This window comes from Trachypithecus francoisi, unplaced genomic scaffold, assembly GCF_009764315.1.
Source record: "Trachypithecus francoisi isolate TF-2019V2 unplaced genomic scaffold, Tfra_2.0 Lachesis_group0, whole genome shotgun sequence".
In the NCBI taxonomy this organism is placed as follows: domain Eukaryota; kingdom Metazoa; phylum Chordata; class Mammalia; order Primates; family Cercopithecidae; genus Trachypithecus; species Trachypithecus francoisi.
This window is the reverse complement of record NW_022681453.1, coordinates 58649061-58937418: the sequence shown is the minus strand read 5'-3', so window position 1 is coordinate 58937418 and position 288358 is coordinate 58649061. Positions and strand designations below refer to the sequence as shown.

Sequence of the window (288358 nt, the reverse complement as noted above, 5' to 3'; positions counted from 1 at the left end):
GCCACTGTCCTTGCCCTGGGAGATGGGCAGCCCCACCTAAAGGCCCACGTGTGGATCGTCACCACCTTCATGTCATGGCCGGACTAACAGAAACTATATGCTGGCAGCCTCCTGCCCTTGATTTTATCATAAGGAGAGGTGAGGCCACGACCCCCACCCAGGCATCACCTCCTCCAGGAAGACTTCCCTCACTCCTCCAGATGGGGCAGTCCCTCCTTTGGGTTTCCAAGCCCTCTTCTACTCCCTCATGCCATAGACTGTAATAGATAAGAGCTCTGGTCCACACAGTCCCGGGTTCAAACTCCAGTTCCACCTCACCTGGCTGTGTGACCCTTTTGCAAGCCTCGACTCCCTATGCATGGAAGGAGCCGCAAACCCCAGCTCTAAGGGTGGTGATGAGGATCACGGAGGTGCCTGAGGCCTGACAGGTATCCAATGCCTGCTACTGTTGTCATTACCACTATTAATTGTTACAGCAGTTACTGCCCTGCATCTGAAGCAGTTTAAAACTCTCCTACCTGTAATGTGGGCTCCTGGAGAGCACAACAAGGGCTAAATTGTTTGTGTCTTCAGCCCCGGACCTGGCACTGAGGTGTAGCTAATACATGCTTAATGTTTTTTTTGAGACAGGGTCTCACTGTGTTGCCCAGGCTGGTCCCAAACTCCTGGCCTCAAGTAATCCTCCAGCCTCAGCCTCCCAGAGTGATGGGATTACAGGTATGAGCCACCATGCCCCACCTAATAAATGATTTTAATGAGAAAATGCATCTATGAGAATGCATGTGCATGAGTGCATTTAGATCCCATTTCACGCTCAGAACCACCCCAATGCAGGATAAACCCCCATGTGATAGGCACCGCTGCCATCCCAGGGTCATGGGCTTGCTGAGAGGAGACACCCAAGCCCCAGAAGCCTTGCTGACCCCTGCCATGCACGTCCCTGGCTAAAGAACTGCCCTTAGCTGGAGCCATACCTGCCTGGTTTCCAAGCCCTTGAGAGCTTGAGCTTACCTTGCCCTGAGAGAAGGAAAAGGGGATGCTCTTTAAGGTCATGGTCTGAAGCCAGAGATGAGGATCCCAGGCAACCTGAGGGCCTGGAGAAAATGCAGACCTTTCTGAAAGAAAGGCCATGTCCCCCTGTGGTCTGAATGTTTGTGTTCCCCCAAATTCAAATGCAGAAATCCTCTTTCCAAAAGCACTGATGTTGGGAGGCAGGGCCTTTGGGAGGTTATGAGGCCATAGGTGTGGAGCCCTCACGAATGAGATTAGTGCTCTTATACAAGAGATCCCGGAGAGACCCTTGCTCCTCCCACCATATGCGGTGGCACTGTCTATGTGAGAAGGCACCGTCTTTGAACCAGGAAGCAGAACCTCACCAGACACCGAATCTGCCAGTGCCTTGACCTTGGATTTCCTGACCTCCAGCCTATGAGAAATTTCTGTTGTTTATAAGCCACCCAGTTTATGGTATTTTTGTTACAGTGGCCTGAATGGACTAAGACACCCCAAAGACAAGGGCAACGTAAGTGTTGAGCGCTCACTCATTATTTCTTTTCTCTCATCTTCTAGACAGGAAAGCAAAAAGGCAGACTACTTTATGAACAGCAGCACACAATACATTTTTTACTTGCCTTAACTTTTCATGTTGCTACAGAGACCCAATCATCCATAAAGAGCTCCACAAACATGAGACATTGCTGTTGTCGTATTTAAGCCATGGTCTCTAGAAACCTCTGAAGTTGTATATAAAATTTTATGAGTGTGTACATTTTTTGAGGGGAGAAAAGTTTTTATCAAATTCCCCAAAAGGTTAGGAAACATGGAAAAGAAAAAAAGTCCTTTGACCCAGAGGATACCAAAATAAAAATGGCACATCCTTATCTGTTGTTCTGAAACTTCCCACGCTCACACCTCTGCCTTGTGCGCCATCCTCCCTCCACCTGCCCGTACCTCGCAGACAGCATCAGGCAGGACTCGGAAGTCTCAATCTTTAGAGCATAGGGCACTTTCTCCATCACAGGGCGGCTGACCTGGAAAACCAACAGCAGCCTCCTTCAGGGTGGGGCAGGGAGGGGCAAGTGCACACCGGCTCCTCCTGGCAGCAGATGAACAGTGGGACCGTGTCCACCTACTGCCGTTCTCTAGCCCCAGGGCATACCTTTCTGTGATGGTAGGTGCTGTTAAAGGTACCTGGCTGCCAGCTCCGTCATTCTTGGCCACTCACCCACCGCTGGGAAGGCTGCAGAGCGTCATGCTCAGGGACCAGGCTGGGCAACCCCAGGTGCACTGTCATGTTGGACAAGTACCTGCCCAGTGACCATGTCTCCCATTCCTTTTTCTAACAGTCTCCTCAATAGAGCCTTTGGTTCCAAAAGGGAACAAACCTCCATGCTGAGAAAGGTGCTTCCTCCTTCCCCTTCCCCATGGTAAAGAGCCTACAGGATCAAGAGAGATTGCACAGTGCCTCTTACAGCTCTCCTGGCCATCCCTGCCTCTGCCCTTGACAATGAGAACCACCTGCGGCTCCACTGTCCCACCTCAGTGTCGCCCTCTCTGACTTCAGCCCCCTGTTGCACCAGAATTAACTTCCTAAAACCTCCTGCTCCTCAAGGTCCCCAATAGCTCCCTAGTGTTCCCATCTTTGGGACCAAGTTACACGGAGCTAAGCCCCACACATATGCCCATATTCACAACAGGATTACTCACAACAGCCTAAAGGTGGAAGCCACCCAGTGTCCATCGGCAGAGGGTTGAATAAACACCATGTGGTCTATCCACACAACGGAAGGAAAATTCTGACCCATACTACAGATGACAGGGATCAACCTTGAGGACACTGTGCTAAGTGAAACAAGGATCAATACTGTGTGACCCCTCTCATTCGAGGTATCCAGAGTAGTCAAATTCATGGAGACAGAAAGTAGAACGGTGGGTACCAGGGGCTGGGAAGGAGAGGGGAATGGAGAGTTGGTGTTTAATGTGGGCAGAGTTTCAGTCTGGGGAGAGGAAAGAGTTCTGAGATGGATGGTGGTGCTGGATACACAGCAATGTAAATGTGCTTAGTGCCACAGAACTGTACATTTAAAAATGGTTACTTTAAAAATAATATGTATTTTATCACAATTAAAAAAAATTACCAAACACCTGCTTGTTCCCCCAACCCAGGCCCTTCCTTATGCATTTTCCTCCTTGTAGGATGCCCCCCCTCTCTTTCTTCCTGATCTGACCAAATATTACCCACTCTAAGGGTTCCGTCCCCTCTTCCAGGAAGCCCTCCATCCCCCTCTCCTCTCCCTGGGCACCAACCTGCTGTAGCCCAATACTGTTTCCCCCGGGCCTCCCTCTTCCAGCTGGTCTGGGTGCTCCTAGGAGCAAGATGCTGTCCCCTTCTCCCCTGGGGTCTCCCTGTCCCCCAACCCTGGGGTACCTTCCACCAGACATTTACCTTCATGCTGGCCACAGCCAATGTGTTCTTCAGCCGGTACTTCCCATCCTTCTGGGGATAGGTGTACAGGAGCACATCGTTCATCTGGAGAGAGGGAAACCCTGTTAGAGTCCCCTGGTCCCAGACGGCTGTGCCAGGCTTCTGTCCTCAAAGGATGCCCGAGCTCCGCTGTGCACAGGCATGTTGTATTCCTCAGTAACCCCCACAGGTGCGCAAAAACATTGTGGCCAAAATGTGAGCCCCTTCCTTGCCATTCTACTCCTGGTTCAATGCTCGAGGGGAATAAACGCATATGCCCTCAAGAAGTCATGTGTGAGAATGTTCACAGTGGCTTTATTTGTAACAGCCAAATAGTGGGGACAATTCCAATGTCTATCTGCAGGTGAATGGATAAACTAACTGGTCTATCCATACCACAGAATACCTTATAGCAGCCAGAAGGAACACGCCGCCAATACACACCACCACGTGGATGTATCTCAAAATCATGCTGAGTGAAGAAGCGAGGCACGAGAGAGTTACGCTGTTTGATGACATTTCTGTGACATTCCAGAACAGGCAGAACTAATCTAAAGAGGGATGAAAGTCAGGCCACTGGTTGATGGGGGCCCCCGGGGTTGGGAGAAATGAACTCCAAACAGGCACAGAGGAACTTTCTGGTGGTTGGAGATGTTCCACATCTCGACCCAGGTGGTGGTTACACCGTGATATACACTTGTCAGTACCGACTAACACATATGCTTAAGGTTGATGCATTTCACTATAAAAATTAAAGCTCAATAAAGTATAGTTAAGGAAGGGTTGGGAGACACCTTGAGGAGAGGGAAGTGGTGGGCCCTGCTTGCTGCTGTACTTCCAGGTCCCTTCACAGAGTAGGTGCTCAATTAATATTTGTTGAATTAACAACTAAAGCCCTCCCAACAGCAGGGCATACAGAAAGACATGTAATGAAAGTCACTTTATCTCCTTAGGAGAGAGTATTTCTGTTTAGCTAAACAATTTCAGGTGTGAGAAGATGACATCACGCTCAGGGTTGTAAATCCTGACCATGTTACGGACCAGCGTGGAGACTATGACCAAGCCCTTTCCTCAGCTGAGTCTCAGATTCCTCTGGGAAATGGGCGACACTACTACCATTACTTATCATGGACATGTAGAGAATGCCCTCTCCATATGTGACCAATATGAACCTGGGGTGAGCCCTTTTCACATGGGGCCAAATGAACCAGAATAAGCCCACTAAACATGGAGCCAACATGAACCAGGGGAGTCCTTTACACATGGCACCAACATGAACCAGGGGGAGCCCTGTACACATGGCGCCAACATCAACCAGGGGGAGCCCTTTCCACCTGGAACATGAACTAGGGAGCGCTGTGTGCACGTGGCACCAATGTGAACCAAAGTGAGCCCTGTACACACGGCGCCAACATGAAACAGGGTGAGCCCCAGACATGGCACCAACATCAGTCAGGGTGAGCCCTGTACACATGTTGCCAACATGAACTATGGTGAGCCCTGGACATACGGCGCCAACATCAACTAGGATGAGCCCTACACACATGGTGCCAACATGAACCAAATTGAATGTTCTACACATGGTGCCAACATAAACCAGAGTGAGCCCTGGACACATGGCATCAATGTGAACCAGGATAAGTCCTGGACACATGGTGCCAATGTGAACCAAGGCAAGTCCTCTATGCATGGTGCTGACATGAGCCAAGGAGAGCCCCGCAGGCATGGAGGAAAACATTAAGTAGGGGTGTGTAAGGACGGAACAAGACAATGCATGTGAAAAGTCATAATGAATACTTCTTTTCCCCTGATAGAGCCTGCTGAGGGAACAGAATGAGGTTTCCCACAGCTAGCTCTTCTCGGGACTCCAAGGTTCCAGCTATGGCAATGCAGGAGACTTGGCCCACCACTGACCCCCCATGGGACCTCAGGAACCCCTCCCTCTCTGGGCCTTGCTGTGTCCCAACAGAGTTGGAGTAGGTGGGGGTTGGTGCACCTCCCTGTGAGGGCCAGGTGTTGAATGTTTCAGGCCTCTGCCTCTACCCCTCAACTCCACTGCTGTGCAAAGCAGCCACAGATGACCCATGATAGAATGCACGTGGCTGTGTTCCAACAGAACTTTATCAACAAAAATTGGCGTCTGGCTGGTGTTGGCCTGCAGCTCTAGTTTGTGAAGCCCTGTTCTTGCCCTGCCTTCTAAGAGTGACAGGCGATATGGTGCACTGACACTGATTCTGCACCAGGCACTGGACCAAACCCCTGACTTCACTCCCACAGTCCTAATGTACACTCCCACAGTACTAATGTGCAGGCACCATGATCATCATCCCCATTTCCCAGAGGGAGAAACTGAGGCCCAGAGAGGCCAGAGGCCATGCCTGAGGTCACAGCTAGCAGGTAGTGGAGCCAGGGGTATGGCTTGATGAGTGTCCTTCCAGTGTGTTCGGGAGGGAATGTCAGAGCTGCTCTCACAGTGAACCTGCGCACAGGTTCACGAACCTTGCCCATGAACCCTCCCAGCCTCAGGGAACCGACCTGTGTCACTCGGGAGAGCAGCCCCAGCCTCTCTGTGATGGTCCCTCAAGCTCCTGCTGCCACGGCAACTGTCATGAACACCCTAAGGTTTCCTTCGCGGTTCAGGACCAGGCTGCCTCCTAATTTGCCCATGGCTCTCCTGCCTGCTTCAAAGTACATGCTTTACAGCCCCAGCTTGGAGGAAGGAGGAAAAGCCCATCATGAATGGGTAGGGGGGCTTCCCACTGTAAGGAGCCACCAGGGGGCAGCCCCACCTGCAGCTCAGGGACGTCAGGGCCTGGTGGGACACTTTCCGCAATCTAACAAAACTGCTGGGCACGAGCGCCCAGATGCCCCGACTCTGTTCTGCAGTTCAGATTATTTTCTGAAACTGGCACCTTTGAGGAAGAAAAATTCTTCCTAAGTGTGTTTGTTCACCATGGCACTCCCTGGCTTGAGCACCTGTCGGGCCGCCCTACTCCCATGTACGCCTGCATTAGACAGTTATCAACACTGCTCAGTGGAAGGGCTGCGCTGAGCCAGAGGAACAAGAGGGCCCAGGTTCAGACTGTGGGGCTTATGGCCTAATCATGGCGGGGTAATCAGAGGGACGCAGGCCTATCCCTGAGGGAAGGAGATGTTCTGATAAAGGGCCATGCCAGACTAGGGGAGTGTGGGGTAGAGGAAAAGCAGGGCTAGAGGAGGAGGAGGGGGAGGGGAAGCGGGGGTGGCAGCTAGGCTTCCATAGAAAGTGCTATCTGAGCTTGGCTTGAAGGGGAGGAGCTGGCACCCTTCTCAAAGAGCCTCAGGTGTGTGAGGGCCAGTGAGCCAAGACCAGGGACAGATGAAGCAGAGAACGGGGTGAGGACAGATTGGGGAAAGCCAGGCTGCTGTGTCTGTTCCTGGCATTCAAGGTCCCTGGGAGAGGCACAGAGATCAGAGGAGCGTGGCCAGAGGAGGTGGCCAGATGCAAATGGCTGAGGGGCCAAGACAGAGCTCCACCCTGTGCCATCTGCCGCCTCACTGCTTCCCTTGTTTTAAACATCAGGGAGCTGAGGCTCAGGGAGGTAATGGGATGTGCCCATGGGTCTCACACCAGTCACTGTCAGAGCTGGGGTCTGCATCTGGTCTGTCTGCCTCCCCATCGCCATCCTGTACGGCCTCCCTTTTGCATCCTGAAGAGGGGGAATTCACAGGGACCCAACTCCCTGCAGGGCTGTGCTGGGGTAGGGAGCTGATGAAATCTGTAGCTCTAGATAGAGAGGGAGGACCTGTGTCCCATGGAACAACTGTCAGTGGGAAGGGAGAAACTGTTGTAACTACTATCAGATAAGTGGCTTCTACCTCCCAGGCACGTAATTAAATGCCAGGAATTTAATTCTCAAAACCACCCAGTCTTTCCACTTTTCCTGGTGGGAAACTTGAGGCTCGCACATGTCTGTGAGTTGTCCAAGGGTCACAGAAGAAGTAAGTGTCCCACGGGGCAGGATCTAACCAGCTCCGTCTGGCTCATTACCTGCCCCTACATTCAGGGATCTCTCTTCAATGGAGAGAATTTTTTTTTTTGAGACGAAGTCTCACCTGTCGCCCAGGCTGGAGTGCAGTGGCGCGATCTGGGCTCACTGCAACCTCCGCCTCCCAGGTTCAAGCCATTCTCCTGCCTCAACCTCCTGAGTAGCTGGGACTACAGGCACCCGCCACTATGCCTGGCTCATTTTTTGTATTTTTAGTAGAGATGGGGTTTCACCGTGTTCGCCAGGTTGGTCTCAAACTCCAGACCTAATGACCCGCCTGCCTCAGCCTCCCAAAGTGCTGCGATTACAGGCATGAGCCATCGCGCCCAGTCGGGAATTTTCAAAATTTAGACTTGTCTAACATGGAATAAAAAATGTCTTCCACCACTGGACTCCAAGACCCACAGCAGGGCAGAGGCTATGTCTACACACCAGCACAGTTCCTGGCACGCAGAGGAGATGGATAATAAGCTACAGAATGAATGAATGTTACAGCAGGCAGTGAGTTCCCCAACAGTGGAGGTGTTTAAGCAGAGGTTAAAAAAAAAAAAAAAGACGACCTAGAGAAAAGGACTCAAGCATCTGTGGGGGCTTTGAAATCCTTCTGAGAACCCAAATCTAAACCACATGCTGCTTGGCTCTCAGATCCCTCTCAAAATCCCCCCGGGGGTCCACTCTCCTCTTGCCTGCAGCTAAATCTCACCCACTGCAGCACTGATTAGCCAGAGTGAGGCGTTCTCAGGGGAGGAAAGAAACAGCTCTTAGGAGGGAGGGGAGGGAGGGAGACTCTGGACTTGGGTCACCTAGTGCCTCATGCAGAGCCTGAGGCCACCAGCCATCCGGGCCCAGCACACCCTGCCAGCACTGCAGGCCCCATACTTCCTACACAGGCTCAGGATTTCTCCACCAGCGCCACCAGCTCTCTCTGGAATTCAGCCCTCAAGTGGCCCCTCTATGGGCAGGGCCTATTTGGGGCATGGGGAAGACCCCACTCAGGAGCAGAAGGCTGCAGACAAAGGCTTCTTGAGGCTCACAGAGCTCCTCCAAGACACCACACTCTTCATGCCTCTATCCTTTGCTTAGGCCCTTCCCTCTCCTGAAATGCCCTTCCTTAGTGCACCTGCCAAACTTCCATCCTTCCTCCAGGGCTGAATTCGGGTAGAATTTTCTTCAGGAAACATATGAAACACTGAGCACAGTGTGCACACCCAGCAGATATTCCATACACGGCAGCGCTGTCGTGGCTGTGGCTCCTCTTCTCTTTACCTCCAGCCCTCCTTAGTCCTCTTTGCACCCGAGATTCCCTCCATATCACGCTCATAACTCTGCATTTACAATGGGCTGTCTGCTTGCTTCTCCCTCCCATTAGACTCTGATGGCTGAGGGCAAGCTGGGATTTTTCTTTCTTTGTTTCTAGCACCAGCACACATGAGGTGCTCAGTCAACACCTGGAACAGAGAGAGTTTGTAGACTCTTACCACAGCCTGTCTCTCCCACTGCACACAGTGCTCTAACAAAGTATGAGGAAGCTGGGAGAGGCAGCCATGGCAGACAGGAACAACGAATGACAGCAGAAGTGCAGAAGCAAGAGAAAAACTGTGCCCAGCAGAGAGCTTGAAAGACATGGCCACTTGGGGGTCTCAGGACTGGGGCACTCAACAGCCACTAAGGCCGATACAGCTACACCCTAGGCCTGGACACTCCCTGGTATGCAAGACTCCAGCTCTCCATAAGCAAAAATGTTAAATCACGTCGTGTCTCCTGCACAGTACAGAAAGTGCAGGACTTGGGGCACAACCCTTGGCTCCTTCCTGGGCTTCTGCCACCTTCCTCTCGGGAGGCCTGGCTACAGCGACTTTCCTTTCTGGACCTTGTCTCCGAGTATTAGATAAGGTGGTTGACAGACATCTACAGTGGGGATGTGGGCAACTACATCTTGCCAACATTCCACTCCAAATCATTCAAATAACAAATGAGCAGTAGGCTGTGATGTCCAAGGGTGAAGATCTCAGCTGTCCGGAATGATCCTCACCCCCAAATTTCTGCTCTGTTCTACTCTCCTCTCACCCTCTTCCACTTGTCCTTGAATAAGGGCCCTCGAAAACCTCACAGAACGGCCGGGCGCGGTGGCTCAAGCCTGTAATCCCAGCACTTTGGGAGGCCGAGACGGGCGGATCACGAGGTCAGGAGATCGAGACCATCCTGGCTAACACGGTGAAACCCCGTCTCTACTAAAAAATACAAAAAACTAGCCGGGCGATGTGGCGGGCGCCTCTAGTCCCAGCTACTCAGGAGGCTGAGGCAGGAGAATGTCGTGAACCCGGAAGGCGGAGCTTGCAGTGAGCTGAGATCCGGCCACTGCACTCCAGCCCGGGCGACAGAGCGAGACTCCGTCTCAAAAAAAAAGAAAAAAAAAAAAGAAAACCTCACAGAACTTGACAGTTCCTGAGCTGGCCTTGGGGACCAGCCACTTACCAGAAATAGGTGCCGGGGTCGTCTGTTTTTCCCTGTTACTTTCATCAGCGTCCCTTCCTTCAGAAACTCCTGTGGGGAGAGAAGCAGAACTGGGCTGTCAGGCTGATGCCCCCTGAAGGCTGATGCCCCCCACAAGGGTGTGGGGAAGGCCCCTGAGTGGAAACTTAAATCATAAAGCCTCCCAGAGGACCCGAGAGCAGCTAGCAGATAAATCCTCGCTCACAAGAGAGGTGCTGTATATGCTAGAGCAGGGCTGGGATCGTAGTCCTGAAAGACACCACCCTGAATGTCATAATCCCTAAAGTCTAAATCTCAAAAGTCTAAAATCCTTAACATCAAAAATTCCAAAAACCACCCTGGGTGCCATGGCGTGTATCTGTAGCCTCAGCTACTCGAAAGCATCACTTGAGCTCAGGAGTCCAAGACCAGCCTGGGCAACTTAATAAGACCCTGTCTCAAAAAAAACAAACCACTCACAAAATTCTGAAAATCACAATCACAGGAGAGCCGCATTACGTTAGGTGGAATTATTACCCTCTTATTATCTTTGTTTGGAAATTAAGTATGATTTAAGGAGATGCGTGAGGGGGGCCAAGCTGACAAGGGATGGACTTGTGATGGTTAATTTTTAGGCATCAACCTGACTGGATTGAGGAACACCTGGAAACCTGGCAAAGCAATTCACCATGCTCTGTATTACATTCTGCATCATTTCCAATACTGGAGGTATAAACTGTATATAGACTTTTACAGGGTTCTAATTCATTTTATGTTTTTTTTTTTTTTTTTTCAAATTTGGCTTCCTGAAAAGTGCATTATCATAACCAGACGCGGTGGCTCATGCCTGTAATCCCAGCACTCTGGCAGGCTGAGGCGGGCAGATCACGAGGTCAGGAGTTCAAGATCAGACGGGCTAATATGGTGAAACTCCATCTCTACTAAAAATACAAAAATAAGGCGGGTGTGGTGGTATGTGCCTGTAGTCCCAGCTACTCGGGAGGCTGAGGCAGAAGAATCACTTGAACCCAGGGACAGAGGCTGCAGTGAGTCTAGATCATGCCACTGCACTCCAGCCTGGGCAACAGAGCAAGACTCTGTCTCAAAAAAAAAAAAAAAAAGGAAAGAAAAGTGCATTATCACAATGTTGAATTTGTGTGTAAGCACTGTGTATGTACTTAAAAACACAAACTTCCTCAATGAATGGAGATACCCATTTTGTACATTTGCATTTGTGAAAGATAATATTTCCTGAGATCTTAGCTCTGTGGGTGGCTGCATATACTGTGGTGACCCATCACAATTTTTAACTGAGCTCATCAAAAGCCTTCGGTTATTTGTCATGGTATTTCAGGTGACCACAGTTATAAGGCTGGGTGCATACAATTACTAACCATAGACACACACTGATACATTTCCCTGTTTGACCTTTTTTTTATGAATATCGTTTGTGTGCTTAGTCTTGACCCATGGAACTATTGTTAGCACACAGCAGCACTTATGCTTGCAAAATTATGTATGTTCTAAGTGCCTATTTTATTGTATAAAGTGGCCTATGAAGTATTCTGTTGTGTTTTTATGTTTCTTAAATAAATTCCCATCAGGCATGGTGACTCATGCCTGTAATCCCAGCACTTTGGGAGGCTGAGGTGAGCAGATTACCTGAGGTCGGGAGTGTGAGACCAGCCTGACCAACATGGAGAAACCCGGTCTCTACTAAAAACACAAAATTAGCCAGGCGTGGCAGTGGCTCATGCCTGTAATCCCAGCTATACGGGAGGCTGAGGCAGAAGAATTGCTTGAACCTGGGAGGCGGAGGTTGCAGTGAGCCGAGATCGCGGCACTGCACTCCAGCCTGGGCAACAAGAGCTAAACTTAGTCTCAAAAAAAAAAAAAAAAAAAAAAAGATAAATAAATAAATTCCCTTTTTATTTATTATTTCTTTTTATTTATTTATTCTTTTGAGACACCTGGGCTAGAGTGCAATGGCACAATCTCGGCTCACTGCAACCTCAGCCTCCTGGGTTTAAGCGATTCTCTTGCCTCAGCCTCCTGAGTAGCTGGGACTACAGGCCACCATACCTGGCTAATTTTTTGTATTTTTAGTAGAGATGGGGTTTCACTATGTTGGCCAGACTGATCTCGAACTCCTGACCTCGTGATCCGCCCACCTCAGCCTCCCAAAGTGCTGGGATTACAGGCGTGAGCCACCGCACTCGGCCCCATAAATTCCCTTTTTCAAAATATAAATATCTTTTAAATATTTTTCTAAATTATTTTTTCCAGAATTATATTTTTGGGATCTTGATCTTTTGGGATTTCAACATTTGGGATCATGGTGCTCAAGACTATCTCTTTCAGGATTCTGGGTGGTCCAAGCCATGACTCCCTCCTTGGCTTGTACCCATGAGGAGTCCATTCAGAACAGAGCCTCTGAAGGTCTAAAACAGCCGAAGACCTGGGAACAGCTGCTACAGTCCCCTTAATTCTGGAGCTACAAATAGATGTTTAAGAAACAATTTACCAAACTCATGATCCTGGCTAAAATACTAAATGTAACTTGACAGCATCTCAGCCCCATGAGACACCTGCTAACCTCGAGGAAAATTCCCCTGAGCATGCACTTTCATTCCTTTGTCTCTTGTCCTTTATGGAGCATAACTAGTAATGAACGTATTTTTTACTGTTTTTAAGCTGAGTTTTACATTTTCCATTTGGAAGCTTTAAAGAGAGTGAATTTATCTCTTCAAGAATGTTATCTTCAAGAAGTTTTCTGGGGGCTTGCTCTTGGGAGATCATTTTCTGTTTTCCCAGCAACTCGGCACTGAAAATACTTGGTGCTTCCTCTTCTTGGAGGTGAGGAGAGCCACAGGCAACACGAAAAAAAAAACTGGTGCTGAGTCTTTAACTGCTCTGCAGGCAACACATGGGGTGGAGAACCCCAGGGAAGGTAGCCGAGGGCCCCGGCCAGGAGAATCCAGTGAGCCCACGCCCACCCGCCTGCCTGCCCTCCACGGGTAGACAGCACCTGCAGCCAGCCCTGTCTGGGGCCAGCCCAGTGAACAATGGGGCTTATCGGAGCCTCGCCCAGCCACCCTCTGCCCCTGCCCAAGGCGGCGGCACTCACCCTTCCTGGCTGGAGGAGATCCCCTTGGCCCCGGACGCTGTGCTCAATGTGGACCAGCTTCTGCAGGTTTTCCTGTGGGTGGGAATGGGGTGAGGGGGAGATGGTCAGGGCCCCTTCCAGGCGTCTTATCTCCTCTGTAAGCCATGGCATTGCTTCTGTTTCAGACAAAAATGAAGCCCGGAAAGGCCTGCCCCAAATCCAACCTCCTGTATGAGGCAGGACTGGGACCCGAGCCTGGGTCTGCAGGGAGCCACCACCATGGCTCTGTGTGCTGTGGAACCAGCTGCCTGGCCTTGCTGTGCAGTCCAGCATCCCAGTGTTTCTCTGGAAAACTGCTCCTACGCTCTCTAAGCCTATGTCCCTCATGAGGCCTGGAGCATGGGGACTTCACCGGACCCAAGGCTGGCCTCACGCCCTTCTGGCTTGCAGCCCATAAAACCTGTGGAGGAAACTGGGTCCACACTCTACGGAGGCTCGTAGTTAGAAAAATAAGTGTGCCCTGTCAGTACCTCACTGGGTTAGCCACAAAATGTAAAATGACAGGCCCCCTGTATCCTCTGCACAGCACCCCATAATCCTAGATACAACAAGCGCCCACCCTGTGGGCAGGTGCCCCTTGAACCTTACACAGGGCAGGTTCTAAAGTTGTAAGGTGAGCATTGTGGGTAGACAATTTGCCCTGAAAAGTCCTTTCCATTATCTATAGTTTTGGGCATAAAATCCCATGCAGTAAAAAATGAATAATTGTGGTTCCATTTCCACTTATGATGCAGGAAGTACAAGAGAACACTGCTCTCACTGTAGTGTGAAAAAGCCAGATAACCTTCAAAATCATAACTTCACTTCAGCCTGTGGGAGAGCTGGGGTCACAAGGCAACCAAGTGAACTGGGTTCCGCCTGGCAAGCCTGTCCACGGAGGATTGAGACACAGGAACTGCCGCACCTCTGGAGACACACAGGAGGCAGAGGTGGCTGGTGTAAAGGAAGGTACGAAGAAAGCAGTGAAAATGTTAATGAATTCTTTTTTATTTTATTTTATTTTTTATTTTTTTTAAGACGGAGTCTCGCTCTGTCGCCCGGGCTGGAGTGCAGTGGCGCGATCTCGGCTCACGGCAAGCTCCACCTCCCAGGTTCATGCCATTCTCCTGCCTCAGCTTCCCGAGTAGCTGGGACTACAGGCGCCCGCCACGTCGCCCGGCTAGATTTTTGTATTTTCTTTTTAGTAGAGACGGGGTTTCACCGTGTTAGCCAGGATGGTCTCGATCTCCTGACCTCGTGATCCGCCCGTCTCGGCCTCCCAAAGTGCTGGGATTACAGGCTTGAGCCACCGCGCCTGGCCAATGAATTCTTTAAGGACAAGTATGGGCTGGTGCCAGTTTAGAGTAATGGGCAGCTGCAGACCCGAGGGAACCTGTCCTCAATCGCAAGCTCTCATCCACGAGTCTCTGCCATGTGCCCACAAGAAAGAATGGGGCAAGGCGGGGCCACATGCAAAGCCCCGCCCACTTCCTCAGGCCTTCTCTCATGCAAGGCTTCAGTTCCGGTGGGAGGCGGGAGACCCCCCACCCCCAGAGTCCAGGAAAAGAGCTGCTGCTCTAGGGAAAGAGAGCAAAAGCTGCACCATAGGAGGGGGGTGGTAACCCCCTGGATCCAGTATTATGCACCAATACCTTGCTGGGGGATGGCCAGAAACCTGTCTAAAGCCAGCCACAGAGCCACAGAGCTCATCTGCTATGGAGGGGAGGGGCAGAAATGCTGTGAGAGCCTGGCTCACAGGCTCTGCTTCAGATGGAGGCATGTGCCCACCATAAGCCCAGCACTAAGTAACATGGGGCAGTAGCCTGCCTCTGAGAAGGGCAAGAGCATGGGGAGAGGGCCTTCCTGTGGTGCAGGGAGGTCTAAAAGCTGAATATGGAGCAGGAATGAAAGAAAAGCTTTCTGGCCTACCCCACAGGTCACAGCAGCCCCCACTGGAGGAACATGAAGCCTGGCAGTCACTGAAGGTTGATGACATGGCAGCAAAACCAAACCCCAATCAGGTGCTGACTGGACTGACCTGACTGCCCTGTATCCTACCGTGAACAGCCATGACCAAAAAAGAGGCATGCCCACCTTGAGGGGTAAATACGGTTTACCTCAGTCTCTACAATGCTTCTACACATAATGCCTGGCCTTCAATAACAAGTTATGAGGAACACAAAAAAGCAAGCAAAAAACTCCCCAACCTCAACTCATTTTCAAGAGGAGAAAGCATTCCATCAAACCAGAGTGAAGAAGGAACACAGCTGTCCGAGCCATCAGACCCTAAAGTAGCTCTGACTGGTGGGTAACAGGACCTGGCGGGAAAGGTGAACACCACCTGTGAGCAGATGGAGGATTCTGGCAGAGATGGAAACCATACATGAGAGTCCAATGGAAATTTTAAAAGTAAAACATCAGGATGAGAAACAAATAATTCCTTTGAAGGGTTTAGCAGCAAACGGAACACAGTTGAGGAAAGACTCCATGAGCTTGAAGACAGATCAGCGGAGATGATCCACACTGAAACACATAGAGTGGGGAAAGAGAACAGAGCATCCAAGAGGAGTTCCCAAAATTAATGAATGACAACAAACCACAGATCCAAGAAGCTCAAGAATCACAACTGGATAAAGAGCACCCCATTCCCCACAAAACACACACAGACACATCACAGCCAAACTTCCCAAACTCAAATCAAAAGAGAAGATCTTAAAGGCAGCCAGAGAAAAGGGACACATTACACAGACAGACACTCATGAGCATCACAGCAGACTTTCCACCAGAAACGATGTATGCCAGAAGATAGTGGAGTGGCAGCAAAGAAAAACTGTCCATCCAGGTTTCTACACCCAGGAAAAATATCTTTCACAAATTAAGATAAATTGAACAATTAAATTAATGGGTGGTAGGAACAAGGCTTCTCACTGTTGGAGTGAGAATTTACAGATAGGCAAGGGAGGAGGCTAGTATGGTCATGATTAGAATGGGAAACATTGGTAAAAACTCACAATGAAAAACAAATACATAAAATACAATAAAATAAAAATAAATAAAGGCCGGCCATGGTGGCTCATGCCTATAATCCCAGCACTTTGGAAGGCTGAGGCAAGAGGACTGCTTGACACCAGTGTGGGCAAAATAGTGGCACCTCAATCTCTACAAAAAATAAAACAAAACTCATGGTTAGTTTAATGTTCAGCTACAGATGGTTATGTACGGAAATATCAAAGATATGGGCATATGCAAAGGTTGGTATACACACATATTTCTTTGCTGTCAGCTAAGGAGGTGTAAAAGAAATGATACCACATTACCAGTGAGTGCACCTAATGCCCATATCTTGGCTTCTAATATTATTATCCAATTAATGCAACCAGGGCTCCATGGAGAAATGATTGATTCTAAGACTGGGGCAGGAAATACACAAGGTGCGTGATCCTGGAGCACCTTGCACTGCCAGAAAGTAAGGAAGTTCTCAAAACACAGACATATACACACACACACACCCTGAAATGTATATTGATGGCACCATGTGAAAAGGACACAGAAACCAACTGAAAACACGCCCAACAGCCAAAGCTGAAACAATTTGAGAAATAAAATAAGTAAGGAAGTGTTGGATTATAACAGTCCATACTGATATAAATGACTTCTTTATATATAATGACTAGATACACTAGCCAATGAGGGAGAAGAGACAAATCTCCCAGGCAGAAGAATTCCACATAACCCAGGTAGATACGGTGCCCTCAAGGGGAGGGAGCATAACCCCCTGCTCCTAAGAATGGGTTGCACAAACTGACTTTCTTCCAAAGGGCATAGAAAAGGCAGGGGTGAGAGAGAGCAGCTCCACAGTGGAAAAACCTGCCACCAGGTGACTTTAGCCAGGTGACCAAGGTCAACATTGATAGTGGTAAATCCTGTTGCTAGTATGTGCCCTTCATATGATGGGATGAAAAGTACCTTGCTCCGTAAGCCTCTTCCCAAATAACCCCATACGCCTAGTCTAATCATGAGAAAAACACCAGACATTTCTACCAGAAGGGCGTCCTGCCATATACCCAACCAGTACTCCTGAAAACTGTCAAGCTCATCAAAAGCAAGGAAAATAAGAAACTACTGCAGTAAAGCAGGGGCTAAAGAAACAGGGCCACTAAACAGCATGTGGGATCCTGGATGGGACCCTAGAACAAGACATCTGGCAAAACTAAGGAAATCTGAATGAACCAGGGTCTTAAGCTAATAATCCTGTATCAATATTTGCACATTAATGTAACAGATGTAGCATACTAATACAAGATGTTCATAACAGAGAACACTGTGTGGGGCATATATGGGGACTCTCAGTACTACCCTCTCAATCTTTTCTGTAAATTTAACATTGTTTTAAAAAATAAAGTCTATTCAGAGAGCAGAATGGTGGTTACCAGGGGCTGGGGCAGGGACTGGAATGAGGAGTTAGAGTTTAATGGGGAGAGAGTTTCAGTCTGGGAAGAGGAGAAGTTCTGGAGATGAATGGGGTGAGAGCTGCATGACAATGTGAATATGCTTAATATCACCAAACTGCAAAAGAGTAAATGTCCCAGGCAGAGTTCCTCCCACATCCAAGCAGGCATGGGCTAGGGGCCTCTGGTCCAGAGCAGACCTGGTGCAGCTGTCCACAGCTGGTCCCTGCTTCCCAGCACGGTGTCCAACTTCAGCCTCAGAGAAAGCCAGAAGCGCGTCTGGCCATGGGCTGCTCTGGTTCCTCCTCCGGGTGGGGCTGCATGTGCGAGCTCCCCGTAGGAGGGAAGACATATCCCTGCCTGACCTAGTTTTTCTCTCTGGAAGCAGAGGCAGCCCTGGCCAAAGGGAAATGTGGAGAACCTAGCCCATCTGCTGCTATTCCTCGACAGGGTGCTGGACCCCAAAGCAACTCTACTTTTTGGCTGTGTTGAGGGACTCTCACTGTATGTACAGGAGGCCAAAATGAGGAGGGGCAGGGAGGTCAGTTCAGAGCAGAGTGAGAGAAGAGAGCACCAGATTAAAAGGGCATGTCTGACCCACGCAGAAAACGGCCCGGAAACTGGCCTGTGTATTCATACCCAGCTGGTTCAGCCTCCACTCTTAGTCCACCTCTCACCAGCCAGCCCGACCTCTCTCCCTGGACTCTGGTCCTACCTTGCCATCCTGTCCCCATCTCCTAGCCATGGCAGGTGGCTCTCTGAACTCCAGCATGCACCGTCCCACCTCCATCTCTTTGCCCAGGCCAGCCGCAATTCCTGGCACCCCTTTTCTCCCTCTGCCTTCCTGGCATGTGTGCAACATGTGTGTAAATCCTGCCTACGGGGACACCTCCAAAGCATCTATTTTTTTTTTTAGATGGAGTCTCACTCTGTCGCCCAGGCTGGAGTGCAGTGCCATGGTCTCAGGTCACTGCAAACTCCGCCTCCCGGGTTCAAGCGATTCTCTAGCCTCAGCCTCCCGAATAGCTGGGACTACAGGTGCATGCCACCACACCTGTTTAAGTTTTGTATTTTAAATAGAGACAGGGTTTCATCATGTTGACCAGGCTGGTCTTGAACTCCTGACCTCAAGTGATCCACCTGCCTCAGCCTCCCAAAGTGCTGGGATTACAGGCGTGAGCCACCACACCTGGCCCATATCATCTCTCTGGCAACCTCGGCTGGAAGGGCCGCCTCCCTTCTCTGAACCCTGTGGCATTCTCCCATGACATTTATCATAGTCATTTGTATCCACATATTTATTACTCCACTAAGCGGAGGTTTCCTCCAGGGCTTGTATCTCCAGTCCCCAACACAGCACAAGGTCTGACACATAGCAGGTGTCCAATAAATGCAATTTCCCCTCCTCCTCTGCCTGTGGATGACTCACTGTATGCATGCCCTGTGTCTCTGTCACAGCAAAGCATAGCACCTCCTTGGCACACATGGTCATCATTTCCCTTCTGTGCCTGCAGAAGACATGACTACCTGGTCACTGAACTCTTTTCCAGTGACCTAGGACTCAGGCTTGGAACCATTCTCAACACAGAGCGCTGGCATGCCTACAGCTTAGCAGGACAGTGAGCATGTAGACGCAAGTAATCCTGGTGACCGCGTGAATGGAGCTGGGATGCAGGATCAACTCTGCCCTCTTTGGCAGAAACCCCGTGTCTAACAGACGGAGTCACACACAGTCAGAATCAGATCTGTGCTTAGAGCCACATATTCTAGTGGACTAGTGATTCTCAAACTTTTGTGGTCCTAACATTTACCCAGGGTGCTTGTTAAAAATGCAGCTCTCTAGATCCTACATGCAGAAGCTCTGACTGGGAGGATCTAAGGTATGCCCAGGAACTAGGAGTTTACAAACACCCCAGGAGCTGATGTGGGTGGCCTCAGACTACAATCGGGGCATTGCTTATCAGGTCTCCACAAGTCTGCAGCCATTCTCATTGTTTGAACAGTGAACCAGAGGCGCAGAGAGGGGCACACAGTGCCTGAGGTCACACATCAAGTGTCAGAGCCAGAACCCACGGCTCTCTGCAGAGTCCCAGAAGAGAGATGGTTGCCTGCAGCCCCTAGGAGTGGGCATCGGAAGGCTGACTGGAGCTGGTGGGGAGGTGCCTGGAACCTGTGTCTGAGGAAGGGGGCCACCGGGCTGCACTCACCCCTTGCTCCATGCTGTCGTTGGCACGGTCTGTGACTTTGGAGATGAGGCTCAGTGCACCTGGGGAGGGACACAGAGCAGGAGTTGGGCCATTGCATGAGGGGCATCAATTTTCTCCACTGCAGTGTCAGGTCCCAGGCCTCAAGCCCAGCTTGGCCACTACTGCCGAAGTGACCTTGATAGCGATTTGACCACTGTTATGCATGCCTCAGTTTCCCTGGCTATAAACTGAATATAATAGGGACCACCCCGGCAGGTGATACACAGGGATAGCCACATCGAATTGGGAGGAAACAGGGAGACTGTGGTGAGCTTTTCAGACTCAGCACCACCCCCCAATCACCCATATTCCAGTGACCTCCCCCCATCCCCTCTAACGGGATGTCCTCTCATCCTAGGATGTCCCCACAGCTGAGGTGACGGGGGACTCATCTCAGAAGAGCTGGGGGCTCTCACAGAAGGCCCAGACATGTCATATACAGAACCCACCAGCTGGTGGGGAGGCGACTATGTCCTGGGCCTTGGAACTGGGGCAGGGTCCAGGCTTTGGGGCAAGGAGGCAGAGCAGGCTCTAGTACCTCCCTCCACGTTCATGCTGAACTCACCCTGTGTATTGTCGTACTCGGCGGAGTCCGGGCAAAGGTTGTTTAAATAGTCTGTTGGCAGGACAAGAGCCAGGAGTCAGCCACTGGCGAGGTCAGCACCCTCTGCCCACAGCTATGGCCACCCGCTCTCTTGCCAGAGTTGGAAGTTCAAGAAGAGTGAGGCATCTACCCTCTCTCCCCTGCTGGCCCCATCACAATACCATGCCAGCATGAAACCAGGGCCCTAGGACCACCGGCAGCATTGCTGCCACAGCTGCTTGTCCCTCACTTCTCCAACAGATACCCACTGAGCACCTGCCTGGCACTGGGCCATGCCTTGGAGACAGACACAACAAGGTGAATCCATCTTCAAGAAGCTCTACATCCTCCAGCCCCTCCCCAGTGACTGCTTGTCCATCTGCTCGTTCTATTCTGGCCACGATGGCTTTCTTGAATGTGCCAAGCTTGTTTCTACCCCAGGGCCTTTTGTACTTGCTGTTCCCTCTGCCTGGCACTCTCTTCAGATCTTCATATGGCTCATGTCCTCGCTTTACTGAGATCTCTGTCCAATGCCGCCTCCTCAGAGAGGTCTTCCCTGATTGCTGAGTCTAACACAGCTGCCCTGTTCCCTCTGTCTCCTTAACTTGCTTTATTCTTCTTAAGAGTTCTTAACATACCTTATCTTTTGTCTTTCTTATTTGCTTGTCTAGGGGTGTAAGCTCCACAGTGTCACTGAGTTTGCTGTTCGATTTACTGTTGCATCTCCAGTATCCAGCGTGGGAAATGGTGCATAGGAGGTGCTCAATAAATAGTTCTTGGATTAGATGAATGAATTCTCTAGTCCCTGGCCCTAATGTATTTTTGGGGAGTCCCAGTTTCTACCTGGAATTACATATCCATGCCTACTTATGTACTGTCTATCTCTTTCATTAGGACATCACTTTCCCAGGGCAGGGGTCTTTGTCCATTTGGGAGGCAGTTGAATAAATGGGTCTAGAGCTCAGAACAGAGGAATGGGTGTTTCCAGTGGGCAGAGATACAGGAAAGGGCATAGAGAGGGAAGGGAAGGGGACCCAGGACTGAGCCCTGAGAAGCTCTGACGTTTATGGGGCAGTGGAGGACGGAAGGCCACCAGCACAGACAGAGAAGGGACAGAGAGATGGGAGGCAAGTGGGAGACAGTATACCACAGAAACCTCAGGAAGAAAGGACTCGAGAAGCAGGCAGTGGTCATGGGTCCAGCAAGTCCAAGGCTGATAATGTCCACTAATGTGGCCACAAGGAGGACTCTGCTGACAGGCGTGGCTTCAGTGAAATGAGGAGATGGCCAGCTGAGGCAGGGAGGAAGTGCAAGCTGGGGAGGGGTGTCGTTGGGTTTTTGTGTTTTACGAGGGGGGTGGCCACTGGAGGGAGCTTTCTAAGGTGGCAGGAGGTGGTTCAGGGGCCTCAAGGCTCAACTGGAGGGAAAGGTGATGGCAGACGCCACCCTTCCCCAACACCTGCCTGCCATGGTCAGAGGCGAGGTCGCCACAGTCCCCTCCACCCCTCCTCAGGGGCCTTCCCTGCCCCGCCACCTCAATCCCCATTGACCTCCGTGGGGCCCACCTGTGAGGAGCACTTGGTACTGGAAGAGGCGCTGAACCACCCGCAGCAGCTGATGCTTCGCAGTCTGGCTGCCTCCTTGTACACTCTGCTGTTCTCAAGACAGGGGAGGAAAAACCTTATCAGAAACCCCTCCTGAGCGCACACGCTCACAGCAGCCCACATACACTGTCCCATCCACACCTCTTCCTGGGCCAGCTGAACTTCTCCCTCATCTCCAAAACCAGGTTTTCCTCCTGCAGGAAGCCCTCCTGGATTAGCCTGGCCTGCTGTAACTGCTCACTCCATCATGCTCCCAGTTGGTGCTACACTCAGTATCAAGCCTCTCCTAGTCCCTGCTCTGCTCTTAATGTTAGCAATGGAGGAAAGCTCTCCATTTTTCTGCCCAGGAAAACTGGATCCCCAGTTCGTGGCTAGTGTTGGGAATTTCCTTGAACACTCCATGGCTGGGGCTCTGGTTTGGTTGGTGCTTTTCAACTGAGACAAGAAAACTACCCGAGACCCTTACTGTGGGTGGTGCTCACTGCACTGTCATCTGCTGCCCAACAGCAGATGCTCTGGATTCTGGGTTCTCCTTCCTGATGGGTCATCCTCTCATCCCTCTGGCCAGGTCTTCCCTGTCTGCTCCCCATCCCCAGACCTACCAAGATGTCCCATTGATTTGCATTAAGCCCTTCGCCCACCTCAACCCCTGCATCCTTATAGCAGGGTCTCAGAGGACCAGGGAACCCACCTCAAATTCACGGACAGCAGCTGCCAGCCGGGGAGAGTGGAGGCAATTCTCACTGAGCAGACCTAGGTACCTGTCGAACTGCAGGATGTGAGTGGCGTGGTGATCAAACTCCTGCTCCCGGGCCAGGAAGATGTCAGCTACCTTCTGCTGGCTCTCCCTGCAGCCAGGGATGGGGATAGGACAGTGAGAACTCAGCCTTGTAACCAACGCGGGGTTAGAAGCGGGGGCCTGGAGTCATATCCCTGCGTGCAGATCCCAGCTCAACCCTTGCACAGTTGTTTTACTTTGAGCAAATGACTTAACACTTCTGAGTTCGGCTTTCCCATCCATCAAACGGAGATACCATTTCATACGATGGTGTTTTATCCGTCTCCATTCCCTCAATGCAACAAAGGTGGAGCCTGGGGGTCCAGGGACTGCTCACCAATTTGACAGCCTTTCCTCTAGCTCCTCCAGGATGCCTTGGTGAAGGTCGTGGATGGCTGGGAGTTCGCTCAGGCCCTGCCTCAGCTCCTCCCGGGCCGATGTGTCTCTGCCTTCATGGTCCATGTCATCCAAGGCCCTCATGACAGCTCCATGGAAATCCTGAAACACCAAAAGGCCTGTTACCCACAGGTTGATAGGACTGAGCACAAGTCCTCCTTGGCAGATTTCCCCTGGGGCTTTGGAGCCCTGGCTTATGTGAAGACAGCAGTGAGAACTTAAGCCAGTGTCTCCAGACCCAACAGTCTCACCTACAAAGCAGAGATGACCACACGCACCTGGCGACCATAGGGCTGCCTGAGCTGACACCCAAAGAGCACCCAACCCAACACCTGCCGCAGAGCAGGGCTCAACACACACTCGCTCTCCTCTCCTTGTGGCCACTTGGTGAACACTTCTTTTACAAGATGGGTGAGAGATTGGGCAATTCCTTCTCTAAAGAAGCAGAAGGCTGGCCGGGCACAGTGGCTCACGCCTGTAATCCCAGCACTTTGGGAGGCCAAGGCGGGTGGATCACGAGGTCAGGAGATCAAGACCATCCTGGCTAACACAGTGAAACCCCGTCTCTACTAAAAATACAAAAAAAATTAGCTGGGCATGGTGGTGGGTGCCTGTAGTCCCAGCTACTCGGGAGGCTGAGGCAGGAGAATGGTGTGAACCCAGGAGGCAGAGCTTGCAGTGAGCCGAGAGCACACCACTATACTCCAGCCTGGGCAACAGAGCGAGACTCCATCTCAAAAAAAAAAAAAAAAAAAAGAAGCAGGTTTTGCTTTCTCATTATCCATCTTTGAAGAGGTTCATGTGCTATGCTGTTTCAAAAAGAAGTCTAAGGAAATTATAGGCATCTACCCTATGGTGTATTAAGAGGTGACTAAAAATGATAAAGGTGGTGGCTATGTAGAAATATTCACATCATAGTGTTCAGCAATCAAGAAGGGGTGCAGGGCTGTTTCCACACCCTGATATAACTGTGTAAAAAGTGAGTAGAGGAGAAAACTAAAAGAAAACAGGATGACATGCAAACAGTGGCTGTCAGGAGTATAGCATTAGGAATGACTGTTTATCTTCTTATCTCTATTTTCTAAAATCTATCATGATTAATGTAATTCTAAAACTAAACTCAATGTAATAAATATAAAAAGTATATCTGGGAGCTGGGCGCGGTGGCTCACGCCTATAATCCCAGTACTTTGGGAGGCTGAGGCGGGCAGATCACCTGAGGTCAGGAGTTCGAGACCAGCCTGACCAACATGGCGAAACCCTGTCTCTACTAAAAATACAAAAATTAGCTGGGCCATTTTGTGGTGCATGCCTGTAATCCCAGCTACTTGGGAGGCTGAGGCACGAGAATCACTTGAACCCAGGAGGTGGAGGGTGCCTCGGTGAGCCGAGATTGCGCCATTGCACTCCAGGCTGGGCAACGAGAGCAAAACTCCGTCTCAAAAAACAAACAAACAAAAAACAAAAAACAAACAAAAAAGTTGTATCTGGGTTCTCTAGTCTGTTCCATGTATCCTGTTTTTAATGCAAGTACTATGCGGATTTGGTGACTAAAACTTCGTAGTAAATTCTGAAGTCAGGTAGTGTGATGCTTCTAGCTTTGTTTTTTTTGTTCGGGATTGCTTTGGCTGTTGGGGGTCTTTTGCGGTTCCATATAAATCTTAGGACTTTTCCTACTTTTGTGAAGAATGTCACTGATATTTTGATAGGGATTGTATTGGATTTATAAATTGCCTTGGGTAGTATTGTCATTTTAGCAATATTACTTCTTCTAAAACATGAGCATGAAACATCTTCTCATTTTTGTGTGTCTTCTTCAATTTCTTTCATCAGTGTTTTGTGGTTTTCCTTGTATAGATCTTTCATTTCTTTGGTTAAATTGATTCATAGGTATTTTATATCCTTTGCAGTCAAGATGAATGGGATTGCTTTCTTGATTTCTTTTTCAGATTGTTCACTTTGGGTATATGGAAATGCTACTGATTTTTGTATGCTGACTTTGTATTCTGCAACTTTGCTGAATTTATTTATCAGTTCTATTAGTTTCTTGGTGGAGTCTTTACTTTTTTCTGAGTATAAGATCTTGTCAGCTTTCATATCAGCACTTTAATGTCAGCACTTAGGGCCAAGGCTGGGAGATCACTTGCACCTAGGAGTTTGAGATCAGCGTGGGCAGCATGGCAAAACCCCATCTCTACAAAAAATACAAAAATTAGCTGGATGGGGTGGCAGGTGCCTGTGGTCCCAGCTTCTTGGAAGGCTGGGAGGATCACCTGAGCTCAGGAGGTCAAGCCTACAGTAAACTCTGATTGGACCACTACACTCCAGCCTGGGTGACAGAGCAACACCCTGTCTCAAAAAACAAAACAAAAACCCTGAAACCAGATCTTGTTGTCTGTGAACCCAGATACAAATCCACACAATCACAGTCATCTTTGACAAGGGTGCCAAGAACATACACTGGGGAAAGGACAGTCTCTTCCATAAATGGTGCTGGGAAAACTGAATAACTATATGCAGAAGAATGAAACTAGACCTCTATCTATCACTATACACAAAAGCCAAATCAAAATGGATCAAAGACTTAAATCTAAGACCTCCAACTATGAAGCAACTAGAAGAAAACATTGGGGAAATATCCTAGAACACTGGACTAGGTGAAGATTTTCTGCACAAGACCTCAAAAGCACAGGCAACCAAAGCAAAAATAGACAAATGGGATTACATCACTCTAAAAAGTTTCTGCACAGCAAAGGAAACAATCAACAAAGTAAAGGGACAACCCACAGAATGAGAGAAAATACGTACAATCTAGTCATCTGACAAAGGATTAACAACCAAAATACAGAAGGCGCTCACATAATTCAAATAGCAAAAAAGCCCAAAAAATCCGATTTAAAAATGGGCAAAAGATCTAAACAGATATTTCTCTAAAAAAGACATACAAATGGTCAATAGGTAGATGCAAAAGGCTCAACATCACAATCATCAGAGAAATGCAAACCAAAACTACAACAAGGAATCATCTTACCCCTGTTAAAATGGCTTTTATCAAAAAGACAGGCAATAACAGATGTTGGCAAGGATGCAGAGAAAAGGGAACCCTTGTTAGCGAGAATGTGAAATAGTACAGCCACTATGGAGAACTGTATGAAGGTCCCGAAAACACTAAAAATAGTACTAGAAGGATCACTTGAGGCCAGAAGTTCAAGACCAGCCTGGGCAACATAGCAAGATCACATCTCTTAAAAAAAAAAAAAAAAAAAAAAATTAGCTGAACCTGTGTCTGGGGTCTCAGCTAGTTAGGAAGCTGAGGCAGGAGGATCGCTTGAGCCCAGGAGGTCAATCCTGCAGTGAGCCAAGATTATGTCACTGTACTCCAGCCTGGGTGACAGAGTGAGACCCTGTCTCAAAAAAAAGATTAAAAAAAAAAAGAACTACCAATGTTCCAGCAATTCCACTACTGAGTAGATATTTAAAAGAAAGAAAACCAAATATATCAAAAAGATAGCTGCACTCACTTGTTTTTCACAGCACTATTCACAATAACTGAAGTATGGATTCAACCTAAGTACACCTCAATAGATGAATGGATAAAGAAAATGTGGCATATATACACAATGGAATAGAATTCAGCCATGAAAAAGGATGAAATCCTGTCATTTGCAGCAACATGAATGGAACTGGAGGTCATTACGTAAGTGAAATAAACCAAGCAAAGAAAGACAGATATCGCATGTTCTCACTCATATGTGGTAGCTAAAAAAGTGGATCTCATGAAGATAGAAAGTAGGCTGGTGGTTACTAAGGTGGGAAGAGGGTGGCAATGAAGACAGGATGATTAATGGGTAAAGATATACATTCTGATAAAAGAAATAAGGCTGGGCACGGTGGTTCACACCTGTAATCCCAGCACTTTGGGAGGCAGAGGCAGGTAGATCACCTGAGGTCAGGAGTTCGAGACCAACCAGGCCAACATGGTGAAACCCTGTCTCTACTAAAAATACAAAATTAGCCAGGCGTGATGGCCGGTGTCTGTAATCCCAGCTACTCAAGAGGCTGAGGCAGGAGAATCGCTTGAACCTGGGAGGCGGAGGTTGCAGTGAGCTGAGATTGCACCACCACTGCACTCCAGCCTGGGCGAAAGAGCAAGACTCTGCCTCAAAAAAAAAAAAAAGAAAGAAAGAAAAAAAAAGAAATAAGACCCAGTATTAGATAAATCAGTATGATGACTATAGTTACAATAACAGATTGTACATTTTGAAATAGCTAGAAGAGGCCAGGCATGGTGGCTACTAACACCTATGATCCCGGCACTTTGGGAAGCCAAGGTGGGAGGACTACTTGAAGTCAGGAATTCAAGACTAGCCTGGGCAATATAGTGAGACTCCGTCTTTACCAAAAATTTAAAAGGTTAGCTAGGCTTGCTGGTGCATCACTGTAGTTCCAGGTATTTGCTGAAGCAGGAAGATGGCTTGAGCCCAGGAGTTCCAGGCTGCAGTGAGCTATGGTTGTGACACTACACTCCAACCTGGGTGACAGAGTGAGACTCTGCCTCTAAAAAATATACAAATAAATAAATAAATAAAATAACTAGAAGAGAACAATCTGATTGCTTCCAGCATAAAGACAAATATTTAAGGTGATACATATTCTGAGTATACTGATTTGCTCTTTACAAATGATATAAACATATTAAATGATCACATACCCTAAAACTATGTACATCTATTATGCATTTTTAAATAAATTAAATAAAAATTTATAAAGAATATAAGATTTCTTTCTCATAAGAAAAATATTTTATCTTCAAATACATTTGCTCTTGCATGAGGCCTAGCTCCAGTTTTAAATACATGGCTGGGGTGGGGGTGGGGAATCCTGAAACCACCTTGAGCTGTGGAGCAATGCATACCGGGAAAATCCCAGGGTCAGAGATCACGCACTCTTGCCCAAATGGAGAAGTTCAAATCACCTTCCACACTCAGGAAAGATGATTCCTCTGCCTTGTTGGATTGTCTCCCCAGTGGGAGCTCACTATGGGGCAGGACATCTCACTCCACTGCTAGACAGTTTCATTTCTTTTCTTTTCTCCTTTCTTTTCTTTTCCTTTTATTTTCTTTCTTTCTTTTTTTTAATGGAATTTTACTCTTGTTGCCCAGTCTGGAGTGCAGTGGCACGATCTCGGCTCACTGCAACCTGCACCTCCCGGGTCCAAGTGATTCTCCTGCCTCAGCCTCCTGAATACCTGAGACGACAGGCGCCTGCTGTCACACCTGGCTAAATTTTTGTATTTTTAGTAGAGACAGGGATTTACCACGTTGGCCAGGCTGGTCTCAAACTCCTGACTTCAGGTGATCTGCCCGCCTTGGTCTCCCAAAGTGTTGGGATTACAGGCATGAGCCACCGCACCCGGCCTGCTGGACATCTTCTACTGCTGGAAAGGTCTTCTTTAGGCCAGAAGCAGTGGTTCACATCTGTAATCCCAGCACCTTCAAAGGCCGAGGAGGATCACTTGAGCCTAAGAGTTGGATGGAGACCAGCCTGGGCAACATGACAAGACTCTGCAAAAAATTTAAAAATTCTCCAGGCACGGTGGTGCACGCCTATGGGTCCAGCTACCTGGGATGCTGAGGTGGCAGCATCACTTGAATCTGGGAGGTTGAGACTGCAGTGAGTTGTGATGGTGCCACTGCACTCCAGCCTGGGTGATGGAGCTAGACCATGTCTCAAAAAAATAAAATAAAGGTCTTTTGGATATAAGGATCTAGAAGTGGGAAGTGCCTGAGAGAGGATGGACAGCCCTTCCTCCAGGAAGCCTTTCTGGCCTTCTCTCCCCAAGTGAAGGCCAGAGGCTTTTCTACCCCTCCCTGCAGGGGAACAGTGAGGAGTAGAAAAAAGGACAGGGAGGTGGCATAGGACAGAGAGAGGGAAACAGGGAGAGAGAGAGAGAAAGAAAAACAAGGAAGCAGAGCCAGTGAACAGGCATGACAGAGAGGGAGGGAGAAAGAGAGAGAGAGAGAGAGAGAGAGAAGGGGAGAATGAGAGGAAGAGAAGGAAGGAAGGAAGGAGGGAAGGGGCAGGAAGGGAGAAGGAAGGAGGGCTCCATGGTGAGATGTAGAGACTGAGAGACCCGCTCACACTGTGCCTCCAACATCTGCCCAGAGGCGTGTGCCTGCGCCATCAGACAAGGAGAGCAGATGTGGGGTTTTAAAATGTCTGTGCTTCCTGAACACCTCATCCTGTCCTGTGCTGACCTCCTGCTGATGGCCTGCTCTGCCCGGAACTACAGGGAGGGCACATGGAGGGCGGCCCTCCCTGGCTCGCAGTCCCAAGGAGGGAGGATGAGCTGGTTCCTGCCCCAGTCCAGTGCAATTCAAGGTCTTGGGAAACCTCTAGCCCCAGCATGAAGGTCAGAAACCCTCAAGGGGCTGAGTCTTGAACTAACAAATGGACTCTCTGTGATGAAGGTTATGTGTGTTTCTATGAGGAGGCCACATGGCTAACCTGTAAAGAGAAACTGAATGTCCTCATATAGGAGCTATCAGAGCCTTTCCTGAAAGCATGTTTTAGAGGGCACAGGAGGCGAGGGTTGTGAGTAGCGCAGCAGGTGCAGACGGCAGCTGAATGGAGGTGGTGGGTAATTCTGACTTCTGCCACAGCTGCCTCTGGGGTACTGGGGTCATTCTGAGCCTGGGGTGGAGGTTTCCCTGCTGACCTGGGACAGGAGGACTCCCAACTCTTTCCCTGTGAGTCTTCCTATTTAGGACCCAACCTCCAGCCCTGCAGGCTCTTCTCAGCCTTGGCATCCCAGGAAAAGAAAGAAAAACAGCCCTGTATCCTGATGAGGGCAATGACCCTTCTTGCGTGGGCACTGTCTGACAGGGCTTTCAACCCACTCTTATTTGTTCTGGGCTGGGTTCAAGCCCAGATACTCCACAGGGTATTGGACGACTAGGCAAGCTGTCACCTGTCTGAGCCTCGGTTTCCTCACCTGCAAAATGGGGATAACAGTACCACAAAGTATAGCAGGAGGCTGCAGAGAGGCTCTTCCTGATGATTACAACTGCTTTGTCAGTTGTACAGTGCAGAGAAAGAAAAGGAAGAACAGGCAAAGACAAGACCGGCTGCATTTGCATCACTCTCCAGGGAGCTTAAATATTCATTGCTCTCCAAGCTGGTTTCTCATCTGTAATTAATTCTCACGGAATCGACTCAGTCCCAATGGGCAGGATGGCCATCACCAACATGACTCGTTTCAAAAACTAGAGCATAATCAGAATTGCCACAAACATCCGTTCTTAAAACTCATGCACCAGCTGAGAGTGCTAAGTGCCAGCCTCACCATCCATCACTCCCTGAAAGGGTTCTGCTATCTCATCAACTCATCAACGCGGGCCCATAATCACACCTGGGGGTCCTGGCAGCCATCTGAGTGGGAGGAAGGGGGCAGGAGGCACCCAGTCCTCATTCCTTTATTCCTTCAGCAAATATTTGTAGTACCTGCTTTGTCAATTGTACAGGGCTTTGCAAGCCCTGAGGAGGCAGTGGGAGCATGGAGAGATGCACTTCTGCTCTCAGAGTTTGCAACCTGGGTAATTGTTTCAAAGCCATGAGTAAAAAGACTATTTCAACACAGGGGTCTAAGTGTTGTGACGGGGAAAAGCAAAGGACCCAGCAAACCAGAAAAGGGAGACCCGGCTTGGCCGTGGGAAAGCCTTCCAAGGAGGCAGTGCCTATGCTGAGACAAGAGGCAAGCATCCCAGGCAGAAGGGATGGCAGGTGCAAAGGCCCTGAGGCGGAAGAGGAGCTGAGGGGTGGAGCATGGTTTGGGTGGAGTGTGTAGCTGTGTGTGCAATGATCGCGTAATGCTGAGAATATACTGAAAACCATGAACTTTTACACTTCAAGGGGCTGAAATGCACAGTATGAGACTTGTATCTCAATAAAGCTGTTAAAAAAAAACTGGGTAAGAAAGTCACAGATGGAGAGAATATGTACAATCCCCAGATCTGAAGGTAGACTTGTGTCCAGAATACTTAAAGAGCTCCTAAGAGCAATACAAAAAAGATACCTCAATTTTTTAAAAACAGCAAAAGAAATATTCAAAAGCCTTCCCAAATGGCTAATAAACAGAACGAAGGATTCAATTTTATTAATCAACAGGAAATGCAAATTAAGCCACATGGAGACACCACTACACGATCGCCAGAATGGCCACGAGTACAGAGGCCGACGATACCAACATGTTGGCAAAAGCATGGAATAAACGCTGGTCTCACACACTGGGGGGAATATACATTGTTTGAACCTCTTTGTTAACCTATCTGGCAGTTTCTAGTAAAGCTATGTCTATGCTTACCTTGTGACCCCGCAATTCTTCTCCTGGGTAAATACCAAGGAGAAATGACATCAGGTGTTTATGGTGACGCTCACAGCAGCTTTCTAATAGCCCAGACTGAAGCCACCCTCGTGTTCATGCACAGGGGCACACACAACCCAACTGTGGGCTGTCCCTACCCAAGAACACTGATACTCGTCAACAGCTGGCTCAGTCTCACAGACTGCTGAGCTGAAGCAGCCAGACACGTAACAGTACATAATTTATGATTCCATTCCATTCAAGAACAAGCTAAACCAATCTCATGTGATGGACAGCAAAACAGGGATAACCTTTGGGAGGGTATTACAGGAATCTTCTGGGATGATGGAAATGTTCTATCCGGGTGGGAGTTACAAGTATACAACACACGCCCCTGGGGAGGGAAGACAAGCAAGGGCTCCCCATTTTTTTCACCTCTCCTCCAAACTCTTCGTGGCGCCTCCTGCCCTCAGCACCAAGTTAAATTCCTTGGCCTGGTGACCACGTCCCTGCAGGAGCTGGTGTAGCCACCTCTGCAGCTTACGGCTCACTTCTGCGTAACAGTCGTTCTCCAATTTGAGTATGCATCCAAATTACCTGTCGGGCTTAGGGAAACACAGGTTGCTGCCCACCCTCCATTCCGCCTGAGTTTCCATTCAGCAGGTCTGGGCTGGGGCTGGATCATTTTCATTTCTCACAATTTCCCAGGTGATGCTGACACTGCTGGTCTGAAGACTATGCTTTGAGAACTACTGCTTTCTATGAATCCCATTCTCCAGCCTCTGTGTCTTTGTTCTGCGCTTCCATCATCCAATATACATCGTGCTGATCTTTCAAAGGTACTTTAAAGACCACCTCCTTCATGAGGCCCTCTTGGGTTACTTCAGCAGTCAGTCTAAGGGCCTCTCGAGTGTCCTACTCCAGAAATTTGGGGTCAGAGCCTGAATGGAGCTACTCTAGTCTCAGAAATGTCTTTGAAGTCTATTATTTTAACTTAAAAAATACATATTTTACATTAGTCTCTGAAATATATCTGTATCTAATTTGTTTAAAATACGTATCTGGAGCAAAATGGAGGTTCTTAGAAAATATGCCATGTTTAGCCAGAGGCCTTTAGCCCTCGTGGGCACCTACTGCACAGCTGGGGCTGGGTTACACGTATGCCAGGCTGAAAAAGCAACAGTTTTTACAGAATAGTGCATTGTCAGACTATTCACATAGCCTACGTGTTTCTGTTACCTCCCCTCTAACAAAGAGAGAGCAGTGTGCCTCACTCACTTGTTTTCGCCTTCAGATTTGCTCAGCTTTGTTCACAACTGTGCTTAATGTCTGACATGTCAATGATTAGGCTGTTACAGATCAATTAGGTAGAAATCTCTGAGGGCGGAACCTGAGCATCTGTGTTTGTTTGTTTGTGAAAGGATCTCACTCTGCCACCCAGGCTGGAGTGTAGTGGTACGCCCATAGCTCACTGAAGCCTCCAACTCCAAAGCTCAAGTGATCCACCCACCTCAGCCTCCCAAGCAGCTGGGATTACAGGCATGCGCCACCATGTCTGGCTAATTAAATTTTTTTTTTTTTTTTTTTTTTGTAGTGATGGGGTCTCACTATGTTTCCCAGGCTGGTCTCAAACTCCTGGCCTTAAACAATCTTCCCACCTTGGTCTCCCAAAGAATTGGGACTTCAGGTAGGAGCCACCATACCGGGCTTAAATGTGCCATTCTTAACAGGTCTCTGGGCCTTTACAAACGTTGATCCCGTTGCCAAGCACAGCCTTCTTCACTGCACCCCCGCCTGGCTATTCAACACATTTTCCTCTGGGCATCCCTCTCCAACTCCAAGAAGACTGGGCTGGATGCCTCCTCCAAGCCCCCAAAACCTCGGTATACCACCCACCACTATGTTATATTGTTCTTTTTCATGCCAGTCTCTCTCTCTAGACCATCAGTGCCTTGAGGGCAGAGACTTTCCCTGCTGTCACTCACTCCCTGATACGTCACCCAGACCAGGTGCTCAGGAAGTTTATTTTCTTATTTTAATTATTTTTTTTTTTTTTTAGGGACAAGGTCTTGCTATGTTGTTCAGGCTGGAGTGCAGTGGCTATTCACAGGTACGATCAAGATCCACTGCATCCTGGGCTCAAGCGATTCTCCTGCCTCAGCCTCCCAAGTAGCTAAGACTACAGGCATGCACCCCCATGTCTGGCAGGAAGTTTTTTTTTGACTGAAGAAAGGATAGGACTGTTGGGAGGAGAACTTGCTCCACCATCACTCATTCATTGGCTACATACTGAGCATCAGTTGCGTACCAGGCTTCACAAGCCACTGGGAACAAGGGTACGGTCCAGCTCTTTGCCCTTAAGGAGCTCAGAGTTTAGTGATGAAGTCAGACAGCAAACAAGCACCTAAAAATAGCCCAAAACACAATCAGCAAAACCTGACAACTGACGGAGAGACATACAACCCAATAACCATAGCTGAGAGGTCAATAAGCCTCTCTCAACAATGGACAGAAAGTGAGGATGCAGAAGACTCAAAAGGATCCATCGGCTCGCCCTACGCAGCATTCACAGAACACCCCACCCGACAAGAGCAGAGGGCCCATCCTTCTCAAATACACATGGAACACTCTCCAGGTATGCTAGGGCGTATGCTGGGCCATAAAATACATTTAAGTAAATTTAAAAGGACTGAAACCATACAAAATATGTTTTCCAACCACAATGGGATTAGCAGAAGGATAAATTAGAAATCAGCAGCAGATGATGTGGGAAACACACAAATACTTGGAAGTTACATGACACAGTTTTAAACAATCCACGGGTTAAAGAAGAAATCATCAAGGGGATTATTAATAGAAAGTATTGTGAGCTGCATGAAAATGAAAACACAACATAACCAGTAACAAACACATAAATTAGGTACTTTCTAACAGTGAAAGGTGGTGTGAAGAAAATGAGGTGTGAGATGGAGTGCAGAGGAGGGAAGTACACCCACAGCATGTCACCCTCCCCGTGTCCACACCCTTGCCACAGCCTTATTGGAGGGGAGAGCACATCCCTGCCCCTTATGCCTTTGGGCCTGGCCATGGCACCTGCTGCTGTCAATGGGGTGTGTGTGGAAAGGATGATGTGCCAGTTGTGAACTTGATTCTAAGATGCCCTCTGCTGTTTCTCCTGCTATCACCATGGGAAGAGCTTCCCGGGGCACATGCTGCCCCTTCAGCCTACACCCCAGCATGAACACACAAGAAGCAGAGCCACCAAGATGAATCCAGCTTTCACTCAGCTTCCTCTGCAACTAGGAGTACCCAAGGATATGAAAGGAGAAGCTTGACAAGTGAAGTTTTCAAGGGGACTAACACAGCCTGGAGGCATGACCTGTTGCTTTTCTACCTTTCTCCTTCTTCCTGACTGGGATATAGATGCAATGGTTAGAACTGCAGCAGCCATTCTGTGTTCACGAGAAACCTTGGAAATGGATGCTGCAGATGGAACTTTAGTCCTGAGACTGTGTGGAGTTGCCAAATTTGACCTGGATCTCCTGCTTCTGGATTTATTTCACATGAAATAAGAATCCCTAAATTAGCTAAGCCATCATAATTGGGGTTTTGTTACTAGCAGTCAAACACAGTTCCTAACCAACACAGAATGTTTAGGAAAAACTTCTGTAGTAGATTGTCTTTTCCAACAACACCCACAACAATATCTCCTATCTCAATGGTCTTTATATAATATGAGCTCGATATTCTTCCCATTGAAGAGGAGAGACTATGTCCCCTCCCGTTGAACCTGGGTAGACCTTTGTGACTGTCTTAACTCATAGGGTATGGTGGAAGTGGTGCTACAGGACGTCCAAGGCCAGATCATAAAAATGCCATGCACTTCTACCTGCTCTCTCAGGACACTTACTCTTAGGACCCAGCCACCATGCTGTGCAGAAGCCCAAACTCACGTAGGCAGAGACCACATGGAGTGGCCACAGACAAGTGTTCTGGCCAACCTCCCAGCTTAAGTCTTGGACAACAGCCAGCCTCAACCACCTGATGTGTGAGTGAAGATGTAGGGAATTGAAGGCCCGTGGGACGTGACCAACTCAGCATTCCACTGGAATGCTACTGGAGGCTATATGATCAAACAGCAACTGTTTATCATGAATACAGGATGTGGGCAAACTCACGACTGCGCCTGCCGACAGAAGGTTTGCTGGAGGCATTCACTCCCTGGCACTTCTCCTTTCATATCCTTGGGTAGTCCTAGTTGCAGAGGAAGCTGAGTGAAAACTGGACTCATCTTGGTGGCTCTGCTTCTTGTGTGTTCATGCTGGGGCGTAGGCTGAAGGGGCAGCATGTGCCCCAGGAAGCTCTTCCCATGGTGATGGCAGGAGAAACGGCAGAGGGCTCCTTAGAATCAAGTTCACAACTGGCACATCATCCTTTCCACACACACCCCATTGACAGCAGCAGGTGTCGTGGCCAGGCCCAAAGGCATAAGGGGCAGGGACGTGCTCTCCCCTCCAATAAGGCTGTAGCAAGGGTGTGGACATGGGGAGGGTGACACTGTGACATCTAGAGAAAGCAGTCTTGCAAGCCTACTCTGGACTGAGCAGCTGATCCCTTCTTCCACCCCACTTCTCACTATCTCTTTTGCCTAATAAATACAGAGGACTGTGTAAAGCTCAGGGCACCTGTCCACTAGAGGCAAGGTGCCCCCTGACCCCTTCTTCCAAATATACTCTTTTGTCTACTGTGTAACCCACACGGACCTAGGGAGACTGAATAAAGGGGGTGAATGCGGGAATGAAAGACAAGAGACAAAAGAGTGTATTTGGAAGAAGGGGTCACCTTGCCTCTAGTGGACAAGAGCCCTGAGCTTTACACAGCACTCTGTCTTTACTAGGCAAAAGAGATTGTGAGAAGGAGGGTGGAAGAAGGGGTCAGCTGCTCGGTCCAGAGTAAGCTTGCAAGACTGCTTGCTTTCTCTAGATGTCGCAGTAGATAACCTCAGCGCCAGGGACTGACTGCTTCCAGCATACCTTCTGTTGGCAGGCGCAGTCGTGAGTATGCCCACATTCTGCATTCATGATAAACGGTTTGCTGTTTGATCATATAGCCTCCAGTGGAATGCTGAGTTGGTCACATCCCACGGGCCTTTGGCTTCCTACATGAAGACACCTCCAGGTGATCCCAGCTCCTAGCCATCAGGTCACCCCCAGTCTTTGAATCTTCCAGTTGAGGCCCCAGACATCATGGAACAGAGACCAACTCCCACCACCATGCCCTGTCCAAATATCTAGTCCAGAGAATCTGTGAGCATAACATGGTTGTCTTATGCCACTAAGTTCTGGGGCACCACTAGTTTGAAGTGGTAACACTTGAGTTGAGACCTCAATGGGAAGATCGGGGTAGGCCACTCCAGTAGAGGGAAGAGCAAAACTGTGAGATGTGAACGCATTTGTGTTATTTGAAAAACAGTAACAAGGCCAGTGTGGCTGAAGGCAGTGATGAAGAAAACGGTAAAGGAGGTACTGCCAGAGAGGTGGAGAGGGGCCAGGTCATGTGGGCCTCCTGTGTGAGGAAACTTCTCCGGGGGCAGGATGGTGACAACTTCCAGAGTTCTCTCCCAATCAGCAGACTGGCTTCTGAACAGGCCTTCAATGCCTTAGCCCAAAGGAGCGACCCTTGGTAAGAACTTTTGGTTTCTTCTAGGAGAGACTTGCTTTAGACGAAAAAGCAGAGGACAGAAGGTGTCCAGGGGCCACACCTGTTCAAAATCTCTAGCTGTTTATATGTCTAGCTGTGAATATGTCTTTCCCTCCCTCATGCCCCTGCAGATTCTGCACAAAACTACAGTTCTGCAAATTATACTTACACAGAGTAATGTAAATTGTCTGTTCACATATTGATTTCTCCTCCCCACCTCCACCCCCTCTCCCTGCAAAACAAAAACTACTCAAGGGCCGGTTCTGAGCCTTATTCAGCTTTGGGGCTCCAAGGCCTATTTCAGTGCCTACAGTAAACATCCTGTGATGTTTCCAGAATGAATGGGCAATTCAGATGGACAGATGAATGGATGGATTGCTGGTTGGATGGGCAGATGAGGAATGGGTGGAAGGTTGGATGGGTGGGTAGACATTTGAGTAGGAGATTAATTGGGAGTGAATGAGTGCATGGGTGTGTCACTTAATGCATGAATAGATGAAAGGACAGATGAGTGGGTGAAAGGCTGGCTGGCTAGGTGGATGGGTAGAGACTGACAGACGAGCAGGTAAGGAATGCTCTTATGACTGGGTTCCTGGAAGGATGGAAGGCAGCCGTTAAACCAGAAGTCAGTAAGCTTTTTCTGTAAGGGGCCAGATGATAAATATTTTAAGCTTTGTGACCCACATATGGTTTCAGTCGTATATTCTCCTTTGTCTTTTTTCATAAATGTTTGAAAATGTAAACTCCATTCCTATGGAGCCCATAGGCTACACAAACCCAGGACCGTGGCCATCAGGATGACTGGAATTCACGGCAGCCACTGAGTTAGCTATAGCTACCATGTAACAAGCAACAGAGCTGCACCCCAAACACAGAAGGCCACCCCCACCCCCAACAACAATAGCACAATGTAGCCAGGACCTCTCCTGCTGGGGAGATTTGGGAGGCACCGTCAGCTCCTCCTTATCACTGGGGACAGCCTTGGTATCTCAACAGCATCAACCTCTAAGACAAAATTCTGAAGAACTTGCCAAGCTTAACAACCAGGGATAGATTCAAAGCTGAGGAGTGGTGGAGAGTGCCCAAAAGTCTATAGGTCTCCTTCAAGACTCATGTCCCTAGCTAGGACCTAGAGTTACACTAGGAGATGCCTGCCCCATTTATCCCCGTAAGCACTGATATAAAATACAGTTCTAGACCACAACTTCCTGCAACCAGCTTCTGAGTGGTGAATTTTTTTTTTTTGAGACAGAGTCTCGCTCTGTCACCCAGGCTAGAGTGCAGTGGCACGATCTCGGCTCACTGCAACCTCCGCCTCCTGGGTTCAAGTGATTCTCCTGTCTCAGCCTCCCGAGTAGCTGAGATTACAAGTGCCCACCACCATGTCTGACTAATTTTTGTATTTTTAGTAGAGATGGGGTTTCACCATGTTGGCCAGGCTGGTCTGGAATTCCTGATCTCAGGTGATCCACCCACCTTGGCCTCCCAAAGTGCTGCGATTACAGGCATGAGCTATCGCGCCCGGCCCTGAGTGATGACTTTTATGGGCTCTCCCTTCACCCCATCCTTAGGATATTATTATGGATTACGAGGGGCTTCAATGTCTTTCCAACTGGTAGGAGGCAGAGCAAACACAGATGCAAGTTTCCTAATTAAAACCCTCTTAAAAAGTCATAAAACAAAAATGCCCAGCCCCTCTGTCATGCTGCCAGCCCAGAAACAAGGGAGAGAGAAGAAAAAAAAAAATGGGAAACTGATCCTTCCGGCCTTTACCAAATAGATCTTTTAGGTGTAAAAGCTGAATGGGGGCTGGTACATTTCACACGTGAGGGCTTTGGGGTTCAAGAGTGCACACAGGCTTTCATCCTGAGGGGACAAAAATGAGGAGCTAAGAGCACCAGCCCAGAGTAATGCTCTATCTGCCCTCCTGGGTTCCCGGCTGCTATCAGCTCACGTGGGGATGTGATGCCAGGGTGACACTGTTGATAGGGACCTCAGCTGGGTTCAGCAAGAGGCCTGGCTTGGTGTTGAGTGCTCTGGTACACCCAGAGAAGGTCCCTGCCCCAAGGAGCTCCCAAGGCAGCCAGGAACACCCAGTGAATGCGAGGGCAGTGGCCTGGGAGCCAGGAGCCCCGGCACTTATCCTGGCTCCACCACTGTGTGACGCGGGCCATGTCACCTCCTCTGGGCTTCCACATCACCACCTACAAAATGTCCAGGTGTACATCCCCAGCTCTGACATTCTTGGAGATGGTGAATGATTCAAAGCACCATAGAACCCAATGCTCAACCATGGCAAGAGTGCAAATGGCCCAGAGAGCTCAAAGGAGCGGGGAGCCTGAGTCTTCCATGGTCCCCCACTTCCCAAGTCTTTGCTGTGCCCTCTTCTCACCCTTCCCTATGGCCTAGCCCCGAACATCACCTCCTCAGGGAAGCCTGCCCAAGGTTGTTGGTCACCCCCCTCATCCGTCCCCTTTGCTGGCCAGAGAGCTCCTGGGGAAGGGCCCTGTCTGATCTGTCTTCCCATTCTCCAGTTCTTGTCATGCAGCGAGAGTTCAAAACAATGTCTGCTGAACTGAATTGAGGTGACTACAAAGGGACACTCTGTGAGCTGTCCTGTGAGTTATGAAGGAGAGCACTGCCTGATGTTCAGGCTGTCCCCAAGTTTGGCCTCCTTTCCTCTGAAAGCCCAAAGGAGTACCCTCACCACCAGCTTAGGCACCACCACCCTGACGCTGAGACTGAGGAAGACTCTTGATACCCTCAGCTGCTCTGTCACCAGGCAGACACCTTTTCCATACGAACCTAAACATCACACACATACAGGTACACAAACTCACATACACAAACTCACACAGAGCAACGCCCAGAAACACCCCACTGTCCTCTTCCTGCCTTTCTCAGCAAGAGGGCTAAGGAAATCTCAAACATCCTGCTCAAAACCTCAGCCCATGCCCCCACGCACCCCATCCCTGAGCAAGGAGACGCATCCGCTGTCTGCCCCCAGAAGCACATTAATCAGGAGACAGGCTTCCCTGAAAAGCCTTGGTGAGTGCTTGCCTGCTGCCAGGCCTCTGCTAATGGAAATCACCTCTGTCTCCACATTGCTTTCCTGCCTCTTATATCACAGACTTCTAAAAGGGCAATTAGTTTTGGACAATTAAAATGATTAACTCACCAGATGTAAGTGCTGGAGCATCTCCACGTATCTGCAGAGGGAAAGAGGGTTGAGGCTGCATTAATCCCCATCCTATGTAAGCCCAGGAGGGTGACGTTTTGTTTATAAGCTCAAGGCCACAGGCACCTCCTTAGGGACTCACGCTTTCTCTGAAGATAGCAGTTCCTGTGCGATGACAAGGGCTCTGGACTGTCCTTCCACCTGTGGGAGGAAAGAGAGCAATCAGATGGGACAGGCATCAGTGGTTTCTAGGAGGCCACCATGCTGCTGGAGGCAAGTTCCAAGCATTTCTCAGACCATTTCCTGGTACTCATTACCTGTATGTTCTTCAACAACTTATTTAACCTCTCTGTACCTCAGTTTCCTCATCTGTAAATGTGGATTTTATTTTATTTTAAAAATGTATTTATTTTATTTGAGACAAGGTCTTGCTCTGTCACCCAGGCTGGAGTGCAGTGGCATGATCTCAGTTCCCTGTAGACTCGAACTCTCAGGCTCAAGCGATCCTCCTGCCTCAGCCTCCTGAGTAGCTGGGACTATAGGTATGCACCACCACACCTGGCTAATTTTTAAAATTTTTTGTAGAGACAGTGTCTCACTACATTGACCAGTTCAAGGCTGGTCTTGAACTCCTGGGCTGAAGCAATCCGCCCACCCTGGCCTCCCAAAGTGCTGAGATTATAGGCGTGAGCCACTGAGCCCAGCTATAAATGCAGATTTTAACAGCACCTAACTCTGAAGGTTGTTGAGCTAATGCCCAGCATGGCACCTGCCATTTAGTAAATGTTCAATGGCCATGGTGATGGTATGACCTTTATATCCCACTTCATGACCCCACCAATCTTGAGCAACCTGTGGTTCCCCGTACTGAGGAATTCTCTCTTTTCTCTTGCTTTTGTACATGTTGTTCCCTCGGCGTCCTTTCCCCCTCCTCTACCTGGCTAACTCCTAGTCAACCTGTAGGACTCAGCCACGGCAGCACCTCATCCAATAAGCCTCTCCTGATCCTCCTCACTCAATGGCCTGGGCTAGATATCCTTTCTGAGCATCCCCCTCTCATGACACTTATCATTACTGTGAAACAATCACATCTCTCCAGGAGGGCAGGGACCAGGAACTTCCACCTCTGCATGACCAGTGCTTAGCGTATGGCAGTTCTCTTTGTTGGCTGAAAGAGTGAGTGAGTCAGTGGGTGCACATTCATTCCCCTTGGGAAGCCCTAACTCTGCAGGCTGACCTCAGATGGTAAGCTGTTTAACCCATCTGAGCCCCAGTTTCCACAACTATATGATTTGGAAATAGACTGAGATTATGTCTATAAACAGGAAGGATGGGCAGGGCTGAGACAGATGCCTGGGCCTTCTGCCACAAGCAGGTTCCTGCTGGGTGGCCCCAAACCTGCCGGATATCAGACACAACTAGTGGCTGAGATCCAGAGATACAAAGACACGCTGTGGCGGCCTTGAAACTGACAGGGGAGGCTGTGAATGTGCAGGCATGGCTGGCTGTGGGTGGCCCATGGCAGAGCAGAGGGCACTCAGCTGGGAACACCTGCCTCCTGGTACAATTCTGCACAAGTCACTTTCAAGGTCAAGCCTCAGTTCCCCATATGTGGACAAATTAACTTCTAAATTCCCTTCTGTGCTGAACCCTGCGTGTTACTAAACTTGAGGAGCCACTCGTCAGGTGAGTGATCCACTCTAGTGATGAGAAAATCACTGCTGAGAAAGTCACTGCATAGTGTTGTGGTTAAAAGCATGGGTTCTGAGGCGGGGCACAGTGGCTCATGCCTGTAATCCCAGCACTTTGGGAGGCTGAGGTGGGTAGATCATGAGGTCAAGAGTTTGAGACCAGCCTGTCCAACATAATGAAACCCCATTCTACTAAAAATACAAAAAAAATTAGCCGGGCATGGTGGCAGGCGCCTGTAATCCCAGTTACTCGGGAAGATGAGGCAGGAGAATCGCTTGAACCCAGGAGGCAGAGGTTGCAGTGAGCTGAGACTGTGCCATTGCATTCCAGCCTGGGTGACTGAGTGAGACTCCATCTCAAAAAAAAAAAAAAAAAAAAAAAGCATGGGCTTTGGAACTAGGAAGTTTCCTGCCTCTGACTCTTATTTGTTGAACAAGACATTGAGCTCTCTGTGCCTCAATTTTCTTACCTGTGAAATGGCCACAGTAGGAGAATAGTATCCAGCACATATGCGTGTCATAAGGATCAGATGAGCATCTATATAATCTCTCACACTAGGAACTGTGCAGGGCACACGGCAAGTACTATGAAATTATTGGCCATCATTATCCTTGCTTTTGTCGCCGAGGTGGTGCCAGAAACAAAACCAAGTAACCAGGGATAGAATAAGAAAAAAAAATTTAGAGTCAAGTAGGGGAAAGGCCTTAACTGCAAAATGAAGGCTGGGCCACTCCTCTGACAGTAGCAGCAGAGAGAGTGGAAAGCAAATGGACTCTGGAATCAATCACATTCATTTCAAACCCAGCTCCAGCACTGTTTCATGGTATGACCTCTGGCAAGTCCCCATCTCTGAGCCTCAGTGTTTTCGCTGAGATCTGGTAGAGAATAACCAACCCAGTCTCACACACTGGCTTCTTGAGGACGCGTTTCTGACTCAGGGCCTCTGCACGTGCTGTTCCCTCTTCTTGCAATGCTCTTCCCCAGATCTTCTCACTTGTACTTTCTGGTTCTTAAGGTCTCTGCTCAAAAGTCACAACCTCAGCACAGTCACCCATGACTGCCTGACCTAATGAACACCCCAAATCATTTTCCACCCTGGGGTTTGTCCATCTTGGACTGTTGACATTTTGAAGAATAGTTTTTGCTGTAGAAGCTGTTCTTATGTATTACAGGACAACGAACAGCATCCCTGGCTTCTACCCACTGGATAACAACAGGAGCCTCCACTCCCTCATCCCCCACTGTGACAACCAAAAATGTCTTTAGACACTGCCAAATATCTTAGGGCTTGGGGTGCTGCAAAACGTCACCCCTGGTTAAGGACGCCTGCCCCATCTTTATCCTGCTGTGCTTTTCATCACAGCAGACACGCACCAGAGCAGCCTGGGCTCGCCCCTCTGCACTCAGCCTTCCTCACTCTGGAGCCTCAGAATGTGGCCACAATGGCACAAAGACAACTCTGCTGGAAGTCAAGATGCCTGGATCCTCCCCTAAACAAGGCCATGGGTGGCTGTATGGCTGTTGGCGAGCCCCTCTCGGATGCCTCTGTTTCCTCATCTGGCAAACAGGTGAGCGTTCCTACCCTGCCAGGATGAGATGACGTGATGGATGGCAGCCGTCACACCATACCCAAACTTCTGGAGTTGCCATCATAACCACTGTTACAATCTCCAAGCTGTCAAGGACATGCTTTTGGTAAGGTCCAGACATGGGCCCCTCTGCACGTCCCACCCAGCCCCTCCTGCCCAGACGTGCAGATTCTGGGTGGGATGCACGGGGCAGTCCTGCTTCAGTGACTCTGCGATGATGGATGTGTCTTCGCCAGGCGGCCAGCGGGGAGGCCTGGCAGGCTGTGTGCCCAAGGCTCGCAGAAACTGCTTCTGGGTGTTGCCCAACTGGGCCATTTAATATAGATGTTTGTTTAACCAGGAAATGAACTCCGAGGCTGACGGCAGCGTCCAGGGACAGGCTTCTGGGAACAGGGCTCCTCCCAGGAGTGTGGGGGTTGGGGGTGCCAAGGCCCATGCTATTGCTATGGCATTTCTCAGGGTGAAGCTATGGGTGTTAACATCAGGCCACCTGCCCCTGCCTGAGGCTGTCCCCAGGGCCACCAGCCTCCTCCCTGGTCCCCAGCAAACCAGCTGGTTCAACACTTGGGTATTCTGGGACCCAGGCAGGTCGGGAGGGGTAGTTCTTCCTCCAGGGAACCTCAGCGTTAGACAGTGGGTCACACAAAGAGTCAGGAATCCTGGTCCTCTGTCTCCATGCTTTAGTTTTTCCAACTGTAAAACTGAGTGCTCAGCCTCCTTCTAAGACATCAGTTCCCAAAATACAGTCTGAGAACCTCCGAGGGTCTGTAAGGTCCTCCCTTTTCCAACTACATATCTGTGTGAGCCTGGATATTATATTCATTTAAGTCAACCAAAACAATTCCAACCCACTGGATGGGCAAGTGGATAGGTGAATCCAGCTACCTTCTGTTCAGCAGACATTCGTATTTGTAAATGTAAAAATGTCACTCTTATCTCTGTTTCTTCTTGATTGTTTTAGAAACTGGGGTTGTTGTTGTTGTTGTTTTTGGTATAAAAGTGCTACTTGTATTAACATGTAATGGGTTTGTTATCTTAAAATGCATTACAAGATGTTTTAGAATTTTCTGATTTACTTTCTAAGGTGGTAAACATTGAAGAGATGTGATTCACAGAAATAAAGACTCTTTGGGGCCCTCAATCATTTTTAAGAGGGGAGGTGGGTCTGAGACCAAAAAGTTTTGAGAACCACTGTTTCAGAGGTTGTCACACAAAGACAGCAAAGGGTTGTGGATGGAAAAGCTCTTTGTAATCAGTAAAAAGCTACAGGGAAGTGAGGCATTAGCATAACTATATTATTACAGGGGCCAGGGAACCCCAGGCCTTTTGGCCTGTCCCTCAGGATGGTCCCCAAGTACGCCCAGGGTTCACACAATCCTTCCCCACAATGTCCTACCTGTGGGAGAGGAAGGAACAACCTCAAGATGCCTGTCTCGTCGCCTCCCCTCTCTGTGTACAGGCCTCCTGGGTCCACACCTGCTCGACCTTTAAGATGGTGTGGACTGATGTTAATACCCACCTCTTTCTTTCACTGGTCTCTGCCAGTCCTTTGCCAAGCTCCATGCCCCCAAGGCCTCTGTGTCTGGTTCAGCACACGCCCCCATTAGTTCAGACCTGTCCCCTTGCACCTGCGGTCACTGGGCACTCCAATCTGAATGCCCTGTGCTCACCTCCTCGAGACCTCCTCCTCAGATGTCTCTCAGCAGTGTCTCCCTCCACTCCTTCCAGCCTGGGCCTCACCCACACTCCACACTGTTCTGCCTCTGAAGTCCAGGCTTCCCACCTTTCGTCTTGGAACCAAGCTCCGACCCTCCATGCATCCTTGACTGACCTCTCTCTCACTCACTCTGAGCTCCAGCCTCCTAGCCATTCCTATAGCCTCCTTCTTCCATCACCTGCATCCTTGAGTGGCTACAGAGGCTCCCAGCACTTACAGAAAGGGACCCCTGTGGCTCAGCCCAGGACTGTTCCCAGTCCCCTCCACCACTCCTCCATGCCTCATGGAGCTCCAGGTGATCCCTTAAGCCCACTCTGTTTTTTCCTACCTCTGGGTGTGTTTGGCTCACACAGTTTTCCCATACCCAGAATCCCCACATACTCTCAATAAACATCTCTAGGTCACAGGCTACACCTGAGGTGCCCCCGATGCCCTGTATGCACCAGCCTCCTCTGCCACACAGCCCCCCTAAAATAACCCACATCTGCACACAAGGAAAGGGCCATCTTCTATGACTGTTTCAAGCCCTGGGGAAATTTTCCTTGTGAGTCTTCCACGTGTTGAGGGTCCCAGGAAGGGGACTGCTGGAGTATTCTGAAGTCACATCTGGAGATGGGAGAGTGGTCAGAAACCCAGATACATGGGGCATTAGGCTCCAGGAGAACAGACTCCAAGTCCCCGGGGGATCACCGGGGCAGGCAGGGAGCATAGGTCAGGGGGAACAGCACAGCCTTCACCAACTGCTAGAAAACTCAGAGACAAGGACTCAGGAAGAGGTGGCTCACTCTTTATCCCAGCTGTCACCTGTGTTCCTGGTGGCAGCACAGTAGGAAGAGGAGGCAGAGGAGAGTGAGCGCTTGCCAGGACAAGCGAGGGGAGAAGGACGGACCCAACAGTAGCCCCCTGGCTTCCCCAGGACCAGCTGGTCAGTTTCCAGATCATGCTGACTAGTCCAGTTCCTGAAGTTAGGCTGGTGTGAGTGTGGGTTTGGCCCAGCTACTTAAAAGACCTTTAATTTTGGAGAGATCTTTGGTTCTGGCTACAGTCTGTAACAAATTTGCAGAAGCAGCAATCTTGGAACTTGGAACTATCTTGGAACACCCTGAATAAGGGATCAGGAGGCCTGACTTCTACTCCTGACTTGGCCTCTAACCTGCTGAACAGCCCTGAGCAAGGAACGAGTGAAAAGCTTCAGTTTTCCTTCCAGTGAGCTCCTATATCACTGAAACTTTGTTGAACAGTAGCTCGCCACCTCTCCCTCCCTCCACCCCCAGCAACCACTACTCTACTCCTTGCTTCTGTGAATAAGGCTATTTTATTTTTTAGAGACTTAGGGATCTCATTCCATCACCCAGGCTGGAGTGTAGTGGCACCTGGGCTCAAGTGATCCTTCAGCCTCAGCCTCCTGAGTAGCTGGGACCACAGGCATGCACGCCATCACACCCAGTTAATTGTTTTATTTTTTATAGAGATGAGGTCTCACTGTGTTGCCCAGGCTGGTCTCCAACTCCTGGCCTCAAGCAAACCTCCTGCCTTGGCCTCCCAAAGTGCTGGGAACACAGGAATGAGCCACCATGCCTGGACCTATATTTTAGACACCTCATGTAAGTGGAATCATGCAGTATTTGTCCATCTGTGACTGGCTTCTTTCATTTAGCATCAAGCCCTCCAAGTTCATTCACATTGTTGCAAATGGCAGAATTCCCTTCCTTTTTATGGCTGAATAATATTCCATTGTATATACAGACCACATTTTCCTTATCCACTCACCCAAGGACGGGCATTAAGAGTGTAGATCTGGCCGGACGCGGTGGCTCACACCTGTAATCCCAGCACTTTGGGACGCCAAGGCAGGTGGATCACCTGAGGTCAGGAGTTCAAGACCAGCCTGACAAATATGGTGAAACCCCACCTCTACTAAAAATATAAAAATTAGCCGGGCATGGTGGCATGCGCCTGTAGTCCCAGCTACTCGGGAGGCTGAGGCAAGAGAATCTCTTGAACCTGGGAGGCGGAGATTGCAGTGAGCTGAGATCGTGCCACTGCACTCCAGCCTGGGTGACAGAGCTGCCTCAAAAAAAAAAAAAAAAAAAAAAAAAGTGTAGCTCTTACATTAAACATTCTTGCCACAGTGAAAAGAAACAGTGGTCCCTAAATGCGTCTTTCAGCTCTCTCACCTTTTGGAATCCTAAGAGAGCGGCTGTGATTGTGATTAGCAGCTCCCCATGTCTGATGGCAGGAAAGGGCCAGTGCTGGCTCAAACAAGACACAGCCCTCCCCATCTCACTTAATTCCAGAAAGGTCCAGCCATGACTTCAAACAGCCAGCTAATGGCTGGATTCTATGCCTTCGTCCCATCTGTTCTTGCCTCCTATAAACTTTCCTCCTCCTTTCTATTTAACTACATCCTGCTCTCTTCCAAGGAGCACTCAGGCCTCATCACCTCCTGGAAGCCTTCCTGACTGCTCTGACTCTTACAGCACAGAACCCTTCCACTGCTCGTGGTTTAGTTCACACAGCTGGGTATGGGGGTTGCCCCTGAGACCTAAAAATAAAATCCTAAACTCCTCGACTGACTGAACAAGCCCCTTCTTGACCAAGGGAATGCCAGAAAAACCTTAAAGATTGAGTTTCCAGTCACGACATGATGGGAGATTGGACACGCATCATTATACTCCTTCCCTCTTTCAGTTTAGACACAACATCTGATCAGCACTAATGTTAAAATAGAGATCACAAGACTGACAGAATGGACTCTGGGGCGATAAGATACCAAATTATAAACAAGACCTAAGGTTGTGCCAGGCAAGGGTTAAGCCACACACGCCACACTTAACTCTGTTCTCACTGCCCTAAGGTTTTTCTTTTTCACCAGCAGCTAAACAAGCACTGGCCTCAAGATAAGCAATGTTGAAACAATTGCAGCTCTTCCACCGTCAGACACTAACTAAGCCCCCTGTTCTGCCAGCCAAGCTACAGCTCTGATTGGACAAGAGACTGACTTCTATGACTTTCTCCCAATAAGAGACCACTGACCATGGACTGGCTCTGGGTGGTTTGAGAAGGCTGTGCACTGAGTGCCTTCATGCTGCCCCTGCTTTGTCTTTTGACATATAAGGCCTAACTGTAATACATTTACATGTTAAATCTCCACCCCAAGGTGAACATGGGGCACATGCAACAAGCATGCTTGCTTATCACACGTACACACTGCCTTCTTTTATGAATATCCACAGCTCCTCCTATAACTTGATGAATATGCAAACTTGTCCAACCCCTGCAGCATAAATTCCTGTTTTACCCCTCCCTCCCTCAAAGCAGGTGCTTTGAGTATCTGCTTTGAGAAGCTGCTATAGACTTTAGCCAGAAGCTGCACTTCCCAGCCCACGAGAACAGCCACCTTTCAGACTGTAAACCTTTATAAGAAATAGTCTTTTCTCCAAATTTATAGATCTTGTCATTTTTCAGTCAAATTCCATAATCTTTCCATCTCATGTGCAACCTTGGTTTATTTTTAAAAAGTGTGACACAACATTCAGAGAAGTACATAAAATATGAATACAAAGTTTAAAGATCATCACGTGAACTGCTTTTTCATTCTCCAACTCAACTGTAAGTTCCCCAAAGCTGGGACCCCATTAGCTTCTTCTGTGGCATCTCCCAGAGCCGAGGGCACCACGAGTGCTCCACATAGACTGGGTGATTGCTGCACATAGACCAGAGTTCAGACTTCAGTGAGCACACGCGAGTCACTGAGGATCTTGTCAACAGGCAGATCTGGGTTCGGCAAGTCTGGGGTGGGACCTGGGATGCTGTGTTTCTAATGATCCCCCAGGTGCTACGGTGCTGTTGATCCACAAATGGCACCTTGGCCATAGGCCATTGAGAGAGAGAGAGTGATCACCACCAAGTCAGGCAGGAGAAAGCAAGACTGAGTATCACCTGTGGCCCACATCCCAAACAGTAGAGCAAAGGGCATGTCTGAGACTTAACAGAGAGGAAACTCAGCCACAGAACAAGCTCTCCCAGGGCCAGGGGATCCTAACCTGCCCAGCCCTTTGACCCTGGCTGCCTTCAATCCTCCCAAGGCCCTCAGCAAGGCGTGTGAGGCACACATGTACCCAGGATGCCTTCCAGAACCTTGGAGCCCCTCTTCTCTCCCATCCCCTCTGAGTTGTGTCTGCCTCCCTCTCCCTCCTCTGCCACCTGCCTTACAATGTCTCTTGTGTTAACTGTACTGAAATGCAGTACTCTCTGCATGGCTACGGGGGAGCCAGGGTGAAGCAACAGGAATATTAAAGATGCAGGTTGGACTCCCAGCTCTGCCACTCACTGTGCAGAGTAAGTTACACAGGGCCAAACAAGTGTTTTCATTTTATTAAACTGTCAGGCATTTGAGTTTGTTTTTCTTATGGAAATGCACAAACTGGTTCTAAATGTTTTCATTTGCTCATTAACTTATTTGAAGATATTCATTGACTACATCTTAATGTACTAGGCAGCAAGGACACACCCATGAACAGGATAAACACAGCGTCTGCCCTCCTGGAATGACTGCCAGGGAAAGGCAAACAATGTGCAAGAAAACAGAGAAATAAAGAACAAGACTACAGCATAAGGAAATAGCTAGGAATGCTGTGACAGAGCATGGAAGAAGATCTAGGAGCCCTCTCTGAGGAGGTGACATTCAAATTGAGACCTATAGCCAGCCACAGGGCAGGGAGGACATTTCTGGTGGAGGAAACTCCAAGAGCTAGGAATCCAACTTACAAGGGATGTAAAGGACCTCTTCAAGGAGAACTACAAACCACTGCTTAGTGAAATAAAAGAGGACACAAACAAATGGAAGAACATACCATGCTCATGGATAGGAAGAATCAATATCATGAAAATGGCCATACTGCCCAAGGTAATCTATAGATTCAATGCCATCCCCATTAAGCTACCAATGACTTTCTTCACAGAATTGGAAAGAACTGCTTTAAAGTTCATATGGAACCAAAAAAGACCCCGCATTGCCAAGACAATCCTAAGCCAAAAGAACAAAGCTGGAGGCATCACGCTACCTGACTTCAAACTGTACTACAAGGCTATAGTAATCAAAACAGCATGGTACTGGTACCAAAACAGACATATAGAACAATGGAACAGAACAGAGCCCTCAGAAACAATACCACACATCTACAGCCATCTGATCTTCGACAAACCTGACAAAAACAAGAAATGGGGAAAGGATTCCCTATTTAATAAACAGTGCTGGGAAAACTGGTTAGCCATAAGTAGAAAGCTGAAACTGGATCCTTTCCTTACTCCTTATACGAAAATTAATTCAAGATGGATTAGAGCCTTAAATATTAGACCTAAAACCATAAAAACCCTAGAAGAAAACCTAGGTAATACCATTCAGGACATAGGCATGGGCAAGGACTTCATGTCTAAAACACCAAAAGCAATGGCAACAAAAGCCGTAATTGACAAATGGGATCTAATTAAACTAAAGAGCTTCTGCATAGCAAAAGAAATTACCATCAGAGTGAACAGGCAGCCTACAGAATGGGAGAAAATTTTTGCAATCTACTTATCTGACAAAGGGCTAATATCCAGAACCTACAAAGAACTCAAATTTACGAGAAAAAAACAACCCCATCAAAAAGTGGGCAAAGGATATGAACAGACATTTCTCAAAAGAAGACATGCATGCAGCCAACAGGCACATGAAAAAATGCTCGTCATCACTGGCCATCAGAGAAATGCAAATCAAAACCACGAGATACCATCTCACACCAGTTAGAATGGCAATCATTAAAAAGTCAGGAAACAACAGGTGCTGGAGAGGATGTGGAGAAATAGGAACACTTTTACACTGTTGGTGGGATTGTAAACTGGTTCAACCACTGTGGAAAACAGTATGGTGATTCCTCAAGGATCTAGAACTAAAAATACCATATGACTCAGCCATCCCATTACTGGGTATATACCCAAAGGATTATAAATCATGCTGCTATAAAGACACATGTACACGTACGTTTATTGCAGCACTATTCACAATAGCAAAGACTTGGAATCAACCCAAATGTCCATCAGTGACAGACTGGATTAAGAAAATGTGGCACATATACACCATGGAATACTATGCAGCCATAAAAAAGGATGAGTTGGTGTCCTTTGTAGGGACATGGATGCAGCTGGAAACCCATACATCTGTCAACGAATGAATGGGCAAACAAAATGTAGTCCACCCATACGATGGAATCAAACTCAGTATTAAAGGGGAAGGAATTCCAACCCCTACTACAGAGAGGATGAACCTTGAGGACATTATGCTAATTGAATAAGCCACTCACAAAAGAACGAATACTGTAGGATTCCACACGTGTGAAGTCCCTAGAGTAACTGAACTCATAGAGATGGAAAGTGGCATGGTGGCTGCCAGGGGCTAGGGGAGGAGGTATGGGGAGTCAGTGTCTAAAGGGGGCAGAGTTTCAGTCTGGGAAGAGGAAAAAGCTCTCGAAAGGAATGGTGGTGATGGCTGCATGGCAGTGTAATGTGCTTCATGCCACTGCACTGCATACTTAAAAATAGTTACAATGGAGGATTTTATGTTATGTGTATTTTCCCACAATTTTTTAAAAATGGAAAAATTAAGGCATGCTGTGTCTAAGATGCCCCCACCCCCAATCCCAGGAGCTCTGTTCCCCATAACCATAGCCAGTTTTTTGTTGTTGTTGTTGTTTGTTTGTTTTGTTGTTGCTGTTGTCTTAAGGCAGAGTCTTGCTCTATTGCCCAGGTTGGAGTGCAGTGGCACCATCTTGGCTCATTGCAACCTCTGCCTCCTGGGTTCAAGCAATTCTCCTGCCTTAGCCTCCAAAGTAGCTGGGACTAGAGACACGTGCCACCACGCCCAGCTAATTTTTTGTATTTTTAGTAGAGATGGGGTTTGACCATGTGAGCCAGGATGGTCTCGATCTCCTGACTTTGTGATCCACCCACCTCGGCCTCCCAAAGTGCTGAGATTACAGGCATGAGCCACCATGCCTGGCCGCAAGTTTGTTTTTTATAGCACTTTTTACCACCTAATCCCATCTTAGGAGTTTTCTGGTTTACCTTCCATCGCCTTCTCTAGAATGTGAAACTCCAACAGCGCAGGCAGGGACTGGTCTGACTTGTCACTGCTGTATCTTCAGCCCTTGAAAGGGTGCATGTTGGTCCTTCCTGACAATGAGCCAGGCACAGAGTAGATGCTCAGTACATACTTACTGAATAAATAAGTTTCTGTGGAAGAAGAGGAGGGACTGGGAGTAATCGAGTGAAGATACAGACAGAAGAGAGGCAGACAGTGGAGAGAGTTCATGTTCACTAGATGAGTATTGTTTTCTGGGAGTGGGAAGCACAGGCTGTGGTTCAGAGGCCCTTCCCCAGGGCCCAGGAGAAGCAAGCATTTGCAGTGGAGCCAGCGTGCAGCTGTGCATCTAGGTCTAGAAGTCCACAGCACAGAGAAAGTACATGGTGGTGTTTAACCCCAGCTGGGGACTGGTCCAATGGCAACCACCAGTTGGAGGCAGATGGTCAAGGCAAGGCTATGGGGGCAAGGACCAGGGACACCGGTCAGCTAGCCCAGCAAGAGCAGAGCTCTGGGCATGTGGGCCTGGCTGGGCAGGAGGAGACCTGCCACAGAGGGTGTGATGACAGGAAGGGTCTGTTCCAGAGACAGGCCAAACTGGGAAACAAATGTGGCCATGAGACTCAGGTGAAGGAGGGGATCCCTAGGAGGGGCTGCTGGCTGCTGGGCTGGTCTTAGGGAGCTGGTGTTTAGCCTCAAAAGGCCCCACTAGGCTCATTGTCAGGGAGGGCCAACACGCCAGCAAGCCTCTGAATGTCTCCTTTCATAAGGAGAGCTATTTTTAAGTCTTTCTTGGTTTCCTTCTCTCCTCCCTCTTTCCTTCCACCTACAGCCTTTGTGTGTCTATGAGTGGGAGCGAGGAGAGGTCAGACATGTGGATGGACCAGTGGTGCTCAGCCTCCTGTCCTGCTCCCAAAACCTCTCCCATCAAGACTTGGCTACTCCAAAACATCCAGGAAGGGCAGGGCTCACCATTGCACCCCCAAACACACCTCCTGAGGCCCACAGGGTGACCACTCCTCACTCACACCTTCCCTGGTCTGCTCTTCTGAGGTGGTGGAGACAGAAAATCTTGCTCCCATGTCCCACACAATGTGACTAGGGCATGGAGATGAGAGGTCTTTGCCTTTTAGAGAAACTGAATTCTCAGCCACAGTGGAGGACAAATGAGGATGGAGACACGACCCTTCTCCCCACACCTACCCTACCAAAAATCCTCCTGCAGAAAAGAGGTGAGGAAGGTCACTCACTCGGGAAACCTCTCTTCCCATCTCCACAGTAGTTCCATGGTTGGGGAGCTCTGGGCACCAAGGGCGGCCAGGGAGTCTGCTGTCACAGCCTCTTGGGGGCTACATGGCAGTGGATATGGAGATTTAAAACGTGCCTGCTCTCTGGTCCATTGATTGCCTTCTGGGATCTACCCTCCAGAAAATCTTTTATGTGCATAAGGAGGTGTGTGAACAAGTCCACTGCAGTGCTGATGGTACTAGAAACACTGTAAGCATACTGCAGCGAGGAGATGGCTAAATAAACCATAGCACATCTGGAAAATGGAATACTATGCAGCCATAAAAACATTTAACTCAGAACTCTATGTATCAATGTGGGAATATCTCTGGGGTATTACTGAAGGAACCCAACTAAGTTACTCCAGGTTACTTATAGTTTGATATCATATATGTAAAAATAACAAATCCACAAAACAATACACTGTGTGTTTAAGGGAATGGGGACTAGGAATGAGAGTTCAAGGGAACTGCAGTGATTTACATGTTCCATGGTAGAGCATGCCTTGTGCAATGAAAGTGTAGGTTTTAACTTCAACTCTGCTATATATAATGCAAGCCTCATAAGAGGAGTGCAGGGATGTCCAATCCTATGGCAGATGAAAAGTCTGTACTCTGGAGAGTGAACTGATCTGCTGGAAAGATGAGCCTAGACTCACACACCTCCTCCCTGCTCTCGGGATGACTGGATGCTCCTGCCTCTGACCCTGGCCCTGCTCTGGCTGGCCATAGGCTCTGCCTAGCTCTGGCCCCCACAGGACACATGAAGGACCCCTGTCCAAGGCAGGGCTGCCTCAGCCTCATGACCCCAGCGTGTCACTGCTGAGTCCCAGTTGAACTTGGGCAGGTTGCTTCCCTGTTCAGGCTCCCAGTCTCAATCAAAAGCTCTAACCTTTGTATGCTCTTTTACTGAGTGGCAGGCATTGTTCTAGGTCTCCTTAGGCTTATTTACTTTCATAACTATTCTGAAGCAGGTACTATTACTACTATCCCAACCTTAGAGATGGGGAAACCTAGGAGCAGAGTGGTCAGGAAGTTGCCCAACTCACTCAGCCAGCAAGGGTCAAAGCTGAGTCTGAACTTTAGTCCCTAGGCTGCTCTACCACTTGCCAGCTCCTTATTCCTGGGAGTGTCCAAGCAGTGTCTGGGAGACCAGATCCTGGGTAATAGCCAATGTCCAGGGCCCCAGAATTGCACGAATTCACACCTTTAGAATGGTCCTGAGCAGGACAGGCCCTCTCCTCCCATACTCAACCTCTGTCTCTAGGATTCAGAAACAATAGATAATTATTACGCCCCTATTGCATGGCCAACACTCTCACATTTGTGCTCCCATTCAACCCTCCCACAGCCCTGCAGTTACTATTAGTGCTCTCTTTCAGAGATGAGGAATGACTGGCCTGCAGTGACACAGCCAGAAGAAGAGATGTGGGGGGTCCCAGAGGAGGGTTTAACAGAGAACTTGGTGACTGTGGTGGGGTACATCACAAGAGCGGGGGAACTCTGAGGTACAGAGAGTTGCACACAGTGGGCTCCACTGCTCCATCAGCCCTCCAACATTCTCGTGGCCAGTACCAGATTCCTGGTTTCAGGGTGGGGACCAAATCTTTGATGGCAACTATTTCTGCTCCCAGATTCCATGACCTCAGGGATGCCCAGAAAACCCAAAATCATCTCTAAATGGGCACCATTAACTCAAGGCTCTCCTCCCTTCTCCACAAAGAGACAACATTCCTTCTTGGGAGAGGAGGAGGAGTGGAGAGGTCAGAGAAGGCCTGCAGTGATAGACAACTCTGGACTTGGAGCCAGCCAGAGCTGTGCTTGAGACCTGACCCCTTCGTTCACTAGCTGTGTGGCCTTGGGCAAGTTACTTAACCTCTCAGAACCTCTGTGTCCTCAACTGTAAAACAGAGATAATGGTGCCAACTGTGAAGCTGTTGTAGGAGTCAAAGAGATGACAAACATGGACAACCTCAGGAAAGAGACAGATACATGGCTCAGTACCTAGAAAGGATGAGGCAGCAGGGAGATGAGTGAGAGGGGACGGGCAGGGTGTGAAGGAGCCACTGGAGGGAGAAGGGACTGCGGGGGAAGAGGCAGGAGAGAAGAGGGGAGTAACTCTCTTCAGGGCTCCTGTAGCACTTGGTAAGTAACTTTATGAAAACACAGTCCAGAGAGATCAGTGGATTTTTAAAAGAAATCACCTTTGTGGAAAGAAAACGAGACACCCCCATTTGGCCAGTGCTTGGTGTCAGGCACCTTTACTGAGGGCATCCACTTGCAATGGTCTTTCATCAATGTGGCAAAGCTAACTTAGGCTTGGAAGGGGCGGATGATGGCGAGTGGGAGGCAGGTGCAGAATAAGGTGCAGAGGTCTGTTGGGAAGTGGGGAAAGGGGCCACTTCACTCTCTGCCTCTCCAGTCACCTCTCAACATGCAGGCATGGCCCGGAAGATGGGTGGGGTGGGTGGGGGCATTTCACTCTTTCTAGCCCATTTCCTGCAGTGGTCATGTTCCCTCCAGAACAAATGCCTGAGCCCCATATCACCCAGTGACGTTTCCTGGGATGCCACCGACCAGCCACATGCCCTAGGCTGGTTCTTCACCTCTACCCGTTTCTGCAAATGTACATTGTGGGAAGCAATTGGTGACTCTGAGAAGGGGTGTATGGAAGGGTTGGGACTTTGTCAGTGAGTAGGTGAAGGCCAGCTTACCCTGAGTGTCCAATAGACAGCATATATTACCCCCATCAGCACTGATGCACCCGTGCCCAGCAATGAGGTCTGGGTTTTCACTGTGACGTGGCCCCCAACTCACCATCAGCCTCTAGACAACAACCTCCCTCCAGCAACTCCGTCCCCTCACAGCACTACTGCAGGCCCAGGGAAACCAGCTTTCATCTAAAACTGCTTTCAGCTCACAAAATTCCCTTATAGCCTTTAACACATCTCACCCTCATGATGTTCACTTCATAGACGAGGAAACTGAGGCCCAGGGTGTCCGAGGTTATTAGAAGCTAGGCTGGTCTTCATTCAAATCAGGCAGTTCTATTCCACATCATCTACAAAGGCTCCAGAAAGCCCCAAACTTCATCAGACTCCAGTGAATACCGGCAGGAGCAGCTGCCCTTGCATCACCGAGGCAGGCCCCAGAAGGCGATGCTTCCTAGAGCCCTGATGCTGAGTGTCTCAGTCCCCGCATCCAGCTGGGGCCAGCTATCTGCAAACAGCTCCCTCCGCACCAAGGGAAGGAGCAGATCTGTTACAACCATCTCTCCACCTTCACGTCTCTGATGCCCACGGCCTACCTGTGGGGTGCCCTACCTTGTGGGTGAGGCTGGGGTCTCTTGAAGCACTGTCATCCTCCTCTGAGCTTCTCTGCTCTTCATCCGACGTGAGGTCCTCTTTGGGGGCTGCCGACGAGATGGGACAGACTTTGTAGGGCTCTGTGTAGGCGCTGGGTCAGAGCAGGGGAAAGAAGGGTTAGAGCTTTTTGTTTAGCAAAGGCAAAGTGAACCTACCAGGGGTGCCATTCGAGCCACAGGGACAGAAAATAAGAAGGAAGACTCAGGCACAAACCTCCTACTTCCCCACCCCAGCCATACTAGCTTCCATGTGGAGCCCTGAACACACCAGGCCCTTGCTGCCCAGTGCCTTTGCACATGTTAAGACACACTCACTTCCCTGCAGACATGGGGCAGGCTTCCATGCCAAAGGAAGGCCCGAATAACTCACGATGCGGGCAGGAGATGTTGAGTCTGAGTGGTCTGGGATCTGGACTGGCCTAGTCAGGTAGCAGCATTAGTCCTTAAGGTGGCAGTGTGCTCTGGGCCTGAGTAAGGGATGCAATGATGTGGTGGACACAATCCAGGACACGTATTCCAGCCCCTAGGCCCGGCCTTGCCATCTGCTAGATCACAGACAAGACACCGCTCAGGGCATCAGTTCCCACTCAGCTGCACAGCAACAAGGATTCCTGTCTCACCTTCTTGGCAGCTGCTGTGAGCATCACAGCTCATCTAGGTGTGACAGTCTCATATCTCTATGCCTGTGACTACTCCACAGGCATTGCCACTAAATAATGAACATAGCATAGCAGTCAGTACGTATTTACTGATGTCTGCTTTGAGCAGGCATGGGCTAGGCATTGAGAAAAACACTGGTGAGTGAAGCAGACATGGTCCCTGTTCTCAAATGTGAACAACTCGTGCACAATCACAAACTGTGATCCCCACAGCAGGGGCTCTCAACCCTTCTCTCTACACAGGAGACTGATTATTCCACAAGAGACTATGCCCTTCTGTTCAAAAACCTTCAGTGGCTCCCTCTTGCCATTGGCAATGTGGCCCCAGACAACTCACAAACCTTTCTTCCTACTCAAAATCTGGTCTTATTAAATCCTCACCAAATACTTACTCCTGCCCTCTGGGAATGCCTGGATGAGATGCTGGAATGACAGATGCATGGCAGGACAGAAGGGAGCAGACACTTCCTGGACTGCCTGGACCAAGCCTTCCCCCAGGCCCTGGCCCAGGCAGGGGGAAGTGAGGTGGGTGGGGGACATCAGGGGGACGAGAAACAGAGCCTTAGGCTATAGCTGAGCTAGACGCCTATCCTGGAGCTCCTCAAATGTCTTTTATAGGAGCCAGAACCGCCTGAACCTAATCCCAGAGTACCTGCAGCCTAAGGAGCTGGGGGCTCTGCCAAGGCCAGAGTAGGGTCCCCTGCTCCACAAGGGACTATCGGGTCAGAGCAGGGACAAAGTAACCTGTCTCTGCCTGGGCCTCCATTGACACAATGCGTTGGAGGTGGGGACTGTGGCTGTGCACTTGTGTACAGAGGCAAACCCAGTCCTCAGCAAGGCTGAGCCACGACTCAACCTACTAGCCTACAGGCTACCCTCTGGTCAGACTTCTTTCTTCTTCCTTTTCAAAAACATTGCTTTTTGTCCTTTTCTTTCAAATGATGAGGTGTTTTACAACAAGCCATATACCTACTACCAAGGTATACAAAAAAATAATCCCCTGCCAGACTTGCTGAGGTGTGCCAAAGCCTCCCTCCTGTCCCAGGGTCACCTACACTTCTGCTGCCAGTCACCATGCCGCCAAGGGCCACCAGCTCCCTCCACTGAGGAGCGGTCCCCAGCCTAAATGTAATCTGCTCAGCAGAGCTCAGATCAGGCTCAGTAAAGTGACTGCATGAACTGGTCTCACAGAGCCCTCACTTTCCTCCTTTCAGAGCTGCCTGCATCGATTTGCAACCCTTTTTCCAGCAGACCTGGAGTGGAGTCCTGCCCTCCCTCTGAGAGGAACAGCCACCTCAGTCAGCAGGAGCAGGTGGTGCTCTATCCAGGATAAGCAGTAAGGATGAGGGATGCAGCAGTTAGCAGTGCTCCTACCACTCCTCCTCCACATCCAAAAGGAAGGTGCATGCCAGGCAGAAAGCCAGAAACCCGAGTGTCTCTTAGCACAGCCACTACATGAGCGTCAGGCTTACCTTCCTCGCAGACTTACCTTCAAATACCTCCCGACCACATATCTAGCATCTCCAGCACAGCCTGTGCAGGCCAGGCCACCTCCTGCCTGAGTGTCTGTAACTGGTGTCTTCCTGAGCTCTCTGACTTCACCCTGGCTGCCACCCAATCTGTTCTTCACCCAGTGGTCAGAGTGGCCATCTCAAAACCCAGTCTGATTGTGCTGTCCCCTGGCTTAACTTCAGGGGCATTCCAGGGTTGCTGGGATTTGGCCCGAAGAGCTCAGCCTGTCCGGCAAGCCTGCAGGACCTGGGGAGGGCAAGGTGGGCACCCTCAGCTCCTGCTGCTGCTGCTGTGGTCTCCCCAGCATCAGATGCTGCTGGGCATCACAGAACCTGGGGGCTCTGCCTCAAGCCAAGCAGGGGGTGGTTTCCATGAGGCAGAGCCATGGGTGATACGGGGTAGAGGGCTCATGGAAGCCAAACCTCTGTGGAGTGGAAGGAGATAGCTCGAGGTCACGCGGTAAATCTGAGCTGACATACACTGCCTCTGAAGGTGCCTCTCTCCGTGCTTGGTCCCTTTTAGAGACCTGAAAGCAGATGTGGTTGGGGCCTGTCAGTGCACTGATATGTGGAGTTGGGTCTTGGGTGGGCCTTTGCTTTTGTTGTTATTTTACTTCTGAAAGTCAGTAGAGTATAGAAATGAGAGCTCGTGCTCTTGAGTTAGGCTTTCTGGGTTCACATTCTGGCTTGGCTATTTGTTGGCTGTGTTTAGCTTCTCCAAGCCTCAGCAGTGCTCAATTCTCAGTGAGTTACATAACATCAGACATTCAGAACAGTGACCAACACACGACAATTCAAACATCAGCTTTCTTCACCATCAGCTCTGTATTCTCCTGTCCCTTCCTGTCTTTGTGCTTCCCAAACCTGAGCCACTCCCCCGTGTTCAGCACGGCCCTCGCTGCCTCCAGCTGTTCTATCATTTGCCTCATGTTTTCTTTAAGTCAACTCATTTATAACACTTGTTACCAACTCTGGCCTCATCCTAAGTGATAATACCCGTGAGGTCATACGGTATATTCCTGTAACACTGTATTTTGAAATGTATTATTATTTTTAGACATAGGGTCTTGCTCTGCTGCCTGAGCTGGAGTGCACTGGTACGATCACAGCTCACTGCAGCCTCGACCTCCTGGACTCAAGCAATCCTGCCACAGCCTCTCCAGTAGTTAAGGAGTACAGGCACCACCACCAGGTTCAGTTAATTTTTAAATATTTTTTTGTGTGTGTGAAAAAGGGGTCTCACTATGTTGGCCACACTGGACTCTAACTCCTGGGTTCAAGCAATCCTCCCATTTCAGCATCCCCAGTAGCTGGGATTATAGGTGTATGCCACCACGCCCAGACCCTTCTAACACTTTAAAATAAAACCATATAATTATTAAATTATAATCATGTGTTTGACTAAAGTTATCTTGCTCACACTGGAGGTGCACAGACCTCACAGACGAACCTGGTTACTTCTGATCCTCAGTTCCGCCTCAGCCACGGCAGTCATGGGGCCCATGCAGATGGCCCTCTTCTTATTCTACTTCTTTTATCTGATTCTGTTTTCCAGAAAGATCACTAAAACAGATGTTAGGGGCAAAGGTTCAGGTGCTCTGATGATATTTCTGGCTCATTTATTTCACTGTCCTATTTAGGAATTATGAGTACAACAAATGGGGATAAGTCACCATTAGAAAAGTGCTGGTTCCTGCCTTCAGGAAAGTGAAAAACGTTCAGGCTCTCAACACTTAAAGGAAGCCCCCTTGAAGCCCAGAGAGTGGACAAACCAGACTCACTGATGGGGCCACTGGGCCACGGTCCATGGACAAGACATTCCTGTGGGCCACAGCCATGGCATACCTAGGGGTGTCAAAATGGGGACTGGTGGGGCCTTGCCCTGCCAAAAGCCAAGCCAGTCCCACTCCTGTCACTGGGCATTTCTTCCCAGTCCCTGCTCCCAAATGCACTTGCCCTCCTCCCTTGACCCCCTCCTGCATTTTGAATTTCTGTTCACTCAGAATTGTGAGTTTAGTTGTGACCATGATGTATTGTTAGGGTCAGTGTCTCTTTCCAATGCATACTAATATATTATGGTTATTATATATGAATATATCTAATGACAAGGAAAAAGTTGTGAATTTTCTTTTTTAAGTTTCTTTCCCTTTTTGGGGGGAGTGGTTCGAGTTGTAACGGACCCAAATGGAACTTCTAACGTGGGCCCCACATGATAGAACCAAATTCAGATATCACTAAATAAAATCTGGTGCCCTGAGCTGAAAGAAGAAGAAGAAGAAAAGAAGAAGGAGAATGAGAAGGAGAAGAAGAAATGAAATGTGCTTTCACTGTTGATCAAGGGGTACAGTTTCAAACAGGCATGAGGAACGGGTTTTGAGACTACTGCACAGCAGCCTAACTGCAGTCAATAATAAGTATTATAGATTTCAAAGTAACTTAGAGTAACTTTCCTTTCTTTCTTTTTTTTTTTTTTTTTTTTTTAGTAAGGGTCTCGCTCTGTCACACAGGCTGGAGTGCAGTGATACGATCTCCGCTAAGTGCAACCTCTGCCTCCCGGGTTCAAGCAATTCCTGAGCCTCTGCCTCCCAAGTAGCTGAGATTACAGGTGCAAGTCATTATGCCCAGCTAATTTTTCTATTTTTTAGTAGAGACGGGGTTTCCCCATCTTGGCCAGGCTGGTCTCGAACTCCTCACCTCAAGCGATCTGCCCGCCTCAGCCTCCCAAAGTGCCAGGATTACAGGCATGAGCCACTGTGCCTGGCCAACTAATAGAAACTTTCAAATGTCTTACCATAAAAATGATAAGGTGATGGATATGTTAATGACCTTGATTTAATTATGCCACACTGTATACATATACTAAAACATCACATTGTACCCCATAAATGTATAGGATTATGATTTGTCAATCAAAAATAACAGTCATACATTTTAGAGGTCTAGAAATTTCTTTAAAATGTGCTTTCACAATATGAAAGAGCAAGTATGATCCAATGCCTTTGCAGAGTCAACGAAAAAATGGCAGCAACAGACCCTATCTTAAACAGAAGTTGGCAGTAAAATAAATCAAAACATTCTGACACTAAAACCAAGACTGTCAACACCGCTGCTCCTACCGACCCTGGTATTGCTACCAAGTTGATCATATATAGAGCAAGGAAACATCTCTGATAGATGTTAACTTCTTCACAAATGCTCTGACAGACCCTGGCAGAAACCTGTGTCCTGGGGACGTAACCATGTCTTCCCTTGGGGAAAAAGACTGGGAACACTTACATATCATATCTATCTCCCCAGTCTGCCAACAGAAACCTCTGAGATGAGGCCGGGAGCGGTGGCTCACGCCTGTAATCCCAGCACTTTGGGAGGCCAAGGCAGGCAGATTACGAGGTCAGGAGATCGAGACCATCCTGGCTAACACGGTGAAACCCCATCTCTACTAAAAATACAAAAAAAAAAAAATTAGCCTGGCGTGGTGGCGGGCTTCTGTAGTCCCAGCTACTCGGGAGGCTGAGGCAGGAGAATGGCATGAACCTGGGAGGCGGAGCTTGCAATGAGCCGAGATTGCGCCACTGTGCTCCAGCCTGGATGACAGAGTGAGACTCTGTCTCAAAAAAAAAAAGAAACTTCTGAGATGAGTACTTTGCTCAGTATGGTCAAAGGAAGCCTGCAAGGCTCTATATTTTCAGCTATCTGGTGCCCGCCTGGTTTTTCATTCATTCATAAAAATTCCTATTAAGAGCCGTCTGTTCTAGACTCTACTACAGGTACTGAGGGTACATTGTCTATAGCCTCTCTAGTCAAAATGCCCATTATAATCATAACTGGGTGAGTTGTTATCTTCAGGTGGATTCCTCGAGCATACCAATATATTACATGTGAGAAAGCTCTCTAACCCAACTACCTACCCATCCACTCATTCACCCGTCTATCTATTCATCTATCTATCTAGCCATCCATCCATCCATCCATCCATCCATCCATCCATCCACTCACCCATCCACCCACCCACCTATCCACTTCAGGACATTGGACATCTGATCATCCATTTACCCTTCCAGCCATCCTTCCATCTACTCACTCAGCTATCCATCCTTCTACTCACCCACCCCCTCACACTCACTCACCAAATATGGCTCAGCAACTACTTCATGGAGCTAACACATGGGGGGATCAAAGATGACTAAAGTAATCTCTCTGGCCTCAGAGAGAGTACAGTGCAAATTATTTCTGAGCCCAGAGAGAGTACACAGCAAAGTCTTCTGAACCTACCCTCTTCACCAGCACTTTGCACTGTACTCTGGGTACTTTATTGTACTCCCTGGCCTCGGAGGTGGAGAGGGTGGGCTCAGAAGTCAGATTGCCTGAGTGGAATCCCACCTGTGCCACTTCAAGCAAGTTCCTTAATCTCTCCATGTCTCAGCTTTTCTTTTTTGTCAGTTTCATCTATAAAACAGGGATGATAGTAATATAGGTATAGATTATTTAGAGGATTCATTGAAATAATGCAACAAAGGCACTCAGAAGTGGCACAAAGAAGGTCCTCATTAGATATTAGCTAGTGGTGGTGTTTCCATAACCTGACAGCAACAGACGAAATAAGTTTATCAGAATAGCCCATAGGAACAATGAAAATGCAGACTGTCCTATCCTTCCATCAGTTGGTATCTTTCTGCTCTCTAGCTGACACTAAGGGTGGTTCAGAACCAGTAGAAAGGTCCCCATCTCTACAGTACCTTACGACTTACAGGCACCTTTATATCTGTTTCTTTGCTGAAGTCTCCTGGTTGCCCAGGGCTCAGTGCCTATGTTTTCTCAAGCCCCAAACCAGGACCAAGGATCTGAAGCTTTGCTGTACGGTAAGTGAGGAAGGACATTTGAGAGATAATTTGGAGGCCAAAAGGATGAAATTTCAGTAGGGCTCAGTAGCTCAAGCCTGTAATCCCAACACTTTGGGAAGCTGAAGCAGCAGGATCGCTTGAAGCCAGGAGTTCAAGACCACTCTTGGCAACAAAGTGAGATCCCGTCTCTAAAATAAAAAAAATTAGTGAATGTGGTGGCTCATCCCTATTGCTATTAGCCTCAGCTACTTGGGAAGCTGAGGCAGGAGAATTGCTTGAGCCTGGGGGTGTTGAGGCTGCTGGTCACATCACTGCACTCCAGCAGCCTAGGTGACAGAGCAAGGCCCTGTCTCTAGAACAAAAAAAAAAAAAAAAAAAGATGACATTTCTAACCATTATTTCAAGAGTTTAAAGGACAGAAAAATCATTTGATAATATTCAACATCCCTTCATGATAAAAGCTCTCAATAAATTAGGTGCAGAAGGAAAGTACCTCAACATAATAATGGCCATACATGTTAAACCCACAGTTGACATCTTACTGTTAGCTTTTAGCTTTTCCTCTAAGAACTGGAGCAAAACAAAGGTGTCCACTCTCACCACCATTCTTCAACATACTACTGGGTGTCCTAGCCAGAGCAATAAGGCAAGAGAAAGAAATAAAAGGCCTCCAAATTAGAAAGGAAGAAGTCAAACTGTCCCTGTTTGCAGATGACATAATCTTATATATAGAAAACCCTAAATATTCTACCAAAAACCTCTTAGAGCTGATAAATTCAGTAAAGTTGCAGGATATATAATCAATATATAAAAATCCATAGCATTTCTACACACGAACAATAAACTAGCTGAGAACAATTTTTCAAGAGCTACAAAAAAAATCACAATACTACATTTACAATAGCTACAATAAAAGCCCAATCTAGAAATAAATTTAACTAAGAAAGTGAAAGACTTCTACAAGAAAAACCATAAAACACTGATGAAAAAAAATCAAAGAGGATACCAACAAACAGACATTCCATGCTCATGGACCAGAAGAATTACTGTTGTAAAAATGACAATACTTATCCAAAGCAATTTACAGATTCAACGTAATCCCCATCAAAATACTAATGACATTCTTCACAGAAACAGAAATTAAAATTCTAAAATTTACATGGAGCCACAAAAGACCCAAATAGCCAAAGCAATCCTGAGCCAAAAGAATAAAGCTGGGGGCATCACATTACCAGACTTCAAAATATACTACAAAGCTATAGTAACCAAAAAAGCATGGCACTGGAATAAAAACAGATGCATAGACCAAGGGAACAAAATAGAGAACTCAGAAATTAACCCATATGTTTACAGACAACTAATGTTTTGACAAAAGTGCCAAGAACACTCATTGGAGAAAGGACAGTCTAAATGGGGCTGGGAAAACTGAATATCCATATGTAGAGGAATGAAACTAGATCCTCATTTCTCATGCTATGAAAAAATCAACTCAAAAGGGATCAAAGACCTAAATATAAGACCCAAAACTATAAAACTAATAGAAGAAAACACAGGAGAAATGCTTCAGGACATTGGTCTGGGAAAATATTTTATGACTAAGACCTCAAAAACACAGGCAACAAAAGTAAAAATAAACAAATGGGATTATATCAAACTACAAAGCATCTGCACAGCAAAGGAAACCATCAACAGAGTAAAAAGACAACCCACAGAATGGTAGAAAATATCTGCAAACAACTCATCTGACAGGGAATTAATATCCAGAATAGGTAAGAAACTCAAATGTCTTAACAGAAAACACACACGCACACACACACACACAAAACCCCAATCTGATTAAAAAGATGGGTAAATGATCTGAATAGACATTTCTCGAAAGAAAACATACAAATGGCCAACAAGTATATTTTTAAAATTCTCACATCACTAATCATCAGGGAAATGCAAATCAAAATCACAATGAGATATCATCTCACACTTGTTAGAATGGCTATTATCAAAAAGACGCAGGATAACAAATGCTAGCAAGGATGTGGAGAAAGGGAACTCTTCCACGCTGCTAATGGGAATGTAAATCAGTAGAGCCACTATGGAGAACAATATGGAGATTCCTCAAAAAACTACAAATAGAACTACCATGTGATCCAGCAATCCCACTACTGGGCATTTATCCAAAGGAAAGAAAATCAGTATACGGAGGAGACATCTGCACCCCCATCTTTATTGCAGCAGTATTCACAGTAGCTGAGATACAGAACCAACCTAGGTATCCAACAACAGATGAATGGATAATGAAAATGTGGTATACACACAAGATGGAACACTATTTAGCCATAAAAAAGAAAGAAATTCTGTCATTTGTGGCAACACAAATGGGATTGGAGGATATTATGTTAATTGAAATAAGCCAGAAAGAGAAAGTTAAACACTGCATCTTCTCACTTATACATGGAAACTAAAAAAAAGCTGATCTCCTAGGAGTAAAAAGTGGAACAGAGGATACTAGAGGCTGGGAAGGGTAGGAGTAAGGTGAGGATAGGGAGAGACCTGTAAAAGAATATAAAAATACAGCCAGATAAGAGGAGTAAGTTCTAGGGTTCCATAGCACTGTAGGACTATGGTTATCAATCATATATTATATAGTTTCAAGTAGCTAGGAGGAGGATACTGAATGTTCCCAACACAAAGAAATGATCAACGTTTGAGATGATGGTATGCTAACTACCCTGATCTGATCTATAAATTACATATATCAAAACATCACTATGGACCTAATGAATATGTACAATTATTATTTGTCAATTTAAAAAATAAGAGAGGGCCAGGTCAGCTGGCTCACACTTGTAATCCCAGCACTTTGGAAGGCTGAGACAGGAGGACTGCCTAAGCCCAGGAGTCTTCGAGATCAGCCCTGGCAACAAAGCAAGACCTCCCATCTCTACAAAAAATTAAAAAACTAGCTAAGTGCAGTGGCGCATACCTGTAGTCCTAGCTACTTGGGAGGCTGGGGCAGGAGGATCACTTGAGCCCAGGAGGTCAAGGCTGCAGTGAGCTATGATCATGCCACTGCAGTCCAGCCTGGGGGACAGAGTAAGCTCCTGTCTCAAAAATACATACATACATACATACATACATATATACATAAAAAGAAAAGAAACAACAAAAAAAGAACCAATGGTCTGTTGTACCTTGAATGGGATCTTTCCAGGAAATTCTGGGCATGTGGTCATTACAGGGGTAATATGGTCTCACCACTGAAGAAGTTTACCTGGAGAGTCACATTCTAGGAAAACAGGAAAAGGGCCAGGTGGTCAGCATTGCAAGTTTAGTGACCAAGTAGCCCAGAATGTTGGCACCACACAGAAGAGAGTCACTGTGTGACCTCAGGCAAGCCACTGAACCTCTCTGTTTCTTACCTTAAAGTGGTGACAACTAAGGAGGTTCACTGTGGGAGTCAATGAGAACATGATGGTGAAAGCGGCCACGGCCTGACATACAGCAGGTCCTTTCTGGCCAGCTCTGAAGAGCCTGCAGAAGGACCAAGTTCTAAATCCCCCCACCTAGTCTCCCTGGGACTGTATCCACCCTCTGAGTCCACTTGTGCTGTAAAGGGAATATCAATTAAAGCTGCCCAGAGCCTGTTACCTTAAACGACCTTCCAAATGAGCCTAGTTCTTTTCGGCATCCTAGAGTTGTAAAAGGACATGTGCCTCCACGTGGGGAGACGAATGCTGTATAACTCAGCCTGGTGCTGTCCAACTCTGACCATTTAATTCCGTCCTATGTAATGCTCGTTGGGAGCCACAAGTCTGAACACAGCCAAAAGGGCCTAATAAGTCGTGAAAAAGAAAGGAACGCTCTCCCTCCTGGGAATCTCTCAGTGGGCACTCCAACCTCAAATTCCATCCTCACTGGTGTGGAGATTCATGCGAATGGGGCCAGACTGCAGATGTAACTTCTCCCAGCCCTTCAGAGTCAGGCTGGGACCTTTCTGAAGCTCACGAGCCCAGCAGGGAGGGGAAGGGGGCTTCGGGGCTGAGCCCTCTGGGCGCTGGAAAGTTTGAAATGGAGGAGACAGGCTGGCGAGAATGAGTATCCCAATTAGCAGAATAGCTGGAAGAGCTTGTAAGTGGGCAGAGGGGAAGGCTGGATACGGGATAGGGATTTCTAAATCCTCAGACATTTGTGCCATTCCCTTGCTGAATCCTTCACCCCTCCGTGCCCCAGCACCTTCCCAGTACTAAACAGTCCCTCCAGGACTTCCCTGATGTCCCCTTCGGAGCTATCATTTGCACTGTAACTAGGACCACCGATGACAAGGCACAGCACAAATGTGATACTGTGGAAACAGCTCAGGAGGACTAGGGGTCCTGGATTCCTCATTAAACCCCGCACATCTGGGCTACATTGTGGCTGTCCTGGGGAGCCCCAGTTTCCACATCCATAAAACTGAGGTAGAGGCTGGACTCATGGGTCAAAGCACAAAACACTCAGACATATGAAACTGCATGCTGAGACCAGACACACACATCCCACAGCCTGGGGGCCAGGCCCTGAGAGTGCTGCCTTCCTGGTGCCTCCTCGTGTCTGAAGTGAGGCTCCCCCTCACGCCTCTCGGAGAGAACGCGTCCTGCACCCAAGGTCAGCCAAGGGATAGCATTATAATGGTTCCCAGAAACATGACCGAAGCAGAGACTTTTTTAAAAATTCAATTTCCATTTCTCACTAAGTAAAAACAAAAGTTCATCCTTGTTTTCCAACCAGAGACATCCCCACCCCTCCTCTTAAAATGCAGCAGCATCAATGGTGTCAGAAGCATTTGTTTTCTTTTTATAACAGCATTAATGAGATATGAGTCACATACCATGAAATCTGCCCCTTTAAAATACAATTCAGTGCTTTTTAGGATATTAGTATATTTAAAGAGTTGTGTGACCAACACCATTATCTAATTTTAGAACATTTTCATCACTCCAAAAAGAAACCTCATTCCCCTCTAGGCCCCTCAGCCCCTGGCAACCACTAGTCTACTTCCTGTCTCTACGGATTTGCCTATTCTGAACATTTCATTACATGAAATCACACAATATGAGGCCTTTTGTGTCTGGATTCTTTCACTTAGTGTGTTTTCCAGGTCCATCCATTTTGCATCATGTGTCAGCTCTTCATTCTTTTTCATGGCTGAATAGTATTCCACAGTATGGATAGATCATACTGTTTATCCATTCAACTGACAGACATTTGAATTGTTTCTTTTTGGCTATTATGTATAACGCTGCTGTGAATATCTGTGTACAAATTTTTGTATAGACATATTTTCCTTTCTCTTGGGTATATACGTAGAAGTGGAATTGCTGGGTCATATGATAAACCTATATTTAATGTTTTGAGAACTACCAGACTGTCTTCCAAAGAGGCTGTATCATTTCACATTCCTACCAGGAATGTATGAGGGTTCTAATTTCTCTACAGCCTTGTCAACACTTGTTACTGTCTGCTTTTTTTTTTTTTTTTAATCTTAGCCATCCTAGTGGGTTGTAAGTGGCTTTTTAGAGATTTTCAAAGAATTTTGTTTTTTCTGATTCCATCTCAGCCTTCTCCCAACCCATGCAAACACTATTTTTCCTAGCCAAAACGAAAAAGGGAAACATAACTGTGACCATGAAGGCTTTATTTTCAGATAGTCAAGCGAGGCTCAGAAGTCCAGGGGTGGGGCGGCGGGGTGGGGGTGGGGGGGCGAATCTAAACTTTTAGAAGATCTTCAGGAACCTCATAAAATTGTAACATAAAGAGGTAACATTCAAGAATAATATGTAAGCCAGAGCCACAAACCCACCAGTGTGATGGTGTCTCAGGCTCTGTCTTTGGGACACTGGAAGTGCCTTGGGCAACTTGGGGTAGTAATGCTGGCAGCAGAGTCCGGAGCCAGCTTTTCTGCCACACTGTTGGTTCACATGCCTGGCCTAGCCGTAAACACTGGCCCTAACATTTTGGTCATATCTGGGACTGCAGTAGAGGACAGTAGTAAAGGGCACACATTTTGGGATCCGACTGTCGGATGCCAAGACCCAGTTCTGCCACATATCAGCCCGATGACCTTAGGTAAGTTGCTTAACCTGCCTGCCTCAGTTTCCTCATCTGTAACATGGAGATATCAGTCCTTAAATTCCCAGGGTCTATGCAGGGATCAGATGAGATGACATCTGTAAATGAGGTATACGATCTGTGTAACACAGTACCTGCTGGTTTTATTTTACTAGAGTCCATCTGAGCTAAAGGCCAGTCTGAATTCAACAGGCAGAGCTCCTCAACGCTTACAGACCTGGGTTCTGGTCCCACCTGTTACCAGTGTGGATCCCTTCCCCTCCAAGGGCCTTAGTTTCCCCATCTGTAAAATGAGAGAACTAGAACTAGAAGCTCTTCCCACCAAGATGCCCTGTGGCTTTATGTCCAAAGCTGAGGAATTTTGCTCAAGTGATTCCTGCCACAGTTTTGGCATTATCAATCATCCTACACGGCCAAACCAACTCCTTGGCCCACGTATACATTTGCACTTTCCCATCTAAGACTGTTCCAGAATTCCTTCCCACCCTCCCCTCCACTTGCCCAACACCATTCCCCCGACCCCCTCCAACCCCGGCCAAAGTCCAACCCAAATACCACCTCTTCCAAGAAGCCTTCTGTCTCTCCCGCAGGAAGGTCTCCCGTTGCCGTTTACTACAGCGACTCCAGTTAATTTATGTTCCTATATTAAAGTTCCTTGAAGGTAGCAGTCATGGGCTTGCTATGCATTTCTGTATCCTCCATGAAGGGCACACAGTAGGTGCCCGACAAATGACTGATCTATCCCAGTTTCCCCATCTCATCCCAGCTGAAGGAGGTGACTTCCTCCTGCCACCCGAGGCAGGGGGCGTCTCTCTGTCTGCACATATAACAGTGCCTGGCTCACGCTGAAACGGCATCACAGGTGCTTCCACTGCTGAGAACATTGTGGCCAGACAAGTATTAGGAGACAAATGAGCTTCCTTTCTCACCAGGCCATGCTTTTAAATCACTAGGAATATAGCCAGGAGTGGGAGAGGGAGAAGCACCCTATGGGCTGGATCTGGTTCTCCCACAGGTTCAGCTGATGCTGCAGGATGGGTGGTGAGGACTGCCTTGGTTTCCTCAACTGCAAGATGAGCTCTACAGTTGTGGGTCCTGAGCACCTAACTCCAGCCCAAAGCAGGAGGAAACTCAGACTCATCTTTCTGCTGCAACCTCCACCCTGGGATTCAGAGGAACCCAGACCACAGGCGAAGCAGGAAGGGCCGGGGAGTCACTGCTCCCGCCTCAGGCAGCTGGGGAGGATGCAGTGGCTGGAGATTCATGGAGGACACTATAATTTAATAACCACACACCACATCTGAAGCTGCCAGGAGCTATGAGAGGGGCAGCCTGTGGTTTCCAAGTGTGGTGGTCTGAATAACAATCCCCTTCTCCCATCCGCCTTCCACATAGACACAGCCAGCCAATGATAACAACAGCAGCAGCAGCAACAGCAGATGCAGAAGCCAGCATTTTTTAGGGCTTACTATGTGCCAGGTGCTCTACGGCTTTTTCCCAACCACTGTATCCTGTAGACATTAACACTCCCATTTTACAGATGGAGAAACAGGTGCAGAGAGACTAAGTTCAGGGCCAGGATCTGAACACGGGGAATGTGGTTTCAGAGCTCCCCCTCTGACAATGAGTCTATGCAACCTCTACTGTATTTACTCATTTATTGAGCACTGAGCTGAGCACATCCCAGAGGCTATCTCGTTTGATCCTTTCAACCACCTTAGTGAGGATTAGAAGCACTTTCAACCACTTAGTGAGGTAACCAGTATTATTATACTCATCTTTCAGTCGGAGAAACTAAGGCTCTGTGAGGTTAAATGACCCACCCAAGGTCCACTCTGCTATATTCCCCTTCCATTAACCTCTCTCAGACAAAACCACAAGCAGATGGCCCATGGCTGGACCCACACACTGGACACATCCATTCATTCGGTTCACTGTCACCTCCACTGTGCTGGGCAGTACCAGGGCGGAGCAGGGCTCCCAGCCCACAAGGCATGAAAATGTGTGAGAGGTGCCAGGACACAGAGGAGTGTCCACAGAGCACCTGGAGGGCAGGTGGGTGCAGGCCTTTTGACTCACATGAACAGGAGTGTCATCCATGGCTAGAGTGGGATGCCTGGCTGGGGGACGCAGAGGAAATTCATCGCACAGGGCCAGACAGAGACGGACACACTGAGGCTCAGGCCCAGAAGGGAAGGGCCACACACTTGGACCCAGACACGTTATATCACACACATGCTCTTGTCATGTCACTCACATGGTATTCCCCAACTCCATCTGCCTCCTCTACTCCAAACACAGAAGAAGCATTTTCAGAGGATGCCACCCTTTGCCAAGGGCGCTAAGACCCTATAAATCCACCCTGCTCCTGAGGGCAGGGGCTGCATCTGATTCTGCTGGTCCCTAGAGCCCAGCTGGGAATGGATGCCTGGAAAGTGTTTGCTGACCTGAACTGATCTGACTTCTCACACCAGCCAGGGCCCAGGGGCCCTCCTTTCCAAGGCCAGCTCAACCCTTACCTCCTACTCCAGGAAGCCTTCCCTGACTACTAGCTAAGCTAATGAGGCTTAAGCTTTAGGTCCTACACTTGCATGGGTTGGTACCTTTCAAGGTTCTATGAGTTAATTTATAATCTTTTTTATTTGCATAAATTTAAAAAATAACCTATATACTATCAGTATAATCAACATAGAGCCCATTTCTTACAAGATTTTAATTTTCCCTCACTTCTTAAGGAAGATTTTGTAGTATAAGTGAGGTGCCTAACCTGTACCCCATGGGTTCCAGGGCTGCATGGAGCTGGCCTGGCCTTTTGGCATCTCGGTTCTCCCATTTGGGTTCTGTACTCCATGAGGGCAGTGAGCCTTGTGGTGTTAAGGCTGCGGCAAGTTACCTACTTAACAGGTGGGGACAGTGAGGGCCAAAGGGAAGGATGGGAAAGCAGACCCGATTTCCACGGCTCCCAGAAGCCTCCTTGCAGAGGGGGCCAGCAGTCCTGCAGGTCAGGCGTTCGGGGTGTGGTAGTCTTGGAGGGAAGAGGCGCGGGGAAGGGCAGGGCTGCCCGGGAAGTGGGACTTTTTCCTTCCACAACAACGAAAAGTCTCGTCCAAAGGGTGGGAAGAGAGGCACCGCCCTCAGCCCCACATGTCTTCAGGGCTCCCAGTGGCTGGCTGCCCCTCCTCCACCCACCTCCCAGGATTTGTCCTGCATTTCCTGTAAACACCGACACTTCCTCCCTGGGGAGGGCCTGGCAGTGTTGGGGCCACACCCCACGGCTGACAGAGCCCGGCAACAATGGCTGGCCCAGGGCTCCAGCTGGCCACTCCACACCCCAGGCCTTCCCAGGGACCCAGAGAAAGGCTATCCTTTCCTAGAGCTGGGCAGTCCAATGCCCCCATGCCACAGATGGACAACTCAAGGCTCAGAGAGGAGGGGAGGCATTTGTCCTGGGCTACACAGCAAGTCTGCAGCCAAAGGCAGGGTTACAACTTGCTCATCTCTACACCTCAGCGCCTCCTCTGCAGACTCGGACCGTGACACACTGAGCTCTCGAACGGGAGCTCAGACTCCAGCCAGCCTGCCTAGGTTTCCAAAACTTGGTTGCCACTTATCAGCTACACAACCCTGGGCAAGTTTTCTGTGCCTCAATTTTCTCATCAGTAAAGCAGGGATGGTAACAGTACAGACCTCACTAGGTTGCTGTGAGGATTTAGTGAAGTGTTATATATAAAACACTAAGAACATAACGGCAGCTATGTTGCTGTTCCTGTTTTTAATGTTTACTGAAAGCTCCAACCAGGACAGATTCTGAGTCTCCAGGTCTCCATCCAACCAGGGATGCTAATTGGGCTCGACTTTCCAACTTCAGAGCAGTTCAGGGTTAGAAGCACTGTTCGGGGAGTCAGGAGACTCTTGCTCTACCAGTAACTCACCCCGTGATCTCAGACAAAAACACTTCCCTCCTATGTGCCTCAGCTTCCTCAGCTATAAAATGGAGACTAAAACCCTACTCTTCCTCATGGGTGAAATGAGACAACAGAAAGAAAAGCACATAGAAAAAGTTCTAGTTGATACATGAGGTGTTTCAGGTGGGGGTCGGTATTTCCAAATACATAGTCACAAAAACTCATCTTCGAGGATAAACCCTGAAAGTCTTTATCAGTATTGTGTTAATAATCTGGCTACACTGACAGCTTACATGTGCCAAGTCCTGGCCAAGTGCTTACCAGCAGGATTTCATTCACTCCCCAGAACCACTCTCCCAGCAGGCTATTAGCATTCTCTTATCACAAAACAGAGGGATGGAGGGGAACCTCTAAGTTCAGTCTCCTTTGATTTGTCTCAAACCTGTGACCTTCGGCTCTAAGAACAGGCTGAAGAGGGTTTCCCTACAGCCCAGCTAAGATCTGCACAGCACTTCACAGTCTACAAACACCTCCACATATTTCATTACGGTTGATTCTTCCCACAACCATGTGAGGTAGGCACCATCACCTCCAACAGAAAGAAATAAGCAAGGCCCAGCGGGGCTGAGTGACTGCCTGGATCCCACAGTTACACAGTAGAAATGGGGTCTCTGGCCCCACGGTCGGGAAGTCTCCCCTTTGTATGCCAAAGCTTCTTCATCTCCTGCATGAACCACAGAGGACCTGGACAGTGGCTCCTGACTCTGGACCCAGCACAGGGACATGTCAGGCAACTCCCTGTGGACCTGGGGTGCCGTGTGAGCAGTTTCTGAGGCCTGTGGCCCAGTGTCTGGAAGTACTCATGAGCTATGCAACTAAGCCCGTTTTTTCAGTCAGTAATTGCTTTGAAATATGGGTTCTGAGAGTTTGGCTGCAGTGCTAGCTGGCACAGTCTTCTCCCCACATGCCAGGACAGAGACCACGACAATAGAAAGCTGGGAAAACCATCCACCCCACAGACAATTCTGGCTTAGGATGAAAGAAAGCATTGGAAGAGAGGCAATGAGCTGAAAAACAGAACCCTTGAGGATGGCACCCTCCTCCCTCAGCCCCATTCCCCCTAGTGCAATCTTTCAGTCCCCAAAAGAAGCCCGTGAGCCCCCAAACAACACACGGCTCTCCCACATTTCAAGCATTTTCTTCTTCCATGTGAAGACTGCACCAGGCACCCGGGTTCAATGAACACGATGGGTGTGCCCCTACTTAATGACTTGGGAGATAATTCCAATGTGAAACAAACTTGAAGTTTCATCAAATAGGGAAGAGGTTTTCTAAGAATCAGTCACCTTTATGTCAGTAAACCACAGGGCTTGGTGACTGTGAGTTCTCATCCCTGTACTTATACCCAGTCCCAAACCCAGCCTCTGAGCAGCACACACCTCACTCCGCATCCTTCACGTCTCCCTGCTGGGCCACCTGTTCCCCAACTTCAGTCATATCCCCTCTCGAGATTCTGAAATTCACTCTGCCACTAGTCAGGGAGGACCTGGGGAACTTGATTCTGTAACCCACGGTCTGAACATAAAGTGTATTAAGGCAATTTTCAAACTGTAAAGTTCTATAAAACAAAGCATGTTCCAACGAACACTGCTTCAGACCTTCGGGGGATGACTATGAAGCCCGCCCCTGGGGATTTTGTTTCTGATGCAAAGTCCACCTTCAAGTGTAACCAGGCTCCAGGGTCTGGGTCTCTGTCTTGATAAACTCTCCCACATCCCAGCCTCAGTAGATGGAATCCTGCTACCTTCACGCTCACTGCATCACCTATTCCCAGACTTCTTAGTTCAGGGAAACTTCTTAACCTTTCAGAGTAGGGAGAGGAACTAAAAACTAAAACTGCAACAATGCAACAGCCTTGAAGGCGGAGCAAGAACCCTGCCCCTGAAGGTATTCAAGCACTGGCTTATTGAGAACTGAAGCATCTGGGGAGGGGAGGGGCGTCCCCATCACTAAAAGTCCCTTCCAACCTCAAAGTGAGTAACTTCAGTGGTTTCAACTTAAACCCTTCAGAGGAAAATAAGTTAGGGGTCAATGTGACCAGCAAGTTGAGGATGATTTCAGAATGCAGCTGGATGAAACCCTCCCTGCCATCTAGACTAAGCCCAATCCAAAGGTGCCCTTGGAACCCTTACAATGGAAATGACCTGCACGGGGGTGAAGGCATCAGGGCTTTTCTTCGCATGTATAGGCGACAGAAGAGGACACAAACACCCAAAACCCAGAAGCTGTAGGCATTTTCTGAGTGAGCAGAGGCAGAATTTCTGCTCTCAAATCCCAGGAGGCACAGAAGCTGAGCGGAGGTGGCCACCTGTCCCTGGTACTCCAGAACCGAACCACAGGGACTTCCTTGCACACCGTAGAAGGTAATGGGACACCAGCCATGGGCTACTGCACCTCACCAGACCAGCAGCATTTAGTTCAGAGGAGAGAAGAGGGCAAGACTTTCCAGAAACAAAAAAGATCTGAGTGCAGTCTACTGAGGAGAGACTGGGGCTTATGATTCGAGCACAACACTGGGCTAGCTCCTTCTACACATTTTCTAATTTAGCTTTCCCAATAAGTCTATGAGATAGGAATTATCAACTCCATTTCATAGATGAGAATCACACTATCAGTGAACTACGCAGCCAGGGTTTTATGCCAAAGCTGACTGAAAGGCAAGACACTCAGCACCGCAACCTACATCTGCCTGTCTGGTCTGACCGTCCCCAAGGGACCCTTCTCCCCATCCCTTCCTTTGCACAAATACAACAGTGTCAATCGGGTCCCAAGGCTGTTTCTCCTCTGCCTTCAGCTTGGCCCCAAGATTTCTGGAATGGACCTGACCAAGCGGAGGTGACTTTTCCATGCAGCTAGTTAGGAAGTCACATGGTACAGGGCAGTGTTTCTCTAAGCGGGAACCTGGGAGTGCCTGGGGGAGTCTGTTACAAATGCAGATTGCGTAGCCACACCCCACACCCAGTGAATCCGAGTCTCAAGTGAAGGGCCTGGAAACCTGCATTTTTAGGGTGTGTGTGTGTGTGTGTGTGTGTGTATATATTTTTAAATGCCTATTAAGATGTGAGAAATGCTACAGCTGAAAGGGTCAGGACATTCAGGTTCAAATCCCAGCTCCCCTAGCTGTGCAACCCCGGACAAGCCACTTCCCTTTTGTCAGCCTCAGTTTCTTCACTTATCTGGTTGGGATAGGAATCCTGTCCCTCCAACTCACAGGGTTGCTGTGAGTTTCAAAGGAAGTTAGAAAAGCACCCTGGGGGCTGGGCGCAGTGGCTCACACCTGTAATCCTAGCACTTTGGGAGGCCGAGGCAGGCAGATCACCTGAGGTCAGGAGTTCGAGACCAGCCTGGCCAACATGGCGAAAACCCATCTCTACTAAAAAACACAAAAATTAGCTGGGTGTGGTGGTGCACACCTCGAATCTCGGCTACTCGGGAGGTTGAGGCACGAGAATCACTTGAACCCGGGAAGCGGAGGTTGCAGTAAGCCGAGATCGCACCACTGCACCACAGCCTGGGTGACAGAACGAGACTCTGTCTCCCCTAAAAAAAAAAAAAAAAAAAAGCGCCCTGGGCACGCACAGGTATAGAGCCCAAGTGTCCAGGATTCCTTCCGGCCAGCAGACTGGTGCCTTGTCCATGGAAACCGCTCCCTTGATGGGGAGGGGCTGGCTGTGACCTCAACAACAGTGAGAGCCCACCTGGCAGACTGAGCAGGGCTACCTGGTATCTGGATGGCACACTGCATGCAATGCCTGCCACAGAGCCTGGGATGGATTCAGTGGCCATCCCTGAGACAGCGTCTACAGGGAAGGGGGTGCCCGGCCCCTGATTTCAAAGCTAAGAGGAAAAGAGCACAGCAGCAAGGGCATCTGACACAGCACATCAGCCTTGACTTTCCCGAGCTGAAAACCCACCCTCGCCACACGCAGAGGATGCTCTCCAAGCTGCAGAGACCCAGGGGACTCTCACGCTGTGGATCACAGTGCAATTCCGTTCACTATATATGGAGACCCTGCTGTGTGCCAAGAATTGTGCCAAGTGTGGGATGGGGACCCTTCCTTTCATCGAGAGCCACAGCCTAAGAAAGAAAAAGATAAATCAAGCAAAATGTCAAACATGAGAAAATAAGCAACTCAATTTAGATTCTCTTTTTCTTGAAGAAATATCAAGTATTCAACTCTTGGGGTTTTAAAATTAAGAACGAGAAATATAAGACTTCATTTGATAAATATAACAAACACTTAAAAATATACTTCTGTTTTCCATTTCAACAGTGAGGAGGAGGCCCCGCTCAGAGGTCTCATTGCAGCAATCTATCTTAGACAAGGTGACCCCACAGACAGAGGGGCCAGAGTTTGACACCCACTTTTCTGTCCACCCGCCACCTACCCATTCTCACACCCAACACACAGTATCCAACAGGCAAGACACTTGCAAGACAGTGAAGGAAGGAGTGGGACAAATCCCTGCTCCCTAGGAGAACACAGTCTAGCAGGAATTGCAACAGGAAAACATACACACAGCCACCAACAGGGAAGATGGCAGAGGATTCCAAAAGCTATCCGAGAAGGACAAGAAAGCTGCTGGGAAAATCCAGACAACATCAGAGCTATCACAACCTGCCCACAGATAGCACAAAGTCTTCAGGGAGAGGGGTGTGCCCTGGGGAGGATCTGAACACGCAGAAAGAGTGAAGGGACATCAGAGTATAATGCACAGCACAGGCGGGGCATGTCGAGGAGAACAGAGGGAAGCTGAAGAATGGGTCCTGACTAGTGTGAGAGGCCCTGAGGTGGGCTCTGGAGCCCTGCCTAGCAGAGCTGGCATTGAGGAAAGCGAGGGTGCACCCTCCCAAGCCTGAGATGCACGGGGGTGGGGATCCAGTGGGGGTTTAGACACCTGCACCAGGTTGGTTTCTGTGACCGTGCATGTACCTAGGCCCTGGTGATCTGGGAGGAAGCCACACTTAGAAGTTCCTGGTCCCCCAGTAAAGTCACTTCCAGCCACCAGGCAGCTGGCCACATGTTGAAGGAGCAAGGGACGTGGCTGTGGTCCTGAGGTCTGAGGTTTAAGGAGAAGCTCCCCTTGGACTCCTCAGAGGGAAATGGTAGAAGGGCCTGGCTGTGAACACCACTGAGTTGGTTTGAGGACAACTTGGCATTTCAACATGGGGACGTGTAGTTCTATTTTGCTGGGTCCCGGAAAGTTGCAGCTGCCCAAGCTGGGATGCCTTTTCAGGACAAAAGCACACCCCAGACTTCACTTTCAGGCAGAGCACTGTGCCGAGAAGAGATGGAAGCCAAACATCTGGATCTCAGCAACTGCCTGAGTCCTCACTGGAAAGAAAGGACTGCAGAGGGCCACGGCCTGGGACCCTGCACTCTGGGAGAGTAGGTGGGGGCCTTCTAAACCCCCAGGAGCAAGCACTCTTGAGGAAGTGAGTGGAAATGTGCAGGAAGCAGGCAGGAGAGGGGTGTTCTGGGGGCAGGCATCCCCCACTCACACTGTCCAGTGACAGGGCGTCCTTTTGCACCCAGATCCCAGCCTGGCAGACTGCTCCAAAGCCCTGCCCCACCAGTGTCCTTTATAGACAGGGAGAAGGACAATAGTCGGTTACACCCATGCCCTATAGCTGTGACTTTTCCTGTATCTTTTCTGAAATCTTATCCTAAAAAAAAAAGCCTGATCCTTTACTAAGTCTGTTCATCTCCTTCCTCTCTCCAGTAATCCATTCTGTGTCTCAGAATCTTGAATTATTCACATTGACCCATCTCCGCTCATCAATCTTCCATAATTTGATACAAACCAAGACAGGGCAGCATTTAACCCAGTGGCCCCCCATGTTCCTAAGCACACGCCAACCTCTTCTGAACGGAGGCGGCTCAGAAACAGTAAATGCTCATCCTACATGTAACACTTTAAGATGGTACCTCCCTCTGTCTTCGCTTGTCTTAATCATCTTCACAATGATTCTTCACCACCCCAGGTGACAGCACAGTTCCCATCTCAGATGGGCCCGGCTGAGCAGGATGGCCGGGCAGCCCCTCTGCAGAGCACTTTGGCAACACGCAGCACCTTTCTGACCCTGCCATCTCTCCCATGGAAATATACTCAAATGCTGGAAAAGCTTCAGTTACAAATAGGTGCACCTGAGTGTTCTTTACAAAACAGCCACATATCAGAAGTACTCTAAATATACCATGAAAGGACAGGAGCACACGGATCGGGGGCACAACCACTCAATGGAGTATTCGCAGTCACCTGCTACTGCTGTGTCTGCTGAGCCTACCACAGACTGCCTGAGAGTAACTTTTATTAATTTAGTACGTTATTTTAAAATATAGGCAAACATTTATAATACACACTTTAATAAAATAAGCAAGAGATCTTGTGCATGACAGGACACATCCACGTAAAACACACACTATATACACTCACACGGCAAGAACAAAACACAACCCAATGCTCAGCGTGATTATGTCACTGTGGCGGGATTGGTTGGTTGGTTTTTGTTTTTACCTTCAGATATGTTCACAAATGTATGTAAATATGGATACAGCTACTGATTGAGCCATTTTTAGAGCAGCAGAAGCCTGGAAATAACTCAATATCTACCAATAGGTAATTAGATACTGGAATTCCTTGCAGTCATTAAAAAGAACGGGAGTGGATCTGCCTGCCCTGACAGGGAACAATGTAAAGTAACAAAAGCAAGATCCAGAAGAGTAGGTTCACTATGCTTCCATTTATGTCTAGAAAAAGTAGAGGGTTGTGGGGAGGGACATAGAAATATAAATGTAGGCTGGGCGTGGTGGCTCACGCCTGTAATCCCAGCACTTTGGGAGGTCAAGGTGGGCAGATCACTTGAGGTCTGGAGTTTGAGACCAGCCTGGCCAACATGGTGAAACCCTGTCTCTACTGAAAATACAAATATTAGCCTGGCGTGGTGACACACACCTGTAGTCCCAGCTACTCAGGAGGCTGAGGCAGGAGAATCATTTGAAGCCAGGAGACAGAGGTTGCAGTGAGCCGAGATCGCACCACGGCACACTATGTCCTGGGCAACAGAGCAAGACTCCATCTCACAAAAAAAAAAAAAAAAAAAAGAAACACAAATGTAAATGTGTGTCTGTGTTACCTGTGCATGTCTGTACGTGGATGCAGTAACTATGCCGGGGGCTGGAGAACCAGGACTCAGTGATATGAGATTTGATTTTTCCCTGCAGATCTGAATTTTGGGAGTGCCTGTGGCTTCTTGTAAAACATTCTTAAAAAAGGGTTTTGAACCAAAATGGACTCCCAAATTTCTCTCCCTCTGGACTGTCCCAGCAGCACCATTCCCCTCCTCTGTGGCAGAGCTCTGCATTGTAGAGACTTCTGTGCCCCTGTGCTGTACCCCCAGGGCAGGATCCTCCCCTCTGGTCCTCTAAACACTCACTAGTTAATCAGATTATCTTGGGCAGGTGAGAATCATTCCAAAGGAGGCGGGGAAGCCAAACCTTCTGGGACGCCCCCTACCCTCACCAGCTAGCACAGCAGGTCCCAGATCACAAACAGAGCTACTATCTGTACACTGGCTGCGGTCTACAAAACACCCTTCACATAACATGACCTTCATGACAGCTCTATGAGGCACCCAGCAGCATCTCCATGTTACAGCCAAGAAGACTGAGGCTCAGGAAGGTTAAATGAATTCCCCAATTCCACCCAGCTCGGAAATGACAGGTCAAATGTCCCCGGAAGCCTGTGCATTTCCCACTTCCTGGTGTTGAGAAACGGAGAGGAGGTGCTGGAAGCACGTGCTTTTCCTTTCTTGGTGCTAACAAACCCTTTTCAAATCAAACACTACCTACCCTTTTAACCTAGATCCTTTCTGCTGCATTTCAACTTCCTGTTGTTTCTAACCCACTGGTACAAAGCTGTGCAACTGTGTATTCCTAAGACCCCAAAGACAGGGCCAGAATATAATAGGTGGACTTGTAGCCAGTGAATGCCCACAGAGGTAAGGAGTGGGCAGAGCGGGTAGGAAACTGCTGGTTCTATTGCACTTTCTCCCTATGGTTTTGGGAGAGAGGGATGTGAGGCCCCAGCAATGTCATCTGACTTTGTTTTACCTTCCATTTTCTCCCTGTTTGGACTGGAAGTCTATAACTGGTCCCACTGTATTTTGAGAGCAGATAACTTACTTCTTTAGTTTCCCAGGGTCACAGATGGGGAGGAATTACGCCAGAATGGGTCATACCCAGAAGTTCACCCAATACTGGATTTAAATAATGGGACTTAGGACTTCTGAGCTGACAAGATTCAAACAAGATTTGTTGAGCTGATGTTGTCACAGGATGGGACCTCTGGGGACCTTGGGATGGAATGAGTGCATTTTGTATTTGGGATAGACCTGAATCACTTGGGGGTCAGACGGCAGCCTGTAATAGGCAGAATCACAGCCCTCAAAGTGTCCACCCCCAATCCTGGAACCTAAGAATACTCTGCATCACTTAGCAAAAGGGGCTTTGCCGACATACTTGAGGTTGTGAAGGTTATGACGGGGACATTACCCTTGGTTATCTGGGTGGGCCCAATCTAATCACACAGGTCCTTAGAAGCAGAGAACTTGTGCTGCCTGGAGTCAGATTCAGAGCGCAAGAAAGTCAACTCACAATCCACCATTGCTGGAGAAGTCCATGCAGAAAACAGGGGAAGGAGTGTAGGCTGCAGCCAGGGCAAAGACCAGCCCCGTCACAGCCAGCAGGCAAGGGCCCTCAGTCCCACAGGAGTGGACGTCAGCTAGTGACCTGAATGGGCATGGTCTAGAATCTCCCCACAGTCTCTAGATGAGGGCCCAGGCCAGCCCACACCCTGACTTTGGCTTCCTGAGACCCTCAGTAGAGGACTCAGCTGAGCCCACTGGACTGCTGACCCATAGAACTGTGAGATGAAAAACGGATGTTGTCGTAAGCTACTAAATTTATGGCAAGTTGCCATGGCAGCAACGGAAAAAGAGTATGTCATGTCAGACTCAGAACAGCCATATGAAATTACTTAGCTCATCGCTTCCTTTCTGGGGAAACTGAGGCCCTGAAAGAGAAACACAAGAAAAAAGGCTACACAGCAAGAGGCAGAGAGCAAAGAGCCTTTTCTGGGGCAGTGTCTACTCTTAGAGACCCAGGGCTCTAAGCCCAAAACCCAACTGCGGAACACCGCGAGCACTTTTGTGCATGAGCATAATCAATCACTGCTGACTCAGAAAGCCTGCAAATACTTCCCAGCCTATCCCCCTCTCTGTGGGAGAAGCAGGATTCACACAGAGCTGGGCTTTATTAAAAAAAACCAGGTGGTCCTCAGGCCAAAGAATGAGGACAGATGCAGGATTCTGAAAAGCCACAAAACCTAGAGAAGGCTAGTCCTCCAGCCAATGCCATCCGAATACATCCCCCCGCAGCTGTTAGCTCTAATTAGCGGGTTCGAAGGTAACTAATTTCTGCCTGTCAACAAGGAATGGTGGATTAGAAGCAACTGAAGAATGAATGACTGCTCCGTGAACTGAGCCATCACCCCTCCTGGGGTTACAGGCAAGACAGACCCCAGCCTCAAAAGACCCTGTTACACTCACACCTTCCCCTTCTCCAGCCATGGGGACAGGAGTCTCCTATTTAGCCTCAAATAGTTTCAATGAAGGCTGAAAAAGTCAGGGACAGGCTGATAAAGATGGCAAGGGCACGCAGGGCCCCAGGCTGGGAGTCTTGGCCCCACCGCTGAGCCGCTGAGGGAACACTCTCAGCCTCTGTTTTGACTCTCTGCACTTCAGACGCGCAAGCTTGGGGCTTGAACTCTCACCTTCTTTCTGTCCCTCCCTGCTGCAAACAGTCTGACCGCTGTGCGTGTGTCCTTGGTCTTGGTGCACCCTAAGTCTCTTATGCCCAGGTGCTTCTGTGCATGTGGTCCCCACCGTCCCTTCCATTTGGAATGTCCTTTCTTCTCTTCTTCAGTTTGCAAATTCTTACTCGCCCTTTGAGCCCCGCTCAAATGTCCATGTTAACACGGCGAGTGCCTCAGGGAGGGCTTTTCTTCAAAGCACGTGGCTACTCCTTCTGTGCTGCCAGAATATTGCTCACTTTCCTATCATATTTATTTTAATCACATCTCAACAGCAATCGAGGTCTGCCTCTCTCTCTCCCCTGGGCCTTTCTGAGGGTGGCCACTTGGCTATGCAAGGAACCAAGTCCCAGCACTTCTCTCTTTCCCCCTCGGCCCCACGTTTCTCCTCTGTAAATGAGGGATTTCAGACAGGCTGGGTGGAATCTTGAACCTCCCACCCTCAAGGCTGGGGAACACAGGAGAGCCAAAGAAAATTCAAAAGTCAGGCAAAGGCTGGCAAAGCATGAACTCTCCTCACTCATGGTGCTGCTGAATGGAGACTTCAGGGCCTCCTGGAGTCTGGAGACCATTTGGGTTTGAGGACCAGGCAGGTCTCCTCACCCCAGAGGCTGAGCAGCTGCCTAAGCTCTCCGATGCCGCTAAGCCATTGACTCATTCTGCAGCTCTGAACACAGCCTTGACCTCTGGCCTCCGGCCGGCAAGCAAACTTGGGCTTGGACCAGGGACCTCCCTGGAAACCAGATGCAGCATCTAACAAGGAGCTTCCCGGGCGGGGAGCGTGGCCCAGAACAATCTCTTGCCGCATGACATCACCCTTCTCTCGTTATCCCTCAGAGCAGGGCTGGCGTCATGGCCTGCCACACCCTGACCCAGGTCAGCCCCAGGGTCTTTGTGCTCTCACCATGGCTCCTTGTGGAACACATGGCATGGAGGCTTCACAGCACATGGCCCTGGGTTCTAAGTCTGACTGCCACTTGCCAGCTGTGTGATCCTGGACAGCACTCTGGAGCCTCAAGTTCCTTTCTGCTCTTCATCTCTGCCCCTTCCCTGGTATTTCCCAGACCCTCAGTCTTTCAGAGGCCCCTTTTCCTGCCCTCCTCTGATCCCTTCTTCATATCAGGTACAATCAAAATAACAATTACTAAGAACCTTTGCTGAGGACCTTCTGCAGGCCAGACCCTGCAGCAAGCAATTGGATGGGTTCTTAGCCACTGCACACTTGCCACCACCTGTTAGCTCCATTTTATAGTCAAGGAACTCAGAGGCATTCTAGAAAACGGCTCACCCATGGCCTTGCAAGGAAAGTAACTGCCCGAATTCTCCCTGCTCTTCTTCAAGTCTTTGCTTAAATTTTGCTTGTAATTGGTGTCTTCCCTTTTCCAAAGGGTGCTCGCTGGGAGAATCAATGGAACTAACATGTATAAAAAAGCTTTGTAAGCTGTAAAGTGCAGTGCACAAGTATGTGGCTGCTACATTAAGGTTTCATGACCTCCCGAGCTTTCTGGGTTTCATACTGCAGCTTTCTTTTTTTCCCCTTTTCTCTTTTTTTTTTTAGACAGAGTCTCACTCTGTCATCTAGGCTGGAATGCAGTGGCGTGATCTTGGCTCACTGCAACTTCCGCCTCCCAGGTTCAAGCAATTTTTGTGCCTCAGCCTTCGAAGCAGCTGGAACTACAGGCACGCACCACCACGCGAGGCTAATTATTTTGTATTTTTAGCACAGATGGGGTTTCACCATGTTGGCCAGGCTGGTCTCGAACTCCTGACCTCAGGTGATCTGTCCGCCTCAGCCTCCCAAAGTACCGGGATTATACGTGTGAGCCACCTCACCCTACCTGTAGTCCAGCTTTCTGACCCACAGAAGGAGAGCCTCCCTGCTCACCCAGCCTCTCTGTGCACACCCACCGTGAGAGTGGCTCGTCATCTCCTAAGGCGGGGGCAACACTTGCCGGGAGAAAGCACCCCTCGGTCCTTGCATGTGCCTTGTGGGACCTACTCTGTGCTCTGGGATCTCGGACTGTCTGTTTGCCTCCTCTGCCATGTGATGTCTCAGAGCCTCAGTTTTCCTGCCTGTAAAATGGGGCTGATGATCCTGGTCTTGCACGGCGGTTGGGAGGATTAATGATATCACATATAAAGCAGTGGCAGATCACGGGGTCTGCTGAAGGTTGCTTCTTTCACCATTTACACTGTTAACTTCATTTCCACTCTTGTAAAATAGAAGGTAAGGGACAAAATACAACCCAGGAATTTATGATCCAAAAGCGATTTACCCCTTAAACTGCTTTTTACATGCCCTGCCTGTGGCTTCTCTCCCTCAACAGAACAAAAAATGAACAGGAGCCATTTTCCACCTCCTCTACTGTGTGTGGCACAGGGTTCTGCAAATGTCTGATTAAATTATTGGTTAAAAAAAGACTTATAAATAGGTATACCCGACAGATAGCTCTTATTAAAAGCCCAGACTATGTGAGATGACATAGGGTGTTCAAACTGCATTCCTCAGAAACCCTAGGCTCCTGTAAGTGAGGACTCACAAATGTCTAGTTTGAATCTCATGGATACAGACAGTGCTATGGTGTTAGTAATAACGGCTCCAGAGCAGTGAACACACTTGCAAACTACGAGGCTTTTGCTAAATTCTTCACAAGCATTAACTCATTCAATCCTCACAGCAACTCCTTGAGGTAGCTATCTAGTGTCATTTCCCCTCTTCTAACAGATGAAGAAACTGAGGCACAGAGAGGTTAGCTAATTTGCCCAAGGACACACAGCTAGTAAGTGGCAGAGCTGGGATTTGAACTCACCCGTCTGACTCTAGAGAATGCATTCTCCCATAATATGCTACTTCACAAAATCATCGCCCCTCAGCAGGCTCTTCGAGCAGCACTGCAATCCATAACTCCCAATTTTCAAGACTTCTATTCACCATGACTATCTCATTAATTGACATCCTATTTATTGTTAAAAACTTGAACTTATGAAACAGAATTATAATAACAGACCCTTGTTTTCTATGTTGGGGTTCCAAGTAAGATTTCATTTGAAAAAGGAGCCCATTGCGACAGAAACTGAGAAGACCGCCAAGATTAAGTATGGGAGGGAACCCCAAGGATGACCGCATAACCACCCTTCCCACCCCTTCAACCTGGCCAGGCCCTTAACTCGGGCAGGACTTCACACCCAGGCAGACTTCACACACCAGCACCCAGGGGCTGCTGCCTTCTGAGGCTGCCTTGCCGGCAGGTGTGTCTTCCAGCATTTCAGAGGATCTGGATGAAGTGGGCATCCTTCATGAAAACCCTGCTGCACTGTGCCAGGAGAGGCCTTTTGGAACTGGCCTCAGAGCTGGTACTGGATCTTCCTCTGGTCACCTCGGGCCTCTCCGGCCTTTGGGTCTGGAAACCTTTCAGGGACCATGGAGGCGGTATCTATAGTGGACCACCTGCTTTCTCAGGATACTATCTGCCAGCCAAAAATGACCCCAAGAGCTCAAACTTCCTGGCCTGTGCAAGCCTCGTGAAAGATTCTGGTGTCCTTTCCATTTGTGCTTAATTACTGAGCATGACGGGGAGGCTCACTACCTTACAAGACAACCCTGCTGGACACATCTCTCAGTGCAAGAAAGTCTCACTGTAAGAGAAGACAGCAGAACCTAAGGTTCCTGAGCAGATTCTGTAAGATAGAATTGTTTAATGTGTGTGTGTGTGTGTGTGTGTGTGTGTGTCTTCTTTTCTTAATTAAAATCTTACAAGAAAGCCTCAAATGTCAAATGTCAAATAAGTTCTTGGCTTATGCCTTGACCTGGAGATTCTGGGCCCTATCCAGGGCTCTAACCCAACCCTGTGCATGCAGAGAATGGGTCTGTTTACATAGAGACCAGTCACATCATCCCGAAAAACAACCTCAACTCGGAGACACTCACCGTGCCAGAAAACAACCAAAGATCAGGCCTCTCCAACACAGGGAAGCACCACAATTCTTAGATGCAAGCTCAGAATTCCCCGACACATGGCTCAGTGGCCGCCTTCATCTCTGGAAGGCTGGACAGTCTTCGGGCATTCTCAGGGAACCAGATGAAACACATTAACAATTCGTCGCTCAGAAATTATTATGAGTTTATTGTCCTGCTGACCCTGAGTATTATAAGCATGGATGATAAATTCTCCAAGGGCCATTCCTGAGCATAGCCAGGCAATCTAAGGAAGTGTAAACCTTCTGCATGAGATTGTCCCTTTGTTGCTGCAATAGTGTGCGCCGTTCCTTCTCTCTACAGTTTTGCATCATTCCCTGGCCATGTGGACTCAGGCAAACGGACAGTCTCTATAGGTTGTCCAATTCTGAGCACCTGCATTAAGAATATTTCCATCCTGAAGATTTATACTCCACTGTGTATCCTTATTTGACAGCTGGCGAGTCAGGAAGCTCTCAAAGGGATGAACTAGAAAGAGGCAAGAACCATTCCTATAGACATCCTCCCTCTGGTCCTAGCTCCATCATTCTTACTGGCTTAAAAGTCATGTCGCCACTCTGAACGTGTTTTCTCTTCTATTAAAAAATAAAACTGGATAACTATGCCCAAGGGGACGTTCAGCAAATTGCATGCAATGAGGCACATAAAGAAGGAACCGCACAGCACAGCTGAGAGCCTGGGTGCTGGAAACTGCCTGGGTTAAAATTCTTACTCTGTTGCAGACCAGCTGTGTGACCTTAAGTCCTTACCTTAACCTCTTTGTGCCCTAGTTTCCTGATCTGCTGAGTACAGACAAAAAAACAGCATCTATGTCTCAGGGTGATTTTTCAGACGAACTGAGTTAACACATACAAAGGGTCTATGACAGCACCTGGTACACGGGGAGCTCTATGAACCCTCTTACGTAGCAGCGTCTGTTTGCCTCAGCCCCCAGCACAAAGTACAAGATTGACAATATTCTTTTTGAAAAGCTGACTCAGCCCTGGTGTCTGCATTCTCTCTCAGACTCCTCATGGTGCTCCGTGATGAAGAGACCGTCGTCCCCACTTGTACAGGTGAGAAAACCGAGGCTCAGATCAGAGGGCAGGGTCAGGGTGGAGGTGGACTTGAGGTCATTCTCTCTTTTTGCTGTGCCATGCTGCCTCTCTGGTTCTGCCATCTGTACCCACCAAATGCCATTGACCACCCTGAGAACCCTGACGCTGGGAAGTTCTCCAGACTAGCCAGAGCTCTGGTTTATTCTGCACTGAACCACCGTGCTATAGCCACAGCTGGAAGGCCACCACACTACACAGGCGAAGAAGCAGCTAAGCCTGTTGTCATGCCTTGACCCCTTGATGTTTAGGCACCTTTCTGTGGCGGCTTCGTCACCCCACACAGCTGACAATAATCGTACTAGAGTACTGGCTGATCTTGGTATCTCCCACCCCCGCTTGCTCTAAAACTTTCCATAGCTCCCTACTGTTTACAGATCAAATCAGTTCACCTGGAGGTACAAATCCAAATTAAATGCACTCCTTTTCAAGAGGCTTCCCAGCCTTATTCCCTCCTACCATCCCTCTGGTGTGACTGGGCCAGTCTCCTCTTGGCTCCCTGGACTAGCATGTTCTTCTGGGAAGAGCACTTGGATGGGAGACCTCAGTGCCACTGGTTCCAAACCACTCCAGAGCAGTCATAGGTGGGAGAACAGCCTGAGACCCAGCTGCTTAAAAATCACACAGCTCAATGAAGACCTGCGTCTCTACACCCTGAGAACCACTTGGAAGGGCAAATACTCTTAGCTACAGTTTTGAATTACTTGCTGATCTTACCCTAAACATACAAGTCCAGAGAAATGATCTCAAGTGCTTAGATAATTCAAGTATCCTTGGATCGTGACACTTCTCTCCAATGGCGTATCTTTCAAGTAAAATCCACATCTTTCACAAGGCCCCTGCCTACCCGACTTCCCATCGCCTTCTGCACCCCACTCACAATGGCTTCCTTACCTCTCTACCAACCCCACAAAGGCCTCCAGCCTCAGCACGAAGGGCCTTTGCCCCCGCTGTTCCCTCTGCCTTGAATGCCCTTCCCCTTGGGATGTCTGGTCATCCTTCACATTTCAGTCAAGTTCACCTCCTCAGAGAAGCCTTCCCTAATCACCCTGTCTGAAGTGCGTCTTCCACCAGTCACTTTGTATCACATTGATTTTTTTATTCTTCTTTTCCATAAACTATAATTATCGTGTTCACTTATTAGTCTGTTTACTGTCTGCCTCTCCCCAGCAGAAGGAGTCTGTTCACTGCTGCATGTGGAGCTCAGAGAGCAGCACCCAGCTCAGAATAGGTACCTGATACACACCTGTACTCATGGAATGCGTGGACTACCAACACAGCTTTCCTCTTTGGCTGTATCCTATGCCTGACAGCCTCATCCCCATTTGAAAAGCTGGGGAAAGTGAGGCCCACATACCTCAAGGAAATCCAGACTCAAGCTGGAACAAAGACTTCACTCCTCTTCTGGGGCTCAGCTGGTCAAGGAGACCTGCTGCTGACATTTCACCGAAGAACTCTGACGATAAGACTCTCTTCTATTAGCGAGAATTATATTCACACCTCCTACAGGGAGAAACCCTGATTTTATGAAGGTAAAACCACATTGTGATTAACACTTAATCAGGATCTTATCTACATTACAGCTCTGCAAGGTAAAAAAAATAGTTGGGGTCTTAATATCATGCTAGTAATGTTACAATGAGTGTGTTCCTGACACGATTTTCTTATTAGGGTCCTTCCATGTAAATTTTATTGCATTTAATTAAAAATTATTGCTAAAAGAAACAGCTGCAGATGGTCTTATTTTAAGTCAGAAAATTAAAAACTGAGTGTTCTCATCAGTCAATTGCAACAAGAAGCACAGCCACATGCATTAGGATGTGATGGTTTTGAGATTATAATAATTTTCATGGCATTTCTAGGTCCTTTCAGTGAAACTTAATGAAAGCTCTGCATGAGTTCATTTGTCAAAAACATAATAATAAGAAGGCTCCTGGCTTACAGGCAGATACAAAGATACCAATGAATACCACAGCTAGGATATGCCAAAAATCCAGCCACGTAGGTCTCAGCACCAATGGAACCAGTCAGCAGGAGGCTTAGCTGCAACTCTGTCACATTCCCACCGAGGATTGATAGCTGAGGCTGTAAATCACCTCGGTTTTACAATGATGTGTTATTTGTTGCTGCAGCGCTGTCTACGGTAGTAAAAAATATATAAAAGTCAGGTTTCACTCTCTTAGAGAATCACCTCACAAAATATTTATGCATTCTAAGGATTCTGGGGGTGCACTGACAGGTGGGGAAGAGGAAGGAGGGGATGCTTATGCTAGATTTTGTGCTAGATTCCAGAACTGCAATTGCAGTCACTATTCTAGGTCTGGATGGCCCATACAATGACCTCCCCACAACTTTATTTCTTGGCTTGTCTCCTTTACTCTTAAAGACTGAATTCCTGGCCGGGCGCGGTGGCTCAAGCCTGTAATCTCAGCACTTTGGGAGGCCGAGACGGGTGGATCACGAGGTCAGGAGATCGAGACCATCCTGGCTAACACAGTGAAACCCCGTCTCTACTAAAAAATACAAAAAACTAGCCGGGCGAGGTGGCGGGCGCCTGTAGTCCCAGCTACTCGGGAGGCTGAGGCAGGAGAATGGCGTGAACCCGGGAGGCGGAGCTTGCAGTGAGCTGAGATCCGGCCACTGCACTCCCGCCTGGGCGACAGAGCAAGACTCCGTCTCAAAAAAAAAAAAAAAGACTGAATTCCTATTATTTCTTGCTGTGTCCTTTACTGGAAACCAACTCAAATCTTTTATTTGGACCAGACTGTAAGAGACAAAAGAATGAAAAGAGAAACGCAAAGGCAGATGCAATCCAGCTCTGGCGTTCATCAGCGTTGGAGAACTATGGTTTCTGTGGACATCTGGTGGCCGAACGCGGTTCCTCCCCTGGCCGCAGCCACAGCCCCAGGTTGGTCATTCTCTCTTGAGGGGACCACTACAACCATCTCTTCACAAATCTCCCAGCTTCCCATCCCTCCATCCCCTCCATTCTCCACCCTGCCAGCAAAGTATCCATGCAATGCATCATCCACACAACGGCGCTCCCCTGCTGAAAATCGCTATGGACTCCCCCCTGCCCAGGGGATGGCGTACACACTTGTCACACTGATACACAAGGCATTCTCAGCTGGGCCTGCCCTGCCTTCCCAACTCCATGCACCTGAGCTCCAGCTGAACACTTCAAGGTCCTTTCGACCCTCCAGACTCACACGCAGGCTTTTTCTCTTCCTGGACTGTCTCCATCATGAACTCCTACTCCCCATCAAGACCCACCTCAGCTGGGCGCGGTGGCTCACACCTGTAATCCCAACATTTTGGGAGGCCGAGGCAGGTGGATCACCTGAGGTCAGGAGCTCAAGACCAGTCTGGCCAACATGGTGAAATCCCATCCCTACTAAAGATACAAAAATTATCCAGGCAAGGTGGTGGGAGCCTGTAATCCCCCACTTGAACCTGGGGGGCAGAGGTTGCAATGAGTCAAGATCGTGCCATTGCCCTCCAGCCTAGGCAACAGAGTGAGGCTCCATCTCAAATTAAAAAAAAAAAAAAAAGACCCACCTCAAATATCCTACAGATACCGAAGGCTCCCCTACTGCCCACTCTATAGCCAACTGGACATACCACTAACCAAGCTTTATCACTTTATCACCCTAGGCTCTAACTGACTTTCTATCCATCTTTCTCCTCAGCTAGCCTAAAAACTCCGGAGGGCAGAGATCTGAGTACCTCTACTACCTAGAACAGTGCAGACAATCAGCAGATACTCAGGGAATGCTAGCGGACTGAGTGAGGGAGCTGGCTGGGCTCACTCACAATGTTCTACTGTTACACTCAGAAACGAGAGAGAGAGATGGTGTTTGTGTTTAGTCCTTAAGCCTTTCAACCCTATCTCCTCCACAGAATCATCTTCCCTGTCTGCAGATGATGTGACCTATTTTCCAGAATAAAGGTATCGAGGTACCTTCTGAATGAAGGAAGACATTTTCAGTGGAGTCCTATTTCTTGTACGTTCTCTCCTCTTTCTCCTGCCTCCATGTCAAAAGCCTACTTTCCCTGCAGTGTCTACTAAAGTGTCACTTTGTCCATGAAGCCATCCTGCCTGCCTCCGGGCTCCTACTCTTAGGGTCCTGAGCCTTTTCTACCTTGCACTTCAGTGACTTGGGTCTCAGTCCTCTTCCTACCCAAGACTCTCAGTCCACTGAGGCCAGCAGTGGTACCTGGTCCCCCTCTCTCTCCTTCCACACATCACTCCATGCAATCCTTGCCCAAAATGAGTCATTTCACAAATAGCCATCACCAGTGAGCCAACACATTCACCTCCGGGTCTTCCTGCTCCCTCTCCTCATATGCATGCTGCACAACGTGGCCCAAACACAACTCCTGGGCATGGAATTCGAGCTACATTTCAACCATAAGCTGTAACAACCCTGGGCTGGCGGAGCAGAATCCTGAACTGCTCTGTCTGCAATGCACAAGCACACATGAGCTGCTGCCCTGGGTGGGTGGGATCTTCTGAGGTTCTCCTAATAAGCATTTCATCCCAAACAGATGGCATGCTCCAAACTGAGAACTCCTGGTTGCTCCTCAGGCACAGCTGGCCACGCAAGGGCAGGGGTCCCCACAGTGGCCTGCAGGAGGGAAAGACATCTGAGTACCTCATTAGCAAGTCCCAGGAAAGCTCGCCTATTGATGAGTTGCCAATAGAGCGACAAACCCACCAGCCAGCAGAAAAGAAAGGTGTCCTTTCCCTTTTCCTTGAGTCTCTTGGACCAATAAGCAATGTTAACACTTTGGGGGTGGCTGTGCCACCCTGTCTCTTGCAAGCAGGACACTCAACAGGTTTGGATTAAGAATACCAGAAAATGGGCCGAGCGCGGTGACTCAAGCCTGTAATCCCAGCACTTTGGGAGGCCGAGACGGGCGGATCACGAGGTCAGGAGATCGAGACCATCCTGGCTAATACGGTGAAACCCCGTCTCTACTAAAAAATACAAAAAACTAGCCGGGCGACAAGGCGGGCGCCTGTAGTCCCAGCTACATGGGAGGCTGAGACAGGAGAATGGCGTGAACCCGGGAGGCGGAGCTTGCAGTGAGCTGAGAGCCGGCCACTGCACTCCAGCCTGGGCGACAGAGCAAGACTCCGTCTCAAAAAAAAAAAAAAAAGAAAGAATACCAGAAAATGTGGCAATTTTCGACCACAGGAAACAGGTAGTAGTGGAAACAGCATTGGATTGAAAGTCAGACAGACTTGGGTTCTCATCTTGGTTTGGCCACTTACCATCCATGTGACAGAAGATAGTTCATGTCATGTCACCAAGCCTGTTTTCTCATCTGGAAAATGGGAACGGGAAATTCCTACCTAACTAACTGTAAGTTGTAAGTGCAATAACAACTGCAGTCATAATAATAGAGACAGGCAGTTTTATTATGATTATGGAATCATAAAACCTCTAGCCTTGCTGTCTTTGGTGTATGAGGCAGCTAATGACTCCAAATCAATACTGCGCAGATGTTGCCGGCAGCCCTGAACCCATCTCATGAGAAGTCAGAGGTACAGTTCCTGCCACATCCCATGGCAAAAGCTTGCAAATTCATGGTCCTGGTTTTACCGATGTGATATAAAGCCCTAAACGTTAAGTCAAACACATGCAGAACAGTCGTTGCGTGTGTATGAGACAGAAATAGAGACAGACAGACAGAGAGAAATACACAGCAAGAGGAACCAGATTCTCCTCCCAGATTCCATACCTCAGGAATCAGACTCAACTCCTGCATCCACCACTGTGAGACCTCGGTCATGTCACTTAATAACAGCTAATGCTTACTGATCATTTTACCATGTGCTGTATTAACTCCTGTAGTCTCAATGACATTCCAAGGCAGGTACAATGATCATCTCCGTTTACAGATAAGGACACTGAGGTACAGAGAGGTCAGAAACTTGTCTAGGTCACAAAGACAGTAAGTGTAGACCAATACCCAGGCAGCTTGGCTCCAAAGCCTATGTGCTTAGCCGTGGTGCTTTCACAGGCTCTCCTCGGGCCACAGTGTCCTCATCTGTAAACAGAAAAAGCTACCATAAATGTGTCAAGAACAATATGCACTAATAGACCAGGGCAGTGGGGAGAGGGGCAAAAGGGAAGAGGGGAAGAAGAGGAGAGGGAGAGAGGGAGAGAAGGATGGAGCGGAAGGGGGGGGGGGAGAAAAAGCCAGTGCAGCAACATGTGCATGGTATAATCTGGGTGACGGGCACATGGGCGTTCACACTAAAACTCTTAACTTCTCAACAAATGTGAACATTTTCATAACAAAATGTTGGGGAAAAGTGGCCTCAGGGATCTGTGCTGATGTATAATGCTGACTGCTATCATGTAACACACAAACATATGATGATGAAGATTTAAATGAGACATTTAGGACAAGTGAGTTTGTGTCGTGTTTTGCGTAAAACAGGTATGTAATGACTGTATACAAAGCACCCGGCACTGTGTTGCTAAAAGCAGGTATTTAATAAATGATATTTCTTTCCCCTTGTGAAGCTCAAAATCACCAACTCATCAGTATACATTTATTAAGCTTCTAGTGTATAACCAACATATCAGGGTGCCATTAGATATTCAGAAGTGAAGACTGGGTTCCCCTAGCCAAGACTACTGGTCAGTGACTTAGGACATAAGATAGCCTATCTGGAAACTAAGGATGTTGGACTAGACCTCTGCTGAAAACTTTTTTTTTCTTTTAAGTGAGAGTCAATTCAGGGAAAAAAGAATGCTTCAGGGACACATTTCATTTAATTTTTCTTTTCAATCAGGTCTGCTTTGTCACCCAGGCTGGAGTGCAGTGGCGTGATGACAGCTCAATGTAGCCTGAAATTCCTGGCTCAAGTGATCCTCCCGCCTCAGCCTCCTGAGCAGTTGGGACTACAGGTGCGTACCACCGTGCCCGGCTATTTATATATGTGTGTGTGTGCATATATATATGCACACACACAAACACATATATGTAGAGATGGGAGTCTCACTATGTTGTCTAGGCTGGTCTCAAACTTCTGGCTTCAAATGATCCTCCTGCCTTGGCCTCCCAAAGTATTGGGATTACAGGCATAAGCCACTGCACTCAGCCCAGGTTTACATTTTAAACTAAAGAATGATAAAACCTTCTTTTGTATACCATTGAAAAAATGGACACGGGTAATAAATTTGTTTTATAAAAGACTGGTAACAATATTACTATAGCTACTAACATGCTACTATCTATGCAAATCTCAAAGAAAGTAACTACACAGAAGAAACTTTACAATCATCCATTAGACCCTGAGCTGCTGCTCACTCAGTTTCAGGGTCACTAAGGGCTCTCTGAATTCTACTATATGCTGTTTCTTGAAGGGAGATACTTTTAGTAGAAAAAGGGCTTGGATTTAAATAACAGTGAATCACACCACGAGAGAGTTACTCCGTTCTTAGTCCTTTTGGATTCTTCTGGTTTTGCCAGGTAGAAAGTCTCCATGTGGCATAAACATGTCTTTAACACCTCTCCCTGTTTAACAAAGAGACCAGCCTTCCAGTTCCTAGCCTTGGCAAGGAATCACCTCAAGCTAGTCTTTACCCATGTTGTTTTACTGTTCTATCTTATTTTTACAATTGCCTTCTATTTATGGCAACTGATACTGTTGCTCCATTTCCCAATAGTGACAAAAAGTTTCCGTTACATTTTTCTAAATAAAAAAGATGTGCTGATTTAAAGAAAAATAGTAAGTCAAAGTATAGGTAGTATAATGGAAATGGTAAATGCAGTCCAGGAAAGGTGAAAGGTTGAGAAATACACAACTGCTCCAACCTCACCATTTTACAGATGGGCAAATTGTGGCTCAGCCTCTTCCAAGGTCCCATAACAAGTGCGGGGACCTTAGGCTTTGAATCCATGTCTGGTGCACTGACCTGCCTTCAGTCAGAGCTATGGGTATTTATTTTGGCTTCTGCCTCTAATCCTCACACTAAAGCAAGGTATGGGGCAGGACAAGTAGCAGAAGGAGGAAGGAACTGCCTCCCCACCTTCTCATCCCATCCAACTCCAAGTACCCCTGGGCACAGGTCTCAGATCAGCAGCACCCCCTCCACTCTGTACTCAAAGCCCCCATTCAGGCAAACAAGCAGGGTCCCCCAGCCCCTCGGCAGTCACTCATGCCTCTCGGCAATATGCGTCTCAAACCTCCCTTGCCCAGACCTGCTCCAGCCCAAAGTGGGGATTTTTCTCCCCCTTTGCTTTCACCTGTTTCATGCAGGAAAGCGGAAGAAAGCTTTGCTCACTGATTGATGTACAACAGGATGTGGTTCCTGCATGGGAGATTTTTCCCAGTCAGTCTGGCCTTTGGCGAAACAGCATCAGAGTAGTGCAAACGTGCTTTTGAAATTCAGAGTCTAACAGTTCAAGACACTCAATCAAGGCCCTAGGCTGTAGCATCAAATGTGAGCTAATGCAAAGAAAGCACCTAGCACAGTGCTTGGCACACAGTAAACAGTCACGATCCAGGAGCTTTAGCGTTGTCTTAGATATTTTATTCCCTATTGTCGTAACTGTCTGGATGAAAAGGCCTTTTTGTTTGGTTTTTTGCACAAAGTACAGATCAAGGCAACAGGTCTTTCACATATAGCCAAGCAGCCTGTGCACTGCACACCCCAGGTGGCACCATACCTAGACCAAAAGGTGAAGGAGTTGCTCTTGTGATTGTACAATGCACAGCCTGCACATCCAGACCTGGTATCCCCTCACATAATTCACTACAGATTCCTGATCCAGAAGTCAAGAAGTCTGGGTTTGGACACTGATTTCTCCACTAACTTACTGAGAAACCTTACGCAAGTGACTTTTCCTCTCTGTGTCACAGTTTCCTCTTCAGGAACAGGACTTGTGTCTGAAGTTTCCTCCAGCTATAAAATTCTGTGATTCTACAGAGGCAGTTTTCAATTTTTGAAAGGCTGTCATACAAAAGATGAAATCACCTCCCTCACCTGACTTGAGAGAGAAGAACCATGAGCTGGGGAAGGATATTAGAGGGGAACAGTATATGCCTCAGTCAGAAAGAAACTCTTCTTCATGATCAGAGGACCCAGCACCCGATGAGGCAGCACTGGGAGTGATGGGTTCCCTGTGGCTGGAGGATTTCAAGCACCTGTTAGAGGTGAGCAGACTCTTCCAGCACAGAGTTTATTGTTGCAAAGCTTAGTTCTGCTTTCCTCAGTGCTAGGAGGCACTCAGCTGGGGACGGGTCTTGTCCACTCACGCCGATTGTTATTAATGCAATGAACTGTTGGCTTTGCCTCTCTACCCCTCTTGCAGCTCGCACGAGTCCACATTCTCCAAATTAAACTCAGTCCCTCGGGCTGTGCTGGTGTTTACCTTTGCTCTGACAAACAAATCTTTTCATCCTAGGAAGAACTAATAAATAAATCGCCTTACCCAGACTTGGGATAGGGAGAAGATGGAGCCGGGATGGGGAACCATGAAAAATACTCAAGAGAATGATCCATACAAACACTTCTAGCAGCTCTACTCCAACAACAGCTAATGCTAATTGCAATCATCCTTATCTAGGCAAGACTGCGGGTCCCCTAGGAATTCCTAGCAGCAACAGCTGTGTAGGACTGGTTTAAGTTTCTGCACATGAGGGAAAAGAATCACAGGGTTTCTTTTAAAATCACAACCACTTTGGTTTTTCGTTAATTCAGATCAGGTGACCCCAAACAGTGCAGCTAGTTTAGGGCAAACTGCATCCCATTTAAATTGTGTCCACAATTCCATGAGGAATGGCAAGATTTGGCAACTATCCACTCGGGATGATCAACGAGGGGCATTCAGTCAGTCTTGGGAAGGTGGGGTCAGAACACCCCCACTGTTGTTCAATAACTTCGGTGTCTCACTCTCACTTCCGAAGTGAATCAATTTAAAAAAAAAAAAAAAAAAAAACAAGCTTGGATGTAGCTCTTCAAGACTTCCATTCAGAAATGTAGCTCAGGGCACCATCAACTCTTTAAACCATTTAGATAGTCTTTTCTAGTTCCCTGTTGCATACAGTGTATATTTATTCAACAAAAAGGTATCAATCCGAATTTAGGGTATTTTCCTGATGTGAAAGATATTTAGTTTGGCAAGATTTCAGAACCTTCTCTCTTGGTGACTGTCTCAGAGAGGGGTACCAAAGCCATCTACCTAAGAGATAATGAGAACTGTCTCCCAAATAATGTAAACAAAAATGCTCTTACATGTACCATATTTGGCATTTTATACACTGCTTTCACACAGAATATCTACTCTGATTTTCTTTTGTTTTGAGACAGAGTCTCGCTCTGTCACCAGGCTGGAGTGCAGTGGCATGATCTCGGCTCACTGCAACCTCCGCCTCCCAGGTTCAAGCGATTATTCTGCCTCAGCCTCCCAAGCAGCTGGGACTACAGGTGCACGTCACCATGCCCAGCTAATTTTTGTATTTTTAGTAGAGACGGGGTTTTACCATGTTGACCAGGATGGTCTCAATCTACTGACCTTATGATCCGCCTGCCTCGGCCTCACAAAGTGCTGGGATTACAGGCGTGAGCCATGGCACCCGGCCTTACTCTGATTTTCTTAAACCCCCTACCATGAGGTAGCATGAGTCCCATTTCATGGATGAAGTACTGAGGCTCAGAGATATAAAGCCACTCACCCCAAGTCAACATAGCTAGTAAGAAACAGAGCCTGAGGCTGGAAAGCAAGTCCATCTGTACCCCACACCCATGCTGCCTCTTGGATAGTTACAGCTGCCGAACAAGAAAGGAAAAAGAACATCAGGTACCTTTCCACGTCCTGGTCTGCGCTCTGCTGTTTGCTCTCAAAGGCGTTGAAGCTGCTCATGTCCACGTAGCCATCATTTTCATTTGCTGTGGACAGGGCTCTGCTCTGATCTTCAAACAGCTTCGTGAACGCGCCAGCCCTGGCAGGTCTCCGGGGTGGAATCTGGATATTCTCATAGTCCGAGTTCATGGCTGGAATGTTCTCATAGTCTGAAGTGTCAGCGCTGGGGAAGGAGATGGACCGTGGCTTGGTCAGTGGCAAGGGCAGGAAGGGCGGCCGGGAGCGGTCTTCAAAGGACTCCACTCTGGACACGGTCCTGCTGAAGGGGACACCTTTCCTCTTGCCATCTCTATAAAAGATGAGGGAGGAGGGGGATTCAGAAGCCCGGAGCTTCCCAGTCCGAGACTTAAGCTGAGGGGAGTTACTGAGGCTTCTCCGGTCAACTTCCAGAATCCTGGAAGGCCCGTGGTAGCTGGATTCTGAAGAGGACCTAGAGGAAGACACGTTCACATCCACGTGTAATTTGTTCTCGGTCTTCTTCTTAAACGTCAGCGCCAGGAACCGCTTAAAGGATGACTTCTTCTTCTTGCACTTGTCTGGGGAGTCGCTCTCGATCAGGAGCGAGGGAGAGCTCTTTGTGATGGGCTTCTTGGTGATGCAGGCCAGGTCAAAAGGAGGTGGGATGTCGACCATGGAAGAAGGCGTGGAGGTGCCGCTGGATGGAAGGTGGTTTCTCTGGGAGAAACTCCCAGAGGAGCCAATCACACACGACAGAGAGAGATTGTCCTCTTTCCTCTTTATCCTATGGTCATCCAACCCTGACCCCTCAGGCTCCTGGTACACGGAGACTGGAATCTCTCGGCCTTCCACAGAGAACGACCGAGGGTATAAAGTAAAGGCCCTGGGCTTTGCTGGCAAGGCCCTGCTGGCTTCCAGGGGCTTCCCCTCCAATGACAAAAGCGTCTTTCCCACTTCCTCTGCGGCACCTCCAATGCCAGGGACTGACAAGCCTGCCTCAGGTCCGGTTTCTTCAGGGACGGTTTCTGGGACATAGCCAGCCACCTTCCCAGAGTGGGGCCGGGTCCTCGTGCTGGTGTTCTTCCTGTCCGCAGAGACCAGGCCACCCTCTGACTCACAGTTTATTTCTTCTTTCGAGCCATAACCACCCAGGGTGTCCAATGCAGCCTGCCCTCCTTCTCCAGGGGCCGCCTGACCCGGCAGGCCCACTCCCATCACATAGGGGTTGGCCAATGCATCATCCAAGGTCTCCTCCTCCAGTACGACCACCACATCAGGGGCTGTGGGACCCTCTGCCGCTCTACCCTGCACAGAGCCACATGAAGGCCCCACCACAGGGTTCTCCTCCACACACAGCCCCGACTTTGGTGCCTGCTCTGATTCTAAACCTTTCGCTGACTCAGAAAGAGGAGAACAGCTCTCGCTGCAAAAAGAGGTGCTCTCGGTTGGGAAGAACTCATAGGGGCTTCCTGTGAGGGAAGTCACAAAGTCCTCTGTGCAGTCATTCTCAAAAGGGACGATCTGGCAGCTCTCCTCGGTGGGCTCATCCTGTGCGTGGTCCTCCTGGGTGGCGGCTGCCACTTCTTGGTTGGTTTCCTCCTCGTGGTCAGGTGGTTCACCGAGGTCGACCTGTTCCCCACCTGTGACACCTGTGGCCTCTTCACATCCCTCCTCAAGAACCTCAGGGCTGTCTGTGGCCGTCTCTGCCTCCTGGACCCCCGTGGCTGGCTCCTCCTTCTCAGAGGGCTCCTCGCTGGCTTCCTCAGCATCCTGTCCCATGTCCTCCGTGGCCCTGTCAGAACCCAAATCCTCATCTGCCCCTGCTGGGTCTGTGCTGGCACAGCCTTCCTCATTATCCTCCTCTGCCTCCCTGGGGGTGTCGGTGGGCTCGTGCTCCTCTCCATGGATGTGAGGCAGGAGGAGGTCGCTCTGGAAGACTGCCTCTCCAGCCCAAGAATCACCGTCCTCCAGGCTGCTCTCCCTGTGTGGCTGCACCAGCTTCTCTTCCTCCTCACTTCCGGACACCTGCTCCAGTGTCCCTGGTTCATCAGCGTGGCCCTCCCCTTCATCCTCAGGAGCGAGGTCTGTGCCTTCCTTACCCTCCCTGCTCAGCACTCCTGCCCCTGGAGCAGCAGGGGCCACCGAATCCTCACCAGCTCCTGTCCCCTCCAGGCCACATGCCTCGCCTCCCTCCTCATGCTCCTCTTCCTCTTCCCCAGTGGCCTCCGGAGACACCAGGGCTTCATTTCCCGCACTGCCCCCATCCTTGGGTTCATCCTCCTTCAGCGGAACCCTGGGGACTACGATGTAATCCTCATCAGTCTCTGACTCAGAGCACTTCCGGATGGACCGGGGCCCTTCATCAAGCCCCCTGTCTACACAGAGCAGCCGCCCATTGCTGCATTTGTTCAAGCTGTCATTCAGGTACACACTGGCTCTCCACTCGTTTGGGGCAGTCAGCCTGGGCTTGGGGGCAATGGGGGGCTTCGGACCCCTGAACATGGAGTTTGGACTGTGAAGACTATCGGGCCTGGGTGAGGAAGGGAATCTGGGCACAGTCACTGGCGTCAGTGGACTGGTAGTCTTTGGCTTGGGAGCAACAGGTGGTTTTGGCGAATCTAGAGGACAAAAATAGAGAAAAGGAGAAAAAGTACAATTAACTTTGTTTCCATTCAGAGTCTCCTACACACCACTTGCAGGGGACGTTGCAGATGGTTCCGTCCGCCCATGTGAAGCCCACCTCCAGTGCTTTGTGTTAGGCTTATGCCTCCGACCAGAATCTTTAAAACCCCTTGATTTTCCACTAAAGATTCATTCTGCAAACAAGGTGAACAGACCTTTCTTCTACACACAGCCCAACTAACGAAATCAACCAAATGAAATCCTGCGCTCCTCAAATGAAGTGTCCAGGTCAGTGCATTCATTCATCCAGCAGCTACTGATAAACACTTCCTACGAGCCAGAGACCACGAGAAAAGGCTGAACTTGCCGTCACCCTCCCTGCTGCCCTCATGGAGCTTACATTGCTCCCTTCTACAGCTACTCCATTGGGTACCCACTAGCTACATATATAGCACTGCAGATGGCAGGGTCTCCTAGGGTCAAGAGAAGACAGACTCTGCTGAGAACTCACTGTTGAGTTAGAATAACTGGAGGGTAGAGCCAGGGACCCTTGGACTATTATGACTGAAGAGCTGCCATCTCATCCCTTCATGAATGACACTCCAAAGGTTTGAAACAGTGATGTGTGCTTCTGCTGGGGGTCACGTCTGGAATCTGCATGCTTCAGGACTGTCTCCAGCCAGGCCTACACCCAAATTTCATGGGAGAAATTATATAGTACTTGCCAACATGGATATCTGCAAAAGGTCTCTTCCCTGTGGATGCTGAGGACCTACTGACCATGGCAGAATAAAAGATGTGGTACAGACTACAATGCAACAGGAATTAGAGAAGCACAGGCTGCTGTGGCCAGGGAAGACCTCTTGAAGAAGGTGACATTTTAGCTAAGATTTGCAGGATAGGAAGGATCTAGAGAAGGGGAACGGTCAAATGAGTGGTTGCCAACTTTTGAGCTCAGCATCTCTCTGCCACAAGACTGACCATGCCTCCTCCCTGGCTTCCCTGTCACCTGCCTGGCCCCCTAAGCTCCCTTGCATACTGCGGGCATAGAATCCATCTCCATCCCAACATCTCTGCTTCAAAAGTACTGCCTGGATCCCCACCACCCATGGATTAGGACTCCCACGTTTCCCCTTCAGCATGGTCTAATCTCCCAGCTCCATTCCCACTAAGGCTTGGGTATGACACAAGTGGCCTCAAAATAACAGCCTGGCTCCTAACAGGAGGGAAGATGAAGCAGACTGCCAGGAGGAGGTCTCTGCCAGTAAACTCTTCTCTTCCCATGCATGTTAGGCCCACTTTTGTCCTTGAAGCACCTAACACCACTAATCTCTAATCCAGGGCTGTCCCTGGTATGTGAGCCACATATATCACTACACAGGTAATTTTAAATTATCTTATAGGCACGTTAAAAATAAATGGGCAAGGCTGGGTGTGGTAGCTCATACATGTAATCCCAGCACTTTCGGAAGCCAAGGCGGGCAGATCACTTGAGGTCAGGAGTTCGAGACCAGCCCGGTCAACATGGTGAAACCCCGTCTCTACTAAAAACACAAAAATTAGCCAGATGTGGTGGCACACGCCTGTAGTCTCAGCTACTCAGGAGGCTGAGGCAGGGGAATCACTTGAACCTGGGAGGCAGAGGTTGCAATGAGCCGAGACTGAGCCACTGCACTCCAGCCTGGGTGACAAGAGCAAAACTCCGTCTCAAAAAAAAAAAAAAAAAAAAAAGGTAAAAGTAATTTTAACAATATATTTTATTAGACTCAAAATATCCAAATATTATTTCAATATGTAATCAATATATAAAATGTATTAATGAGGTGTTTGGCATTCTTTTATTGCTAAGTGTTCCAAACCGAATATGCATTTCACATTTGCAGCACATCTCAATTCAGACTAGCTACATTTTATGTGCTCACTAGCCACATGTGGCTGGTGGCTACTGTACTGTGCAGCACAGCTCTAACTGGTTTAGATTTCTTCATGGGACTGTACCACTGGCACCTCAATTTCAGTATTTCTGAAGCCAAAGTTGGTATCAGTGCCAATGGATTCAAAGGTTAAAATAGCCACTGCATCAAACCCATAATCCACACCATTTCATCCACATCAATGCCCAGGCCAACCACCGACATCCATACAATGACCCAGAATCTTCTAGAAATAGTGACTATCAAACTCCTTGTTTCTGTACACAGTCAAGTGTGTCCTAGTTTGGAAAAATATCTATCCAAATTAGTGAAAAACAAAAAATTGGAGCTTAAAATGATACACTTCAGCTACCTGTCAGGGTAGGGTAACAGAGGGAGCTTTTGGAGCCTGGCTGATCTGGGTCAAATCCTGACTCTGCTACTTACCAGCTATGAAATTCAGCCTCAGTTTCTTCATCTGTAAAATGGGTGCCACACAGCACCTACCCTCAATGGGTTGTTTCAAAAAGTAAAGGCTACATAATATATCAAAAAGGCTCAATAGCAGGCCTTCACGTAGAAATACTCAATAAATAATAGCTGTTGTTCAGATAAAGCCCATCTTTGCCTACCCCAGATCTTCCCTTGGTTGAAGTCTTGCTCTACACCGATACACTACGTAATATGAGCTTCACACTGTCAACACTGGGTGGCAGGCATTGGCGCGAAATTATTCTTTGGGGATGGGACTCTCATTTCTCATCCTTAACAGGTGGGCATTTCACATCGGTGCCATGAGACGTGATAAAGGGACAGGTGGGCCATGAAAAATGACCATCACCTTGGCTACATCACCCCCCTCCCACCCAGTCCTTCATCCAACCAAGCTATTGATCTACAGGCACTGTCTCCTAGGCAAAGGTTATGGTGGGTGTCTGAGGCATGATCCTGCAAGAAAATGCCTTCCCCACAGGAGCCTCTGGGAGTGGCAAACACTCAGCGCCTGTCCTGTGCTCCCAGCCCGGGGTACAGAGTGCTTCAGCCACACCCTCTCTGAGATCAAGGCAAGCCAAAACCAGAAAGGCTTCATCTGACCCTCAATGAAGGATGAGGAAACTGAGGCACAGAGAGAGTGAGTGACTGGTGTGGGGCTACCCGGCAATTCCAGATCAGGGCTGTGATAGAACCTGCGTTTCCTGCTTCCTGGTGTTGTCACCTGACCCTCTGCTACCCCCTTTTTGCCACAGAGTGTTTCCTCTACGATGGCAGAGAAGGATAAAATGCAGGGAAACGAAGTCCAGGGTGACCAGAAACAGCTGGGCAGTTAAAAAATGTATGTAAGCCGGGCGCAGTGGCTCACGTCTGTAATCCCAGCACTTTGGGAGGCCAAGGCGGGCAGATCACGAGGTCAGGAGATCCAGATCATCCTGGCTAACATGGTGAAATCCCGTCTCTACTAAAAATACAAAAAATTAGCCGGGCATGGTGGCGGGCACCTGTAGTCCCAGCTACTCGGGAGGCTGAGGCAGGAGAATGGCATGAACCCAGGAGGCGGAGCTTGCAGTGAGCCGAGATCGCACTACTGCACTCCAGCCTGGGCGACAGAGCGAGACTCCGTCTCAAAAAAAAAAAAAAGAAGTATGTAAGGCTGGGTCCAGGGCTCAGAACTACAAACTGACCAGAAAGTGAACAACTAGCTTTAATTTGCTACCATTCAATTTCTCTTAGTCTAATTCCATTAAATACATATTGATCGAGTGCCAACTACGTGCCAGGCCCTCATCTAGATTCTTTGGATGCATCAATAAGTGTAAGAAAGCCCCAGACACAGGGACCTTGTATTAAGAGATGGTGGGAGATATGCAAGAGAAAGGGTAAGTACGTTACATATCACATGCTAGATGATGATAAAGTCTATGGAAAATGATTAGGAGTATTTTCTTTTTTTGCAATTTTAGATAGAGTGACCAGCATAGGCTTCACTGAGAGGACACATGAGCAAAGACACGCAAGCGGTGAGGAAAGCTAGGACTCACCTGGCATCCAAGAAACAGCGAAGAGGCCAGCATGGCCCGAAGGGAGCGAGTGATCACACAGGAGAAGCAGATGAGGCTAGAGGAATCATAGGAGGGTGCAGATTATGCAGGGCCTTGTAGACCATGGCAGGACTCGGGCTTTGACCCAGAGTGATGTGGGAAGCCACTGCAGGATTTTGGGCAGATGGACATGCACATTCTGCCTCATATGTTGAAATAAACTGAAATGGTGAGGAAGGAAGCAGGGAGACCAGTGAGGAGACTCCTGCAATTATCCAAGCAAGAGATAATGGAGGCTTGGACCAGGCTGAGGTGAAAAGAGGTCAGATTCTGAACAGGAAGGGAGAGCTGAGGGGATCTGCTGACCATATGAATGTGGGGTGTAAAAGAAACAGAAAAGTCAAGAACCACACCAAGGTTTTGAGTCTGAGCAACTATGAAGGTGAAGTTTCTGCCAACTGGAACAGGGAAGACTGTAGGTGCTGGGGAGGGAAACCCAGAACTTCAGTTTGCACGGGTCAAACTCCAGTCACAGTCACCTATTATACACCCTGGTGGAGATGTCAAGCAGCTGGAGATGTCAAGCAGGTTCTGGCTTCTGAAGATAGGTCTGACTAGAGAGGTCACCATCATAGAGATGGAAGTTAAGGCAGGAGCCTGGTGAGATAACCAGAGGACAGAGAAGAGGGCAGGGCCAAGGAGGGAGCTCTGGGGGCCCCAGCCAGCAGAAATGAGGGTGCAAACAGATCAAGAATATGAGAGCACCCAGCTCTGCCCCCTCCTACTCACCCGCCTCACAAAAGGGAGCCAGATGGAGCTCCTGACCTCAGCATCATGTTATCTGGGTCTCAGCGCAATTCTGCCCACAGAAGACTCAGAAAAGCGAGAGCACTGAGTATAGGTTGAAGGACAGGAGGATATTCACAATTTAAAAACAGGCTCCACCTGGATACAGCATTCCAGGGAACTTTAAGGTACGCTGAGCTTTAGGGTATGGTAGGGCGAAACTATAGGCTAAATCAGAGCCGCAGTTTCCTCCTCTGGATTTGCTGTCCAGAACCCAGCATAGATGTAGCTGATGGACCTTCTGGGCTCTCCTGAGTTCCTCTGGAGAAGGCTATGGTGTGAACCTTCCCTCTCCTTGTATCACAGAGCCTGGGGGTCGGTCCCGCCTCACCCTGAGTTACTAATGCCCAGGGCCTCCTGGCAATTTGCTATGCCTGAGGATGACTCAAACTCCAAACACCCTTTGAGCCAAGATGCCAGGAGTCAACTAGGGGGTGGCGAAATCACACTGACAGGAGGAAGAGATTTTTAACAGCTTCTAGTGATATAAATAATCCCCAGCCAGCCCCCTGGTACCAGTTTATATTTTCTCTCTCTATTTTAATTAAATATCTGTCACTCACATGTTTGTGCTTGCTTATCCCTTGTCGGCTATGTAGAAGTTCAATTAGCAGGGGTATTGGGAGGAGCACTGGATGGGGAGCCAGGAGCCCTGATCTTCACAACTGGCTCTGCCTTAACTGGAGGTGTTGTCTTGGGCAAGTCCCTTCCCCTTTCCAGGCCTCAGTTTCCCCATCTGTAGAGTGAGGGGACTGGACCAAACAGTCAGTCTGGTTTGCTCTGGCCGACCACAGCCTTCTAAACTCCTGGCTCTTCTTAAGACATCCTCTGACATCCCATCTTCAGTTACAAAGTCTGTTTCAGCTGTAGTTCACTATACTCCCCCTGGAAGTCTCATAACCATATGTTGCAAGAGTAATTATCTTCCAATTTCACCTTCCAATTACATCTTAATGTAACTTTCATTCCTGGGTGCCTGCTGGAATGTCCAAGCCAAGCCTGATGATTTCTAATTAGGCTGCTATTAGGCTGGTCCAGTGATCCAGGACAGGGCACTACCAGCAAGACAGCACAGGACAGCATGGGAAGAGGCTCAGGAAGGCTGCGCTTCCATGCCAGCTATGTTACACATCGGCTCTGTGATCTTGGGCACATCATTTTGCCTCTCTGAGCCTCAGTTTCCTTTTTGGTAAAATGATGAAATACCCTGTTTTTTCATAGGGCTGTTGAGAAGTTCAGGAAAATAACAGACATGATGCCTAATAAAGTCGACTGGCAAACATTTCCTACACCCCTACTACGTGTTAGGCACTGGATAAAAAAGCAGGCCCTCGGGCCGGGCGCAGTGGCTCAAGCCTGTAATCCCAGCACTTTGGGAGGCCGAGACGGGCGGATCACGAGGTCAGGAGATCAAGACCATCCTGGCTAACACAGTGAAACCCCGTCTCTACTAAAAAATACAAAAAAACTAGCCGGGCGAGGTGGCGGGCGCCTGTAGTCCCAGCTACTCGGGAGGCTGAGGCAGGAGAATGGTGTGAACCCGGGAGGCGGAGCTTGCAGTGAGCTGAGATCCGGCCACTGCACTCCAGCCTGGGCGGCAGAGCAAGAAAAAAAGCAGGCTCTCAGGCTGGACAGTCTGTGTTTCAATCTTGTCTCAGCCCTTCAATAAGCCAGTGACCATAAAATCTCTGCACCTCAATTTTACCATCTATAAAATGGGGATGGCAATGGTACTCACCTCATAAGGTGACTGTGAAAACTAAATAATCTGACAGAAGTAAAACACCTAAAAGCAATACCAAGTCATAGTAAGTACCCAATAAATATTAGCTGGTATTTACTGGTTGCTATGCGACAGATACTGTTTTTTCTAGGCACCTTACATGTTTTAGTCTATTTAATCTTAACAACCCCGTTTTTCAGATAAAGAAACTGAGGTGTAGAGAGGTTAAATAATCTGCTTAAGGTCACATAACTAAGCATATGATGGTTCTGAGATTCAGCCCTATGGAGTCTGTGAACCACCATGCCACGTGATCAGGAAATTCAGACCATGGTGCATGGTCTGAATGTGAGGCTGGTATCATTACCATCACACTGAAAAAGGAACCAGGCTTACACTGAAGACAAATTACACGAAGGCTGAACCCAAGAGTGACAACGACTAAGATTTCCTGGGACCAAACCTGCCTCTAAGTTTATTCCAACTCACTCCATCCCCCAGATTCTCAGAGAAGGGAGGGTCTGCCCAAGCCTCATGCAGGAAAACGTGGGAAAACTGGAGTCGCTCTCACCATTGTTACAACGCGAGTTTTATTAGGAGTGTAGGAAAAAGCTAGCCTGGCTCTGTTCAGGCCATGCCAGCACAGGCAGGAGGCAACCCCCTTTCCAAGCAGTGGCTGGCTGGGCTCTGGGACTCTGTTGCCACCTCTTCCATTCCCGAAAAGTAGCATCCCCGATCCTGCTCCCCAATTCTGTGACCCACCCTCACTAACTGTCCAGGTCCCTATATGCCCAGCAATAACAGGGCCTGGACACGGGAGGTACTGCCACACTTCCAGACTGTCTGAACGCGCAGCCTGCACCTCACTGCTAAAACAATGACTTTTTTTCATTAAAAAGATTTTTAGAAGAAAAAATCCTACACACACACACACACACACATACACACACACACACCAGCAGGATATGGTTCCAAGACAGTCAAAATGGTGGCTTCCTGTTTCTTTAGGGATGTGTGTTTTGGAGTATGGCTTTGGACAAGGGTGTTGGTTGGGGAGCGGGCTGCCTTCTACTAAATTCTGTGAGAAAAAGAAAATAGAGTGGAGATTGCTCCTTGGCAGGCAGATGAAGTTAGCGGGGACTGTTCCCTTGCAAACTCTCATCTTAAGGGAACTTTCTGCGCTCCCCGTAGATGGAGTTGGGAATCCCGAGGACTGGGTTTCAGGCACCACCCATCTCCGAGTCTCACGTTCTAAATCCGTTAAATGGCACTACTCTGGAAGGATCCCTGCGATTTCAAACACATTTTGATTTCACGGAATCTCTGAACTGCAGGGATGAGCTGAGGGAGTCAAATTCATAGAGCAGGAACACGACGGACTGGGGGTGGGGGAATCTGGAAAGGCTCAGCGCGGGGGCCAGGAGCGTCCCCTTGGAGTTGGGTCCCCCAGGAAAGGCAAGATGGACGCCCCCGGCCAGGGCGCTGCGAGGGAGGGGTGCGCTATAGGGGGATTAATTTAAGGCTTTATAGTCTCATCTGGAGAGTGAGCCCCAAGCCTCGGGGTCTATGGGGAGCGAAGGGAGCAGGAATCCTCGTTCCTGTGTGCCAAGTACTGAAGGACTGGGAACTGGTCCCGGAGTCGGGGAGAGCTCCGGACGGGTCCCGTGGGTCAGGTGTGGCCCCTGATAGATGAGCAAGGACCTGTCCGGGATGGTGGGGAATGGAGGGCAAAGGTTTTGGGGCCCGACCAAGTCGCTTTTGCGAAAGGGGCGTCTTTCTCTGTTGCGGAAGGGACACTCACTCCGGGGACCGCCATGGGAGTGGGGTAGTGGCGCGCACGGCAAGGGCGCGGCCTCGCCAAGGCTGAGAAGGTCCCTGAGGCAGCGCGCTTCGGACGGGGGCCCCCGATTCTCAGCCTTCTCGGCGAGGGGACCCCGGAGCCGCGCACGCTTTGGCCGAGGCTAAGCGGCACGGGAAGGTCAGGGGATTTCGGGCAGCTTGTCCCGGGCGCCCCGGCAGCTCCAACTTGGAGCGCCCAGCCAGGGTCCCTCACGCTCGTGCCTCGGCGCGGGAGGTCGCCGGGCCTCCTACCTGCTCTGTTCATCTTCAGCGCGCGGGGCCAGGGCCGCCGTCCGCGCGTCAGTCCGTCCGCGGGTCCCAGTGCGACTCCGCACACCGCCTCCCTCCGCGGCCGCCCCGCAGGGCCCGCACCCCCTGGCGCCCGCGCGGCCTCGGCGCGCCTCGGACTCCGCGCGGCGCGCAGGGCAGTAGTGGCACGGGGCGCGAGCCTCCGGGGCGGGGCCGCCGGGCGGGGGTGCGGGGCGGGGGCAGCCGGGGGAGGAGGAGGAGGGGGCGCGATCGCGGGGGCGGCGGCTGGGGCAGCGCGGGACGTCGCGTCCGCTCCTGGCTCGGGGCGCGCTGCGCTCTGGCGGCGGCGCCTCCGCCTGAGCCTCTGCCTGCGCCGCAGCCGCGCCTCCGCCCCCTCCTAGACATTTCCTCCGCTCCTGAAGAGGAAGGATTTTTTTTTTTTTTTTTTCCTGCTCGGTCAGGGATCCAGGGAGGCGAGGGCCGGGGCGTCCCTGCGCACATTTAAAGGGGCCGTGGCCATGGGCACCGTGGGAGGCACTGGGGTTCGAAAGACGGGAACTCAGCGAGTTGGGCTTCTGGGGTGTTCCTGGCTCCTTCGCCCAGCGGACCATGTATCCCTTTATTTTTGACTATGGGCATTCGTTCAGTGCCGCGCCAGCCTCTGCGCTGAGCACGGAACAAGACAGCCCCAAATTCTTGCCCTCAGGGAGCTTAGACAGGAGGAAGTCGGTGGAGACACCATTTCAAAGCGAGGGAGGGAAACCAGGGCAATGGGGCTGAGCGATGTCTCTCAGAGGGCGCCGCGCATTCTCGGGGCCCTCCCCCCCGTGTTTTATCAAATCCTCCAGGTTTGAGAACCACCGGAGTAGAGACTGGATGATCAAGGAAGGCCTCCATGAGGAGGTGACATTGGAAGGGAGACCCAGTTAATGAGAAGCCTTTCCTTTTCCACTCAGCACACACCTGGCAGCCTCTCGCAGGTACCTGCCTGGTGCAGGGCGATGTAGACCAAGCCTCCACCCTCCAGGAGTTCCCAGTCTGCTTGTCCACACAGACAAAAGCAGATAGTTCTGCTTCCCCGAGGCTCGTGCTGGGATGGGAACGCACAGGTGCCTGTGGGAGCTCAGAGGAGGACCCCAGCGGGGAGGGTTCAACCAAAAAAGAGGCCTTCCCAGTAGAGGGAATCGCTGGGGCAAAGAATTCGCCGAGATGGGAGAAGCCCTGGCCTGCTGGAGGAGTGTCCAGAAGTGGTGCTGGAGGTGGATCTGATTTCCCCAGCTGTAAAACTAGGAACTGAGGCCCGGCGCGGTGGCTCAAGCCTGTAATCCCAGCACTTTGGGAGGCCGAGACGGGTGGATCACGAGGTCAGGAGATCCAGACCATCCTGGCTAACCCGGTGAAACCCTGTCTCTACTAAAAAATACAAAAAAACTAGCCAGGCGAGGTGGCGTGCGCCTGTAGTCCCAGCTACTGGGGAGGCTGAGGCAGGAGAATGGCGTAAACCCGGGAGGCGGAACTTGCAGTGAGCCAAGATCCGGCCACTGCACTCCAGCCTGGGCGACAGAGTGAGACTCCGTCTCAAAAAAAAAAAAAAAAAAAAAAAAATTTAGGAACTGAATTTGATCTTTTCAAAGTCCTTTCCATCTCTGAGCTGCCCCAGAGTCCTTAATCCTCCAGGCTTTTGTGGAGAAATACTTGTGACTCGAATAGAAAATCTGTGGCTGAATTTGGTGTTACTTAGACAGGCTCTTGATACATTTTATGGGTCCATGCATGGAGGTGTGGCAGGGATGGAGATGGAGGTGATGGTGGAGGTGGTAGAGGTGGCGAAGGTGGCAGTAGCAGAAACAGAGAAGGTGGAAGTGGTGTCGGAGGTGAAGGAGGAAGAGGTGGTAGTAGAAACCAGTGGTGGTGGAGAGGAGGTCGAGGTGGTGGTGGTGGAGGTGGAGAGGGTGATGTACATAGTTGTGGAAATCATGGCGTAGCTGGAGGACATAATATACCCCGTGGTAGTGGAAGAGTTGGAGGTGGTGGAATTGATAGATGATGTGGATGTGGTGGAACTGGAGGAGATGAAGGAAGTGGTGGTGGTGGAGGTGAAGCTGAAGGAGGTGATGCAGGTGGTGGAGGCGGTTGAGACAGTTGAGGTGATGGAGGTGGGACAGGTGAGGGAGTGGATTGAGTTGATGGAGGTGGTGGAGTTGAGTGAGGTGGTGGAGTTGAGGGAGGTGATAGAGTTGGTGGTATACAAGGTGTGGGCAGGTATATCTGTGTTTAAATGTGGGTACAAATGAGTGAGTGGATAAATTGCTTCAATATTTGATGCAAAAAGAAAATATATATTTTTTAAAAATTGATCTTGTTTCTGAGATTGGAAATAAAAGCAAAATACCCTAGAACCCCCAGGGCAGGAGCAGGTGAGGGAGGCTCAGATAATTCAATTCACTGCCGGTGTTACTCTTCACTGTTAGCCCATGCAAAGGAGAAGGGAGGACAGGAAGAGACCTCAAGGTTTTGCTAAGCCATTTCCACTACTGTTGAATTTGGGCTTTGAGGCTAAGCAGTGTCTACTTTAAAAGATCATAGCACTAAGGCCAGCTGGGAATAACACAGGTCTAAACTTGTGTAGCTGAAGCCACACAATAGTGTGGAGTGATGGGCTATGAAATTGAAATGCTTATTCTTTTGTTTGCTGTTCCTAACAAGAGAAAATGGATAGGAAAGACTGTTGGCTTTACAAACACCCACTGCCAATACTGGTGGTTGTATTTATGGGACTGAGCCACAGCTACTCACTGAATTCAGGGGGAATGACTGCAGATACCCAAAAAAGATATGATGTGTGGGGGTGATGACCATCATCACTACTTTCTTGAGCCTTTAACATATGTTTTTGTCCCAAGATTTTTATAAAGGAGTTATTATATCCCCATTTTACAGATGGAAAAACTGAGGCCCAGAGAGAGGAAGTGACTTGCCCTTATAGTCCAGCCAGGACTCTCATCCCATTCACCCATTTACTACTCTGTGAATGCTTGAGGTTCTTGGCGTTGCCTTTTGTGGGCAAGAACCTCTCCATGCTTTTCTGGAGGATCTTGGAAGGTGGAGGACAGGAACCTCTAAGGCAGATGCCAGCGAGATTGACATCTGAGCAGGCTTTCCCTTTCTCCCCCTTTATTTTTGCTCTTTCCATTCTGCCATCTCTTTCTATCTACTTTGGACAATCAGAATGGCCAGCAGCTGCCAGCAACCTCGTGGTGAAAACCTAGTGGGAGCTTTGGAAGTGGGGGCCAAGGGGACCATCACCATGGTTCTACCACAACCAAGGACCAGCCAGATGTCCGCCTCAGAGCCTGGGGAACTTGGGATCAAAGGAACTTGGATGTCCAGTGCATCAGCCGGGTGAGGAGACAGTGGCACTAACAGCAGGCAGTCGTAGCAATGACAGTGATAACAAATGCTAATAGCGGATGCCTGCTGAGCATCAGCTCTGTGCTCCACCCTTTCCATACATCTCATGACAATGTAAAGTGATTTTTATCATTGTCCCCATTTTACAGGTAAGAAAGCTGGGGATCAGAGGGGTGAGACACTTTCTCAACACCCAGAGGCAGTGGTGGAGTCAGACCCAGGTCCGTCTGTCTCTAGGGCGTATGCTGCTTGCTTTATACCACATTTGCTCAAGGTCACCATGGCAGAATCTTGACCAGAATCCTGGGCATTCCTTCCTTTCTTCAATTCATTCATTCAGCAAAAATGAATGGAGTGCCTACTTTGTGCCAGGTACCTGGCCAGCTTTACAGCCCAGCCTCACCCTATGCTTCCCAGAGCGCCCAGGCTAGCTGAGGAAGGCCACCCAACATCTAATTACCACCAGCCCAATGAGAGCACTAATGGGGAAAACAGACCTCCTGACTCCCAACCAGTGTTCGCATTATGGTACCACCCCTCAGATGCCTTTAGACTCCTGCGGTGGTGATGACAGGTTCTCCGGAGGCTTCTGAAAACAAAGTCACCCCTCACTGCACCCTTTAAGACCCCAGGACCCTCCCCACACACAAAGTTCCATCCCACACACCTCTCACTCATGCACATGCGTAGTGCACCATTCTCCAAGTCAGCAAATGTTTCCCATCTTTTTATCATCCTTGGACAATCTGGGGCTGACTACCTCCCTGAACACGGCTCGGGTTATGGCAGCCCCAGCTCCAAATCACTGAAATCCAGCTCCCTATTCCCACAGGCCTGAAGCCTTTAAGCCAGCTCCAAAGCTGGATGTGGCCACCTTCTCCAGAAACAAAAAAGCACCCGGGCTCTGTGAGCTCATGTGAAAGTGCCCATCACCAAGCCTCCAGACAGGCAGTGGGACGTGGTGGTCAGGAGCCACATTAACCTGGGCGTGACCTTGGGTGAGTCACTAAGCCTGTTTCCTCATTTGCAAATCGTAATAGCTGATATTTGCTGAGCTATATGCTGATATATTTGTGCATTCGATATATGTTTTGCATATATTACCTCATTAAATCCTCCTAACAAACCCATGCAGTAGGCATTGTTATTACCCCCATGTTACAGATGAGACTGCCACAATGCAGAGAGGCGAAGGTACTTATTTGCCCAGGAATACACAACTAGTAAGTGGTGGGCATGGGACCCTGGTTCTGGGGCTGGCCTTCTTACCTACTTCAGCACACTCCTCCCCACCCCCAATCAAATGGAAATGATAATAGTGTCTCCTCAGTAAATGAGGTCATTCATCTAAAGCATTCAGTATGGGAGAGGGATACAGGGGGTGCTTAATAAATGATGTCTGGTACACAGTTGGTGCTCCATAAATGTTCACAAAGTCAACTCACCAGGAACTGGGGCACACAAGCCCACAATCAGAGCATGAGAAGATCAGGAAGGAGCACTTATTGAGCACCCTGTGCATGCTGGAATGAGCAGAGTTGGGGGTAGTGGAGGGCAGTGCGAGAGCAGAGCAGCAGCCTGTGGAGGTGGCCTGGGCTCTGCTTCCTGCCCCCACGCAGAAAGGGGTGACCCTCAGGGTTTGGTTCCCACGCGTGCCGGCCACCTTTGCATCCCGCTCCTGTGGCAGGGGCCCCCTGTGTTTCCCATTTTCCACGAGGTCCACCTTTTGTCACCTAGAAGAAAATGCATGCTATTAAGAAGGAAATTACCCTGGCCCTGCAGCCTCTTCAGCTGCTGACCTCTTGGTCCCTGCAGTCTCAGACTGCTCACCCTGCAGTGCCACGGCTGTGACACCATCAGCCTCTGGGGCTTATCTTCCCCTGAAAAGTAATTGAGTTGCCTTCCTGGCTCCAGGGAGGACAAATCTAAGCCAGACACCTGCTGGGGGTGCAGGGGGCGGGATTGGGGGTAGAGGGGGGAGGGAAATGATGTCTTAGCAAGGCTGCCCTTCCCTTCCCATGCTACACACATTGCTGGGGGACATCCGATAAATTTGGCTCGGACCCCCACCGCCCTGACTATGCTTACCCAGGCTGAGAGATGAGCAGGTTCTCAACCACACCAAGTACTGGTTCTGTGGCCCTGGGCAAGTCATTTCACCTCGCTGCACCTCACTTTTCTCCTCTGTAAAATGGGCATAATGAAACCTCTCTTGGGTTGAAGTGAGGATTCAGTGAATTTTAGTTCTCTTCTCTCTTCACTTCCCTGTCCTTAAAGAGTTCATGGTGTGGTCAGAGAGAAGGGCCTGGGATCAGCTAACCGTCATGCAGGGCAGCTGAGCTGAAAGTCGGGGATCGAATTAAGCTTACCCCTAAGAGGAAAGGAGGTGACATTTGGGGTGGGCCTGAAAGGTCAGGCAGCATTTTCCAGGTGCAGCAGTAGGGTGTCCCTACTAGGTACAGGGAAACCGCCTGAGCAAGCGCCTGGAGGGATGGAAGAGGAAGGCAGGTAGGCAGGGTGAGAAATTTTTGTGGTCACAGCACAGGACGTGTATGTGAAAGCTCTCTGACTGATGGTGGGCCAAAGAGTCTGGACTTTACCCTGCAGGTGAAGAGGAGCCATAGTCTAGGGGAGGGGTGACATGGTCAGACCTGTGTGGTAGAAAGCTATGTGGTAGCTGGAGTGGTGGATGAGTCAGAGGGGCAAGCCTGGAGGTAGGAAACCTGGAAGGCAGGAGTCGGGGTGCCACAAGAGGCGATGAGACCTGAACTCATGAATGTTCCTGACCCGCGGGGGCTGCAGGGATTCAAAGGCATGCTGGAAGGCTTTCAGGAGGAGGTGGGCTTTGATCTGCACCCTCATCAAAGGCAAGGGCATTCCAGACAGGGGTGGGGATGGAAAATAGGGGCCAAATCTGATGACACTGGAGCATCTAGCCTGCCGGGTGGGAGTGCATTTGGGCGAGAGGGGTAGGCAGGGGCCTCAAGGTCTTGGTCTAGCAGTCTTTGGCTCTCCAAGGAAGGACTGAGCTCTGGGGGAGGGGAGTCAGAGGCTGGGCAGGGCCAGCTTGGAGTTTTTATTATCATTGGGTGGGATTTTTATCACTGGGTGGGATTCAAGGTCTGTGGAGGAAGCGGCCACCCTCTTCCGGCAGCCATTTTTTTTCCTTGCACTGGCCTGTTTGGCTTTTTCCCGAGGCTGCATTTCCACAACAGCCCCTCCTGGCTGACTGGGTGTGGGCACGGCTCCGCCACACACCCAGGAGCAGGGGCGGCTGGCCTTAGGCTTCCTGCCCCTCTCTGGGCAGGCGGATTGGAGGAAAACAGCCCTCAAGCCTTCTTCAAAACAGGAAACTGCTCTCCCTGCTTCCTGAAGGGCAGGAACTGTCCCTATGGCAACCATGGGACAAAGAGGCCACATTAACCCTTCTGAGGGCAGGCCTGGCTGAGAGCCTCTTCACCAACCTCTCCTGGGCGTACAGATGACAATTGGGGGTCACATCCCCCAAGGGACAGCCCCCAAGTCTCACCACCATTCCAAGGGAAAGGCAGATCTGCATGTTATACCCATTGGATGGAGGACAACATGGAAGTGAACTCAGAGGGGTGGAGAGGTTGGCCCTCATCTGGGCCACACAGTGCAAGGACTTTGGGTTTCATTCTCTGAACAAAAATGTGGAGCCACAGAGGAGGTGAAGCAGGGGAGGGATGGATTCTAACTCACATTGTAAAAGGTTTTCTTTTGGCCATGGGCGCTGGTGGGATTCAGTGCAGAGTGACAGGGACTTGGGACTCTGAAAGGTGTTTTTTCTGGGGGACTTTGCCCTGAGAACCCTGGAGAGACCTGAGTCATGGGGAGAGGTAGTCATTTGTTGTTGTGGAGGGTGGGGGAAGGTGGAGACTCTGTGGCCTGCACCCAAATGTGGCCACCACTCAGGAGCCCAGCCTTCTCCGTAACTGGCCATCAGCTGTCCCTCCCCCACCCCCAGTGGTCGCCGTAAGGATGCCACGAGCACAGCTCCCAGCATTGTGGCTGCACACAACAGCAGCTCACCAGTTGCTTTGGGAATAGCATCCTCCTTCCTTACCACAGCCCCTAAGGCCGAGCACCCCACCCGCCTCATCATGCCCCCTTTCCCCACCCCATCTCCCACCACCTCCCCCTTTTCACTCACTTCAGCCACACTGGCCTTCCTCTCCATCCCTGACCCTGCTCAGTCCTCCAGCCTCAGGGACTTTGCACCTGCTCTTTCCATTCCCTGGAAAACACTTTCCTAACGTTCACACGGCTGGACTGGCTCCTCTCATTTCTCAGGTCTGAAATGTCCCCCTCACAGAGGCACCTCTGACACCACTCCCTAGTATCTTGCCATCCAATCACTTGGTTCTCTTCCTTCTCTGCACTCATTCCTATCTGAAACTGTCCCATTTATTTGTCTGTGTATGTGCGTGCTGTCTCCCCGATTAAAATGCCAATCCCGGGAGGGCAGGGCTGGGTCTTGCCTGGCAGCTGCTCCATCTCCAACACAGAGAACAAGGAACTATCTCTCAAGAAAAGTTAGCTGGGGGCGTGGGGAGCAAAGGTTAAACGTTCGCCCTATAAGAGAACTAACGTTTCTTGAGCAAGTACAATTACCAGGAACTTTTTTGGTTGCTGATTGCATTGGAAGGGATGTATTATTATCCCCATTTTTTTTTTTTTTTTTTTTTTTTTTTTTTTGAGACGGAGTCTTGCTCTGTCGCCCAGGCTGGAGTGCAGTGGCCGGATCTCAGCTCACTGCAAGCTCCGCCTCCGGGTTTACGCCATTCTCCTGCCTCAGCCTCCCGAGTAGCTGGGACTACAGGCGCCCGCCACCTCGCCCGGCTAGTTTTTTGTATTTTTTAGTAGAGATGGGGTTTCACCGTGTTAGCCAGGATGGTCTCGATCTCCTGACCTCGTGATCCGCCCGTCTCGGCCTCCCAAAGTGCTGGGATTACAGGCTTGAGCCACCGCGCCCGGCTATTATCCCCATTTTTAAGATGAGGAGATAGACTGAGAGAAGTAAAGGTTCATGCCAGAGGAGTTGAGGGTAAACCCAGGGTAAGCCTGTGCCTTCCTGCTTACCCTCCCACCAAGCTGAAAGGGGCCTCATGCACAGAGAATGAAAAAGGGTGATTTGACTTTCTGAGGAGTTGACAAGGGCACTGCCAAGGTCCACACCTTTGGGTTAAAGCAGGGGAGCCCAAACTCCCTGATCTGAAGGATCTTCTGAGCTGGGTATAATACACATTTCGATGGCTGCCCCCAGGCCCAGTGAGGTGAGATTCCCTGCAGCTGGAATGAGATTCTTCATTTGGAGAAACGGGGGTTAAGGCTCTGCAGGCCCAGTTAAAAGCCTGGGGTTGGGGGAACACAGGGACTCCCTTCTCACCAAAGAGCCTGAAGTCCAAACTAGGCCATCAGAGGAGAACCCGGCCGTTAATCATTCACTCAGTGTGTGGTAGGGTCTAAGGGTTAGGGCCTGTCCATGCATGTTGTGCCCAGCTAGGGAGCCGGGGCATCTCAGGAAGGCCCTGACAAGCAATTGACTCCAACTTCCTACCTCTGACAGCTACCTGTCCTCAAATTCTGGGGGCAGGAAGCTCAGTCCTCACAGGGCTGACCCTTCCCTTGTGGGCTGGCTTTGCAGAACAGAGGTAGCAATGTCACCTTCCCCAATGCACCAGGAAGGGTGATGGTTTAAAGAGAGGCATTTTGATGAGCCACCAGGACCGACTCCTGATTTATTTTCCCCACTCGAGCTCCAGAGTGGAGACTGTGTTCTCTCTGCTGGCCCTCTGGCAGAGGGTGAGGGAGGTAGTGGCTCTGGAAAGACCATATTAATTAGCTTAATGAGCATTGTGCATTTGTGTGTACAGACATGGGAGGCAAGTGGGAACCTCTGTCACCGACATCATTAATTGCTGGGGGTGCATCTCCCCCCACCCAAAACCCAGACACTTAGAGAAATGAATCAGGCCCAGTCTGGGAACACCATTAAAACACTTGGCTGCTCTGGGCGCCGGTCCATTGCCCTGTGGCTGCTGGGACTCTGTCCTTCAAGAAGAGGCTGCTGTCAACACACACAGTCCCTGCAGGAGCAGCCTCCAAGCTGCCTTCCACCAGGGGGGTCCCAGGCTGAAGTCTGGTCCTCTACAGCTTAGGGGAGTCCCTAATGAGGGGGGCAGGTGTGGGGAAAGACCTTCTACCCCCAGCAGAAGCCACACACTGAATCGGGCTGATTATTTCCTACAGTGTGAACTCTTGATGCTGGGATGGAGCCCCAGCCCCACCTCTCACCAGCCCTGAGCCCCTGGAAAGTCCCTGTTGCTTCCGGGTGTCCCTCTCCTCATCTAAAATGAGGCTTTTCTGGCACCTACAGCACATGCCCACTAGGGAGATGAAAGAAGATAGTGACCCTGAAGCCCTTAGCCCAGTGCCTGGCACACAGGTAACTGGCGGCAATGTTAGATTGTTTTTACTGAGTATTGTTTACAAAGTTCCTGGCACATAGTAGGCAGTGAATTAGGATTTCACGTCCTTCAGCAGGTGGATATTGTGTTTGGAGATCTAATCCACGTGCCATTTCTCACTGACTTGATAGTTTGGTTAACTAATGTTTAACCTTTTATAAATACCATTTGTTCACATCTCACCTATAAACAGGCAGCAACAGTCAGCCCTCACTGTCCAGGCACAGCATCCCAGGGTCAAGTCAAATTCTTAAATTGGAAGCCCAAGGAGAATTTGCCGCTGGCTATAAACACCTCCCTCAGGATCCAGATGCTCCCTGCCTTCGTAGGTAAGAGCTCAGGGCCTCCTCAAGCTGATTGGGCTATTGGTGCTCCCAGGACCATAAGCATCCTGCACGTATATATGTCTTGTATATAAGCATGTATCACCCTCTTCATAGGTGAGGAAACTGAGGCACAGAGACTTGCTTAGACACACAGCTGGCAAGCAGCAGAAAGGTCTTACCCCAGGCCATTTGTGACCACATACCTGGTTTTAACTCAAGATCCTCCCAACCAAAATCGAGATAATTTCCCCTGAAACAGTGGCAGGTGCAGCACTTACAAGGGTGTGAAGGGGTCCCCTTGTGGCCAGGCACACCTGGGTGGGTGGTAGAACAATATCCATACCCTTGGCTTCTCCTTGCACCTTCATTTTAACCTGCATTTATCAGCACCTTCTTTACTCCAAGCATTGGGGGAAACCCAGTGGGGACAGATGCACCTGATGAGGAATTAAAAGCAACACTGGCTCTTGCCTCACTCTGAGGATCAGAGACATAATTGGTGGGGCCCAGTGCAAAATGAAAATGCTATACCTTTTCTTCAAATATTAAGAATTTCTAGATGTTACTGCAGCATGTGGGGGTCTGAGCCAAGCACAGTGCCCTCCTCAATGTGGGGCCCAGTGTGGCTGCACTGGTTGCATAGCCGTGGAGCTGGTCCAGGCCTTGCTCACAGCCTGGCACAGACTGGGAGCAAAATACACATTTATTGAGTGAGTGAAATGGCATGTTCACCTCCAACTCTGTGAGGTGGACTCAGGGTCATGAATTTGTAGAGGGGTAAACTGAGGCTCAGGAAGGTTCCAGATTCATCCTGCTCAACCTGAAGCCCAGTTCCCTGCCTCCTACCGCCCGTGTTTGCCCACTGTTCCATGCTGACCCCAATCCTGGCCTTTGTTTTCCTGATCCCAGAAAGAAGGGATAGTGTTTACCATGGGCTGGAGTTTATTTTATTTTTGTGTTTTCCAATAATTGATTCCAACAGTTCCTACAGACGTCCTGCAGAAGGAAAACATGTTTTGCTCGCTCAACCTTCGACTTCCTCATGGCGCCACAGTGGTGGGGGCCCACGGCCTCGAGGAAAGCGTGGGGTGACTTTTCCCTTGGTTTTTTTTTCTCCATCTTACTGTTGGGGGACAACAAAACATGTTTTCCTTTTTCTCCAAAGGAAATCGGAACTTTCTTATTGACTACTCGTTACCTAAAATTCACCTTCCTTCTCTGTGATAATCTTGGATTGGATGAGATGTGCAAGTTAACTTCAAAATAAAGGAATGTCCTTCATTTTACTAAAAGGACAACCATCACAACCAAAGATTTCATTCACATGGAGCCACCAACACCACTCAAATTCACCGTGGCTTCCTCGTCAGTCTGTGCACACATTTGAAGTGGCTTTATGATTTCAGGTTCACACATTTGCTCATAATGTTACCTTTTTCAAATACACAGGGCTGAGTGAACATACACATAGCCAATATTCTGGTCAGAAGTCATGGGAACAGAATTAGGTGTATGGTGTGAGGAAGGGGTCAATAATCTTTTTATTCCCATGTGAATGTCCAATTTATCCAACACCATTTATTTAAAACACCTTTTCTCACTGTACTGCTGGGTCTCCCCTGTTATAAATTTGGCACTTCTATACATGTTGGGCTAGTTCTGGACTTTCCTTTCTGTTCGTTGGGTCTATTTGTTGATCTTTGCACCAAGACCACCCTGTCTTAATTACTATCGTATCCACTGAAATCGAGAAATCATGCTAGACTTAGTGACTCTCCTATTGTTGAACATTTAGGTTGTTGCCAATGTTTTATTATAACCACTTGTGTAATATGGGGTCATAGCAATAAAGAAACAATCATAGTTGAGACGATGTGCCAGGCTGTAAGTGCTTTACGTATATTAACTCATTTAATCTTCATAACAACTCTTGGAGAGAGGTGCAGTTTTGGTCTCCTCTTTGAGAGATGAGGAATTCGAGGCACAGGGAGGCTAAATATTTTGCCTTCAGTCATATGGCTTCTGCATGATGGGTAGGGGTCTGAACCCAGGCAGGATGGCTCTGGAATCTGTGCTTTTATTCACTCACCTCTATAGTAGGTGAGTGGATAAAAAGTGGGTGCATAAAGGAATGAATAAAATGGAAGTGACAATGCCTTCTTTATCTTCTTGAACTTATGAAGTGGCTCAGTGGCCGTGCGTCTGAGAGCCCTGGGAACCCCACACCCCCACCCGGTCCACCACTCACTGGCTACGTGACTTTGGATGAGTCATTACTTCTCTTTAAGCCTCGGGTTCCTTGTCTCTAAAATGGAAATAATAGACCTATTTGTCTGGATCATCCTGGGGCTTCAGGAACCAGTATAGTGTCTACTGGTCCAGAGGAGGTTCCCTGAGGTCTTAACCAGCTTGATGGTCACCCAGGAACCTTGGTGACTACAGAGGGCTCCTCCCAAAGAGCTCTTTGCTTTGTGGATAATCTAGGCTTCCTGCTGGAGCTGGAGAGACTTTCACAGATGGGGAAACTGAGGCCTGGAGAAGCTAAGGGCATGACCAGTGGGCACCCTGAACCTTCTCACAATCTCTCTCTGCATCTGTAGATCCAAAGCTCAGGGCTCTCCTGGTCATCAGCTCACCAGGGTGGGTGCTCAGCCCAGAATGTCCCCACCCCATTCATTGGGCAGCTCCTTCCCTCTTTCAAGGGCAGCCCCCACCTCACCACCCTGCGTTGGCTCTCCTGATCTGCAGGCCTGAGTGATCATCTTAGGACAGTGACTGCCTGCTGCAGTGGGACTGTGAGCTCCATAAGGATGGGCCCCTGTCATGGCTCCACCGACAGAACCTGGCACAAGGTGATGCCCAGAAGATAGCCGATGAATGAGTGAATGAGTCTTACTTATGAAGCAGTTACCACGGCTCAGTCATTCCGGTTTGCCTGAGACTGAGGGTTTTCCTGGGATGCAGGACTTTCAGTGCTAAAATCAGGAACATTCTAGGCAAACTGTGTGGCAAGTGTTGGGTTCAGCCTTTAGAGCCACCATTTGGTCTCATTCTCGTGTTTTACGCCAGGTTCCCTAGAAGGAGAGCCTGAAGAAATGTTCTCAGCAGGGAGTGAGGGATGCAGGCAGGCAACGAAAACACCACACAAGGCTGTGTCCTCACTGGACACTGGCCTCAGCCTGACTTCCAGGGCCTCTAGAGGACACAGGGCACCACAGAGTGAGTCCCACCTTGAGGGGGTGACTCACCCTGGAGAAGGGGGGCACAGTTCTAGAGGTGTGCCTGCTGGCCACTAAGGGCAATGTTCAGAAGAAAGGGGCAACTGTCAGCCATTGGCAGCCAAGGTCACTAGCCCCAACCTGGTCATGCAGAGCCAGGCAGGGCCTCCAGTGTCCACTGCACTTCCTCACAGCTGCTAAGGGAGTTTGGTGGGATTTTATCCCTCACAGCCTTTTTAACCTAAAACCCCTCGGAGGCTCCCACTGCACTGAGAATCAGATTCAGTCCTCAGTGGTCCCATCACCGTCCTTCCTCTTCACATTCCACTCTCCCCTCATGGCCCTCACAGCCACCCTGGCACCTCTCTGGTCATCACACACACCATACTTTGCCTGACCCACAGCCTTGCCCTTACCCATCTGCCGCCTCTGCTGTATTCCCCTTTGCCCAGATCTTTCCACTGCTGACTCTCTCCCATCCTCAGACGTCTGCTCAGACGCACCTCCTGAGAGGCCGTCCCTGGGGCCCTGTGGACATCCTCCCAGTGCCCCAAGCCACTCTCCTGTGTGTGCCTTGGGATTGTTTTCTCCACCGCACTTACTACTACCTGAAATTATTCTGCTTGTTCATTTCTTCAGTTGCTTTGTCTGTCACCAACTCCAGAGTATAAACTCCATGAGGGCAGAGAGCTTTCTTGTTCTTTATTGTACCTTCGGGCCTAGAAGGTGCCTGGCATTTAGTGGGTGCTCAATAAATATTTGTCGGATGACTGAATTTGTCCCTGGTTTATAGATGACAAAATTGAGACTCTGCAAAGTCATGCAACTTATAGGCAAGGTTGTCTGCTGCTAAGCATCAAGCAGACCCGGAGGCAGACTCCCATCCCCCAGGCGGCCTGCCTACTAGCTTCCTGGTCAACCCATGATGATGGAGATGGTGTCTGATTGTGCCACTGATGGCTCCCTGGTCCCTGGCTCAGTGAGAGCCCCTTGGGGCCTGTGTGCCCTGCTTGCATTTCCTGGGGCTTCTGGAGCACAGGGATCCTCTTCAGCCCACATCACCATCCTGTGATCTGAACATACAGGGCAGCACTGTGGGGGAGGGGGTGGGGTGAGTGCTGTCTGCTGCCATGATCAATGTGAATAATAAACGTTTAGAGTTAATAAGCTCGAGTTAACTTCTCTTGCTTTAGTGACTAATGGGCTTCGCTGAGCCCATAACTCACGCTGTCGGCTGAGCCTCCCATCCCTCCTTGGCTTCTCTCATCCCAGCCTGCTGTGAGATGTTGCTGAGAAAGGAGGAGGGAGCTGGCTTAGCAGAGGCCTTATTTATGGCAGTGAACACGGTGCTTTCGGGTGGCAGCAGGGTCCTTCTGGCTGGTTCTTGGCTCCAGGAGAGGAGAAGGGGAGGCGGGGGAGGTTGGCGACCAATCCGCCCCTGTCAGCTGGCTTGGGGAGCTTGGGCAAGTTCTTTCCCTTCCAGTTCCTCATGTGTCAAAGATAATAACTGGGGCTGTTCCAAGAATCAAACTATGTGACAGATATAAGAAGTGCTGGACATTTAGGAAGGGTTTGCAAATGTTTGAAGAGTTGAGGGAGAGGAGGAGGTGGCTATGAATGGAGATTGCAAAGATCTTGGCCCCTTGTTCCTCAAAGGGTGGTCCTGAGGCCAGCAGCATCCATGTCACCTTAGGGCTTATCAGACCAGAACTACAGAATCTCAACCCAGCTGAACCAGAATCTGCATGTTACTAAGATCCCCGGTGATTCCTCTGCTTATTCCAGTCTGGGAATCACCTGCCGAGATGGAGCGTGTCCAGGCAGTAACTTTGGTGTTCCTGTTCACCAGTCCCTAGCCAAGTGCAGACATTGCTAATCAATCCCAGAACTCTTGCTGGTGGAGCCTAGAAACCCTTTCAGCTTAGCACTCCTGGCCTCCTTTACCACTGTTCAGAGCTGGCATGCAAGAAGGAAACTGTTTGTTGCCCTGGGCATAGACTCTGCACCTCCAAATCTTTGACTAAGATTAGGGAATCCAGCCCAGTCCCTTCTGCAGTTTCTGGAAGCAGTACTATTCACAGAACAGGGAAGGTAGGATGAGGCACAGAAGAGGAAGATATGGGAAATAGAGGCAGGGAAAACCCACGAGGCTCAGTGAACAATGGAGTTCCTGCTAGCATGAAGGTGAGAAGTGGGGTGGGCACTTGACTATCTCTTGGAAAGCCCAGGAGTGGGAGGTTCATGGTAAGCCGCACCCCCAGCTCAGCAATGAGAGGACAACTTTCTGTCCCAGTCCTTGGGCTGACTCCTGCCTTTGCTCGTAATAAAGATATGATGGGCAGACTCCATAAGAACTGTTTAAAAATAACTTTTAAGAAAGAGTATTTGTTACCAAAGTTATTAGAGCTATAAAAACTTATTGCAAAAGCCAAACAAGATATGACATCAAAAAAAATTTACTAATCTTGCTGCTGGTGATTCTCTTCCTCTGGGATAACCGATGTTAGCAGTTTAGTGAATACTTTTTTCCAGTTTACTCTTCGCTCTTTCAAACATGTTTGCAAAAATAGGATCATACCATATACCTGACTTTGCATCTTGTTTTTTGTATAATATATCATAAGTGCAATTTCAGGTCCATACATATGTACACACACACACAACATACACGCAGATCTAATTATTTTTATCAGCTGCTTAACATTTCATAGAACAAATGTCCCATAATTCATTCAATCATTGCCTTAACGATCAACATTTAGTACATTTTTTTGTTTTTGCAACAAACATCCTTGTACATATCACCTTATGTGTCTGTATGATTTTGCATGATAAATTCTCCAAAGTGGAACTGCTGGATCAAAGGGCATATACATTTTAAACTCGAATACAGATTAGTGTCCCAAAAGATTGTGGCAGTTCACACTCCCACCAGCCACGTCAAAACTGCTCCACTGCCCCGCCTGGCTGGCACTGGATGTCATCAATATTTAATATTTTCCCCAATCTGATGGGAGAAAAATGGCATTTGGCATATCGTTATTCTTTTAATTTGCATTTCTATGACTGCCTGAGAGGTTGAGCATCTTTTCATGTGTTTATTGGCCATTTGCATTTCTGCATCTGTGAATTGCCTGATCATACTCTTTGTCCATGTGTCTTTCTTTATTTTTGTTTTGCACTTTTCTTATCAATTTTTAGGTACTCTTTGTATGTTGAGAATATTAATCCTTTGTCTATCTCATGTGTGGTCCACCTCTACGCCAAAAAGATCTTTGCAAGCTGCAAAAAGATCTCTACAAGCTGCAATTCTGCATGGATGAAATGCTGCAAGATGAAACAATAGGAATCAATGCAAATTCTTGTTGTTGGGTCTGCAAGCTCATGCTATCCTTGGATGGAGGAGGCAGGATGTGCTGACCATTCGTGACATCAGAGATTGATGAGTTCAGTGGGAGGTAACAGTTGGATGCAGCTGCTAAAACAGCTGAAAAGGGACCTTAGCATGCCTTCATGGAGATAGAGGGTTTACAATGTCCTTCCCACCTCTGTGAAAGGGGCTCACTCTGGGGCCCTAGAGAAGGATGAGAGGGTGAGAGGGCTGGAGCTCCCTTCCTGTGACGAGTTGGCCCTGCTCAGTTTCGAACACAGCAAGACTATCCCTGCCTAGGGGGAGCAGATGAACCTCTGTGCCCAGAGGGCAGAGTGGGATCCACGAGACATCCCAGGGAGGTGGGTCCCAGCTGAGAGTGAGGAGGAACTTTTTCCTTAACCACCTATTTCCAGAGTTGCATCCCAAGTGCCTCCTACCCCTTTTCTTGTTTTATCTTCTCCCTCACCATGTTTGCAATTTCTAACATACCATACATTTTATTAATTTTGTGTACTGTGTCCCCTTACTAAAGTGTCAGCTCCATGAGGACAGGAGTTTTTGTTTTGTTCATGGCTGTGTCCCTTCCACAAACATTGTTATTGTTTCTCCCACTCAGAGCTGTGCAGAAATGGGATGAGCTGCTGAATAGGTAGTGAGTGCCCTGTCAGGAGAGGCGAGCAAGCAGAATCTGCCTGGCCACTTAGCAGGCATTCTGTGCAGGGGGATCCCAGCATTCATCTGCAGTTTTCCTACCTAGGTGAGGTCCGGAAGAGCCTTTGGGTCAACAGGAGACCCCCCTGGGCCTCCCAGGGTGGCGAGGGGCCTGTGAGTCAGCCATCTGGAGCACCAGAGCTCTCCAACTGGGTCAGCTTGTGTTTATGTTCTTGTCCTGGCCCATCCTGCACCCCGGCCCCACCCTTGGTCAGCTTCAGTCCAGCCTCAACTCTCCTCCCAGCATGAGGCCCTTGTGTTTTGGAAAATCAACCGGCATCACACCAGACTGAAAATATCTCAAAATATCGCTTGCGACTTCCTCCTGCTCCCTGAGGCCCCGCCTGGGCGGGCAGCAACCTTTCCCTTGCTGTTGATTTTCAAGAAAGGCTCTTCCATCGCTGGGATGCAGGGAATTTCCAGTATTTTTCTTCTCTGGCTTTTTTTTTTCTTTTTTCTTTTGGCCTTCAGAGGCCCACATTGTGTTGTCCTGACGCAGCTCCAGGCAATGTTTTGCCCCAAAGGCCTGGGCTGGGTCAGGGAGGTTTGGACCAGCAGCCCTGGCTCCTTGGGCGCAGGAACAATGCCTCCATAATTCACTGAAAGCTCCCCTCGGATGACTTTTTCCTGTTGCTGATTGTCTGCGAGTTCCAGACCTGCACAAACTGCTTTTTCCCGAAGCTAAATTTAAAAAGGCCAGACCCTGGAAACCGTGCACTAGGCTGCCTTCACCATAGCGGCAAAGGTGTGGAGGCTGGATGGAAGCAGAGCCCTGAAGCCACGTCTTCCCTGCCGGCCCTGACACACATACACAGGTGGCTGCAGAACTCTCGCCATTTTAATTCCTCAAACTGCCCTTAGAGCCCCTTGGGCCACAGCCACAGAATTTGGACTTCAGAAAAGTTACTAGATCTGTAGAGGTCAGAGAGGATACAGCCAAGAAGACTTAAGGACTCACAGGTGCTGTCCCAGAGCTGGGGAACAGGCAGGTCTGGAGGTCCACAGGGTGGCGCCGGATCCCACTGCAGGGTGGATTCAAAGGGCAGGAGGAGATTCTACTCAGGCAGGGCAGAGCAGGGAGAGCACAGGCATCCAGGGGAACAGCTGAGCCCCTGGTCGCTGGAGGGTACAGACAGGTGGCATGCCTCCCCACCGGGGAAGTAGTCAAGGGCTGACAGTGCCAGGTGAGGGTCAGGTGCCAAGAGGGCCCTTCCCAGTTCTTGCATTTGTGGCTGCCCCGGGCCGGCAAGGAGGGGCTGGCTCTTCTGCACCAGCCATCTCAGAGGTTCTGAGCCTTGCCCCTCTGCCCACATTGGCCTAGCCTGTGACTTTTGACAAGTCACAGTGTGGAGTGAAATCCTCTGGGCTTGACTTCTAGCTTTGCCACTGACTTGCTGTGTGACTTTCCAGAAGCCTTTTGCTTCTCTCTGCCTCAATGTCCCCATCTTCAAAATGGGAATAATAAGAAGCACTTACATCTTAGGGCTGTTATGAGGTGTAAGCAACTTAATACTTATAAAGTGTTTATATATATATATATATATGTATTTTGAGACGGAGTCTCGCTCTGTCACCCAGGCTGGAGTTCAGTGGCATGACCTCAGCTCACTGCAACTTCCGCCTCCCAGGTTCAAGTGATTCTCCTGCCTCAGCCTCCCGAGTAGCTGGGATTACAGGCGCGCGCCACCACATCAGGCTAATTTTTGTATTTTTAGTAGAGACGGGGTTTCTCCATGTTGGTCAGGCTGGTCTCAAACTCCTGACCTCAGGTGATCCACCCACCTCAGCCTCCCAAAGTTCTGGGATTACAGGCATGAGCCACTCACTGTGCCCGGCCCTTTAAAGTGTTGAGAACAGTGTCTGGCACGGAGTAAACAGGATTTAGAATTATCATTATTTTTCTTTTTTTGAGACGGAGTCTCGCTCTGTCGCCCAGGCTGGAGTGCAGTGGCCGGATCTCAGCTCACTGCAAGCTCCGTCTCCCGGGTTTACGCCATTCTCCTGCCTCAGCCTCCGGAGTAGCTGGGACTACAGGCGCCCGCCACCTCGCCCGGCTAGTTTTTTGTATTTTTTTTTTTTAGCAGAGATGGGATTTCACCGTGTTAGCCAGGATGGTCTCGATCTCCTGACCTCGTGATCCGCCTGTCTCGGCCTCCCAAAGTGCTGGGATTACAGGCTTGAGCCACGGCGCCCGGCCTAGAATTATCATTATTATTGAAGGACTCCAAGGAGGGCTTTCCCTCTTCATAAGTCAGAAATGGTGGCTTTTTGTGTTACACATTGCCTTTTCTGGGGTCAAATTTAAGCCTTCCCCTGGGAAGGAGGAGTAAATCCCCCAGGTCTGGGGACCTGGCTTGCTCTCTAATAGGCTGGACCTGTGGCAGGGACAGCCACTGGACACATGGTTGAGTCACACGTTTGGGAAGGGGCACAGCCCCGAGGCCCCCTTCCCTCCATTCATCCCCTGCTCCTCCAGCCCACGCCTTCCCAGGCACTGGCATGGAGCATGGGAGCTCAGCCCACCCGGCATCCCTGTCATCCTACCATCCTGGGTCAGCCACCGGTTTGCCAGGTGACCTCAGCCAGTCTCGTCATCTGTTTCCTCACATTCCAGGGCTGCTGAGAGGGACAGAGGACATGGTGCACAGAGCTGGGGGCCGGGCCATGGCAAGTCCCAGGCGACAGAGGACATAACTTGCTGCTGTTCCTAAGCCCGAGTACCCGGGTGCAAGGTGAGAAGGTAGTGAGTGTATCCAGACCCTGCAAACGGGACGGGTGTGGCCAGTGCAGAGACGCCCCCTAGTGGACTGGACTGGAGGTGTCAGAAGCACTGACCACAAGCGGTAAAAAAAAAAAAAAGAGTCCTTAGAACCTGGCTAAGGATGGAACAAAGGTTGGATCCCCGACTCGTTCCCACATCCCAGAGGACAAGGGAGAGGGGAGTGAAATATCACAGAGAGTGGGAACAGACACAGCAAGCACCCTGAAATGAAAGGAGCACACCCGCCAAACCTCAGCACCCCTGGAAACGTGTTTATTCAGGGCCATTTCCCACATGCCATTTCCCACATGTACATCATCTTAAGGATGTTTGCCACATCTTATTTGTTGAATATCTTTCACTAAATCCATCCACGTTTTCAACTTAGGTGTATTTAAAAAGGAAACTTCCAATTACTGACCTGCTTTGCCATAAATATAAGATCACTGTAAAATGGACAGAAAGGGCATAAAGCTACATTATTAATTCTAGCCACATACTATTGCCTACCGAGGCTGTGAGCTTGAGACCTGCTCTGCCTTAGTTAAAAGGGGAAAATGGACCAGTTTGGCCAACATGGTGAGACCCTGCCCTGTCTCTACCAAAAAAAAAGAAAGTTATCTGGGCGTGGTGGCACACTGGTGGTTTCAGCTACTGGGGAGGTTGAGGTGGGAGGATGGCTTGAGCCTGGGAGCTTGAGGCTGCATTGAGCTATGATTGTGCCACTGCACTCCAGCCTGAACACGAGAGCAAGACCCTGTCTCAAAAACAAACAAACAAAAAATACAAAAACAAGAAACCGAAAAGGGAAATTGGCAAGCATCAAAGAGCTGTTAAAGTCGGTGTGGCAGCCACCTGAGATTCCTTGATGACGTGGGAGGATGGGAACAGAATGGGAAGGAATATCTTTCTCACTCTGTTCCTTTGTGCTTCCACCTAAAGTAAAGCAGTTTATGCTTGAAAATACTAACAAGGTGAGGCCGGGTGCAGTGGTAAATGCCTATAATTCCAGCACATTGGGAGGCTGAGGCAGGAGGATCACTTGAGATCAGGCGTTCGAAACCAGCCTGAACAACATGGTGAAACCCCGTCTCTAGTAAAAATAAAAAAAGTATCTGGGCATGGTGGCACATGCCTGTAATCGCAGTTACTCGGGAGGCTGAGGCACGAGAATCGCTTGAACCTGTGAGGCAGAAGCTACATTGAGCCAAGATCGTGCCATCATACTCCAGCCTGGGTGACAGAAAACGACTGTCACAAACAAACAAACGAACAAAAGAAAATACTAATGAGGTGAGCATTCCTGCCATCCCTTGAGAGTCCCCTCCTGACTGTCTCCATATGCCCCAGGCCAGCCTGCAGAAGAGTCCTGGATCTCAGGCTGGGGCATCCTAGGATGTGGGCCACAGCCTAGCTCTCAGGGGTGTGCGTCATTTCCATTACCTCCTTTACAGCGTACAGCCCCTCCAGGATGTTCCCGTTCCCCAGCAGTCTCCTCCCTGAGCCCAGAGGTCCTGGCTCTGCCTCTTGCATCTGCAAAGGTGACGGGTTGGATGGGGACCTGCAGAAGGTGGCACCAGCCCTCTCCACCAGGCCATGCCAAGTGGGCAGCTCTAACGAGCACAAAGAGCCCAGTCCCCAGTCCTCCTCCTGAGCCTGCTCCTTCACAGTCTCTCCCACTCAGGAGGAGCAGCCCCATCTTTCCAAAACACTGACGTCATTCCTGCCTCCTCTCTCTCTCTTGCCCCAAATCTGATCTGTTAGGACACCCTATTGCCTTGATCTTCAAGACACGTCCACACTCTCTCTGCCTCCATCTTGCCCCCAGACAGACAGTTCTTTCTGGCAGTCAGAAGGACTCTGCTGAAAGCAGGAGGTCCCTCTTCTGTTCAGCCCCCTCCACAGCTCCCACCTCAATCGGGGAAAAACCCAAAGTCCTTCCAGTGCTCCCCACACGCTATTCTGTGTGATGCTATAGTGGTGGACATGTCATACATTTGTCCAAACCCCTAGAATGTGCAACAGCAAAAGTAAGCCTTTATGTAGACTACGGTCTTTGGGTGGTAATCATGTGTCAGTGTAGATCCATTGATTGTTAACAAATGTACCACTCTAGTGGGGAGGCTGACAGTGGGGGAGGCTATGTTGGGGGTGGTGCCAGGGGTACCTGGGAACTCTCTGTACCTTATGCTCAATTTTGCTGTGGATCTAAAACCACTCCCAAAAATAAAGTCTAGTTTTATTTTTAAAATGGGGAGAATGAGAGTCCCTTCCACTTGGAGCTCATGTCGGGCTGGAATGACAGTATGTGTGGACAGCCCTTAGTGCCGGCTCATTAATGTGGAGACCAAAGGGACCACAAGGAGGGGACCTCTGATGGGGCAAAGTCACCCTCAAAGTGTGGCACATTTATAGAACCTGCAGGCTTAAGGAGGGGGAGGAGTCATCAGAGACTCCTCCCCTTCTTTTGCCTTTAACCCAGTTTTTCCAGATAAGGAAACAGACCCAGAGGAGGCATGACACCATCCAGGACACACAGCACAGGGAACGGATGGTGGCAGCTATTGTTTTTGGTTGCCCAGTAAGCTTTCCCGTTGGGCTTCTCTTGGTAACAAACTCTGATGCCCTACATGTGGTCGGCATGTCACCCAGCCTGGTCAATCACAGTTCTCTGTTCCCATGGCAACAGTGACTGGTTTGAGGAGTAGCCAATCTGAGCCTTCCCCGAGACTGGCCTGCAGATGCTGGGAGCATCACTCCTTTCAAAGGAGAAGCTAGCTGCCACTGCTGTGGCCACAGCCAGGCTACGGGAGTCTGCAGAGGTGGGAAGAGATGAAGGCCAGTACTGACCCCTCATTGCAGATAGACCAATACCACCCCTGCCGCCACTTCCAGAGAGCAGTGATGTCCCCTGGAAGAAGCCTCTGCAGGCTCTATCTGCCCCCACCTCAGCCCAGCCCAGCCCATCTCACCACCTCCCTGGCCACATCTAGGACACGGTCCCAGGCAACCTGCTCAGTTGTCTCTGGCTTTGGGTTCCCTGGCCTCACTTTCCCCATCTGTGAAAGGGAGAGCTACTAGCACACATTACAGGGATTAAGGAGGGCGGTGGCTGTAAATGTGCCTGCTTTGGGTCTCAGTGCTAGTGGATGTTGAGTATGGGCTGGACCAAAGATGCTCAGAATGCTTCCCCTTCCGTTCTCCTTCCCTTACCTAGAAAAGCCTGTCAGCCCATCTGCTCTGAGAGTTTACCTAGGGGCTTTGCCCGCTGGCTGGAGCTGCCTCCATATCATTCTGCTCTGTGGCCAGTTGCCTCTTGCTTCAGTATCCTAACTGGCCATTCCCATGACACCCACAGACCGAGAACCACGGCAAGCTTTTATTTATTTTCTTGTTTCCCAGGGGAAAACATTTAGAATGGCAAGATTAACCCGCCACGTAAAGAACCACTAAATCTTGGAAAGTGGAAGAAGGAACTAGGAATCCACTGCCACCTTCATCTCACTAGTGGGGAAGCTGAGGCCTACGGGACTGCCTCACCTTGGCCAGGCACTTGCCTGCTTGGAGCCTCTGTTTCTTTTCTGCGTTTGTAAAGGAAACTCCATGACCCTTTCCAGGAGGCAGCTAGAAGGAGGAGAGAGGGTGAAGGTTCGCCTGCCAGATGGGAGAGTTGACAGCTAAGCTCAGCTGCTCGCTCACTGGGGGGCCTCTGACAACTTCCTGGGCTTTCCCAAGCCAATTTCCTCATCTGAAAAATGGGAGTGATTAAATTGGCTAATTTCAGGGGAAGAACTGTGCCCAGTGCCTGACGAGGCACGTGTCTGTCTACTAAATACATAGTAGCTATTATTACTGGCTTGTTAGAGATGACAAGAGCAGGTATTCCAGGAATTCCAACATGTTTCTAGGTGACAGATGTGCAAGCAGTTAAGAATGTGTACTCTGGAGCTGAACAACCTGGGTTCCAGTCCTCACCCTGCCACTACCTAGCTGTGTGATCTTCTCTCTATGCTTCAACTGAATTATCTGTAAAATGGTAAGAGAATTGACCCCATAGGGTTGTTTTCAACACAGCACACAAGTCACCCATTTAAAGTGTACAATTCAGTGGTCACAGATAATGTACAGTTCCGTGAATCACCACAGTCAATTTCAGAACATTTTCATTACCCCAAAAAGAAACCCCACACGCTCTGGCAGTCACGCTCCACCCCTTCTCCACTGACCAGTCAGCCACTCATCTAGATTGTCTCTATAGATTTGCCTATTCTGGCCATTTCATACAAATGGAATCACTCAAGGCCAGGCACAATGGTTCACTCCTGTAATCCCAGCACTTCAGGAGGCCCAGGCTGGGGGATCACCTGATGTCAGGCGTTAATATGGTGAAACTCTGTCTCTACTGAAAATACAAAAAATTAGCTGGTGGTGTGCACCTGTAGTCCCAGCTGCTCAGGAAGCTGAGGCAGGAGAATTGCTTGAACCCAGGAGGTGGAGGTTGCAGTGAGCCGGGATTGTACCACCGCACTCCAGCCTGGGTGACAGATCTAGACTGTCTCAAAAAACAAAAACAAAAACAAACAACCACCACCACCACCACAACAAATGGAAACACTCAACAAATGGCCTTTCAAGATTGTCTTCTTCCAGTTAACAAAATGTTTTCCAGGTTCATCCATGTTATAGTATGTATCAGCACTTCATTCCTGTTTGCTGGAGAGTAATATTCCCCTGCTATAGATTTACCAAAATTTGCTTAGCCATTAGTGTACAAGGTTTTGTGTGGATATGTTTTCACTTCTGTTGAGTGGAATTCAGCAATTCCTCTGGTATCTCTATGTATAACTGCTTGAGGAACTGCCAGGCTGGTTTCCAAAGTGGGTGCCCCATTGTCGTTCCCTCCAACAATGGATGAGGGTTCCAGTTTCCCCACATCCTCACCAACACTGGTTGTTGTTTGTCCTTTGGTGTCTTTTGGTGATAGCCATCCTAGTGGGTATGAAGCGGTGTTGCATTGTGGTTTTGACTGGTATTTCCCTAACGGCTAATGATATCGAATGTCTTCTCATATATTTATTGGGCATTTACATATCTTTGGAGAAATGTCTATTCAGTGGATTTATCCATTTCTTAATTGGGGTGTTTGTCATGTCCACTTTTATTAAACCACCTTCTGTGTGATACACACCTACTGTGTGCTGGGCACTGTGTCATAGTCACATTGCATCCTCGCCAATATGCTGAAAGATAGATGTTAGTGTCCATATGATACAGATGAGGAAATTGGGGCTGACAGAGAGAAAGTGACTTATCCAAGATTGCTCTGCTTTGTAGGGCAGGACTAGAACTTGAAAGCTTGCATTTGCATCAGAGAGACTGACCTTGCACAACTGAACAAAACCAGGTATCAATAGGCCCCAAGAGAGAAATAAAATAGGTGACCTGCTGGCAGGAGTCTGGGGGATGGAAATGGACAACACTAGCAGGGAGGGCAGGGGCCCCTCGGAGGAGCCAAGACTGGCTGATGGTAAGTTGCTGACCATGTGGAGATCCAGCAAACAAGCCTTCCAGGCAGTGGGAGTGGCCATGCCAAGGCCCTGAGGTTGGGGTGGATCTCGGCATGCCTGAAGGACAGAAAGAAGGACACCACCATGGAGAGGGAAGGCTGCGGGGTGGCGTGGAGAGTAGAGGGAGGAAGGTGGGCTCGTGTATATTTTGGCTGCACAGAGAGCAGCCAGGGTTCACCAGCCCAGTGAGGATTGCTAAGGGCTGCCAGGCAGCTGTGGGGCATGGAGTCCCGGATCAGATCCTGCTCTACCATGGACAGGCTGTGAGGTCACGGACGAGGCCTCTCCCCACTCCCAGCTTCTGCTTCCCATTTGAAAATGGACTGCTGGGTGTGGGAGGCACTGAGGTGCACATCACATAAGGCAAAGCAGGTCAGCTCAGTGCCTGCCCCATGTAGGTGGAAGACAAGCGCAATGATTTCCTCACCCGCACAATCAGGGAGGGGTAGGCTCTGCCTTCCATTTCACCATCAAACGGCCAAGGCCTGGTGTGTAGTAGCTGCTCATTAAAACACAGCTGACCAAATGACCAGCAACGATAAGGATTCCTGTGAAGATACTTGTGTGAGGAGCGAGGAAAGCCAGCGGGTGGTGTGTACTGCAGAGAGCTGTGCACAGGCAGATCAGCCTCTGGGAACTCTCACTTTTCCATTTCCGCTCAGGCCCCTCCCTTTTAATTTGCTAAGAGCAACCTCCCTGCCCAAGGCTGTACCCTGAATTCTTGCCATAAGCCAGTTCCATACCCAATCCTCCAATCCAGTGGCTTTCAAGCTTTCCTGACTACTTTCTTGAGGAGGAAATACATTTTGCACAGTGAAGACAAAAGAAAGAACCCACTCCCAGTGTTTCCATGTTCCCTGAACTCCACTCCTGAACCACTCCTTCACTTCTCACAATAACCCATGCCATGCTACTTTCCCCCCATGGACAGATGAGGAAACTGAGGCCTGGAGAGTTAAACACCACGCCTGGGGTCATGTGCTGGGCAGGTGGGCTCTCCAGGGCTTGCATTTTTTGTTTTGCATTTTTGAGGCAGAGTCTCCTCCGTGTTGCAGGCTGGAGTGCAGTGGCGTGATCTTGGCTCATTGCAACCTCCGCCTCCCAGGTTCAAGTGATTCTCCCACCTCAGCCTCCCAAGTAGCTGGGATTACAGGCGCAAGCCACCGCGCCCGGCCTGGGGCTTGCGTTTTTAACCACTGTACTCATGGGTGACTGAAATAAAGCCTGTGCTTTATTATATGCAAGGCATATTTTCTATTCCAGCTGTTTCTTTCAAAATGCGCATTGCAACCCACTCCATGGATTTTGCAATTCACTACTGGGTCACAGGCTGCAGTTGGAAACATCCTGTCCATACCCAGGGCAGGATACGCTGAGATGCAGAATAACAAGGGCATACCAACTGGGCACCTCCTACCTCCTGCTCCCCACCTCCCAGAGCCAGGACCCCTCCCTGTTGTCCTTGCCTCCAACCCCACAGGGCCAGCAGCCGAAACGATCCACTGTCTTTCTCACATGTGAGCTGACAGCCTTGGGGCAGCTCACGGGTCCCCAGCAGTCCCTAGACCTGGGGAAGGGAGAAAGAGGCAGGAGGGGAGGGCCCGGGCCCACCCAATCTCCTTCCTGGAAGGGGAAAGTCATTATGATGCAGCTGGCAAGAGCTGGATGGGCTTTCATTTCCCAAGGCCTAAGCTGGGGGCCAGAGGAGATTGCTCACAGATAGGGAGATGCTGCTGCTGGGGCTGATGCTTTATTCCTGCTCCTGCTCCTTGGCAGGCAGCCAAGCTCCTTAACCCTTGAGGGAGCTGCAGACTAGAAGCAGCCTACAGCAGGATGGGCCCTGCTGGAGTGGAGGCTGGCATTATGGAAGGCAGGGGGAGCTCCTTAATCATTTTATCTTTTATTTTATTTTATTTTATTTTATTTTTTTTTTTTTGAGACGGAGTCTCGCTCTGTCACCTAGGCTGGAGTGCAGTGACCGGATCTCAGCTCACTGCAAGCTCCGCCTCCCGGGTTTACGCCATTCTCCTGCCTCAGCCTCCCGAGTAGCTGGGACTACAGGCGCCTGCCACCTCGCCCAGCTAGTTTTTTGTATTTTTTAGTAGAGACGGGGTTTCACCGTGTTAGCCAGGATGGTCTCGATCTCTTGACCTCGTGATCCGCCCGTCTCGGCCTCCTAAAGTGCTGGGATTACAGGCTTGAGCCACCGCGCCCGGCCAATCATTTTATTAATGGTTATTCTCACTTATGTTTACTGAGCATGAGCTAAATCCTTTCTCTGTATTATCATATTTAACCCACCCAATATCCCTGGGAAGTTGCTTATTGGGATCATTCCATTTTATAGATAAGGAAGTGGCAGTCCAGAGACCAAAGTTGCTTGCTCATAGCCTCAAGACCAGGGTGGGGGGCAGTGCAGGGAGAAACAGGTGTTATTAATATTTATTGAAGGGGTAAATATTTGAGGGTTCTGGGTGAGGGGTGCTGGAGGTTTCAGCAACCTGCAGCCACGGATCTATTCTGGATCTTTGTGGCCTAGGAAGACATTCCAGGCCCTCTGCAAAGGGGCCCCATCCTCTCAGGCATGCTCTGTCTTTTTCCTGCATCAGTCCATTCCTGGCACCTAATGCCACTGTTTTTTATCCATCGTCTGTGTGTTTTAAGACCCTGTGTCGCTGTGCCTGCAACCTGGTCTGCTACTTTTCACTGTGAGAAACCAGCCTTATAGGTTGCACTTGCATCTGGCATCTTGCTGAATCCGTGTTAGTTCTAATAGTTTGTCTATTGATTCTGTTGGTTTTTCTAGGTAGATGATTAAATTATCTTCAAATACTGATAATTTTATCTTTTGCTCTTACATCCTTGTACCTGTTTGAATTTCTTTCTGCAGAATGTTGAAGAGTTCTAATATATTTTGGACAGTGGTGTTGAAGTAGTATCCTTGTCTTTTTACAGGGAAGATTAAAACATTTAAAGTGTCTCCATTGCTGGGCGCAGTGGCTCATGCCTTAATCCTAGCACTTTGGGAGGCCGAGGCGTGCAGATCACCTGAGGTGAGGAGTTCGAGACCAGTCTGGCGAACATGGTGAAACCTCGTCTCTACTAAAAATACAACAATTAGTCAGGCGTGGTGGCAAGCGCCCGTAATCCCAACTATTTGGGAGGCTGGGGCAGGAGAATCGCTTGAACCCAGAAGGCAGAGGTTGCAGTGAACCGAGAATGTGCCAACTGCACTCCAGCCTGGGCAACAAGAGTGAAACTCTGTCTCAAAAAAAAAAAAAAATAATAATAATAATAAAATAAAATAAAGTGTCTCCATTAAGAAAAATATTTGTTGTGGGTTTTTCTTATATAAACTTCACTAGGTTAAGAAAGTGACCTTCTATTTCCAGCTTGCTAGACTTTAATAAATTTTGTTCACCAGTCGAGATAGAATTTGATTTTTCTTATTTATCTATGAATATGGCAAATTATATTGATTTATTTTCTGATGTTGAACTGTCTTTGCATTGCTAGGATAAACCTTACCTGACATAATGTATTATTTTAAAAAATTAATATACCATCAGATTCAGTTAGCTAATCTTTTTTTAGAATGTTTGTACCTACATTCATCAGTGAAATAAGCAATGAGATTTTCATCTTCTCTTCTTTGTATTGACCTTATCTGATTTTGAGGTACACTAGGCTCAGAAACAACCCAATTGCCCATCTATAGTAGAATGGATAAACATATTGTGGTATAACTGTACAGTGAAATTCTATAAACCAATGCGATTGAATGAACTTCAATCACATACAACACAGATGAATTTCATAAACATAATGAATATATAAGAACCCAGACACAAAAGAGTGTGCAGTATGTGATGCCATTTGAATAAAATTTAAAAACAGGCAAAACTAACCTATGGGGGAGGCAGGTGATGATTTGCTCTGGATTCTGGTCATGCGCTGTGTTCGTCTGTTCTTGCGCTGCTGTAAAGAAACACCTGAGACTGGGTAATTTATGAAGGAAAGCGGTTGAATTGGCTCACAGTTCTACAGGCTGTACAAGCATGGTGCCAGCATCTGCTCAGCTTCTGCGGAGGCCTCAGGAAGCTCTTACATATGGCGGGAGGTGAAGGGGGACCAGGCAGTTTGCATGGCGAAAGCAGGAGCAAGACAGAGTGGGTTGGGGGGTGGGTACCACGCTTTACAACAACCAGATCTCACGAGAACTCACTGTCTTGAGAACAACACTAAGCTATGAGGGATCCCCCACCATGACCCAAACACCTTCCACCAGACCCCACCTCCAACACTGGGGACTACAATTCAACATGAGATTTAGGCAGGGACAGATATCCAAACTATATCATAGGGGTATGTTTACCTTGAGAAATTCATTCAGATGGAGCTTAAACACTGTTTACTTTTCTATGTTTATGTTGTACTTTGACAAAACTTACATAAAAAAGAGCTTTATAAAATAAAATTTGCTATTTTTAGGAAGAGCTTATAAAAGACACGCATAAACAACTTTCTTTCTTCTTTTTTTTCTTTTTTCTTTTTTTTTTTTTTTTGAGACAGGGTCTGGCTCTGTCTTCCTGGCTGGAGTGCAGTGGCATGATCTCAGCTCACTGTAACCTCTGCCTCCCAGGCTCAAGTCATCCTCTCTGCTCAGCTTCTGGAGTAGCTGGGACTACAGGCCACCATCCCCCGTTAATTTCTGTATATTTTGCAGAGACAAGGTTTCACCATGTTGGCCAGGCTGATCTTGAACTCCTGAGCTCAAGTGATCCACCTGCCTCGGCCTCCCAAAGTGTTGGGATTACAGCCGTGAGCCACATGAGCTATTTTAAACTCACCTGTAAAATCATATGGACATGGGTTTTGGGGTGTGGGTGTGTGCACATGCTCATGCATAAGACTGACCACTGTTTCAATTTATTTACAATTCCAGGTTTTTTCCAGTTTTCGATTTCTTTTTGCAACTATACTGGTGTTTTTTAAAGAAATGTATCAATTTTACATTAAGGAAGTAATTGATATACCAGTCAAACCCAGAAATATCAGTGGCTTAACACAATGAAGTTTATTTCCCGTTCTTGACATTGTTCATTGTGGGCTGGGGAAGGGCTCTGAGAGCCAGAACTCTCCCATCTCATGGGAGCACTAGGAGCCCAGAGTCCTCCACTGGCACTTCTATATCCAGCATTCTTCCCTGCCGAGAGCATGGGACACTGCGGGGTTAGCTTTTACAGGCTGGGCCTGGAGGTGGTGAACTTACCCGCCACCCACATTTCATTAGTCAGAACTTAGGCGCCCGGCTGCAGACGAATCCCTGGGAGAATGGGAAGTGTAACCGGGCTGTGCGCCCAGAAGGAAGGGAAATCATTTGGGAATACATGGCAGGCTTTGCCCTGGGTTTCAACTAGGTTTTCACATTTACTGTTGTCTGATTGTTCATAATAATATATATATATTTTTTGAGACGGAGTCTCGCTCTGTCGCCCAGGCTGGAGTGCGGTGGCGCTATCTCCACTCACTGCAAGCTCCGCCTCCCGGGTTCACGCCATTCTCCCGCCTCAGCCTCCCGTGTTGCTGGGACTACAGGCGCCCGCCACGGCGCCCGGCTAATTTTTGTATTTTTAGTAGAGACAGGGTTTCACCGTGTTAGTCAGGATGGTCTCGATCTGCTGACCTCGTGATCCGTCCATCTCGGCCTCCCAAAGTGCTGGGATTACAGGCGTGAGCCACCGCGCCCGGCCCATAATAATATTTTTTAAAAGATCTTTATTTCCCTTGTTTCCCCAAGCTGTTATATATCTTTCTGGGGGTCCATCTTATTAATTCATTCAAAGGACTAGTTTTGGGGTTTGTTCGTCTTCACCATTTCATTAATGTCCGCATGTCTTTCTTATTTTTAACCTTATTTTGGATAAAAAAAAAAAAGTCATGTAATAATAATAAAGGTACTTAAAGCTCTACATTTTCTTCCAAATATTGTGTTAGCTGTGTGCCACAAATTCTGACATTGTAGCATTTTCACTATCATTCAATTCTAAATATTTCTGAATTTCCTTTAGGATTTCAATTTTAACCAAAGACCTAGAGTGTTAAGACATTTTTGCTATAGTCTCTAACTTCATTGCATCCTACTTGGAGAATATAATCCGTAAATTTCTTTAGACTGAATAACGCTTCCTTGATGATCTAATACATGGTATATCTTTTACAAAGTTCCACAGGCGTCAAAAAAGAATGTGGGTTCTCTATATTTTAGGTAGATTCGCATACATGCAGTCAAGCTCATTGATAGCATTATACAGATATTTGATATCTCTGCTTATTTTTTGTCTGCTTTATTAATTTCTGGAATGGTATTTTTAAATATTCACTTCATTAGCTGGGTGCAGTGGTGTGTGCCTATAGTCCTACCTACACAGGAGGCTAAGCTGGGAGGATCACCTAAGCCCAGGAGTTCAAGACCAGCCTGGGTGATATAGTAAGACCCTATCTCTTAAAAAAAAAAAAATTCACTTTAAGTTGTTTATATGTTTTTTATCCTGATGTATTTGGAAACTGCATACATCCTGGTGCATTTTCATTCTTGTTCTATTGTTTCTCTTATCCCTATATATCATCTTTCTCTATCCTCTATATTTTTGGTTTAAATTATATTTTGTCAGATATTAGGATTGCTATCCTAGCTTTTTAGGTTCATATTTGCCTGGTATTTATTTCTACTCCTGTATCTTCAATATTTATGTGTCTTTCTATTTTGACTGTCTCAAGTAGACAACATAGAGTCAGATCTTGTATTTTTAAACCTAATCTGAGAATCCCTACACTTTAAACATTTTAACAGCTTTATTGAGATATAATTCACATATCACACAGTTCACCCATTTAAAATGTAAAATTCAGTGATTTTTAATATATTTACCAAGTTGTGCAACCATCACCATTAACTAATTTTAGAATATTTTCATAATGCCAAAAGAAATTCTATATACATTAACAATCACTCCCTGTTTCTCCTGCCCTCCAGTCCTAGGCAACTACTACTCTAGTTTCTGATTTTATAAATTTGCCTATTCTGTATATTTCATATAAATGGAATCATATAATATGTGATCTTTTGTGACTGTTTTCTTTGACTTAGCATAATATTTTCAAGGTTCACCCATGTTGTAACACGAATCAAAACTGTATTCTTTTTACCGCTGAATAACATTCTACTTTATGGATATACCATAATTTATTCATCTGTTCATCAACTGATGGACATTTGAGTTGTTTCCCTTTTATGGCTATTGTGAATAATGCTTCAGTGAACATTCATGTACAAGTTTTTGTATATGAAAGCCTCTATTTTTTGATTGGGAAGTTTAACCCATTTACATTTATTATGCTAACCTTACATTGAGACTTGTTTTTGGTATTACTTTTTTACCCTTTTTTTTTCCTCTTCACTTGTTTCCCTTGGACAAACAGAGTATTCCTGAGCAGTCAAAAAGTTATGTATTCTATTTTGGTCTTATGGTGGGTGCCATTAAGGCCAATTTTATACCTGTTTATTCCTATTGACGTTTATGCTTATCAGTGCCTACTTTTCCCCTAAACAAGCTAAATACTTTTTCACACTGCCATGTCTCTTTAGTATCTCTACTCCTACCCCTACAGTTTAGAGTACTTTGCCTTCAACTCTTTAAAGATATTACATTCTTCCCACTTCTAGCATTGCTATGAAAAATCTGATGTCAGCCTGACGCTTGTTTCTTTGTAGGTGGTCTGCTTCTCTCTGGAATCTTTTAGAGATTTTTTTTTTCTCCGATTTCACTATAATATGTCCATGTGTAGGTTTTTCGTTAACTCTTCTGTTTGGCACTCTAATTAATTTTAACTTAAAGTCTTTCATTTTTCATAATTATGGCATATTATCTCCATTATTTTTTCAAATAATAGTTCCTTCTCTACACTTTTATTTTTATACCCTCCAGGACCCTTATCATCTGGGTTTTGGTACTTTATTTTTTTCTCCACATCTTTCAGTATTATATATATTTGAGATGGGGGTTTTGCTCTTTTACCCAGGCTGGAGTGCATTGGTGTGATTACAGCTCACTGCAGCCTTGACCTCCCAGGCTCAAGCAATCCCCCCACCTCAGCCTCCCGAGTAGCTGGGACCACAGGCACAACACCACACCTGGTTAATTTTTAAATTTTTTGTAGAGACAGGGTCTCACTCTGTTGCCCAGGTTTGTTTTATATTATATATATAGTTAACCTTTCCTGATTCTGGGAGAGTTCTACAGTATAGTCTTCTAACATATTAACTGGCTCTTCAGCTTTCGTCTTATCTGTATGATATTCCTTATCAGCTGCTCTGCTTATGTGTTTTGAGGAAGAGTGAAAAGCCAAGTCCCAATCCATGTTAGAGACGGTAAACGAATGAGCCCCTTTACCCCAGAACCTCTGTTCCTCACTCAGATTTATTGTCACTCCACTAGGCAAATTCCCTGGCTAGAGTATGACCTTAAAAATCCCTGGGGGAGGCTGGGCGTGGTGGCTCAAGCCTGTCATCCCAGCACTTTGGGAGGCCAAGACGGGCGGATCATGAGGTCCGGAGATCGAGACCATCCTGGCTAACACGGTGAAACCCCGTCTCTACTAAAAAATACAAAAAACTAGCCGGGCGAAGTGGCGGGCGCCTGTAGTCCCAGCTACTCGGGAGGCTGAGGCAGGAGAATGGCGTAAACCTGGGAGGTGGAGCTTGCAGTGAGCTGACATCCGGCCACTGCACTCCAGCCTGGGCGACAGAGTGAGACTCTGTCTCAAAAAAAAAAAAAAAAAATCCCTGGGGGAAGCAGTACCCGCCATCAGAGGGGGCCTCTCATGGCCTTGTCATCAGTAGTTTGGAGGGGAAAAGATGGAGCATTTATTTATTTATTTATTTATTTATTTATTGAGATGGAGTTTCACTCTTGTTGCCCAGGCTGGAGTGTAGTGGTGTGATCTTGGCTCACTGCAACCTCCTGGGTTCAAGTGATTCTCCCACTTCAGCCTCCTGAGTATCTGGGATTACAGGCGCATGCCACCACACCTGGCTAAGTTTTTTGTATTTTTAGTTGAGTCAGTGTTTTAGCATGTTGGCCAGGCTGGTCTTGAACTCCTGACCTCAGGTGGATCGTCTGCCTAGGCCTCCCAAAGTACTGGGATTACAGGCGTGAGCCACCACATCCGGCCAAGATGGAGCTTTTTAAATGGTCAAAGGCACCTGGTTGTTATCATCTGCTTTTGTCAACACCTTAATGGCAAAGCCTTTGCTGTCCTTCAGTATTAACCCTGCATTTGCACCAGTGGCCTGGGCTGCCACTGTTGCTGCAGTAAAGAGGCAGGTGAAGACTGCCCCAAGGCTCTGCTGAGGAAAGGCAGGGCAGAGCTGGGGAAGATTTCACACAGTTCTCTTCCACTGCATCCACCTCCTGTCCTCCTCAGGCTGCAGCCACCCACATTTCCCCCTGCAACCAAACCAGTTTTAGACACGTTTAGCTTTCCAGGTTTTTCTTAAAGGGTTTAGTTCCTGGTGTCCACACTTGCTTCACAGTTTCTCCGGGGCAGGGAAGGAGCCAGCAGTTCAGGTCGGCTTGCCAGGGGGTGAAAACCAGGCTGCCCTCAGTGGGTGTTTATATCTTGTAGAACAGATGTCCTGCTGGTTCTAGCTCTGGCCCTATTGATCTGTGGACACAATGGTTCTTGGGGAAATTTCTGACTATGGTTTTTGGGGTTCAGCCTAAAAATCTCATCTTATTTCAATAGAAGATTGCTGAAAACTGCCTATGATTTCACTTTCCCAGTCTCAGGCCCTGGGACAGACATGCAGAGGTGAGGGACAGTGACTGAGCCTCTCTCAGGCTTTGGGTGCAGGCTGAGCCAGCCCAGGCCCTCCAGCCACTCCTCACAGAATGAGTCTGCCACCTGCTCCTCACCCTGCCCTTCCCCCTGCTCTTATAAGATGCGTGACTAATAAGAAACCATCAAATGCTCTTCCAAAGTACTTTTAACATCTTACACTCGCACCAGCAATGTATGGGAGTTCTCGCTGCTGCACATACTTTCCACTACTTGGCATTTTCAGTTCAAAAAAAAATTTTTTTAGCCATTCTAATAGGTTTCTAGTAGTATCTCATTTGTGGTTTTAATTTGCATTTCCCTAAAGACTGATGACATTGAACATCTTGTTTTAGATAGATGGTTTTTTTTTTAAAAACTATCTACTTTTGCAAAATGTATGTTCAAATATTTAGTCCTTTTAAAAAACAAACAGGGCTTTCTTCTTGAGTTGTAAGAGGTCTTTATTCCAGAAATTTATAGTTTTCTCCCAGTTTGTGGTGCACCTTTATATTTTCTTAAAAGTGTTTTTAGAGGAGAAGTTTTTAAGGTGAAGTCCAATCCATTTTACTTTTCACTTTTTTTTTTTCTTACTGTCCTAGGAAATCTTTGTTTTAAAATCACAAATATTTCCTTATGTTTTCCTCTAGAAGTGTATTTTTAGCTCTTAAGGACAGGTCTATGATGCATTTTGAATTAATTTTTGTGAGTGGTATGAAGTAAAGATTGATTTAATTGTTCCCATACAACTGTCTGGTTGTTCCAGCACCATTCCTTGAAAAGACTACTTTGTCACTTACGTTGATGAGACAAATGCTTACCACCTGGTTTCCCCCTCCTTCCTCTTGTTTTTTTAGCCCCTGAAGATTTTCCCTATGACCTTGTGAGTTCCCATATGCAATTAAAGGAGTATTTAATTTATATTATCCAGTATTTCTATGTGTTTTGTAACAAGATGGTGTTTTCAGGCCATTTAGTGCACAGTGTTGCTGGAGACAGAAGCCTCGCCCTTGTTTCCCTCCTCTAGGCCCTGGGTGTACCTCCACAGGGTGGGGTGGGAGGAGACCTTGCCCACTGCTGCTGTGTGTTGACTGTACCGCCATCCTTCCTCTGGGCCTCAGTCTCCTTTTTTATAAAGTGAGGGTGAGGTGGGAGATCAGCAGGACTTGTTTTCCAAGCCTTGGTCACTGCCCTGCTGATGGAAGCAGATTATAACAAGAACAACAAAAAAGCTGGCTCAAACCAGCTAGGACCATGATGGCGATGAAAGCAACCTCTAGTTGCTGTTGTTGCTCATTATATCCTAATTATAATACATTTGCATAGGACACTCACAAGTGCCAGGTTTTATGAATGATGCCATAGCAACACCCTGAATGTTACTTTATATGATTCCTGGAACTCCCTGCCCCTTTTCCAGAAAGTTCACAAATAACCCACCACTTATTTAGCATACAATTAAGAGTGGGTATAAACTAGCCCTGCTCTGTCTATGGAGCAGCCATTTTGCTGTAGCTGTTGCTGTAATAAACTTGCTTTCTTTCACTGTGGGCTGCTTCCTAAGCAAAGCCAAAAACTCTCCTGAGTTGAGCCCCAATTTTGGGGTTCACCTGCAGATCAAGGGATCAGACACCATGATCCCTGGGTTTCCTCCTTGTGCTAGTTTTTCTTGGATGCCTGAACAAGAAAGGATTCTCAGTAATAAGGGGAGACCCTGCTCCCATTTCCCAGAGGCCATGTGCTGCTGACCATTCCATGTCTCCCTGACAGGCTGATAACCTGGGAGGTGAGTAATGGGATGCCACCTACTCAGACACAGGTCACACACAGCAACGCCTCCTAACAAAACCCACCCTGTAGGTTTTAGCTCTAGCTGCACCCTCACTTCCTCCAAGGAGTCTTCCTAAAAACTGAGTCTTGGCTAGAGGAAAGAGCTACTCTGTGGATGGAAGAGACAGGAAGGTAGTTGGTAGAGGCTGCCTGCAAAGACTGGGGGTGAGGCAGCAGCAGATGTGCCAGTGTTTACCCTAGAGCATCCATGTGCATTGGGCCACAGCTTTTTCCTTAGAAAGCCTTGGACCTCCCTATAGCCAAAACAACAACAGAAGGAAGCCTGAAGAGTCCAAAAACAGTTTATGGCTCAGTTCTCAGTTAATTGAGCACCTTTCCATCGTGCCTGGTTTCTTGGGGGCATCTTTGAGGGGTGAAGCCTTATCCTACTCTCCTGAGGTTTCCATGGAGAGAGGCTTCCCCTTTTCTCCCTCCTCCCTAAGGTGCATTTGATTCTGCAGCCCTGGACATTCACTGGGCCTGTTCCACCAATGGGAGGCGTCCTGCCCATGAGCAGCTCATTTTTGCCCCTTTCAGTGTGGTGAGCACTGTGGGCAGGGCCAGGGCCTGCCCTTCAGAGACAGGTCTGTGTGCACAGTGCACGCGGCTGTTGACGTGCACATGCAGACTGCTTGGCACACCCACGCAAGCACACCTGAGCACACTGCCCACAGGGCAGGTCTAGGGTGGCAGGGGAGAGGCTTTGTTTCAGGCCCTTCACGAGCCAAGGTCTCCATTCCAGCCTTTACCAAGGTCTTGCCTTAGGGGCTGGAAGGTGCCAGCCTGCAAGGACAGAGGTGGAACTTTCTTTCCCTTGCCCTCCAATCCTTATCTGTCCTTGTGCTCAGAAGGGGAGGAGGGGAGAGTTGTTAGAGTCCCTGGAACCTGTGATAAACATCAAGGTCCTTCAATATCAAAGATACAAGCTTACGAATATCGCAAGTCATTTCAAATTCATTTCTAGAAGAACAAGTGTATAATTCAAAAAACATTTTTGAATGATACAAAGGATAAACATTAAAGCTTGAAAAATTCAGATTAAAAAAGCTTATATTACAGAGGAAACATAAGCATTTCTAAGTGCAACATCTCACTAAATGCTGCCTGCAGCTCAAGCCCTGAACTCTGCTCTGGGCTGGAAGAACAAGGCTGACCTGGAGTCCTCAGCTGCTCCTGGAAAGGGCTCCGGTGAACACAGACAAGACAGCCCAGAGCCATGGGCCCAGAGCAGGGGTTCTCTCTGGCCCTCACAGGCACCCTCAGGGGCATGGGGAAACTTAGCCCCCAGAGGCGGTACCGTCTTGGGCCCCTTGCTGCTGGTAGGGATTTCTAAGGCCTGTGGCTCAGGGAAGAAGCCCAAAATGCACCAAACGGCACTGTGGCTGGGCTCAGTGGGGATGTCGGCCCCCAGGAGGCCACAGGGCTCTGGCTTTCAAGGCGTCACTGAAGGGTCCCTAGGGGTGAGCACTCTGTCATTCAGTCTCCCAGCCTGCACCATTCCCATCTTCCTCAGATTCCCCCTCAGTGATTTCTTCCCCGTCACCCTCTTCACCTCCTCCTCACTCCATGCTTGCTTCTTCCTGCCCCCTCCCTTCTTACTTGTTCCCCATCCCTCCCCCGCCTCCCCCCCCTTACTTAACCCTCCCCCTCCTCCTCCCTCCTTGTTTATTCGTCCTACGCTTCCTCTCTCCTTCTCCTCCTCCATCTTCTTTCTTACCCTCTCCCTTCCCCGCTCACTTGTGTCTTCCTCTGTCTCCTTGCTCCTCCTCTCATTTCTCCCTTTGTCTCTTCTTCCCTGTCTTTGGCCTTTCTCTCTGCCTCTTCACTGTTCTCTTCTTGCTGTGTTTTCCACCTAGGCTATAGACTGAGCCTCCCCCACCCAGGAAGGGTAGTCCCATCTGGGCATCCCGGGCGTTACTGGGTCACCTATCCTGGAGCTACCCCTCGGAGGGAAGCATTTCTTTCCTTGAGCGTGGGCGGGCCTCAGCTGACTTAACTGGCTGCAGAGGAAGCTCTGTATTGGGGAAACCGAGTTTCCAAGGACTTGACCTGGAACAATTCTGTTGGGGGCCTCACAGAAGACAGACTGAGCTGGGTCTGTCCTTCCCCAGAGCCTCACCCTGATGCTGGAGGCCCGCTGGTTTATTATAGAGGCTTGGGGGACAGGGTGGGAGACCGGGGAGGCAGGGCTGGGCTGGCAGGAAGCCCCGGCACCCCAGTCCGGGGTCTGGCTCACTTGGCTGCCGCCAGGATGGCACTACTTCTTGGAGGCCTGCTTCTTCCCGCTGGTTACCTTGCTGTTCCTCCTGAGAGGATGTAGCTCCACTTCAGGCTCTCTTGCCCTAAAGATCAAAATAGAGAAAGCGACTGCTGAGGGCTGGGCGGGGGAAGCACTGTTCTTCACAGTGCCCAGAGCCCAGGCCTGATAGGGCCAGGACGGGCAAAGCCCTCTCCCTTGCACAGGTGAGGCTGTCTGGGTGCTGCTCCAACCAGAGGGTCCCGGTGGCAGCTGTGACCTTTCTACATGCTCCTAATTTTGCTTTTCTATCTTCATGAGAAATATGTGATCTCCACGCCATGCTGAATGCGTGATTCATTTCATGGTTACCGGCACCAGCAAGTCGGGGCTTTTAACAGGTGCAGCAAGTTTCTTGCAAAGAGACAGCAGGGCTGTCTCCACCCTTCTCAGACTAATGGGTCTGGGCTGTGGAGTTTTGCTGCCAAGTCCTCAAAAAGCCTCTATCTGTACCACCCAGACCACCACAAGCAGCTCCAGGGCAGCCTGCATGCCCGCCCAGTATTGTGTTGATGTCAGGCTAGATGTCAGGGATGGTTGGACATGACCCAGGCCTGGGGAGAAGTGACTTGCCCAAGGCCAAATAGCCCTGAGGTGGCCTGCTGTGAGCCATGCCCATTCTGGCAGCGGGTGTGGTCACCTACTTCTCAGCCTTCACAGGTAACTCCTTCCCCACATAGTCTTCCAGGGCCAATGAGGAGCTGCTTCCTTGGATATCTTCTGACTCGGCTTTCTTGGCTGATTCAGAATCCTCCTGGCTCAGGACAGAGCTGGGAGCACTGCAGAGGAGGCAGGGTTGGGGGGCAGTGCTCAGGGCCCAGGGCGCGCTGCACGCTGTCCCGTCAGTGTTCTGGCAGCCTAGACAGACAAGGACACACATGCTCCTCCTCCTGAGGGCAGCGAAGGGAGAATCTGACCTCCTTAGGGACCCAGTGACATGCTGGAAGTTGGCTTCCCTGGCTTCTGTTTGGGGCTGGATTGGCCCTAACCCACAGGCTGCTATACTCGCACCCCAACACTGACTATGGCAAATGCCTGCAGTGGGGTGGGAGGGCTCCGTAAGTGACCACAGGAGAGATGACAAGAGGCAAAGGAAATGTGTCATCATGTGTAATATTGTGGGCTGAACACATGTCCCCCCAAATACATATGTAGAAATCCTAAACCCCGAGACCCCAGAATGTGGCCTTATTTGGAAATAGGGTTGTTGCAGACATCATTAGTTAAGATGAGGCCATAGTGGAGGAGGGTGGGTCCAATCCAACATGACTGATGTTCCTCTACAAAGGGGAAATTTGGGAGAACGCCATGTGAGGATCACAGTTCTGTGGCCAAAGGCCAAGGAGCTACCAGGAGCGGGGAGCAAGGCCTGGGACTGAGCCGCCCTAGCGGCTTCTGGGAGAGCGTGGCCCTGCCCACACCTTGATCCAAGCTTCTGGCATCCAGAACTGCGAGAGGATGAATTTCTGTTGTTTCAGCCACTCAGTCTGGGTCATCTTTGTGTCTTAGGCTGTTCGAACAGCTATTACAAAATACCATAGGCTGGGTGGCTGCGAAACAACAGAGGTTCCTCTCCATTCTGGAGGCTGGGAAGCCCGTCATCAAGGACCCGGCAGGTCCAGTGCCTGGTGAGGACCCACTGTGTCATGCCTGGTGAGGACCCGGCAGGCCCAGTGCCTGGTGAGGACCCGCTGCATCATAGATGGTCGTGTTCTCATAACTTCACACAGGGAAAGGGGCGAGGGTCCTTCTGGGGCCTTTTATAAGGGCACTAATTCCATTCATGAGAGCTCCATCCCACGAACCTCCCCAAGGCTCTGCCTCCTAAACCACTGCCCTGGAGGTGAAGATTTCAACACATGAACTTTGGGGGGACACAGACTTTCAGACCACAGCCCCTCGTTACAGCGGCTCCAGCAAACACACACGTGGCTATTCCTCACCTTTGTGCCACACCTCACAGCTTTGCAGCCGTTCACTGTTGGTGTTTCTGAGTTACAGGATGTTTCTGAGATTCACAGCAGCCCTGGGAAGGAGGCAACTCAGGGACATTTGTCCCATTTTCCTGACAAGGGCCCTGAAGTCCAGAGAGGTGAGTGGGCTTATTCATGGGCACCTAGTAAGTCAATGGCAGAGACAGGACTGGCCCATGTGTGCACTGTCTAGTCACTCAGTCATATTTACTGAGCCTCTACTACGCACCCGGCCCTGAGGAGTTTACAACCTGGTGGGGTCATGGGTAGCAGTATCTGGTGCTGAAAGAGGGGGCATGGCTTGGGGAGGGGGCTTGAGGCAGCTCTGGGAGTATGTGGCTAAGTCTGGGCTGGGGATAGGAAGTGGGTGTGGAGGGACTGTCCAGGTAGGGGCTTAGAGCAAGAAACAGTGTGTACAGGCTGTGTAAATCTGTTTTGTTTGTATAGATCAAGCAAGGGAATCAAAGGTGACTTGCTTAAGGCCAGGGCCTTTCAGAGACAAGAGGAGACAACAACCTACCCCGTCATTTCAAAGGCACTAGAAAAACTAAACACCAAGAAATGCCGAGACAGGGCCTCAGAATCTGGGTGTATGCACAGTGTTTACATTTGGCAAATTATCGCCTCTTTGCAGCCCCTTACCTCCAACCCGGCCCCACAAGGAGCACACACACAAAACTAAGCTGACCCTTTAAATGCCTCTCTTAGAGGCCTGCCTGACCCTTTGAGAAGGGGTGGACTGTGGAAGTGTCTGGGCCTATGGTCCAGTCCCTGCCATTCTCAGAGGGCGGGAGGTGCAGGGTAGGCTGATGGGCTCCTCCAGGGCTCCCCTAGAGCCCCAGCCCAGGGTGGATGGGGAGGAGGTCCCGGCAACTCTGTTTGGTGTTGGGTGCTTGGGGAGTGCAGGGGAAAAGGCTCAGAAAGAAGCATGGTCCCCCTCACCTGGACATTTCATTCATTCTTTCTTTCATTCATTCCCAGAGCATTTCCTGAGCACCTCCTCCCTGAGCTCAGCTCCAAGACTAAATACCTATAGCAGGCCCTGAGTTCACAGCCAGCCGCTCAGTCCCAGCAGTCGGGAAATGTCCCCACCCTGGGCACTGGCCTCCTCCCTGTTCTCCCTATCTCCAGCCTCACCTTCTCTCATCCAGTGCCCCCACCCCATGCCCCACCAGAGGGCTGGTCCTCTTTGATCTGGCCTTGTCTCTTCCACTTAAAGCCAGTCTGTGGTTCCCTGATGCTTGCAGTGGTAAGCTCCAGCCCCCCGGCATGGTGCCTGGTTCAGGGTCTGTCATAATCTGGCCCAAACTACCAGCATGTTTTTCTAATAGCCTGTCTTCGCAGCTCCCCTAAATCCACAGCCCTCCTGCTCACAGGTTCCTGCAGTGCACTGTGCCCTTGCCTGCCCTAGCCCCTCCCTGAGTGCTTTTCCCTCTCTTCCTTTGCTGGGCCGTCTTCTTATCCTTCAAGGCCAGCCTCCCAGGTCCCCTCCTCTGCAAAGCCCCCTGAACTCTCACAGAAGGCGAGATTTCCTCCACCGTCCCCTCTGCCTCCGTGCTTATTATGGCGCACCGCTCACAGCTCTATGAACCTGCCCTTCAAGTGCCTTGGCAGGATTTGGTCTCAGTGCCTTGGCACCTCCTGTGTCTGGCTCTTAGCCAGGCATGAGTGAGTGAATGAACAAATGAACCAAATGATGGAGACATCAGAGGACTATGAACGACCAGGCCAGCAGAGCCACACAGCTGTCCTGCTAGGGTGACAAGAATACTCATGTCCCTGCCGACAGTGGGCCAGGTGCTTCTCTGGAAGATTGATCTAGAGGGTTGATTCTGAGACCATCCTTGGTCAGGGGTAAGCAAAAAAGACCATCTGGGGCTTTGCAACAGGCCAGCCCCTCCAGGAATTTCAAAGCCTTTGTACTTGCCACAGTGAAAAGGAAAGTGTCTGCAAGAACAGGCCCTTGTCAGGTGTGGAGCCCACCTCCCCACAGCATTGTAGCTAGCCCACTGTTTATGAGCCCCTGGTCTATTTCAGGAAGGTAATTTCTCTCTACTCAGTCCCCACTCAGGCCCCAGTCCAGAAAAGAGGTAGTTTTAATACCATCCTCATCCATCTTTACTGTCTGCTCCTGTGACAAGCTCATGATACCCTGCTTAGCCCCAACCCAGTCCCTGCCAGGTTCACGAATCTAAAGTCCAACTCTGACCAAGCCTCTCTTCAATAGCTCACCATTGCCTGTAGGATCAAGTCAGGAAAGCCTATGTCTGCATGCCTTTCCCCTGCCTGTCCAAGGGGCTTCCTTGGGCTGAGTGGGGTACGGGGTTGCTGGCATGAGCAGCTGGTAAGAGTGGACTGCTGTTCCTCAGAGCAGAATCATAGAGGGAGAGCCTGGCAGTGGCTGGCTCCTTGCTGAGCACGGGGCCCGCTCTCCACAGCTCCATCCTTGGAGGGGTTTTGGTGTATGCTGCAGACGAGGGTATGGGCCCCCTGCATAGCTGATCCAACTAGAGACCTGGTCTCCTCACCCTGTGCCCTCCCCAATCCCCTGCCTACCCTCCTGCCTCCACCCAGTCTCTTCCTGCCTCTTCTAAGGTGGGCAAGGGGCAGGGGTGCTACCAAGTGGTGCAGCTGTACAGCGCTTCCCCTCCCATCTGGATAGCATGTTATGGGATACAAAGCCTCTTGAGGCTCACACTAGTGTTTCTGTAGCACTCTGTCTTTATCAGGTCTCATTCCAGTTGGTAGTGTGGTCTGCATTTCACAGAGCATTTGACAGTTTATATGGTGCTTTGTTCCTTCTAGAGTGTCTTATGGTTTACAAAGTGCTTTTCAGGGTAGCAGGCACATTACAGTTCGGAGAACACTTTACGGGGCTCACAGTAGCTTACGGAGTGCTCTGCTATTCTGGAGAGCAGGCCCGTGAGGGCATGCAGCAGAGTAGAAGATGCTTTCTGGTTTACAGGGCATATTGCTGCTCCCAAAGCCCTTTCTGATTTTGGGGGCAGGTGGCAATTTCAAAGGATTTTGTCTTTTACATAATGCGTGACAGTTTGCAAAGTGCTCTGTGGCTTACTGGGTTCATTAAAGTTTTGCAGTTCACAGGGCACATGACAGTTAAGGAACACTTTGTCATCACAGGTACACTCATCTCTGGCAGCTTCTGATCCTCTCAGCTCACTCCTCTGAGAACAGTCCAGAAAGAACTACGCCCCCCGTCCCACAGGGAGGGGACTGAGGCCCAGCAAGGGCAAGGCCAGGTTTGTGGCATCGCCTGGGCACACTGTCCCTCCAGGGCACCTCCCTACCCTGGCTGGGCCTTCACTTTCCCTTCTCTAATATGGGCGCTCAGGGCCCGGGGTCATCTTTTCTGCAGGAAGCTCACCCACCAGACTCCCACATTGCCTAGCAGCTGGGGTTGGAGCCCAAGGCTTCACTCTCCTCTCCCCACCACTCCATGCCAGGCCCACGGGCAGCACCACAAAGGGGTACCGCCAGGTGCCTCCACCCCAGACACTTGTGAGGGCTCCAGGACACCAGGTCTGGCACATTCCTATCCTGGGGATCTAACTGGCTAGCAGACGAGGCAGACAGTTGACCAGTTAACTCCAGTCCTAGGCAGATGGAGACCAGCCTTTCCAAGAGGTCCCAGCAGGAAGGTGTGACAATGGAGGGCAAAGCAGAGGCCCCCAGCCCTCGCTGGTCTTGTGCGCTCCAGGACATCTTCCACAGTGAGTCAGAGCCGTCGTCCCGACAAAGCTGCCCAGCCACGCTCCTCAAAGCCTCCCACAGCTCTGCCCACACTCAGGAAGGGGACGGCTGCCCTGGCTGGGGGTCAGGCCACCTGCACTTGGCCTCTAGCTACCCTGGTGCCCCACCTCTTCACCTACGCACTCTCTGCATCCTGGGTGCTGTCAGGCTGAGCTAAGAGGGCCAACTGCCCTGCCCGCCTGGTGGGCCCTTCACACTCCTGTCACCACTGGTCTCTTGGGTCCAGTCCTGGTCTCCTGGGTCCAGTCCTGGTCTCTTGGGTACCTCGTCCCCACTGCCATGTGAGTGCAGCAGGGCAGCACCTCTGCTCACTGGCACAGATAGGGGCCAGCAAATACTGACTAGTGTGTGACCCCCTGCCCCCTGCCAGCTGCCCCTGAGGGTGATGAGGGAGGTAGGGGGAGAGTAGTGACTGTTGTGTGCAGGTGGACACGGTGCAGACTCATGATCTCTGCATGTGTTCTGGGCTGTCCTTCCCAGCCCGGCTACTGCTGGCTGCTCAAAAGCTTTCCTGGCAGCTCCAGCCTCCTGAGCCCTACCAGGTGTCAGAGCTCTCTCGGTCCCCTCCATCTGGGGGCCTGGAAGCTTTTGGGAGTGAGGATGAGCCCTTGGCCCCTCCAGTCCCTATTGTGCTGGTGCCCAGATGGGAAGAGTCTGGCAAGGACAGGGGCCAAGCCAGGTGTGGACCCAGCGCCCCGCACAGGGCTTCCCTGGGGAGGGGATCACTATCTGCCACATAAGAAAGGAGAAAAGGCACAGGCTGAGTGGGGCATAGGGAGACTCCAAGCCACACACAGCTCTGGTCTTCAGTCAGTCCCGGCCCCGAGCTGGGCTGCTGTTTCCTGAGCTCAGAGCCTTCTGTGGCTTTATCTTGGTGCAGCCCACTGGGCCCTCCACTCCCAGAGGCCCCACAGCCTCCCCCAGTTGTGTCTGGCCTGGCAGGCCCTCACCCCTCTGCTCTGTTTGTCAGAAGGCAGTCTACCTGCCATGTGACAGCTCGCCCCAGGCCCTGCTGGAGTTCATGAGGCCCCTGTGGGGACCCCTTCTTCCCCAGCACCCACGGCCTGGCTCCTTTGTGGGTTCCTCTTCCTGCTCCTGGCCCTTGCCTCTCCATGGTGGCTTCACAGATGCCAGGCCCACATTGAGAACTCTTTCTGTGGCCAGCTCCTCTGAGGAAAGAGAAGGCTGAAGTGCCCCCAGCCTGGTGGTCACCCCAGCCTGACTGGACCTGGCTTCCAGCCCAGCTTCCCTGCACCTGCTCTGCTCACCTACTGCTTTTCTCTCCACCTCCTCACCTCCACAGAAGGATTTCCTGGACTCCTCCCCCTACACTTGTGCAAAGCCAAGTCTACTCTGGATACGGAAGACATGAATCCCACCAAGCAACGGTGAGTGCCTCCCTTTCCTAGCACTCTAGATGCAAAGCTGTTGGCCAACATCCCTCAGTAAACAGAGGACGTGGAAAGCAATGTCAGCTCCTGGCACTGCAGACTCCCTTGCTCTAGGCACGGATACTTCTGATTTCAGAGACTGTTTCCAGCATAATGGTCTCTCACGCTAGCCCTTCCATGGCCTCTGACCATCAGCCTTCCAAACCTAAAGGTGAACATTTATTCTTTCCCCCAAACCATCCCTTAGCAACTGAGCCTGCTCAGACCTTGATTCAGCCATCTCTTCTCCCTCAAGGGTACAACTGATCAGCAAGCCTTCTATGTATTCATCCTGGTTGCATATTTAGAAAATAAATGGACAGGTCAATCACAGAGGTCTGCCCTTTAGGCTGCTGCTGAACCTCACTCACTGGTGTGTGGCTGCAGAAGCTACTATATGAACCACATGTATCCACCTTGTCCATGAAGACATTGTGAGATTTCACCCAGCATCTTCTGGAATCCAGGTGATGGAGGCCAACAGCACGTCTTGCACTACTAAACCAGTCACCCTGCTGGAAGAGGAACTGGGGTGGATGGAGTACTTTTCAAACATGTCCATGAATTTTTCAACACTCTTTCCCCATCAAGAGGTAGTGTCTAATCCCCCACCACCACCTTGAATATGGGCTGGCCTAGGGACTTCAGTGCAACGGAATGTGTGATGCTGCATGTCTTATGAGGCTAAGGCATGAAAGGCAAGACAGCTTCTTGCTGGCCCTTTCCTGGGAAGCTCCCTCTTGGAACCCAGCCACCATGTTGTGAGGAAGCTCAGGCCACCTGGAGAGGCTGCATTTGAGTGGTCTGGCTGACAGCCCACACTGACCACCAGGCATGGGAGTTCACAAGCCTTGGAGATGACTTAGCCCCAGACAACTTCTGACTGCAACTGTATGACAGACCTTCTCACCCCCGCCAAACAAGAACCACTTAGCTGAGCCCAGTTTGCACCAGGACCATGACAGAGAATAATAATAATAATAATAATAATAAACAACAACGATTGTGTTGTTTTATCCTACAAAGCTTGGGTGGTTTGTTTCACAGATACAGATTACAGGAACGACTGCTATGGCAATGCTTTCAATTAAAGATTCCATTTCCTTTTTTCACCTAAGTGCTCTTAAACCATCAACCCACTTGGCTATTCTAGGATTAGGAGGAGTCCTACTGGTTAATAGTTTCACGAATCTGCCTCTTTCCATTTCCAAGAACCTAGACCATCTTGTGTGCATGTTTCTAGTTTGTCAAGGGTAGCTAGTAATCTCAATAAATGTGAGCTATGTGCCAGCACTTCCCATGTGCTGACTCCTCTAATCCCTATAACCCAATACAGTGAGTCTCACTCTACAAAGAAGCTGGCACACAGAGAGGGTGAGTGTTTTGCACAGGTCACACAGCTATAAAAGGTGGCCAGATTCCTTAAGCTGTCATTTCCTACTAAAGAGCATCTTCCTTTTGAAGACATCTAGAACCAAATAAGAGCTATGTCTCTTTGTAACTACTTTCTGGCATCCCCCACTGTGATCGTCTGAATGTCTATGTTCCCCCAAATTGATATGCTGAAATCCTCATCCCCAAGGTGATGGTGTTGGCAGGCAGGGCCTTTGGGAGGTAAGGTGGTTATGAGGGTGAGACCCTCATGAATGGGATTAGTGTCCTTATACAAGAGGCCCCAGAGACCCTCATCCTTTCTGCCGTGCAAGGACACAGCAAGAAGGCGCCATCTATGAACCAGGAAGCAGCCCTCGCCAGACACCAAATCCATTGGCACCTTGGTCTTGGACTTACCAGCCTCCAGACAGTGGGAAATAAATGTTTAACAGGCTAAGATATTCACTCCCCATGCACCACAGCAGGCTAGCCTTCTTCTGAATGTTTCTGAAAATGCCCTTGCTGGTCCTCTTTGGCATCTTCCTGCAGCCTCAGCTCATCTTCAGCCTGGGCCCTTCCCAACAGCATCCCCCTGTCCTGTCCTGTCCTGTCCTGCCCTTGGTGCGTCTGTCTTTCTCCCTGGGATTGTTGGTGACTGGTCTTCAAGGACCACCAAGCCCTCTCCCTCTTGGAATCTCAGGCAGTGGGGTCTCAGTGACTTTTCTGTCTGCACCTTTCACCATCTGCCCCTTCTTACCATCCACAGGCTCCTCCTGGGCCTGCCTTCCCTGCTGAGTGCTCTGAGTTGCGGGGGTCACTTGGCATGACCTCCTCAGTTCCTCCAGAAGTGGGTTCCCCCACTTGGACAAGGCCCAGACACAGCTTACTGCAGTGAGATGGGCATTAAGGACTCTTAGAAAACTGAGGGTCCTGTGTGGGAGTGGGGGGGTGCCCAGACTCAGTGCTGTGGGGGTGCAGTCACAGGACTTAGGGCTGCATACCCCAGGTCTGCATATAAATAACACTTTCCACATGCCTCATCATTTGCTTCACAGTTCACAATGCTCTTTAACAAACACACTTTCATGAGATCCTCACAGCCTCTCAAGGTGGGCATTATTTCCTCATTTTAAAGGTGAGGAAACAGAGGATTAGGGAGGGAAACTGATTCCCCACAGTCACCCAGCCAGTAGAGTGCAGCAGGGGCTCCAACCTCATCCTGCAAGTGTCTCACTGCACCGTGCTGCCCAGGCGGTCTCAGATCTGCTCATGCTCCCCTAATGCAGTCTTCAGGTGCTTCATGCAGCGCAGGCTCCTTCCTGGACTAGGCTGTATTCTTCTTGAGCCACTCAAAGCTAGGTCTCTCGGCTCAAGAAGATCATGAGAGCTGGGCCCAGGAGGTGCTCAACAAGTTGGCATCACCTTGTTGAAAAGCCCAAGCTCAGAAGCCCAGAGGCCGATTTAAGCCAGCACTTCCTGCTATCGGGGCCTGGGATCACTTCACGGATGACCTTTGTCTGTGTGGGGAGGCTGAGGCAGGAGGATCACTTGAGCCCAGTCATTCAAGGATGCAGTGAGCTATGATCGTGTCACTGTACTCCAGCCTGGGCAACAGAGTTGAGACCCCCTCTCAAACGAAAAACCAAAGCAGAAGCGGGGCCCAGCTTGCACATGAGGTGGTGGTAGGGTGTGGTGGGACAGAGAGGGGGTGTAGCCAGAGCTCCTGCCCACCAAACCTGTCTAGATTATTCCAACAGAAACAGGCACTATGCAAGCATTCTCATGTCCCCAAGATCTCCAAGAGGGCCCTTTTCCCAAACTTGTGTCCCAAAGAAACCCACAACATGGCCTTGCTCACACAGCCCCTCCCACTCTGCACCCGCTCCCATCCCTCCCCTGCCCACCTGCGAAGTCCTCCTGCTGCAGTTTTTACCATGTGTGCCACAGGTGGAGGCCTCCTACCTCCAGCTCCCGTCCCCACTCCATCCCTTCCGCCCCGCCTGCTCTCCTCAGTTCCCCTTTCTTTTTTTTTTTTTTTTTTTTGAGACGGAGTCTCGCTCTGTCGCCCAGGCTGGAGTGCAGTGGCCGGATCTCAGCTCACTGCAAGCTCCGCCTCCTGGGTTTACGCCATTCTCCTTACGCCATTCTCCTGCTTCAGCCTCCCGAGAAGCTGGGAGCTCGCCCGGCTAGTTTTTTGTATTTTTTAGTAGAGACGGGGTTTCACCGTGTTCGCCAGGATGGTCTCAATCTCCTAACCTCGTGATCCGCCCGTCTCGGCCTCCCAAAGAGCTGGGATTACAGGCTTGAGCCACTGCGCCCGGCCCTCAGTTCCCCTTTCACAGCCCAAGTCTCCTTTCTGCCCTCCATCCCTCCCCAGGCCCATCCCTCATCCTGCGTGTTTCCTGTTTTACCTGAATTTGTAGTCGTCCGGCAGGAAGTAGCCCATCTTGCAATCCTGTTGAGACCGGAAGATCTGTTTCAGCAGATTCTGCTTGCTGAGGCCATATCCATTCAAAACACGGCCCCCAAAAAGGAGCTTCCCCCCAGCAAACATCTGTTGACAGGAAGGAAACGAGGAGAGATCCTCAGCGCATCAGCACAGCAGTGTCTACTGATAAGACAGGCGAGTTTGGAATTTCACTAGGACAGTACCACAGGCCTCTCAGAGCTTGCACCGTGAGGCAGGCCTTGGGTGGCTGGGGAAGGAGTGCTGCCTTCCATGAGTTGCCCAGGGAGGTAGGCTGAGTCCAGCCCCTGTCCAGGCTGGGATGGTGGGTTTGCCCTATGACTTGGGGGCCTGGGCAGGGGTTTGGCTCAGCCATACCTCCCTGGGCAACGTGGGGAGGGCAGCACTCCTTCCATTCTGCCTGCTTGGCCACCCAGCTCAAATGCACTTCACATACAGGCCCACAGAGCCCTACGGCCAGAAAGCTGTTCCCCTGCTGTGTATGTACCTTTCAGCTCACCCCATGGAATGGAAGCCCCTTGAGGGCAGGGCTCCCACCCCCACAGGTCAGTCCCCAACAGGTAGACACCTATCCAAATATTTCTGTGCAAAAATATTCATGGCAGCATTATTTGTTATAGCAAAAAAAAAAAAAAAAAAAACACACAAATAACTTAAATGTCAACAAAAGCAGCACAAATAGATAAAATGACAGACTTTTCACTTTGGGAGGCCAAGGTGGGCGGATCACAATGTCAGGAGTTCGAGACCAGCCTGGCCAATATGGTGAAACCCCATCTCTACTAAAAATACAAAAATTAGCAGGGCGTGATGGCGGGCACCTGTAGTCCCAGCTACTTGGGAAGCTGAGGGAGGAGAATCACTTGAACCCAGGGGGCGGAGATTGCAGTGAGCTGAGATTGCGCTACTGCACTGCAGCCTAGGTGAGAGAGTGAGACTCTGTCTCAAAAAAAAAAAAAAAAAATGACAGACTCTTACACAGTGGTGAAAACTCAGGTGTTATAAACTATATAAGGACATGGGGAAATGCTCATGGTGTTTTAATTTAAAAAGAAGAATTGCAAAGAATATATGCAGAAAAGGACTGCAAAGGTCAGACACCAAAACGTTAGCATGCGGTGGTCCTTGCAGGTGCCAGGTACATATCTGTCGGATGAGCAAATGAGACTCTCTGGGTGATCTGATGATGTCATTATTTTCTAAATTGTATTTTCTAAGCTTTCCATAATGAGCATGTGTAAGTATTTACAGTGAACATTTTTAGGATAAAGCCGTTTAAAAACAAACAGATGAAGGGAATTTGATTTGTTAGGTTGAATGTCACCTGTCCCTTCAGTCTCCTGGGATGGGGGACACATGGGGTCCTGGGCTCCAGCCCCAGCTCTGTGTGCTGGGTGACTCTTGGTCAGTCTTCCTGCTCTCTGGGCCTCAGCCAGGGTGGGGAGATAATTCCACAGCCCCTCCCTTCTTCTCCTCTCTCCTCCTCCTCCCACATGTGTGATTCTGCAGGAGCAGAGGTGGCTGCAGCTGGGTGGCAGGCAGTGGATGGCAAGTCCCTGCTGGCTCACCAGAATCATCCCCTGCACCACAGAGTTCTTCTTCACCATCAGGGGAGGGTCCTCCTGCAGGGGGCTGTCCAGGTCATACTGTAGCAGGCGGTAGGAGTCATACCGGCACTGCCAGGAGAGAAATACGAGAACTGGTCACCCCCATGCCAAGAAGATGTACCTGAATTGCCATATTCCTGGCTAGGCCAGGTTCCCCCTGAGTCCTGGAGCCCTGTACAACTCCCTCTCTCCAACTCCTCCTGCTCCAGGAGCCCTTGGGCCTGCATGCACACCTCCCATGACTGTCCCTTGAGGATGTCCCTGGATCTGATTAGAGCCCGCTAGGGGGAGAAGGCCATTTCCGAGGTGGCTGCCCCACATGTGACGCCCACTAGCCTGGCCCTCTGGGGTCCACAGAATGTGACTGCTCCCTTGCCCTGGGGGTAGCACTGCAGAGGTTTGAAGATGGGAACTGTGTTCTTGGGTGGACCCATTTCCAGGCTTTTGAGTCTACTTTATACAGCATAAAGAATTCCTCCACTTCCTACCCATTGCTGGCAAGCCCCTCAGGACCCTCCCAGTCACTATATCCAGGGAGAGGACCTGAGCTGAACCCATACCTCAAGGTAGGGTCTGGGCAATTCAGAGGAAAGCTGGCTTCTCTCCTCTCCTTTCTGCATGCCTCAGATCTATTAATACAGCCAATGTGCTGTCTTCCCGTTTTATCTGCCTTTATTTCCAGGTGCCTCCAGCTATCCTTTCAGTCTCCAATATGAGACTCAGAACCACACCCAGTGTTCTAGCTGTCAGGGAAAGAGAAAGCGGGGAACATTTGTGCATTCACCAAAGACACCCTAATCTGACACCTGCTTCCAAGTCTGTCCTCTAGGCCTGCTGCCCACTCCTTTATGAACTGCCTCAGGCCACGCCCTGTCCTCATGCTGCCCATGGTTGGGGTCGGCCACCTAAGCACTCCAATTGCTTAGGGATAACTATTAGCAAACAACAATTAGCCCCATGATAAGCGAAAGTCAGCTCTAAGCTCCCCTGTGGGCAGGATTTTGTCTGTCTCTACATGGACAGACACACAGAAGGAACTCAATACATGCTCACTGGATTCAACTAAATTAGAGGTTGGCTCTGGAAAACAAACATGGCTTTGCTGTATGGGACAAGTGAAAAGGCTTGTGGCTGAGTCTATACTCTTGGACTGAGATTGTCAAAGGGCTACTGGTGTCTGCTCAGAAGGTCTGTAGCACAGACCTGAGGGTGGGCATGCCAGAGTCAGGGAGGGGCCGCTCCTGGGAGGAGGGTGTCCACGCAGAACTCCCACCCCTGGTGTACATGAAAACCCAGAACTCTGCAGCAGCAAATGGGAAATGGGCAAAGACAGCAGATTCGAGGAGACAGGAGGGCAAAGAGGGCTTGAAGGAAGTCACCACGTGGACACCCAGCTCATATGCTCATGTTCTATCCTTTGCTCCAGTTGGTCTGGGGTTGGGGCCAGCCTTCAAACTGTGCCAATGCTGCTGGGAATGACTGCACGCTTGGAGGGTTACCTGATAGGTGGGAACGATTCTACTGCCAGCGATGAGTAGGCTGGAGTGCGTTCCATGGGCCTAAAGACTCCCTTTAGACCTCAACCACAATCAGCTGGGACCTGAGCCATGCTTCTCTCCTGTCCCCCTTCGCACAGGCCACTGCCTCTTCCAGGAACATTAATCACCTGCCAAAACCCCATTTAACCTGGACGGCCCTCCAGATCCCCAAGAGGCAGCAGGCACATGTTCCCAGGCTCCTATGTGCCCAGAGCTGTCCCCTCACGGCCTCACTGGTGGTGCTGGAGTTGCTGCCACACTGGGAGCTCCTCTAGGGCCCGCTTTGCATCTGAGTCATGCTGGGTTCTCAGAGCCTGGCCCATGCCCAGCACATAGTGGGTACTTGTGACAGTCTACAAATATTTTCAGAGCACTGAGGATTCAGTGGTGAGCACGGCCCGTGCTCTAAATATTCACACCAACAAACAGTCACAAACTGGAAGGAAAGGACAGTGCCCTGATTTTGTCTCAAGGGTCAGAAGAGGGCCTGACCCTTATGTGGTGACATTCACCCTGGAGCTAGAGGATGAGTGGGAAGGAGAGAAGCAGGGGGAGGGAGGACACTGCAGACAGGAGAGTACAAACAAAGGCCTCAAGGAGAAAGGAGCTGAAGGAGGATGGCCCCTCAGGCAGGTGCTCAGCCAGTCCTAGCACTGTGAGGGTCTTCTTGGACTGCCCCACTACCCCTACCCCTGGCCTCCAGGGCCCCCTCACTGGGCCCGGACCAACCTGGATGCAGGGGGAGCCGCGGCCCCGCTGCTGGTGGCTGTAGAGTGTGTTCAGCAGCCACTGGAGCTGCCCAGTGCTGGTGTAGTTCTGGCTTGAGATGATTCCAAACACCAGCACCTGGCTGGGGTCTCGGGGCGCCAGCAGGAAGCGCTCCAGCTCCACGTCAGAGACCAGGGGCGCCTTCACCAGACACCTGCAGCCAGCACGGGCGTCTTCCTTAAGCATGAGCTTCCGCAGCACCAGTGGGCAGTCTGAGGGCGAGGCCGCCCACCTGGTGGGGCTGCGCCCCTTGTGGGCCTTCCCTCTGCAAGGAGGAGCACAGTGCACAGGGGCCCTCAGCAGGTGGTGGAGGTCTGTGGTTCCCAGAGCCCCCTGGCTCCTGACGGTCAAAGGGCCTGCTGCAGGCAGATTTTAGTCTGGGCCCTGCTGCCAACGTGCTGCACCACCTTGGACAGGTCCCCTAACCTCCTGGGCCTCTTTCAACGGTGCAAAATGAGAATAACAAGTTACTCCTTCACCCATCCATTTGGTCAAAAAATGCTTTAGTGTCATCCTTAACTCCTTTCTCTCACGCCCAACACATCCCATCTAATCTGTCAGCAAGCCTGTCCTCTCTACACTCAAGACAGACCCACAATCTGACCACTTTTCCTGTCCTCCAGTCCCATGGATGTGGTCCAAGCCTCCTGCATTCTTGCCTGGCTGCCTGCAAACGCCTCCTAATGGGTCCTGTGTTTTCTTCCCCGGCCTGTCTTCAGTCTGTTCTCTGACTGAGGGATCCTGTTAAAACCTAGCTCACGTCATGTCACTACTCTCTTCGAAACCCTCCCGTGGCTTTCTACCTTTTACAGAATAAAAACCGAAGTCCCTGCCATGTGCTTCAAGGCTGCAAGAATCTGTCCCCTGCATTTTGTCCTCCTTACATCTCTTACTCTCCAGGATTCCCGCCTTTGCTCACTGCACTTCGGCCACACTGGCCTCCACTTGTCCTTTGGTCTTGGAGGACAGTGGCCTTTGCTGCTCCTCCATAGAGCCATTTATGTCACTCTCTCAAGGCTCTATCCAAATGTTATTTTCTCTTTCTTTTTGAGACGGAGTCTCGCTCTGTTCCCGAGGCTGGAGTGCAGTGGCCGGATCTCAGCTCACTGCAAGCTCCGCCTCCCAGATTCACGCCATTCTCCTGCCTCAGCCTCCCGAGTAGCTGGGACTACAGGTGCCCGCCACCACGCCCGGCTAATTTTTTGTATTTTTTAGTAGAGACGGGGTTTCACCGTGTTAGCCAGGATGGTCTTGATCTCCTGAACTCGTGATCCGCCCATCTCGGCCTCCCAAAGTGCTGGGATTACAGGCTTGAGCCACCGCGCCCGGCCCAAATGTTACCTTCTTAACGAGATTTTCTGAGTGCCCTGTTTCATTCCTTTTCTCCCAAGACTCTTTCCCTTCCCTGTTTTATTTTTCTTCTTAGCACTGCTTGCTATCTAACATATCTTTTACTTTTCAATTTTATTATTGCACTTCTCTGTCCTACTAGAATGCAAGTTCCATGAGTTCATGAATTTGGTGTGTTTTTTCAGTGGAATAAAACAGTAGCATTTGAAAAATAGTAAAGATTCAATAGAGATTCAATAAATATTCAAACCAATATTTGTTGGGCCCCTACTATGTGCCAAACACTGTACTGGGTTGTTGTGAGGGTTGTGGTATTTACACGGGAATAAGCACCATCCAAATAGAAAGTGTTGCTGTGATTCTACCTTTGTCAATGTCTATTCCAAGACTGTGGATGCCGATGCTGTAAAATGCTAAACATGACGAAAGGCAGTAGAATGTTTAGCATTTTACAGCATCACAATCTTGGAATAGACATTGTCTCGGTTAATTTTATTTTATTTTATTTTATTTTATTTTATTTTTTTTGAGACGGAGTCTCGCTCTGTCGCCCAAGCTGGAGTGCAGTGGCCGGATCTCAGCTCACTGCAAGCTCCGCTTCCCGGGTTTACGCCATTCTCCTGCCTCAGCCTCCCGAGTAGCTGGGACCATAGGCGCCCGCCACCTCGCCCGCTAGTTTTTTTTGTATTTTTTAGTAGAGACGGGGTTTCACCGTGTTAGCCAGGATGGTCTCGATCTCCTGACCTCGTGATCCGCCCGTCTCGGCCTCCCAAAGTGCAGGGATTACAGGCTTGAGCCACCGCGCCCGGCCTGTCTCGGTTAATTTTATAACAACTCTGTGCAGTAGGCAGGACAGAAACTCTTATTGCCATTTACAGATCAGAAAACAGAAGGTTCCCACCAGGTGAATGGGTGCCCAAGTTCATATGGTAATTAAGTGGCAAGGGCTAGGATTAGAAACCAGGACATCCTGAAACAAGAGCAATGCAAGATGAGCATTATTTCTCAGGGGCTATTAATACTGATAAGTACTTGCTGAACAGACTTGTTAAGAATATCTCTTATTCAAGAACCTGCATATCCGGAGCAGAGCAGGGGGTGGGGGAGGCTGGAATCTATTAATTATAACTTATCCAGGGATAAGTTCAAAATAATCAAAGGTTTAAATGTGGGGCAATTAAGCTATAACATTTCTACTAGAAAATATAGGGAAATTATTCTATAATTTTAGAGCAGGGAAGGTTTTTTATAATTATGACTATAAAATCCAGAAGTCGTAATAGAAAAAGACTGATAAAGTCAACTACATGAAAGAAAAAAGCCTCCAAAATCCCTCTGTGACAAAAAAATACACAAACAAAAAAACCCCAAAATTATCATAACCAAAGATGAAAGACAAATGACAAACTGAGAAACATATTTGAAACTCCTACCATAGAATAGTGGCCAATGTTTCCACTATGTAAAATACTACAAATCAATTAGAAAAAGTTAATAACCCAATAAAATACGGACAAAGGTAGTGAACAAATAATTCATGGAAAAGAATATAGGTTTTAAAATTACAAAAGAGGGAGGGCTGGGTGCGGAGGCTCACATCTGTAATCTCGGCACTTTGGGAGGCTGAGGCAGGAGGATCATTTGAGGCCAGGAGTTCCAGACAAGGCTGGGCAACATAGCAAGACATCATCTCTATTAAAAATTAAAAAATTAGCCAGCCATCGTGGCACATGCCTGTGGTCCCAGCTTCTCGGGAGGCTGAGGTGCGAGGAATGCTGGAGCCCAGGAGTTCGAAGTTACAGTGAGCCACGATCACACCACTGCACTCCAGCCTGGCAGACAGAGCAAGACCCTGTCTCTAAAATAAATAAAAATAAAAATTTAAAAATAAACTCATATAAAGAGGAGAGTGAAGCCACCAAAAATGGTCATTACTCTAATTTTGGAACTCAGAAACCATATCCGTTGACTAGATCAACAATGAAGCTGGCAAACACTGTCAGAAACAACTTTATCCAGAGTTCTGGAATCTAATGAAAAAACATGCAACAACCAGAGGAATGCTTAAATACGAAAGATGCTGCTAAATTTTGGTAAGACAGCATTGTAGCATTTTTAGCTTACTCCCCTACCATCCTTCATAGCCCTGCTCAGTAGCATCCACGGAATGACAGCCCCTGTTCCTGGTGCACCTTGCTAGTACTGGAGGGGACAATATGAACCTTGTTCTCAAGCAATTGTAGTTCTGTGGGCTGGCCTGTCTGGAGGTTCCCTGAGGGATCAGCTCAGAGCTTGACTTTGTTTTATCTGCCTTGCAACTTTCTCAGGGCTGGAGCAGCCATCCAGGGAAGCATCTGTCAGGTGCATTTAAAGAGAAAGATACCAGACACGGCCTCCTGGTGCAAGGGGTAACAGATGAGGCACAGATAGGTAGGCTAAAATGTCTGGGAAGAAAGAGGTTGGGGAAGGAGGTATATGGGAGAATAAGGCTTTGAAAGGCTCACATGCATACCAGGGAATATAGACACCAGGTTTGGAACCATGTTTTGAAAAGGCCTGAGAACATACTAAGTTTCATCTCTGGCTGACCATTGGACTTTTTGAAAGTAGAAGGTGAAGGCTAATGCAGATTAGTCTTGATGTGAAGAGCCTGACTAAAAGCACTGAATGAATGCCTCAATACAGAGCCAATCTGCAAAGACTGGATGAGTTTTGTTTTTGCTTTGGCTCCAGATAATCTCTATCAATTCACTAGCTGATCCCTTACCTAACTGAATGGAGACTACACATTACAAATGTCTTTATAAAGATAGTTTGGAAAAGTAACTAAACAACAAACAGCTACAAACTACAACAAGGAGCAACAACAAATCATAAGGAAAAGGGGAAATTTGATTTCCAGGGTTACCAAACTCTAATATTTAAAATGTTCAGTTTTCAACAACAACCAAAAAAACCTGAGGTATGCAAAGAAACAAAAAAGTATGGACCACTCAAAGGAAAAAAATGTACTAGAAACTGTCCCCAAGGAAACCCAGAGATTGGACTTACTAGACAAAGACTTTAAATCAACAGCTTAACTATATATATATTTTTTATTATTATACTTTAAGTTCTAGGGTACATGTGCACAATGTGCAGGTTTGTTACATACGTATACACGTGCCATGTTGGTGTGCTGCACCCATTAACTCATCATTTACATTAGGTATTTCTCCTAACGCTATTCCTCCCCCAGCCCTTGATCCCCCAATAGGCCCTGGTGTGTAATGTTCCCCTCCCCATGTCCATGTGCTCTCATTGTTCAACTCCCACTTATGAGTGAGAACATGTAGTGTTTGGTTTTCTGTCCTTGTGATATTTTGCTGAGAATGATGGTTTCCAGCTTCATCCAGGTCCCTGCAAAGGACATGAACTCATCCTTTTTTATGGCTGCATAGTATTCCATGGTGTATGTGTGCCACATTTTCTTTATCCAGTCTATTATTGATGGACATTTGGGTTGGTTCCAAGCCTTTGCTATTGTGAGTAGTGCAGCAATAAACACATGTGTACATGTGTCTTTATAGTAGCATGATTTATAATCCTTTGGGTATATACCCAGTAATCAGATTGCTGGGTCAAAAGTATTTCTAATCCTAGATCCTTGAGGAATTGCCATACTGTCTTCCACAATGGTTGAACTAATTTACAGTCCCACCAATAGTGTAAAAGTGTTCGTATTTCTCCACATCCTCTCCAGTACCTGTTGTTTCTTGACTTTTTAATGATCACCATTCTAACTGGTGTGAGATGGTATCTCACTGTCATTTTGATTTGCATTTCTCTGATGACCAGTGATGATGAACATTTTTTCATATGTCTGTTGGCTACATAAATGTTTTCTTTTGAGAAGTGTCTGTTCATATCCTTTGCCCACTTTTTGATGGGGTTGTTTTTTTCTTGTAAATTTGTTTAAGTTCTTTGTAGATTCCAGATATTAGCTCTTTGTCAGATGGATAGATTGCAAAACTTTTCTCCCATTCTGTAGGTTGCCTGTTCACTCTGATGATAGTTTCTTTTGCTGTGCAGAAGTTCTTCAGTTTAATTAGATCTCATTTGTCTATTTTGGCTTTTGTTGCCATTGCTTTTGATGTTTTAGTCATGAAGTCTTTGCCCATGCCTATGTCCTGAATGATATTGCCTAGGTTTTCTTCTAGGGTTTTTATGGTTTCAGGTCTTACATTTAAGTTTTTAATCCACTTGAGTTAATTTTTGTATAAGGTGCAAGGAAAAGATCCAGTTTCACCTTTCTACATATGGCTAGCCAGTTTTCCCAGCACCATTTACTAAATAGTGAATCCTTTCCCCATTACTTGTATTTGTCAGGTTTGTCAAAGATCAGATGGTTGCAGATATGTGGTGTTATTTCTGAGGCCTCTGTCCTGTTCCATTGGTCTATATATCTGTTTTGGTACCAGTACCATGCTGTTTTGGTTACTGTAGCCTTGTAGTGTAGTTTGAAGTCAGGTAGTGTGATGCCTCCAGCTTTGTTCTTTTTGCTTAGGATTGTCTTGGCTATGCGGGCTCTTTTTTGGTTCCATATGAAATTTAAAGTAGTTTTATCCAATTCTGTGAAGAAAGTCGTGGTAGCTTGATGGGGATAGCATTGAATCTATAAATTAGCTTGGGTAGTATGGCCATTTTCACGATATTGATTCTTCTTATCCATGAGCATGGAATGTTCTTCCAATTGTTTGTGCCCTCTTTTATTTTGTTGAGAAGTGGTTTGTAGTTCTCCTTGAAGAGGTCCTTCATATCTCTTGTAAGTTGGATTCCTAGGTATTTTATTCTCTTTGTAGTAATTGTGAATGGCAGTTCACTCATGATTTGGCTCTCTGTTTGTCTGTTCTTGGTGTATAGGAATGCTTGTGATTTTCCCACATTGATTTTGTATCCTGGGACTTTGCTGAAGTTGCTTATCAGCTTAAGGAGATTTTGGGCCGAGATGATGGGGTTTTCTAAATACACAATCACGTCATCTGCAGAGACAATTTGACTTCCTTTTTTCCTAACTGAATATCCTTTATTTCCTTCTCTTACCCATCACTCACGGCTTCCCTTGGCTAGGAAAGGGAAAATCCCTTGACCCCTTGTGCTTCCTGGGTGAGGCAACACCCTGCCCTGCTTCAGCTTGCCCTCTGTGGGCTGCACCCACTGTCCAACCAGTCCCAGTGAGGTGAACCAGGTAGCTCAGTTGGAAATGCAGAAATCACCCATCTTCTATGTTGATCTGAGAGCTACAGACCAGAGCTGTTTCTATTCAGCCATCTTCAACCACTTGACTATATTTAAAGAGCTAAAGGAAACCATGGAAAACCAACTAAAGGAAACCAGGAGAACAATATCTCACCAAATAGAAAATATCAATACAGAGACAGGAACTACAAAAAGTAATCAATCAGAAATTCTAGAGTTAAAAAGTAAAATAACTAAAATAAAAATTCAATGATAAATCTAAGCAGGCAGAAGAAAGTGTCAGCAAACTTGAAGATAGGATAATTAAGATTATTTAGTTTGAGGAGCAAAAAGAAAAAAGAATGAAGAACAATTAACAGAGCCTAAGATACCTGTGGGACAGCATCAAACATACCCAAGATACATAATGGGAATCCCAGAAGGACAGGAAAGGAGCAGAAACAATATTTGAAGAAATAATTGCCTAAAACTCTCCAAATTTGATGAAAGACATAAATCTACATATCTAAAAAGCTTAACAAATTCAAAGTGGGACAACTTCAAAGAGATCTACATTGACACACATTATCATAAAATTATCAAAAGACAAAAATCTTGAAAACAACAGGAGACGCAACTCATCAAGTTCAGGGAATCCTCAATAAGATTAATAGCCAATTACTCATGAGAAATTATGGCTGCTAGAAGGCAGTGGGAGGACATATTTAAAGTGCTGAAAGAGAAACAAAATAAACCCTTGTCAGCCTATAATTTTTTTTTTTTTTTTGAGACAGGGTCTCATTCTGTTATCTGGGCTGGAATGCAGTAGCACGATCATAGCTCACTGCAGCCTCAACCTCCAGGGCACAATGATTGTCCCATCTCAGCTTCCTGAGTAGCTAGGATGACAGGCATGTGATACTACTCCTGGCTGTTTTGTAGAGACAGGTTTTTTGTAGAGACAGGTTTTCACCATGTTGCTCAGGCTGATTTCAAACTCCTGGACTCAAGAGATCTGCCTGCCTAGGCCTCCCAAAGTGCTGGGATTACAGGCATGAGCCACCACACCCAGCTTCAGCCTAGAATTCGATATACAGCAAAGCTATCCTTCAAAAATGAAGGAGAAAGTAAGACATTCCCAGATAAACAGTTTGTTGCCGGTAGGCCTGCACCACAAAACATGCCATTGAGTCCAGGTTGAAATGCAAAGATACTAGATGGTAACTTGAAGCTATATGAAGAAATAAAGAACACTGATAAAGGTAACTACATAGGTAAACATAAAAGAAGTATTGTCATGTTTTTCAGTTTGTAACTTTTATGTTTTTTTTTGTATTATTTAAAAGACAAATACATAAAACAACAATTGTACATATGTGTTAATGGGCACACAATGCATAAAGATGTTATTTATAACAATGTCAACATAAAGTGGAGAGGTGGGAATGAAGCTGCTGTACAGGAGCAGAGAACTTTGTATGCTACTAAAGCTAAGTTGATATTAATATAAACTAGATTGTTACACATTTAAGATGTTACTTATAATCATCAGGGTAACCACCAAGAAAATAACTAAAATAAATAGAAAAATAAATGAGAAGGAACTCAAAACCATACAGCAAAAAAATCAATTAAACGTAAAAAAGGCAATGATGGAGGAATTGAAAAACAGAAAGATTTCTAGAAAAGTAACAGCAAGATGGCAGAAGTCCTTCCTAGTCAGTAATTACTTTAAACATAAATGGATTAAAGTCTTAAACAAAACTCAGATCAGTGGAATGGCAATCCAACTGTAATCCAATTACGTGCTCCCTACACGAGATGCATTTTAGATTCAAACATACAACTAAAGTTGCATGCAGTAGCACATGTCTGCAGTTCCAGCTACTTGGGAGGCTGAGGTGGGAGGCTCTCTTGAGCTCAGGAGTTTGAGGCCAGCCTTGGTAACATAGTGATACCCCATCTCTAAACAAACAAACATACAGCTAAGTTGAAAATGAAAGATTGAAAACAAACATTCCAAGCAAATAATAACCTAAAGGAAAAAAAAAAACAGGAGTTTGGTTATACTAATATCAGACAAAAATAGACGTTAAGTAAAAAATTATGGGAGACAAATGAGGGCATTATATATTGAGAGGACAGTTACTCTATCTAGAAATATAACAATTGCAAACATATACACATGTAACAATAGAGTCCCTAAATACATGAAGCAAAACTTGACAGAATTGAAGGAAGAAATAGGCAATTTTATAGTAATAGTTAGATACTTTAACATCCCACTTTTGATAATGGATAGGATAGCTAGACAAAAGACAAATAAGGAAATAGAAAACGTGAAGAACATTATAAACCAACTAGAACTAATGGACACATATAGAACATTCGATCCAAGCACAGCAAAACACACATTCTTCTCTACTGCACATGGAACATTCTTCAGGATAGACTATATACTAGACCACAAAACAAATCTCAATAAATTTTAAAAGACTGAAAACATTATAAAATTTCTTCTTTGAGCACAATGATACGAAATTAGAAATCAATAACAAAGAAATTTGGAAAATTCACAAATATGTGAAAATTAAGCAACACATTATTAACCAACAAATGGGTCAAAGAAGGAATCTCAAGGGAAATTAGAAAACACTTTAAGGAAATGAAAACAAAAACAACTTACCAAAATTTAAGGGATAGCGGTACTCAGGAATATTTATAGCGGTAAATGCCTACATTAAAAGAGAAGAAAATCTCAAACCAATAATCTAACCTAACCTTAAAGTAGAAAAAGAAGAACAAACTAAACCCAAAGCTGGCAGAGGGAAGAAAATAATAATGATCAGAGTCAGTTGAGGTAAATAAATAAAGAATAGATAAACCATAGAGAGAAACAACAAAACAGATTTTGGTTCTCTGTATGGAGCAGATTAAATATTTAGCTAGACTGACTGAAAGAGAAGAGATGCAAATTACTAAAATAAAAAATCAAAGTGGGTCATTACTACCAACCTTACAGAATTTAAAAATTATAAGAGAAAATTGTGAACAATTGTATGTCAACAAATTAGACAATCTAAAAGAAATGGACAAATTTCTAACACACGCAAATGATCAAAACTAACTCAAGAAGAAATATATAACCTCAATAAGTCTCTAACAAGTAAAAAGATTGAATCAGTAATCAAAAACCTCTCAAGAAAAGCCTGGAACTAGATATTTTCACTTGTGAATTCTACCTAAAATTTAAAGAAGAACTAACACCAAAACTTCTCAAACTCACCTAATAACAAAAGAAACGGAAACCTCAGCATTACCCTGATATCAAAGCCAGACAAAGACACTACAAAAAAGAAAAACAGGGCCGGCGCGGTGGCTCAAGCCTGTAATCCCAGCACTTTGGGAGGCCGAGACGGGCGGATCACGAGGTCAGGAGATCGAGACCATCCTGGCTAACACGGTGAAACCCCGTTTCTACTAAAAAATACAAAAAACTAGCCGGGCGAGGTGGCGGGCGCCTGTAGTCCCAGCTACTCGGGAGGCTGAGGCAGGAGAATGGCGTAAACCCAGGAGGCGGAGCTTGCAGTGAGCTGAGATCCGGCCACTGCACTCCAGCCTGGGCGACAGAGCGAGACTCCGTCTCAACAAAAAAAAAAAAAAAAAGAAAAAGAAAAACAGACAAATATCCCTTATTAATATAGATGTAAAAATTCTCAGCAAAATACCAGCAAACAAAAGTTTGACTAAGATGTCATATTAAAAATTCTTTATAGAATATATATCATATATATATAATATAAAGCCTGCTTTTGTCTTCCTAGCCTCAACATTTTTTTAAAAAGGTCAAATCTGAGATTCCTATGTGATCAATTACTATTCTTGCTGCACTTATGTAAATGACCAGACCAAAATTGCTGAGACTAAATTTATTTTACAAACAAAATTGCCTTACTCTGATTGTTGTTGGTAGAAATTGGGATGACTGAAGAGAAAAATTATGCTTCCAAAGAAAAACTATAATATACCTGTTATTAGATTGTAGCCCTGTGCATTGTTTTCAAGTTTTTATTATCTACCTGTAGACTAGACGGGATCCTAAATTTGTCTAGTTTTCTTCAATCCAGTTTTCTCTCATTGAATTACTAAGGACAGGAACTGCTCTTTCCTAAAGACCTGTAAACTGAGGCTAGATAATTTGGTGTAAACTTCAAAAGACAAGGTTTATGCTTAATGGGTGGGCCACACAGAGAGTTTAACAAAGCCAGTTGGTGCCATAATCACCATAACCAGAGATATTCAAGCTGCAATACTGCCAACTTCATGTTGTAGACAGCTTTTCCCAAGATGCCAAACAAGACTTCATTCATAATGAGACTCTTACCCCTTGTAATACCTACATTTTTCACTGAACAGAGTAATGGCTGTAATCAAAATTTCACAGTCAGTAACTGCTATGAGTAACTTGACAGAACCTAACCTAATAAATCCTTTAGGCCACCTAGTCAGTAACTTTGACAACATCCCTAACTTGTTCAAATTGTATTAGAAGTCCCTTTTAGAGTTGCCACCCTTTGCTTTAATTCAGCCCAGTCATAAAATGCTACTCAATGGCTACAACAGTTCTCACCCAGTTCCCAGTTCCCCCATGGTCTTTTGATTTGTTTAGTTAATTGCCCTTAGGCTTGGGCTCTTGGTTCAAAACTGAATTTAGGATACTGTTGCTGGTTGTTTTTTGTATTATGATCTTTAAGTTCTGTTCTTGTTGTCTGTCTAATATTTGTAAAGCCAGTTCTTCAAACAGGATAATGTTAGCTCAACATTTTGAGATGATTGCTTAATGCCCATGGGTTTAAGAAGACAGAACTCAATGAAAAACTCCAGGCAAAACTGCCCAAATACAGTTTTTTTCCTTCCTTATGGCCTGTTTGTTGCTCAATTGTGTCTAGGGTCCTTGACTTTGACTCCATTACCTTCCCCACAATGTGAGACCGGAGACCACTGGAACAGGTCCATCCTGGCACTGTGGGACAACTAGCCTAACTTCAAGATAGTTGATCAGTGATGCTTTCAGAAAAAGATCTTGACCAAGAGGAGGAGATGTGAAAATGGATAATATATATGTTGCAGTTATCTTGTCATAACCAATTAAATTAAAGAACAGTTCGGGCACAAGAGCCTGCTCAGGGATTATATCACAACCCATTTGCTGAAATGACCTCCTATAACCTTAAGACTAAATTTACCTAGTAGCAGCTTAAGTGAACTGCTGTGACTCTAAGGCTAGTTTTACCTACTGCTATCACTCAGCAATCAGAGTTTGCCAGATCCCCAAAACTTTGCTAGTGCCAAGGAGCTTTTCTTCCAAACAATATGTAACATTTCTCTTTCGAATAAAACCCCCAATCTTCTTTGTTATTGGACATATCAAAGACCGCCTGGTTTGTGTGTATGCCTGCAATTGCAATTTTGTTTTCCCAAATAAAAGCTCTTCTTTAGAGATTTATCTCTATATTTTTATTTGACTTTGACAGTATGATTCCCTTTATGTAAAACATGGAGAATGGGCAAATTCATAGAGACAGAAAGCAGGTTAGTAGTTTCTAGGGAAGGGAGAATGGGAAGTGACTGTTTAATGGGTACAAAGTTTCCTTTTGGGGTGATTTTAAAAAGTTTTGGAATTAAATAGTGGTGATTGTTGTATGATGCTGTGAGTATATAAAATTCTGCTGAATTGCACACTTCATTAAATGGTTAAGATGGTCAATTTTATATTATGTGTATGTTGCATGTAACTCATAAAAATTATGTAAAGAAGCTCGACTTCACCTTTAATAATATAAATACAAATTAAAACTATACTAAGGTAACATATTTTGCTGATGAGAATGTAAATTGGTATAATCTTGTGATTAATTTGACACTATCTCTTAAAATTATTAATGCACATGACCCTTGGTATAGTAATTTCACCTTTAGGAATTTATTTACAGATATAGTGGTAAAAATGTGGTATCACAAATGTATATGGTTACTACCTCCATTGCTTGTAATAGAAAAAAAGGATTGGGCTAATCACAGAACACCTATACAGTGGGTATTATATAGCAAGAAGAAAAAGAATGACAGTTATTCATGACATATTGCGAAAAAGTAAAGTTCAGAACAGTGTTTTTAATATAATGCTTTTTAAGCTAGCAAAGGGGAAGAAATAAGGCATATTTGCACTTGCTTGCATGGGCATAAGGAAACTCTAGTTGGGTTTTGCCAGTAGCGGCACCCGCAGCAGATCAGAGGGAAGGAGGCGCATAAGGTTGGACAGCCACTTCCCTAGTTCCCTCCCTGTGGGGTCACACACCTCTCAACTGCAGGCCAATGGCTCTGTCAGAAGGTTCTCCCTCACTGTTCTCTCTCTGTTTGGGTTCTGTAATTTGTCCTGCACATCAAATCTATCCTCTTCAGCCTGGCCTCACCAACTGCTCCCCTTCCTGCTCTAACAGGCAAACAGACTTGTCAGTTGCTTCCTTACTTCCCACTAATGTCCCTGAGGATATCTGGAAACATTAACACATGACTACATTTTCACAGCACTCACTCTTATAAAAGCACATTTTCACAACTAAGAAACAGTCTTCGCTATTCACAGGAACCTGGAGAGTACACAGGAAGGAGGAATTACTATCCCAATGATATGGTTTGGCTGTGTCTCCACTGAAATCTCAACTTGAACTGTATCTCCCAGAATTCCCACGTGTTGTGGGAGGAACCCAGTGGGGAGGTAACTGAATCATGTGGGCTGATCTTTCCCATGCTATTCTCGTGATAGTGAATAAATCTCATGAGATCTGATGGGTTTATCAGGGGTTTCTGCTTTTGCTTCTTCCTCGTTTTCTCTTGTCGCCGCCATGTAAGAAGAGTCTTTCACTTCCCACCATGATTCTGAGGCCTCCCCAGCCATGTGGAACTATTAAGTCCAATTAAACGCTTTTTCATTCCCAGTTTCGAGTATGTCTTTATTAGCAGTGTGAGAACGAACTAATACAGTAAATTGGTACCAGTAGAGTGGGGCATTGCTGAAAAGATACCCAAAAATGTGGAAGCGACTATGGAACTGGGTAACAGGCAAATGTTGGAACAGTTTGAAGGGCTCAGAAGACAGGAAAATGTGTGAAATTTTGGAACTTCCTAGAGACTTATTGAATGGCTTTGCCCAAAATGTTGACAGCGATATGGACAATAAAATTCAGGCTGAGGTGGTCTCAGATGGAGATGAGGAACTTGCTGGGAACTGGATCACAGGTGACTCTTGTTATGTTTTAGCAAAGAGACTGGTGGCATTTTGCCCCTGCCCTAGAGATGTGTGGAACTTTGAACTTGAGAGAGATGTTTTAGAGTATCTGGTGGAAGAAATTTCTAAGCAGCAAAGCATTCAAGAGGTAACTTGGGTGTTGTTAAAGGCATTCAGTTGTATAAGGGAAGCAGAGCATAAAGTTTGGAAAATTTTCAGCCTAACTATGTCATAGAAAAGAAAAACCCATTTTCTGGGGAGAAATTCAAGCTGGCTGCAGAAGTTTGCATAAGTATCTAGGAGCCTAATGTTAATTTCCAAGACCATGGGGAAATGTCTCCAGGCCATGTCAGAGAACTTCCTGATAGCCCCTCCTATCAGACCTGCAGGCCCAGGAGGACAAAGTGGTTTTTGTGGGCTTGGCCCAGGGTCCCCATGCTGTGTGCAGCTTAGGGACTTGGTGCCCTGTGTCCCAGCCGCTCCAGCTGTGGCTGAAAGGGACCAACATATAGCTTGGGCTATGGCTTCAGAGGGTGGAAGCCCCAAGCTTTGGCAGCTTCCACATGGAGTTGAGCATGTGGGTGCACAGAAGTCAAGAACTGAGGTTTGGGAACCTCCGCCTAGATTTCAGAAGATGTATGGAAACGCCTGCATGCCCAGGCAAAAGTTTGCTGCAGGGGCAGGGTCCTCATGGAGAACCTCTGCTAAGGCAGTGCAGAAGGGAAATGTGGGGTCACAGCCCTCACACAAAGTCCCTACTGGGACACTGCCTAGTGGAGCTGTGAGAAGAGGGCCATTGTCTTCCAGGACCCAGAATGGTAGATCCAACGACAGCTTGCACCATGCACCTGGAAAAGCCGCTCAACACCAGCCCGTGAGAGGAGCCAGGAGGGAGGCTGTATCCTGCAAAGTCACAGGGGCAGAGCTGCCCAAGACCATGGGAACCCAGCTCTTGCATCAGCCTGACCTGGATGTGAGACCTGGAGTCAAAGGAGGTCATTTTGGAGCTTTAAAATTTGACTGGCCCGCTGGATTTCAGACTCGCTTGGGCCCTGTAACCCCTTTGTTTCGGCCAATTTCTCCCATTTGGAATGGCTATATTTACCCAATACCTGTACCCCCATTGTATCTAGGAAGTAGCTAGCTTGCTTTCGATTTTACAGGCTCATAGGCAGAAGCGACTTGCCTTGTCTCGGATGACACTTTGGACTGGACTTTTGGGTTAATGCTGAAATGAGTTAAGACTTTGGGGGCCTGTTAGGAAGGCATGATTAATTTTGAAATGTGAGGACATGAGATTTAGAGCAGCCAGGGGTGGAATTATATGGTTTGGCTGTGTCTCCACTGAAATCTCAACTTGAATTGGATCTCCCAGAATTCCCACTTGTTGTGGGAGGGACCCAGTGGGGAGGTAATTGAATCACATGGGCTGGTCTTTCCCATGCTATTCTTGTGATAGTTAATAAATCTCATGAGATCTGATGGGTTTATCAGGGGTTTCTGCTGTTGCCCCTTCCTCATTTTCTCTTGCTGCCACCATATAAGAAGAGCCATTAGCCTCCCACCATGATTCAGAGGCCTCTGCAGCCATGTGGAGCTGTGAGTCCAATTAAACCTTTTTTTGTTCCCAGTTTTGGGTACGTCTTTATCAGCAGCGTGAAAACGAACTAATACAACCAATTTGACAGAAACTGAGATTTTCAAAGTCTCAATGTCTTAGACAAGAAAATCTGCTCCTAAAGAGGCCAATTCTCATAACTTATTCAGGATTTTAGGACTAGGTTCTATGAAGTGAGGAGACTTAACTCTGAGATTAAAGGAGAAAAGGACTCAGAGGCCCACTGACCAATCTTGCAAAAATTCAAATCAGTGGTTCTGATTGGATACTGGGGTCTCTCCATCTGGGCCAGTGTCCCCACTCACATACATCCCAATGTACCCTGATGGGGATACATTTGCAATTTGTACACTTATTCTCATCTAACCCCTCCCAAACCTACTTTTCCCTCAGTCTTCCCATCTGAGTCAGTGACGCCATTATTACTCAGTTATTTAAGCCAAAAATCTAAAAGTCCTCCATAAATTTAAAATTCTCTTTTCCCTACTACCATCTTTGACAGCATATCACTAATGTTACTTTCTAGGTTGGTGCAAAAGTAATTGTAGTTTTTGTCATTAAACGTAATGACAATTAGTTTTTTACCAACCTAATCGATTACTAAAATAGTCTTCTAACTAGTTTGCTTCCACTGTTGCTGAGGTAGGAGGCATAAGTCAGAAACAAGACCAAACTGAGGACTAGCTAAAGCAGGGATGAAGTAGAAGCAGCTTTCCATCAGACATGCCCACCAGTGTGCCATGTCAATTTACCATTGCCGTGGCAAAACCTGGGAGTTACTGCCCCTTTCTATGGAAATGACCTGATGACCCAAAAGTTACTACCTCTATCCTAGAAATTTCTGTGTAACCCACAACTTAATCTATATGTAATTAAAAGCAGGTATAAACATGACTGCAAAACTGCCCTGAGTTACTACTCTCAGCACACTCCCTACGGGGTTTTCCTGATCTGCAGGAGCAGTCACAGAGCTGTAACACTGCCAGAGCTGTAACACCTCTTCAATAAAGCTGTTTTCTTCCACCACTAGTTTGCGCTTTTAATTCTTTTCTGGGCAAAGCCAAGAATCGCCACAGAACAATCACAGGTGTTTCGCTTCTGACAATGGTTGACTTAGGGTATTTTAGACCAAGCCTCCTTCTCAGAAAACACAGAAAGTTCAACACAGTGTCTATTTAAAGTATGTCTAAGTGCATTAGAGTCACAAGTCAGTGAGGATTTTCAGGGCTAGGACCTGGAAAAAGAAAGAAACTAAGGAAAGTGAGCATGACATTTAGAACTCTTTTACCCTTCAAGGCAAGTGCTGATTTTGAAAGTAAAGTAAACCTAGGGATGACAGGCAGAGAAGCCAAGCAGAGGTCCTGACATGTTCATGAAGCTGGAGAGAGAAAAACGGGAATTCAGGGCCCACTGAGGTAGAAGACTCTGATAAACAACCCTGGCTTTCAGTTGAGGACCTGAAGAGCTATATGAGGAGTAAAGGTGAAACAAAAATAGACAAGAGCTCACAAAGGCTGAAGCACAGTTTCAATCCTTGTTTGAATGAGAGTCATCTGCCCCCAGCCTACTTCCCTGCTGAAAGCAAAGATAAATCCTCTTCAGAGGAACATGATATCATCCAGTCATAAATTATGTCTACAGTTTTTCATACACAATATCTGGCATACTAAAGAATATTAGATATAAAGTCAAGGACTGGCTGAAAACAATGAGAAACAGACTTATAGAAATGCAGATATTAGAATTATCTGACATAAGCTTTACAGTAGCTATGATTAAAATGTACAATTAAATAAGAAACAAGATGGAGAATTTCAGCAGAGTATAAGAATAAAAATGAATCTACTGGAAATTCTAAAACTGAAAAATAGAATACAATCAAGAACTCAAAAGATGAGTTTTATCAGCAGATTAGACACAGTTAAAAAAAAAAAAGCATTAGTAAATTGGAAGACAGGTCGGTAGAAAATACCTAGGCTGAACAAAAGGGAAAAAAAGGATGAAATATACAGAACAGAGAACAAGATATACAGACATACTTCGTCTCATTGTGCTCCACTTTATTGCATGTTGCTGATGCTGTGTTTTTTTGGAAATTGAGTATTAGTGGCAACCTTGTGTTGAGCAAGTCTATTGGCATCATTTTTCCAATAGCATGTGCTCACTTCATGTCTCTGTGTCACATTTTGGTAATTCCTGCAATATTTCAAAATGTATTATTATTATATCTATTATGGTAATCTGTGTTAAGTGATCTTTGATGTTACTATTGTAATTGTTTGGGAGCACCAATGAACCATGCCCATATCAGACAGCAAACTTAATTGACAAATATTGTGTGTGTTCTAACTGCTCCACCAACCAGTCATTCCCCTGTTTCTCTCCATCTCCTTGGGCTTCCCTATTCCCTGAGGCATAACAATATGGAAATTAGACCAACTATTATAGTAACTCTACAACGATTTCTAAGAATTCAAGTGAAAAGAAGAGTTGCATGCACCTCACTTTAAATCAAAAGCTAGAAATGATTTTGATTTAAATCAAAAGCTAGAAATGATTAACTTTAGTGAGGAAGGCAAGTTGAAAGCTGAGATAGGTTTAAATCTAGGCCTCTTGTGCCAGTCAGCCAAGTTGTGAATGCAAAGAAAAAGTTCATGAAGGAAATTAAAAGTGCTGTTCCAATGAATGCACAAATAAGACAGCAAAACAGCCTTATTGCTGATATGGAGAAAGTTTTAGTGGTCTGCATAGAAGAGCAAATCAGCTATAATATTCTTATTAGCCAGTGCCTAATCTGGAGCAAGGCCCAAGCTCTCTTTAGTTCTATGAAGGCTGAGAGAGGTGAGGAAACCACAAAGGAAAAATTGTAAGCTAGCAGAGGTTATTCATGAGATTTAAGGAATGAAGCCATCTCCATAACACAAAAGTACAAGGTGAAGCAGCAAGTGCTGATTAGGAAGCTACAGCAAGTTATATACAAGATCTAGATAAGATCATTGATGAAGGTGACTATACTAAACAACAGATTATAAATGTATATGAAACAGCCTTCTACTAGAAGAAGATGCCACCTAGGATATACATAGCTAGACAGAAGTCAAGGTCTGGCTTCAAAGCTTCAAAGGACAGGCTCTCTTTTTATTAGAGGCTAAGGCAGCTGGTGATTTTAGGCTAAAGCCAATGCTCATTTACCATTCTGAAAAACCTAGAGCCCTTAAGAAGGAGGCTAAATTTATTCTGCCTGTGCTTGGATGAGAGCAATCTATTCACAGAATAGTATACTGAATATTTTAAGCCTACTGTTGAGACCTACTGCTCGGGAAAAAAGATTCCTTTCAAAATAATACTGCTCATTGACAATGCACCTGGCCACCCTAGAGTTCTGATGGAGATGTACAAGATTATTATTTTTATGCCTACTAATGTAGCATCCATCTTGCAGCCCACAGATCAAGGAGTAGACTTTCTAGTCTTGTTACTTAAGAAATACATTTTATAAAGCTATAGATGGTGTAGGTAGTGATTCCTCTGATGGATCCAGGCAAAGTAAATTGAAAACTTTTGGAAAAGGATTCACCATTCTCGATGCCATTAAGAATATCTGTGAGCCAGCCACAGAGGCTCATGCCTGTAATTCTAGCACTTTGGGAGGCCAAGGCAGATGGATCACCTGAGGTCAGGAGTTTGAGACTAGTCTGGCCAATGTGGTGAAACCCCGTCTCTACTAAAAATACAAAAATTGGCTGGGCGCGATGGCTCACACCTGTAATCCTGGCACTTTGGGAGGCCAAGGTGGGTGGATCACCTGAGGTTGGGAGTTCAAGACCAGCCTGACTAACATGGAGAAACCCTATCTCTACTAAAACAAAAATACAAAAAAATTAGCCAGGCGTGGTGGCACATGCCTGTAATCCCAGCTACTTAGGAGGCTGAGGCAGGAGAATGTCTTGAACCTAGGAGCCAGAGGTTGCGATGAGCCAAGATTGTGCCATTGCACTCCAGCCTGGGTGACAAGAGAGAAACTCCATATAAAAAAAGAAAAAAGAAAAAAGAAAAAACAGCCGGGTGTGGTGGCTCATGCCTGTAATCCCAGCACTTTGGGAGGCCAAAGCGGGCAGATCATGAGATCAGGAGATCGAGACCATCCTGGCTAACACAGTGAAATCCCATCTCTACTAAAAAAATACAAAAAATTAGCTGGGTGTGGTGGTGCGCACCTGTAGTACCAGCTACTGGGGAGGCTGAGGCAGGAGAATGGCATGAACCTGGGAGGCGGAGCTTGCAATGAGCAGAGATCGTGCCACTGCACTCCAGCCTGGGCAACAGAGCCAGACTCCATCTCAAAAAAAAAAAAAAAAGTTAGCTGGGCATGGTGGCAGGTGCCTGTAATCCCAGCTGTTCAGGAGGTTGAGGCAGGAGAATTGCTTGAACCCAGGGGGCAGAGGTTGCAGTGAGCCAAGATCACACCACTGCCTTCTTCCAGCCTGAGTAACAGAGTGAGACTCTCTCTCAAAAAAAAAAAAAAAGAATACTTGTGATTCATGGGAGGTCAAAATGTCAACATTAACAGGAATTTGGAAGAAATTGACTCCAACCTTCATGGATGACTCTGAGGAGTCCAAGACTCCAGTGGAGAAAGTAACTGGAAATGTGGCAGAAATAGTGACAGAGCGAGAATTAGAAGTGGAGGCTGAAGATGTGACTGAATTGTTGCAATCTCATGAATAAACTTAAAGGGATGAAAAGTTGCTTCTCATGGATAAGCAAAGAAAGTGGTTTGTTGAGATAGAATCTACTCCTGGTGAAGATGCCATGAACACTGATGAAATAACAAAATATTTAGAATATTACATAAACTTAGTTGATAAAACTAGCAGCAGAGTTTGAGAGGACTGACTCCAATTTTGAAAAAGTTCCATGGACAAAATTCTATCAAACAGTATTAAATGCTACAGAGAAATCTTTTGTGAAAGGAAAAATTAATTAATGCGGCAAACGTTTTTGCTGTCTTCTTTTAAGAAATTACCATAGCCACTCTAACCTTCAGCAACCACCACCCTGATCAGTCAGCCTCAAGGCAACACCCTCCACCAGCAAAAAGATTAGGACTTGCTGAAGTCTCAGATGTGCATTAGCATATCTTCAGCAATAAAATATTTTAAAATTATGGTATGTACATTGTGTTTTTAGAGGTAATGCTATTGTACACTTAATATACTATGGTATACTGTAAACATAGCTTTTACATGCACTGAAAAACCAAAAAATTTGTGTGATTTGCTTTATTGTAGTGGTCTGGAACCAAACCCACAATATTTCCAAGCTATGCTTGTACATGAAACTTAGTAAAAAGGTGTACTTGGAGTCCTAGATAGAAAAGAAAGAGAAAGTGTGGAAAGGTGAGGAAGGAGGTAAAGAAGGAGGAAGCAAGGGGGAAAAAGAGAAAAAAGGGAGGAGAAAGAGAAAAGAGGAGAAATATTTAATGAAATAATGGCTGAGAATTTTTTCTAAATAATGAAAGCATCATATCAAGAAGTTCTACAAACAGGGTAAGTACAATGAAAATCACATTTAGGCACATCATAGAAAAGCCTTTAAAGAGACATCACTAACTAAAGGTGAGAGAAAAGATAGAGAAAAATAGACGCAGTACTTTCAAAGAGCAACAATAAGACCAACAGCTAAATCTCTAATAAAATGGTAGAAGCCAGAAAACAGCAGAAAGACATCTTCAAAGTGCTAAACAAAGTGCTAAAAGAAAGTAATTGCCAATCATAGGAACATAGAAAATACCATTCAAAATGTAGGTAACGGGCCAGGCGCAGTGGCTCACACCTGCAATCCCAGCACTTTGGGAGGCTGAGGCAGGTGGATCACTTGAGGTCAGGAGTTTCAGACCAGCCTCAGCAACATGGTAAAACCCCATGTCTACTAAAAATATGAAAATTAGCTGGGCACGGTGGCACATGCCTGTAGTCCCAGCTATTCAGGAGACTGAGGCACGAGAATCGCTTGAACCTGGGAAGCGGAGGTTGCAGTGAGCTGAGATCATGCCACTGCATTCCAGCCTGGGTGACAAAGTGAGACTCCGTCTCGGAAAAAAAAAAAAAAAAATGGCTGGGCGCGGTGGCTCATGCCTGTAATCCTAGCACTTTGGGAGGCCAAGGCAGGTGGATCACTTGAGGTCAGGAGTTCAAGACTAGCCTGGCCAACATGGTGAAACCTCATCTCTACTAAAAATACAAAAATTAGCCAGGCATGGTGGCACATGCCTGTAATCCCAGCTACCCAGAAGGCTGAGGCAGGAGAATCGCTTGAACCCAGGAAGCAGAGGTTGCAGTGAGCCGAGATTGTGCCACTGCACTCCAGCCTGGGCAACAGAGCAAGACTCTGTCTCAAAAAAAAAAAAAGTGCAGCAAAAACATATTCAACCAAAAACCAAAAAATTCCAGCATACTTTAAGGAGAATTTGAAGACAGCTATTCAGACAGAAGGAAAATGATCCCAAATGGAAGCATGAAGAACAAAGAAAAGAAGGCACAAATGTCTAATATTAGTTAATGTGAAAAGGAGTATCATCACAGATCTTACAGTCATTTAAAATATCACAAGAGAATGTTTTGAAAAACTTAATTTCAACATATTTAAACATTTGGATGAAGGTTCCTAGAAAAAGCCAACTTACCAAAATCAACATAAAAAGAAATTTACAATCTGAATAGTCTTATGTGTAAAATAAAGAACAATGAAAAAAATAAATATGTGGGCAAATCTAAATATAAACTGTATAAATATGTTAATAATAGGCCAGGTGCGGTGGCTCACACCTGTAATCCCAGCACTTTGGGAGGCCGAGGCAGATGGATCACTTGAGGTCAGGAGTTCAAGACCAGCCTGGCTAACGTGGTGAAATCCCATCTCTACTAAAAATACAAAAAATTAGCCGGGCATGGTGGTGGACATCTGTAATCCCAGCTACTTGGGAGGCTGAAGCGGGAGAATCGTTTGAACCCAGGAGGTGGAGGCTGCAGTGAGCTGTGATCATACCACTGCACTCCAGCCTGGGTGACAGAGTGAGACTTCGTCTTTAAAAAAAAAAAAAAAAAAAACCTCATAATAGTGTCTCATGGGGTGGTTTATAACATATACATAGAATTAAAACATATGACAATAGTGCAAAATAAGGGGTAAATGGACAAAGTATTCTAAGATCATTGCATTGTCTGCAAAGTGGTAAAAATGCTAGATTATATCATACTTTAGTAATTAATCATGGATTTGTGTTATAGTCTCTCGAGTAAGCACTAAAGAAATACTAAAGTAATGTCTAAAAATTTAAATAATAGATGGAGAAACTTAGAATAAAAAAACAAAAAAAAACTTTCATTAATACACAATCAGGCAAAAAAGGAAAGAATAAAGAATACAGAGCAAGTGAGTCAAACAGCAAACAAACAGTAAGGTGGTACAAATATTTAAGTAATTATATTAATGTAAAAATATTAGCCCAAATATTTAAGTAACTATATTAATGTAAAAATATTAAATACTCTAATTAAAAGACAAAGGTTAAAAGACTGAATTTAATTAAAAAACAAGAAATAAATAATTATTTCAAGAGACAGACCTTAAAATAAAGGAGCAGAAAGGGTGAAAGTAAAAAATTAAAAAATCAGAAAAGGATATATTATGAAAAACAACAGAAAAGAAAATTCACGCAATTATACTAACACTAGAGAATATAGGATGTAATACACAAAACATTTCTTTTTTTTTTTTTTTTTTTTTTTGAGACGGAGTCTCACTCTGTCGCCCAGGCTGGAGTGCAGTGGCCGGATCTCAGCTCACTGCAAGCTCCGCCTCCCAGGTTCACGCCATTCTCCTGCCTCAGCCTCCGGAGTAGCTGGGACTACAGGCGCCCGCCACCTCGCCGGCTAGTTTTTTGTATTTTTTTAGTAGAGACGGGGTTTCACCGTGTTAGCCAGGATGGTCTCGATCTCCTGACCTCGTGATCCGCCCGTCTCGGCCTCCCAAAGTGCTGGGATTACAGGCTTGAGCCACCGCGCCCGGCCTACACAAAACATTTCTAGAGATAAAGAGAGTTCTTAATACAATGAAAAATTCATAATGTTTACAATTCTAAGTTTGCATTTGTCTAATAACATAGTTTCAAAATACATACAGGCCGGGCGCGGTGGCTCAAGCCTGTAATCCCAGCACTTTGGGAGGCCGAGACGGGCGGATCACAAGGTCAGGAGATCGAGACCACCCTGGCTAACACGGTGAAACCCCGTCTCTACTAAAGAATACAAAAAAAAAAAAAACTAGCCGGGCGATGAGGCGGGCGCCTGTAGTCCCAGCTACTTGGGAGGCGGAGGCAGGAGAATGGCGTAAACCCGGGAGGCGGAGCTTGCAGTGAGCTGAGATCCGGCCACCGCACTCCAGCCTGGGCAACAGAGCCAGACTCCGTCTCAAAAAAAAAAAAAAAAAAAAAAAAAAAAAAAAAAAAAAAAAAAAAAAAAAAACAAAACAAAATACATACAGCAAAAATTGACAGAAATGCGGGGGCGGAGCAAGATGGCCGAATAGGAACAGCTCCAGTCTCCAACTCCCAGCGCGAGCGACACAGAAGACCGGTGATTTCTGCATTTTCAACTGAGGTACTGGGGTCATCTCTCTAGGGAGTGCCAGACAATCGGTGCTGGTCAGCTGCTGCAGCCGACCAGCGTGAGCTGAAGCAGGGCGAGGCATTGCCTCACCTGGAAGCGCAAGGGGGAAGGGAATCCCTTTTCCTAGCCAGGGGAACTGAGACACACAACACCTGGAAAATCGGGTAACTCCCACCCCAATACTGCGCTTTAAGGAAACAGGCACACCAGGAGATATATCCCACACCTGGCCGGGAGGGTCCCACGCCCACGGAGCCTCCCTCACTGCTAACACAGCCGTCTGCCGCGATCTATCCGCAAGGCAGCAGCGAGGCTGGGGGAGGGGCGCCCGCCATTGCTGAGGCTTAAGTAGGTAAACAAAGCCGCTGGGAAGCTCGAACTGGGTGGAGCTCACAGCAGCTCAAGGAAGCCTGCCTGTCTCTGTAGACTCTACCTCTGCGGACAGCGCACAGCTGCAGTCCAATAGGGGAAAGAGCAGGGGCGGTGCAGGCGCGAACGACTCTGTCTGACAGCTTTGGGGAGAGCCGTGGATCTCCTAACGCGGAGGTTGAGATCTGAGAACGGACAGACTGCCTGCTCAGGTGGGTCCCTGACCCCTGAGTAGCCTAGCTGGGAGACATCCCCCACTAGGGGCAGTCTGACACCCCACACCTCACAGGGTGGAGTCACCCCTGAGAGGAAACTTCCAAAGAAAGAATCAGACAGGTACACTCGCTGCTCAGCAATATTCTATCTTCGGCAACCTCTGCTGCTGATACCCAGGCAAACAGGGTCTGGAGTGGACCTCAAGCAATCTCCAACAGACCAACAGACAGTCCTTCTGACTGTCAGACGGAAAACTATCAAACAGGAAGGACACCTATACCAAAACCCCATCAGTACGTTACCATCATCAAAGACCAGAGACAGATAAAACCACAAAGATGGGGAAGAAGCAGGGCAGAAAAGCTGGAAATTCAAAAAATAAGAGCGCATCTCCCCCTGCAAAGGAGCGCAGCCATCGCCAGCAACGGATCAAAGCTGGTCAGAGAATGACTTTGACGAGATGAGAGAAGAAGGCTTCAGTCCATCAAACCTCTCAGAGCTAAAGGAGGAATTACGTACCCAGCGCAAAGAAACTAAAAATCTTGAAAAAAAAGTGGAAGAATTGACAGCTAGACTAATTAATGCAGAGAAGATCATAAACGAAATGACAGAGATGAAAACCATGACACGAGAAATACGTGACAAATGCACAAGCTTCAGTAACCGACTCGATCAACTGGAAGAAAGAGTATCAGCGATTGAGGATCAAATGAATGAAATGAAGCGAGAAGAGAAAACCAAAAGAAAAAAGAAGAAAAAGAAATGAACAAAGCCTGCAAGAAGTATGGGATTATGTAAAAAGACCAAATCTACGTCTGATTGGGGTGCCTGAAAGTGAGGGGGAAAATGGAACCAAGTTGGAAAACACTCTTCAGGATATCATCCAGGAGAACTTCCCCAACCTAGTAGGGCAGGCCAACATTCAAATTCAGGAAATACAGAGAACGCCACAAAGATGCTCCTCCAGAAGAGCAACTCCAAGACACATAATTGCCAGATTTACCAAAGTTGAAATGAAGGAAAAAATCTTAAGGGCAGCCAGAGAGAAAGGTCGGGTTACCCACAAAGGGAAGCCCATCAGAATAACAGCAGACCTCTCGGCAGAAACTCTACAAGCCAGAAGAGAGTGGGGGCCAATATTCAACGTTCTTAAAGAAAAGAATTTTCAACCCAGAATTTCATATCCAGCCAAACTAAGCTTCATCAGTGAAGGAGAAATAAAATCCTTTACAGATAAGCAAATGCTTAGAGATTTTGTCACCACCAGGCCTGCCTTACAAGAGACCCTGAAGGAAGCCCTAAACATGGAAAGGAACAACCGGTACCAGCCATTGCAAAAACATGCCAAAATGTAAAGACCATCGAGGCTAGGAAGAAACTGCATCAACTAACGAGCAAAATAACCAGTTAATATCATAATGACAGGATCAAGTTCACACATAACAATATTAACCTTAAATGTAAATGGACTAAATGCTCCAATTAAAAGACACAGACTGGCAAACTGGATAAAGAGTCAAGACCCATCAGTCTGCTGTATTCAGGAGACCCATCTCACATGCAGAGACATACATAGGCTCAAAATAAAGGGATGGAGGAAGATCTACCAAGCAAATGGAGAACAAAAAAAAGCAGGGGTTGCAATCCTAGTCTCTGATAAAACAGACTTTAAACCATCAAAGATCAAAAGAGACAAAGAAGGCCATTACATAATGGTAAAGGGATCAATTCAACAGGAAGAGCTAACTCTCCTAAATATATATGCACCCAATACAGGAGCACCCAGATTCATAAAGCAAGTCCTTAGAGACCTACAAAGAGACTTAGACTCCCATACAATAATAATGGGAGACTTCAACACTCCACTGTCAACATTAGACAGATCAACGAGACAGAAAGTTAACAAGGATATCCAGGAATTGAACTCATCTCTGCACCAAGCGGACCTAATAGACATCTATAGAACTCTCCACCCCAAATCAACAGAATATACATTCTTCTCAGCACCACATCGCACTTATTCCAAAATTGACCACATAATTGGAAGTAAAGCACTCCTCAGCAAATGTCAAAGAACAGAAATTATAACAAACTGTCTCTCAGACCACAGTGCAATCAAACTAGAACTCAGGACTAAGAAACTCAATCCAAACCGCTCAACTACATGGAAACTGAACAACCTGCTCCTGAATGACTACTGGGTACATAACGAAATGAAAGCAGAAATAAAGATGTTCTTTGAAACCAATGAGAACAAAGATACAACATACCAGAATCTCTGGGACACATTTAAAGCAGTGTGTAGAGGGAAATTATAGCACTAAATGCCCACAAGAGAAAGCAGGAGAGATCTAAAATTGACACTCTAACATCACAACTAAAAGAACTAGAGAGGCAAGAGCAAACACATTCAAAAGCTAGCAGAAGGCAAGAAATAACTAAGATCAGAGCAGAACTGAAGGAGATAGAGACACAAAAAACCCTCCAAAAAATCAATGAATCCAGGAGTTGGTTTTTTGAAAAGATCAACAAAATTGACAGACTGCTAGCTAGAATAATAAAGAAGAAAAGAGAGAGGAATCAAATAGACGCAATAAAAAATGATAAAGGGGATATCACCACCGACCCCACAGAAATACAAACAACCATCAGAGAATACTATAAATGCCTCTACGCAAATCAACTAGAAAATCTAGAAGAAATGGATAATTTCCTGGACACTTACACTCTCCCAAGACTAAACCAGGAAGAAGTTGAATCCCTGAATAGACCAATAGCAGGCTCTGAAATTGAGGCAACAATTAATAGCCTACCCACCAAAAAAAGTCCAGGACCAGATGGATTCACAGCTGAATTCTACCAGAGGTACAAGGAGGAGCTGGTACCATTCCTTCTGAAACTATTCCAATCAATAGAAAAAGAGGGAATCCTCCCTAACTCTTTTTATGAGGCCAACATCATCCTGATACCAAAGCCTGGCAGAGACACAACAAAAAAAGAGAATTTTAGACCAATATCCCTGATGAACATCGATGCAAAAATCCTCAATAAAATACTGGCAAACCGGATTCAGCAGCACATCAAAAAGCTTATCCATCATGATCAAGTGGGCTTCATCCCTGGGATGCAAGGCTGGTTCAACATTCACAAATCAATAAACGTAATCCAGCATATAAACAGAACCAAAGACAAGAACCACATGATTATCTCAATAGATGCAGAAAAGGCTTTTGACAAAATTCAACAGCCCTTTATGCTAAAAACGCTCAATAAATTCGGTATTGATGGAACGTACCTCAAAATAATAAGAGCTATTTATGACAAACCCACAGCTAATATCATACTGAATGGGCAAAAACTGGAAAAATTCCCTTTGAAAACTGGCACAAGACAGGGATGCCCTCTCTCACCACTCCTATTCAACATAGTGTTGGAAGTTCTGGCTAGGGCAATCAGGCAAGAGAAAGAAATAAAGGGTATCCAGTTAGGAAAAGAAGAAGTCAAATTGTCCCTGTTTGCAGATGACATGATTGTATATTTAGAAAACCCATTGTCTCAGCCCAAAATCTCCTTAAGCTGATAAGCAACTTCAGCAAAGTCTCAGGATACAAAATTAATGTGCAAAAATCACAAGCATTCTTATACACCAGTAACAGACAAGCAGAGAGCCAAATCAGGAATGAACTTCCATTCACAATTGCTTCAAAGAGAATAAAATACCTAGGAATCCAGCTTACAAGGGATGTAAGGACCTCTTCAAGGAGAACTACAAACCACTGCTCAGTGAAATCAAAGAGGACACAAACAAATGGAAGAACATACCATGCTCATGGATAGGAAGAATCAATATCGTGAAAATGGCCATAGGGCCCAAGGTTATTTATAGATTCAATGCCATCCCCATCAAGCTACCAATGACTTTCTTCACAGAATTGGAAAAAACGGCTTTAAAGTTCATATGGAACCAAAAAAGAGCCCGCATTGCCAAGACAATCCTAAGTCAAAAGGACAAAGCTGGAGGCATCACGCTACCTGACTTCAAACTATACTACAAGGCTACAGTAACCAAAACAGCATGGTACTGGTACCACAACAGAGATATAGACCAATGGAACAGAACAGAGTCCTCAGAAATAATACCACACATCTACAGCCATCTGATCTTTGACAAACCTGAGAGAAACAAGAAATGGGGAAAGGATTCCCTATTTAATAAATGGTGCTGGGAAAATTGGCTAGCCATAAGTAGAAAGCTGAAACTGGATCCTTTCCTTACCCCTTATACGAAAATTAATTCAAGATGGATTAGAGACTTAAATGTTAGACCTAATACCATAAAAACCCTAGAAGAAAATCTAGGTAGTACCATTCAGGACATAGGCATGGGCAAGGACTTCATGTCTAAAACACCAAAAGCAACGGCAGCAAAAGCAAAAATTGACACATGGGATCTAATTAAACTAAAGAGCTTTTGCACAGCTAAAGAAACTACCATCAGAGTGAACGGGCAACCTACAGAATGGGAAAAAATTTTTGCAACCTACTCATCTGACAAAGGGCTAATATCCAGAATCTACAAAGAACTCAAACAAATATACAAGAAAAAAACAAACAACCCCATCAAAAAGTGGGGAAAGGATATGAACAGACATTTCTCAAAAGAAGACATCCATACAGCCAACAGACACATGAAAAAATGCTCATCATCACTCGCCATCAGAGAAATGCAAATCAAAACCACAATGAGATACCATCTCACACCAGTTAGAATGGCAATCATTAAGAAGTCAGGAAACAACAGGTGTTGGAGAGGATGTGGAGAAATAGGAACACTTTTACACTGTTGGTGGGATTGTAAACTAGTTCAACCATTATGGAAAACAGTATGGTGATTCCTCAAGGATCTAGAACTAGATGTACCATATGACCCAGCCATCCCACTACTGGGTATATACCCAAAGGATTATAAATTACTCTACTACAAAGACACATGCACACGTATGTTTATTGCGGCACTATTCACAATAGCAAAGACTTGGAATCAACCCAAATGTCCATCTGTGACAGACTGGATTAAGAAAATGTGGCACATATACACCATGGAATACTATGCAGCCATCAAAAAGGATGAGTTTGCGTCCTTTGTAGGGACATGGATGCAGCTGGAAACCATCATTCTTAGCAAACTATCACAAGAAGAGAAAACCAAACACCGCATGTTCTCACTCATAGGTGGGAACTGAACAATGAGATCACTTGGACTCGGGAAGGGGAACATCACACACTGAGGCCTATCATGGGGAGGGGGGAGGAGGGAGGGATTGCATTGGGGAGTTATACATGATATAAACGTCATGCACATGTACCCTAGAACTTAAAGTATAATAAAAAAAAAAAAAAAAATTGACAGAAATGAAAGGAGAAATAGAGAGCTCCAAAATTATTGTGAAAGATATTAACACACTTCTATCAGTAAATGATACAAATAAGAAAGTATTTATAAGTATATATAAGATTTAAGCAATATGATTAATAAATTAAATTAATAGGCCAGGTGCAGTGGCCCATGCCTGTAATCCCAGCACTTTGGGAGGCTGAGCCGAGCAGATCACAAGGTCAGGAGATCGAGACCATTCTGGCTAACACCGTGAAACCCCATCTCTACTAAAAATACAAAAAATTAGCTGGGTGTGGCAGCGGGCGCCTATAGTTCCAGCTACCCAGGAGGCTGAGGCAGGACAATGGCGTGAACCTGGGAGGCGGAGCTTGCGGTGAACTGAGATAGTACCACTGCACTCCAGCCTGGGCATCAGAGAGAGACTCCATCTCAAAAAAAAAAAAAAAAAAAAAAAAAAAAAATTAAATAAATTGACCTGACATTTATAAAATGCTGTATCAAAAAACTGCAGAATATGCATCATTTTAGCTCCGCATGAAACATTTACCAAAATTGACTACGTGCTGGGCCATAAAACAAGTCTAAGCAAATTTCAGAGGATTGAAATTATGCAGTTATTTTCTCTGACCACACACAATTTAATGTTAAAAAGAAAAAATGATAACTAGACAATCCCCAAATGGTATAATTATGTTACACACTCTAAATATCCAATGGGACAAGAAAGAAATAAGAATGAAAAATTACAAAATATTTTGAGCTTAATAATTACCATATGGCATATCAGACCTTGTGGGATGCAGCTAAAACTGGACTTTGAGGGAAATTTATAATATTATATGTATATATTCAAAAAAGATAAAGTAAAAGTCTAATTATCTAAGCATCCACCTCAGGAAGTCAGAAAAAGAATATAAAATTAAACCCAAAGAAAGTAGACAGAAGAAAATAATAAAGATAAGAGTAACAGTTAATGAAATAATAAGACAAATGTATGAGAAGATCAACACAATTAAAATTTGCTTCTTTGGAAACACTAATAAATCAATAAATCCTGGGACTAATCAACGAGAAAAGAAAAATGGCAAAAATAATTAACAATAGTATTGTAAAAGAGGGTATCACTAGAGATCAACATAGTCATTTAAAATATTGCAAGAGGATCTTTTTAAAAACTTCAACATAGGCCGAGCATGGTGGCTCTTGCCTGTAATCCCAGCACTTTGGGAGGCCAAGGCGGGCGAATCATGAAGTCAGGAGATCAAGACCATCCTGGTCAACATGGTGAAACCCTGTCTCTACTAAAATACAAAATTTAGCTGGGTGTGGTGCTGCGTGCCTGTAATCCCAGCTACTTGGGGGGCTGAGGCAAGAGAATTGCTTGAACCCGGGAGGCAGAGGTTGCCCTGAGCCAAGATGGTGCCATTGCACTCCAGCCTGGCGACAGAGAGAGACTCCGTCTTAAAAAAAAAAAAAAAAAAAAAAACTTCAACATATTTAAACATTTAGATAAAACGGTAAATTCCTAGAAAAATCCAACTTATCATAATAAACACAAAAAGAAATCTGAATAGTCCTATATCTACTAAAAATAAAAATTTTAATTAAAAACTTCCACTGAAAGAAAATCCCAGGAAGAGGTGACTTCACTGGCAAATTCTATCAAATATTTAGGGAAGAAATAATCCATATGTACATAAAGTCCACTAGATAATAGATAAAGAAGAAATACTTCTGACCATAACATGACAAGAAAGGAAAAATTATTGACCAGTCTGCCTTATAAGCACAGATGCAAAAACTCCTAAAGTAGTAGCAAATCAAATCTAGAAATACATAAAAAGGAAATATATCATAACCAAGTTGAGTTTATGTCAGGAATATAAGATTGGTTGAATATCTGAAATATATCCATATTAATATCAACATAATTCACCACAATAATAGAATAAAGGAGGAAAATTATATGCTTGTCTCAATGGACAAAAACATTACAAGAAAGGAAAACTACAGACCAATAACCGTTATAAGTATAGATGAAAAATTCTTCAACAAGATACTAGCAAATTGAATCCAGCAATACAGAAAAAGAATAATACATTATGATCAAGTGGAGTTTATCCCAGGAATGCAAAACTGGTTCAACATTTGAAATCAAAGTAATTCACCATATTAACAAAACAGAGTCTAGAAAGAGACCCAAAGGTGCAAAGATAATTTAATGGAGAAATTTATCTTTAAGAAAAAAACTGTTGGAACAATTGACTATCCATATGTAAAACAAACAAACTTCAATTCATACTTCATACCTTATATAAAAATTAACTCAAAATGGATCATAGACCTAAAACATAAACTATAATAACCTTTTAGAAGAAAACATAGGAGAAATTTTTGTGACATTGGGTTAGGCCAGGAATTCTCAATCTTGGCACTATCGACATTGTGAATGTCATAATTCTTTGTTATGTGGAGCTGTTTTGTGTACTGCTGGATGTTTAGCAGCATCTCTGTCCTCAACTCACTAGATGGCAGTAGCGCCCCCTCCCTAGTCATGACAATAAAAAATGTTTCCAAACATTGTCAAATGTCCCCCATGGGGCAAACTCATCTCTGGTTGAGAAACACTGGGTTAAACAAAGGGTTTTTAGACATGACAACAAATCACAATCCAGAAAAGAAAAAACCCATTTCAATCAGACTTCATCCAAATACATTTTACTCTGCAATTACACTGTTAAGAAAATAAAAAATTAAGTCAAAGACTGAAGAAAATATTTCAAGTCACATATCTGATAAAAGACTTATACCCAGAATAAAGAACTCTCAAAACTCACAGTAAGAAAACAATCCAATTTTGAAATGTGCAAAAGATTTGGATACTTCCCCAAAGAAAATATATGAATGGTAAATAAGCCATGAAAAGATGCTCAACAACTTTAGTTTATAGGGAAATACAAATTCAAATGATAATGGGATATTACCTCACGTCTATTGAATGGCAAAAAACCAAAAACAACAAAAAACAAACCCCAACAATACCAAGTGCTAACAAAGATTTGGAGCAACTGGAACTCTCATACATTGTTGGTGGACATGGATAATGGCACAGCTACTTTCACAGCTGGCATTCTTACAAAGTTAAACATGCATTTACTATAAAACCAGGCAATCTAGCTCTTAAGTATTTACCTAAGTGAAATGAAAACTTAGGCTCACATAAAAGCCTGCTCATGAGTATTTATAGCAGTTTTATCATAATCAGAAAAAGCTGAAAACAATCCAAATATCTTTCAGTGGTTGAATGGATAAACAAATTTTGCCCATCCATGCCATGTATTATATACAGAAAAAAATTAACATTACAAGGCTTGAGGCTGTTATCTTTAGACAAACTTCTTTACAACATTAGCCCTTGGCTGGTGTCTGGGAACTTGGCACCCTGCTCTATGCCTAGACTGCAAACAATATGATTTACGCTGAACACCGGTTTTCCTTCTGGCAGCCTGGAATTTTGCTAGTTGCTAGGCTTAGGGTGCCTATGCGACCAGTAACTACTAAAAAGCCTGGGTTTTGGTCCCCCGTGAGCTTCCTTAGCAGAAACATTGCATACATGTTACTGCCTTTTTTTCTGCTAGAGAAAGGAGCATGCTAGGTGTGTCCTCTCACTGTGCACCAGAAGACACACCTGTGTCCTTCAGATTCTACCTGTGTCTTTTTCCTTTGCTGATCATATCATATATTCTTTCACTATAATAAACCTTATCCATGAATACAACTATATAATGAGTCTCATGGGTCCTAGTAAATCTCTGAATGTGGGGGTGGCGTTGGCACCGCTGAGACAGAACACTACACAGCAATAAAAAGAAATGAACCGTTGATCCATGTAACAATATGGGTGAATCCTGCATGTATTACACTAAGTTAAAGAAGATAGATTCAAAAGGCTGTATACAGTATACTTACATTTACATGACATTCTGGAAAATGCAAAACTATATCTACAAAGAACAGATTAGGGGTTGTCAGGGATTAAGGGTGAGGGAAGGGTTTAACTACAAAAGAACAGCACAAGGGAATTTCTTTCTCTTGGTTGGGGGTTGATGGAACTGTCCTGCATCTTGGCTGTGGTGTACGTATGTATAGTGAAAAACAGAGTATATATAGGGTTTGGTACTGTTCACAGTTTCAGGCATCCACTGTGGGTCTTGGAAATCATCCCCTGAGGATAAGAAGGACTGCTGTATTTAAAACTGACAATGAACAATGGAGGGTGCTCAGCCTCTATAGTCATCAGGGAAATGCAAATAAAAAAACCATTTCATCACTAAGACAACACATTTCATTATTACAGAATGGCTATATTAAAATGATTGACCATACCAAGCACTGGTGAAGATGTGGAGCAACCAAACTCTCAGAAACACTGCTGGCGGGAGCAGAACGTAAAACAACCATGGCGGAAAACGGACAGTCTGTACTAGAAGCTGAACATACACATACTCAGTGATAGCAATTTCACTGAGTATGCCAACCAATAGTAGCACAGTTTGCTATTACCAAAACAACCAAATATTCATCAACATAGAATGCATACTTTCTGGTGTATTTACAATCAATTACTATAAAGTAATGAAAAAGAAGAAACTATTGCTATACATAATAACATGCACACATCTCACAATCATAATGTTGAGACAAAGACACCAGACACCAAAGAAGACACAACAAAGAGATCTATTTTAATGAGGTTTTAGAAAACAATAAAAACTAATCTCTGGTGTTAGCAATCTGCCACCTGGGAAGGAAGGTGAGACTGGTCATTTGGATGGGACAAAAAGGGGCTTCTAAGGAGCTGGTAATGCTCTATTTCTTGACTTGGTGGTTATAGGATATGTTTACTTTGTGATATTAATTGAGCTACACACTCAGGATTTGCTCATTTTTCTGTATGCATTTTACATTTTTAAAAAAGTTAAAACATGAAAAATATTTTAATACTTTTTTAAAGTTAAAAAGAGATAAATCCCAGGCTGGGTGCACTGGCTCACGCCTGTAATCCCAACACTTTGGGAGCCCAGGTGGGTGGATCACATGAGGTCAGGAGTTCGAGACCAGCCTTGCCAACATGGCAAACCCTGTCTCTACTAAAAACACAAAAATTAGGCAGGCGTGGTGGCTCAGGCCTGTTGTCCCAGCACTAGGGAAGCTGAGGCAGGAGAACCCAGGAGACAGAGGTTGCGGTGAGCTGAGATCATGCCACTATACTCCAGCCTGGGTGACAGAGAGAGACTCTGTCTGAAAAAAAAAAAAAAAAAAAAAGATAAATCTGATGATGTCACTTCCTTATGGAATGGCCTTCCATAACACTATCAAGGCTACATGACTAAACACCTGCCTACATCTCGGTCCTTAATTTGCATCGTTATCCCCTTCTTTACCACACTCCAGCCTCACTAGCCTTCTTACTCTCTCATGCATACCAACCTCACTCCTGTCTCAGTGCCTTTGGATTTGCTGGGCCCTCGGCCTGGTGTTCCTTCCCCATATCTGTTCCTGGCCACCTGTTTATCATCCTTTGCATCTGGATTTCAATATAATCTCCGAACTGCCTTCCCTCACTCTCTATCACAGCCCATCCCACCTCACTTTCCAGCCACTCTCTATCCCAGATGCCAGGCAACATTTTCTATAGAGACCCAGGCAGTGAATACCTGAGGCTTTGCAGGCCTGACCTCAATGTGTCCACTGTCGCGAGAAAGCGGCTGTAGATGATAGGTGAATGAGTGGGTGTAGCCATGTTCCCAGAAAATCTTATTTATGGATACCGACATTTAAATTTTTATATCATTTCCCCTGTCATGAAATCTTTTGATTTTTTTTTCTCTTTCAAGCACTTAAAAATATAAAAATCATTCTTAGCTCACCCACAAAAATTGGCAGCTGGGCCAAATTTGGTCCATAGCCAACCCATGCCCTAATCCCTTACTCCGATTCTTTTCTTCCTAGTCCTTATCGCTGTCTAAAATTATTTCGTTTGTTCATGTGTTTATCTCCTCGCTTTACTTGCTCTTGGAATTTAAGCTCCAAAAGAGAGGGGCCCCACCTGTTGGGTTCACTATCCTGTGCCCACTGCCCATCACAACACCCGATGCTGTGGAAGACGTGAAGGACCAAGCCAACCTGGATGTGACCTTGGCTTTGGTGTGGATTTTGGTGGTCTTCTTCCGAACTGGGCTCACAGAAGCAGACTCAGGCTCATCCTTCAAAGTCTCTGCAACTGAGGATTCCAGTTGGCCTGACGGAGATCGTAAAAGATTTTCTCCTGAGTATAAACTTAGCTTGGGGAGCCGCTCGGGATGAGTTCCAGATTTCATCTTGAACCGAACAAATTCTGCCTCCTCCTTTTTGGTGGGATATTCAATGGTAAACAGACCTGTTAAAAAGACACTGCTGTCATTTTCCCTTCATGGCCAGGACTCCTCTGTCCCTGGTCCCACACTGGAAACATCTAAGTGCACTTTGGCTCACCCCCATCTGCTCCCCTCCGCTCTCACTGATTCTCCGGCACCTCCCCTTTGCTGTCCAGTACAGTGCTCCTGTCCCAGCGCACTCATCAGTGACACTGCCAAATGTTGGGTTGTAAGAAAGTAAGAATGAATAGGTCTCCTTTCGTACTCATTTTTCAAGACACCTAGCTTCAATCTCACTCTCCCCACCCACGCTGGGGCCTGTTCCATTCAGCCTGTGTGTGTCCTCCCCAGCACCGAATGTAGAGGCTAACTACACAATACATTCCTGGGCCATGCTGTTCCTTCCTCGAGAGTGTTGTTCCCTGTGTCTCCAGCTTTGAGTCAATTCCGTCTATTTTCTTGGTTATATTGTATTTATTTATATTCTTGTCTTGCTTTCCCTACTAGACTGGAAAACTTCTAAGGCCAGGGACCTCTCGTCTCTTCACTCACCAGCATTTCTCAAATGTGGGTGCTGAGCATGCAGAGGCACCCCAAGACAGAATTCCCAGCCTCCGGAAATTCCGAGTGGGGGAGCAGGATGGGGGACATAGTCACAATGCTAAGTAGTAAGATGTATAATTAGAACATGTACAAAGTGCTGTGGGATCCTTTCTTTCATATGGGTGGAAAAAAAAGAAAAAATAAATAATTAAGTGGGAGAACATGTACAAAGTGCTGTGGGATCCTTTCTTTCATGTGGGTGGAAAAAAAAGAAAAAATAAATAATATGGGAGCCCAAAGGAGGTGTGACCCATTCTGCTAGGGAAGTCAAGGAAGGCTTCCCAGAGAAGGGGCGATCGAAGTCTCTGGGGACAAGGAGAAACTCCCCAGAGAGGCAGTGGGGGAAGCACAGCCCCTCCATGCTCCGCCAGGGGGTGGCACAGAATAGGGGTCAATGTATCCTTGTTCCCAGGCCCATCAGCACTCAGTAGAGGGGCTCAGAGGTGGAAGGGTCCTGAGGCCACCCACATTGGCCTTGGGGGATCTCTGTGGGCCTAACAGGGACAGCCTAGAGAGGTGACTGCATTTTTCTCTTCTGAGATCCACAAACAGAAGGGAGGAGCAGGGGCTCCAAATGGATGATGGGTGATATGTGAGACAGAGCTAAAGGTGAATATAGATGTGGGGTGGGGACCAAGAGGGACACAGCCAGCCACTGAGAAACCCAGGAAAATAAGACAATCTCATGGAGATGTGCCAGACACTCCAGGAGAGAGCTCAGAAATGCAAGTGGGCCCACGTCACTATTCCTAGCTGTGTGGCCTTAAGTCACCTGAGCCCAATGATCCCACCTGAAATGGGGAAATATCTCTGCCATGCCTACTTCCCTGAAGACTCAGACTGAAGATGGAATGGGCGGGAAAGTAAAGGTCTGTCCCTTGAGATGACCTGCCGGAATCTCAGGACTGGGGAAGCCAGCAGATAGGCCTTTGCCCATCTTTCAGCCTCCTTACCTGCGGCCAGCAAGACAGAGTTAATGAACTGAGTCACTGTCTTCTGAAACCGCTTCTTGATCTCAGCCAGGGCTCGGCTCATCTTATACACCTTGTCGTCCATGTTGCTGATTCTGCGGTTCAGCTGCAGAGAGGCAAAGGAGGGGGCAGGTGTCACTCGCCCCTCGAGGAGCCAGCTGCCTAGCCCAGGATAACTAACACTTGCTCCAGTTCAGAGGTTGTGCTATTGCCCGCCCCCTAACTCCTACCTGGAACACACCTCTCTCCCTCTCAGCCCAGTAAGTTCCTGCACACAGGCCCAGGCCCGACTCCTCGGAGGGTTTTCCCTGATTCGACTGGGAAGAACTGCTTCTTGCCTTGGACTCTCATCATGCTCAATGCAGCTTGAAGATGGAAGTTAGCACTTTGCCAAGTGATGGCTGTGTTTGAGCCTGTCTTCCCACTAGACTGCAATCGTCTGGAGGGAAGGGACCGAGTCTTGGTCTTCTGTGTGTCTGAGTGCTTGTCATGCAGGCGCTCAGTAAATGCTATTGCATTCGTGAGTAAGTGGACTATAAAGCCCTCTGCAGAGCTTTCTCTGCAGGCCTCCCTCTGCAGTAGATGCTGCGGTGCATCCCCCAGGAGCCCCTTCATCCCTCCAGCTGTCAAAACAGTGGCTGCTGACAGTGCCCAGCTGAGAGCCTGCCTCTGGCCAAGGTTACAGAGGCTGACTGGTCATTGCAGGCCACAAAGGCCCAGGCCTCTTGCTTCCATTTGGGATTATGCTGAAGGATCATTCTGGCTCCAGGGCTCCCCACGGGATTGCTAAGGACTCTGCCACGGCTGCCCTCTCCCTCTGCCTTCCTTCAGACCCTCAAAGGGGCTGTTCCCAAGAGCAGTCCCCAGTAAACTCCTGCATACTTGGCTCCATTTCACAGTCTTGGTCAACATCTGCTTCGGCTTTCTATAATGCAGCACTGTTTTCAGAATCTGCCTCAATGTATTGGTCTGCTTGTCCCTATGTTACATTCCCTTAAGACAGTTATGCTCTTTGAATTACTGCGTCATTTTAAATAACCTCTCAGTCTTCTACTGCACTTAGGTTGGGTTTTCCAGGAGACCCAACCTAAGACCTGCTCTGAACAGCTGGGGCACGTCAGTGGCACTGCAAAATCAGGCCCAGATTCCAGAGGTAGTTATATTCGGTCTTTCTCTCTAGGAAGCCTTCTGATTTCCTCAGCCAACAGCAACTGCTCCCTCTGCTGAACTTCCACACGTGTCCCTTCCTGTCCTTTCTGCCCTGGGTCCTGTTCATTTTATTTTTTTTTCACTTCCTTTGTCCCTAAACTCATTTAGCTCCTTGAGAGGAAGATCTATCATCTCTACATCTCCCACGTAACACAGAGAAGGTAGGAAAAAATATTTCTCCTGTGGAATTTAAGCCTCAAGTGGCAAGAGTGGGGTGGGCAGTATCAGATTTCCTGATGAACAACAAAGTCAGCCCATGAGTTCTTTATGCTGCAGGCAGGAAATCTATGAAGGATGTCCCCAACAAATGGCAAAGCCTCAACCATCCTTCTGATTCTTGGCCCCAGTTGCTGCTTCTGCGCTCATCTTATTTATTTATTTATTTATTTGAAATTTATACCCAGCCTGCTTCCAAAAAGGACCTGAGGTGGCAAACTGGGCTAATAAAGCATTTAAACAGAGGCTGTTGTCTCGCTTCCTAAGTGCTGCCTTGATGGAAATATTTAGTGAGGAGCCAGGCCTCAGGGCTGTAAAAGCTGGGACCGCTATTCTGCCTGTCTGTCTGATGGGTGGCTCTTTCCAGGGCAATGGGTGTCTGGGGAAGACATTTAACAAGCTTCTCAGTGACAGGGACTTGGAGGGAGGAGGCTGCTCCCGCCCCCACCTCCAGCCTTACAGGGCGACCATGGTTTTGCTAACGAGTGATCACCGACCCCAAATAAACACCCACAGGTGGAACTGAATGGACTGTAAAAGTGGGGGTGTGTTAAAGCTGGGCGGGCCCTTATGCATCACCACACAGATGAGGAAACTGAGACCCAGACAGGGAAGGGACTGGCCCAAGGCCCTATGGCCTCTTCCTAGCCGAGACCTTCTGCCAGCCCCAACACTCAGCACATTTTCTTGGAAGCTCTGTGCAGCTTGGTCCAAGAATCTTGGTCCAAGAATCCAAGATAAGCTAATTTTCTAAGCCTCAGGATTTCAAGTAAAATATCCTGAGACGCTTAATCATGTGGTTAAGGGCAACATTTGGAAATCCCATTACCCACAAGAAAACATATTTACTCATTGTTTCTGTTTATCTTGTTAGAAAATTGTCATACAGAATACACATGCTTGCACTCTCAAAAGAGGTTATGATCAGAATTATTTTTTTGGCAAGTCAATCTTGGTCAACATCTGCTTCAGCTTTCTATAATGCAGCACTGTTTTCAGAATCTGCCTCAGTGTATTGGTCTGTTTGTCCCTATGTTACATTTCCTTAAGACAGTTATGCTCTTTGAATTACTGTGTCATTTTAAATAACCTCTCAGTCTTCTACCGCACTGTCAAACCATGCCTTGATAAGCTTCCCTTAATAGAGACTCTACCTTCTACCCCAGCATGCTCCACTAGAAGTATAATGTGAGCTACACGTGTAGTTGAAAATGGTCCTAGTAGCCACATTAAAAACATTTTTAAAAGGGAAAATTAATTCTAATTATCTATTGATTTAAACCAGTATATCAAAAATAGGGTTATGTCAACATATCATCAAAATAGTCAATTATTGAGAAATTTTACATTCTCAACTTACACTAAATCTTTTTTCTTTTTTTTTTTTTTTTTTTTTTTTTTTGAGACGGAGTCTCACTCTGTTGCCCAGACTGGAGTGCAGTGGCTCTATCTCCACTCACTGCAAGCTCTGCCTCCCGGGTTCATGTCATTCTTCTGCCTCAGCCTCCCCAGTAGCTGGGACTACAGGTGCCCGCCATCACACCTGGCTAATTTTTTGTATTTTTAGTAGAGACAGGGTTTCACCGTATTAGCCAGGATGGTCTCCATCTGCTGACCTTGTGATCCGTCCACCTTGGCCTCCCAAAGTGCTGGGATTACAGGCGTGAGCCACCGTGCCAAGCCAGCACTAAGTCTTTGAAATGCAGTGTGCGTTTCCATGAAGAGCCCATCTCCATTTGGATTTGTCACATTTCAAGGGCTCAATCGCTATGTGTGACTCATGGCTACAATATTGGACAGCACAGCTCTAGACTTCTAATTCCATCTTGAGGAGGTTGCTTTAAGGTAAGAAAATAAGACTTGAATTCCTAGGGGCTTTTCTAGGCCTAAGGGGCTTGTTGGGTACACAGACTGAGAGTGATTTCTCTCAGTTGCTTATGGGGGTCTTGAATTGCTTATATCTTGGTTCTCAGCTGCATTCCAAATTTCAGAGATAATCAGACAAGAGGTTGCCAGAAAAATGAAGCATTGCCGCAATTTTATGAGAATAAATAATTTTCTAATATCCATTGCCTTTGATAAGTAAAGTAGATTCACACTTTTAAAACACAATCTAAAAAGGTTTCCAAGAAACATAGGTAGGTGACTTTGTACCCTCCAGTGCATACTTAATCACTTAACAATAACTTTTTCTGGCCAGGCACGGTGGCTCACGCTTGTAATCCCAGCACTTTGGGAAGCTGAGGTGGGTGGATCATTTGAGGTCAGGAGTTTGAGACCAGCCTGGCCAACATGGTGAAACCCCGTCTCTACTAAAAATACAAAAATGAGCTGGCGTGGTGGTGCGCACCTGTAATCCCGGCTACTCGGGAGCCTGAGGGCATGAGGATTGCTTGAACCTGGGAAGCAGAGGCTGCAGTGAGCCAAGATTGCACCACTGCACTCCAGCCTGGGTGACAGACAAGGCTTGGTCTCAATTAAATAACAATAGAATAGAATAGAATAGAATAGAACAGAACAGAATAGAACAGAACCAATGGCCTTTCATGGTGAGACTGTGGAACCAAATTGACAGGGCAGATGCATCAATAAGCAAGATCATTCATCTCAGCCCAAATGGACTCAAATTCTTGCCGGTAGTTTGCTCTTTGAAGTAACCAATGCATGCCAGGTTCACAGGTACCTGCATTTCTCCAGTGCTTCCTCTTCTCCTCTCCTACCAGATTCCACACGACCCTCTGGCACACCACAAGAGTCAAGCTAGATGATAATTGGTGCCCATGCTTTTGCCCCTTCCATTATATTGAGAGAATTTCAGAGTTTAGAGGGAATGAGACTTCTTTATTTCTCATCTCCAGCAGCCAACTTGGCCTGCCGCAGGTGATAATAAATGTTTACTGAATTTGTTAATGGATTAATGAAGGTGAAATGCTGCTGGAATGAAAATGTAGTGGGGGAAAAAAAAACAGATGCAATGTTTTCCTCCAGGAGTAACAAAGGAGACCCCTAACAAATGCCCACACCCTATATCCTTATTGGACATTGGGTTGGTTGCCCTTGCTGGGCTCTGCCAGCTTTGAGCATCTGTCAGCTTGTGGCATACAGTGGCAAGTGCCCACACAGCTTAAGAGCTTCTTGCTTGGGATGATCATATAATCTATCATCCAAACCAGGACACTTTTGAGGGGGACACAGAGTGCCATTTACAATTGCTCCAGGTGTATAATTGCTCCGGTATAAACTGGGACTGGCTCTAGGCAAATTGTGAAGTGTGGTCACCCTGCTTTTGCTTCTAGGAGCCTTCCCTTAGTGGGCAGAGTGACCTGTGGGGAGCTCAAATAGTCTGCTCTACCCACCTGAGCTTTGGTTACCCCCATCTTGTGTTGAGGTCAAGTGTTCTCTCTCGGGATATACACTCAGGGTGTAGGGACTGTGTCCTCTTAATCCTCTCCACCTCTCTCCCTGATGTTGCGCTGACATCACCAGATACACAGTAGGATCCATGATGACCCATTGAATGGAAGAATTGGACTCCCAGTCACCACAGTATTCTCATCCACCCAAAAAATATTTGGTAAACACTTAATTTGAAGTAGTCCTCATGCTGGGGGCCCTGGGACAACAGACATCAGAGGGAATCACAGGGAATTTCCAATTTGTGGGGCAGATAGACTTGAAAATAAAGGAGTCTAGAATGGAGGTTGTCACCGCCAGCAGGGCTGAGCAGAGGGAGAGACTAACTCTACTTGGGATGGAAAGAGGGTGGTAGAGAAGGTCATCAACATGCACTGGTAGTTATTCTACTAAGCATCATTTCTTCTCCTGGTAACAGCACTTTGATTTTCCTTTAGGGAAACTCTTCTGCCTTATCCTTTGCCCAGGTGGTTCATTTGAGAGTAATCTTACACCTTGGCCCCAGGATGGACATGAGCCTCAAGCTTGGCCAATGGGAGCAATACATACGCCTGGCCACAGGAAATGTTTCACATATGGGCAGTTAACAGAGCCAATGAGTGTTGATGCTGGCATTTCTACTGGAGTGTGTAGGAAAGAGAAGTCCTTCTTCTTCCAGGGGCACTAAAGCTGGTATAATAATAGCCCAGAGATGTTCATGGTCATCTTGTCATCAACAGGAAAAAAACTCCTTGAGAAGGACACCAACAAAGAGGAAAGCAGAGCCAAGAGATGGGAAGATCTGGTGGAATCATTTCAGGGCCTGGATCCAGCCATGCCTGAAAGTGCATATTGACAGACTTCTCAGTTTATTGAGCCACTATATTTTTTTTCATGCTTAAGCTAGTCCACTCTGGATTCTGTCACTTACAACTGGGAGACTCTTAATTGATATAAGAAGTTTCACAGAGAAGGTGGTACTAAGAGTAGGCAGTGAATAATGGCAGAGGAAGAGGCAGGGCCTTGCATGGGAGGGTGGTGGGGAGTAAGGGCAAAAGCCCTGAAATGTGAAAAAGCAACCCACGTTGAGATGCCCAGGGGTCAGGGCGGGGTGCCTGGTCTGCCTTGCCTTACCCGTTTGTCATATGCCATTCCATGAGGACAGTTGTTTGCCGACACAGCAAGTGTTACTGTCTCATTCAGGGAGGTGAAGGTGACCGTGATGGAGTCCTGTCCCAGCACCTTTAGCTTCATTTCCTCATTCACCTGTAGATAAAGAAACAGTACTCAGAGAATCCCTGCTTCTACGGCCCCAGCCACCCCTTCCTGACCCACCACGAAGCACAAAGCCCCTGTTGGCTTGGGGCAGAAGATTTGTAAGAGCTTTCTAGTTCTTATGTTAGAATTCAGCTTCACAGAGAAGACAGAACAATTCCAGGCTCCCCTGGGGGACCCACTGAAAAAGTAAATGATGCTTTCTTATTCCTGCTCCTTCCCTTTCCAACTCAAGCATGAAAGCCACTGTGACTGGCAGATGAATCAGCTTCAGTTCTGGTAAAGATGAATTGAGAATGCAGCTTGGATCAGAGGGTAACCCTTTATCCCTGAATCAGACAGATGTGTCCACTCAGGCACCAGGTCTGACTATGACTCTTGTCCTACAGCGGTAGGAAGGTGACCACTTGGCAGGAAGCACCGGAAAGCCCTCTGTAGATGGGTGGGAAGATGTCAAAGAGGACCCAGAAGGGCCTGGGCCACACATATTCAGCCCCTTCCCCTAAAGTCAACAAATATGTCATTACTCTTCCCCTGAGGAGGAGCCAAAGATAGGTGGAAAAGGGGCAGCTACTCTTTATCATCACTTCCAAAAGAGTGGGATTTCCTTTAAGCAGTACCAGATTGGAGATTGGGGGGGAATGAGTTACCCTTATAACAACTCACTCCTTACTGAGAGTTCTGTGGTCTACGGGTGAGTCCCAGTTCTGCCTTCCTGATAACAAGCCAGTTAGCTTCGCTGAATCTTAACTTCTTCTACATGAAATGACTGAATGGCTATTATCAGGATCAAATGAGATAAAAATGGTGGAAGTGGCTTTGTAAGCCATTAAAGCCTATGCCCAGCATGAGCAGATATTGTCAGGGCAAGGTAGAGCAACTCACATTTAAGGCTGTTGAACAATTTGCATGTGCAGAGCACAATTTATACGCAGGGACCCTCCCGGAGAGCCTCAGAGTGTGCAGCCCTACACTGCTGTGCTTCTCTCAGTGTTCAATGTCCCTGACCTACAATATCCTCTTACCTACAAATACCCTCAGGATGCCTCTGAATCAAAAACAAAACAAAACAAAACCACTCTCTGCTTTGCTCCTTCCATTTCCTTCTACTATTTCAGTTGCTTACCCTGGGGTCTACACTTAACTTCCTTACTTCTGAGTTTCTTCCTCACACCCTGCAGCCTGGAGACAAGTTCCCTCTAGCACCCTGAAAGCACTGAACTGTGACTTGCCAAGTCTTTTGACATCTTCCAACTTGATCACTCTCACTTAAAAAAAACCCTCAGCCGGGCGCGGTGGCTCACGCCTGTAATCCCAGCACTTTGGGAGGCCGAGGTGGGCAGATCACGAGGTCAGGAAATTGAGACCATCCTGGCTAACATGGTGAAATCCCGTCTCTACTAAAAATACAAAAATATTAGCTGGGCATGGTGGTGGGCGCCTGTAGTCCCAGCTACTCAGGAGGCTGAGGCAGGAGAATGGTGTGAACCCAGGAGGCGGAGCTTGCAGTGAGCTGAGATCACGCCACTGCACTCCAGCCTGGACGACAGAGTGAAACTCTGTCTCAAAAAAAAAAAAAAAAAAAAGAAAGAAAGAAAGAAACCCTCTGCTCTCTTGTCCTCCTTCTAGAGAGATGTAGTATAGAGCTATGGTTGGAAGCTCAAGCTTAGCAGTTGAGCAGGGGTCAAATCCCAGCATTGCCATTTACCAGTTGGGCAATTCTAGACAAATTGGTTAGCTTCTCTGACCCTGGGGACAATAACAGTAAAAAGTAAGGTAAAAGTAAAAAGTTTTATCCCATGAAATTTTCTCATAGGATGGTTAGCCAATTTCAGCAGGTTTCATAGCTTAGCATAGTACTGCTTTTATTTATTATCTTTGCCCCCAGGATGGTTTCTCTTTCTCTCCCCCAAACACCCAAGTATGGCAGCTCTACAAACCACAGACTTGTCTTCTTGAGAGTTCATTAGCCAGCCCATTACACTTATTCATTATCCCCAATCTCTCGCACTAGGTCAGGGTCCACGTCACAGTAGCCCAGAGAGATATGGCCACTGAACCAAATAAGTATGTCTAAAATCTTTTTGGTCACTGATCCTCTCAGAAACTTCTCTGTTTCCACCCAGACACATAATCCATCATGGAGTCATCTACAATTCTCTCTTCCTTTCATCTATTCCTTACAGGCCATGCCTGTGCACCACTGAGTTCTTTTATTGAAATGACCCCTTTAAAAAATATTGCCGCTATTTTTAATGCTGTTGGGTCTGGCTAGTAACTCCCCAACTAGTCTCTCCACTAGCCCACCCCCTGGTCTCTCTCCAGTCAACCAAAAATGCTAGACTGAGCATTTCAGCCCTCAGCTTAAAAATTAACCAGCTGGTTCTACTCCCAGTATAGCTGAGTCAGTGTCTGACAGGCTGCCTTCCTCATAGATAACTACAAGCTTGAAAAAATTTAAAAAAAAAAAGCAGTGACCCAAAGGCTATGAAGAGTGAACAAATGCAGGCAGACTTTGAAGAGGAGTCAAAATTTAAAAGAAAGGAGCAGCATGGGATAAGGTTTTGTTTCACAGCTTTAGCCTGAAGGCAGGCCACTGTCATGGCCAAACTCCACCATCTTTCTGGCCTGAAGAACCCAGAGGACAGAACCTGGAGCAACCACAGTCATGGGAAACTGTAGAAAGAATTCCAGAAAGGATAGCACCAGAGAAGGAGAGGCCAGAATTCTGTGTATAAACTGTCCCTGTCTCTGGCTGATCCTTGAACCATGCTTGAGCAGGGAAGACTCAAGACACCTTACGGTTGAAGAAACAAACAAACATAAAAACTGAACTGAGATGTGAGCTTCTGCAAGTGAAACAAAGTTTGTGGTTTCAGTCTAACCAAGTTCATTGCCTATTAAAACAAGAATATCAACACTCTTCAGAGAAATACACCAGAATTCAGACACTCCACTACGTAACATTCATAATGTCCACCTACAGTCCAAAATTATTCAATATGTGAAGAACCAGTGAAATGTGAGCTGTTCTCAAAGCAACAGATAATCAACAGAGGCCAACTCTGTCTGATAACACCCAGACATGGAAATTTTCAGACAAGGACTTTAAAACACTAATTTAACTACACTACATGAGGTAAGGGAAAATGTACTTGTAAAAATTATAAAATATGAAATCTCAGCAGAGAAATAAAAAATATAAAAGTAACTAAGTAGAAATTCTAGAGCTGAAAATATGTAAAGCTGAAATTTTAAATTATTATATTATTATCGTAATAGTAGAATGGAGATGACAGAATAAATTCACTGAACTTGAAGACAGATCAAGAGAAATTACCCAATCTCAAAAGTAAAGAGAAAAATAATGTGAATAACAACAACCCTTGTTCAGGAACCCTTGGGACAATATCAAAAGGTCTAAAATAGACATAATTGGAGTCTCAGAAGAAAAGGAGAAAGACTGGAGCAAGTTTTTTTTCTAAAGAAGATTTAGAAGATTCCCCAAATTTGATGAAACAAATTTAAATGAATTTACAGACTCAAGAAGCTCAGTAAATGGAATAAATATGAAGACAACTACACCTAAATGTATCAGTTAAACTTAGAAAACCAAAGAAAAGAGAAAATCTTGCAAGCAGGTAAAGAAAATAAAGTGACTTGAATAACTACAGACTTCTTATAAACGATGGAAGACAGACACAGTGGAACATCTTTAAAATGCTGAAAGAAAATAAAAATCATCCCAGAATCATATCCAGCAAAAATACCCTTTAATAAAGGGTTTTTTTTTTTTTTTAAATCATGAAAGAAAACAGAGAATACATTGCCAGAAGATATGCACTTCAAGAAAGCCAAAGGAAGTTCTTCCGGCTGAAGAGAAATGGTACCAGAGGGAAACCTGGATCTTCAAAGAGTAATGAAGAAAAATGGAAATAGTAAACATCTGGGTAAAAACAAATTGGCCCCTGCAGCCTCCAAGACAGCATGCAAACTCCCCAGCCTGACATCCAGTGCCTCCCGCCTCCACCTGACACCATACATACCTCTTGCTCCACCTGTCTTTCACAAGAAGCACTTGTGACCTCTTAAAAATTACACATTTAGTCCTAACTTCAACCTTTGCAGATTCTGCTCCCACTACCCAGAAGATTTTTGCCTCCTCCTCCTCTCTATGTGAATCGCACACACTCACCCCCATGCTACAACCCCAGGGCCACCTTCTTTTCCAGGCCACTCCTGACTTCACTTGTCTCTATTGTGCTTTTCTGCATGCAGCTCCAGGAAATATATAACAGTGAACTAAAATGCATTGCTAACACACTTTAATGATGTCAAAGAACTTTCCCCTCCATTATTTCATTTCTTCTCATGAAAGTACCATGAGGCCGGAGGGCAGTTCTGGTGACCCACTTTGTATAGATGAGACAACTGAGACTCAGAGAAGCTGAAAGGTTTTTGCAAAGTTGCACAGCCACAGTCTGGCAAAGTTGGCACTAGTACTTAGCTCCTCAAATTCTTATCACAGTTCTCTGCTTGGCCACACTAACACACAACTTATGATGCCTGCCTTCAACTGATTTCTAATGTTGGATTATAAACTTTTCATACAGCTATGAAAAGTTAAACATTAAGTAAACAACACAACACACCCCTAGACTGGGGATCTCAGACCTGGCCAAGCCTCAGAAATGTTTGGGAAAACCACAGAAATCCAAGACTCCTAACATACCAACTGAGTCAGGGTTGCTCTGGGGCTGTTCCTGGGATCTTTATTTTATAAGAAGTCCCAGAGGTGATTCTGATACGCAGCCAGAGACGAGAACCTCTTCCTGACATTAATTACCAAGTGACTCATCCAAACTGTGTGCACTGTGGGAAGATAGAAATGGGTGTGGGATGGGATGCCACAAAGGAGGGGAGTCTGAGCAGGGTTTTGAAGGAATTTGGGAGGCCATTTGCACTGGCAAAGAGAGGAGGGGGTGCATTTCAGGCCAAAGGAGTTGGAAAGGTGAGACATGTTCAAGGGAGTGAATATTCCTGAGCAGAGGTGTGGTCTGAGGAATCAGAGCATAAGGAGGAGAGTCAGTGGCCAGTGCAGAGGATGAACCAAGAGGACAAGAAACAGGAGACTAAGGGTAGGGGGCTGGAGCCCTCCCATGCACTCCGAGTGCTTGTGTCCGCAACCTTACGGTGGGGCTCTTCTCTCAGGCCAGCTTGAGTGGATGCTATGTTGTGTGATCTTTCTCTGAATCCCAGCACTTGCCCTTCTCTCACAGTTCTTATCTATGTCTAATCTGTGTTCTTATTACTTCCTTAGATTTCTGAGTTCCCTGGTAAGTTTTGTTTCTCCTTCCATCCTCTGATTGGTGATTCTCAGCTGGGGACAATTTTGCCCCCCAGAGGCTACATTTGGTGATGCCTGAAGATATTTTTGGTTGTCACAACTGGAGAAGGGGATACTACTGGAATTTAGTGGGATGCTAAACATCCTACAATGCACAGTTATACCAAAGAAGTATTCATCTCAAAATGTCATTAGTGTCAATGATGAGGAACTCTGCCACAGATAAGTAACAAGCACACTTAGTTGTTTTATTAATAAGTTTATTAATATATTATTAATAATTCAGCCCTCTTTATTATTTGTTATTTAATAAACCTTTGGTGAATAATTATCTGAACAGCCAAATGAATGAAAAGAGTTTGTATCTATCAGTCACTTTTGACTTCTAGATTGTTTTATTTTATAGATAATAAAGTTACAAAAACAAAAACTGAGGAGACCAATATAGAATTGCTAATTTTTATTATTGCCACACATAGGCATTAAAAATAAAGCTATCAACTACTATAACCGTGACTTCATAAAACATATTTTAACAGTAAAAACAGAATAATATTAATAATAAAAATTACACAGGAAGGATATTACCAAGAAATGTCTGTAAAGCAGCCAATAGTTTAGGTTGGTGAAAAGTTCCCTTCAGCCAACCTGGACCACCATCCACCAACTTGGGAACCTCTGAATAAGATTATGAGCTCCTTCAGAACAGGATTCCTGTCTTATGGGTAGCCCTGGGCTTTTAATGCTAGGCAGTGCATGGCAGGATGCCAAGGCCCTCCCTGTGACAGTGATACTCACTGCCACCCAACCTGTGCTGCCCATCCCTACCTTGTATTCCAGGGAAAGCAGAGTCTCTGTCCTGGAAGTCCAGCTCCATTTGTGGACTACATAGCCTTGCTGGTCATTGGTGGTCCCACCTTCCTCATCCAAGATTAAGACATATGGGCAACTAGGAGAGATACAGAAGTGAGTAGCTGCCACTGGGCCCCTGAAGGAAGCTCTCATCACTGCAGGCTATGGGCAGGCAGGTCTGTAAGACTCAGTCCCAGGCTGGAGGAATGGTGGAGTCCTGCAGGCAGCCTCACTTTCCCCACTTGCTATGGTCTGAGGCCCCTTAACACCTGTTGATGCTACTGGAGAAGCCTATTCTGAGAGAGATGATGAAGGCTCAGGCTAAATGCAAGAGGGGGAGAAATGGGATTTGTGCTCTGTTGCCTAGTAGCTCAAGTGTATAATAGGCACCAAGATGGGATCTGGAATACCTATAACATAAGAGTAAGTCATTTCTTCCGAGAACAATTCCTTATGAAAAGCCAGGCAAATCCAGACATGGTGGCTTATGCCTGTCATCCCAGCACTTTGAGGGGCTGAGGCAGGACGACTGTTTGAGGCCAGGAGTTTGAGATCATCCTGGTCAACACAGTGAGACCCTGTCTCTACAAAAAGTTTAAAAAATTATCTAGGCATTGTGGCGCATGTCTGTAGTCCCAGCTAACCCAGGAGGCTGAGGTGAAAGGATCACCTGAGCCCAGGAGTTCGAGGCTGCAGTGAGCTATAATCACGCCACTGCACTTCAACCTGGGTGACAGAGTGAGAGCAAGACGCTGTCTCAAAACAAAAACAAAACAAAAAAGAAAAGCCAGACAATATCAACCTTTGGCTGGCAAGAATATGCACTTCTCTTAAAAGATGCCACAGAAGTAGCATGTTCATGCCTCTCCGTCCACTCCTGGTACAAAACATTTTTTCCACTAAATAATTCTTCCATTAATATAACTAACAATCAAGATCTTAGTGCTCTGGGGTACCAAGTGGAGTAGAACTTGGGAAGGTGTCCTTCTCATTGGCTGTGACATAGATACAGCAAGGAAAGGCTGAGCCTTAAAGTTCCTATGTCCCTGCAGAAACAGCCTCAGCCCTGCCTCACTGCCTTACTAGACCTCTGGACACCGCCTGGCTTCTTCTTTAACCAGGGACTCACAGTCACCACTTCAGTCCTCCCTCCATCACCCTCAGAGGTACTTCTATGAGACTAGTACTCTTCCAGTCTACTTACCTGGTTTTTAGGTTGTAGTGAACACAGCCCTGACCTTCAGCATTGAATAGGGCCAGCAAGGAGAAGCCAGGTATGTCATTAAAGAGGCAAGTGATGGTTCTCCCTCTGCAGCATGTGGGGATCTGACATATAGCAATGTTTCCAGAGGGATAGCTGGCAGAAATGTTCAGGTAGAACTAACAGAAAATTCCCCTGGTTCTGCTCTCAATTGTCCCATTGAAGCAAGTCCACACGTCAAAGTGGTAGCTATTTGGTGCATCCTTCTCCATCTTCAAACACCCTCCTTGCATTTTGCATAAGTAACAATTATATGATTATGGAACCCAACGATGACCTAGCTGTTTTTCTGTATTTTCTTTCTATTTTCTCACAACCACCTTGTGGTAGGTAGTATTATCTTCCTCTCACAGATGAGTAGGGTCCCCCTGGGTCTAATGGGTTTCCTAAGACATGGAACTTTCAGTACAAAACCTAAAAAGTCCCAGGCAAACCAGGATGAGTTGGTCACCCTATAGATGAGGAATCCAAAGTACAGAAAATTATCTGCCCCATGTCACATCACAAGGAAGTGGCAGAGCCAGGATTTGATCTCTAAGGCCAGCAATATTTCTAATGTTGTCAGGCTGCTTCCACTTCTGACAAATCAAGGAGGACAGGTAACATCTCCTTGTTCATTTTCTAGTAAAGAGACCCCAAGAAGCACTGGCCTGACTAAGGAGGTCATGGTATGGGCAGGACATTCCTGTGTGCAGGAATTTCACAAGCAGTACTCCAGACACAGATGCATTTCAGAATGAAAGCAGAAAGAAAAGGAAATGAAGAAAAATGAAGATTCTCAGGGACCTACAGGAGGCCATCAAGCTTACCAACATATGAATAACAGGAGTCCCAGAAGGAGAGACAAGAGAAATTAGGGTAGAAGGAATATCTGAAGAAATAATGCTGAAAACTCCCCAAATTTGATGAAAGACAATTAATATACATGTTCAAGAAGCTTAACAAACTCCAAGTAGGATAAATTCAAAGATATTCTCATTGAGACACATTATAATTCAACTGTCAAAAGACAAATACAAAGAGGGAATCTTGAAAGCAGCACGAAAAAAGAGATTCATCATATATAAGAGATCTTCAATAAGATTAATGGTTGATTTCTCATCAGAAACCATGGGGTTAAGAAGGCAGCAATATGAAATATCTAAAGACCTCAAAGGAAAAAAATAAAACTGTTAACCAACAATTCCATATCAAGCAAAATTATCCTTCAAAAATGAAGAAATTAAAACATTCCCAGATAAACAAATATTGAGGAAGTTAATCACTAGTAGACCTGCCCTGCAAAAAAACACTGAAGGGAATCCTTCTGGCTGAAATGAAAGGACACTAGACAGTGACTCAAACTCATACAAAGAAAAAAAGAACACTGGTAAAGTTAACTATATAAGTAAATATAAAATCCAGTATTGTATTTTCAGCATATAATTTTTCTTTTTTTCCTATATGACTTGAAAGATAAATGCATAAAACAATAATTGTAAACCTATGTTAATGGGCACACAATGTATCTATAAAACATAATTCTTTGATAACAACATAAAGGGGAAGGGATAGAGCTATATAGGAGCAGAGTTTTATATATTATTGTGGCAAGTTATTAATTCAAACTAGTGTGTTAATTGTAATACACAGGTATATTAGTTTCCTAGGGCTATCATAACAAAGTACAATAAACTGGATGGCTAAAAGCAACATAAACTTATAATCTCACAGTTCCAGAGGCTAAACGTCCAAGATCAAGGTGTCAACAGGGTTATGCTTTGGAAGGCTCTGGGGAAGAATCCTTCCTTGCCCCTTATAGTTCCTGGTGATTGCCAAAAACCTTTGGTATTCTTTGGATTGTACATGCTTCATTTCAATCTCTGCCTCAGTCATCACATAGCTTTCTTCTGTGTGTGTGTGTGTGTGTCTGTTTGCTCTTCCTATAAGGACACTAGTCATTGCAGTAGGGCTCACCCCAACAATATGACTGCATCTTAAAATTTACAACTTCAGAGCCCCTATTTCCAAATGTGGTAATATTCTGAGGTTCCATGTGGTTACAAATTTTGGGAGACAACCATTCAACCCATTATACCAAGACAACCCTAAGGAAATAACTTAAAAATATGGAGAAAAGGAAATGAGAAGTGAATCAAAATGGCATGCTATAAAAAGTCAGACACAAAAAGAGGAAGTAATGAAAGAACTGAGAAACAAAGATGGTATAAGACATATAGAAAACAAATAGAAAACTTAAAGAATTAAGTGCTTCTGTATCAGCAATTACTTTAAACAGAAATAGATTAAACTCTCTAATCAAAAAGGCCAGAGCTGAGACATGAGAATCGCTTGAGCCCAGGAGGTGGTGGTTGCAATGAGCCAAGATTGCACCACTGCACTCCAGCCTGGTGACAGAGTGAGACTCAGTCTCAAAAAAAAAAAAAAAAAAAAGCTGGCAGGATAAATTTCAAAAAACCAAAACACAATTCAACCATATGCTGCATCTAAGAGACTCACTTTAGATCCAAAGACACAATTTGGTTGAAAGTGAAATGATACAAAAAGATATTCTATGCAAATTGTAACCAAAAGGGAGTAGGGGTGAATATACTAATACCATGCAAAATAGATGTTAAGTTAAACATTTTTACAAGCGACAAAAAAGGACATTACATATTGAGAAAAGGGTGAATACCTTAAGAATATGTAACAATTATAGAGATATACACACTTAATAACAGAGCCTCAATATATATATAAATTTAAAAACTGACAGAATTAAAGGAAGAAATAGTTCTACAAAAATAGTTGGAGACTTCACTACCTCATGTTCAATAATGCATAGAACAACTAGACAGAAGATCAATAAAGAAATAGAGGGCTTAGGCAGCCTGCAGTAGCTCACGCTTGTAATCCCAGCACTTTGGGAGGCTAAGGCGGATGGATCACCTGAGTTCAGGAGTTTGAGACCAGCCTGGCCAACATGGTGAAACCCCATCTCCACTAAAAATACAAAAAAAATTAGCCAGGCATGGTGGTGCATACCTGTAATCCCAGTTATTCAGGAGGCTGAGGCAGGAGAATCACTTGAACCCGGGAGGCAGAGGTTGCAGCCAGCCAAGATTGCGCCACTGCATCCCAGTCTGGGTGACAAGAGTGAGACTCCACCTCAAAAAAAAAAAAAAAAAAAAAAGGAAAGAAAGAAATAGAGGATTTGAACAACACTGCTAGAACTAATAGGAACACACAGAATCCCACCCAACAACAGCAGAACACACATTCTTCTCACACTCACATAGATCATTCTCCAGTACAGACAATATGTTAGGCCACAAAACAGGTCTCAATAAATTTTAAAAGATTGAAACCATAGAAAGTATCTTCTTTGATCACAATGGAATGAAACTAGAAATCACTAACAAAAGAAAATTGTGAAAATTCACAAATACATGAAAATTAAACAACACACAAACAACAGGTGGATAAAAAAATCACAAGGGAAATTATAAAATACTTTGAAGTGAATGAAAACAAAACACAACATATCAAAACTTAAGGGAGAAAGGCAAAGTAACACTCAGAAACAAATTTATAGCTGTAAATATCAACATTAAATGAAAATGAAGATCTCAAATCAATAACCCAATTTTCTACCTTAAGGAACTAGAAAAAGAAAAGCAAACTAAAGCAAAGCTAGCAGATGGAAGAAAACAATAAAAAATCAGAGTGGAGAAAAACAGAATTGAGAATAGAAAAATAGAATGAACAAAACCAAAAGTTGCATCTTTGATAAATCAAGAAAGCACAAACTTCTAGCAGACTGATTAAAAAAAAAGACTCAAATTCCTAAAATCAGAAATGAAAATGGGACCTTACAGAAATAAAAAAAAATCCTAATAATACAATAATACGAACAGCTGTACACCATAAAGTTAGATAACCTAGATGGACAAATTCCTAGAAACACATAAACTACCAGAAGTGACTCAAAAAGAAATAAAAAACCTAAATAGAACTATAGCAAGTGAGGAAATTAAATCAGTAATGAAAAATCTCCCAACAAAGAAAAGCCTAGGACCAGATGGCTTCACTGGTGAATTCTACCAGACATTTAAAGAATTAATACCAATCCTCCTCAAGCTCTTCCAAAAAATAGAAGAGCAGACCTGAACACTTCCTAACTCATTCTATGAGGCCAGGTTATCTTGATACCAAAGTCAGACAAATACATAAAAATAAAACTTCCCATATCCCTTATGAATATAAACATAAAGTATCTTAACAAAATACCAGCAAACCAAATTTAGCAGCAGCCTATCAAAAGGATTATACACCATGAGCAGGTGTGATTTATCCCAGGAATGCAAGTATGGTCCAACACACAAAAATCAATGTAATGTACCATAGTAATAAAATGGCAGGAGTTGGGGGGGAATCATCATCATTTTAATTGATGAAGTAAAAGCATTTGACAAAATTCAATACCCTCTCATGATTAAAAAAACACTCAACAAATTCGGAATAGAAGGGAACTCCTGCAACATATTAAAAGCCATATATGAAAAAACTCACAACTAACATCATAATCAATGGTGACAGAATGAAAACTTTTCCTCTAATATAAAGAACAAGACAAGTAGGCCTGCTTTCACTACTTCTAATCAAAATTGTACTGAAAGTTCTGGCCACAGCAAATAGCAACAACAACAACAAAATAATAAAAAGCCTCAAAATTGGAAAGGAAGAAGTAAAATTACCTCTGTTGGCAGATGACATGATTTTATATATAGAAAATTCTAAAGAGTCCACACAAAAAAATCTACAGCTAACACATAAATTTAGAAAAGTTACAGATATAAGATCCACACACACAAAAGAGTTGCCCTCATGAACACAGGATGTCTTTCCTGTGTTCTTTAGGTCTTCTTTAATTTAATTTGGCAATGTTTTGTAGTTTTCAGTGTACAAGTTCTGTACCTCTTTGTTATTTATTCCTAAGTATTTTAATCTTTCTGATCCTGTTGTAAATTGCTTTTTTGTTCTTGTTTATACACCATTTTGTACTGCTTGTTGCCAGTGTTCATGGGTTGGAAGAATTAACATTGTTGGCCAGGTGTGGTGGCTCATGCCTGTAATCCCCGTACTTTGGGAGGCAGAAGTGGGTGGATCACTTGAGGTCGGGAGTTTGAGACCAGCCTGGCCATCATGGCCAAACCTTATCTCTACTAAAAACACAAAAATTAGCCAGATGTGGTGGCGCACACCTGTAGTCCCAGCTATGTGGGAGGCTGAGGCAGGAGAATTGTTTGAGCCCAGGAGGCAGAGGTTGCAGTGAGCCGAGATGGCACCACTGTACTCTGGCCTGGGTGTCAGAGCAAGACTCTGTCTCAAAAACAAACAAACAAACAAACAAAAAAACTGTTAATGGTATTACTCCCCAAAGTGATCTACAGAATCAAAGCAATGCCTATCAAAATCTTATTGGCTTTTTTTTTGTAGAAATGGAAAATCTGACTGAAAATTTACATGAAATTGTAAGAGATTCCAAGCAACCAAAATAGTCTTGGAAAAAAAAAAAAAAAAAACAAGTGGGAGGACTCACACTACCTTATTGCAAAACTTGCTACAAAACTACAATAACCAAAACAGTGTGGTATAGGCATAAAGACAGACATATGTGTTAATGGCTTAGAATTGACAGTCCAAAAATAAACCCATACATCTATAGTTCTATAGTCAATTGATTTTTGACAAGGGTGCCATGACCATTCAATGGGGAAAGAATGCCTCTTAAATAAATGGTACTGGGACAATTAGCTATCCACACGCAAAGGAAAGAAATTGGAACCTTATCTTATACCACACACAAAAATTAACTCAAAATGCTTCAAAGACCACAAGACCTATAAGTATAAACCTCTTAGAAAAAAACACAGGGGGCTGGGCATGGTGGCTTACGCCTGTAATCCCAGCACTTTGGGAGGCCAAGGTGGGTGGATCACCTGAGGTCAGGAGTGAGTTCAAGACCAGCCTGACCAACATAGAGAAACCCCATCTCTACTAAAAATACAAAATTAGTCCAGCATGGTGGTGCGTACCTGTAATCCCAGCTACTCGGGAGGCTGAGGCAGAAGAAACGCTTGAACCCAGGAGGCAGAGGTTATGGTGAGCTGGATCACGCCATTGTACTCCAGCCTGGGCAACAAGAGCAAAACTCTGTCTCAAAAAAAAAAAAAAAAAAAAAAAAAAGAAGAGGAAAACAAAGGGGTAAATGTTATAACCTTGGATTTCGCGATGGTTTTTTAGACATAAAGCCTAATGCATAAGCAGCAAAAGAAAGATGGAAAAAATTGGACTTCATCAAAATTTAAAAGTTTTTGTGCATTAAATGATGCTATTGAAAGAGTGAAAAGACATCTGACAGTACAGGAAAAAATACTTGCAAATCATATATTTGATAAGCATCTAGTATCTATGCATGATATGTAAAGAACCCTTACAACTTGTTTTAAAGAAAGACAGCTCAATCAAAACATGAGCAAGGACTTCGATACACATTTCTCCAAAGAAGATGTACCAAAACACACACACACACACACACACACACACGAAAAGATGCTCTATGCCATTCATCATTAGGTTAATATAAGTTAAAACCACAGTAAGATATCACTCACACCCACTAGAATGAATGAATGCAGTGCAGTGAACATTAAGACAGGTCTGGGGTCTGAAGCTGCCAAATGCAAACCAATTATAGCTTAGAGCTTTATGATATTCCCAGTGCAGACATACCTTTTTTTTTTTTTTTTTTGAGACAGAGTCTTTGCTCTGTCGCCCAAGCTAGACTGCAGTGGCTCGATCTCAGCTCACTGCAAGCTTCACCTCCTGAGTTCATGCCATTCTCCTGCCGCAGCCCCCTGAGTAGCTGGGACTACAGGTGCCCACCACCACGCCCAGCTAATTTTTTGTATTTTTAGTAGAGACGGGGTTTCACCATGTTAGCCAGGATGGTCTCAATCTCCTGACCTCGTAATCCGCCCGCCTCGGCCTCCCAAAATGCTGGGATTACAGGCGTGAGCCACCGCGCCCGGCCCAGACATATCATTTTTGCCTGAGAGCTTGACCAGCAATCTCTACGAAAACAGAATCAACTACTGAACCCAGTGTTCTATGGAAGCCATTAGGTGAAAGAAGAGCTTTCCAAACATTTTCTGTACTTGAGAGGGATCAAACAGCTGCACAAGTGCTCTGACTATTTGAACACAGTAACACAGAATTTCTCCTTTAAGATCACTGGGTTCAACTTCCTCATCTTATAATCAAGGGAAGTGAGGCACAGAGATCAAGTGACTTGTGCAGGGTCACCAAAAAACAACTGAGCCTAGAGCCCTGGTCTTTTAGGACTCTCAAAGATAAGAGCATTAATTGCCAGGATGTGATCATTGCTGGCAATGTGAGTCAAGAGTGCCAGTAGCAATGGATCAAAAGTTTGGGGGATCTCTCAGACCATTTGTGGGTAGCGGGTGGGAAGGTGCTCAGAACTCTGTGACAAGTGAGAGAACAGAGATTCCTGCAGGCTAGGGTGCTGTGCTCTTATCATACACAAGCCCACCCTCTTTCTGAAGCCCCTGATAGAAGACTAATTCATAGACATAGCTTCATGAGGAGCTCAGGGAGATCATCCTATTAAATGCAGCGAAGAGTCAGAAAGAAGCGGGGGTGGGGCACAACACAACCCATTGCAAGCAGCAGCTGCTCTCGAAGGAGTCAGCTGTGTTCAATACTGTGGACGTGTTGCAAGCAGGGCCGAGCAGAGTGTGATGAATGGATTCATTTACGGTCTGAGAAACAATGAGACTTCTTGGACAGAGCGCTTAAATCCTCAATTCCCAGTTCAGTCAAGAGGAGGACAAAGGAAGCAAGGGGGCTGCTGCCAGGAGAGCCTGGTTGGGGGCCTTGGCCTTTGTGAAAGTGGTTTAGACAGCCCAGAGACACGTCCTCTCCTCCAAGAAAGGGGCAGGGGATCCTGAGTGCCCAGTGATTTTATTATTAAAATGAGATCCACTTCCATCGCCCTCTACCCTGCTCTGTGCTAGAGGAAATAATCCTTAAAGGTATAAAAATGGTACCCAAGAGAGGACCCTAAATTGAGGCAACGAGGCCCTGAACCCAGGCCTAGCTTGGCCACAGAATTCCTTTTGTGGCATACAGTCAGTCACACCATGCCTTTGGGTCTCAGTTTTCCCATTTCTACAGTGAAGGGACAGAAACAAATGACTGCGTTTCCCATCCGTGACATTTTATGTAACTAGACTGCATAACCTGGAGTAAGTGCTTTGCCCTCTCAGGCCTCGGAGTCCTTGTGGCCAAATGAATGACATCTGTGATCTGGTCCAGCTCTAGAACATGTTAAGTTTGGGCAACAGGACCCCCAAAAAGAACAAGGTGACTTCCAACCCAGACATTCTCTAAAGGGAGCCCTCTCTTTTGCTTTTACCACCCAAATTCAAACTCCTTCTCTTCACTTTAAAAGGAGCAATTAAAGTTGCTTCCTCTGAAGTACAAATGGTCTATTAACTTCATTATCTGAATTCATTGCACGTGATAGACACTCGATACACATCTGTGAATGAAGAAAATAATCAGACTCAAATCACTCTGAGGTATGCACAGCCCTCAGGGCTCACCCTCCAAGAAGATTTGTCTTTTCAAACTCAGATCCAAAGACAGGCTTTGGAGGTTGGTAAATGCCCTGCAATCACAGGTAACGCCTTACAGGCATGTGTAGATAAGCGCTTATTTCTAGGGAGAAGGTCTGTAGCTTTCATCAGATTCTCAAAGAGAAAATGTTTCTCCTTTTGTTGCTCCTACATCCAAGGTTGGGACACAGCTAGCACTAGGCTCATGAACCCAGTCACATCTCAGCTGCAGAGCAGTCAGGGCCCAGGAGATAGCGCATTTGGGGTGAGGTCTCAGGCTCCAAGGATGTGGATGGGTGAAGTATGCAAGGACCACAGAGCTTAACCACTGAGCCAGGGAGAGAAGGATGAAGGTTCCCAATTGTTTAAGGCCTCATAACTCCCTCCTCTCCACTAGAGATGATTTGTTTTGTGTCTTTAACCTTGTCTCAACTGAGAGGTCCTCAAAGGCAGGGACTTTGTCTGCATTCCCAGCCTGCACTGACAAGCTTCTCATAGGTAGCTGGGGTTTGGTATGTTCAGGTTGATCTGAACTGAACTTGAGGCTTGAAACTTATTACCTCCTCCTCTGACCTCTTGAGTCTGATATAGACAAACTCTTAATACCCAAGAGACCCATCACCAGGCTTCTCTGATAACTAAAAGGCCCAAGGAAATATTTGGGCTGTGTCAAGTCCTGGAGTTCTCTGGGGTTGAGTAGCTGGGGAGATAGGGTGGCACCAAATAAAAGGATACTAAACGAAGGAGGAGCCGTCATAGAAGGTGTAATGAAACTTGAAGGCCTTCTTGGGCGCCTTCCCCTCTTGACAATGCCGACTGAAGAGATGGTTGGCAGATGATGGGTGAGGTGTGGGGGTGAGAGTCTGAGCACTTGCGGTGGGAGGGTAATGTAAACCCGGGGTGGTCTGAGAGTCTCCTTTGAGGGCCATCATTAGATGAGAGGGCATCTTTGCCTGGTAGTTTCGTAAGATCATGGGGTAGGAGATATTCCTCCCTTTCCACGTGGCCCTTTCGGCTTCTCTACAGAGAAGGAAACCAATATATTGTCTAGCCTCTTGGTTCTCACGCACCAGGGATGCTCTCTACAGCCCCTCCTTAGTACCCAAGACCCCTATCCCATTCCCCTGTGCCCAAAGTACACGTCCCCAACCCATGCTCCCTCGTCCATAAAGGTAGTTTTTGGGAAGAACTGGGAAGTTCCCAGTGCCCATCTAAGAACAGCCCTTGCCTGATTTCCACCTGAGCCTGAGGGTGAGGACCTATGGAGTGGGACTGTGTGTGGAAGTGTGGGGGGATCCTGAGGGTTTGAAGACCTTGCTCACCCCAGTCCTGAGGTTTCAGGGAACAGAGCTTCCTTCCAGAGTGTCACAGTGAGGAGGCAAACAGTGGCTGCCCTCTCCCCATGTTCTAGCCCAGCAACCCCCAAGAGACGTATATGACTAAGCTATTAGATGTGAACAGGTGCTTAAGTCCTTTATACCCAATGGCCTGGGCCCTGAGAGAAATGTTGAGTAAATTGCTAGGGCTTGGGGGATGGCCCCACAGAATGATAAAAACCACTAACTACCCATGTCAAGCGTCTTTTTGGTTTGTTTTTAGAGGTTTTTGTTTGTCTTGTAGAACATCTGGCAAATTAAGTTAAGAAACAAACAGGGCACAAAAGCCCTAAATGTAAGGAGTCAGGCAACAGGGCATCCCTGGCAAGGTGTTGCAGAGGTAGAGAGCATTGCTGAGCAGGGGCAGGAGGCAGGCCACTGGAGCTGTGTGAGCTCAGGCAATTTCTTACTCACATACCTGCTTAGGCTGCCTCAGTTTCCCCATCCACAAAATGGGCATCAATCCTGTCTTCCTTGCATGGTTGCAGTGATATTGTAGGGAGGATGGTGAGCAAGGAAGGACAGGGGTGTGTGTCTGCCTGTGAGGGAAGCTGCACCTGTGGCTGTCGTGGGGAGTACCGCATAACCCATGCTCTCAGGCAGCATGTCTCCCACACTTTTGTGACTGGACACTCACATATACACAGGGACTCCCAGCTGGGGGTCGGGCTTTCTCAGAACCCTTGCCTCCCCCGACCCAAGCACTTAGGTGCTCACATGTGGCGACACAACTCCTGCAGCTTCTCGCGGGCCTCAGGGCAGGGGTCGCTGAACTCCAGGCTGTTGGCAGGGGTTCCCACTCCTTGATGCGGGGGCGGCATGCTGACATCTTCTATAGTTCTAGATTTGCCTGTAGTTGGAGGGCAAGAAGTTACAGAGATGCCCAAGACCATGGGAACCCACCTTTTGCATCAGTGTGACCTGAATGTGAGACTTGGAGTCAAAGGAGATCATTTTGGAGCTTTAAAATTTGTCCCGCTGGATTTTGGACTTGCATGGGCCCTGTAACCCCTTTATTTTGGCCATTTTTTTCCCATTTGGAATGGCTGTATTTACTCAATACCTGCACCCCCACTGTATCTAGGAAGTAACTGGCTTGCTTTTGATTTTACAGGCTCATAGGTGGAAGGAACTTGCCTTGTCTCAGATGAGACTTTGGACTATTGGGTTAATGGTGAAATGAGTTAAGACTTTGGGGGACTGTTGGGAAGGCATGGTTGCTTTTGAAATGTGAGAACATGGTCAGGCATGGTGGCTCGTGCCTGTAATCCCAGCACTTTGGGAGGCCGAGGCAAGCAGATGACCTGAGGTCAGGAGTTCGAGACCAGCCTGGCCAACATGGTGAAACCCCGTCTCTACAAAAAATACAAAAATTAACTGGGCGTGCTGGTGTACACCTGTAGTTCCAGCTACTCAGGAGGCTGAGGCAATAGAATCTCCTGAACCTGGGAGGTGGAGGTTGCAGTGAACCGAGACCACACCACTGCACTCTAGCCTGGGTGACACAGTGAGACTCCATCTCAAAAAAAAAAAAAAAGGAAATGTGAGGACATGAGATTTGGAGGAGCCAGGGGCAGAATGATATGGTTTGGCTGTGTCCCTACCCAAATCTTAACTTGAATTGTATCTCCCAGAATTCTCACTTGTGGGAGGAACCCAAGGGGAGGTAATTGAATCATGGGGGCCGGTCTTCCCTGTGCTATTCTCGTAATAGTGAATACGTTTCATGAGATCTGATGGGTTCATCAGGCATTTCCGCTTTTGCTTCCTTCTCATTTTCTCTTGCTGCTATGTAAGGAGTGCCTTTCACCTCCTGCCATGATTCTGGGGCCTCCTCAGCTATATGGAACTGTAAGTCCAACTAAACCTCTTTTTCTTCCCAGTCTTGGATATGTCTTTATCAGCAGCATGAAAACTAATACAGGAGGGGTTTTTAGAAAATGGCTTTTCAAGACATTGTGTTTACCAGGGGACATGGAGCCAGGAAAAGTAGGAGAGCAGCATCCTCTAAATATCAGAATATTGGTGGTATCATTGATGCTCACCAGGAATTGTTGACTGGTCAGTTATCAAACAGAGATGTTACTCATACTGCGAGTCATCCATGATGGATGTGTCAGGGACTGACTTGTGCAAAGTGATGAGACTGGCCATGTCTCCCTGGGTTCCAGGAAAAGAGCATTTCTGGGGCTTGACTGCCCTCACTGAATTGGACCCTTTTGATTCTCCTGATTAAAGATACAAAGTCTCTATTTCTTCTCAATCAGCTTGAAAACTTCTCTGATGATGGCTAATCTTGGGTCTTCTGGAGGGAGCCCAAGTGCCACAGGCACAGATCACTGTCATCTGAGTCTCTGCAGACTGGATGACAATGATCTGCATGACCTGGATGACAACGATCTGTGCCTGTGATACTAATTTTCACAGCTATCCTCCATGACAGGTAGTATGAGGATGTGGTTATGTGGAGTCATGGCAGTGATCCTCCCACCCTAGGTTCCAGGGGCATCTATTTAGTCATTTGTGTCAAGTCCTACCTACACTGAACCTCTGACTCCCACCCAGTTGCAGCCTCATAGTATGCAGGCTCAATTTCACCTTAGATTTGAGGATGAAACCTGGCTTTGGGTGGGGGCATTTCTCAGGCTCTAACTGAAGCCCTGAGGGCCTCAGAATGGAGCCTTCCTTGCTGCTGGTGAATCCTGGGGGTTGTTGGCCAATGCTTGGGGACCATCTCTGGTATCTGCCACCCTGAGTGGTTCCTGGTCACTTCCCCTACTTCTCCTGCCAACAGGGACCAGAGACTGAACCCTGAACTTAAGCCTAGGGCCTGAGGTCCAGCGACCTGCTGGCGGGCCACCTGGAGCATCTGCTGGATTGAGCCACTATGTCTGACCTGCCCCAGGTGCCTTGGGCTCCTCAAGGGTGATGCTCTCTTGCTCTGACTAGGAACTACCATTAATAGTTCTCTTCCAGAAATAGCTGCTGTCCCCTCAGGGAGTAAGCCCAACTCCTGGAGCTGGTGCTCAAAGTCAGCCTGGCCCCAGAACTGCCAGCAGGTGAGGTGGAATAGCATATAGACGTGGAATGGATGGTGGAGGCCCCCAAACCCAAAGTGACTTCAAACCAGAATGGCTATAGCAAAATCAGGCATCATTCATACATATGTCATAGGACAACAGGCATAAACTGGGACATTGCCGGGCTAGCTTGGACCCACAGTTACTTATGAGCTATGAGGCAAGGCTAATCACCCATGCTAGCATGCACATGTGAGCCTAATTCCTAAATAAGATTAAGGCCCTATAATGCAGCATCACGGAATATACATCCCAGTGTCAATGGACACAACAAGGCGGCTAAAAGTTGGGTGGCAAAGGAAAGCAGCCACATAGACAAGAGGCCAATAGACATGCAGCAGTCCCCCCAGTCCTTGAGAGATACATTCCAGGACCCCTAGTAAATGCCTGAAAGCATGGATAGTACCAAACCTGTATATGCTATGATTTTTACATGTACACCTATGATAAAGTTTAATTGATAAGTTAGACCCTAAGAGATTAACAATAACTCCTACTAAAATAGAACAATTAAAACAATATATTGTAATAAAAGTTAGGTGGAGGGGTGGGGAAAGATGGCCAAATAGAAGGCTCTACTGATTGTCCTCCCCATAGGAACACCAAATTTAACAACTACCTACACAGAAAAAGCATCTTCAAAATAGCCAAAGACCAGGTAAGCACTCATAGTACCTGATTTTAACTTCATATTGCTGCAAGAGGCACTGGAGAAGTAGGAAAGACAGTCTTGAATTGCTGACACAACCCCTCCCCATCCCTGGCAGCAGCTACATGGCACAGAGAGAGGATCTATGCATTTGGGAGAGGGAGAGTGCAGTGATTGTCAGACTTTGCATTGAACTCAGTGCTTTCCCGTCATAGTGGAAAGCAAAACCAGGCTGAACTCAGCTGAAGCTCACTCATGGAGGGAGCATTTAGACCTGCCCTAGCCAAAGGGGAGTCACCCATCCCAGTGTCTGCATCCTGCGTTTTGGCAAGCCTGTCCACTGTGGGCTCTGGAATTCTAAATAAACTTGAAAGGCAACCTAGGCCGCAAGGACTGCAACTCCCAGGCAAGCCTTAGTGCTGAGCTGGGCTCAGAGCCAATGGATTTAGAGGGTATGCAACCTACTGAGGCACCAACTGGGGCAGCTAAGGGAGTGCTTGTGACACCCCTCCCCCAATCCCAAGTGGCACAGTGCATGGCTCCAAAAAAGACCCCTTTCTTCCACTTGAGGAGAGAAGAGGGAAGAGTAAAAAGGACTTCGTTTAACATCTTGGATACCAGTTTAGCCACAGTAGGATAGGGTACCAGTCAGTGTCATGAGGCCCCCATTCCAGGCCCTAGCTCCCAGATTACATTTCTAGATACATCCTGGGCCAGAAGGGAACCTACTTCCTTGAAGGGAAGGACCCAGTCCTGGCAGGACCCATCACCTGCTGACCGAAGAGCCCTTGGGCCCTGAATAACCAGCAGTGATACCCAGGTAGTAGGCTATGGGCCTTGGGTGACACTCTGAGACATGCTGGCTTCAGGAGAGACTCAGCACATTCTCAGATGTGGTGGTCACAGTGAGGGACTCCTTCTGCTTGAGAAAAGCAGAGGGAAACGTAAAGAGGACTTTGTCTTGCACCTTATGTACTAGCTCAGCAATGAGGAGGCAGAGCACTAAGGGGCTCTTGGGGTCCCTGATTCCAGGTCTTGGCTCTTGGATGGCATTTCTATACCTGTCCTGGGGCACAGGGGAGCCCACTGCCCTGAAGAGTGAGTCCCAGGCCTAACTGAAGAGTCCTTGGACCTTAAGTGAACAGTTGCAGTAGCCTGGCAGTACTCCCCATGGACCTGGTGGTGGTGGCCAAAGCGTGAGACTCCTCTGCCTGTGGAACAGGGAGGGAAGAGTGGGAAGGACTGTGTCTCATGGTTTGAGTGCCAGCTCAGCCACAGTACAATAGAACATCAGGTAGATTTTGAAGGTGTTTTACTCTAGTCCTGGCTCCCAGACAACATCTCTGGAACTGCCTGGGGCCTGTGGGAACTTTCTGCCCTAAAGGGAAGAACAGAAACCTGGCTGGCTTCACCACCTGCTGATTGTAGATTCCCTAGGGGCCTTCAGCAAATATAGGCAGTAGTCTGGCAGTAGTTACAGCAGGTCTTGGGCAAGACCCAGTGCTGTGCTGGCTTTAGGTTTCACCCAGTGCAGTCCCAGTGTTGGTGGCCACAGGGATACTTATGTCACCCCATCTCCAGCTCCAGGTGGCTCAGCACAGAGAGAGACTCCATTTGTTTGGGAGAAAGCAGGGAAGAGAACAAGAGTCTCTGTGAAAATCTAGAGAATTCTCCTGGATCTTATCCAAGATCACCAAGGCAGTACCTCTCTGAGTCAGAAAGAACCACAATGTTACTGGGCTTGGGTTGCCCCCTAATGCAGATATGGCTTAGGTCACAACACCCAAGCCCTTTCAAATACCTGGAAAGCCTTCCCAAGAAGGAAAAGTACAAACAACCCCAGACTGTGAAGACTACAATAAATACCTAACTCTTCAATGCCGACACTGATGAACATCCACAGGCATCAAGGCCATCCAGGAAGATATGATTTCACAAAATGAACTAAATAAGGCACTAGTGACCAATCCTGGAGAAACAGATACGTTACCTTTCAGACAGAGAATTTAAAATAGCTGCTTTGAGGAAACTCAAAGAAATTCAAGATAACACAGAGAAAGAATTCAGAATTCTATCATTTAACGAAGAGATTGAAGACAGTGTGGTGATTCCTCAAGGATCTAGAACTAGAATTGCCATTTGACCCAGCCATCCCATTACTGGGTATATACCCAAAGGATTATAAATCATGCCACTATAAGACACATGCACACATATGTTTACTGTGGCACAATTCACAATAACGAAGACTTAGAACCAACCCAAATGTCCATCAGTGATAGACTGGATTAAGAAAATGTGGTTGGCCGGGCGCGGTGGCTCAGGCCGGGCACGGTGGCTCAAGCCTGTAATCCCAGCACTTTGGGAGGCCGAGACGGGCGGATCACGAGGTCAGGAGATCGAGACCATCCTGGCTAACACGGTGAAACCCCGTCTCTACTAAAAATACAAAAACTAGCCGGGCGAGGTGGCGGGCGCCTGTAGTCCCAGCTACTCGGGAGGCTGAGGCAGGAGAATGGCGTAAATCCGGGAGGCGGAGCTTGCAGTGAGCTGAGATCCGGCCACTGCACTCCAGCCTGGGTGACAGAGCGAGACTCCGCCTCAAAAACAAAAAAAAGAAAATGTGGCACGGTCGGGCGCGGTGGCTCAAGCCTGTAATCCCAGCACTTTGGGAGGCCGAGACGGGCAGATCACGAGGTCAGGAGATCGAGACCATCCTGGCTAATACGGTGAAACCCTGTCTCTACTAAAAAATACAAAAAAACTAGCCGGGCGAGGTGGCGGGCGCCTGTAGTCCCAGCTACTTGGGAGGGTGAGGCAGGAGAATGGCGTAAACCCGGGGGGTGGAGCTTGCAGTGAGCTGAGATCCGGCCATTGCACTCCAGCCTGGGCGACAGAGCGAGACTCCGTCTCAAAAAAAAAAAAAAAAAGAAAATGTGGCACGGTCGGGCGCGGTGGCTCAAGCCTGTAATCCCAGCACTTTGGGAGGCCGAGACGGGCAGATCACGAGGTCAGGAGATCGAGACCATCCTGGCTAATACGGTGAAACCCTGTCTCTACTAAAAATACAAAAAAACTAGCCGGCGAGGTGGCGGGCGCCTGTAGTCCCAGCTACTTGGGAGGGTGAGGCAGGAGAATGGCGTAAACCCGGGGGGTGGAGCTTGCAGTGAGCTGAGATCCGGCCATTGCACTCCAGCCTGGGCGACAGAGCGAGACTCCGTCTCAAAAAAAAAAAAAAAGAAAGAAAATGTGGCACATATATATCATGGAATACTATGCAGCCATAAAAAAGGATGAGTTCATGCCCTTTGCAGGGACATGGATGAAGCTGGAAACCATCATTCTCAGCAAACTATCACAAGGACAGAAAACCAAACACCGCACTCACAGGTGGGAATTGAACAATGAGATCACTTGGCCACAGGGCAGGGAACATCACACACTAGGGCTTGTTGCGGTGCTTAGAGGCTGGGGGAGGGATAGCATTTGGAGAAATACCTAATATAAATGATGAGTTGATGGGTGCAGCAAACTAACATGGCACTTGTACACCTATGTATCAAACCTGCACATTGTGCACATATACCCTAGAACTTAAAGTATAATAAAAAATAGGCCGGGCGCGGTGGCTCAAGCCTGTAATCCCAGCACTTTGGGAGGCCGAGAGGGGCGGATCACGAGGTCAGGAGATCGAGACCATCCTGGCTAACACGGTGAAACCCCGTCTCTACTAAAAAATACAAAAACTAGCCGGGCGAGGTGGCGGGCGCCTGTAGTCCCAGCTACTCGGGAGGCTGAGGCAGGAGAATGGCGTGAATCTGGGAGGCGGAGCTTGCAGTGAGCTGAGATCCGGCCACTGCACTCCAGCCTGGGCGACAGAGCGAGACTCCGTCTCAAAAAAAAAAAAAAAAAAAAAGTATAATAAAAAATAATAATAATAGGCTAGGCGCGATGGCTTACGCCTGTAATCCCAGCACTTTGGGAGGCTGAGGTGGGCGGATCACAGGGTCAGGAGATCGAAACCATCCTGGCTAACATGGTGAAACCCTGTCTCTACTAAAAAATATACAAAAAAATTAGCTGGGCGCGGTGGCAGGTGCCTGTAATCCCAGCTACTCGGGAGGCTGAGGCAGGAGAATAGCGTGAACCTTGGAGGCGGAGCTTGCAGTGAGCCAAGATCGTGCCACTGCACGCCAGCCTGGACGACAGAGCAAGACTCCATCTCAAAAATAAATAAATAAATAAATAAATAAAAATAATTTTTAAAGAGACTGAAATAATTTTAAAGAATCAAGCAGAAATTCTGGATTCAAAAATACAATTGACATTCTGAGAAATGAGTCAGAATCTTTTTTTTTTTTTTTTTTTGAGACGGAGTCTCGCTCTGTCGCCCAGGCTGGAGTACAGTAGCCGGATCTCAGCTCACTGCAAGCTCCGCCTCCTGGGTTTACGCCTTTCTCCTGCCTCAGCCTCCCGAGTAGCTGGGACTACAGGCGCCCGCCACCTCGCCCGGCTAGTTTTTTGTATTTTTTAGTAGATACGGGGTTTCACCGTGTTAGCCAGGATGGTCTCGATCTCCTGACCTCGTGATCCGCCCGTCTCGGCCTCCCAAAGTGCTGGGATTACAGGCTTGAGCCACCGCGCCCGGCCGAGTCAGAATCTTTTATCAGCAGAATTTATCAAGCAGAAGAAAGAATTAGGCCGGGCGCGGTGGCTCAAGCCTGTAATCCCAGCACTTTGGGAGGCCGAGACGGGCGGATCACGAGGTCAGGAGATCGAGACCATCCTGGCTAACACGGTGAAACCCCGTCTCTACTAAAAAATACAAAAACTAGCCGGGCGAGGTGGCGGGCGCCTGTAGTCCCAGCTACTCGGGAGGCTGAGGCAGGAGAATGGCGTGAACCCAGGAGGCGGAGCTCGCAGTGAGCTGAGATCCGGCCACTGTACTCCAGCCTGGGTGACAGCGAGACTCCGTCTCAAAAAAAAAAAAAAGAAAGAAAGAAATAATTAGTGAGCTTGAAGACAGCCTGTTTGAAAATACACAGTCAGAGGAGACGAAAAAAGAATAAAGAATGAAACATGGCTACAAGATCTAGAAAATAACCTCAAAAGGGCAAATTTAAGAGTTATTGGCCTTAAAGATGAGGTAGAGAAAGAGACAGGGATAGAAAGTTTATTCAAAGAAATAATAACAGAGAACTTCCCAAACCTAGAGAAAGATACCAAAATTCAACTACAAGAAGGTCATAGAACACTAAGCAGATTTAACCCAAAGAAGACTACTTTAAGGCATTTAATAACTAAACTCCCAAAGGTCAAGGATCCTAAGAAAGGATACTAAAAGCAGCAAGAGAAAAGAAACAAATAACTTACAATGGAGCTCCATTTGTCTGGCAGCAGACTTTTCAGTGGAAATGTTACAGGCCAGGAGAGAGTGGCATGACATATTTAAAGGGTTGAAGGAAAAAACCTTTTACCCTAGAATAGTATATCTTGTGAAAATATCCTTCAAAATGAAGAAATAAAGACTTTCCTAGACAAACAAAAGCGGAGGAATTTCATCAACACCAGACCTCTCCAGAAAGAAAAGGTGTTAGTATAAAACTCACTGGTAATAGTACAGAGAAAACCAGAATATTACAATACTGTTACTAAGGTGTGTAAGCTACTATTATCTCAAGTAGAAAGACTAAAAGACAAATCCATAAAAAATAATAGCTACAGGTCAGCGTGGTGGCTCACGCCTATAATCCCAGCACTTTGGGAGGCCAAGGCAGGCAGATCACTTGAAGTCAGGAGTTCGAGATCAGCCTGGCCAACATAGTGAAACCCCCATCTCTACTAAAAATACAAAAATTAGCTGGGTGTGGTGGCATGTGCCTGTAGTCCCAGCTACTTGGGAGGCTGAGGCAGGAGAACTGCTTGAACTCAGGAGAAGGAGGTTGCAGTCAGCCAAGACATGCCACTGCACTGCAGCCTGGGTGACAGAGCGTGACTCCTTCTCAAAAAAAAAAAAAATAATAATAATAGCTACAACAACTTTTCAAGATATAGTACAATAAAATATAAATAGAAATAACAAAAAGTTAAAATGTGGGGGGATGAAGTTAAGGTGTAGAGTTTATTAGTTTTCTCTTTGCTTATTTGTTTATTTGTTTATGCAAACAGTGTGAAGTTGTTATCAGCTTAAAATAATGAGTTATAAGATAGTATCTGCAAGCCTCATGGTAAACTCAAATCAAAAAACACATAATGGGTACACAAAAAATAAAAAAACAAGAAATTTAATCATACCACGAGTAAAATCACCTTCAGTAAAAGGAAGACAAGGAGGAAGGAAAGAAGAATAAGAAGACCACAAAATGGCAGGAGTAAGTCCCTACCTATCAATAATAACATTGAATGTAAATGGACTAAACTCTCCAATCAAAAGACATAGAGTTATTGGATGGATAAAAAAACAAGACCCCATGATCAGAAGCACATTCCACTTATAAAGACACACATAGACTGAAAATAAAGGAATGAAAAAAAGATGTTACATGCAAATGGAAATCAAAAAAGAACAGGAGTAGTTATACTTAGACAAAATAGATTTTGAAACAAAAACTATAGAAAGAGACAAGGAAGGTCACTATATAATAAAGAAGTCAATTCAGCAAGAAGATATAACCACTGTAAATATATATATACCCAACACTGGAGCAGCCAGACACATAAAGCAAATATTATTAGAGCTAAAGAGAGAGAAAGACCCCAATAAAATAATAGCTGGAGACAGCAACACCCCGCTTTCAGCATTGGATAGATCTTCCAGACGGAAAATCAACAAACATCAGACTTAATCTGTATTATAGACTAAATGGACCTAATAGATATTTACAGAACATTTCATCCAATGGCTGCAAAATACACATTCTTTTCCTTAGCACATGGATCATTTTCAAAGCTAGATCATATGTTAGGTCACAAAACAAGTCTTAAAACATTAAAAAAAAAAAAAAAACCCTGAAATAACAGCAACCATCTTCTCTGACCACAATGGAATAAAACTATAAATCAAAGAGGAATTTTGGAAACTATATAAATTCTTGGAAATTAAACAACATGCTCCTGAATGACCAGTGGGTCAATGAAGAAATTAAGAAGGAAATTTTAAAAAATTCTTGAAGCAAAAGACAATGGAAACACAACATACCAAAACCTATGGGATACAGTGAAAGCAGTACTAAGAGGAAAATTTATAGCTGTTAAGTGCCTACATCAAAAAGAAGAAAAACTTCAGCCCAGGCATGGTGGCTTATGCCCGTAATCCCAGCACTTTGAGAGGCCAAGGAAGGTGGATCACTTGAGGTCAGAAGTTCAAGACCAGCCTGGTCAACATTGTGAAACCCTGTCTCTACTAAAAATACAAAAATTACCCAGACATGGTGGTGCGCGTCTGTAATTCCAGCTACTCAGGAGGCTGAGGCAGGAGAATTGCTTGAACTCGGGAGGCAGAGATTGCAGTGAACTGAGATCACACCACTGCACTCCAGCCTGGGGCAACAGAGTGAGACTTCATCTCAAAAAACAAAAAAGAGAAGAAGAAGAAAAACTTCAAATAAACAACCCAATGATGCAACTTAAAGAACTAGAAAAGCAAGAGCAAACCAAACACAAAATTAGTGGAAGAAAAGAAATAATAAAGATAAGATCAGAAATAAATAAAATGGAAACAAGAAAAACAATACAAGAGATCAATAAAAACAAAAGCTGTTTTTTTAAAAAGTGAAACAAATTTGACAAGCCTTTAGCCAGACTAAGAAAAAAAGAGAGAAGACCCAATTAAATAAAACCAGAGATGAAAAAGGAGACAACTGATATTGCAAAAATTCAAAGGATCATTAGTCCCTATTATGAGCAACTATATGTCAATAAATTGGGAAATCTAGAAGAAATGGATAAATTCCTAGACACATACAACCTACCAAGACCGAGCCATGAAGAAATCCAAAACCTGAACAGACCTATAACAAGTAACGAGATTGAAACTATAATAAAAAGTCTCCCAGAAAAGAAAAGCCTGGGACCCAAGAGCTTCACTGTCAAATTCTACCAAACATTTAAAGAACGTACCAATCCTACTCAAACTTTTCTGAAAAATAGAGGAGGAAGGAATATTTATAAACTCATTCTATGATGCCAGTATTACTCTGATACCAAAACCAGACAAAGACACATCAAAAAAAATAAAACTACAGGCCAATACCACTGATGAATATTGGTGCAAAAATCCTCAATACTAGCAAATTGAATTCAACAACACATTAAAAAGATCATTCATCATGACCAAGTGGGATTTATCTCTTGGATGCAAGGATGGTTCAACATATGCAAATCAATCAATGTGATACATCCTATCAACAGAATGAAGTACAAAAACCCTATGGCCATTTCAACTGATACTGGAAAAGCATTTGATAAAATTCAACATCCCTTCATCATAAAAACTGGGTATAGAAGGAATATGCTTTAACATAGTAAAAGCCATATATGACAGACTCATACCTACTATCATACTGAATGGGGAAAAACTGAATCTTTCCTCTAAAATCAGGAACACGACAAGAACGCCCACTTTCACCACTTTTATTCAATATAGTACTGGGAATCCTGGCTAGAGCAATCAGAAAAGAGAAAGAAATAAAGGTCATTCAAATTGGAAAGGAAGAAGTCAAACTGTCCTTGTTTGCAGATCATATGATCTTATATTTGGAAAAACCTAATGACTCCACCAAAAAATTATTAGAACTGATAAACTCAGTAAGGTTACAGGATACAAAAATCAACATACCAAAATCAGTAGCATTTCTATACGCCAACAGTGGACAGCCTGAAAAAGAAACTAAGAAAGTAATTCCATTTAAAATAGTCACGAACTAAACAAAGAAATGAAAGATTTCTACAATGAAAACTATAAAACACTGATGCAAAAAAACTGAAGATGACATCAAAAAATGGAAAGCTATTCCATGTTCATGGATTGGAAGAATAAATACTATTAAAATGTCCGTACTACCCAAAGCAATCTACAGATTTAATGCAATCCCTATCAAAATACCAATGGCAATCTTCACAGAAATAGAAAAAACATTCCTAAAGTTTATATGGAACCACAAAAGCCCTAGAATAGCCAAAGCTATCATAAATAAAAATAACAAAACTAGAGGAATCACTTTACCTGACTTCAAATTATACAACAGAGCTATAGTAACCAAAACAGCATGGTACTGGCATAAAAACAGACACGTAGGCCAGTGAAACACAATACAGAGCCCCAAAATAAATCTATACATCTACAATGAACCTATTTATGACAAAGGTGCCAAGAACATACACTGGGGAAAGAACAATCTTTTCAATAAATGGTGCTGGGAAAACTGGATATCCATATACAGAAGGACCCCTATCTCTCACCATATACAAAAATAAAATCAAAATGGATTAAAGACTTAAATCTCAGGCCACAGACTATTAACTACTAATAGAAAACATTAGGGGAAACTCTCCAGGACAGTGGAGTGGGCAAAGATTTCTTGAGTAATACCCTACAAGCACAGGCAACCAAAACAAAAATGGACAAATCAGATCACATCAAGTTAAAAAGCTTCTGCACAGCAAAGGAAACAATCAACAAAGTGAAGAGACAACCCACAGACTGGGAGAAAATATTTGCAAACTACCCATTCGATAAAGGATTAATGACCCGAATATATTAGGAGTTCAAACAACTCTTATAGGAAAAAAAAATCTAATAATCTGATTGAATGAGCTTTCAAACTCATTCTTCTCAAAAAAAGACACATAAATGGCAAATAAGTGTATGAAAAGGTGCCCAACATCACTGATAGAGAAATGCAAATTAAAACTACAAGGTGATATCATCTCACACAGCTAAAATGGCTTTTGTCCAAAAGACAGGCAACAACAAACGCTGGTGAAGATGTGGAGAAAAAGAAACCCTCATAACTGTTGGTGGGAATGTCAATTAGCACAACCACAGTTTGGGGGTTCCTCAAAAAAATAAAGATAGAGCTACTACACAATCCAGCAATTCCACTCCTAAGTATATACCTGAAAGAACAGAAATCAGTATAATAAAGAGATATCTGCACTCCCATGTTTAGGGCATCACCTTTCATAATAGCCAAGATTTGGAAGCAACCTAAGTGTCAATCAACAACAGATAAATGGATGAAGAAAGTGTGGTACATACAGGTAATGGAGTTTAGTCAGCCATAAAAAGAGAATGAGATCCTGTCATTTGCAACAACATGAATGAAACTGGAGATCACTATGTTAAGTGAAATAAGCCAGGCATGGAAAGGCAAACTTCGTATGTTCTACTTTATCAGAGCTAAAAATTAAAACAATTAAACCCATGGAGATAGAGAGCAGATAGTCACCAGAGGCTGGGAAGGGTAGTGTGGAGTGGGAAGGGCTAATGGATACAAAAAAATAGTAAGAATGAATAAGACCTAGTAGTTGATAGCATTCAGGGTGATTACAGTCAAACATAATTTAATTATATATTTTTAAATAACTAAAAGAGCACAATTGAATTGTTTGTAACACCAAAGATAAATGCATAAGATGATGGACACCCCATTTAGCTTGATGTGATTATTGCGTGCCTGTATCAAAATATCTCACATAACCCATAAATATATATACTAACTATACCTACAAAAATTTAAAATTAAAAAGAGTTATGTGAATGTGGTCCCCCTCTCTCTCTGCCTCAAAATATCTTAATATTTTTGGACTGTGGTTGACCATGGGTAACTGAAACCACAGAAAGGGGAAACCCTGGATAAGGAGGACTTCTGTATTTAACTTTTGCTTTGAAACAACCTTGCTCAAGACATCACCCTCAGGTTCATTAGGCAGAAAAAGTCATTAAATCACCAGGTGTCTTGAAGGTACTTCCTTTTCCCTCAAACTGACTGTGGGATCACAGGGCCAGATCTAGGGCCAGCTCAGGAGGGCACATGATAATGGAGTACCAAGCCAGGTGCACATGCAGTGGGGTGCTGGCAATGGTGCTGTGGGTTATTGTACCACAATGAGATGAAGCACATATCAACACAGGTAAAGCAGTCAGGAAGGTGTGGCAGCTGCCGAAGCTACTCCGTGCCTGGAAGCTGAGGAGGTCAGGTCCTTTAAGCAAGGCATTTTCTGTCTTACAAGTCCACATCTGTATCCCCAGCATTTGGTATAGAGACTGACAGTTACCAAGTGTTCAATAACCGTTTGTTCATTAATGGAAAGAGTATAGGATCAGCTTGATATGGTAAGTGATGAAATACAAGGCACGCCCATGATGACCATCTCTCTTTTACCAACATGGAGGTGAGGGCTGAGGAAGGTGGGTCACACAGCCAGCCAGGGGTGGGAGCATAGAGGAAATCCAAGCTCCTTGGCTTCCAGCCTTACCTCCAGTGTCAGTGGGAATCAACTGGGCAGCCTGAGCATTCCTGCCTGCCATCCACCCCACCTCACCACCTTCAGGAATGTGGTCCTCTCCTACCTACCCTGTCCCCACAACCCATCTGTCATAGCTAGCAAGGTGGACCTGGGAGCTCTGCCAGGCTTTTCCCTGCTCTCTGCAGCCCCAGCCTGTCTCTCCTCTGAGCTTCTTCTTGAGCAGGTGTTGTTAGACTGGTTGTCTTCAGCTGCCACGTGTTCTCTTCCTGAAGCCTCTCCTGTGTGTGTCTTCCTCAGTAGAATAGGAGTATCTTCTATGTCTTTGTTTCCTGCCCACACAAACTTGCCCAGTTTGGGATGTGCAACTGAGGTCTACCAGGTTCGATATCCAAATACCTCTCTTCAGATACTAGTTCCCCCACTTGCTGCGTGACTGGACAGAGCTGTTTGAGCAGAGGCGTGAGTTTGGGATACTGTAGGGGGTGGAAGAGATGGGTTTGGTGGGATGTTGTCCCAGGGGAGGGACACCACATCACTGGGAAAGCAGGGCACAAGCAAACTGAAATGATGAGCCCGTGCTATGCAGTGATAGGGCTGGCTGTGACAACCTTTCCATGAGCAAATCTGTGTGGACAGCTGCCAGATCTCCAGGTGGAGCCACTATGTATCCTTCCAATCAGAAGACCAAATCAAACCATCCCACCAACCTACACAGGGTAGACAGAAACCTATCCCCCACCCCACTGCCACCACCAATGAATGGTAGGCTATGAGGCCTTGCTAGGAACCATTGTTACCTATTTTCTTCTTGACTTCTTTTCCAGTAGAGAGGGAAAAGCTCAGACAGGCTGTGGAAGAGTGGTAGATCAGCTGGTAAGGCGAGTTCACCCCAATGGCGGACATGTTTGCAAGGGACTCTGGAGTGGGAGAGAGAGAGATTCTTCTTTAACCTGTTTACTTTTAATTTTATTAGCCAAAAATGTAACATGGATTTCTTATTCTAGTAGTACGGTGGGTCAGACACTGTAAAGTGACGCATTGTTACAAAACACCTAGATCTTGGAAGAAGGAGATTTTGCAATGCACCAGCAGAGCAATTAGGGGAAATCTTTATAGTTCCCCTCTGCAGTGCCTCTCTTCCCCAACCCTCTCAAGACGCGGACCGGAACAAGGAACAGCAAGCAAGCACAAAACGTGATATTACTCCAAGGGCAAAGGCAGATATCGGTGCTACACCAGGTTGAGAGGATAAGCCTTGGGCCAGTAAGAAGGAAATTAAGAATCATCTATTCCCCCTTATCTAAGCCACAGAAATCAGATGCTTCTTCAATAATATATCAGTCTCTTGCAGAATCACAACATCTTGTGTAGAATCACTTGATGTCTGACCACTTAAGAATTAAAATGTAGCACCCTTATGGCTAGTGGAAAATCTTGCTCATTCTTACACAAACCTCACCAAATCATTTGTTTATTCTTCCCCCAAATATAGTCATTTCACTGGTTAGGCATGAAACCATTGTTAGAAAATGTTAGGTGATTCACTCACCACAGCTCACTCAAATTCAAAAAGAAAATGGCAAACTGGACCTCCTAAGCAGACAAAGACTACAGAGATGCCACAATGGATGATAAAACACAAAAGTAATCACCTCTGCAAGTGATCCAGAAGCTGAAATTAAAACAACTTTCAGGACCTTCTAACTTGGTAGAAATGAAAAGAACTAACAATGGCCAGTAATGGTAAAGAAGGAATAAAACCCATCAACCCTGCTGGTGTAGAGAGAATCCAAATTAAGTGTGATTTCAGAAGAAGAGCTATATATATACTGAGACCTCTGCTCCAATAATCCCTCCCCTGGAAGTTAACCAAATACAACAGAAATAAGAAGCCACGTGCATAAAGTTGCCTATTACAATGCATATTATACAAATAACAAAAAGCCTGCAAACCTAAACATTTAGGTAAATGTGGAACATGAACATTACAAGGAATCTATGCCCACTCAAACTGACAATTATTTAAAGTATACAGCCATGTTGGAAAACAGTTGTACTCTGTTAAGTAAAAGAAACTAAGAAACAGAAAAACTGCAATACCCTAAAAATATATATACATACATGAGCACAGGAACCACAGAGGAAACTGCCAAGGTGAAAGTAGCTCTTATATAAAGATGGCAGGATTGTTTCCTCTTTTTTGCATTTTTATTAATAATATTGTCGCCAACTAAAAATAAAGGAGCAGTCTGGTTTTCTTCAGTGACAAGCCAGGGCTAGTAGGTATCAGGACAGGAGGGAAGACTACTTAGCACAGGAGATATTCCAGATACACAGATACAGCTTTTTTTTTTTTTTTGACAGTCTCACTCTGTCATCCAGGCTGGTGTGCAGTGGCACAATCTCAGCTCACTGCAACCTCTGCTTCCCAGGTTCAAGCAATTCTCCTGCCTCAGCCTCCCAAGTAGCTGGGACTACAGATGTGTGCCACCATGGCTGGCTAATTTTTTATATATTTTTAGTAGAGACAGGGTTTCACCATGTTGGCCTGGCTGGTCTTGAACTCCTGGCCTCAAGCAATCCTCCTGCCTCAGCCTCCCAAAATGCTGGGATTACAGTCGTGAGCCACCACACTTGGCCCGGTAACAACTTTAAAAGAAGTTAACTCTTTTGACTTTTAACCAGCTTTTGTCTACCTCACATAAGAGGATGGTCCCAAAAAACATAATTCATGCAAAAAAAAATCACCAGAGTTTGAATCTTCTTTTTTATGTCCGAGGAGCACTATCTAAGTAAAGTCCTTTTAGGATGAATGAGTGTTTTTCCAAAAGAAATGGATCACTCTGTTTTTGTTTTGCTACTTAGATTTTTGTCTTTAAACTATAGGCTTATTTAAAGAGAGGAGCATCTGCATCAGTAAGTGCCAACAAGACAGGGAGGCTTGCTAGGGAGTGTGATGGAGAGGGGCACTCTCAGCAATCGGCTGCTGAGCAGGACAGCAAGATGCAGAGATCACCCAAAAGGCCCCCCGCCCCCTTCCCAGCTCAGCTTAACTCACTTCCCATTCTTCTCCATTAGATGAATCACAACCCACATGGGATGCCAGAAGCCACTGTGCCTCCCTCATCCTGAAAGAATGCTGAAACACTTTATGAGAAGGAGGTTAGTAGTGAGGACCATTTTCCTTTTAAAGGTGAGGAGACATGATATTTAGTTAGGAGTGGCTCAGGCAGGTATGCGGCCCAAGGGTTGGGCTGGAGCTACCTTGACATCTGTCATGGGGTTCTCATGCACATGCAACAGGCTACTTAGCAGCTGTGCCCCCAAATGAGGGAGATCTCTAAGCCCCAAAACAGAATGCAAGGTGCAGAGCTCTGTCTGGTGATCACCATCTGCACAAATAATTACAGCACAACTAGAGGACCTGTGGCCTCAGAGTCTAGCTGATCTAAACAAAACAGGCACAGTGTAACTTCCCCTAAAACAGAGATCTTCATTTCATGGTAAACACTGGGGGGAAGAGTGTTTTATTACAACTTTGTATTAGAAAAGGAAGCCAAAATTTATCAAAATAACATTTTACCTTGTATTTTAAAAAATTAGTTGGTACTCTAAGAACACATTAAGTCTTACAAAGCAAGTAAAAATGACTGCTGGGTGTTCTGAGGCAGTATGGCTTCTTTCTTCCTGAATGATTGTATCATGGCAATAAAACATAAGGCCCTTCATCTTTTCCTTTTGGAAAATTATTGAAGAGCTTTACTGCTTTTTATTTTTTCTCCATGGAGTCATGGTCCTGTGTTCAGTTTTCCCTTCTGCGGCAGGCGGCTAGTGCTGCTCCGCCCTATCAGGCATCAGGGCCATTGGAGGGGCATTCTGCAGCTCTCCAGCATCATTTTCATTGACTTCATGAAATCTTACCTTTTTTTCCCCAAGATCTGCAATTTTTCTATGTAGTTTATTTGCACTGTATGTGTGTATTACCAGATGTTTAATCTCTGACCATCAAGGGAGCCAGACAAAGACACTGACTCAGTGGACAGGGAGAGAGGCTAAATGGGGACTGACTCTACAGGTAAGGGCAAATTGTTGGGAGATAGAATTTTTTTATGCTTCCTATAAAACCTCACATCAGTGAGTACTTTTAGGCATTCAAAATGAACACCTGTGTATTCACCAAGCTTAAGACATAAAACATTGCAGAGCAAAAACCAAATAACTTCATTTAAAAATACATTAAGGACCCAAATAGACATTTCTCAAAAGAAGAGACACAAATGGCCAATAGTTATATGGAAAAAATGCTCAATGTCAGTAATCATCAGAAAAATGCAAATCAAGACCACAATGAGATACCACGTTACATCTGTTAGAATGGCTATTACCAAAATGACAAAAGCTAACAAGTGCTGGCAAGAGTGTGGAGAAAAGGAAACCCTTGTATGCAGCTGGTGGGAATGGAGATTGGTGCTGCCGTCATGGAAAACAGTATGGAGTTCCTCCAAAATTTAAAAATGGAACTACCATATGATCCAGCAATTCACTTCTGGGTATTTATCCAAATAAAAGAAATCAGTATTTCAAAGATATATCTGCACTCCTATGCTCATTACAGTATTATTCACAATAGCCAAGATATGGAAACAACCTAAGTGTTCATCAAAGGATAAATGGATAAAGAAAATGTCACACACACACAGACACAGACACACACACACACACACACACACACACACACACACACACGAACAGGATTCAGCTATTAAAAAAGGAAACCCTGGGCTGGGCACGGTGGCTCATGCCTGTAATCCCAGCACTTTGGGAGGCCAAGGCAGACAGATCATGAGGTCAAGAGATTGAGACCATTCTGGCCAACATGGTGAAACCCCGTCTCTACTAAAAATACAAAAATTAGCTGGGCGTGGTGGCGCATGCCTGTAGTCCCAGCTACTCAGGAGCCTGAGGCAGGAGAATCACTTGAACCTGGGAGGTGGAGGTTGCAGTGAGCCAGATCATGCCACTGCACTCCAGCCTGGCAACAGAGCGAGACTCCATCTCAAAAAAAAAAAAAGTTAATCCTGCCATTTGCTACAACATGAGTGAACCTAGAATATATTATATGCTGAATGAAAAAAAAAAAAGCCAGAAAAAAAAGACAAATCCTGTATGATCTCACATATATGAGGAATCTAATAAAGTCAAACTCAAACTCATAGAAGCAGAGAGGGAATGGTGGTTGACAGGGACTGGAGGGTGGCAGCTGGGGAGTGGGAAGATATTAGTCAAAGGGTACCAACTTTCACTTATAAGAGGAATGAGTTCTGGAGAACTAATATACAGCATGGTGATTGCAGTTAATATCACTGTATTGCACACTCAAAATTTGCTTGGGGAGTAGATTTTGTGTTCTCAACACACACACACACACACACACACACACACACACACAGAGAGAGAGAGAGACAGAGTTCACTGGGTGAGAAAAAAGCAACAAAAAGAACATTACAGACTCAATTGCTTGCTGTCTTCCAGATCCTGTTCCCCTTCTCTCTTCCCAGAGATCACTTCCTCAAATTTCCCCCTTCATGTTTTTATACTTGTACTTTGTGTAATATACCTATGATATATTACTACTTTACATGCTTTTAAACTTTGAAAAATAATATCCTCCCATAGCTTCCTCTTTTTTTCCTTAATACTATCATTGGAGATTTCTCTCTGTGAATATCTATGCTTTAGTGCCGCACTCATTTTCATGATTCATTATGTCCCACTGTCTAAATGGACCTTAATTTATATATTTTTCTCTTGTTGATAAAAAAATAAACATTAATTTTTGCCATTCCAAAGAATTCTGCAATAAACATTTCTTTTTTTATTTTTAATTTAAAGACAGAGTCTCACTATGTTGCCCAAGCTGGTCTTGAACTCCTGGAGTCAAGGGATCCTACCACCTTGGCCTCCCAAAGTGCTGGGATTACAGGCATAAGCCACCATGCCCGCCTGTAATAAACATTCTTGTATGACTTCTTGAATATGTGTGTGAGCTTCCTTTGCGCTGTGTGACTCAAGTGCAGCCTGTGGACTGCCACTGACCCACAGAGGCCATGACCAGGCGAGCACAAAAACTGAAGGTGAGCACTGAGAGGCCTGTGCAGCAACTTGACACTGCTGTGACATTTATCGTGTGTTTAAAAGGGTCGGTCTACAACAGATTGGACGTTTTAAACATGAGTCTTTCACTGCACATAGCTTGAGAGCACAGCTCTAGGGAACAACCTCTAAGAGGAGCTGCTGGGTTGTGAGGTGTAGCCGTTGCCAACTCAGCAGATACCACCAAACCACTCTCCACGGGAACTGCACCAATTCATCCACTCACCTGTAGCATTTGAAACCTGTTGCTCCACATCCACCTCAATTCTTAGAAATGTCAAACCTTCAAACTGGGGGTTTTGCCTTTCCATTGCATTCCTGCTGATATTGTTTGCACTTCTCACCTAAGGGCTGAAGCTCAAGTACCCACCTTTCCACAACTGTCCGCTGCTGTAGCCACTTCTCCCAGCTGTGCCGATCAGGCAGTTGAAGGCCATCTCTTTGGCATTGAGGTGGAGGAGCTGGCTGGCCTCCACAAAGCGCCTGGTGATGTCCAAGGGGTTGGCACCCACTAAAGCAATGATAGAAAGCAACACATGTCCCTCCTAGCACGGTGCTAATGCTTCCAGTAAAGGACCTCTGTAAATGGCCCAGGAAAGAAGGGTAGAGTAAAGCGCTATTCCTAGGGTATGCAGGGGTGAGGGGGCTACTGCGAAAGGCTCTCAAGCTCTCAGGACCTTTCAGGTGTTGCTTTGCTCTCCTCCCTTTGCCTATCTCTCTTCCTACCCGTAGGCCTGGGTACCAATGCTATTGGTTTCTGAAATGATGCAGCATCCAGAAGTCTTGATCACTGGTGCTGCTCTAGGTCCTGGCCTTGATCCTGGGATGGCACCCTCACTTTGGAAGGACCCTAGTTCTTTTTTTTTTTTTTTTTTTTTTGAGATGGAGTCTCATTCTATTGCCCAGGCTGGAGTGCAGTGGCGTGATCCTGGCTCACTGCAACCTCGGCCTCCTGGGTTTAAGCAATTCTCCTGCCTCGGCCTCCCGAGTAGCTGGGACTACAGGTGTGCACCACCACGCCTAGCTAATTTTTGTATTTTTAGTAGAATCAGGGTTTCACCATATTGGCTGGGCTGGTCTCAAACGCCTGACCTCGTGATCCTCCTGCTGGGATTACAGGGGTGAGCCACTACGCCTGGCCTGGGACCCTGGTTCTTATGACTCCCCCTCATTCTGGCTCTACTAGGCTCTGTCTGGCTACTTCCCAATCGGCCCTCCTGATTTGAAAACTTCACATGCCACCTGGACATGGGTGCTGTCTCCCCACCTCAGCATCATTCTCACAAATACTACCCCTCAGTGCTTCTGACCTCACACCATTCCTATTGCTAAACTTCAAATCTGGACTCTGCAAAGGTGGGGCAATGGCAGGAAAAATGGGAGAACAGGGAGGAGTGAGAGGATGATTCCAGGAGCCACAGAGGGAAGGCATCCAATTCCTACAGCATACTCACGGTTGCCACCTGTTCCCAGCATGTGCCTCTGAGATGCCTGTCTGTAGTGGGTGTGGTGGGCACATACACAAACATGTGGGCCTTACCCGACATAGACTCCACCATGGCCTTCATCTTCAGTTTGAGGAGCTCCGTCAGCAGGTGGATGGACTGCTGCTGAAACCTGTTCAGGGTCTCCTGCTGGGCGCGCACCTGACGGGCCATGGTGGGAGAGGGGGTGGAGTGCTTGGCAGTGGTTGCCAGCAGCAGTGGATGTGGTGGTGCTGGTGGTGGTGGAGGTAGTGGCTTCTTCAGTGTGGGGACCTGCACAAAGGTGGGTTCCATGAGCACCACCAGGGGGGCTCCAAAGCTGACCTCCAGGCCCAAGATGTCGGACGGGGTAGGCACTGAAGGGTCACTGATGAGCTCTTCCCAAGTGAACTCAAAGATGTTTCTGATGCCCTTTGGTATAGAAATGCCTGCATTCTGGCAGATCATGAGGAGTTTGGAGATGCGGGCCAGTAGCTTGGGGGCCATGGCTGTGTATTGCTGGTATAATTCTAGGTTACTCTTGATGTAACTCATGAGAGGGACCTTCAGCTATAAAGAGAGCTCTCTGAGAGTTGACTGAGAGCAAAAGTTCTTCCCTATGGTGAAGGCTTGGAGATGGACAGAATGGATGTGCTGAAATGACCCTTACAGGTCATTGAGCCAGTGGTTCCTATCCGGAAAGGACAAGAAAAGAGTTAGTCACTCTCCCCATAGTAGGGCAAGGGGATGTCCCCCTCCCTTACCTACCCAGAGACACCATCAGAGAGACCAATGTTAGTGAGTCACTTTGGGAAGGGTCTGGTAATAAGTATCGTTTCAGGAAAGCTTCAAGGACAGTCATACTAACTGGGTATAGGACCCTGGGGGGCTGGAGGAATGGAAAGGCTGGGGAAGAGAGAAAGGTCCCATTGCACCTTTTGTAGTTAGAGATCCAAGGGTGGAAGATCTGCTTGTGGTCAATCAATAAGAACCTGCAAGAACAAAAAGATGTTTCACTGGTTCTCTTTGGAAGCGAGGGATGCAGAAGCTCCTGGCTACAATGCCAAGATAGGCTTGGAATTATCCAACACGTACATCTGAGGGCAGACAGGAAAGAATGAGAACAATGCATTTTCTAAGCTCAATCACTAATATAATTTGCCAGATTTCATCAAATCCAAGACATTCATGATCAAAGGATGCACCATCTTATAAGAAAAAAATGAATGTAATCTGCCATTGACTGTAAGACATACCACAATTTCAGAGATGTTAAAGTTGGAAAATACGTGCCTGAAAATCAATGGACTATAATAAATATTTTTCCACTTTAATACTATAGTAGTGTTTACCTTGACATATTTCTACATTGTGTTTTATTTCTACCTTCTTAACTTATATGAAAAACAGACCACTGGTTGAAGAGAGGAAGCATAAAGAACAATTTAATGAGCAAAAAAAAAAAAAAAAAAAAAAAGGCTAGAAAAACCTGTAAATACATTGGCAGAATTTTGTAACCAGATACCGAAAGTTTCATTTTTCTGATCAAAATGAACCTGACAGCAGTCTTTAGTGATATATCAAATTAAAACTAGTCACATCTTATGCTACGCAAAAATGATTTGTTTCTTGTAATTCCCAAGGGACTTTATGAGCGCGTGAGCCTTCGTGAAAGACTCAAGAATCCAGAGCACACGGCAAAGGTCAACCCGAGGGAGACTTACAGGAGGAGGGGTGGGGAGGTCTGTCCCCTTTGCTGATGGCCATCTTCAGCATCTTGATGCAGAGTTACTGAGTTGTTTCTGTTGTACAACTCCAACGACCCTAACCAGCCCACTTACCAGGAAGGGCTGCTGGCCCGAAGCTTCTGACCACACTTGTCAGTGAGTGTAGCTGTCCAACCATCTCTTCGACCACCTTTTATCCTGACAACCACTCCAGCCAACACACCTATGTCTTCTTTTCCACTAGACAATGCTCCCTTTCCCTTTTCAAACTCTGTCCCCCCCAGAGCCACCCCAAGTTCGCCATTCCAGGACAGCCTGCCTGGTGCCCACCTTCCGTGTTTACAGGGTAGGCTCATGGCCATGAACTCGTGTGTCAACCCAGTGGTGAGAAGACTATCATCTTTCTTGTTTTTCTAAGAATCAGAGCTCTTGGTCAGGAGTCACCGTCTGCAGACTCCTGGCATGGAGGCCATTCCAAACACCACACTAGTTTTTCATGGTCTCTGACCTGCCTTTGTCCATCTATCAGTAACAAAATCTCCAAGGAACATGAGCCTACCCTTCTAGCATGCTGCTGTTTTGCAGATACTAGAGCAAACCCTTCTAGCATGCTGCTGTTTTGCAGATACAGTGGCTTCCTATGCCTATTTGTTGACCCCCTGACATCTCCATTCCTCAGCTTTGCAGACTGGGAAAAAGAGGCTTTGTTTTTGAAATTATAAGTCCACAGGACAAAGAAACCACTCAGAATTCCAGTCATCTGGGCAACCAGCCAGAAGGATCCGACCCTGACTGTGCAGGGCAGAGTTTTTCTTTTTTTAAAGTCAGGACACAAATCAGAAGAAGGAGATAATACAGATCTTGAAATATCAACTGGTTTGGGAAATTTGTCCCCCCGCCTCCTGCCACCAGTTCCTTTGTTTTTGGAGGTTAATTCTGAAGATATATCTTACAGATAAAAGCTGAATTTTCGAACAGCTTTATTGAGATAGAATTCACATACAATCCACCCTTTTTAACGTGTGTACAATGGTTTTTAGTATATTCAGAGTTGTACAACCATTACTATCTAATTTTAGAACATTTTATTGCCCCCACACAAAACCCATCATCAGTCAGTCCATTTCCCCTCACCCTCAGGCAACCATGCATCTAATTTCTGTCTCTATGGATTTGCCTGTTCTGGGCATTTCATAAGAATAGGATCATCGACTATGTGGTTTTTTTGTGACTGTCTTCTTTCACTTGCTGTAATGTTTTTGAAATTCATCCACGTTATATAGCATGTATCAGTACTTCATTCCTTTTAATGGCAGAATAATAGTCCCCTGTATGGATATACCACAATTTGTTGATCTACTCATTTGTTAATGGGCATTTTGGTTATTTTTATTTTTTGGCTTTTATGAATAGTGCTATGAATATGCATACATAAGCTTTTGTGTGGGTGTATGTTTTCATTCTCTTGCATATGTATACCTAAAAGTGGGATTGCTGGGTCATAGGGTAAGTCAGTGTTTAACTTTGTGAGGGCCTGCCAGACTGCTGCATCATTTCACAGTCCCACCAGTGGCTTTATAAGAATTCGAATTTCTCTCTTTGCCAGCACTTGTTATTATGTCTTTTTGACTCTAGTGCTATCTTCGTAGATGTGAAATTATGTCTCATTGTGGTTCTGATTTGTATTTCCCTAATGACTAATCTGTATTTCCCTAAGCATCTTTTCATATGCTTATTGGCCATTTTATATCTTTTTCTGAGAAATGTGTATTCAGATCTAAAATCTGTTTTAAAAAGCAATGTCATTTTAAATTAAATGTGGAGATAACCTATGTTTATTCCGTATATTTACATCTCTTCAAAACACAGCTAGAGTTGACCATGTGACTACATCCTGACCTGAGATACAGATGAAGCTCCTGCGTAAAGGACCCTGAGAAATCTGTTTGAAGGAGGCTGCCTTCAGGGAAAGAACATTTTTTTTTTTTTTACGAGCTGACCTCTCTAGTCCTTCTTGCCTGAAATGGATAAGATGATTGCAGCTCCAGCAACCGTTTTGAGCCACAAGGTTACCCTGAAGAGGGAAACCTCGCATTAAAAATGGCCAAGTTGCGCAGCAGAACCTGGGCTCCTGATGACATTGTGGCACCCATGCCAGCACTTAACCATCCACCTCCAAGCTTTTCCCACATGCAAATGAACCTCTAATGCCTTTAAGCCACTTTATTCAGCTCTCTGTTCTGGCCATTGAAAGTGATTCCCGACTGACCCCCAGCCATGTTAGATCATCACTCCTTCCTTTCCATTTATCCAGTTTCTATTTTGTCATTCATTTTTCCATCACTGAGACCTGGATCTTGACCTCAAGTAGCTCAGCAGCTAACAGGCAGGGCAGACTTATAAAATCGACTTATGTGATAAGGGTCACAATACAGAAAAATGTACGAAGGCCATGAAAACAAAAAAAAAGAAAAGAAAAGAATTGGCACTAGACAGTGTTCTAAAAGATGAGTAAGAAGTTGCCAGGCAGATAGGAAGAAGACAGGCATTCTAGGAAGAAGGAACGGCACCTACCAAGAGATGGTGACATTGGAAGCATGGTGGGCTCCAAAGACTGCACGTACCTCAATACATGCAATGGCTGGGGTGTGGGGGAATCTGTGGGAGAGTAGCAGATGAAACTTGGAAAGTGGTCTAGAATCAGATCTTGCAGGGCCTTGTATGTCATTCCCAAGAATTTGCATCGGCTATATAATCAAATACTCCATGCAAATACTGAAATGTATTGTCTTTAATGGCTAATTGTGCCCCATATGGTATCATCTCTGCAACTGGAGGGCAGGGGCCATGTCTTCTCTTTTATAATCTCTACAATGCTAAGCCCAGCGCTGCTACATGCCAGAAATGGAAAAATATCTGTGGTATTAAAGTAAGCCACATAGCCTAAGGGACCCACGTAGATGGTTATAAACAAAGCTTCAAGATGCAATTCCCACAAAGAAATAAAATGTATAAGAAATTTACAAAAGATATGAGGGATGACCATGGACGCAGCACCTTCTTCAGTCAACAATATGCTGCATGTCTCCACTGTTTCCAGTCAGCTTCTGGGACAGGGATGGGGAAGGCACAGGCCTTCCTCTTGTGGGGCTCACAGTAGAGAGAGGAGACACACACACAGAACGCTACAGTAAGTCACAGTGCTCTCTGCAAGGCGGAATGGAAACCCAGAGAAGGAAGTGTCACTGGAAGGCCTAGAGTTAAGGTTCTCACGTCACATGAATGTGTGTTCAGGCGATGTGACCTTGAACCCAGCCTTTGATTTGTGTGATGTTCCCAATGGCCACATGTGACACTAGTCCCCACCTTCAAGGACTGTGAGGATTAGTGAGGTGGTGTGTGTGAAGGACCAGCACACACACAGCACAGTTGAGTGATCAGTAAATGTTAAGTAGAAAAAGGTCATTATTTGAAGTGGTCAAAGGTTGTATTCCAGGTGATGGGCACAGTTCTTGTATGGGCTGAAGGCTCCAAACAGCCCTGACAAGTTTGGGGAACAGCAGGGAACTGGAGACTGCTACAGGGTAGTGTAGAGGTGAGGAGGGTAGGACCAGGTGAGAGGAGCCTAAGCTTGATCTTGTAGCTGATGGGAAACTACTGAAGTTGGCAAACAAAGGAGGCACCTGCACTGTAATAGTGCTCCTTCCGCTGCTGGCAGCATGGAGGGAAGTACGGTGGGGTGAGTGCAAGATGGACAGCTGCTGCTAGGGGGTAGCCAAGGATGTGAGCTGCACCCACAGCACACTTACTTCTGCCTACGATCAAAAAGGATGTTCAGGACAGGCATGGTGGCTCACTCCTGTAATCTCAGCACTTTGGGAGGCCAAGGCGGGCAGATCACCTAAGGTCAGGAGTTCAAGATCAGCCTGTCCAACATAGGTGAAACCCTGTCTCCAGTAAAAACACAAAAAGTAGCTGGATGTGCTGGTGTGCACCTGTAATCTCAGCTACTCAGGAGGCTAAGGCGGGAGAATTGCCTGAACCCGGGAGGCAGAGGTTGCAGTGAGTTGAGATCATGCCATTGCACTCCAGCCTGGGCAATGGGAACGAAACCCCATCTCAAAAACAAAAACAAAAACAAAAGCAAAACAAAACGGATTTCCAGTCCTAGGAGTACCTGGAAGGGTATAAAAAGACACAGACCCAGCAAACTGCCAGGGGTACATGGTGGCACAAAAGCAGGACAAGGAGGAAAAGTGAAGTTCTGAATGAGCTTCAGGAAAATCAAGGGTACTCAACCAGAAGGCAGCTGAAGGGAAATGGGCATAGATTTAAAAGCAGAGAGATGGCATACCACCACCCCTTTACGGGCACTGATCCAGAACACATTTTTCGGTCAAAGCATACACAGCTGTATACATAAGAAGAAAATCAAACTAAGCCTCCTCAGGTTATCTGGTCGTGGCGTTCTCTGCTATTTTCCCTAGTTTCTGGCTCTCTGATTTTAATCAGAAATACTTCTGATAAGGGCAGTGAGTCCAGATGTCAGCACGTGACTGCAATTTGTGAGCAGGCATGGCTTTAGGCTAGGACAGGTCTGAGAATCAGCCCTCATTAGATGCATAAAACAAATGGAGGTGGGCCTAGGAAAATGAATAGATGCTGTTCTCTGTACTGTTAAGCATATAAAACAGCATTCTGGACAGACACTTGAATTCTCTCGGCAGAGAGAAGGAAAGAAGGGCTCGGCTAGAGAGAAGTGGATCTTAGGGTGAACAGGGTCGGGGCCACTGCACATAAGGTTGAGCTTAACTTCATGTGAAGCCAAGGTTTAATGTGACACTGGAATCTCATGGTGGCCATCCTGGAGTGGATTCACAAGGAGATTCACTGTGGTATCAAAGGGCCCTTACTGTGATGGGTCTCCTGACAAGACCCATCAAGAAACATAAAATCGACCATCTCTTTGACCCAGTGATCCCGCTAATGAAAGTGGCACCCCAGGGGACAGTTTCAAAATTGGGGGAGGAGTGTCGGGGAAGGTATCTGTATAAAGATCAATGTTTGTTAAATCGTACTAAAAGATGCTTACAGTCACTTCATTCCCTATAGTGAAATAATGATGTACGTTAAACTGATGAACTATTAGGCAACAACTAAAAATAACTAGGAAGTTCGGTTTTAGAAATGTTAAAGAAAGAAGAATCAAATAGTGTGTATACACTGATTATACATTCCATGAAAATCTGTACAGATCATAAGTTGAACATAGAGATACAAAGCCTTTTCTTTTTAAGGAAAAGGTAATTATTTTTGGAAAAACAATAAAACCTGGGTTCCCAGCAAAGACAGTGGCACAGTTACCAGACTACTTGCAACCTGGGAGACCTGTACTGGGAACAGGGCCCACTCTTGTACTTTTTGGTTTTCAAAAACCGTGAACAACTATGGCTGTGTGTGGAGAGGGTGGTGTACCCAAAAAAAAAAAAAAAGGCGGGGGTAGGTGGAGGGGAAGGAATGCAGTACACAACAGAGAAAATGCTTAAAACCTGGCCAAACTGTTACCAAGCATATGAGTTTTCAGAGTTAGTGAGAATGTGGCATTTAGAAATGTAGTGGAGGGCCGGGTATGGTGGCTCACACCTGTAATCCCAGCACTTTGGGAGGACGAGGCGGGCAGATCATCTGAGGTCAGGAGTTCGAGACCAGCCTGGCCAGCATGGGTGAAACCCCATTTCTACTAAAAATACAAAAGTTAGCTGGACGTGGTGGTACATGCCTGTAAGCCCAGCTACTTGGGAGGCTGAGGCAGGAGAAATGTTTGAACCTGGGGAGAGGAGGTTGCAGTGAGTTGAGATTGTGCCAATGCACTCCAGCCCGGGCAGCAGAGTGAGACTCCATCTCAGAAAAAAAAATAAAAATAAAATAAAAACAAAAACAAAAGAAATACAGTGGAGAAAGAAGCTGTTTCAATTGAGGACAGAAAAGATGCAATATTTCTGGCTACTTCTACCACTGGACAAACGCTCACTTACTATGAGTGACTATATAGATGCAGCCTGGGATTTATTAAGAAACACCATAACAAAACATCAATAGGGCCAAGATGACAGGTTTTCACTACAACACCTTACTTCCTTTGAACATTTGGATTTTCCAGTTTTCCTAGACAATGACCTATACCAATCACACCATCCCTGGCCTCTCACCCCCAGTACACACACCTTAAACATGAAGATAATGTCCACAGCCCACCGGGGCAAAACACCTCACCCAGCCAGCTAACAGGGCAGGCAGCATGACTACGGTAGTTTCGTCTACTCTCATCTTTTCAGTGGGTCAATGAATTCCTTTCAATTATCATCACTTACCTTAGCCATGTAGTTTTTTACACGAACTGCTTGCCAAATAACCGACTTAGCTCAATTTACTGACTTAAAAGGACACAGTATGGCATGGGCAACTCCAGGTTGTGTTAACTGTGAAGACCAGTACCCATCTCCGTTCCAAATTCTAAACTCAACTACCTCATCTGCATGTCACAACAAGGTCAGCTGAAAACCTCCCTGCGGGCTGCACTTGAGCTTTCACAGGGAATAAACGACCCCACAAGTCTGGTAAATGTATGGCTAAACGCAGCAGGAATCTCATGTATATGGATCTGAATGTTCTCCTTTGGGAATTCTGCAGCAAACAAAATGATTTATTGAGCCAATTCAAACGAACTCTACCAAAACACACAAAGGCCTGGAGGAGAGATTACAATGAAAGTAAATAATTCCAGGCAATTTTTGATCTAAAGCATTTTGCTTAGCTCAACAAAGGCACAAATGAGGTGTGCTCATGTTTTTCTATAGGAGGTTTTTGCCACTACTTGCTCCCAAGTTAAACATGGCCACAGAGTACTGTGAATGTTTAATGTCTGCCTGGGAGAAATGTATTGGCCAATACTTTAGTTACTAATGGGAGGATTATGTATAGTCGGACCAGGAAGCGTGTAAAGGCAGATCACTTAGAGCCGCTGTGTCCAGGACAGCAGCACTAGATACAAGGACCCTTTGAGCATCTGAAATGAGGTTAGCATGACTAAGGAACTGGGTTTTATTTTTTCAAACTTGATATTCAATCCAGTTACTGAAAAACTTTACTATGTTTAAGTGTCTTTGGAACAACTTGGATATGAATTTGTGTTTTTCAACTGCACGTTTTATAAAACCTAAATACAGATCAAGTATTCCTGATGAAAAGTTAGCATACAAATTGAGATATGCTATAACTGGATACACAGTGAGTTCTGAATTCTTAGCATGAAAAGAATAATTTCAGATCTCACTAATAATTTGCATATATTGAGTACATGTTAGAATATTTTAGATACGCTGAGTTAAAAATAATTTCACTTTTTAAATATGGTTGCTAGAAAATTGAAAATGACACTCTGGGCTTATTTTTTTAATTTTGAGACGGAGTTTCGCTCTTGTTGCCCAGGCTGGAGTGCAATGGCACGATCTCGGCTCACTGCAGCCTCCGCCTCCCAGGTTCAAGCGATTCTCCTGCCTCAGCCTCCCAAGTAGCTGGGATTACAGGCATGTACCACAAGTTTATTTTTTATTTCTGTTACAGGGTGCTGTTTTAAGAGTATGGAGCTGACATCTAAGAACTCTAATGCCATCTGCTGGATACACTGGTACAAGACAGGCCCGTGTCACACAGTAAGACTGTGATGGTGTGTCAATACTCAAAGAACTGGATCTGAAACAGAAAAGGGCTCACAAAACACTGAACTAAATTTATACTGTTAAGAGAGGATTATAAATAGGTTTATTTAGTTTTTGAAATCCCAGATAAAATGTGACTCACAGTTATTAGACAACAGTGACCATGAGCCAATGAGCACAACTGCTTCGCCGTCCACCCGAATGCCACAGGCATGGATGTGGTCACCTGGGCTGGACCCTTTGTGATGCTGGCTTCCATACCTACAGCTCTTCATGCTGCCTGCCTTGCCTCTATCTCCCTTCTCCTTTCCACTCCAGTCAGCCTTGGGTCCTTCTGCTCTGTGTTACACATACATCCTCTTTCCATCTTTTGTCTATTCATTATTTTCTTTCTACCCTTTCTTTTTTCTATTTTTCCTGTGATTCTAGCATGTCTAATTATTCTATTTTTCTTTTTAGTATTCCAATTTTTCTTTTTTTCTCCTCCCTCTTTATCCTACAAGCTGTTTCAGTTGGTTTTGTAGTTTTAGCTCTTACATTTAGGTCTTCAATTCATCATGAGTTGATTTTTTGTATGTGGCATGAGGCAGAAGTCCAAACCCATTCTTTTGCATGGAATATTCAGTTATCCCAGAACCATTTGTTGAAAAGACTGTTCTTTCCCCACTAGATGGTTCTGGCACCACTGTCAAAAATCAGTTGACCACGGATATATGTTTTATTTCTGGACTTTCGCCTCTATTCCACTGATCTATGTGTCTATTCTTATGCCACTACCACACCGTGTAGATTACTGTAGCTTTGTGGTCAGTCTTGAAATCAGGAAGTGTGAGTCCTCTTTGTTTTTTCTCTAGATTGTTTTGGCTATTCTGGCTTCCTTGCATTTCCATGTGAATTTTAAGATTAGCTTGTCAATTTCTGCAAAAAAGGCAGCTGGGTTAGTTGGTTTTTATGTGTATTTATTAAAAAAAGCAATTACCCAATTAGGCTGACAGAATGATTAGGCTGACCATTAACAGGACTGGCACCTTTACCCTCGGTGTTTAGAGGTAAGTTTGTAAGAATTCAGGATGTTTGTCTAAGATTGCTTGATACTAGGGCAACAAAACTAAGAGCAGAGGGCGCTGAAAAGTCTGTCTGCGAGTTAGACATCAATTGTATTTAAGTCTGAGATCTGCTCCTTAGGTACCATATGACCCTGCACAAGTCATCGACCCCTCCACACTCCAGTGTCATCTGTAATGAGGATGGGGCACTCCCTTCCACACTGCAGCACTGTGGGAACAGAGACGATGCCATTGCAGAGGACCCCCAGGGGACAGTCTCCTTCACTCACTCCTCTCCTTCCCACTCCTCAAGGAACATTAAGGACTTGTGCTAGCACATTCTCACAGCACTCACTGGCCTGGGAACCAGCTATGGGAGCCCCATGGGCCTGGTCATCAACTCTCAACTGCTTGTCTGCAGCTGTAGGAACCCTCTGAGGTGTGGCAGGCAGAGGATGGGGTGGGTGCCCAGGCACCTCACTGACTTTCTGGAGCCCTGCCCACCCCCAACCCTCTCCTTGTTAGTAATGACATGGGGACCCACCTGCTCCACTGTGCAGCCCCAAGTCTGATCCAAGTCAGGTTCCTGAACGTGAGGAAGCTGAGCATGGTGGCGACAGGGAGGTGGAATGCGCTGAAAAGCTCTAACCATTGCCGCTAAGGCATATTTGTCTCTGACCAGGTCCAGCAGCCTCCACGTACGTCCGTCATTCAACACACATTTACTGAATGCCCACTGCACACAGGAGTGTAGGTAATAGGATGGTATGACAGTAAAAGTAAGTAAACAACTCCCACTTCTACCTTTCTGGACTACGAAGAGCTCCTCCTGGTCTTCCTTATCATTTCCTATGTGATTACTTCTGGGTCCTCTTGGAGAACACATTTTGCCTCCCATGCAGTCTGCCACTGCTTGACAGGGAGAAATTCCTCCTGACCTATGTTCCGTCGGCTGATCTGGAAGCTGAATCCTTGGAATAAAGACACCTGCATGCTAGTATTTGCAAAAGGAATGGAAAAGAACCCTTAAATATGAGTAAGTCGTGGGAGTAGGTATGAAACAGATAGGGTTTTAAGCACATCTCAGTGTCAAATTTTACAGAATAAATACTTCTCTTCTATTGCAGTTCACATGTAAATCCAGGTAGGTATGTCCCTATCCCTCTTAGAATAAAATGAACAGCCAAGTGGCCAAAGTTTCCACGACTTTCCTCCTTGCTGACAAATCCAACCTCAAGTGTGTGCCTCCTAGGGAAAGGAGAGGACAAAGGTACAATTCAGTTCCTAAAGTCATTTCTCCCTCTCTGGGAGAGAAAGGCACTGTCAAAGTACAAACCCAAGCCAGGGTGCTTTGAAAGATCAAGTCACTTGTTTGTAATAGGAAATCATGTCATCCAGAGTTTTGAAAGTAACTGTGGGGGCTTGTGGTGGGTTGTCGGGGGCAGGAGTGGGTGACATATGTGCAGGGCTAGGTCTGTGGCTCTGGTCAGGGTACTGCCCTGGGTCACTCTGTGCTGGCCCAGGCCTGCTCCATGCCTGGCTGCTGGAAAAACCAGTTCTCTTCTGACCCACAAAGTAATCTGATGGTGGGGCAAACTCAGGATCTCTCTCAGCCCGAAGATCTGACTGCCTCTTCGACCAGTATCCAAAGGAAAATTCTAGTAAAAATAAGAAAGAAAATTATTAGAACAGATTAACAAATCAGTTGAATTTATTGTTACTATTATCCAATCGTTGCATATATTTCTTAAAAGCCACCACAAACTATCCAAAGAACAAGAATGGCAAGAGTAAAACTATGTTACAAGGTATAAGTAATACCTACAACCAGTATAAAAGACCAGGCTAAGAAAAGTGAGTGACTACCTCTAGATGGGAAATACAGAAAAAGAGAAATACAGACAAATCATCTGCTTGACATGACACTGTAGGTATTTCACACCAAAATACAAATTTTGTCCTTTATTGAGTTTTGGAAGACACAAACGGGACCTGCCCAACCTTGTTTGGTATTTCACCTCTATTTCTAACAGTGGCTCTTGCATTTCTCTTACTTTAGCTTTGTATCTTATCAGCTCAGACAGCATGGACTAATGTTCTACTGAAATGATTTTTTTCAAAGAGGCATAAACCATAGTCTTCCAAAGAGAGGCTGCTGTGGACACTCTAGAGAATTTACCGAAAAAATGTCCAGGGAAATTCCCCAGTGGAACTATGTGTGAATCCAGGTTAGTACACTGGCATGTAGACCATTTTCAACTGAACATAAAAGAGGCTGCAAAAAACAGAGCACATGAGAACACCAAACCTTCATAATACTTTAAAGGCAGATCCTGAGAAATGGCATTCCAAAGCTGTAAAACCACACAAGGCAGCACGAAGTTAAAACTTACCCCAAGTGCTTCTGGAAAAAAAAACCATTTTCCATTTACTAGAGAGTTCTTACACCTCAGAGCCCACCTCCCTTACCTTTTCCGCGGTCCCACTCCCGGACGTGTGGCACTCCGGGCTTGGTGTCCTTCCTCTCCTGGACAATGACTTCTACCTTGCTACTCTGGGCAGCAGGACGTGGAGCTGGCACAGGCTCTGGCTCCAGTGGCAAAGGCCCAATAACATCTCCATCTATTTTTGTAAGGGAATAAGACACTGTTATAACAAAGCCTAAAGCTATTTTTAAAAATACAGAACATGCTAATCCTGCAAGTAAAAGTAACCATCAATATTTATGAATTACCTATCATGTCCCAGGCAGTGGATTAAGTCTTTTGTATACAACAGGTTATTTAATTCTTATAACAATCCTAATAAATTCAATATTTCCAATGTTATCCCCATTTTATAGAGGGGGAAAATTAAGCTCTGAAATGGTACACAGGTAGAAAGTGATACGGGATGGGGTCCTGGGCTGGGCTGGATGGATTTTAGTCTCTGTGCCCCTCACTATGCCACTCTGCTTCTCCAAACTGGCAATCGCAGGACCAGAAACCCCCAAATCACTCAACTAACATCACAATCTCAGGCGAAGCGAGCAGAGCCAAGGGGAGGAAGAGTTGGGGTCTGGTGTAGGCTCTTCAATTTTGGTCACATTTTTTAAATGTAAAAGAAACACGGATTTTTAAAAAACACTGCGGTGGCACTTCACATTTTCTGGACATGACAGATGTTCAGGAGATGGAGCAAAATTAGAGAAACAATCTGCACAGCTTAACATGTTATAGAGACAGCATTTATCTGAAACTAAACAGATGGTTTTCAAATTCCTAAATGTTTCTGGTCTGTTTTGTTCAGACATTAGGAAACGGCCCATGGCTTCACATAACCTTTGTGAGAGATGGAGAGCTGTACGACCCCTCATACCCACACTCCCCCTTTTCCTTTGGGTAATAGAATGCCCCCAGGTTTCAGCTGAGCATGTGGCCAGCTTGCTGGAGAGGCCATTTCCCAGCTTCTCCTACAGTGAGGTGTGGCCCACAGGACTGAGCTCTGGCCAGCGGGATGTAAATGCATAGGTTGTATGTAAGTTCCCACTCATATCTCTAAAAAGGAAGCTGGCTCCCTCCCTCGTCTCCCTGCCTACCCTAGGCTGGATCATGAACAGGGGAGCAGGGGAGCAAACTTTGTGCAGAAGAAAAAAATACTCTAGGAAATGGCAGAAACAGCAAGACTGGAGGAAGCCTGGGACTAGATGACCACCTGGGGCGGAGCTGCTCACCTACCCTGGATACCCACTCACCCACCCACCTCCAAGTTAAGTAGAGAAACAGATCTCTATATTGTTTGAGCTATTCTATGTAGGAGTCTCTAGATTGATGGCAATTTAGCTTATACTACCACAACTTATACAATAAGCTAGTCTGACACAGCATTTAATAGTGTTTCCAAGGGGAACTGTGCTCCAAGTTCCAAATCACCAACTTCTGGAGCACAGTTCTTTGGTAAGCTTTGGCAAGCTGTCAATATTCGTATTTCTAAATTCTTTTACTACGTAACTTTATGAATACAAATTTCTTTAAATATATATATAAAATAACCAATAGCAAAAAATGTAAGTCTAAAACATACATACGCAAAACTAAACTTTATCTTAAAATATCTCTTTACTGTCTCAATTACAAGACTATGCCATTCTAAGACGCAACACAATGTATTGTTGCTTCATATCCTCATCTATAGCCTAAAAATATTGAATGTCATTCTGCATCACTTTGGTTATAAAAATTGCTCCTGCCAGTACCTCAAAGGTATACTGTTTGCTTAGATATAAAACTAAATGGCTAATTTTCACATTGCCAGCCCTATTAGCAAGACGTCAATGGAACAAAATTTTCCCTTTTGAAGTTCGGCAACATAGACATGATATACCTCTGTTTTCTTCCTCTGTTCCACCTTCTTTTGATTTTTTCATCTTTTTTTGTCGAAGTTTGGCAAGTCTTGCCTCTAAGATAGCCTTTCGCTTTTCCTTTATGTTTTCTCGTTTTGTTCTCTGATCTGTTGTCTGAACAGAAAATCAGAAAATTATTTGCTTGAAGCCAAATTTGCAATATTTCTGTTCAAAAAGATGAAATTTTCTTCTAAAAATAGACTAGCTAATTGATCTTCAGGCCACCTCTAAGAAGCTATCCTTGAGGTCCTTACAATGAAGCCCTATGAAGTACTCTTATACGAACCCTCCGATGTCTTACAAAGTTTCGTAAGCGTTCAAAGAGCATCTTGCAAGCCTTAACACTCAAGAAAACCAACCCATTCCATCCTACACCTTAATCCCTTAAGTAATTTACTATTTTCCCATCCAAGTCGCTCCAAAAGTGCCATATTTGGCACCAGATTTAAAACATCAAAGTTGCACAGGTTACTTGTGAGCAGTTATAAAATTTGAAACACAAAAATAGTATGGCAACTACCTTTATGCAATTCCAAATATCAATTTTAATTTCTAATTAATTTACTAGATTTTTCTGCAGTGTGGTCCAGCAAGAAAGCAAGCGCTCACATCCTTCCTCACAGACACTTGGGATTTATCTGTACCTGTTCACGCAGCATCTCTAAGGTTTTCATCTGCTTGTTTCTCAACTCTTTGTCTCGGGCAAAGGCAAAATACCCAACGCCAAGTTGCCGGGCCTCTGAAAGAAGTACAAATTACCCAAAAGATCAGACTGTCCTGATCATTCAACTATACTCAAGCCACATTTCCTACCAAAGCAAAGAGAAACGCAGTGATATTTGGCACAAGTTTTAAAAAGAAAAAGAAAACGGCTAAGCGAAATAACAAAACACCAAAGAAACAACAAAAGTTAGACCAAGTTTTTGTCCTGTTTGCCAAGGGAAGCATAACAAGCGTTCGTTTGCTTTCAGGGGCTGTCTCCACTTCTCTTGGGGAACAATCCCTTGGATTACCAGACCCTCTGTCAGGAAGATATTCCCAATGTGAGTATTTTAAGGCTATGAAGTGAACAAAGGAAATATTTTCAATTTCCAAAGCAGGATCTTTAATTTCCATGTAAAAGCTATTGCTTTATGAATACTTCCCTTAATGTTTGCCATCAGTTTAAGATTAGAAAAAAGATTTGCAAAGCTGCAAGAAAATAGTCATACCATTTTCCCGAATGTCTTCATAATGTATGGGCCCCATGGGCCTCTTCAGGGCCTCTCTTTCTTCTTCCTCCCATTGCTGGCGCTGAAGTTCTTTTCTCATATCTTCAGATAACAGGGTTTTTTCATTAGCAGGACTAACAAAACTAGTAGGAAAACACAGCAAAAACTATCTTCAGATAAGGACTGAGATATCAGTGTTTAAGTACAGTCAGTTGCATCATGGATAAGTAACACTACTTGATAAAGAAGACAGGGAACTACAGAGGCTTCTGACCCACAAGACTGCTGGAAAATCAGTTACACAGCCTTCACCTTTTTTTTTTTGAGACTAGTCTTGTTCTGTTGCCCAGGCTGAAGTGCAGTGTCACAATCTTGGCTCACTGAAACCTCCGCTTCCCAGGTTCAAGAGATTCTCCTGTCTCAGCCTCCCGAGTAGCTGGGATTACAGGCACCCAACACCACATCTAGCTAATTTTTGTATTTTTAGTAGAGACAGGGTTTCACCATGTTGGCGAGGCTGGTTTTGAACTCCTAATCTCAGGTGATCTGCCTACCTTGGCCTCCCGAAGTGCTGGGATTACAGGCGTGAGCCACTGCACCCGGCCAGCCTTCACCCTTCTTACTCAAGCACGAGACTTGTTACATGAGCATGACAGAATCTTGCCCGAGCACTCAAGACATAAAACTTTCCTGGTCGGGCGCGGTGGCTCAAGCCTGTAATCCCAGCACTTTGGGAGGCCGAGGCGGGTGGATCATGAGGTCAGGAGATCGAGACCATCTTGGCTAACATGGTGAAACCCCGTCTCTACTAAAAATACAAAAAATTAGCCGGGCGTGGTGGCGGGCGCCTGTAGTCCCAGCTTCTCGGAGGCTGAGGTGGGAGAATGGCATGAACCCAGGAGGCGGAGCTTGCAGTGAGCCGAGATCGCACCACTGCACTCCAGCCTGGGCGACAGAGCGAGACTCCGTCTCAAAAAAAAAAAAAAAAAACAAACTTTCCTTCCACCCAGGTCCTGGGCTGACCAGATGGGAGGTGGCCCAGGCAGGGAGGAGGAACTCCGGGTCTCCTCCTGTGGATGGTCTCTCATCTGGGGACATGAAAACTGCTTAACATTTTGGCCTGAGTGATGTCTCCTGTCCTTGCAGATGGCCAGGCCGAGAAGCTCAAGGTTTCCGCTCTCCCTTTCTTATGCCAAGCCAAAGGCTATCTGCTGGATGCCTGAACCTGCAGGACTTGGACAAGGTGGAGTTTCTCCCAACACTTCTCACATAAAAGTTCCTGTAGTAAGAGGAATTTATTCCCCTGGATGTTTCAGAGTTATCTCTTAGGTCTTGTGTTTTAGAGTTACCTCTTAGATCTTATGTTTTAGAGTTATCTCTTAGGTCTTAGGTCCTGCTGAAAAATCTAGTTATAAGGTCCTTACTACAAAAATGCAACGATACATAAAGAAAAAGTGAGTAAGTTCTCTCCCTGGAGCCACTTGCTTGTGGGAAAATCAAGTGTAAATTCTCAAACCACTTTCTCCACAAAGGCTGGTTTGCTGGTTTGGTTTGGGCTTATTCTGTCACTCTGTAGTCAGACATCCTTCAAGGTAAAAGAGACAACTCTACTCATCCACCAGTCAGGTTGTTCTCCAAGTGTGGATTATGTGTGTATGTGCATGCTAACCACTAAAAAGTGCTTCAATCAATCAATATTTCCTTACTGGAGCAACAGAGATCATTAATTATAAAACAGCCTCCCCTCACAAAACAATCCCTGTGGCTGCATTTCAGACCTGGGCAGAGCTCTGCATACCACACACACTTACAGCCTCCCCTGAAGATTTTTATCCATCTCCAGCAGATCTGGCAAATCTTTTCTCATACAGCGCCGGGAACGCCCCAAAGAGTCCACATAATCCACCCTGAAATGAAAGCGAAAAAATGTGAAGGACTTGTACACATGTACAAGCCCCTAAGTCAGGGAGCAGGTGAACAGTGAAGGGGAAAGAGAAGCCTCACTACCAAGAAGAGCCCCCAGCCTCAGAGACCACCACCACTGATAGGAATATGCTTTTTAAAGCTGACACACAATAAGCTCATTGTGCTCCTTATTAAATATTAGTTTTAGAAACTGTTGACAATAATTTTGATCATTTATGTCTTTGATTTCACAGATAAATCACCTACACAGAATTTTGCTGCAGCATCTATGAACTTAATCTAGTTGAGACAATTCCAGACATTTTATCAGTATCTTAGTAACTCTGTCTTGCGCCTGAGATTCTCAACTTGCTCATTTCCTCACAGACTTCAAGTCAGACTTTTTCTTCTTTCTCTTATTTCCTCTAATTGGTATAATTCTACCCAATGTATTAGCAATCTCGTAATGTAAGAAATTCACAGTATTTTTCAGAGTTGGACTCTTCTTAATTAGGAGGAAGCCAAACACCATACCTCTCTCCTCATCTTTGCTCAAACTAGACAGTGGTTAGACAGCTAAGCCAGGCAGACAGCAAGGCAAAATGAAATATTCTGACTTCCTACAATAGAAAATGTGGACGGATTTTCATGAAAAACATCTCATTTGTATTATGACGCAACAGATATTTTACTTTTTAAATTATGGGCAGAGAATCTCCTACAGCCTTTAGCAGGGTACTGAATACACACTTAAGGGTCCAATAAATACTACCTGGCAGACCAATCTAAGGTCAGATTCGGCAGGTATGTGGCTTTGCTTTTGTTAGCAATTTTTTTCCTCTCAAGTAATACTGATTTCAATTGTTAGTTGTGATTTAAAAACTGAGTGTTTACTCTAGTACTGAAGCTGATTATCACAAGAAATAAAACCTCCAACTGCAGCAAGCAGTTTCTTTCTTCCTTTTCTTCCCCCTCAAATGGATGGGGAAGAAAACCATCTAGCCAGATGGTCTGTGTAATTATTTACAGTATCTTGGAAAGATTTTCTACCACCTGGAATTTAACTATCAAAAGGATTTTACAAGCAATTATGATTCTGGAGCTTAATTTAAAAACAAAAAAATGTGTCAGAACTGCTTGCAGAGCGTCTTCCTTCACCATATGGTGGCATGTGACACCTTCAATTGCCCTCCAAACTCTTCAAATCACTGGCAAATTGCTTGTAATCACACAGGCATTAATAAGCAAAAATTTTTAAAAAGACATTAGACGTTTCAAAGGAGATGAGATTTCTGCTTTGAAAAGCAATCATAGACTATTCTGTTTCCGGAGAAGGCTTCCAAAACGTACAGATCCCATTAAATAGAAGTGGCAAGACAGTAGTCAGCCACGGCTCCATCTAATCAGCAATCACTCACTGAGCAACCCCTGCAGGCAAACAAAGCTTTCCTCAGGCAAGGAGAGTAATACAGGAGGGCTAACAGCCATGCCACCTTCCAAGGGTCTGGGGAAGTTAAGGCACACACCCATGAAACGCTTATTAACAACAGTGGGTACACAAAGACTACCAAAAGTTTGCTAAAATCTTTTTCTGATAATGAGGCCTAGTATGTGACAATAATAAATAAAAGGTAATACCCGAAGAGCAGGAAGTATATTAAGTGCTGCCTGACTTCAGATGAGGGAGCAATCACTTAGAGATTAGAAATGATAGGCCAGGCGTGGTGGCTCATGCCTGTAATCCCAGCACTTTGGGAGGCCAAGGCGAGAGGATTGCTTGAGCCCAGGAGTTCAAGAAGAGCCTAGGCAACATAGTGAGACCCTGTTTCTACAAAAAAAAAAAAATTAAAAACTGAGGCAGGAAGATTGCTTCAGCCCAGGAGGTCGAGGCTACAATGAGCCATGATCATGCCACTGCACTCCCGCCCGGGTGACGGAGTGTGGAGACCCTGCCTCAAAAACAAATAAATAAAAAAGAAAGAAATGATGAAGAAAGGCACTAAAAGAAGAGACTGTATGTTTTTCTCTTTTGGTTCCTTATAGCTTGCAGGCTGTTCAAGCCTGTTCCAAATGGTACCAAATGGTACCTGTTCCAAATGGTACCAAATTATTTAGATGTAAAAAAGTAGGTAAGAAGATACCTGTTTTATCCCAATGAGAATGTTATTTCTGAACCAACATGGACACCCTCAGTGGAAGGAAGATGCAGTTTCTCTGTCATCCACAGTAGCTGGGACTGCTCTCTTCAGCTCATCAATGACTGCCCACAGGGCCAAAGGCTAACAAAAGATCAACGCCTGCTGCAAAGAGTCCTGAGAAGTTCCCAAAAAATGCCCACCATGAGGAGGCTATTTCAGCCTTGAAAGAAGGATGAGAAGGATCCCAAAGGCAAGAGGGTGGGTTCCCAGAAAATTGTCAGAGCATCAGTACAGCTCTCAGCAATTTCAAGAACTGCTGCATAGTTTCCAAACAATAATATCTTAGGTAGAAAAAAATCATTGTAACAGAATTCCCATTCTGGTCTCTCTACTTATTGATAGTCTCTTTAAGGAAAAGACGAGTTTGGTTCTTCTATCATTCATCTACATATAGGCAAAATTCAGGAAAATGTCAATAATAAAGGTTTACAAAATGCCTGCTTATACTTCACAGGCAGCAGTTTCTTGTGTAGCCCAGAACACTCTTACTTCTTGAAGCGGGGTTAAAGTAAAGGGTCATGGGAATGAGGCAGTATAATCTCTGTTTTATAAGGGAAGATCCTGAGCCTCAAAGACTGAGGAACCTGATTAAGATCATACAGTCAGTGAGAGGTGCAGCTGGAATCATCCAAGGCCCACGAGTCCACACCACACTGCCAAACAATGTCACAGTCAGAGTTAAGACATATAGGGCCACCACTGCTGGCTTCCTTCTCCTAGATAGCAGCTCTCCACCATGTCAGAACGAGGACACGGGTAAGGCAGCAGCACAGGCACAAAAGGAAGGCGCTCTGCCCGCACTGTTTCATGTCAGTGATCCAGGCAAGCCAAGTCTGCCAGGCACTGAGTCTCCTTGGGCCTGGCACAGGGCTGGGCACACAGCAGGAGCTCAGTCAGTATTTGTAATTATATGTAATTATTGTAATTATGTCTTCATTTGAGCTACTATTTTTACATCCATAATAACCTAATCCAACCTAACTTAAAAGGAATTCTCAAAAGAACACCCAGGAACAATAAAGAGAAATGGCTTGATAACAACCCAACAAAATAACTCCCAAAATGTCAGCACAAGTCTGAGGATGTTCCTCAGAGCTAATCCATGATGCTACCAACCATTCTTCACTGGGGTCTTGGGGAGGAGGGATCTCTCCCTCAGGAAGGTTTTCCTCATCGTCGTCCCTTTCTCCTGCCTTTTGAGAATCTCTATGGGCACCAGATGCCTCCATTTCTTTGCGCTTGTCTATGATCTTCTGCGTGAAATCCACAAGGTACATATCCTCCACTTCTTCATCTAGGACATAAAAATCAGTTTTCAGACATCAAAGAGGAAAATCACACATGGAATTGACAAGAAGCAGTCACATTCATTGCCTGGTGGCCCCATCACCCCTGACGGCTCATCAGCCAATGCCTCCACTCCCCAAACGTTTACAAAGACACAGCCACCTTGGGAACTGACACATAGTACACAAAAAAATCTTGAAAGAGCCTAAAGTTTTCTGTTGCCTCATCAATACACTACCTGAGTAAGCAAAACCATCTTAGAATGTCATTTTAAGATAACACAACAGTCTGATTTTATGCAACTCGTCCAACCAATTACATCATACAGAAGCAAAACTGCATTTTCCATGTCATCAGATCAGGACAGTAGAACTTCTTGCTTTAGGTGTTACATATCTGTCTCATCACGTGGGCTGGATCACTAACCCTGATTATACTGTTGTGGTTTGGTAAATGTTTTAAAGATCATAATACAGGTAAAAGAAGTCATCTGAGTTCTTGCCAAGCCGATGAACACCAATTCCAGGCAAGGCATGGAGCGAGACCCTACAGGACATATACAGATATGCAAGACACTCTCTGCCTGCAGGGCTTATGGTCCACTTGAGGAGCTAAAACACACACTGGCAGTTAAACAACAATCCGTGACACCTAATTTAACCCAGGATAGCTCATGTAGCACAAATTATGTATACCTAAAGTTTCACTACGCTGGATTTAGGACACAGTCATTTGAGTCTTTTTCTCTGATGACAGAGATTAAGCTACATTGAACCGACATTAGGCTTCCTATTACCAGTGGTGGTGTTTTCCCCACCTTAGGGTGAAGAAAAACTGAGGCTCCAAAACATAACTTGCCCAAACTTGTAGGTCTGACATATCTATCAGGAGGTGGGCTTGCTGGCTTTGACAAAATCAGGTCTCTACACTCACACTCCTTTGGACCTGATTTCTATATTAACAATATAAGTAGGCCGGGCGCGGTGGCTCAAGCCTGTAATCCCAGCACTTTGGGAGGCCGAGACGGGCGGACCACGAGGTCAGGAGATCGAGACCATCCTGGCTAACACGGTGAAACCCCGTCTCTACTAAAAACTACAAAAAACTAGCCGGGCGACGTGGTGGCGCCTGTAGTCCCAGCTACCCGGGAGGCTGAGACAGGAGAATGGCGTGAACCCGGGAGGCGGAGCTTGCAGTGAGCTGAGATCCGGCCACAGCACTCCAGCCTGGGTGACAGAGCGAGACTCCGTCTCAAAAAAAAAAAAAAACAACAATATAAGTAAAGTTTGAATCAAAAGAGAAGAGACTTTAATAAAATAAACTTTTTTTTTTTGAGACGGAGTCTCACTCTGTCGCCCAGGCTGGAGTGCAGTGGCACCATCTTGACTCACTGCAACCTCCACCTCCTGGGTTCAAGTGATTCTCCTGCCTCAGCGTGCCAAGTAGCTGGGACTACAGGCGCCTGCCACCACACCCAGCAAATTTTTGTATTTTTAGTAGAGACAGGGTTTTGCTTGGCCAGGTTAATCTCAAACTCCTGACCTTGTGATCCGCCCGCCTCGGCCTCCCAAGGTGATGGGATTACAGGCGTGAGCCACCACGCCCAGCCTAAAATAAACTTATTTTTAAAAACCACAAAATTCCTGAAATAGAGAGGAGACGTAGTCTGAGTTATAAGGCCATAGGCTAGTGAGGCCTCCTAGTAGGTGGCCATCCTGGAGCTGCTTCTTCAGGAAGAAGGCAAAGCCTCTCCTACAGTGCCTAGCTTTGTTGAGTGTCTGACCTTCCTGTGCTGGGCTCCTGCTGTACAGGGAAAGTGCCCCTGCGGTCTGGGAAGCAGCAGCCAGGGACCTAGGACCAGCCTTGCCTCTCTCCTACTGTACCTGGGCCCCAGCCATGCTAGGCTAGGTGACTCTGTTGACCTCTGGCCCTGCCCTTCCTCGGCTGGTCTGCTCACCAATCTAGCCCTGCAGGATCCCTTTCTCCAGCTTGCCAAGGGTAAGCCCAACTTCTCCCAAAAGACTTCCCTGATTACATATTCACTTTCCCTGCCTTTTGGGAATGAAATAGGCACTGCATCATAAAATCTCTTCTACTGTTGTCTAATTATAGATTGGGTTTTTTCTGAGGCGTATGAGATAAGGAAGTTTTTTGTTTTTTTTTTTTAGAGACAGGGTCTCACTCTGTCACCTAGACTGGATCATAGCTCACTACATCCAGGATGCAGTGGCAGGATCAACAGCTCACTGTAACCTCAAACTCCTGAGCTCAAGCCTCAGCCTCTTAAGTAGTGGGACTATAGGCATGAACCACCATGTCCAGCTAATTTTTTAATTACTTTTTGTAGAGACAGAGTCTCACTATGTTGTCCAGGCTGGTCTCAAACTCCTGACCTCAGGTGATCTGCCCGCCTTGGCCTCCCAAAGTGCTGGAATTACAAGCGTAAGCCACTATACCCAAACAGATTTACAGCAATTATGAGCACATCACAGAAAAAAACAAATAGAAAATAGAGGGATAACAGGGAAAGAAAAAACGTAACTCTAGCACCTGACAGAACCACAATTCCACCCAGCCCCAACCACCCTGTTTTAGCACAGCTGTAATTGTAGGTAACTGTGACTGACTCAGACCTTGTTCCCTAACTTTGCTTCATTCTGTGCCATTTTCCTCGGAGGATGACCCTGCCTTGAGGGCAGAGGCAGAGGATCTGGCTTCCAGTACTTGTTTCTCCCTTCCAGGCACTTAACATGCTGCCAGGCATCCACCAGACACTTGATAAATTATTGCTGATTTTCGTGTCTCTGTGCAGCCACAGAAAGTAAAATTTTGATGTCTAAATTTTCTCTCCTACAGTTATTTTAACAAGTAATGTAATATCAAAGGGCTGTATGAATTACAAAAAATGAAGTAGAAATAAAAAATTTTATTTACCTATAAAGTCTCCTTTAGTCATTTTTTCATATAATTTGGCTTTTTCTTCCAATTTTTCCCTAGGAGAAAAAAAAATACAAGTATTAGAAATAGTCTTAAAACTGTTCTTCCTGGTTGCCCCCACACTCCCTGCCTTACAGGTATCACCTGCCCATGAGGCCCAGCCTCATGGGGTCAAGACAACCACAACCAGCACAGACCACACCATCCTGAGGATACCCTCAGACCACCCTGCCCCATGTCTGCTCTGCCAAGGAAAACAGAAGCTCCATGAGGGCATGGCCTGTGTCCTCTTATTCATCACGGGTCCCAGGGCCTAAAATGACGCTTGGCACACAGCAGGTTCTCAATCAATATTTGATGAATGAATAAGTGAATCAACTGACTTAAGATTCCAACAACTTAACTGCCAACTTAAAACAAATATCAACATTCCAACAACGCAGCCTCTCTGCTCACAGTAACTCTGATGACATGTATTTTTCAGTGGTACAGACCATGAGAGGGTGAGCAATTCTTTATTCTGGAAATACTTAATGATGTTAAAGAGAAGCCCCAAAGAGGTCATCTGCAAGTTCTCTTAGTGAATGACCACTCTTAATCACAATCTCAGAAATATTCCTCTTTTATTTTACACATCCATTCGCCAAGTACTTATTGCACACCTCCTACCTGCCAAGCGCTGTTTTAGGCACTGAGGACTCACAGGAACAAGAAAAAGTCCCAGTTTCCTGGGAGTTTCCATTCTAGAGATGGAGAAGGACAATAAAGCTAAATAAATAAAGCAATGAAAAGGAGGATCTGAGACTGTGAGAAGAGCTGTAAAGGGAACAGACACATGCCAGCAGAGGCCCCTTGACATGCAGTAATGCAGTGCATGGTGGACCAGCTCACTCGTATCAGCCTTCTAAGACCCTATTTTGGAGGGCTCTTAATGTAACTAGCTGATCATCAGTGGATCTTACTGTTTTAATGAAAAGAAAACTAAAAAAAATTTAAAAGTCAAACAAAACACAAAGCAGCAAGTGTCAGGTTAGAGTGAGTGAGCAGGACACTAACTCAGAGAGGGCAGTCAGGGGAAACCTCTCTGAACATGACAACTTAGCCATGGTTTGCACAGCAAGAAGCAGCCAACCACAGGAGGATCTGGGGGCAGGGGAGGCAGGGCAGAAAGAGGAAAGATTAAGAGAGAATGAGCTTGACATTTTCAAGGAAGAGAGACCAGTAGAGCAGAGGGCACTGAGCAAAATAGAGAATGGTGCAAAATAGACAGAGACAGGCAAGGACGAGAGCACATGAGAAAGGATATGAAACTTGGTGCGGTAATAGCAGCAGTTTTCAGGGCTCAGGAACAGTCTACGAGTGGATAATCGAGATCAAGTAAGGTGTCAGGGAAATGGCCGCTGGATTTAGTGGATGAGGAAGTCACTAGTGACTTTAAAGAATAATTTCTTCTGTTGAGTTAGAAAGATGGAATTCAGGCCGGGCGCGGTGGCTCAAGCCTGTAATCCCAGCACTTTGGGAGGCCGAGACGGGTGGATCGCGAGGTCAGGAGATCGAGACCATCCTGGCTAACACGGCGAAACCCCGTCTCTACTAAAAAATAGAAAAAACTAGCCGGGCGAGGTGGCGGGCGCCTGTAGTCCCAGCTACTCGGGAGGCTGAGGCAGGAGAATGGCGTAAACCCGGGAGGCGGAGCTTGCAGTGAGCTGAGATCCGGCCACTGCACTCCAGCCTGGGCGACTGCGAGACTCCGTCTCAAAAAAAAAAAAAAAAAAGAAAGATGGAATTCAGAGCATGAGAACAGGGACACTGTCTGCAACCTCTAAGTGCCAGACACTATGTATCTCCTTTAATTCCCTGAAGGACTTCATAACCTAAGTATTAACCACCTCACTTCACAGATAAAGAGAGTCTTAATGGATAACTAACTTCCCCAAGGCCTTCCACCTCAAAAAAGCCTGGGACTGTGCTTGTGTGTCCTGAGCTCTGGAGGCAGGCAGATGTCCTGCAGATGTCTTGACTCCCACAACACAGCAAAACCAAAGTGCTTCATAAAAGTTACTGCATAGAAAAAGCACAGCAAAGTGCCAAGAAAAACTTGATATACAGAGCAAAATAATAAAAGATCATGGTACCTTTGGACAAAATTAAAATTCTGAGAATATGTCCAAGAGTGGGAAATGTCTCAAAACTGATCATATCTTTAAGTAAAGCCTGAGGTCTGTTGGGGACAGGTCAAATGCTAAGAAAAAAAGTCCACAAATGGGCTAATATTCTGCCTTCTATTTTCAGACCCAACATTGCTGAGCAACCTTGGCAACTACTGTTTGCAACCACAGAATTTTATTATTCCATGTATCCAAAAGCATGTCATGCCAAACATTAAAGCCTGGGATTCTCTCTGAGAGTGAAGCTGTCTTTTCTTTAGAAAAATATTAAAGATGGAATGACAGAATTAGAAAAATCATCATTCTGAAACCAGCATTGTGATAAATGATAACTATCAAGATTCATTAATGATAACAAATCATTGCATGGAAACGAGTTGGTGAAGAGGATATTCACACATTCTCCAAATTTCCCACTTCAGATTACTATTAATTACACTTCAGATTACTATTAATTACAAACTGAGGAGGCACCTTTACAGTGGTGAAACCAAGTATGCATACCTTAACCAAGTAATCAAACCTATCATCACCAATAACGACTCAAACTGACCTTATGAGCCTCCTGATGTGCTTCAATGGGAAGGACACAACACCGTCTACATATTATTCTTACTAAAAACATTTCATGTGACTCTAATTGGTTGTGGGACATTGCAGAAATAACTTGCCTGGACCCTTAAAAACATTAATGGCATAACAGACAACCAAAAGGCAAGGGAATTGTTCTAGATTTAAAAAGACTAAACAGATTTGACAACTACATACAATGTGTAATCTTTGAATCCTGGATTAATCTTTTTTTTAAAAATCTACAAAGTACATAATTGTACTGGGACAACTGGTGAAATCTGAATATGGACCACAAAATAGATAATAGTCATTTATCAGTGTTAAAGTTCTTGGGTATGATAGTGGTACTGTGGTTATGTAGGAAAATGTTCTTGTTCTCAGAAGATATATGCTGAAAGATTTAGAGGAAAAGTATGATGCTTAACAAAGTCTCTCCATACACGCAGGTGTGTATGAGAGACAGAGGAAAAGCACCTGTGACAAGATGTTAACTAGGGAATTTAGGTGAAGAATATTAGAATGTTCTATGTACACTTGAAGTTTTTCAAAATAAAAGGGTGGGGGGAAAATTTAGGGTTTCTAAATTCTAATGTCATCCCAACTAGCCCACACCGTGGGAACACTTCTTAATAATGTATTGATAATCTTAGTGTCTAACAAAGGCTGAAAGCAGGAATGTTTCATCTTATAAACTGTGACTATGTCTTACCTTTTTATGATAAGACTACAGATATATCTGCAAATTATATTGTTTTTAGAGTACTTAGAGTATTGGGCTAGAAAGATATTAAAAATAAAATTTGTAAATCAAAAAGAACAAAATTTGAACTTCCATTTCTCTGCCTGGGCAGCCTCAAAGGTAACTATATTTACCAGAGCTTATAACTTTACCTTGCTTTGTCTAAAGTCTTCTGTTCTTCAATCTTCTGTTCAGCATCCTTCTCAGCTCGATTTGAAACGCCTACATTCTGTTTGCTCCAGATACTTGGTTTCTGGAGAATAATTTTAGAAGACAAAACAGAACCACATGATTGCCAAAAAAATCTACTTGTGCATCAGGAAAAAAAAAAAAACAAAGGAGATCATGAGATCTTATGAATCAATGGAGAAAACTAGATAAGCTGTGTCCTACAAAGAAACTGATTATATGTGGCAAGCAGGAGCTAAAAAAAGAGCCCTCAATTATATAAATAAAATTTTTTTTTCTTTTTTTTTTTGAGACCGGATCTCACTCTGTCACCCAGGCTCGAGTATGGCGGTACGATCTCGGCTCACTGCAGCCTCAACATCCTGAGCTCAAGTGATCCCCCCACCTCAGCTTCCCCGGTAGCTGGGAATACAGATGCACACCACCATGCCTGACTAATTTTTTTTTTTGTAGAGATAGGGTTTTGCCATGTTGCTCAGGCTGGTCTTGAACTCCTGGGGTCAAGTGATCTGCCTGCCTCGGCCTTCCAAAGTGATGGGATTAGAGGCGTGTGCCACCACGCCCAGCCTAAAGAGCTTCTTGAGTGCAGAATCACTTCCTACTATCTTTTATCTCCTTAATGATTACAACCTAAATCAAGACTAATGAAAATGTACACATTACAGAGAATTAGTAATACAAATAGTAGACACTATTATCTATAAAACTGGAAAAATCATTCACAGCTCTTATTCACCCTGATATTTTCTGCTATATTCTTAATATTATCTAATTGTCTGTCTCTATTTGGATACCTAACACCTATAGAACCAGATAAACTTCCGTTTATGAAATGTAAACAATCCACATTTTCCCAAAAGAAGTGCTAAAGAATTAGCACATTACTATGTACTTTTATATAATCTTACTGATTTCTATTTTAATAACATTTCATGCAAATGTTAAACACAAGATAGAGATTTTTTCCTTAACATTTATGTGTACAGATACCACTGACAACCTTAAAACACTTAAATATGGTATAATTCTCCCATGTTTGGAACCAATGGAGATCATCAGATCTTATTTTTTACCTTGTTAGTTGTTTTTGGTTTTCCAAAAACTCCAGAATCTTTTAGAAGTTTTTCTTGTTTGAATTCTTCTTGCTTTCGGAAGAGTTCAGCCTTAAGATCTACCAACTAGAAGAAAAGCAGTAAGTAAACAAAAATATTAAATTTTTGCAGGTGACTGGATTCCTAAATTACTATAATTTCCAAAGGAATATTTCAAGTTCTGCTAAATGGACAAATATGGCTAAAAAACTAAATGTGGCTAAAAAACATTAATGTTTAAATGTAGAATCCAGTACACAAATTAAGCTAAGTCATGTTTCATTCTACCTCTGCTGCAAATGTATTTTCACTCTAACTTTCAACACTTGAGGCTTTTCTTAGTCAAGGAGAAAGTGATAAAGCAAAATAAAATTAATGAAGTCTGCATCTTTTAGTTTCAGATTAAACTTGATTAAGCACCTTCTCTGTGACTAGCACTGCACTCATTTAATCATCACAACTTATTATTTCTACAGGGAAATGCCGTTATTCCAAAACTATCTGAGCATCCAGTTTGTGTATGGTACTTAACACTGAAGAGCAGAACATAAACATGAATCAGACATACTCTCTACCTCAAAGAGCCTACAATGTAACAAGGAAAGTAATGTATAATACCAGCAAAATGTAACAAATGACTCTAGAATGGAAGAAAGTAGCACACAAGTTCAGATAAGGGAGCATTTCCTTCCGAGCAGGGTGATCAGAGAAAGCTTTGAGCAGAGCCTTTAGAGACACATTATTTCAACAGCTAGAAATAAAATAGACTGGGTGAATTATAACAGCTCCACGAATGACTTAATCCATTTCAAAAACCGTAAGTTTGGCTGAATCTCCTAGTTCAAGAAGAGGAAAGAAGGCCAAGGCATAGGGAATGGGGCAGTTGGGCGAGTATGAGCGCCTCTCCCTCAGCTACAGTAGTCACCCCTGCCTACTCTGCAAAAAAGGACATAACAACCGTTCCCTTTTTAAGGGTCCAGGTACAGCTGCTTATATGGATGGGCATTTGTAAATCAGATACTTAATCACTGACTTAACCATCAGACACTTAAAAAATCACTTTACTTGTTAAGGAAAATAAAAATAGCTGAGTTCAATTTCCATGTTGGAAGAAATTGATTTAAAAGGTAACCATTTAAAAATGCAAAGGGCAGTTTCACTGCAGACCCTAATACTGTAAATTCTTAAAAACAAATGAAAAACTTCTTTTTCTTCAGCTTACTTAACCACACCAAATTTTCCAGCCACATATCTTCCTAGTCTACAACGGCCTTTGACTTTAAAAGATGCTCAAAAAATTGTAAATTCTCAAATAGCATTCTTATTACAATTACTGCTAATTTTAGCCTATCAGTACAGGTTGGCTTTAATATTTACAGCTTTTTGGTTCCTGATCTTCAAACAAACATAATAACTAGTACCAATTTTAACCAATACTAATAACCAATAATAACTAGTACTCAAATATTGGGACACCTATGTTTTCCTTCATACTTCCTTTGTGTACTAATACTCTTAAGTAAATTCAAGATTAAATCAAAGGTTGGGCAATTTGCTCTGACGATGAAAAGGCAGCAGCTTTGGAGTCAGCTAGACTGAATGAGCAAGGGTCTATCACTAAGATTTCTTCCCCCGCCCCCGCCCCAGACGGAGTTTCGCTCTTGTTGCCCAGGCTGGAGTACAATGGTGCAATCTTGGCTCACCGCAACCTCCGCCTCCAAGGTTCAAGCGATTCTCCTGCCTCAGCCTCCCGAGTAGCTGGCATTACAGGCATGCGCCAACACGCCCGGCTAATTTTTTTTATTTTTATTAGAGACGGGGTTTCTCCATGTTGGTCAGGCTGGTCTGGAACTCCCGACCTCAGGTGATCCGCCCGCCTCGGCCTCCCAAAGTGCTGGGATTACAGGCGCGAGCACAGCCGTGAGCCACCGCGCCCGGCTATCACTAAGATTTCTGTATGTAAGCTGGGGAAAGCTACTTCATCTTTCTGGGCCTCAATTTTATCATCTATAAAACGGAGATATTAATAGCACCTACCTCCTAAAGCCATTGGGAGGATTAGTGAGATAGTGCATATAAAGTGCTGGCACAAAATGTGTACTTAGAACACGTTTTCTTTCTAGGGTGGCTGACTTAATAAAACTGCTTACATCCTTTCAGACTTCACAGTTCCCTATGGCTGCATTAACAACTATTTAGTTCCAGGTGGGGTACGCTGGGCACTTTCGGCTCCTGTGGAATATGTCACACTCTAAAGTTCTGGGAGGACTTTGGGGGTCCCTGAATGGAGGAGAAACCAGGAAGAGGATATGTCTGCATAGCAAAAAGAAGCTACGGTTCCTCCCGACTGTAAGGGAGAAGGCTGGCGAGGTGCAGGTCCTTGCGGGCAGGGCAGAAGGGAGGTAGGGGACACCACGGGACACCAGGTTCAGGTCCGTGTCTGAGAGTTCTGGTCCGGGCGCGTGTCAGAGCAGAGAAGCCCAGTTCAGGATCCTGTAAGAAAACTGAACCGGATCCCCGCTGGAGAAGAAAATCCAGGTCGGGGATTCCTGTTTGAGGGGAGAGGTCAGATCTCTGGGTCCCCGAGTGAAGAAACAAGCTAGGTCGACATTCTTGTCTGATGGAGACAGGGTGAACCCGGAGCCCGTGGAGTTACCTCATACCCTCACTCACCGAGGAGGCCGTGACGTCCAAAGGCTTTTTCCTACGGTCCATGGTCGTGCCGGAGTGTCCCGGCCGAAGAAGGACCTTTCGCACCCGAAGCAGGCCTCGTAAGCCTACCTCCGTCGCAACCGGAAGTGTCTTCGAAAGCGACACTGAGTTTGCGTGAGTTTGCGACCCGAGTTTGTCAGCTCAACGCCATCTTGAGAAGGTCAAAGTGTGGTGCGTATTACGTTCGCCATCATTTTGGAAAGGTCAGGGAGTGCGGAGGTTGACGCTAACTGCTAAGGTCATCTTGAGGGCGGAAGGTAATAAGATTAGCGTGGGCGCCATCTTGAGAAGGTCCGAAAAAGCTTTTGATTGTGATGGACGCCATATTGGGTGGGGCGGATGTGGGGTTGGGGACAAAGATAATGCCATCTTGGGGAAGGCTGACGCTTGAGTGAGTGAACTGGAGCGTCTCGGGAAAGGTGGATTGGGAGGACCGAAAGAATCTAACTACAATTCGACGACCTGCTGCCTGGCACTTTTCACACGTTAAATAGTTGGTTCTTACAAGAGCGTACGAGATAAGGATTATTATATTAATCTTAGTAGAAATAACAAGAATAATAGCTAACGTTAATATAGTGCTTTTTTTTTTTTTTTTTTTTTTTTTTGAGACGGAGTCTCGCTCTGTCGCCCAGGCTGGAGTGCCGTGGCCGGATCTCAGCTCACTGCAAGCTCCGCCTCCCGGGTTTACGCCATTCTCTCGCCTCAGCCTCCCGAGTAGCTGGGACTACAGGCGCCCGCCATCTCGCCCGGCTAATTTTTTGTATATTTTAGTAGAGACGGGGTTTCACCGTGTTAGCCAGGATGGTCTCGATCTCCTGACCTCGTGATCCGCCCGTCTCGGCCTCCCAAAGTGCTGGGATTACAGGCTTGAGTTATGTGCCACTTTACATATTTCAGCTCTTAAGAAAGTGAACCCCTGGGCCGGGCGCGGTGGCTCACGCTTGTAACCCCAGAACTTTGGGAGGCCGAGGAGGGTGAATCAGGAGGTCAGGAGTTTGAGACCAGCCTGACCAACATGGTGAAACCCTGTCTCTACTGAAAATACCAAAAAAAAAAAAAAAAAAAATTAGCGGGGCGTGGTGGTGCGCACCTGTATTCCCAGCTACTCAGGAGGCTGAGGCAGAAGAATCGCTTGAACCCGTGAAGTGGAGGTTGCAGTGAGGCGAGATGACGCCATTGCACTCCAGCCTGGGTGACAGAGCAAGACTCGGTCTCAAAAAAAAAAAAAAGTGAACTCTAAAGCTGGCTTTCTGGGTTGGAATCGCTGCTTCACTGCTTACTGCCTGTGTGACCTTGGGCAAGTTACTTAACTTCCCTGTGCCTTAGTTTCCAGAGGGGGATATAATTTCATTTACCTCATGGGTCTTAGTGAAGATTAGATGAGTTAAATGAGCTAGTCTTGATAAACATGTTAATGATTATGGTAGACAGACTAATCACCCTTACCCCCACTCGTAGATGTCTACCTTCGAATACCCAGAATCTGGATATATGGTGACCTTTATATAGCAAAAGGGAATTGGCAGAGATGATGAAATTAAAGCTATTGAGATGGGGAGCTAGCCTGGATTGTGCAGGTGGGTCCCCTATCATCAAACCATCCTTATAAGGGGTAGACAGGATGGCCAGAGTCAGAGATCAGAGATGCTTTGAAGAGGGAGAGTGGGACCACATGCCTAGGTATGCAGGAGGCCCCTAGAAAAAGCAGATAAATGGGCCCTCTTCCAGAGTCTGCAGAAGGAATGCAGCATTGCTGACACGGTGATTTTAGTCTTGAACTCTCATCTCAAACTTCTGACTTCCAGAACTCTACAAGAGTTGTTTTAAGCCACCAAACTTGTGGCAATTTTTTACAGCAGCAAGGCGAAAGTGATCATAATGATTGTAACAGCAGCATTTAGTACATGTGGGGCATGTGTATGACTCTTTGCGTAGATTATATTATATAATCCTTGTAAGAATCCTAGAAGCGGAACTATTATCCCCCATATTAGAAGAAAAATGAGGCTCATCACATCCTCATCTCATCTGGCTGTATGAAGAAAATGGGAAAAGGGAAAAGGAGAGGGGAATTGAGGCAGTTGACTGTGTTCAGTCTTATTTATTTATTTTCATTTGTTTATTTATCCGAGTCCGCCAGTCTCTGAAATTAGAACGGTAAGCAATATGAGATAATCGGGCGTAATAATGTGATTCTCTTTTCTTAGTGGAGTGGCGTGTTCTGTCCCCACAAGAAGGATTGTACCTTATAGACTTGTCTTGTTCAGATTCTGTATTTACCCATTTTATTGAAACACATACTAAATTCCGTGTATTTTTGTAACAAATCTTCTGAAAGAAAATGTGAAATATTAAAAGGTATTAATAATATTTTTTTTAAAAGGAAAAAAAGTGAGGTTCAGTTGCTTAAATGGCATACCAGAGGTCATTTCCCAGCTAGGAAGTGAGGAAGCCTTCAGTTAAAAAATAAAGACACTGAGTTAATTATTGGCATGTTATTTACTTGTAACGACTGGAACCAATATAGATTGATTTCATCTCAGAAAGCAAGGAAAGGATTTATATAGAAGAAACACAGCTTCTAAACTATGAATGTTGGTTTTCTTGGCTAGCCGGCCCCTGGCAATGAGGCCAGTGAGTGTTCTGATCCTGGGAAGCTAGAAAGAAGGTAATTCTAGTTGTATGTGAATGTCCCTGAAGACCATGAGAATTTAGCTTCCTCTGCACGATGCCTGACAGGGTCCTTGGTTGTCATCTTCATCTGAGCGATGCAGGTTTGCACCCTCACTCTTGTCAGAAATTCTTCCTAGAGTGGCATCCAGCTGATTGTAACCACCTCCTAAGCCACTTAAATGACCAGGAGCAAGCTAGTGAGTCCCCTTTATTCCCAGGCTCACTCATTTTGCGGGCTGCAAAAGCACAAAAAAACTTAATCTTGCCTGACCAGAATGCTCCCCTGGCATGCAAATGATTTTTCACATATCCCATTCCCTCAAACTCTCCTCTTCCTTTATGTGTTCCAAGAGTCTGGTTCTATCTGGAATTGCCTTCCTCTACCAAGTACAAAAATTGAAGCCTAGCCCAGTATGTTCTTTACCCAGTTACCCTCTGAACACATGGACTTGGGTTTGTTCTGGAAGAAAGGGAGGTCAGGGACATCCTAGTGTGGTGAAAAGAGCACAGGATTTCCTCCGCGGCTACTAGCACTCAGTTCCAGCTATGCTCCTTAAGTTTGGCACCTCCTATCTCCCCTCTGAGTCTCGGTTCTCTTACCCAGTTGGGCACACAGGATGTTTGAGATAAAGAGTGTAGAAATGGTTTGCAAACTGAAAATGCTGTGCACGCATCACTTGCAGGATAGTTCTGCTCAGTGCCAGTTTTCTCACAGCAGAAGGCGTGTGCGTACCAACAGTCTGTCTTATGACACTGCATATTTTGCAGTGTTTTGACCTCCAGTTTGTCCTCACCCCTGTTGAGTTCCAAGAGAGTGGGACTGGGTGGGAGATCAATTATTTTCTTCCTTCTTATATCTTATTAGATTTTAATTATCTATGAAGTCTCCTAGGTGCTTTAAATAAAGGGGGAGAGAGGAAACCTGAAGCAGATGACAATTATTTCCCCCCGAGCATAGCCACCAAGCCATGCTCTTATTTGTAATCATCTGCAGTCATTTTCCAACATGAAGCCTCAGAAGGACATGATTGCAGGCTGGACTCACCGACTGTAGCCTGTGCGGCTATTGTAATGTTTTAATCAGTGATTAAGTCAAGAGGTTTAATTTAGTCCCGGACTCCTGTAAGCTTGTGAAAATGGTTTTCTGCTTCCTCAAACTAAAAATGTGTCTCTCTCCCATGTGTCCAGCCCAAAGCATCTTTTTTTTTTTGAGCAATATGGCTGTTTATTTCCCAGCCCAAAGCATCTTAACCTTTGTTCAATCTTCAACACCACTGGCTCTAACAATAAATTACTCAGCAGTGAATGAATTAGCTGAATCCAATGTGTGAAAAAAGATTAGGTTGGACCTAGGAAAATTAGCTTCTAAGCACGGGCACAGGGTGAGGCATAAAGATACCTGGACTCGTGCCCTGCATGAAAAAGAAGCTAAGCTTCATTAGCGTCAGTCATGACATCTGTCATTGGCATTATCTCATTGAATCCCTGCGACAACCTCAGGGGCAGATGCTATTATTATTCTCATTTTGTAGATGAAGAAAACTGAGATCCAGAGAAGGTAAATAACTTGTCCAAGGTCACACAGGCAGTCTTAGTCCCAGGATTTGAGTTGAGGCAGCCTAGCTCTGGGATCGCCACGCTGTCCTTCCTCCCTCGCTGGATCTGAGACTACATTAGCTTTGCATTCATTCATTCATTTGTTGATTAACTCTGTTGGGGAAAGGGGAAATTTTAGGGAGCTACCCCAGAATATTTCTGCAGGAGGGACCTGTCTTTAGGTCATTGCAAGCAGAGATGACTAAGGGAGTGAGTGCCAGGAGTCCTGACCATGCAAGCCAGAACTGGAGAGGGATCCTTTGGTATCATGGAGAGCCCAGCTGAGCTTGCAAATCTGGAGTAACAAGATGGCCTGTGGGGCTTTTTCTGCAGCCTGGGGAATTGGTGCCTGAGGCCATGGCTAAAAGAACGAGAAGCGCTGAAAACTACAGCCTCAAACTGTTAATGGGGGCGCAAGTGCAGCCCCCAGCCTCAACCCAGTGGCTTACTATGAGCAGGAGAAGATGCTTTACAGTGCTCAAATTCACCCGGCACCACTGGATTTAGGGAGGCAGCAGGAAAGTGGGAGAGGGAGCTGTCCACGTTACGAGATGTTAGCCTCATAGAGAGGGTGGGGAGGGACATTTCTTTAAACTCCTAAAGCCAAGTGAGGGACTCCAAAGATGAGGAACAGAGGTCAAATCAGAGACCTGGCAATGTCATGGTGGGGAGTCTTGAAGGTGACCCAGCTGAACCCAAGAAGTAGGGAAAAACAGAGAAACGTCACAGCAAAAAGTAGGGAAAAGAAGAGAAATGCCACAGCAAGAAGTAGGGAAAAGCAGAGAAACGTCACAGCAAGAAGTAGGGAAAAGCAGAGAAACGCCACAGCAAGAGGTAGAGAAAGCAGAGAAACATCACAACTAGAAGCAGCCCTGGTCCCCGACCCTTCTTTTTGGCCCTGCATTAGTTTCCTAGGGCCACCATAACAAAATATCACAGACCAGATGGCTTGAAACAACAGGAGTTTATTGTCTCACAGTTCCAGAGGCTAGAAGCCCTAAATCAAGGCATCGCAAGGCTGGGTTCCCTCTGAAACCTGTAGGGGGAGTCCTTCCTTTCCTCCTCCCAGCTGCTGATGGTGGGTGGCAGTCCTTGGCTTTCCTTGGCTTCTAGATGCGTCCCTCTAGCCCTCTCTTCACATGGCCTTCTCCCTGTGCCTGTCTTCACATGGCCGTCTTCTTACAAGGACACCGGTTATATGAAGTTGGGGGCCCACTGTCCTCCAGTATGACCTCATCTTAACTGATTGCATCTGTAACGACCCTGTTTTGAAATAAGGCCACATTCTGAGATACTGGGGGATAGGACTTCAGTAGATCTTCTTTTAGGGCGGGGGTGCAATTCAACCCAGAACAGGCCCCCTGTGTCAGTCTTGAAAAGGACCAGCGGAGACCCTCAGTACCAATGGGAGAGGGGACCTAAGACCTGTCCCAGAGAGCTGGGGTTTATAAACTGGCTGAGAAGGGGACAGCTGGATGGGTCATGAAGGAATGACAGCGGTGGGGGGCCAGAGGGGCTGCCTGAAGCAGAGATAGGACAGAATAGAACTGCTCTGTGTGCATGCCCTGTCCAGGCCCAGCTGCTGGGGAGCTGGCTGCCCTTT

General features: G+C 46.4%; 3 protein-coding genes across 6 annotated transcripts in view; all 3 read right to left on the bottom strand.

Moving 5' to 3' along the window:
• FGD5 (FYVE, RhoGEF and PH domain containing 5) overlaps positions 1 to 111448 on the bottom strand; it is a 124778-nt gene extending 13330 nt beyond the window's left edge. Inside the window, exons 1-14 of one of the 3 annotated variants that reach the window (XM_033210806.1) lie at positions 111272 to 111447; positions 100024 to 102658; positions 57131 to 57263; positions 40546 to 40604; positions 40404 to 40434; positions 23105 to 23265; positions 22681 to 22837; positions 21951 to 22038; positions 20368 to 20418; positions 19764 to 19822; positions 13091 to 13162; positions 9967 to 10035; positions 3446 to 3529; positions 1951 to 2030 (exon numbers count right to left, since the gene is read on the bottom strand). In XM_033210806.1, the coding sequence (XP_033066697.1) occupies positions 1951 to 2030; positions 3446 to 3529; positions 9967 to 10035; positions 13091 to 13162; positions 19764 to 19822; positions 20368 to 20418; positions 21951 to 22038; positions 22681 to 22837; positions 23105 to 23265; positions 40404 to 40434; positions 40546 to 40604; positions 57131 to 57263; positions 100024 to 102658; positions 111272 to 111284 (3692 nt within the window). In that variant the 5' untranslated portion in view covers positions 111285 to 111447. Of the gene's footprint in view, positions 1 to 1950; positions 2031 to 3445; positions 3530 to 7845; positions 9597 to 9916; positions 10036 to 13090; positions 13163 to 19763; positions 19823 to 20367; positions 20419 to 21950; positions 22039 to 22680; positions 22838 to 23104; positions 23266 to 40403; positions 40435 to 40545; positions 40605 to 57130; positions 57264 to 100023; positions 102659 to 111271 lie in introns of those variants that run through there. The other 2 variants (XM_033210807.1, XM_033210808.1) reach the window with 2 other exon arrangements.
• Positions 111449 to 150931: 39483 nt separating this feature from the next.
• On the bottom strand, positions 150932 to 259776 carry CUNH3orf20 (chromosome unknown C3orf20 homolog). 2 transcript variants are annotated; one of them, XM_033210803.1, is made up of 17 exons: positions 258700 to 259776; positions 251537 to 251593; positions 250679 to 251292; positions 249509 to 249649; positions 243783 to 243902; positions 228505 to 228637; positions 227147 to 227431; positions 217671 to 217823; positions 216443 to 216563; positions 210127 to 210258; positions 204157 to 204280; positions 202371 to 202623; positions 166021 to 166324; positions 163715 to 163822; positions 162091 to 162233; positions 151776 to 151910; positions 150932 to 151177 (listed from the first exon to the last, which is right to left on the bottom strand). In XM_033210803.1, the coding sequence occupies exons 3-17, from the start codon at positions 251154 to 251156 to the stop codon at positions 151093 to 151095; spliced, it is 2715 nt and encodes a 904-aa protein (XP_033066694.1). In that variant the 5' UTR covers positions 251157 to 251292; positions 251537 to 251593; positions 258700 to 259776; the 3' UTR covers positions 150932 to 151092. The 2 variants fall into 2 exon arrangements, with proteins under 2 accessions (XP_033066694.1, XP_033066695.1); XM_033210804.1 differs by having other exon boundaries at positions 150934 to 151177; positions 250679 to 250895.
• A 1208-nt stretch (positions 259777 to 260984) lies between these two features.
• Positions 260985 to 282601, bottom strand: CCDC174 (coiled-coil domain containing 174). Its single transcript, XM_033210805.1, has 11 exons — positions 282445 to 282601; positions 279754 to 279858; positions 278644 to 278744; positions 275009 to 275067; positions 271904 to 272081; positions 268496 to 268591; positions 266685 to 266827; positions 266118 to 266212; positions 265455 to 265587; positions 263562 to 263714; positions 260985 to 262750 (listed from the first exon to the last, which is right to left on the bottom strand). Exons 1-11 carry the CDS (start codon positions 282484 to 282486, stop codon positions 262452 to 262454), a joined length of 1404 nt encoding a protein of 467 aa, XP_033066696.1. The 5' UTR covers positions 282487 to 282601; the 3' UTR covers positions 260985 to 262451.
• Between the last annotated feature and the right edge of the window lie 5757 nt (positions 282602 to 288358).

Bases quoted from the DNA above. Each gene is read 5' to 3' on its own strand.
- CUNH3orf20 (XM_033210803.1), bottom strand. From the start codon at position 251,156: ATGAGTTACATCAAGAGTAACCTAGAATTATACCAGCAATACACAGCC. The intron at 227,432-228,504 runs GTGAGCACCTAA...CCTTCTCTGTAG, and splicing joins CAGGAGTTGTGTCGCCACAT to AGAAGCCGAAAGGGCCACGT. The intron at 151,911-162,090 runs GTAAAACAGGAA...CCTCCTCTGCAG, and splicing joins CCGGACGACTACAAATTCAG to TGCTCCCAGCTCTGTCCTGA.
- CCDC174 (XM_033210805.1), bottom strand. From the start codon at position 282,486: ATGGACCGTAGGAAAAAGCCTTTGGACGTCACGGCCTCCTCG. The intron at 275,068-278,643 runs GTAAAGTTATAA...TTTTTCTCCTAG, and splicing joins AAGACTTTAGACAAAGCAAG to GGAAAAATTGGAAGAAAAAG. The intron at 272,082-275,008 runs GTAAATAAAATT...TTTATGTCCTAG, and splicing joins GACTAAAGGAGACTTTATAG to ATGAAGAAGTGGAGGATATG.